Here is a 288,358-nt window from a genome sequence, read left to right as displayed (position 1 = left end):
AAGGAAGACAGCGTGAAAGTAAAAAGTGACCCCCCCCAAAACAATCCCATTAACAGCCTTGTTGCAGGTCCATGTACTGCAATAGAATGATGAGGTGCAAAGAATACTGTTGATACCAGAAAGTGTCTGTCACTTATGTGCCCACTGAGCTCTATCTAGAAAGCATTAACACACCAGAAGATACTTGGTCCTGGTTCATATCATAGTATTGCTTCATGCCCCACACATCTTACTAGTCTTGTAGTGCGTCTTGTCATTGTCACTATCCCTAGAATCCTATTACACAAGTCTCTTAACTAGCTGCTTTTCTTTCATCTAGACATTGTACTCATGGAAACAAGTCTAAAACTCACGAGTTTCTCCCAGATTGCTTTAAAACTGAAATACCGGTAAATAATTACATATCTAAATTAAACAGCCAATCGGTACATGAACTGCTTCGCGTCCAATATATTCCGTCCATGAAAATGTCAATACAATGATGTGGCTCAGGCAACTGAAGCGCAGACTACACATCATAACGACTTGGAAGAGAACTTCAAGCTGGTTCTCTACTTATGTAAGTCTAGTCAGATATATGAATCTACCACCTGTGGGCAGCATGTCAATATCATTGGAGCCCAGAACTGCACTCCACTGGGTTTTTTTTTTTAAAATACCTTTTTAATAGTTTTTGTACCAGATTATTAATGAATGTCCATTTCTTTGGTCACAATTTTGTTAGCCAATACCAGACAGCTTTTACTAGTAATTATAATGGGAGAATTGCTTGTTCTTAAAAATATATATATTCATGTTCAATATTAAATATTATTCTTTACTATATGTTTTGGCATTATTGTATAGTGTAATGTAGGCTGTTTTTACTCATGTTCAGTAATGACACTTGTGCATTGGCTAGAATAACAGAACATAATTAAGTAATGTGTCCAGTTTATGTATTAAATATTGGGTGAATTGTGCAGTAAAATAAATAAATAAATAAATAAATAAATACAGTCACACAGAAATATTTGTTCCGGTAATTCTTCTTGAGCAAATAAACAAAAATAAATGTTCCACCTCTTAATGCAATCTATTGTTTTAATCAAGATAACATTTTTGCAGTGCAATGACACTTTTTTTTCCACAAGGCGCCATCAAATAATTTACGTGAACAGTGTAGATTTTCTGATGTTACCAGCTAAAGAGAAGTTGTGTCGGTAAACGTGAGCTCAGATACAGTGCTTGAGGGAAAACTATTAGAGAATGAGGGAACGGGGGAGCAGTGAGAGTGAATTCTATATTCCGAAAAGAGAGTTTGAAGGAATATTCATGATTCCAGCTCTCACGAGCATTAAGTATGATACTGTTTATAGTTAAATATACTAGTTGAGATTTATGAGCTGGCTGGGGAGCTGCAGGCTGTCTGGCTGTGATCGTACCCGTTTCAGATTCCAGATCTTTCTGAAAGCCCACGGGGCAGGCCTCACCGGTGCATGCTTCACTGCGGTGTCCGATTGCTGAGGGAAAAATCAATAGAACAGGCCAGAGAACAGCAGCAGCAGAAACATGAACTTTTCATATTCTGCCCTACTGTCCAAGGTACATGTGTTTCTTTACAAGGTCCATGCATCTGGGGGGGGGGGGGGGGGGGACCATCTGTCAGCGAGCAGGTTTGGAGGAGAATGGGGAAAGGCATCCTTTATAGAAAGTCCAGGTGATATGATGCCAAGTGCAAAAAGAAACCTGCCAAGTTTCCAGACAGGATGATTCATACATTCTGAGACAATCCGCTCTTGGCATTTATTAAAACCGAAGAAATCCAAGACAGCTGGATAATAGGTGTTTTCCTCCCTTCCCTAGGATTCAAAATAATACAGAATGCTTTATTTCCTGTTCTACAGGGCACTGTTCTTTGAGGACATCTTTAACAACTCCAGCATCATGTCTGTAAAAAGAAATAAATAGAGTAAAATCATTTAAAAATCACGCAAGAGCACTCCTGAAGTTCATGCAGAAGGACTTGCTCTGTAATTGGATGCACTTTTGGCTTCAAAAAAAAAACAAAAAAAAAAAAACAACAATCTCCAAGCTGACACAGTAGCTTCACGCATTAGCACAGTATGGAGCTGACCCCGTGCATCAGGAGGTCACGACTGGAATTACAGCTCTGGATGTCAAGCCTGGGGATGTGGCAAATGTACTGGTCTCCGGAATGTATGGCTGGGGGACACCTCTGCATGCTTGTATGGGTAAGGATTGCCCTCAAGGGGTGAAGGGAGGAAAGATTACTAGCAACAGAACAGCTTAGATACTGAATAGGAGTGGCAGGCTGTGGTGAAGGCTCGGGAGGCCCTTGGCCACTGTTTTTTTTTTCTTCTAAATTTTACCTTGTAGGGAAATAATAAAATAGGAAACTCCTGGTGGGGACAGATGGTTAATGAACTATAAATATGGAATGAAGATTATAAAAAAAAAATACTGTGTATTCCAAGTGGATACTTCCTGTAATGTATTGTCTAGCCTTTTCTGCAGTTTCGTGCACCGCAAACGGCTAGCAAATGACAGAACAAGATGAATAGACTGATACAGACAAACTAATAAACATCCCATGCAAAGCTATGAAGAGGCTAGACCAATTGTGTTTCAGTCCCAGTGGTTTTGACTGTGTATTTCCGTGATAACCACTCAGTGCCAGTCTAAGACTACTAGAGCTCAATTCAATTTAGTCTCCTGGTTGGGTTGGTTCCTGGTCCCAGAGGTGAAAGACAGGGTTTTTTCCACTGAAAAACCAGGGGGGCTGATTTCCGATAACTGCAGTAAGTGTGCCTGAAAGATGAATCTTTCAAGAACTGTGCAACCACTTCTGATTAATACTGAAGCGAGTTTCCCAAAAACCCTTGTGAGAGTGCAGCTTGTTCCGAGAGGTTCTCAAGCATCTTCCAGTTTACAGGCATCGCTCACAGAAATGTTCTGTTCGAATTTTGGACAACAATCATCACAATCAATAGTTTACCAGTTTACGATCTAGAATATAAGTGTATGCAAAAATTATATATATATATACTGTTATTGTTCTTTATTTTCTAACCTATCAGTGCTTCGTTTTTCAGACGTTGGGAGAAATAGTGATCGAAGGGCAATCATGTGGCTGGAATGGAAAAGTAATCTCCCCAGTTTGCTATGCTTCCTTTTCAAGACCACAGCTGTTAACCACACTGCAGCGTATGATCAGAACATGCCTACTTTCTGTATTTGAGGTCCAATCTCAGTTCTTTTGATGCAAACCGGCGTCAGTCAGCACTCACTAGCACACTGGGCCCCTCATTTCTTTAAGGAATAGCTTAGTGAAATAAACACTGCAGTAAAGCGAATTGGGACAGGACGGAATTACAGTGTAATTTTAAGGATCTTTAATTCCAGTTAGTGTTGTTAGCAAGTGCATCTAAATTGCAGTTCACACGATGTTTAAATGCAATGCACTCCATAATTATATCCACCAATAATTGACATGCTCTCTGAAGTAAAGTTCAGGGACTTTCATCCACTATGCCTTAAATCAATAATTATGGCACTGACATCCTTATAGCAACAGAATCATTTCATTTTTAATTTAAACTTTAAAACTGGATTTAAAATATTCCTTGAAATATATGAATAAGAAAATGTTGTTTCATTATTAAAATGTTGAAATGTATTTTTTTTAAATGTAGTTCCCTTCTCTTGTTTTGCAGGTCAACGTCAGTTTTAATTGGTATTTCTTTATAATGCAGTTAGGGTTGCTTTCAGCCTGAAATCCAGTCGGAAAATAAATTCTTAACTTGCAATGACAGATCAAAGGTAAGCCCTGAGATCAAAGACCAGCATCATGCAGCTCTGGTCTCATTGGTGTTGTTCACACGAATGCTAAAGGCACCGATATCACTTATTTCAGCTTAAAAATATAGACTTTGTACCAAAGTGTTTTAATAACCCTTTCAAGCACTTCAATGAATATGGATTTATTTCACAGAAAAGTATTGTTGATGTACACTTATCAAAAGATATCCACAGATTTTACCACAAGAGAATCCAATAATATACAGCTCTGGAAAGAATTAAGAGACCACTGCAAAATTATCAGTTTCGCTGGTTTTACTATTTATAGGTATGTGTTTGGGTAAAATGAACATTTTTGTTTTATTCTATAAACTACTGACAACATTTATTCCAAATTCCAAATAGAAATATTGTCATTTAGAGCATTTATTTGCAGAAAATGACAATTGGTCAAAATAACAAAAAAGATGCAGTGTTGTCAGATCTCGAATAATGCAAAGAAAATAAGTTCATATTCATTTTTAAACAACACAATACTAATGTATAAACTTAGGAAGAGTTCAGAAATCAATATTTGGTGGAATAACCCTGATTTTCAAGCACAGCTTTCATGCGTCTTGGCATGCTCTCCACCAGTCTTTCACATTGATGTTGGGTGACTTTATGCCACTCCTGGCGCAAAAATTCAAGCAGCTCGGCTTTGTTTGATGGCTTGTGACCATCCATCTTCCTCTTGATCACATTCCAGAGGTTTTCAATGGGGTTCAGGTCTGGAGATTGGGCTGGCCATGACAGGGTATTGATCTGGTGGTCCTCCATCCACACCTTGATTGACCTGGGTGTGTGGCATGTAGCATTGTCCTGCTGGAAAAAACAATCCTCAGAGTTGGGGAACATTGTCAGAGCAGAAGGAAGCAAGTTTTCTTCCAGGACAACCTTGTACTTGGCTTGATTCATGCGTCCTTCACAAAGACAAATCTGCCCGATTCCAGCCTTGCTGAAGCACCCCCAGATGAGTCCAATTTTCAGCTTTGCCCAACACCTGGTCGTCTAATGGTTAGACGGAGACCTGGAGAGGCCTACAAGCCACAGTGTCTCGCACCCACTGTGAAATGTGGTGGAGGATCGGTGATGATCTGGGGGTGCTTCAGCAAGGCTGGAATCGGGCAGCTTTGGCATGAATCAAGCCAAGTAAATGACAATATTTTTATTTGGAATTTGGGAGAAATGTTGTCAGAATAAAACTAAAATGTTCATTTTACCCAAACACATACCTATAAATAGTAAAACCAGAGAAACTGATAATTTTGCAGTGGTCTCTTAATTTTTTCCAGAGCTGTATATATATATATATATATATATATATATATATATATATATATATATATATATAATAAAATAATATGTATAGCTTATATCTTATTATATTTGGATTCTGTTCTGGAGTTATTTAAAGTGTTTAAGAAAGAAAGAAAATTGTGTAAACTGATATCCTTTGACTTCACATAAAAAGAATGCTTGACCCGAGTGTTCTCCTAAGCAGACATTGTAAGCGGCTGTTTGAATGAGATTGTAAACCCTGGTGCGATCTCCTTCGTGCACATTAAAGATACCCCTGGCACTGTTCTGAAGGAGAGTCCTGGCCAATTTCCAAAACAGAGACTGTAGCCTGGCTAAATACATTTATTTCAAAAGTCTCCACTCCCAGAACCTCTTTAACACAGGGGCAGGTCATCCCTGGAATGACTGCAATACATGTCCTTGATGTGTTTATTCTCTGATCAAACTGCAACATTTCTGCAACATACAGACGTGCTCAAATTTGTTGGTACCCTTACAGCTCATTGAAATAATGCTTCATTCCTCCTGAAAAGTGATGAAATTAAAAGCTATTTTATCATGTATACTTGCATGCCTTTGGTACGTCATAGAATAAAGCAAAGAAGCTGTGAAAAAAATGAATTATTGCTTATTCTACAAAGATATTCTAAAATGGCCTGGACACATTTGTTGGTACCCCTTAGAAAAGATAATAAAGAATTGGATTATAGTGATATTTCAAACTAATTCGTTTCTTTAATTAGTATCACACATGTCTCCAATCTTGTAATCAATCATTCAGCCTATTTAAATGGAGAAAAGTAGTCACTGTGCTGTTTGGTATCATTGTGTGCACCACACTGAACATGGACCAGAGAAAGCAAAGGAGAGAGTTGTCTGAGGAGATCAGAAAGAAAATAATAGACAAGCATGGTAAAGGTAAAGGCTACAAGACCATCTCCAAGCAGCTTGATGTTCCTGTGACAACAGTTGCAAATATTATTAAGAAGTTTAAGGTCCATGGAACTGTAGCCAACCTCCCTGGGCGCGGCCGCAAGAGGAAAATCGACCCCAGATTGAACAGAAGGATAGTGCGAAAAGTAGAAAAAGAACCAAGGATAACTGCCAAAGAGATACAAGCTGAACTCCAAGGTGAAGGTATGTCAGTTTCTGATCGCGCCATCCGTCGCTTTTTGAGCGAAAGTGGGCTCCATGGAAGAAGACCCAGGAGGACTCCACTTTTGAAAGAAAAACATAAAAAAGCCAGACTGGAATTTGCTAACATGCATATTGACAAGCCACAATCCTTCTGGGAGAATGTCCTTTGGACAGATGAGTCAAAACTGGAGCTTTTTGGCAAGTCACATCAGCTCTATGTTCACAGATGAAAAAATGAAGCTTTCAAAGAAAAGAACACCATACCTACAGTGAAACATGGAGGAGGCTCGGTTATGTTTTGGGGCTGCTTTGCTGCGCCTGGCACAGGGTGCCTTGAATTTGTGCAGGGCACAATGAAATCTCAAGACTATCAAGGCATTCTGGAGCGAAACGTACTGCCCAGTGTCAGAAAGCTCTGTCTCAGTCGCAGGTCATGGGTCCTCCAACAGGATAATGACCCAAAACACACAGCTAAAAGCACCCAAGAATGGATAAGAACAAAACATTGGACTATTCTGAAGTGGCCTTCTATGAGTCCTGATCTGAATCCTATCAAACATCTATGGAAAGAGCTGAAACTTGCAGTCTGGAGAAGGCACCCATCAAACCTGAGACAGCTGGAGCAGTTTGCTCAGGAAAAGTGGGCCAAACTACCTGTTAACAGGTGCAGAAGTCTCATTGAGAGCTACAGAAAACATTTGATTGCAGTGATTGCCTCTAAAGATTGTGCAACAAAATATTAGGTTAGCGGTCCCATCATTTTTGTCCATGCCATTTTCATTTGTTTTCTTATTTACAATATTATGTTGAATAAAAAATCAAAAGCAAAGTCTGATTTCTATTAAATATGGAATAAACAATGGTGGATGCCAATTACTTTTGTCAGTTTCAAGTTATTTCAGAGAAAATTGTGCATTGTTCGTTTTTTGTGGAGGGGTACCAACAAATTTGAGCACGTCTGTATCTGACAGGTCTGTTGTAGAAAATGTGTGCACATATCTGCCATGTGCTGTGACTGTGTTGAGTACGGGCTTGATCTATGGCACAGCACTGCAATTGCAATAGGGAACACAAAGTAACAGCCACATTTGAGCTAATACCTGACATTGTCACCTGAGTCAACTTAAAGAAGTGACAAGTAAGACTTTTAAATCCAGTGTCGCTTATACTGATAATGTTAATAATAGATTCGAATTGGATTTTAAAGCTTTGGTTATTGCTTTGGTTTAATCACCTTGTTTAAACTTCAGTTTTGTTCATATAAGATTTCTGGGGACTGATAGTACTGCGTTATTAAATACTAATGTATGCTGTATGGATCCCTGTCATTAATGTCCATGATCTAGTCTGGAGGATCAGAGTGTACAGCAGGCAGGCAGTCCGATCTTGAGATAAAGCTCCCTCCCTATCAGAAGCTGACCTTTGACAGCCAGGCATTTGCTAAGATAACTGTGGCAGGGGAATGTGTGGTTCAGCGGCTCTGCGCTGCGTTATTGGACTGACTCTTTATCCTCTGGGACCCAGGCTTGAAATTCAGCTTTGAAACACAAAGCAACCGAGACTCACTCCAATGTGAAGTGTCTTCAATTGCGGTACACCAGGAATGATCGTAAAACCGAAACCCCCTCACCCTCACCCACCACGGGAGGATCTGTCATCTTGAATATGTCCTTATGAAAGTTCACCACGCTGCATTTGTACGCTTATAGAGCATTTAACTTGCTGTGCCATACGTATCTGTGATACACCATGCTTGCCTCTACCATACTTTATTGTAATTTACTGCACTTTTCAGAGCAATACCACAGTCATCTTTTAATACAGCCTGTAAGCTTGATGGATTAAAGCTGCAAGAAAATATAATACAATACAATAATAATCAAAATTAATCTCATTAACCAAGTTACCAATAGTAACTTATTAAAACATGCCAACTACCACTACTATAAAAAAAAACCCAATAGGATCACTGAAGAGTATGTAGAGCATTTCAATTCAACGCAGTTCAGTTAATTGTGACAGGCAGGTAAAGGCTCTGAGGACCCGGGTCTCTTGATGGACAGTTTGCACTCTCAGGGCTCAATAGCAAAAGCATTTGAAGTGTAAACTGCTATGTATCTGGCTAGTTTCAGATGTCATACCAGAGTTGTGTGGTTCTGTGAAATAGCAGATGCACTTTGACACTAAGAGCCTGCAGCAGATGTAAAGTGAATGCCTGTTTAAGAAGCCGGAAGAGGTGGCACGATGCATCAGGTAACATTGCCTTTCTGGCTGGCTTCCACTCTCTTGTCGCTCTGTGAGCATGTGTGTCAAATTTTTATGTCATGTTTTAACAGTGATGGAAGATGACTGGCACCTGCCCGCTGCAAAATATGCTGAAAAGCATTTAGCACTAACAAGCTGGGACTAGCCAAACCTAAAGCATTGGCCGTCTTGCAAATGGCAAATAGATTGACTGTGAATTTCCACACAGTGTATGTTTGTACCTTGATGTGGCAAGGCTTAGTCTGGTAAGAGGAGGTTGAAGAGTTTGGCCAAAGGTTTAAAATGATGCTGTTTGACAGACTCCAGGGGCTAGTGAGATGTGCTCTTGCATGACTTTTAAAGGAATCAGCCTCTCTAGTCAAATAAAGCAATGATCTGATAAGCAAGCGAACAAGCAGCAAGAATAGAAAGAAAGAAAGAAAGAAAGAAAGAAAGAAAGAAAGAAAGAAAGAAAGAAAAGCCTCACCTATTTCCAAACCTACATACTGGACCCTTTAACACTCCCAGTTCCTTTCTGCTCAGCCCCAATAAATGCATACAACTATTCTTGGCCCTAGGTATTTGCTGTCACAGTCATGTTTGTCACTGTTAGATGCGCAGACAATTTCTAGTGAACTTTCTCTTTAAAAGAATTTACAACATTGCTTTTACAGGCAAAGTGATGACACACTGCAAAGTTAAAAATACCATTTAGCAGAACCGCAGTTAAAACTTTTGGTCACATGGTGCCCTATGCTATGCAAATCCCGGAGTGAATATTAAACAATGACTCACATATATCATGCCTAATTAGCATTTTAGCAAATTTACCATAAGAATCAAATTGCTTCAAAATAATTAGGCATTTAAAAGTCTGATGAGTTGCTAAAAGCAGCCTACATTTCATTTTGTACACCATGGGTATGATCTTCTAATTAAAGTGGAGAGCTTGTTCATCAGGACTGTTTACAGAAACTCTTTTTACATCTAAAACGAGGGTACTTTAAGATACTTGCAAACACGTACGCTTGTACAGAGGCTTCAAGTTTTCAGATGCGATCTGTTTGACAGCTTCATGACACATTAGGGAATCTGTTTGGTGTTGTGCTTGGTAGCTTATCTTCAAATATTAAGAAGTCTTGCAAATGTGCGTGCTTTTTAACATTATTTTTATTACTGCTAGTTTTGTACATTGCTGAGCAATATTAAAGCATAATGTATGTTTCAGGAATTTGACACCTTGACACTTTGGCACCCGTTTTGAAATGCAGCATGTGGTGTGACACGCTTGTTTTAATAACATTGTGATCTCTAAAGGCTATGCCCCTAGGCTATTTGAACAAGACTACTAAAGAAAAGGATTTCAAAAGGAATTGTATAGCAGGCTTGGGATCTACCAAATAAGTTGAGATACTTTTGCTAGAAATCTGTTTCTTGCACACAAATGTGCACATTTGTTTTTCAGCACCTCTGGTATTTCTTAAGCATTTCTTAAATAGTTATTATTATTATTTATTTCTTAGCAGACGCCCTTATCCAGGGCGACTTACAATTGTTACAAGATATCACATTATACATTATTTCACATACAATTACCCATTTATACAGTTGGGTTTTTACTGGAGCAATCTAGGTAAAGTACCTTGCTCAAGGGTACAGCAGCAATGTCCCCCACTGGGGATTGAACCCACAACCCTCTGGTCAAGAGTCCAGAGCCCCAACCATTACTCCACACTGCTTACTGCTTGTTTTATTTAGATTATGTGTTGGTATTGTTGCATTTAGCATGCTGCATGCAGTATTCAGTATTGTAAAGTATTGCGTCTGTTGCTTTGAAACAAGGCAAAATTAAAGTAGCTTTATAATAGAATATGCTTACAGTACTTCACCTCCCTGTCTATGCTGAATGTTATTGTTAATATTTACAAGAATAAGCAGCATTCTTGTATTCCTATTGAGATGCTGATCTGGTTTATTTATTAGGAATATTAGGCTATATTTACTAACATGTCATGGCACAATGAATCAAATATGCATTCAAACTTTTAACAGCAATATCAAAACCTCTTTCTTTCCATGCTGTTTAATCTTTCATCAGCTGGGTCACATATTCTCATTAGTACTGCTTGAGCACATGGGTACAGAGTTTGGTGACAGCTCCATCCTGCCGATTACAGTATATGTCTAACCAGGGACCAACTTAACATTTATTAGCTTTCTGTATAACAATCAAATAGTAATTTGTTAGTCAGCCATTTAAAAAATCAAACCTTCCCTGCTGTAATCTAAACAGAGCAAAACATTTCAATTAGTTCAAGAAGTCAGCGCTGTCTTAATGTACGTGTGGCATAAAAAAGAAACAGGTGTCGACTGTTACTGTCAAAACATCTCTCCAGCTTTCCAGCATCGATTAAAATGTGAGGAGCCAAGAGAGGGCTTTATTAATTCACATAGCCACTGTGATTATATACAGCTATCCCTCTCATGCTGACAGTGTAAAGATCTATATTTAATAAAAGTGTATGAAGGAATCATCACGACAGCTTTTATCCTTCCATATCTGGATTTGTATAGTATTTACAGCTTGTAACAATCTACCACACTTATACCATATGATACCAATACAATACAATACTATACCGTGTGCATTTATATAGTGCCCTTCATGTGCAGCACAAGCATCCCAGGGCACTTTACAAAGTCCAACGCAAAATCAAGGAGAATTCATGTTTCATTTCATATAGAAATCAGCATGTAGGAAAGTGTGCAAAAAGTTTAAACAAGAATAATATTAAGTTGGTCTCCTAATAATGTAATGGACATTGGCTTCCCTTTTAGTGTGCTTGTAGAATTTCTCTAGAGTTGCTTTACTCATCACCACTTAAGGTTAGCTTGCCCATTCATTGTTAAACGGTAGAAAATATATTATTTTTGGACCGGTATGATTAAACCCGTGAACCCACACACACGCACACACACGGAGGGTTCTCAGACCAGACTACATTACATTACTCTTTGGGTTCACCAATGGGAAATTGGATTTAGAAAAAAAAAAGTTGATCAGATTATACTTGGTGTAAATGCAAGGGATAAGAGTGTGATTGAGAGAAGTTTTATTAAATCGGTTATCGTGTTCGCCATGAACTGTGTGTCAGGCAGGTGGATGGATTCATACTTTAAATACACGCTTCTGAGACTACATAGACCTTCCAATGAGGTGAAAATGGGTTTGAGAAGATATCACTATATCACTGTATCGATATGTAACAGTACCTGCTGTAAACTTCTTACAGGACTGAGCGAATGTGAGAAGGAAGTCACAGTCTAATGACTTTCTCTTTATTGTCTCACCTCGCTGGTCCTGAAGCATGTCTTTTCCCTACTATAATAGACAATAGTTACTGAGAAGTAGAGAACACGATTTCCAATAAGTCATTCAAGGTTTTTGTATCATTGACACAGAAATGATTCAACAACAGACACTGCTACTAAAACAGATTTCTTAACAGACCATTAAGGCCACACATTTTATATTGAAATGGATTGGATGAATTGAATTTTCAATAAAGATCACCAGAGTAAAGATAATTCCCTTATCCACTTCAGTAAAGACCCTCTGCTGGGCGTACTGAATATCCAGGGTCCTGCTGTTCTTTAGCAGGACCTGCCAGAACCAATTACAGGACAAGCTTTAAATCTGCCTTTCTATTTCCTGAAATTGTTTAGAGGATGGAGTTGACAGTAGATATTGTAAATACAATAACTCTTTGAAGATTCTGACCAGGTTTTGGAGCAAAGATAGTGCTTCAGTATTTTTTCTACATAGGAAACCGATGATATGGTATTTATATATATTTTTGTGAGATGTTCGTAACAAGTGCTCTAGATCAATTTATAAATCATTCAAAAATGACAGTTCAAATTCCACTTTCATTGGTAACCAAAAGAGTTATAAAGAGAAATATATTTGAATATTTCAGCAGTACCGTACTTTGATCTTTGAAATTACATTCTTTACAGAAATGAAAAGGAGGGTCTGGGTTGTGGTAATAGCTATCGACCTTGATATATTACTAGTATTTGAAAAACAAACCTGCTTTCATTGAAGTTATACCTGCAGGGGCCTGGTTCTGAAGGAGGCGTCTCTTTTTATATCAAGAGGCTCGTGATTGCTTTTTAATCTGTGGTCCCTGTTGTTGCCTCTGCTAGTGACACATTAAAGTGTGATCCAGCAGTTGCTACAATCAGTGCTGGAAAATGTATAAGCTGTGAACCCAAATGCCAGGTACATGTGTTCCACAATGTTCCACTGAAGTGTAATAAGTTGGCTTCGTGTATATTGATCCAAGTCATGCTTCAGTAAGTGTTCAGCATGACTTCAATGGATGAATGATTTTACATTTGTAGCGCTCAGCTTACTAGCATGTGGTGTCTGAAGTCCCCATGGAGATACAATTAGCCAGTGTTTTACCTGAACTTCACATAAGCAGCCTGAAACTCCTGGCCTATTTTCCTCTGCACGGTTTTACATGATGTACCTGTTCCTGTATGGACCACATACATCAAAATAACTGAATAAACCATGAATGTGATTTCAGCTTCAATCACTAACGGCTTTGAAAAGGAACCACTTTGAAGAAATAGGATAAGGATTGGTAATCACAAATACTAGAAACAATTGGGATAATAAAAAGAAATACTTTGAAAATACCCTATTTAAGTGCTTGGAATGTATACGAACTATGTGTTTTATGTAAAACCACATGCAATTAGAGTAAAACCAATAGTAAAGTGTGGTAAAAGTATAGTATTCTGCAAAATTATGACAAACAAATTCACTTGAAGAACAAAGTAAAGGTACAAGTCAAAAAGTTTGTCAATTTGACAAAGTTTCTTAGAATTTTTACCTTATATTTTGATGGTTTTGAAGTCTAGACTAGAAAAGCGTTTAATAATTGCTGCTTGGTGTCAAAGAAGCACACAAGTGTACAAGCTTAGCTGGGTGAAGAAAGAAGGAAGAAAGAGAAGCTACATGAAGCAGCAGCCTCAAGCCCCCTCCAGACCCCGGAACACGCAGCTTTTTCCACATTCCAAGAACGAAGAGCGGGAGAGGTAGATTAAATATTAATTGCCTGGATTGAGAGTAGGGTTCTCATGTCCACTTCATTCTACACACAGCAGCTCATCAAGCACAGAAATACGCTGAAACAACACTTCACATTGTGATTGCCAGCCGCATTAAAGGATTTGTTTCATAACAGTATCTATTATTTTTTAACATTGCCAGGTGTACAGGACTCAGCTCAGTACTGACAATAAACCATATTGACACATTTTTTGACAGAGTGAGGCTATACTACAGTACCACAATGGCACAAAGCTGAATCCCACACCCTGCCGAATTTGGGGGCATTCTGGTTTTACATTCCAGAGTGACATTACCTGAAAAAATTATCCCTGTAAAAAGTGTCGACCACGTTTTATAAGTACTGTATTAATACATTGAAAACCAGTAATGGCTGCTTTAGAAAAAGGAAACTACTGGGTCTCCCCTAGCTTTAATCATCTTCTTAAATAATGGATTAGATTATTTAATGCTCTATAAAGTCCAAATTAGCTCAACACTTCTGTTGAAAAAGTGAACACAACATTGTGATTATGAGGAATGTTAATTGAGACAGAAGCGAGCTGAAATATGAAGGTGAGAAGGCAAAAAGGGAATATTATGTGTCTGAGTAGTTTTTCTCCCAGAATATGTGGGTAAAAATATCAATGACAAATGTGTTTAAAATTAAATTGCCAACAACAATTTGCATAAGTCTGGGGGAATTCTATAACAGCCTATTTCCCTTGTAAACTAAGCACTGGGGCTCGGAAGCGCATCCCAATGTCATTCCAGTTTTAGGTTTTAGAAAAAGTCTTTATAATACAGAATGGAAACCTTCTGTAGAGTTTCTATCACAAAGACGGAGGAACGAGCAAACAAGTGAAACAACATGGAAATGGAGAATATGTGGGTCTTTGATCCAAGGACAGCGGTCCGAACCCCCAAGGTCAGAAAGAGCTACCCACCAGATAAAAGCTCTGACAAGCAGAGCCGTGTGGAAACATTCCAGCCTTCTTCAATGCAGGGTCAGGGTTTCTCTGAGCAGAAGCTGTCAATTAATACCAATCAGCAAAGTCCTGTGATGTGCTGTCTTCCACGCAATGAAAGAGTCAGAGACCCTGAACCCATAATGCATCTGGCATTTCTTTTGCAGGTGTCAGATCAGGACCAGATTTAGAAAGTAACCCTAAATCTCTGTGCACATGTTGGGGAATGATTGCGTTCATGTTTTATTTAAACCAAACGGCGCAAGGGTGCAGCACCAATCTTTACATCTGAGATGCCACGAGCCTAGACTTTAGATTCAAATATCCATCAAAATTATAATTTAAGATAAGTACTAAATAATGCATCAGCGTTTTTGTTATGTAAAAAAGCGCAGGTTTTAGTTGTCACCCAGCGATCCTAATGCTGCCTGGCAGGCTCTCTCAAAAGACTCGGTAGTGGCACAGAAAAACCTATGAAACTCCCTTGGTTGACAAGAGCATAAAGAATTGAAATCTCATTTATGTTTTTGATTTGTCAGCCAGTGCGCTGGCGTTTCAATATTAAAGATGAAACCATGGTCTTGAATACAATGGAAAAGGATGTTAACAAGACAAGCAGCGAATGCAATATCCAGTAGCCCTGTTTAGGCACAAAAGAGGCTTTAAATCACACATCTCAATAATTAATTATATAAGGATTTAGTTGTTAGTTTCAAGGTCATGTCTGAATAGCAGCCGTATAACTAATTATTCAAGTCTGAGATTCGTGTATAAAGTAAGTCTTTTATTCTCTTCTGTGACGCAGCAAATAAGCACGACTATATACCTACATCTTCCTCTGACGTCTCAGACGTCTTTACCTATTTGTATTGCAATTCTTTGTATTGTATTTATAGCAATAATATTTATTATTTAGATTACCGTTCTGAACAATTTTTGACCATGTTTGTGATATGCTAACTCTTGATATTTTTTAACTTTGTTATGTTTATGGATTTTGCATTTTGTAATATTGCTGTATTTACAGGGCCCTCGTTGAAAACAAGAACGTATGTCTAGCACTCTCTACTCATGTGAACCTGGTAATTCCCATGAATTTAATCATATCTACCTACCCTGTCATAGACCTTACGGATTGCATTTGAGGATAAGCTGATCAACACTTTCGTATATGTGCGTGTGCACCGGTTTCCGATTCCCCACTTATTCATAGCGCCCCGTTCTTGAGAGAGAAGTCAAAGAAACAGAAAAGGGCATGAGTAAGTGTCAGCGAGTCCCAGACTGCTTTGCACAGAGTGCGAGACTCCTGCCCGGTTCTTTAGATCAGTCCTGTTATCACTTGATACTAATCCAAGGCTGGCAATCCATTTTCTGCTGAGAGATTTAGTAGGTAAGTCGCTGGACATCCAGACCCTCCTAATCAGAGACTGTTATTTTGACAAAAGCGAACGCGAAGGTTTAAAAAGCCATAGTGCCTGGGACTATCTGAGGTTCTTACAATTACACTGACATGGAAGCTGTCACCAAGCAAGCTCTTAGAGTCTCCCTTTTAACTCCAGGTGGGACCAATTTGCACAAACCTTTCACCCAGAGACCTGGACCCAGGCCTTGAGAAAAATTATTTAAGGCTTTTTCAAATAAAGCTCAGCAGAGGAAAGTCAGGCATCAATTAACTAAGGACACGCTGCCTGAGAACACGATCTTCAGTGGTTTGCAAAAAGAAGCAAAGGTTAGGAAAAACACACAACCATTCCTTCCAGCCCAATACACCACCTTTAATGGGCAAGATTGTCAGGGTTCAAGGATATCTATATAAATATGGATACTTTGGAACGTGACATTCTACAAATAAATGCATTTTAGGAAACGTGCCAAATACAATGTATTCTTTATTCCACCAGGAGCTAAATTCTAAATGAAATCTCTAACATTTTAGGTTTTTTTTATCTAAAGTTGAACTCCTTTTAATTGACTTGCTCTTAAATAAAAAAAATACATTTTTAAATCTTATTGATATTTCTCATAGCTTTCAAATCTTTAAAATCCAAGTAGCGGCAGATAGTCACGTTTACTGTGTCAATTCTCTTGTGCAATTGCTATCTCTTGAATAAAGTTAGCCTGAGGGAGACGTGTCTTCTTCATTGGTACTTTGCTGTAGGGCCGTGCATATCAATATATACGCGCTTTTTCCAACCAGCTAAAGAAGAAAACATTTTGATTTAATTTATATAGTTTTTTTTTTTTTTAACAAAAATTTATTTTTTAGATTTTGCTCCTTTTGGTACACAGCAGTTTTCCTTTCTCAAATTACACACACACACACACACACACACACACACACACACACACACACACACACACACACACACACACATATATAAAATGAGCCTTAATATAAAGTCTCTCTCTCTCTCTTTCACTCTCTCTCTCCCACTCACTCTCACTCTCTCTCACTCTCACTCTCTCTTCCCTAAACAAACTGAATTCACAGATCAGAGATGACATTTGTTTTTTGTTTTAATTGTAGAGGAATCTCATCTTTTATACAGTACATGGTAAGCTCAGTGATAAGGAGTGTGTCCGGGGATTCGAATGGAATCTGCACACAGTCATGGGTATTCTGGACCCTGGTTACCCCGCAGCAGGGAGTCACCCAGTTTATTGGCGAGAGCTCTGGTGTATCTCAGAGCTTATGAAAACTAGACCTAGAATATTGATATTTGTGTCTATCTAGAGTTTCAGTCCAAAAGGATTCAAGGAGAAAACACTTTGAAATGCTTTCTGCTGCATTTTTAATGCAATGACAGCGTAATGACATTGCTGCGTACTGTACTTTACTGGGACAATAAGTATTTCCATTTGCATTGCATTTGATATTGAAGAATCATTTTGACAAATGGTTTTAAAATAACATTTATAGCTATCCTCGTCCCCTGTTAAAGAATTTTAATGGATTGTACTAGGGGTTAGTTAATGGGTAAACACTTTATATTAAGTTCCATTAATAACAATGTAATTTCATATGAGCAATGCCATTTCCTAATGCATTCTTAAATTCATATTCATTGGATGAAACGCTCAAACAATATATTTAGAACATGTAAATCTCCAACGCGTCTCCTCAGGGTGTTTGATATTATTAAGTAGAGGGTGTTTTTCTAATGAAAGTAAATACTAAGTAATGACATTGCTTTTGATAAAACTTTGATTACTGTTTATACACAACCCTCAAACAGTATTGGGATGCATACAAGGGAGCATATTTTGAAGCGTTATACAAAACTACTTCTCTGCATACAGACAATAACTAAATGTATTGCAGACTGCATTTCCACAAATGCAGAGATTGCGATACAGCAGGGAATTAGTTGTGCATTATTAATGAATAAAATATTTCAGTTGCATCATATTAAGGCCATCACATTTTACAGTAAATGCTATTGATTTTTCCTGTAATGATATCTCATATGACTTAAAGATGTACCTGAACATTTGATGAAAAAGAAAGGAAAAAATGACACCTAATGTCTCAGAGTATAACCTTTCTGCCAAATAGAAGTAATACAACATTCAATATAGAAAGCAAACAAATGGACGCAGCGTGTCACTGAAGCCAGCAACACAAAGAAACTGTCATTTGAAAACTCTTTAAACTTCGTCTTTCGAACATTGTGAGCCAATCAAATATCTGTGAGAATGCACTTCAGAAACGAGCCCTCTTAAATTCATAGTTTTGTTATTGCATGGAATGTTGGATCTCTTTTATTTTAGCCTACAAATACAAATTCTTCTGCTGGATGGATCGCAGTTGGTACAAAAGTATAATTTGAATAATTGAACCAATCCAATTGAACACGTTTTTCCTCAAAAGAGCCGGTTTAACATGCCTTTGTCAGGGGAAAGTGTGTTTGAAAACAAACACTGGAGATACACGCTTCTGATGCCATGGTAACTACACTCGTTTATGTCTATTTATCCATTAATGTGTTTGTGATGTCATTTACTACATCGTTAATGATGTAACAATCTACTATTCTTTTATATATAAAAGCTGGCTCTTTGAGCTAATATATATATATATATATATATATATATATATATATATATATATATATATATATATATATATATATATTACATTGGGAAATGGGAAGAACAATTACTTAGAAAATCGGAAAGAGAACCTTTAGAATACATTCGGTTTGTAGATGATATTTTTGGGGTTTGGACACATGGAGAAGAATCTCTTTTCCAGTTTCATAAAATGGCAAATGAAATACACAGTAATATTAAGGTGGACCTTCGATGGACAAGGAAAGAAATAGAATTTTTAGATACCATAGTAGAACTTGAAGAACTTGAAGAAGGTTCAACTGAGACTGACCTCTTCTGTAAACCTACTAATCGCACTTAACAAAACTATATTTAATAGCATTTTTTTTTTGGTAAGTATCTTATTTCTTCTACTCATAAAAATAAAACGCTATAAATACAGTTTTGTTAAGTGCTATTAGCGGGTTGTCAAAGTTTTGATTTGATCCCAGCCTACATTTATTTTAAAAGAGATTTGTTTAAATGCACATGCAAATAGAATGATCACATTTTTTAAGGAGATTTATTTTAATGTGTAAGTGAACAGCTGGTGATTTTACTGTATGGAAGTGATCTTTTAAAAAGATTGTAAAACCGCACTATAAACAGACGGAGGAGGTCTGGGAGACAGATGTTGGAAGCTTCTCTTGTTGAGATTTAAAGCGATATTTTTAGTTGGATTTTTGGAATAATCACCTGTCATGTAATAACTGAAGTGTTAAGCGTGAGAATTGTGGTAGTGAGGCGATGTTTCCGTAGGGTGACAGTTCAGGAGCTCTCTGCCATGACAAGCCTGTGCAGCTCCATTATTGTGGATTATAAACCTTATGGAACAAATGCTTGTCTCTGCTTGGCTGGAATTAACTGCCAGCGATGGACCAATTCCTCTAGGATTATTATTACTTAAATACACCTTAATACAATGTGCAATTGATTCTAGAAGATGACACACCCAGTATTTCACCATAATCTGCATTGTGCACTTTGTGATTCATTTTCACCAATCACTGTTACTCAGGGGATGGCAAACATCTTGCACCCCTGTGAAACAGACTCACTAACCACCTCCAAAGCATGTTCAAGCTAAACCCTTATTGTAAAACAAATAAGGCTTAAAACAATCACATTAATCTGGAAAGATGTACTGTCTCACCCTGCAAATTAACCCAACACCTAGGTGACCATATATACAATATTGTATATAAAACTGGTATAACATTCCCCCATAACTCTTTTTTTACAATTTATATTAAGAAGAGTTCAAAACTGCAGCCACTGAATTATTCATGCACAGGTTTAACAAATACCGCTATTCTTGCTTCGATAGCATTGCATGTTTCTGCTGCCACCTTCAGGTGGTAAATTCATACTGCAATTCATAGGGCTATTACACTATGTAACACAATTTTTGTTCCTGGGTAGTAAGTGTTATTTCCTAATTGCTTATGCCTCAAAAGTATAGAAAATGTCTATTATTCCCCACAGACTTTGCTTTTGTGACCAGGACAGTGATATTTTGAAATTTACCTATTTCCAATGAGAAAACGGGCAAATTTGTGTCTTTTCGTTCACATAAAGTCAGAAAAAAACAACATATGAATCCAAATTAACATGTATTTATACTAAAGTAATACAAAAATGACTACAAAAGATTTAGAAGTGAGTAGTTTTTCGAGATTTACGATTATACTGTAAATCACTTTCACGAATCAGCCCCCAAATGTAGTCTCCCATCATGTTCTCGTTATACTGTCCTTGGTAGCGGCGTTCAAAGTCCAGTATATCCTGGTGGAAGCGCTCGCCTTGCTCCTCCGAGTATGCTCCCATGTTCTCCTTGAATTTATCAAGGTGAGCATCAAGGATATGGACTTTGAGGGACATCCTACAGCCCATTGTGCCGTAGTTCTTCACCAGAGTCTCAACCAGCTCCACATAGTTTTCGGCCTTGTGATTGCCCAGGAAGCCCCGAATCACTGCGACAAAGCTGTTCCAAGCCGCTTTCTCCTTACTAGTGAGCTTCTTGGGGAATTCATTGCACTCCAGGATCTTCTTTATCTGTGGTCCGACGAAGACACCGGCTTTGACCTTTGCCTCAGACAGCTTAGGGAAGAAGTCTTGAGGGTACTTGAAGGCTGCCGACTCCTTATCTAGAGCTCTGACAAATTGTTTCATAAGGCCCAATTTGATGTGCAGTGGTGGCATCAGCACCTTCCGGGGGTCCACCAGTGGCTCCCACTTGACGTTGTTCCTCCCCACAGAGAACTCAGTCCGCTGTGGCCAGTCCCGCCTGTGGTAGTGTGCCTTGGTGTCCCTGCTGTCCCAAAGGCAAAGATAGCAGGGAAACTTGGTAAAACCGCCTTGGAGACCCATCAGGAATGCCACCATTTTGAAGTCTCCTATGACCTTGATGCCATCTTAGAAAAATGCAGATATGTATCCACTTAGGCAGCTGGAACTAAACTGAACTGTATTTATACTACTATGTATATTACTAGAAAGTTCTAGAAGTTACTCCAAGTTTACTCAGCACTGAATCTATCTGGAATGTTCTGGAAAATAGGTACATTTCAAAATATCACTGTCCTGGTCACAAAAGCAAAGTTTGTGGGGAATAATAGCCATTTTCTATACTTTTGAGACATAAGCAATTAGGAAATAACACTTACTACCCAGGAACCAAAAAAAAAAAAAATTTGTTACACGGTGTTATTAATATGGATCCTCCACTACGGTAATGGTTTAATATAGTAGACATCCGTTAGTTGTACAGCCCCAGGCAACATATATATATATGCATGTTTAAGGAAACACAGAATAAAACATTGTAATTACTTTTAGTATATATCACCAACAAACAAACCACACATATCAGATTTATTTAGTACACAAAAAAGTACTATATAAACATTTCCCGAAGATCCTTCAACTAAGAATTACTTTTGGTTTTTATAATCAAAATATTTCATTTGTCATTCTAAATTAACACGAGACTGACAGTCAACTCTAACCAAGGTACGTCACTTATGAAGCTGATCTGATATGGTAGGATTTGTCGACATCTGCTGGAGAGTTTGTGTACTGTTAAAACAAAAATCTATTTCACAATTTAGCTTTTTACCCTGAAAAAGCATAATATAAAAAAAATTTTTTCCAATATATACAGTGCAATATATTACTGCCGCCTATAGAAAAGTAAACTACAAAATAATGCATTGTATTGTTTTACCTAATATGCTTGCCATTGATGCTTTTCACCCATTAGGGCTCCATTCTGACTCCGACCACAAGTTAAATCACTTTGAAGGTCTCCATTCAGACCCTAGTGTTGACATCAATAAACCATCATGCAATGTAGCACATTTGCGGTCTGTGAGGGTCAGTTAGATGTGCAAAAGGCTGTATAGTAATATATCTTCTAAAGCAAGAAATAATTCCAAACCTGTCGTGCACTGTCTTACCATTGGTCTCACACATACAGTTTTATAGCAAACGTGGTCATCTGATTTAAAACAAAAGCATAGTACTGTACATCAGGTCACATACAGCTCTATTAGAATACCTTCCTTTCAGGTAGTCTTGCTGAAGGCCAGTCTCCTTTCAGGGCTGATCTGTAATACACGCAGATTTCATCTTAATTCACAGCTATGTGCAGTACAGTGTATATTGAATGTTGTTAAAAGTATGTTTAAAAATAAAACCACCAGGTGGCGCCAATGATTGTAAAAAGAATGTAACCATCTTTAGACTGCTTTGTTATGTACTTCCCCCATTTCATCTCAATTCACTGTGCTTCTCTTAGGAAATTAATGCTTTTGAACATTTCATTGACAGATTTTACAACCATGGTTCATGTTATACTAGTTGGAAATGACCCATAAAAACTACAGCATACATCTCGCTCTCTCTCGCTCTCGCTCTCTCTTAGCTTGGTCTTCAACAGTTACAGATCTCCCTCAACAGTATCTCTTGCATCACGTTGCTTTGAATCAAAATGTATCTGTGCATAAAACAATACGGTGTGCACAGCACACAGTGATGTAAAGGTCAAGTGCACCTGAAACTCCCGTTGGGACTTTAGTTGCGAACCTCTGTGAAGCCAATGCCCTGCTGAGCCTGCCTGCTGCAGGGGTAACACAGCACAGCTTGAAGCAATAATCACACAGGGGCTTTCTGGAAAGGCATTGCCTTTCCAGTAGTCGGGGGCCCTCTAGCTGCCATGCAGGGAAAGGGCAAGGCACCAGACAAAGACAGATCACAATCCAACCTATGAGATCAATTCATGCAGCCCATACGATATTTCTTATAGCACAGAAGCACCAACATCAACAGCAATAACTGTACACAATGCTGCTGTTGAATTATGGGTAACGTCAAAAGTTGTTATTTTTCTTCAGATTTGTCAATGGATGACATCATTAGGCAGGGGTTCCAAATTGCGAGGTTAAGATAACCAAAGACATTCCTACTGCAAGACTAATTACTACACTATGAATAATGAAGATGAAACGTAAAGAACATATTGAATGGTACTAGCCAGCCCTGTATAGGCGGAGATGCAATTCTAGTACTTCTCTATATATTATATATTATAAATAATTGATGGACTGCAGTGAATTACAAGGTTATAATTGCATCGATGGGTTCTGGTGACATCACAAACCACAAGAGCGAAGCTGAGAAGCAATTCTAGTACTTATCCATATAGTATAAGAAAATAAATGTGGTTTTACCAAGAACACGGGCGGTGTCCTCTGCACTGTTATATTAATCCATTGGTATAACTGGAAGATTATATATATATATATATATATATATAACACTGAAGTATGTCACTGCCTGTGATGGGAAATGATAATGCCTCAAGGCAGTATAGTTTTCAGTTTGCTCTGACATTTCTGTTTTTTTTTCTCTGTGTTTTTGGTTTGGGGTTCATTTCTCCATGCTTGCGTGCGTTTGCCCCCGATCTGAAGGCGCTTCTCTTTTCAGCAGCCTCTTTTCCTCTGGCGTGGGCGTCTCGCTCGGGTTTCTGCTGGCCCTCATTTGCATAAGGAGGACTCTTTCACCAATAAAATTGTAGAAGCGACGACGCCTCTCCCTCGTTTCAGCCTTTTGCCAGCAGCAGCAGCAGCAGCATACGCGTTTAATACATTGCAGAGTGACAGCTAGCGGGGTGCTAGAAACACAGTGAAAGCAACGGGCTTGAATCAGACTCATACCACTGAGAGATCAGTTCCTCTTTTTTTCAGTATTGTTTTGCTTCCTATTCGCGTTGGTGTTTCAAGTACAATAGGCGCTGAATTAAGATTTATTAAGGATGTCGGTGGCCGGATTCAAAAAACAGTTCCACAAAGCGAGTCAGGTAGGAGAGGCCTCAAGATCTGTCACTTGTCAAATGATCACTGTCAGTGTGTGTGTGTGTGTGTGTGTGTGTGTGTGTGTGTGTGTGTGTGTTGGTATGGTATTGTTGTTTGGTTGTCAAGACTGCATCCACGGCTACAGCAATACCGACAGCGCTATTGCCCAGCTGTGCATCAGAGTGCTTTGAAGCACACGCTTATAAACGGCCACAATCAGTGTTCTTTTCCCCTTAATCTGCTGATAAACATGTGTATATTTAATTAGGTTTAACGGTTGGAAAAGTTAACTTTGTTACAAGGCAAGTCATTTAATGCACGACTACAGTAACACACAAGACGGTGGTGGTGTTTAGGTTCTTGTGAAAGTAAGGAAATGAGGAAATGACATATATTCGCTGTGCAGTTGATTTTAAAAAAACATATAGAGAAAAACAGCAAATAGAGAAAAATGCTCAAACGAAAAATGAAATTCAAACCCCAAAACACCTGCGTTTACCTAAGAAGGCTGGTACCGCATTTAAATTTCTGCATGTTACCATGACATGGGAAGGGCACACTTTTGTAACAACACCTTAGGAAGTTGCAGCATTGTGGTTGGGTTTGTGTGACTATGCGTGGGAGTTAAAACAAAATAAATAAATCGAAATCGAATTTTCAACTTGATCGAACTTTGATCGAACACGCGCCTGACATTTATAATAATTTCCTCATGTTAATTAATAACGTAATGATGAGCGTGAGTCAACACGCTCTGCACATAATCACGACGTTCCCAGCCCATAATGCTTTCTGCTGCATCGTGATTCATAACAACCCGTCGTGCTGTACAGTATTCATAAATGTTTCTTCCAAAGAGTCTTATGTTGTGCTTTCAAATGCACTTTACAGAGACGTGTTGATGGGTCGATTTGAATGGTAACAATTGATTCTGTTGAAGTATCTGTGATTCATATTTCTTTTTTTATTTTAATTTGTTTACTGAAAATGAGTGGGTTCAGGAGTAGCAGGAATGTACAGTTTGAAACGTGCAGCAAATTACATGACGTCTTTTAACCTGTTGATTTGTTTGTTGCATGCCTGTTTGCCTTGGCAATACACAGCTATTTTCGAATTTTATATAAATCTTTTTTTTTTCTTTCGGGGCTGTCGATTTTTATATACTGAATTAAATTGTTGTTTTTGGTTACTTTTTTTTTTGTGGTTGTCTAGGCATGTTATTACATTTCGCCACAATTTGTAATTCTCACCATCTTCTAACTGTAAGATGCTGTAGCTTTAAATCCTGTGAACAAGCCTTCTAGTGTGATTGTAATCTCGTTTGAAATCTCGTAAGTGGAGTCTCCAATAGAAATGTAGAATTTGCTGCCACTCAGTAGGTGGGGTGGGTTTAAAGTATTCAGAACCAATCAATGATAGATACGAGTCAGGAAGGCGGGACATTGTCCAACTGCTCAGAAAGGTGGTTTGTCTTTGTTTTTTTGAAGTAGTTTTTTTCAACGTGAATTGAGTAACCATTTCCAATTTTTTTTACGGGGGTGTTTTAAGACCTAAGTATAATTACTTGTACTTTTATAATCTGTGTGTTACCCAAAATGACAACTGCTGGACAATAACCTGGCATAAAGTATTCATTGCTTCCACATTTTTATGTTATTTTTTTTATTTTTTTTATTACTTTTTATATATAACTTATTGCAGCTGGTCACCTCATGTCTTATTTATAACTGGTCACAAATTACTTTCAGCATTCCTGGGCCTTGGTTGTTGTTATAACTATTTTTCTCAGTATACATTTGTTGTCCCTTATCAGTGTGGTTAGATAAAACAAAATCATAAAGTGTCTTTATATCACACTTTAGAGTTATATATTAGGCTTATTTCTGGAGAACTACATGCCCAGCTGTGATGAAACTTACTAAAGACATTATTTATCACAAGTTATCAGAACATTTACATGCGTATAGATTTTGCCAGGAATACCATGGAATTCCCCTGAAGCAGCTTTCAAAACTAATTTGTTCAGTTTTGCAGTTTTTAGGTGTAATCAATTCTAAATGAAAATGAGGATGAAAAGCTTTGGCTGCTATCCCATCTTTAACAGAGACATGGCTTTTGTTTTTTTCTAAGCAGGACTTTGTATTAAAGCAGTTTAGGTGATACTGGTGGAAATTGTTGAGGAACACTCATCTAGTTTACTGTATATACCAGATAAGCTTGGATAAGTCATGTTTGAATGAAATGGGTTGTATTGTACTGTGCTGAGAAGTTCTCAAAATAGGGCATGCTGTAACCAGTGAGGTGTACAAATAATTAACCTGTGCATGTAGATAAATATTCTATTCGAACACAAGACAGGTGTAGGTTTTTATTGGGGCATAGATAAGCTCCATGCTGTTACTCTCGTGAAGGTTTGAATGCAACATCTAAACCTGTCTGACACATTAGAACTGTTTTAATTACTTTAATTACAGCTTGGGCTGGATATCAAACCAGTTTGAGAGCAGCTTGATTCATATTTAATGAAGAAGTGAGTTGTTTTTGTAAAAGGAAGATGGAAGATAAACCATGCAGCATTGTGGAGAGCTGTTGCTCTGTCTTAGATCTGAACCTGGCATCGGGGATTTGTTTTCACAAGTTGGTCAAAGGTTTGTAGGCCAGGCCGGAATCACACTGAGCAGTGTGTTTGTTTTTGTTTACTGTGCTCTGTCAAAATATTATTTTACAACTTCAGAGGAATAAATAAAAAAGACAGCTCAGGACCACAGATGTTTTTCGTTAAATGTTTTTTTTTTTTTTTTTCATAACACAGTTTTGACCCTGTTCTAATAAAACATTATTTAACATTAATGTAAAACGAAGCACTCTCTACTCATTTCTTAACCTTACAGAACAGTTCAAATGATTTGCGATACATCCAGAATGATAGTCAGGCCTTTGTGTCTGTGGAGGTTTGCAGTTTACAGCAGTTGTTCCCAATCATTTTGTGGTGGTGTTGTTTTTTTTTTTTTTCAACCTGTATCTTTTAGCATCTGTTTTTATCATAAGAATTAGCTTACTGTACATTCCGAGTAGGCTGTTATACCTTTGCATAATTAGAAAAGTGGAATAAAAAGGCCAGGTACTTTTCTCATCATAGTAAGTGTGGGAGCATGACAGTATTGCATAAAGTGCTCTGCTAATGCACTTCAGACCTTTCTCAGCAAGAAACACACAGGCTTACCTTCCCTAAGATGGAATACAAATCTAGTCAGTACAGTGTGTTTCTACCTCCATTTAACTGCCTGAATGTTGCTTTGGAGCCTGGGGTGAATGCAGAATAACTACAGAATGTTTATTGTATCCAGTGACTAGAGTTTAGTTACAAGAAGTTGTACACCTGCAACTGAAATAATAGCCTACATGTTAAAACTAGTCATGAGGCTGTTTTCATGATTATCTTGAGCCAAGCTTTCCTTCTTCATATTATATTAAGTGCATTCAGTTTTAATGATGCATACAGGATCTAAAAGAAATAAAAAGAGTCATACTTGATCTGTTATTTGATCCAGGTTGTCTTTATAAAAGTTATATGACCTGTTTTATTCTTCTTTACATGCACTTTATATATATATATATATGTTGATTGGCCTTAAAAATGCAAGTGGGTGTACAGTATATCTGATTCAAGTTTAAGGAGCAGTGCACAGGATTTATATATGACTGAGTCCGTCTGGGACTTCAGCTGTTTATAACCCTGTACTGCATTTAATGTGAGGAAGAGACATACAGGTTGCAATCTTTTGAACAACTAATGTACCAGGCTGCGTAAGCTATAACAGTATTGCATTTTAAAGGGCTTATATATTTGTTGCATGGTACAGTAGTTCTCTGTCTTTATCATAGTTACCAAGGACGCTTTGTATCATTTAGATTTGTACAGTAAGTGTCTAATGAATTTGGTGGACCATTGTGTTCTAAAGCCTCTTTTGGAAAAGATAATAAAAGAATAACAACACTACTGTAGATAGTATTTAGTGCAGGCCTCAGTGGTGTCATTGTCTGCCTTGAATGGTCTTGTTGTGTTTGCTTTCACTCTCTGCCCCAGGTTTCTGTTTATCCAGTTGTGCAAAGCAGGAAACAGAAGACACGTTTCAGCTGTCTCTATTTCCATTGCCTCGGCAGAATAGTTTGCCAGTAGTTTAGTTTTGACAGGATGCAATGTAAAGCAGATAAAAACACCAAGGTTATCCACCTCATCCGAAGCCCTTTTGTTGGGTACATTATTCACAGAACAGATTCACACAGAAGCCTTTAAGGGTTGCTGAAATTGCATATCCCTTTAGATGATCCCCTTTGAAGCATGCGAACCCGTTTCTTACTAGAATGTTATTTTTCTGTGTTTCAGAATGAATCTTTTTGTGCTGATTGGAACTTTCTGTGCTCTCATGCATCTCATCTTTAACTTTTAACACTCAATCACAAAATCTACTGCAAGTAAAACTCAAGGAACTAGACGGGTGTATCTTAATGTCATTGCTTTTAATTCATGATTGATTGAAGACTGCTCAGTCTATTATTTGACAGTCTATATCATCTCCCGTCTATTACAGCCCGTTAGAACTGGAAGCTGACGGTACTGAATCGTTTTCTAACAATGCATTAGATCCAAGCTTTTGTCCCCTGCGCACAATGTACATTGTACTGTAGGGTCAGATTGAAAAGTGTCATGCTTGGTATCTGCTTCTCACACGTAAGGAACTTCCACAGGATAACAGAAATGTTTTTTTTGTCAGCCATGTTTTCTTCATCAATGTCAACGGATTAAACTAGTGGAGTCCAACACTTTGTTTACAGTTCAAAGTACAGAGCAGTTATCACTGAAGACATTTCAGAGTGGTCGTGCTTTGAACTTTCGTTTTTCATTGTGTTCTGATGCCTAACATGCTAGTGTAACGATTTGATCCCTGGAAGAATACAATAGTAAAATGAGCATCCGGTAGCTTGCATCAGTCATAGCACAATGTGTTACGTGTGTTCGTCACAGAGATAATTGCAGTGTGGAAAGGTTTTAGTTTAGTTTTTTTGTTTTTTTTATAGCTTGGAATCATATATTCACTTTGATCTATTTATGGTTTGCAATCATAGCCTGCTGAAAAACCACCTGCTGTCTGTAAAGTCGACCCAAAGCCTTTTATTCAGGTCTGGAAAATCTAAAGGCCAGTGCCATTCATCTTTTATTCTACACTGCTACCTTGCACAAAGCCCCCATTATAGAAGCTCAACATAGTAAAAGCATACCTGAATGGAAAAGCAAAGGTAAGAATTGTAACCCACCTGATGAATGAGCATATTAACACAAAAAAAACATGGTAAACTATGATAAATGCATAGTAAATTATAGGAAAAGTATGAGAAAACTGCAAAATGACTGTGCAAGCTTTTATAAGGGTCTATAGCAAAAGACGCAAAAGTGTTACCCCTCAAAATTACTGTAAGATGAATCTGAAAAATGGGAATCAGTGGACACTGAATTATAAAAGTGTATCATAATTCGTCTGTCACGCAGTTTTTGCTGAAGCTACAATCCACTACCAGAACAAGCATTGTTGCTCTTCAGTTTATCAACTGTATTGCAACAGCTGAATAAACATGTACATTCTCTAAACATACCTTCAGAGCAGTGACCTACTGCTAATCGTTTGTTACTTGAAGGATTCGATTTAATGGTTGTCAAGATGAGCATATTTACACAGCAATCAATGACTCTGTATCGATCAGCTTTGGGTCGGTTTCATCACTGTTTTAACACTGCATGGTAATACTGTAACTTGTTTATGATTGAAATTGCATGCCTGCCCTGTTTTTGCACATACTGTGCTGTAGACTGCCCTTGACATTGGTGCGTTTATCCTGGTGTCCTGTCTGCAGTTTGGGTGTGTTGTGACAGAGAGTGCCATGTGGGATGGGATTCCGCTGATGACAGCATTTATTAATGTGCTGTTGCACAAATGTAATATTTCAGCAGCATTCTGAGTACAGAAAAGTTTAAGTAAGAAACTATAAAAGCCACTAGACTCCCAACAACATAACATAAATGTTCTAGATAAAGTAAAAATGTACTAAAGGAAGGCTATCTAGACTGCAAACTGATCATGCCGTTTCGTTGAACTCTGTCAGCAATGAGCCGTAGGGCTGGAAAAACACAAATCATTAATGTACAGAGACTGTTGAAAAAACATTCAACACATCACTGAGGCAATTTGAAAACTCTTTTCCTAATGCCACAATGTCCAATAACAGCACAATTAAGGATCCTAATACAATAACCACAGTCAATTAACATAACATTTTATAAAGTGCTTGTCATGTGCTGAAGTGTAGCATGTGAAAGAATGTTTCAAAGCAAGGAAATGACCATAACAAGGTTCAGTTTCCACAATATGAAAACATGGCAGCCTTCACAGTATATTGCTGTTTTTATGGGGTTATTTGTATTTTTTTGTATGCGTGCCAGTGCGAAAACCAAGACAACCAGAACTCTCCCCTCACCACACTGTAAGCAGATCTCAGAAGTAAACGCCAGTGTACCATCCATTGATTTTTCCACTGTGACCTTCAGATCAAAAATAATGTAAGCTAATTACCAGGATTTTTTTTTTATTTTAATTTGTTTTCAGAATGAAAGCCAAATTAAAATAACACGGGTAATTCAATGTCTCCTTTCCTGAATGGAAATACTAACAGATAGGCCTAATACTAGAACTGTTATCTTTCTACAGTTCCCCAAAACCCACGAAGAAGGCAGCCCATACCCTTCAGAATCTGGAAAGTTGGAACAAGTACCCCTGTGTAGACACTTGAGATACCTCCTGTAAGCCCTGGACAATTACAGGAAATTGAGTGTTTTAAGTACTGTACCAGTATAGTACACAAAAACCTGCACTTTATAATCCTGGCATAGGGAAGGGTTTGCTAATGTCCATATTTACATATTGAATGGATAGCTTTTAAATGCATACTTGTTTTATAATATGTACATATCAGATCATTATAGATGGCAAAAAAGGCATGTTGATAACATAACCCTGAGCAAAAAACAAAGAACTGTACAGATTACAAGACTAACTGAAATGTAAGTGAGTCCTGAGAAAATGCTACACCACTGTCATTTAGAGAGGCCAGGTACTGTCAACCACTTAAACAGCCAGGTCACCACTTACCTGGGGCCAATTAACAAAATGAAAACTGACTCAGTTTAAACAGAGAGTCATGTCAAGGAGTGCCACTTCCATGGGAATGTCCTATCTGGCTGTGAAAATAACTGAAGCTCCTTGGAAGGCAAGGCACACAATGTGCACTGATGACATGTCTGTAGGGTATGATGCAGGAAAGAGTGTTTAGACTTTGCGTTTTCATATTTACTCATCACAGCATATAAAAAAGGTCTGTATTAAAGATTTATAAAACTGCTCCGAGGAGCACCGGAGCAATACATGTAGTGTGCGCACTCACAGCTCGCATTGAGCTCTATGCTACAGTGTCTATGTGCTCCGGCCTAACCACAGAGAGTCTGAAAACTGTAAAATGAGAACCTCTACATAGCCTGACTGAATGACAGAAGCCATTTTCACACAGCAGTGGATGCTGCTGTTACATAGCTTGATATAATGTAGTCTAATTGCAAGTGACATTATAAGTGCAATGGCTCAGTGTATTGACGCTAATCTTGTGCTGGGGAACAAGCTACATTGAAGATGCGATTGAATAGCTTTGTGATTAGTGAATGCAGCGCCTTTATCTAGTGAGAACCTGATGAATTCACTGTCTCAATTTTCTACCAAGACATTGGACATACTGTATTGCACGATTACAGGTATAGCTGTGAAAGCACATTTACACACAAGGTTCATCATGCAGTAATATGCATTTAAAACATACCAATGTATGTAATTCTATGGATCCGTAAGATAAGAAAAAAAAAAAAACACTGATTCATAGAGCACAATATAGCCTAGAAATTGATGCAGTTTGTGTGGATTTGATTTGCAGTTAAATTAATAAACTATGTGGCAGTGAAAGATGATCAATAAAAAGTGTTTCAGTGATTGGTGTAATACATTAACTGACATGGGATACATCTACAAGGTACTGCACAATACAAATACAAATAAAAACCCTGCAGTAACATGCAGCAGCAAAAGGTCAGAAGAGAAAGTCACATTTTTAAATTGAATTCCAAGCTAATTCAAATTGCACCCAGGGTACGGCCTATGTATTGAAGTTGTAGGAAACTTTTAAAGCCCAATGACACCGAGTGTTTGTTTTGTTTCGAATGAAAGATAATAGGTCTTGTCTTTCAGTCTGTTAGCCTAAAGAGGTAAACCAGAGTTGGACGAAGGGCTGGAACATTGCTTCTAGAATAGTAAAGACCTTACTATGCCTGCAAACAGCCATCTTGTTCAATACAATTATTAGAATTTGCTTAACAGAATCCATCCGCTCAGGCTTGATCTGGCGCATTAGGCTGCAAGTTAAAAATAAATGATAATAACTCAGAAAGCATGCTCTCACAACAATGCATTATTTCAATCTGGTTAGAGATTTGCTTTCCACTTGACTGATCATCTCATGTTATGGATCTGCACGGAAATTGAAAGCCCAGTGCTGTTTTCCTGAAAGCAGGATTAATTACCAGTAATTGAAACTAACATGAAGACTGCAATCTTCTGTAACAGCCTGCGCTCTACTCTGAAGGAATGCATGATTAGCCTACAAACCACCCTGGTGCACCCATTCCTTCCATTCTACTGTGCGAAACGAGAGTGACAGTTTATAATAGTGAAGGTGATCTTGTGTGCACAGCTAGTTAGTTCAAACTTAACCCCCCCCACCAACCACCACCCCATGCATTTGGACGTGACAGAAGGGGGTGCATTGTTTTTGTTCACAAAGACACACGTTTAGAGTTTGCCTTAGCACTTGCTCCTAGTCAGGACCCTATAAGTAACTAAACTAGCTTCTCTTTCACTCACTTCCTTTATAACGGCATTGCTGCGGGATAACATTTCACTTCTTGTCATTTCCTGTCACTCAGCAGCATCACACAGAGAGTAACCATTGAGGTGTCTGTGGCATGATGCAACACATGTGGCTAGTAGCTATAAAAACATTTTTCTCTTGGTGTCTTTTTACTACACTATAAACTAACTGGTGTTAGTTTATAGTGTAGTCCTAATGCTGTAGTCGATGCTGAAGAAAAGGGTGTTTATGGGGCTGACTGCAGCTGTTAAGTAGTTAATGATGACATAAACTGCTTCTAAAGCATTACATTCTAGTCCCAGCATGTGGTAAGGATCATTTTTGAACACACAGGGCTTGAATTTGAATCAATATCTGCCAACTCTAATCCATGTTGCAAAGTCCTCTGTGTCTCTGTGCTTATCCCCGGTTTTGTAATCGATACAATATTGTGCTGATAACACTATTTTCTAATTTATTAATAACATAACATTTAATTTTTGTTGTAAAAAATGTTTACTGATGAGTAACTGACGATAGAGAGATACTGTCGGAGTGGAGCAGGATTTATTTTGCATGGCTACAATACCTAATGGATGGACTGATAAAAGCAGAGGACATAAAAGTCAAGAAAGATATACAGTAAGAAGATTTTTACACGACCTGAGTGTGAAACACTTGCTGCAGGCCGAAATGGGAGTGGGGGTAGGGGGAACAATGCCTAGGCTCCATCTTGATGAGAAATAATAGATTGTAACAGGCAGACGAGGGCTAAGAGCCAAAGTAACACTTGTCTGTTATGCAGGGTACAGAAATGTAGATGTGCATTATCTTGGGAGTGGAGTGCTTTTAAAAACAAATCACCGTATTTCAATGTGAGCTGTTTCCAGCCTCTGCATAATTATCAAGCTTTCCCGCACAATTTATTTTCTGATTGTACAGAACATACATGGGAGATTGTCTTATTAATTGAAAACAACCAGGACCAAGTGGGGCATAGAGCATGCCAAAAATAAAATGGCAAATGTGGGGCAATTGGGTACATAAAGTACTGAATAAATAGAATAACGAATATGTTTTGCACAGGCATGTAATTAATGGCGCTTTGACTGTACAGTATTTACTAACACTAATATTGTGCTCTGCATCATGCATGATACTTGTTGGTAGGGTGGGTCTTGGAATGGGAATGAAAGCAAGACTTGTTCAGGAGAGATGAAACGTATTAAAAAATATGAACTTATTGGCAACAGACCTTGGTATACGCCTTGGCTTGAGCAGACTTGTTGGGTTACAGTGTAGTACCACCCAGGCTGGTTCAGTATGATAAGGCAACTGTGGATGAAATCTTGCAGTTTTTCTTGTTGTGAATAATATGTGTGACAGGTGAAGCAATCGATATAAAATAAAATGTTGTTTTTTTTTTAATGCAAAATGGTTGTTGAATGGATTAGTCACATAGAGAATCTCAGTGTTTACTTGTTTATTTATATCTTTATTTATTTAGCATGAACTGTGCACTGAAGGCTTTCAACTTTCCCTTCTGGAAATGAACCAGGTCTTCAGCGGGAAAAAAAAAAAATCAAAACACAAACTAACACTAAATAATGAAAAATAACATTTGAAGTGATTTTTCTTCTTCAAAACCTTAATACCATTGCAGTCCCTTAGGCTACCAGTTGTGCCTCCAGTTTCAATTCATAGATAATAAAATGGTTAAATAAATAATTTAATGAAAAATAATAATAATAATAATAACATTTTCTTTTAAGCATGATCTTTTTTTCTCATTTAATCTGCAGGGGTTGGGTTCATTCAGACACTATTTAATTGCCTTTAACGTTTTTAAGATAAAAAGTCAATCCGTGCCAAGCAGATTTTCTCATCTGTCCCAGGCAGAATTCTTTGCTGCTGGGCTACTGCTGCTTCGTGTCTGGATATGTGTAAGGTTTACCTCCTGACCACAGCAGAATCAGCAGCTTCACGTTTCTATCGCAACACCCACATGAAACCAGGGACATTGCTTACACAAGAATTACAGTTCTGTTAAGATACAGGCCTCTTACTGTTTTCTCAAATCAATGTACTGTATTTCGCTTTCCATAAACATGCCCAGGTATCATCTCACTTAACAGCACTGCACAGGGCCACGTACTCAGAAGAAGAGCGGTTAGAGAGAAATCCTGGGGTTGAGGGGTTTAATACAACATGCTTTGCTTCAAAAAGAAGGGCACAGCTTTTACAGTCCTGTAGAGGAATCTTTAATGAATGATTTCTGGCTTGTGCTGTCGGTGGGTGGGGATGAGTATGTAAGCAATAACATTTTGTTATAATACAGTATATTCGTAAGAATCTGCTTTCGTTTTTTTATATGGTACTGTGAAAAGAAAAACGTCACGGCCAAGGCTGGTGAACGGCAAGAAGGAGACTCAAGAAGAGTCAAGAAGCTGCAGTTTCAACACGCATGCACATGCTTATGAACGCAGATGAAAAGAAAAAGGCACAACGGCCAAAAAACAAATGGTTTACAGAAAAACAATACTATCAGGCTGGGCTATCGGCTTCACAGAACAGAACAGAACAGAACAGAACAGAACAGAACAGAACAGAACAGAACAGAACAGAACAGAACAGAACAGTGAACACACACCCAAACTCTCTTCACCAAACAAAGGATTTCTCCCCTTATACATGTGGCCATTCCCAAATTAGCACTCAATTTGGGAAATGGCCACACCTGTGATTGTTGGCGGGGGCAGATTTAACCCCATCCCTGCCAACCTTAATTCCCCCCCACACGCTTTACATTTGCAGGGCTTTCGTCCTGCCACAGGTTCCTACTGTAATTATGAAAACACTAGGCGTTCCTTAAACTGACCAAAAGACAAGATCAACAAAAAGAAGAAGTTACGTATATCTACTGCTGTGAGAAGACAGACCCTGAGCCCGGCTGACAGGAAAGGCATCTTAGTAATGCACAAGGGATGTGCTGATTCTCACATCAGTGTGCAGCTACTGAGTAAATAATACATTGATGTCAGAAGGGTGTGATTCTGATACATTGACTCACTCATTCAGTTCTGCACTGATAAATAATCAATGTTCAAACTGCATTACTGTAGAGCGAACTTGAACGACTGTATTAAGTGTTTTAATGGATTAAATATCGCTTCTTGCATGCATCAAAAGTGGGTTAAAAGACAGTGTACATCGCCCAGAGTTAGTCCAATATGTGGTGTACAGTATATGGTGAAAGATGGGCAAGGATGAATGGCTTTTTTGTACTGAGTCACAGGGACAGAAGAGTGAATTGCTAACTACAGTAATTATTAGGCAGGAAAAGGCACGTTTGAGTTAAGTGGGAGATAATTCAGTAAAATCCATTTACTGAATGACATTTGGGCACATAACCAGAGGCTCATTATTACTCTGTGACTTGTTTTTCACAATCTCCTCACAGTGAGTGTTTTCCTGTTTATACCACATAGTTTGGGGTGAAGCACAAGACACTGTCAGAAAAAAAAAAATCATCAAAGAAAAAGTCTACTGCTGGGTAGACCTGCTGGGTTACACGTGATAATAATGGTATACAGCCCCATGGAGTGCTAACTACTGTATTCTACTTTAAAGCAACTGGACACCTGAGGCTGTATTGTTGTTTTTAACTTATTTGCTATACTGGGTATCAAACAGTTAAACACAGTGATTGTTAGAGGTTCCTATGTGGGGTTACTGCTGATATTTTGTATATTTTCTATAGTAGCTTTGTGATGAGGTTTTACTGTTTATTAATTAATTTTATTGTAACAATGCATGTTTGATTAGGCTTTTAAATTAATTGTTTGCAGATGACACTGGCACTAAAACTGTTGGATTTACTTTCGTTTTTATTTTAAGGCAATTGTGTGTGTTTTTTTTAGGTAGTGAATGGAATAAACTGTGATGTAATGGCCTCATTTTATTTTGTTATATAAAATACAGTCCTATAACAAAGAGGCCTTTTTATTTCTTCTGCTTTTATTTTTTCTCTCTCTTTTATTTAGCAGAGACTGGTCCAGTGGATTGTTTCTTTCAGTGTGCCAGGCACAGAGGCAGACTCCAAGTGAGATTTCTGAGAGACACAGACAAGCCTATTGAATTATCCATTAATGGGTGACAGCGTATCAGTGCTTTTCAAGGACAGGCAAAAAAGCATGTTGATTGCTGGAGTGTGAGGCTTGGCATGTGTTCGTAATCTTTGTAATAACTAGAAACCTTATGATCACCACGGCGCCATATAAGAGGGTGTGTGTCAAACCAAGACTGTGGAAACACGGAGAAGAGCTAGATATCACTGAACCCAACTCTGGAGTCATACAACTGACATTGGAGTCATTGAGGCGCATTATTACAAGAGCCAAATGAGTTTACAAGTTGCACATCAAAACTCTGGCTGCAAAGCTGTTAAAGCCATATTAGGCGTTGCTTTGATCCTAATTAGACATACCTCAGGTTAATGGGACACAATGTACTGTACTGTAACACACTCTCAGATATCTCAGACATTCCTATTATAGCTGAAGTGGCCCTTTATCACTGTACACAGTGAGAAACCTCCCTCTTCTCGTGGATAATTGTGACAGGTTGGAACTGCGGGGTGGCTGAAGAGATTGTATTTGTTTTTATTTAGGAAGACATTTGACCCATTATCACAGTTCTATTCCTGTTACGAAACATATTTCCTGTAATGTGCCTGCAGTAAGTTGTGGGATTCTAATCATGTTAAACTGACTAACCCTGTTCCTGCTGGGTTGCGATGTACAGTATCACACTTTGCTGTGCTCATGGTAAACTTTCCAAAGGTTGAACAGCACCTTTCTGCTGAAATGCTTGTTCTTTGTTCATATTACACGTTGTAATGAATTGGCATCTCAGGCCATTGCATTGAATGGAAAGGCAAGGGCAGGACGTGAACCGCCAGTCGTCCGGTTTGAACACAAACGTGTTACCATTCAACTAAAGAGCAAGCTCTGTCGTCGAGAGCCAAGTATGAGACTTATACTGCTGATGTCACTATTATTAACTGGTCACCCGCTAGGAGGAGATTCATTTCAGGTATTTCTCACAGTGAACATAATCAAATTCATTCTTGGGTCTGCAGCCAAAACAGTAGATCTCAGATCTTGGAAGCTAAGCAGAGCTTGGCTTCTTGTGTACTCGTGTGTAGTGTCGGCGACTCAGTGGGGTGAAGAACTCATTTATTTATTTTTGTACGTGTGTTCCGTCTACTAAGAATTATACAGATTTTACATTCCTGTGATGTGTGAAACAAACAGGTGCCCAGGGCTGTCAGCAGCATTTAACCCTCCAGAACAGTATTTTGGCAGAATTCTGCTGAAATGCTTTAGCCTCTGTATAGTTGAGGTCCGGTGGTTCTGTTCAGAACCACTGAGCCAGGGTGTTCATGTAAAGCACATTGAGCAGCTTGCAGTAAGTGGTTCCCATGTGCTTTAAGATACTGCCAGACTCGTCAGGTGACTGACCAGTAGGAGACCCTGAGGCATCCAGCCCACAGAAGCACAAAGGCCAACGCAGAGCTGGCTGTGAGCTCATAGACAAGATAACTGAGCATGAGCAGGACTGGAACAAGCAAGCACCTGATTGTACTGTATGGCTCACCCAGCACTCCACTGCAATGGATACAGCACATCTGATGAGACACACTGGATGCTTCAAATGTGCCACTCTCATTGATCTCCCCTTGGAGAATCTACAGCTGTAGTGGGGATGGGGAAATAACATTCATTTTTGCTGTGATTCGAATGGTGGGAAACAGTTATCACTGTGAAATGAGCTAAGGGCTCCATATAAGGTTACATCTTTTAAGATTCATAGTACAGTACTGTAGTTTGAGAGCACTTTTCATCAGACTGGTTATGTACTTATTTATATGCAGCAATAAAACAACAGTACTGTCTATGAATTATGTACATTAATTTAGTTTCTCCTTTATTACATGATAACAGATATTGTATATACTTTTTCACTAAGACCATTATGGTGTTTGGTTACTAATAGCAATACAAGATTGTACTGTTAAATTTCACTTCCTCATAAGTTTTAGAAATATATGCATGTACATATTTTTTGTTTCATAACAGCAGTTATACACAGAATGCATTGGCCAACAATTGACTGCATTTGTCAATTCTTTCCCCAGGATTTCTACAGCTGAGAATCTCATTTCTAGTGGTCTCCTAATCCTACTCTTTTTATTGAAGTAATGTGAGTTGCTCAAGGCCACACAGTGAACCAATGACTTTGAGAAAGATCCGTTCAAGGCTTGTTGTTTTTAGACCTTTGTTCTAACAACTAGATAAAGCCACCTTTCTACCCCTTTGAATAAGGGAATTAGAATGATATTTTAATGATATGTTAAGGGACTAGTATTTGTTTTTATGAAAGACAAGGGATTACTAACAACTGGCCTCAATGCAAACAAGGACAGTTACCATAGACAATGATTCATGTTCGTACTCCACACAGCTATTCAGAGCAAATGTGGGTTGGAGTTGAAAAACAATTATAAATAACATGCAATAAATTAGGCACTTAGCCCTGCTGTTTAATGCTTTTTTGAGTGTAAATTGTAGAGTATGTTTGCAAGCTGCTGCTAAGCAATGCAAAGTACTACTCTTATCATTTTGTCTGACACACGATGCTGTGCACAACAGTTTCATTGTTTTACAATTGCATTGGATTTGTCTTTAATATATTTTTAAATGTCCCAAAAAAGGAGTGAGATTTTATTGCGATAACATGCCTACATCTCTATAACTGATGAAGCAAACAGCCGTGCAGATATACACCTCTCAGTATCACTGTATCACTGAGACAATCTTCAACCACATCTAAACCAGGATGGAAATGGAATCTGCACAGTGAAGTAAGACCTTTAGAAACCAGCATTTTAAATTCAAATTTGACAGAAAAAACTGGTGTTTTATTACTGTAATGATAGTAAAAAAATTGAAATAACAAAATCAATTTTGGCCATTGTCTTTTCTGCCATAACTGTTATTAATCATGGTCATTTATCACCCCAGTAACACTAAATACAAATAGCGGTTCCAATTGTATTCTCATTAAGGAGACAGTGTGAGACAATTTCTTACAATTCTACTCTATTGTCACCATTGTCAAGTGACAGCCTATTGCAAATATATGAAAACGAATGAGCATTTTTAGTAAAATACCACTGTTGTGGATCTTAGCTGAAATATCTGTCTCCAACGGCTGTATTCTTCAATGTTATATTTACAATGTAGGCAAGATGTATTCTCAAGCCCAAAGGCCCTATAATCACCTCTGTCACTGCACAGTTGTGGAGTGAGCCCTTGGTAATTAATTGAATCAAGCTGTTTGACATTAGTCACAAACACAGCAACCACAGCTGAAAGCTTCATTTCCTTTGTAATAAGATTTCTACTTCCTTAACAGGCATCCCAGTTTACTTCCTGTCTGTTCAATAGATGACTCTGAGACATCAGTCAACAGCAGTGTGCAGGAACACTGAAGTCAAGAATAATTACAATTTCATATAAGGCATCTACTTATTAAATAAACCAAAAGCTTTGCATGACAGCGGTGAACGTGAAGCAAGATGTTATTCCACGCTGCCATCATGTTGACTCCTTTGCCCTGCTTTCCAGGATGTAAATGATATATACAGCGATGCCATTTCATATTCTAAGAAGGGCTGGATCTTTCTTACAGTAGGGTAAAACAGTGTTGATGTCTTCGGTGGCTTGTTAATAATGTGACAAGGCAGGCACTGTACATTGTAAGTGCTGTTCACTTTAAAACTACAAAACCCAATACAACAAGCATGGTGAGGCTTTAGTTTTTTATACAACCTCTAATCATGCCGTATTTCTTTCATAACATTATAACTTGTATGTTGTACATTAATAGTACACAGCACTCCTTACATTGGCTACCAGTGAGTTACCTAACCCTAACCCTAACCCCAACCCAGTACTAACTCTGTATATTTCTATTTGTTCTTTGAGAGCAGAAAATACAATTAGTTCCAAAAAATTGTCTTAAATCAACTGGAGTTAGAGCTTTTTGCTGTTGTGCGCTTCGTTTATAGAACTCAGTTTCGGTTGACATTAGGCAGGTTGAATCATTGGATTGTTTTAAGTCTAAATTAAAAACATACTTTTTTTTTAATGTGCTTTTATATAATTGGTTGTAGCTGGAGTGTATTGTACATATAAGCTCTCTTGTTTTGTTTTTAATTTTGTCCAGCGCTCTGGGATGCCATGGTGTGAAGGGCACAATATAAAAAATGTTTTCTATTGTATTTTATTATTTTTTTACTGTACATTAATTACAGAGATTTGTGTTTAGTTGCATTGAGCTGGAATAGCTTTGCACACAAGTAAAGGCTCAGCATATTGTATACTCTTAAATGTCAACTAGAATCTAGTTTACAGTGTATTTTATTTAAGTCACTGATACATTTGTACAAGGATGGCATGATGTCTTCAGCAAAACGTAAAATATCTGAGTCAAACTAATCGAATCAAGTTGTCAGTCATATTTGAATGATTGACTGTGAATTGGCAAAACCTGTTTACAGTGTGAATTTCAAAATCGATTGCTTGCAATGGAAAACGAGAGAACCAGAAAGCAAGCGGTGCTACTGCATTGCAGAGGATCCTGATCTCATACGTAGGTTTCTGTAAAAAAAAAAAAGAACAAAGTAAAGCAGATGGAATTAAAAGTGAAAATGCAGTGTTACTGTATTACTTGTGTGCTGCACACTTAGGCCTGCATTTCCAATTACTGCCTGAAAATCGTATTCCTTACAGCGTGCCTTCACACTGAAAAGACATATTGTCTAAGGAGTATACATCTGATATTATTTCTAATGAAATGCAGTATGATACAATTAGAAGCTTTGGCATGTGGTGACAAGGGCTTCTCAGAGTTCACAGTGATGACAGTTTATACAACGCTATCTTCACAGCGTTATCTAAAGAGTATACAAACAGTGTTACAGGTATTTCATTATTTAATTTTTGATTGTACACTGCTGTGGGGTGAAATACTGTTATTGTTTGGGGTGTATTGTAGTAGAATTCTGGTCAAGCATTTTGAAATTATTGTAATACAGCTGGTAAATTGAGCAGCTCTATTTGAGTTAATAGTGAATGAATCCACACCTGAACAAAACTGTAACACGTACATTCTCTTGGGGTCATGCTTACTACACATGGGATTAAATTGTACATTACATCATATAAAAACTGCAGTCAGAAAAGGAGAATGAAATACATAGGCTAGTCTCTCAATACCAGGGTAGTTTTAAACAACTCAGTCCCAGGTTACATTAGTAATGTGATACTGTCATCATGGGCTCAGAGGCTTTGTCTGGTCTCAGATATCCTTTTGTGAAGTAACTCAGTGACAGCCTACTAATTCGAATGATGGTCATGTTAACCTTGTTTGGATCTGGATAGTGCCTGGTATTACTTCTAACCCTCCAAGCCAAGTCTTGTATAAACAATGATGTTAGTCAGATGCATTTATGGTAATATGTCTGACTCCTTAGAGTACATGCATTATGGGATCCAGTTTGTTTGCCTGTAGATCAAGAGTACATTACAGTTCAGGTTTGCTTTGGAATTACCACACTCAGCTGAAATCATTGTTTTATGTTACAGTTATTAAGTGAGAAGATAAGTGGAGCCGAAGGAACGAAACTAGATGAAGACTTCATGGAAATGGAAAGGGTAAGCTCTCTTACTGTACCGGAATGCAAAGTGTGTTTCCCTTCCATACAGTAGGTGGCGCTGTCCGTCAGGAACGCATTCGTTTTTAGTTACGCACAAAATAATGAATGGATGAACTTCTTTTAATGATGCTTGACTTTCTGCATTCCAGAAAATTGATGTCACAAACAAATCCGTCTTTGAACTTGTGTCTAAAACCACAGAATACCTTCAACCAAATCCAGGTACTTTTTTAAGTTTATGAAAATAAAAGTTTCACTTCAGTAATGCCCTCTTATTCGGCTCTATTGTAATGACTGCATGCAGGCTAAAGTGCTACTATCATTAGCTTGATGCCTGTTTGCATATCATTTACAACTCTGCTGCTTTGTACACTGTATTTGTAAGTAATACAAGGCTAATTGTAGTGTCACTCACCATTAAATGAATTGCTGGCTAGGCTAATCAACTGCCTTTCTAGGCAAGAGTTTTGACAAAAGTTATGAGTCAATTAAGAGTGCCTGTTTTCTTCCTCGTGAATTTCAATGATGTCGCAGCATACAGAGCCAAGCTTGGTATGCTGAACACAGTGTCTAAAATCAGAGGCCAGGTCAAAACGACAGGTTACCCCCAGACGGAAGGCCTGCTGGGAGACTGCATGCTGCGATATGGAAGGGAGCTGGGAGAGGAGTCCAACTTTGGTGAGTCTGTCAGTGCAGTGCATCCAAGACTGTTTGTGTTTAAACGTCGGAGAGAATTTAATGAATTTTGGATTTGGTTTTATACCTTATGGAAGTCGGGAGATTCCTGACATGTTGATTAACATGTAGTTTACTTTGTTCTAATGTAACTAACTATTAAAGGTGATACTGACAGCAAGTAAAGTACTGTAGACGTGAGCACTCGAAAACTGATTTGAAATCTAGCAACCTCAACACAAACAAATAAATAAATACAAATGTATTTTGTAATAGACTGAAATTGAAGGTATGGCAATTGTAACCTACAATGTCTATACACTCCCATCAGCTTAGATGTTTTGACTTACTGTCATGCTCATCAGTTGACACATATGGTTTATGGAACAATACCGACCCCTAGTGGACAGACATGGGAATACACAGTTGTGTGTTTAGGCAGTTACTTCCCTTTACATGATTCTTAGAGCAGGTTAGTCAATAACTGAATGTAACATGTTCGATTTCTCAGTTGACTGAAGTTGCCTGTCTTTCAAGAGCTGTCTCAAAACTCTGGATTGAAATCTTTCTAGGAAATGGTTTGGTCGATATTGGTGAAGCTATGAAACAAATGGCTGAGGTGAAAGATTCCCTGGATATCAGTGTTAAACAGAACTTTATTGATCCACTACAAACACTACAGGAAAAAGACTTAAAAGAGATTGTGGTAAGATTTCCCACCTGTAAATTCATTTTGCCTGCTTCGATAAGTTGTTTAAGATCAACCTAGTTAGATGTAACTTGACATTATGTTCTACTAAGAAGCACAGTACAAAATGGACTGAAAATAAAGTGACTGAATTAGCACATGGCCTGGGATCACATAAATATCAATAGTTCTCCACATGTGTTGCCTTTAATGCATGAGTTAATATTTTCCCCAGTGTAGCTATAAAGTGATTTGATCCTAAGATACAGGTAGACCTATTGGCATGTGGTTCTCGAGAGTTGATTTCTTCAATCCCTGGAGACTGCAGTTCACCTACCGTATCCCTACAGCCTGTGTTTCTGAATAATACCACTTGAATATAAATTGGCTGTTTCATATTTTGTTCTGAAAACGATCAACTGCGACAACGCAGTTTGCTATGGCAGTGTGTATAAGTGCGCATTACACAGTACAATTTCAAATGTTGATTACAACTTTCATGTTTCATATTGTTTTGCAGCACCACTTAAAAAAGCTTGAAGGTCGACGGTTAGATTATGATTACAAAAAGAAACGTCAAGGTAAGATACCAGACGAAGACATCAAGCAAGCTGTAGAAAAATTCGAAGAGTCCAAAGAGCTGGCTGAAAGAAGTATGTTCAACTTTTTAGAAAATGACGTAAGTGTTCAAGCAGAGTAAATTTCTGAACTGTCATATATAACATGCCAAAGACAGCAAGGTGACTTCAGACATGTGTTTAAAGACGTTTTATAAATAGCAATAAGACGTTTAGGAGTGTGACAGTGTAATCATAATAAAAAATGAATTGTAAGGTGTTATTTTTCATATTTGTACAGCTACAGAACCCTGTAAAAAACCTGCATCTACACTGTCGCTTTTATCTTCCAAAACCAGTTGATGCTGGCAGTGGTACCTGAGTGTGCATCTCAGTTGGCTTGTCCTGATAAATAACTTCTGAAATGTATAAACATGATGTTGACATGGTTTGTTTCCATTCAGGTAGAGCAGGTGAGTCAGTTGGCAGCTTTAATTGAGGCAGCACTAGACTATCATAAACAGTCTTCAGAGATTTTGGAAGAACTTAACAGTAAATTACAAAGCAGGTAAGATCACCAATACGCTACTTAATGTCTGTATTCATGCATGATAGACGAGGTTACTTTTAAATTGTATAAACATACTAGGATGAGAAAATGTTATTTTGTATAGATTTTTTTTACTGTGTTCTTCTGAGTGCTTTATCACGCTTGTCTTGTTTCACAGAATAACGACAGCCAGTAATCGTCCTAAACAGGAGTTCAAGCCAAAGTCCATTATGACAAGCTTGGAAACGATTGACAACCAGCAACACAATGGCTTGTCATACAGCTCTTCTTTCAAATCCTCAGGTATTGCGCCTGACATGGTTCTCAAAGGTAAAACAGTTAAGAGTAGAACGATTTTAAATGAAAACACTGACCAAAGTGGAAGTATTTGGGCGTGTTCTGTAAAAGGGAGTTTTAGGTCAGTCACACCTTCTGCTGTAAGTACCCCTTACTGAACTGAAGAACACCATTTAAAATTGAATAAAAAAAAAAGGGTTCCGGAAATAATCACACTGGGGATTATGTTACGTCTCTGATTAGATTTCCTGATATGAGAATACAAGTTTGATTTGTTAAGTTAAACCAGGTTGCTTGTGGATTGAAAGAACAAGCAGCGCTGCAGATGAAATTTGTGTTTTTTCTCCTTGGGAGGTTCATAGGTTAGGTGTGGAGAGATAGGATTTAAAGCAAGCACAGAAGATGTTTCAGGAGTCCTACGAGTCACGAATTGTTATCAGACAATAACAACATACGGAAGTCTAAAAACTCTGTAAATTAGCCTTAGAAGTCACAGTAATCCTGCAGATTTTTTTTTTCATGCATTGCAAAATGTACTATAGTGTTAGTTCCATAAGATCGGAAAAAACACAGTGCATTTCTAACCCAAGTGCTTACAATTGAATGTATTTATAATGTATTGCAGATGTCCAGATAAATCCCACTGCTAATGGAAAAAGTAGGTATCACAGCTAAACTGGTATTATTATCAGCAGGGAAACCCCTTTTCAGTTTGTACTAACATGGCTTTAAAGCTGCAGGCTGAGTGTTCACATGCTCCAATGCATTTCACAGCTCCCTGCTTCTGCCAGTTCCTATTTTTCTTTCTGCTAAATGTATCTTCCTCTCTATCCGTGGCTCTGCTAACTGGTTTTTGTGCTCTCCTATATTGCTAGGCTGTTTGTTACTAAGATCCAAAGAGATTGTCTACACCTGTCCAGCGTTCTACTATAATGACACATTTCATGATGAAGAGCTTATACTGTAACAATGCATGCATTATTCTGCCTCACTGTGTATTCATAAAGAATTTGCACACTGAAATATAAAACAATAAATGTGTCATATGAATGAATACAGTGTTCTACCTAGTCTCCCCATTCTTTCTTTTTCTGTCAGTGCTGCACTGAAGCATACTGTGTTTAGTTTCAGTGTTTTAACAGTTGTTTACAAAACAGTTGGTTAGCTTAAACTGCTGTCTACCATCCCTGACTAAAGGCAGTGGTTTTGAAATTGACTGTAAGCTTAAAAGGATGTAGACTTAAAGAGACTTAAAGGTTCTGAAAATATAGCGTTCCACGTCCCCACGTGTTGCTACAACTGTTTAAATAACATACCTCTAATTTTTCTTTTCATTGTTAACATCCTGACAACTTTTTACACTTTATAACATTAAAGTCTGTTTCAAAGCTATTTTCAAAATGTCCGCTCTAGTGCACTGATAGTGTCAGGATTATTGCCCACATTGTCAAACAGGTAACATGGCAATAACAATGCTGTGGCACGGAACAGAAAAGCCAGAGCACTTGTTATGTTTTTTGTTATGCACTACAGCAGACATTTTGAAAAGAGCATTGAAACAGACTTTAAAGTTGTCAGGATGTTAACAATGAAAAGAAAAATGACAGTTTCAGTTGTAGCAACATGTGGGGATGTATAATGCTATATTTTTCAGAACCCCACTACTTACTCTTTAAGCTGTTAATTAAAAGCACCCCCTTCATTCCCAGGACGGTGTTTGTTCCCATTTGTTGGACACATGGAATTAGGCAATTAGAGGTAGCACAGATTTCTAAAAGGCAAGAACTGAAGTTTTCTTTAATTTCATTCCCATTTGACTTTTCCATTAAGGGTTGCAGAGAGTGCCCTCTTGTGGTAAAACAAGGCTATTTCTAGTTGTCTCTTTCCGGTTCCAAGGGACTGATCAGATCTTTAGTGACATAATCAGTGTTCTTTTTTTTATTACTTTGCTTTATGTCCAGTGTTGCCAGTTTTTCAGATTCTTCCCTCGAAGTAATTCATTCTTTCTCAGTGTGTTAGAAGAAAAGGTTGGGGGGCTGTATTTTCAATAGCAGTGATTGTGTGCAGGAGAATGGATTCGGTTTAGAATCAAGTCAAGCGAGAAATGAAGTCAAGGGAAGCTGTGAGTGTTTACAGGATTAAACCTTCCTATGCTGATATTTTTCTGCAGGATCGTCGGTTCACTTGGACCAGCCTTGCTGTCGGTCACTTTATGATTTCGAGCCTGAAAACGAAGGAGAGCTTGGATTCAAGGAAGGGGACATCATCACTTTAACCAACCAGATTGATGAAAACTGGTATGAGGGCATGATACACGGGGAATCTGGCTTCTTCCCAATCAGCTATGTGGAAGTGATAGTGCCTTTGCCCCAATAAGAGCCAGCGTTCAAGATTTCTATCAGAACTGTGGACGTAATCTCATAGCTCTAGAATTCAAAAGACATTTCATCAACGTTGCATTCTGTGAAAGCCCTGCATTTTGTCAACTGGCATACCTTTATATAGGTCTTATTCCTCGAGTATTTATTTTGTACATATTTCATTTGTATTGAACATGTTTGACTTTTTATTGGCTATATCAAATGCTGTTGTGCTATTTGGTTGCCTTGAAAACTTTTTGAAATGTATTTTTTTCTTCTAATTGTATTCTATGTAATCGGTTGATATTTTCAGTTAATGGCAGTGCATTTTTGCTACAATGTGAACTAGTTTGCCTGCAGTGGTCTTAAGTGTTTCTGAAACACACGTTTAAACTGTAAGTATTAACTAACTGTAATTCTATGAATGACTGTCCTCACTGTGTCATTTATGTTTACATGGTATAACTTATTGTGATACAAGAGAAGAATCATAATGCATATTACCAGTTCTGTATTGAATAGGGGTAACCCTCACTTGCACTCACCAGGTGTTTTGTATACACTTTATATTGCACTAAATGTACACTCTTCTACACACAAATTATTCTTTTTTTTACCATTGCACTTTCTATCTTCTGTCGAATAAATAAAAGAAACATGAATGATGTGAATAAGTGACCATTTATATAAATAAAATGTATACTGTATGTATAAAATGTGACCATTTAATTTAAGTGTATACATTGCATTGCTTATGTCTACTCGTGTGGACCATGGTCTAGAATATGGACCCCCTCTCCTCCTCATAAAAAGCCTTGCTGGGCCAAATTACCTTTTTGTTGTTCTTCAATGCATTCTCTTTTTATTTAATGACTATGGCCTGAATAAAATAAAAATCACACGCGTAGCAGCTCAATAATGCCATTAATATATATATATATATATATATATATATATATATATATATATATATATATATATATTGTTAATAAATCACAAGAAAATATTGAACGGTCTTGGAATAAATATCAACGTATCAACGTCCTTAAAAATATTTATTAAAAACTTTAATATTTTGTAATTTGTAATCATTTTCTGCACATTTCTCGTGAGCGCTGGAATCTCTACATACAGTTGAAATTCACACAGGAATAAAATAATTTCGTACAGGAAAACTTGCAGGTTTTTCAATGCTACAGCTTTGGCAAACTGACTCATTTGATATATTACATCTTGATATGTTAATTAGCAGCCACAACACCAGTTTGGTTATTTACTTCATACAGATATGCATTGTTTTGATCCAAAGATCTGAAAGACTAAAGCAGCAACACCTGTTAACTTGGTTGGTGCCATGTCGAGCATAAGCACTTGTACTTGATGTTAGTAGTATGCTTGTGTGAAAAACAGTTACATTAAGACGTTTTTATGTACTCAATTTTGTAAAGTAGTGAGCATGTTCAGGATTGGTTTTCATATCCAGACTTCTAAGTTCTTCTGTTTCGAGCTTCTGTTTTTCCCTGTCTTGGTCTTTAAGGACAGAGCTCTAAGATTGTCTTGCGTCTGTATTTCTGAGTAAGGCAACGACACACTCACTGTTCCCTGGCTTACAGGAGAGCCGTGTCCAACGCAGGTCCATGGCTGGTTGTTTTCTTCCATGAGTTCTAAGGTTGGAAGTGAGGTGGTGCTTGTGACCTCCCTGAATGTGAGAGAAATGACAGAATTTTCATCTTGGCTTTCTATTTCCTGATAGCCAGCCTGTGACACCTCCTGTTTGAGTAAAGATTCCTTGATCTTCTTCCACCCCAAGTGATTCAGCTCCATAAGGTTTAGGCAGATGCAGGAGACCCCGACAGAAAACATGAAAATCAGGAAAATGGTCTTCTCGGTGGGCCGAGAAACATAGCAGTCAACTGTCTGGGTGCACGGAAATGCTGTGCATGCGAAATGGGAAGGAACCTGGAAACCGAAAAGAACCCATTGAGCAAAAACAAAGCCCATTTCCAATGCTGCACGGAAGCACACATGAAAGACATAATATTTTAAAAGGCTCCCAGTCTTTTTACTGCCTTCTCTGAAACCTTTTGATCGTGCTCTTTTAATGCTATTACTTTTTTTATTTACATGGAAATCAGTCCTTTCAATGACTTCTGCAGAGCTGTGTCCTGGATGTCTCTCAGATTCGCAGGAAAAATGATTTCCTCCTCCGGGCTGTTTTGACAGGTTATGCCAAGTGTAAATTATAAAGCACAGGGAAGGCGTGGATACCATTATAATCTGGAACACCCAAAAACGAGGCTGCGAAATAGGGGCGAAAGAATCATAGCAGAGATTGGAGCATCCTGGCTGTATGGTGTTGCAAACAAACATCTCTTGCTCATCTGTGTAAACATCTTCTGTAGCCACAGCCACAATCAGTAGACGAAAAACAACCATGACAGTAAGCCATAGCCTCCCGATCATAGTTGAGTGCTGATGAACTGCATCAAGCAGCCGTTTCAGCAGCGTCCACTCCGCCATGTCTCTGCGCAGAACTTTCTTCAAGTACACAACTTGAAATAGATTCACTTTGGCCCCGGCAATGCTATGGACAGCAGTTTTCATGTTACAGCTCTGACACAGGAACTGTGATGCCATCACTATTCCAAGCCATCCCTTTTGCCTTCAGAGATAAATCTACACTGCCGCAAAACACTTGACACAAGTCACATGGTAAGCACTCTCGTCTTCAGACTCCATCAAAAACAATTCAAGAGACCTCTCTCTTCCTACTTTAGAGCACGCATGATAATGCCTGGAGATAAAATTCTTTATAGATGACACTGTTAGAAGATGTAAAGGCTTTGCCTTTAAAAGGGGAGGCATCTGTAAGTCTTTCTCGTGTAATGAAATTGACTGTTGTTTCATTCACTGCTACATTAAACATACAGCAAGAAATATAAAACATATGAACTTGGTACCCACTTTGGGTTGTCTATCAGAAAAGCCCTGGAAACCCTTGCTTGTAAAATTACAGAACCAAGACAGTCATAATGCCAAAGTTCCAGTTACATTTCTGCCCAAGAGTGTAAAAAGAAGGAAACATGAAAAGAATTACTATTTGTACTGTGTACTAATCAAATGGTTATAGTAACATATGAAATACAAATCGTATGTTACTATAACTTTTAAATAAATACTTGTTGCATTCTGATGTAGAACATGTCATAGTGCTTTGCTCATTGCTTTAAAATGGACACTTAGGTTATCTACCCCAGTTGGTGCCATGATGTGATTTATAAACTTTACTCTATGGGTTGTGCGTCTCAGCTCCCTCTGCATACCAACAATTAGATCTGATTATGTCTGCATGTCCTTTGTCTTCTCAGCAATCACAGTCCTGGAACGTATTTCGCCAAAACGTATTTCTTTTATTGTTACTGAATACTGGTTGCTTTGGTGTATGTTTGTTTGTTGTTTAGATGCTGTCAAAGTAACACATACACTCTCAGACTCCTTGCTGTCTGTCCGTACTTTGACAGATGCCTTAACTGCATTGTGAGGATTTCCTCCAACACAAAATTCTGAAAGTGCATTTGCACAGCATCAGAAACAAGATCATCCGCTATCCCAAAATGTCAAAAGACTTCAGATAAAACAATTGCACTTCGCTACTTCAAAAAGCTTAACTCTTGACAGCCAGAATGCAAGCCAAATACACTGGCCTGACCCCTTTTAAGGGCACTGATGGGCAAACCACTAAACCATAGCTAAATATATTATCAATGCTTCGGAGACACTGTTTTGAGAGACTCTTTGGACTTTAAAGCAGTCAGACAACAGGACCAGTTCTGTCAGCTTACAAAATAAAAAAGACAGAACGTTTATCTGATATGCAGAAAGCTGCTCGCTTGCCAGCTGAATAAGCTTCAATCTCTTTCCTTTCGTACACCACAAGTAGCCCTAATGGTAAATTACTTGCCATGACTAAAGATCTTACAGATGCCCTTTTACCTCTTTTGATTCCTCATGCCCGTCAGATTAAGGCCCTGAGGTGCTATAGATTTCTCCAGTCTAACTGCCCAGACAAAGGAGAGCAAGACTTTCTCTGTTTCTATTGCTCAGAGGCTTCCAGGAAGATTTCCCCCTCAGCAGGGATTCTTTCTTAGTGAACTAACCTTCAGGCTGTGTAAAATAAAAAAAATAAAAAGCAGCCATAGACACAGGGGTCTGTTTTAATGATCTAACATCATCCCCTTGGGGGGGACGGCACCAGCACTATTGGTTATTAGAGTTGGAATGGTAGGATTTAGATCCACCACTTTTAAAACTCTTCAAATAAATCTAACAGTCTGCTATATGTTACAATGCTGTTGCTCTTGTGCAAAGCACCTTAAAATAATGGTCCACTATAGAACTGTCGCTGGAAACAACTTCAATACAGGCAGCAGGCATTATGCACATATGAAAATCTTACTAGCTGTCTACTTCTTAACTTGTTAAGCACATATACTAATGTGAAAGGTCACGTGGCTCTTGATGTGAGCTATGTGTGCCTGTGGCGCTGAGCCCTTTGGAGTAGATAAGGTGGTTTCATTGAAGCTCATTATCAGTCTGTTCCTGGGAAGTCTGCTCTACATGACCTGGCCCGGGATTCAGAGGAGCCTGGAACTGGGAATAGAGGAAGTTCTTTTGGAGTTTGTTTTATCTGTATGTTAATCTGCAGAGTCTGGGCTCTTTATAATAAATCCCAAAGTGTCTAAGGAATTATTCACCCTCTCTGTCTCCCTGCTCATGATGGAATTTACAATGATACCCATTCCCCCATTTATTTGGAGCTGCTTGTGAATGAATAGCAGATAGGATTAGTACAAATGCAACAAAACCACATACAAAAACAGAATGCTAATAGCAGGTTATAGGGGGGCAGGAGGCTTCCTATAGTTTACATTCCCTGCACTATTTCTCTCTATTAAATTGAATTGAGAGAATACCTCTTATATGGTTTTTATTTAATGACACAGTCTCTAAGTAAATGGCTCCTGTGTACTCAGCATATTGCATGATCAGGGAAGGGCTTTCATTGTTGGTACAAAAGCTGACCTTGGGAGACAAATTCCCGCCACCACAGACCTTCTGCCATTGAATTTAATGAACAAAATTCAACTAGAAGTGAAAGCCGTGCAACTGAAATTCAAGAAATCTGAAATACAGTCTGTATTCTTTATCTACAAAAACTTCAGTGCTGAACCCAGTGGTGAATGTCACTACAATTTACTGCAAAAGTAATCTGAGTGGTTTTGTAAAATTCGTGTTCTTTCCAGTAGTTGTGGCACCTTGCCCTTGAAAGTAATAAATCCGATTACTGATAGTTTTCAGCTTTCAGTAACAGGTGGGCAATAGCACTTGGTATTACACTTCACTATTGTCAGTGTGTACAGCTAATAAAGAAATACAATCCTAAACAGTTTTTGCTTTAAAGATTTCTGCATTGAAATTTAAACGTTGAAAATTAAGTATAGCATGCATTAGAATGCAACCTAGTCCTAGTCCTAGAACTTAGAAAGGGTACTCTAATTCAATATCCATAGTATGATACCAAAGGCACTTTGGCATTGTTATATATATATATATATATATATATATATATATATATATATATATATATATATATATATATATATATATATATATATATATATATGAATTATTAGTTTTAATTGTTAAGGCTTTTATAAATGGAGAATCCAGTTCTTATCAGTTTTGTCATATTTTTAGTATCAGCAGATGTTATTAATGTCAGACAGAGTTGTTCTGTTCTTTCTGTGTACAGTACAGTACAGTATATATGCACTTTAACACTGTTTCTGCCATGACAGCTTCTGGTATTATAAATACAGTATATACAGCAATCAAAATAAAAAACTAAAGAACGATAATATATCTCCAATGTCAGGCGAGGTGGAATAAAAAAAGGTGGAGATTTTAGAAACTGACTAGCCACTCCAGTCAGTCTCGGAATAAGATCCGTCAACCTGTAATAATAGCCACAAATTACCATAACGTCTGGCAAACTGAGATCCTGCAATAGCAACGTCTAACTGGATTATTGTGCTTTAGACAGTAGGTGCCCTTGGTGTAATTTGCAGTGATGTGAAAAGGATTTCCATTTGTCTTGTCTGTGCCTACTTTGCAAACTAATCCTCCTCTATTCTCACACCGACCTTGAGCCGCTCGCTAATCTTTAGTGTGAGCACAGACAGAAAGAGTCTGCTGAGTGTGCCTTCTGAAACAAGCCCTTATTACTGTATGAGGAGGACTCCACTTTTTCTGGGGCTTTTGCGGATCATTTTTTTAACCATGGCTATACAACCTTCCTGCAGTCGTCTTTATGGTAAGGTTTTAAATAAACTTTTATGTGCACGCTGTTTTGCCCTAATTTGCTTACGATTGTAAGTCTCCCTGGATAAGGGCGTCTGCTAAGAAATAAATAATAATAATAATAATAATAATAATAATAATAATAATAATAATAATAATAGTCACATTTTCATCTCAAGCATAGTACATATTTTTAGAACTGGACTGTATTTTTTTTTAAACCATCTAATAAGGATATTTATTTACTTACTAAAATTTAAAGTTATTTTAATGCACGTTGTTTAATAGTTGCTGGGTTTAAAATATTTTAATTCAACTGTGATGATCTAGAGGACAGACACATTTGGAAAACTGGATTTGGGTAGAAATAACTAAGCTGTTTCAATATGTCATTCATTTTTCAGTTCTTTATTCCTGCATGTAGTATGGTAATTTATTAGAATTTTGCAAAGTAACCTATTATTTTGCCTATTATATTCACTTATTTCTCATACAATTGTTTTTATGCTTCTATTGTGCTAATACAGCACAGTATACAGTACTCAATATACATTGCATTTTGTCAATTTTAGTATGTATTTATATTTGCTTTAAGTAACACATTTTTAAATATGTGTTGTTATACCACTGTGTGTGTAAAAAGAGGCCTGTCATTCAGTTTCTATCTAAAGTATACATCTTTACAGTGAAGTGACAGAGAAGTTATCATCCCTAACAATTCAAAGAGCTGATGTGAAACTAAATGAAACAGGTAGTTGAGTAGACTGGTGTTTCAGTGCATGTTTTTAATCAGTGTTGTAGGTGTGATGGGGAGTTTATTTTGTGTAAAGCCTGGTTCAGCATGGTTTTCTCTTCCGTGCTGGTTTATATGTTAGAGATGTGTTATTCTGAGGTGTCACAGCAGGGTAATTCACTAGTTCACTTGACTGCCCTGTCTTTCATCTCTGGAGGCCCGGAACTCAACCCAGCTTGGGTTACAAGTGAAATGAGTTTGATGGACTCAGCCAAGCCTGCAGTGGGCCTGCAGTGTCACACCATCAACAAACAACATGGCACACTAGTGTGTCTTTAAGCAAGCCAAAACCTGCGACAGCAAGACCGGCAGCGTAAAATGTACAGCACACATACTCTTAACCTAAAAATACGACAGCTCTACCAAGTGACATTAATCACCAGGATAAAAAGATTACAAAATGAATCGTTTCCATGGATATCAATGGCCAGCAACCAAGCTACCACAGAGAAGAGTACATTTACTACAGTCTTATCTTTGTTTCCTCCAATACGCAGGAATACACTCTGTATTTTAGGATGATCATGCTGATGGTTTTTGAATAAAGGGAATGGATGGCACCCTGTGTAGCTACCATGGACACTGAGGAAACTCATGGTGTTTTGTCAAGCAGACTTCCAACAGTGGGCACGGCCGTGCAGGAAATACCCTCAGCTGCATCTTCGGAGGACGTGCAATCGGCTCACTGTGTGCAGGAAGTACCAGACTGTGGAACTCCTATCCAGTCAGCTGTTACAAGCCTCAGCACATATAGGTTGGTGAGATACACTTGTAAAAGCAGATAAAACCAACAAACCAGGTTCTTTACATCCTGTGTATTTGGATTGTTCAATTATATGTTGAATTAAAAAAACTAATGAAACAACCTTAATATTGTTCTAAGGACAAAAAAACAAAAAAACATTTAACCATCAATGTGCTATACGAAGGTGGGATGTCCCTCTACTGTGAGTCAGTACAGGGTTTTCACATGCCCTTCAGCTAGTGCTAATGTGGTTAGGAAATCTGAACACAGGCTGAAATTTCCGCTCATGCTTTTTTTTTTTTCTTCTTTCTCAAGTCTTTGCAATGAGGAGCCCTTCTGTAGGATTTGCCACGAAGGCAGTAACAATGGGGATCTCCTGTCTCCATGCGAGTGCTCTGGTAGTCTGGCGATGGTGCACAGGAGTTGTTTGGAGCACTGGCTGACAGCCTCAAACACAAGTCACTGTGAACTGTGTCGCTTTGAATTTGCCATGGAACGCCTGCCAAAGCCACTCAGTGAGGTAAAAGAAGTGGGAAAACAATTACAACGTGACCGTCTGTATGTCTTAAACGTGATAGGGTTAGGAATTATATGTGATGGGGAACTAGATGTAGGGAGCTTGGGGATCCTACGCTGCCCTGTACTGTTTTCTCTTTTATTTACTGGAGCCAGCATTATAATGTCGCCCAAAACAAAGAGACACAGTTGAAGTAGAGTCAAACAAATGGATTCATGTAAATTGCAGAACTCCAATGTATTGTTGATCTGTAACCCCACTTGCCCTCAAAAAAGGATTATAGAATTGTTTGTCTTTCCACTGTACTGGGCATGGAATCATGGATTATCCCTGTATTTCATTGCATGTTACAATAACGCTAAGAAAAAGAGAACACATAAAAACATTATTTACACTGGCCATATCACGAGGCACATTTTAAGGGTTTGATTCTCTATTTGCAAGTTACACACCATCTGTATAACATAGTCTAACATTTCATTAACAAAACGAGATGTTAACGTAACTAAGCCCCAAATGAAAAAAAGTTTAAAACTAATTTTTTTCACTTTTCAGTGGCTGGAGAGTCCGGCTATGCTGCACCAGAGAAGAACACTGTGTGGAGATGCCATCTGCTTGATGTTCATAACTCCATTAGCAAGTCTCTCAGGCTGGCTCTGTGTCCAAGGGGCAATGGACCTTTACTACAGCAACAGTATGGAAGCTATTGGACTTATCGTTCTGACTCTTGCACTATTCACCATCTACCTGTTCTGGACAATTGTAAGTATAGTAATTATGCAGCTCACTTATATTTTAAAACACTGTTTATTGCTTCATGTTAAAACATTTTCAAAGTCGGCCCCTATTGAAAGAACTGTGAACTAGGATGCATACTACTTATTTCATACAAATCAATGATCCTACATATTTGATTAATGTAGTACACAATAGAGCTAAGCCCATGTCATTTGTTCTTTTTTTAAATTTTGGACAGGTCTCTCTACGCTATCACATTCATCTCTTCAGTAAGTGGAAAAAGACCAATCAAAATGTTCGGCTCCTAATTCCACAACCAGCAATATTACCCTGCAGTCAGCAACACCCGCTCCTTGTTGAAAACTCAAGCAAAGACAAAACGAAGGAGACCGTGGTTTAGCGGGATCTGTTTTTCTCTCCAGGGAGAATTTACAGAATTGGAACTCTCTGTGTGTTCCACTCCAGTCTGCTCAATTCTGAAAACACGGAACTGTAATTATTTGTCATTATTATTATTATTATTATTTTTAAAAGTTTGGAAGCTTCCAGTTTTGTTATCTTCTGAATTATATTGTTTTCTTACATTTCAAAACATTCACATCAAAGACCTTGGAAATTTTAGATATAAAAGCAGTCAGCTGGGGAGACTTAAAACCATATTATGGAATGTCATGAAAAGAAGTTGAAAAATTAAAAAAAATAAGCGAGTAGTGCTTGGTTGTGCAATTGAGATCATTCAAAGCTGCTGATTTTTGGTGCAACCCTTGACAATTATCTGTAACTGTTCAGTTATTATGGGGATCTGATAACTCATTTTTTTGGAGGTGGAGGAGACAGAATCTGAATATCATCCCATTTAATTGGAATCATCAAAAAGATATTAGTGTCAGGCTTGTACTGTAATAAGAGTGCTGGCCACTCACTCACTAACCAAACATACCATGTAATACTTGGCAGGCCATGAGAGGTGACTCAAAATGCTACATTTTATTCCAGATACCAGTGGGTTTGAGAAATCTGTAGTTAAAAGCACATTTTACATTTAGGCATTTCAACAAATCAAGAAGTACAGAACCCGGACAATGTATTTTCTTCAATAAAAAAAGGCTTTATTTAAAGTAATACAAAATAATGTCTATATTTTGGTACAGTATGCAAGTTTAATGATCAAATGACCGAAGACACGTATGGGATTTCCCACACAAAGGCAATATTCAACGTTAGAGTAGAGCGTCTGCGTGCCGACAGTATCACGTCTCCATTTTCCTTAACTTTCACATTTTCAGCATTCCCACACAACTGATGCAATTTAAATGTGTAGGTGCAGCCAGTGTAATTGCAGTGCTAAAGGGACCAAAATGAAGCAATATATTTGTGACACAAGATAATGCCATTTACAATAAGGCCATTAACTCGCTGTGGTATATATGACTTCACAATAAATGACTTGCAGTTACATCATATTCAGTGTCCTACAAGTTTTGTACACCAGAAAAAAACAACAAACATATATCTAGCATTTCAACTCAAATAATGGGGGTAAAAAAAAGGATCTTATGAACTGTGCAAGAAATCTATGCAGGCACAAATTACATTCAGTGTGCTTTGAAAATTATTACAATTTGTATTGGTAATTAATAATTTATCTAAATAGCATCCAACAGTAACATACTGGCAAAATAATATTCCAAACTACCAAAACATTTGGAGAAGAACTCGTCAAAAAAAGGTTTTAATAAACACATACACTTTACCCAGTGACAGAAATTTGAACTGCAGGTTACACACTGATCCAATAAATAGCTGTGTTACATATTTTAATTTACATCAGTGTATAAAAACGGACATATTCTTCTTTGGCTTAAAGACAAAATAAAAAGGGTTAGGATTTTCACCTGTTTGATAGAGTCATTTGTGAAAGTGCTAACTGTGCGATTCAACAATAACCTACACTCACACTGGAAGATTGTGAAGCTCAGCAGCAGACTGTGCAATTAAGAGGCTCAATGGAAATATACTGTACATCTCAAAAAACACTTCTTGCAGTTGAGCATTAAAATTATATTTCCTTTAAAGCCAGCAAGATGTGAAATAGTGTGCAATAATGCAAAGCTATACTAAATCTAATAACCCAATACCTCAATTTTAACAGACATAATAATTAAACCAAATGTCATAGCACCATGAAAATGTAACGAATACTGTAGAAGCAGGGAAATCACACACTTTTTTTTCTTTCAAAACACCTGTGCTGATGAAGATTTATGAATTTTTTTCCAGTTTTTTTTTCAGTTGCCAAATTACAGCACAAGCTATTACATGGAAATCCAGACATACTTTCTTCATGAGACCTTATTTTTACTTCATAGTTAGTCCCCCTATCCCTTCTAAGAATGCTCTACAGGGACCTCTGTTGGAAACAGTAGGTATAAGTTAAGCTGTAAGGCTACAGTGTAGTTTCTACCAATACTACTCCCAAACAATACATAGCTTTAGTGCTGCAACGCCCCTGGGGCAATGAATCCATGGTCCCATTGTGGAGAAGAGAGAAAGCTGCCGTTTTCAACCAAGACCTGACGAATCTCTGTTCCATTTGCATGCCCACCTAACCAGGTTAAGTTGCTATTTAAATGAAATCTTAGAGGATGCAGCAGATTAGCCCAGTCACACACTAATGTGTTGAGCTACTGCACAGGCACACCATGACGTGTATTTTAATCAGATTTAACACAACGTTCTTACCCGCTGGATACAATGTGCTTCCTCTGACGTATTGGGATTAAAAGAGAGCCATGTGTTTTTATGACTGGTCCAGTTCTTCCCTTAAATTTTTAACCTTCATGGAAGATCTCTAATAGCCAGTTAAGAAAAGGCACCTTCTGAGGTGAGAGAAACTGAATAATCAAACAATTTCATTGTGTTGCAACCAGTCCAGTCCTCATTCCTCCCCCCCACCCCCAAAGAATACCCAACAGAAAAATACCAGTTTCCATATAAAACAAAACAAACAAGTGCAACTCCAATAACAGCATCTTTACATTCCAATTCATTAAAAAAAAAAAAAAAAAAAACACACTGAAAAGTAACGGCTTCTCATTGGGATTCCAAGATCTGCTACATAACAGAACAGCTGGGATCATCAGCTCTATGAAGACCCTGCAAAACAGATTCAAGATTCATTCACAAAAAATATTCATACTGATGCATGTGAATACAGTGGGGTTATAGAACATGTTTGCTAAGCCATTCCCATTAACGTACAGCACATATACAATTATATTGGGAGCGAGACAGCTGTTTTCCATGCATAAGCTACAAATTATATTTACCATGCAAAACATGGATGTGTATGTACAAGGAAAGTACCTTTCCCTAATGAGGGTTGTGAGTGCAGGGGAAGCCACAACTAGAATGTTAATGCAATATACACCAAGGAACACAGAAAAAACCTACCGCCCCCAAATGTTCAGCTTTGAGAATTCAATCAAATACTTAGTGAAGGGCATCTTAAACAAGATGCAGCATCTAATTTACGGTGGGTCCCCATCCGACAGACGAGTGATACAGACAACGTCTCAGCTGGGTCTGTATCCAAGGGTCGCTGATCTTTTGCATAAATAGTACAAGGCAAATTTAACTTACTATGTAGCAGATGATGTATCTTGCAACTTTACCAGGGAATTATAATACGTGTTCTTGCTTGGGCAGTGCATTAATATTACATATCTTAAAGGCTTTCAGCAGTAGAAACAGCAAGCAAATAACCAGGACGTGGCAAGCCGGTCAGTATAAAAAGCTGAGCAAGCACGGGAGAGGGGGAAGCACACAGGACTGCCCTCATTGCCTCACCTAATTTGTTGGTTCATACAACCAGAGGCAAATCATGAGATGGAACAACATTTCTTTTTTCTTCTTTTTGGCTAAGATACCAGGCAAATGATAAAAAAAAAACATTAAGTTGCGTCTCTTTCTATCTAAACCATGGAAAAGTACTGCATGTACATTACAGGCAGAAGTGATAATCCTGTTCAAAATGTTATGTTCTGCAAAATGGACACCCAAGGTTTGCATGTGGTCTAAATCGAGTCTTTGCACACACAAGAGGTTTTGAACTTTACCTGACACAGCTTCTATAAATAATGCCTGCTGAATAACAAGCACTTAACAGCTCTCGCTCTCTCCTTATAAATTTATTTTGGCATTGCATTAAAAATAAAGAATAAGATTTAAGAAAAACATTAAAACAATTTCTCTATTTTTGCCTTGGCAAGAACATGCTCTCTATAAATGTAAATTGTTATTTTAATACTTGTTCTGCCCAAAATGCTACAGTGGATAGAGTCCGATATTACCTGTCGTCGTAAGTGTACCTCACTTCCAGTAACATCCTCTTCATCATATTCCTCCTCCTCAGATTCACCCTCTGCCTCTCTCAGGATTCGCACCAGGGTTCGCTCTGCAATCTCCTGCCACCAGAAAACAAAAAGGTAACAGATAGAGCCATTGTTATTGGGGACTGGATAGCACAGTGCGTCTATGCATTAGACCTTCACCTGCGTTCAACTCTAGCCCCGTCTACATCACAACATTAACAGAACCTTTGCAGGCATATTCAAAAAGAAAGAGAGGCCAGGATAAGCAGAGAGACCGATTTGCTTCAGGACACGCTCTACCCAGAGCTTATTCATTACAAAGATCCAAAGAGAAAATGAAAGTGTAAAACATCTCTCATTTCTACGCTACCTCTTTATTGCTGTTCATGAGGACAATCCTTATATTATCCCCTGTACCCCAGGTAGTTTCACTCTTCCAGACTAAATCACTGGGAGGATTAGGACTAACCCCAGTGTTTGATGCCCAAATCTGAAGAGAAAAAAAATAGAAGTCATAATATTGTGTGTTGGCCTGTGGTCTTAAAAGCCTTGTATTTAATTTTTCATCACAGCTAACAAAAGCAGTTCATAAAATCATAAATGACAGTGACAAACGAAACCCCAGAGTACTCAATTTCAACATCAAGTGAAGTCATATAGTAGCTCTGTAGAGCTTTTAAGGCAATGATACTGAAAAGCATAGTCCAGTACTGTAACTGCAAATGTTTTTATTATTAATAACAACAACAGAAGTTAGACTGGCTTCACTAAGTTACAGAATAAAGCATTTTCTCCAGTTACCAATATTACTTACAGTGACCGTCTGTCCACTTCGAAGCACAAACCTTGAAGGAAATTTATATACAACATCTGACACGGACAGAAGGTTTCTTTTTAGCATCCACCCACCTAAAGGCTGGTCCTGCAAAAATAATAATAATAATACTTTTAAAAAGTGGCCCTTAATGCAAATCTGTCCCTACATGTTCTACAGACTCACACACTGATGATATTAGATCATGAAAAACAGTTACTTTAAAACCTACCTACCTCCTCAGAGTTGTTTCTAAGCTTGACAAAGTTCCCTTCCAAGTCTAGCTCATCAACAGAAACAGGCCCGCTGGAGGAGGAATGCTGGGATATTTTGTACCTGGGGGCTTCACTCTGTGTCTCTACAAGTTTCCTTTTCTTCCCACGCAGCTTCCAGGTACGAGACACAGCAGTTCGCTGTGCTGGGCTTGGGGACAGGTTCAGTCTGTAACACAGCAGAACAGGGTCATTTAAAACATGGAAATACAACCAGCCTGCAACACTAATACTGTATCTCAGGAAAAGGTGACAACACGCGGAATGTTTACTGGTGGTCAATCTGCGAGGAACAGAGATGAAATGAAAAATATCTTTAACAGGGTTGTTCCGGAATGTAAATACGCTACAAAAAGTTTGGCTCTTAACTGTCCCACCTCAACCCCTGTGAATTATTTTGCAGATATTTCTGGTTGTAATATTAGTATCAGTAGTATACATTTTCCATTTCTTGGGATGCTTATGGGCACAGTCACAACAAAAACAGTATGGATATTGTTTAAAATGCCTGCCTCACACTTTCAGATTCTTATAATTGTTAATGTTTTCTAATATGATTACGCCTGGGTGCTGCAAAATAACAGCGTAAAAGGCGACATACAGGTTTTTAAATCGATCAATAAAGTTACAAGCTTCCTGAGAAACAAACATCCATACATACAAAAAACACCATGTGTGCTGTGAGCTCAAGTGCACATAAAAACACATTTTCAATAAATATCCACAACTATAATACTTAATTACTTCAAATGAATTGGACAACTATTGTTGCAGTACATCATACCTCTGTTCTTCTCCTTCCAGCATTTTCCTGTAAGCATTGATCTCCATGTCTAAAGCCAGTTTCACATCCAGAAGATGCTCATATTCTTCCAGCTGGGTCTGCATTTGCCGTCTCATTTCAGTCATTTCTCTGTCTTTCTCAGTTAGGCGTCGATGGCTTATCTCTCTCTCCCGGTCCAGTGCATCCTCAGCTTCCCTTAGTTTGGTCTCCAAGGCAACATTCTAGGAACAAGCATATCAGTAACTACTGTATACATGGGTCTAGTTGAGTATCTGAGAACAGCTGACCACCTTGCAGCAATCAGTCAAACCAGGAATTTAAAATTAATACATTAGATTACACAGTTCATTTGAATACTTTAATGACGCACACAATAGTGTCTCTTAATACCACTGCCCTATGCTCATGCTGTTTGGAGCATTAAAATAGACCCCTGCATGTTTTGTTCTAAGATTCTTATGAGCACTGAGGATCATTACAAAAAAAACAACAAAAAAAAAAACAAGAACAACATTGCCCCAGGTTGAAAGTTCTTTAAGCAGTAATACTTATATCGAAATGTAAATAGTATAATACGCACTTTAAAAGAAGATTAGTATATTGTGCATCTTAGCTTGAACATTCTCTGCGCAAGCAGTTATTAAATGGATCAAGCTTGCCATCTAGGGCACCCAAAAGGGTATTGCAACTAAACTAAAGAACAGATCCAGAAATGGTGCAAGATTTTGTATACTGTGGACAAGTAGAAAAGGGAAAAAAGAAAGAATATGGCAGGGTATTTAGAGACCGTCGCTGGCTTTAAAAAAAAAAAAAGAATAGGATTACATTACCTGTTCCTGATAGTGGCCGAGCTGAGAGGACAAGGTTTCAAGCCTCATTTTCGACCCCATTAGCTCCTCCCTGGCAGAGCTGGCAAAATCACTGTTCTTGGCAGCAGCATGCTGTGCATTCTCCAGCTAAAACCACAAACAGCAGCAGTGATGAGGAACAGCAGACAGCGAAGTCTACAACTAGAAGGACCGTTTAAACTGCTGAACATAAAGTTGCAAATAATATAGTGGAATGAAGTTTAAAAAGTATGAACTGATTTAACAAAGTTTCCTAGAACAGTGGTACATTCCACAAACTTGGAACCTCTTGGGATGAACATTCTGCTGTAACCAAAACATTCTCTGATGCCATAATGTGTCCAGGTTATTCATTAATTTAAAACTGATGATTCTACATATGTGCAACATTTGTATATTTATTTAGACCAACATCAACACGAGCCTTCACAATGAGATGTGTATTTCACAGACTACCGTGGAAACTCATTTCTGTTACTGTGCTTTACGCTACCAACCCTTTTCTATTGCAGAAACTACTGAAGAGGACATCCTTGTGATGTATTTGCATTCGGGAAGGCTTCTATCTAAACACTGTAGTTCATAAGCCCTCTGACACTACATGACTTTACATGTTTCAGTACCTTTGTAAGAGCATCCACGTTTTCCATCTGGTTTGCTACCACCTCTATCACTCTCCCTTCTACCACGTTTTGCCCTGCGTTCTTTTGGATACCTGTACATTGCTGCTCTAACAATCCTCTATTGATCTGCTGTTTCATCCTAAACTGCATCACAGTGAACAATATGAAAAGGGTCATACAAGAAGAATGGCTGTGGTCTATCACCATATCAACAAAGAAAGTGATTTACACCTACGCATTTCCTTTGGCCAATGTTAGAATACACTTCTGCTCTTTGATTTTAAAATGGTTTCTAAACTATTGTATTCTTAATGCACTTGTTAGTCTATGATTCAATTGTTAATTGATTTAAAATCACAGGTAGGTCCTATTGACAAATCACCAATTCTATGTTTTTAATATCTGAATTTTTTTTTTTTTTTTTTTAATGTCGAGGTCAAAAAGCAAACTATAACTACTATAAACTATTTGCAAATTAAAGATTTAATTTGCAAATGTGGCGGTTGATGGTACAGTTTTTTAGAAGTCTGTTGGGAGTCTGAGAAGTGTTACCTTGGCAATAAAGTTTCTTTCTAGCTCCTCCTTATACTGCTGGATTTGGCCTTCATGTTCCCTTCTGAGCTGTTGCATGGCCTCGAAAAACTTGCTGTCAAACTCCTTCTGCCGACCAGAGTCAATCTCAACCAGTCTAGTTTCAAGACGACTTTTGGTTTCCCTGAGTTCCTAAAAAGATTATTGCGAGCGCTGTGTAACAACATTTTCATGAAGATACAGTATACTGCTTTATTGTCCTTATTTTAAACCAAATGATCCACTAAACATTGAAGAAGGCTTAATTTAGACATACTAAAAGAAACAAATCACTTTTAAAAGGCACCGTCTTCAAAGGCTACGGGGAACTTTACAAAGAGTCTAAGAAGACTGCAGTGGATGGTATAATATTCAAAATACAAAGGGTCAAAACATTGCCTTCTACATACTTCTTCACCGATGTGTTTCTGAAACTCCATTTGTTCCCGTAGTGTCTGCATTTGATTTTCAAGGTCAACTCTTTGCAGCATTTCATCGTGGAGCTGTTTCTTAACATCATGTAACACAGATTCAAGCTGTAAAAACACAATACAAAAGTCAGGGATCTTTTTTTAACAACAATAAGTAATGCATGGGATTATAAATACTTTAAGCTTTCCTGTTTAACTAGTTACTCAGAAAACTGGTTCTATTTATCAATCGGAACCTGATCACAGTAAAATCTTACAGCATTGCTTTGTCAAAGTGCTTATTCTATATTAAACAAATAAATTAAAAAAAAACGAAATGGAAAATGATCAAACATTAACAGTGAAGCACTTTATTTTACACCAAACACGGATAAATAGATTTAAAAAAAAAAAAGAGCGAATCTTACATTGGCAGTCTGAGCCTTGAGTTCAAAAAGTTCACTTTCTAAACGCCTGTTTTCAGCCAGTAAATTTGCCAATTCTGCCTCTTTGGAGTTCAGTAGAGCTTCAAGATTTCTCAAGCGGCCCACAGCAGCAGCCAAGTCAGTCTCCTTTTTATTGTACCTGAAAACAAAGACCCATTGGTAAAGCCTGGAACTCTGTTTAACAAACTCAATAAAAATAGCTAGTTTCAACATAAATGAAACCACGAAATGCACAGAATGTTTTGTGCAATCCACTGAAACTCCTTCATCACCGCGCCAGGATCCCATTGAAAATGAGATAAGGCACATCAAGGGATCTTTACAGAGAAAGATATCTGAATGTGAATTCTAAAAAATAATATATATATATATATATATATAATATAAATATATATCACACACCTATATTATATTATAACATGTCCTAGCCCAATGGAGGACTGGTAGCCTATATTATATTATAACATGTCCTAGCCCAATGGAGGACTGGTAGCCTATATTAAGAAATATTTCAAGTTGACATTGCAGTTATTTGTGTTGCCTGCCACACAATTAAGTACTAGCCTAGCATTTGTTCTATAATCTTTAAAACTAGTTTTCATCATTGTGCCCCTTTGAATTGCTACTGTAGCACAGATGTACAGTAGATTGCATTATAAAAGGAAAAGCCTCCATAACCACAGGCAAACAAAGACTGCAGAATGTGACCCACTTTAGAATGGAACATAAGCCTCACTAACCTGTGGTGCTGACCACCAGGAGAACAGTACTGACTAGCTTTACAGCACCAATGAAATACGCTACTGTATAAAGACAGACCTGCACTTTCAGTTTGAAATCTAGACCCCATAGCCTACTTGGCAACATGTTGTAATTTTGAATTCTGTAATATTAAAGAGAGGCATGTTGTACTCTTGCAAGCATCATTGGTGTGGGTTATTGGAGAGTAGTTCAATGCATAAAATGCTTATCTTGCTGTAGTAGATAACTCCGGTACCACTGCCAAATATCTACAGCTACTTAACATACCAGCCTTGCCTAAATGTGTCCCAAAAATAGGTCCTGGACAGCCATAAAGAAAAGGCTTTTGGCAATGGTCACTTTGAAACAAAAAAGGCCAGTAATATTGGAATACCAGTTCAAATGAACCCATCATCAAATGCACTGAAGCGATCAGAACCACATCGTTTATTGTTAGTAGTTGTTACTCAGGACCAATAAGGTATAATTTAAAATCACAGATAAGGAGCCTGACCCAGAAATAGGACACATATTCTCATTTATTCACGGAGACCCAAATGCGTTTAGCAGTGGGGATTTCAATTCCAAGGAACAACTCACATGGCCTGTGGCCCCACAGTCCCCTATTTAAAATAGGGGACGTGAATCAGTAGAACATGAAACAGTTGACCATGTATAAACAGCATTTCACCAAAATAGAATCTTCCTGGATATTTTAAGTAGCTTTTTGCTGCACATGCACAAGGGTGGTGGTCTGAACCTTTATCTACAGAATATGGCTTACAATAAAACCCCACGCGGGTACTGACCCAGTTCTTGAATCTGTACCTTTTACTAAGGCCTCAGATATTTTGTTAAAAAATAGTATATCATAAATATACTGTTACAGTAAAAACAATACTTTTTTTATAAGCGTTGCAGTAGCTAAAGGCATATTTTGTTCATCGTGTGACCCAATTCGGCTTTCACGTAGGAAAAAAAAAAAAAGTTAGTTGAATTGTATCTAAATAAATATAAACATGTAGTACAATACTGTTACATTATCGAGGCCTGCATTTCTTTCTACAATTTAAAATGCAATGATCATCCTAGCCATGTGCACCTGTTGTACAGTGAACAAAAATAAATCAAGCCCTGATGAAGGACGAACTTTACTGGCCTATTTAACGTGTACCTTATCTGTAGTTGTCGGTGGTCCTCTGTGACTTTGCTAAACTGAAGTTGAAGCCTAGCCCTCTCGTTAGCCGTGTTGTCCAGCAGTTTCCTCGCGTCGGCGAGCTCTGTTTCATAGAGCAGCCGGATCTTTCCCATCTCCCGGGACGAGGACTGCTCTCGATCCTCCAGTAGGAGCTGCAGAGATGCTTTGTCCGTCTCTAGCGAGCGGACTCGCTCAATGTAATTCGCCAGGCGGTCATTCAGCTGCCTCAGTTCTTCCTTCTCCTGGAGGCGGCTCAGGCGAGTCGGGCTGGAGCCGGATCCTGCCGGGGACACGCCAACGCCGGTGCTCCTCCGAGTGCTCCGGCCTGAGCTGGCCGGAGTCGAGGTAGGCATGGAAGCCATTGGAAAACCAAGCGATTATCCTGCCAAAAATACGAGCTCGTTTACGCAAGGAAGGGTACTTAATTATGTATATCGGTTATCTCCCCCCACACAGTCTTTAAATTGATTTTTTTAAAAATAATGATCACATCATTTATGTAATTTCTTAAGCAGAAGCCTTGCTGCCTCACCGAATTCCTACAAATTGTCAAAAATAACAGCTACCGGCACCTAATTAAAAACACTAACAACACACACACGAAATAAAATGTTTGTATTAAAAATTCCAAAACGCATACAATTTGAAGCAGTACGTTTTTAGTTTCCTAAACAGAGACAATAATATTTATTTATTTTAAACCCCTCTCACAGTAACACAGACTCCACTCCCCCCTCTGAACCAGCTGGTGAGAAACGGCTCGTACGAGTAAAAATAGTGATGTCACATGACTTCACAACTGATGGAGCGCATTGACAATTAAAGGGCAAGATCAAGCGATCACTACCTATCCGAAAAGGTCAGAGAGTAGTAATACATCTATTTTTATATTGCCAATCCACAATACAATTCCTTTCGCTTTTAAACGGTCGATTTGTTGTTCAATTTTACAACACATTCCTTGTCGTCTAAAAATATATATTTAATTGATATATTTCTCTATGAGCGCTGATCCATCACACATCCAGTTTGTTTACTTTCTCTTAATTTTTTAAAAATAATTTCTATATGGTATTTTGTTATGTGCATTCCTTCTCAAACATGCAGATAGTTTTTTTTACAGTTTTTGTTTGTCTGGGACCCTTTTCCACTTGAAAAAAAAAACAAAAAAACAGAGAACAGTGCATGAGACCACCTTACTGTATCAATGGCTGTTTTCTTCAAATGCTCAATACTTCCACAGGTCCCATGCAACTCTATGTGGATTTAATGGTGACTCAAGAGCATACTTATTTCTAACAGAACGTCTCTGTCCTGCTGAAACCCACTAGGAGGGTCAAGGGTTATGCAGGTGTGTACCTGTTATGGATTTCCAACTACAGATACGGTTCATGCCTTAATCAATGTATAAGCAGTATTCACAATGAAGGTTGCCCCCTGCCCCCCCCCCCCCCCCCCCCCCCCCCCCCCCGACACACACACTATTTCCATAGGTCATCCTAAAAGTCATCTAAAATTAGAAGGGGCAAGGGCCGTTAGCTGTAATGCTCCCTGTCTTTGGAACTCCCTCCCAAGCAATACCAGTAATGTTGGCAGAATCAACATAATTTAAATCAGATTGGTGTTAAAAAGATGTGTATAGTATGCTGCAATGAAACAGATTAACTTCAGCTTTTGCTTGATGTTTCTAGACTTTTTGGCTGGTAGTATAATATTCTCCCCAGTGGACCTGACCTGAAAACAGAATGTCACACTGATTGTTAAGGGTGATTTAAAAACAGAGTGCTGGTGATGACCAGTCAGAAAGCCTGTGTTCTTAAAGAGCTCTGTTATGATTCTATCAGAACTTTGACAGGAATGTAAGCAGCAAGACAAGGACACCCTCTTCTGTGTTAGCAGGTATACTGTAGACTCCATAGCTGACCATAGTTAAAGCACAGCAACGTGTAATAAAGCACAGTGAAAGCATGGTAAAGCAGAGGTAAGCATTGTAAAGAATAGTGAGTTATGGTAAAGCATATTAATAAACATGGCAAACCAGGGCAACTGTAATGCTTTCTAAATTCTGAAGTACTTAGTCCTTGTCTAACTGTATATTCTCTGCAGCACATGGATCATAATGAAGAAACATGAATCTTCATTAGAAGACGGTGGTTTTTTGAAACACATTCAACATTCAAGTTTAAGCTCAGTGACATTTGGAAGTTTGGGTAAATTGCTGAATAGATGATTCTGGTAAAAAAAAAAAAGTTTAGAAAAACAGTCCATTGTTATGGAACTGTATATATTTATGTGTTTATTTATTAATACATTGAGCCTCTCAATATAACACCTTGAAAGAGACTGCACTTTTACCACATATGGACACATTCATGACTATTTATCCTATATGCAATTATAGGTATTTCAGTTTTGATTTTCATCTAACTTCCTCCATATAGCTCAAATCATCGTCTTCGCTTTATTTTTTAATGATCACTGAGTTTAGCAAAATAAATATTCATTAAGAAGGTGAGCCGCTGCACACATGAGAAACTCATTACACTCGCATTCTCTGTACAGTATTATAGGAAAGAGGGCACACCTGCTTCAAATTATCCGAGACATTGTGTGCTCTTTACTGCAACCTGCTCCAGAAGTGACTCCCCATTTCATAACATGACTAATTCTGTTTACGTGACCTCGAGGCACAGAGAGCAGTGAAGGCTCAAGTTTGTTTTATAGCCTGGTTAAATAAACACGGGTTTTTGGCGTTAGATCTTATGTCGGTGTATTATTACTGGTAATTACCAATACTAAAAAACACAATTGGTTGATCTCCCGTTTAATAAACTATGCCTCCGTATTAATGAAAGCTGCAGTCAGCTCATGTCACTCATCTCCGTTCTTCAGTGAAGGCAGGATATGGTTCCAGGAGGGTTCAGGACCCCATGTCAAGTTAAACTGGCCGGCTACTGCAGAGCAACCATTGCAGAAGAAAGGAGTAATACTTTGAATTCAGAATGTATGACTGCACGTTTAATGTTATAGATGGATTCTTGGGGTTTTACTTGCAGACTTCAGTTGCAGTTCATTTCAATTTCTTGGCCAGCCCCAATAGTTTTGCATGTATACAGTACATAGCTGAATCCCATATCCACAACATACTGTTAACTACTTTACCCTTCAAATTGTAGGCTTTTCTGTTAGACGTTATTAAACACTTCCTTAAACCATCTGTATAAAAGCAGCAACGTCTTCTGGAGGTTGGAATGTTTTCTTTTTATGAAATGTTTTTGAAAACCACACAATGGGTGGCAGAATTAATTGCACCTTATGTTAATCGTATGTTATGTGTTACACCGGCACTTACACATATGCAGAAATTGAAAACACTGCTTGTTGTGGGTTATTATTTACAGCAGAGGGCGCTCTTTTTCCAGATTCTTTCGCAAGTTCTTATGTGTCAGTACAGTACTTACGTGCTGTACTGGGTCTGACAAACATGTTTTATTTCAAATAAATAAACACACTACAACTGCACATTGCAGCCAGCAGTACACACATTTCCCATGTGTGTGTAAACACAACAAATCACCATGTTTTTCGAGTGTTTATGTTAATGCTGCAATGTGGATGTAACGCAGTGCCTGATTAAACAGTGCTAAATCTCAAAGACTTCAAACTCTGTGACCTGCGCAAATATGAACAATTCATTTCATTGGATCCTAATAGCATTTAACTACCTAACCTTTCTGACTTTAGTATTAACATTGTTACATCATAAAGGATACATATTTTAATTAGATTTAAAAATATAACTGGATTTAATACATTAGGTATCAGACAAAACATTGCTTTGTTGAAGTTAAAAATATTTATGAATCTGCGTTAATATTATACAGTAGATGTGTGAGATTTGTAAAAAGCAGGTACAGTTTTTTTGTTATCCTCTATTGAGTTGGATTGGATTTCACTATCCAAGAGTATTTTTCATGAATTTTAGTGCATGGTATTGAATGTCCAGCAGGTGGCAGTGGTGTTTATACTTCAAATTAATTTGTAGGTGCATTCTTCCTGTGTGCTTATGTTTAGTCTTTTGGTTCAGTGATTATATCACAGGTTTGAGAGCCAAGACAGACTTGACTGTAGCTCTGGCCCCTGAGGTAGGGTGTTTGGTAATTATGCATAGTCTGGTCTCTGTGTGCAAATATACATGATATCACAGCAGCACTTGGCATTTGCAAAAAACTGAGAGTTTATTAGTATAAGGTAGGCACCAATTACTTTTTCTGTCAAGCCAACTTTACCAGGCTCCTTTCAGAGTTTCAGGAGTGCATGCATTCAGTACCAGACATGTGGGTGTTATAGTTATTACCAAATTCAATGTACTACTCAAATTGAATAGGGCTATTTTAACACTGTAATGTATACACTAAAATATATTAAGATTAAATAGTAGGTATTGCTAAAAGGGGGAGGTTAACTTAATTAAATAAATCACGTTTAGTAACAGATTTAATCATGTTTTGACTTCTACTGGCGTTTGATTTCCAATGTGCAGATGGCTAAAAGCACCAACATGTCTTGAAGGGTTTTTATAGCTGCAAAAGGTTGCAGATTTGCATAGCAATACAGAAAGCCTTCAGTTTACAACTTACAATTGTTTCTTTTCTCCTTAGAGCGTTGGGGTTAGGAGCACCGAAGAAACCTGAAGATCGTAGATCCGCTGTGCCCCACTAAATTCAAATCAATGGGCTGCACTTTCACTGCCAATTTTTTTTCTTCACCTGATAATAAAGTTTCAAACTGTACTCAGTTGACAAGGCCCTCTAACTTCATGTCCATTTCAATATTCATGAAATAATTGTAACAGGTTACGCATGTTGTAAATACTAAATTCGAGTTATCAGTTTGAAAAGTAACCTACATTTATCGCTTGCATATTTTAAAATGTATTTACATACAGACAGACAGCTGAAACATACCCTGTGTGCGAATGAATGTCAAAACCATGTTTTGTCACAAAATGAATAAGCACTTCTCTAAATAGACATCAAAATGTAGTTGTGACATACAGACAGACCGGGCCCCTCAAAATATTACAACATCCTGCTTAAAAAAAAAAAAAATGTTAGTTTCATTAAAACTGGATAAGCGGTTCTGGCATATAGATAAATGATATTGAGCAGCCTCTATGTGATTATCAGTAACCTGCACTAAAGAATGTCTAGACACGTGCAAAACTCTGAAATCGAGCTGCTGTACAGTATGAATGGGTTATCAATGATGATTTATAGCATTCAGATATCCATAATAAAATGGCTATTCCTGCCCATTGCAAACAAACAGTGTTTGACATTGATAAAATACTGTACCTGAGCACAAAGGTTTATTTCACATCAAGAATGAACAAATATTAACCTTTCATTTATTTGTCTCAAACTTTAAAGATCACAGAGATAGAATACAGTTCCCCATTGTTTCAGCATCTACTTTAAAATAATTCACTTCCTCTGGACTATCACTACTGTAATTCATGATACTGTAGCAGCAGTTTAAGCCATATATATATATATATATATATATATATATATATATATATATATATATATATATATATATATATATATATAAACAAGATTCAAGATCACCCACACTTACCTCTTGGGTAATGGAAATCAGATACTAACCGTGGATTTATTAATGTTGTTTTTTATACTTTTGAAGTTCAAGGTTGGTCAACTGCACCTGGCACATTACCATATATATGAAATTATTTAAAACTTGGCTAAACGTCAGCCATGGAAACAATAGGATTTCAGTAAGCCTTTTTCTTCTGAAGACCTTGACCCTCCTAACCACATGCGCCCTGAAAACTGAGAGTCCGGGATTAGTAATTCATCTCTGGAGAATGAGAGGAACACGTGTATCTACAATGGGACCAGATTTTTTGTTTCGATGTAAGCATTTTCTAATTGACATGACTAAATAGGGATTGCTGAAAAACTCAAATGCGTTAAGTTCCAATACCACCCTAAATAAAGTGACAGCATTCGCCAGCGATGGCACTGTGTATGACCCAGCTCGCATATTCAGTATGGGCAGTGCATTTCAAAACCAAGAAGATGGCTGTTACCTCATGACATTTTAAATGCCTTTGCATTTACTAGCAGCTCAGTGAAATACTGCCACCAAGTCAATTTTGCTTGTGATGTAACCAAGTGTGCAAGTTTGGCTTTTGAAAAAAAAAAAAAAAAAAAACAGACACGGACTTATAGGTACCAGTCACGCCTGTTTGGGGTGTGGACTACTGATGTAAACTAGCCATTGGCTAAATCAAGTGCACATTTAGTTCGTGTGAGTTGTTATTAACAGACACATACATACACTATTCATAGAAACATACCTGCACATACATAAATAATATCATAAAAATGCGCTTGATTAAACAAAGCACAGAAAGCTGTTGAAGGTGTTGGTATAACAGACCCTCTTTCTTTTGGTGATAGACAGAACACAGAAGCACGCCTTCGCTTTTTTGATGTTATGATCAGATGTCACACTTCATCCATTAGCAAGCGAACCAGTCCCAGCTTAGAAGCGCTTAAACTTGTCCAAACTTCACCGCTCCTAGAGGACGCCTTGCGGAGCTAGTCAAAATGCAACTGCTCTGACTGTATCACTTATCAGTTCCTGCTTCTAGCGGAGGAGCAGCGCGCTTGTGGGGGAGACAATACTAGACACGCTTATGCCATGGATGACTGACAACCAAATACCGTATTGCACCTTTTCTGATCAATTCAACATTAAAACAAGATAACACTATCTTATTTTCACATTTGCGTACAGACGTAAATCATCAACGGAGATTTAGAGAGATCGCATCTTATTGCTGTTCTTGGGAAACTGATGAAATTGTACTTATTTCAAAAGGATTACATTGAAAGCCGCAGTCGTGCATTTTTGTCAGAATACAGGTAAGCCATATATTTTAGAGTATTTATTAAAGATACACAGCAGGATGTGGCTTGTGTAACTTTGCATTTTATCGAGCACCTAATTATAATGTATGTGGGCGGTTTTGTAGCCACTCCGACACATAAACTTGAGAAATAATAATATTAGCTGAATCAAATGCAGGGTTGAGCTAGCAATGTAACTAATTACTGTCACTGATACCAGCTGTCATTTTAAAACGAAACTTTAACAGGTGGAAGGAGACAAGTGTAGCCGCCTTTAGATGACAGCATATATGTATAAATACAGTCAATTCAATGAAAAGCCACTGTTATTATGGGGTTCGTGCATTCTAGCTGCAGATCATACTTCACTGGCTGCGGATAAGCAAAGGAGGAACAGGCTCCCATTTACAACACTCTCTCCAAAACCTTTTTTTTCACCTATGTGACTATCTGATTTTTTTTTAACATGCATGTTGCTTATTATGTTCTTATTGGAATTATTTGTAGAAAATAATTCTCATCGTTTCACAGTGTCAAAAACTACTACGCGACCTAAATGTGGGATGCACGGATGATGAACGAATCGCCGTTGTTCTGTATCTGTTTCTACTCATAAATCAATTGGACAGTTATAAATGGCATGTTTAAAAACACGTTTTACAATGTAAACTCACAAATTAATCACGTAATGAAAGTGGGTGAAGTATTTGCGGTTTACTGTATTTAAATAAAAAAGTGAAAGCAATCCGATGCATGATGAATTGTTATTAAAACATAAATGCATTAAACAAAACCATGGGAGTTAGTGTGACAGATAAAATATTGTGCACATTCACCCATTGGCATTGGTTTCTGTTGAAACAATTGGTGTAGGCTACTGTATAAACAGGACACCGATTCCTCATGATCTCTCACAAAATACAAGGCGTGTAACTACGTTGCAAATATTTTAGTGAGGATGGCAGTATTAACTAAATTAAACTTATGTTTAATTAATTCATACAACTGTTAACAAAACAGAAATGTAATAGATGCATTCAAAACAAGTACACTTTACATTGCCAAAACAGTGTTACAAACTTTAATACAAAGTAACTGTACAAAGTCAAATAAATAACACACTTTTATTTGCTGTTTAGGGAATGACAAAACGTGTGGTCTTATAAAACTAAACTGAACCGCGTGTACTGTGGAGCCCTTATTGGTAAAGAGGGAGCACTCATCTGATTAATGGGGGTACTCTCTCGTTTTATATGGGGTTCAATCCAATGTGCTGACCTCACACGAACAAATAATCAGCCTGGTCACTTTCAACAAACGTCTAGTTTAAAAAAAAAAAAAAAAGGTAATGCCCTTCTGTTAGGCTTACCGTTCAATGCCATATAGTAACATTATTGTAAAGTGTTGTAAAAAATAATAATTAAACACCTAATAGAGCTACATTTAGAAACGTTTGTCATTGAATACATTCAGTTTCTTTTAGAAAAAAATGGCCAAGCATTGTTAAATCGTGTTGGAGAAGGAGGGGATCGTTTAATGTGCATGCAGACACTGATTCAGTTAAAATAACGCAGCATTGATTACATTGTGATGTACTTTACCGATTCATTTAACTGACATTATTGCCAAACAAGCGCTGTATTAATCATTTCATGATGCCTGGGAAATATGAGCCAGAACGCTCTGGTTTTGCCTGATCAGAGCCAATGTCTTTATATTTTTTTGGAACCCAGACCTCAGGGCCCAGGGCTGAATACCACGTGGTTAAACTGTCTATTCATCAAGAATTTAGGAGGTGCTATGATAAAAAAAATATGTTTTTATAAATGTACTGAAATATGTTAAAATGCATGTGTGGAAGGTCAAGTACTAGCACAGGGACACTACATATGTCAGGTCCAGGCGCGGTTTTTCACTCTTATATTTAAAATCACAAATCCAGGCAAACAAAAACGTCTTACTCAGACCAGAGTATACACTGAAATGATAATAACCAGCCCAGAGTTTATAACACGTGGTCAGAGTCTTTGTCACCAAGTCTTTCCATCTTAGAACAGCACTTCCTCTGTCTCTCCTATTGCTAGCTTTATACTGTGGCTGTTTAATAACTAACCAGGGAACCACTTAAGGGCTGATTGGTAATTCACACACTTCATTTGAAACTAAATGATGTCCCTCTGTACATGAAGCCCATTGTTTCAGCACAGGCTTTCCAACAGCCTTGTGCAACTGGCTTTCATGAGTGTGAATCACACTGATTTGTCAATTAGGACCTGCTGCTATAGGAGGGAGAGAAGGAGAGTAAAATCCATTTTAAGACTATTTCTGCCATTAAAAATGAAATACTATAAAAAGAAAGATTTACAACAGTTTGGAAGTGCGAACCCATTTCTAGGAGGCTTTGTACATCCATGCACCTTTTACACAGGGCATGAACTTTTAAACAGTCCTGTTTTACCACTGTGGGGTCTGTACACCCGTCACAGCATGCCTCTCCTTTTTAATTATGTAACGCAGATTACAAGCCTACCAACGCATTGAAAAAACACATTTGAGCTGAATCGGATTTCTACTAGAATAAGGGGGGTTAAGGTCTCAGTAAGTTCAGCTTTTACAAGTTACAAAAAAAAAAGATTTTTCATATTAAAACTACCTGATCTCCTTCAGCCTGCTTGTGGCATGCCTTGCAAGTCTCAATTTCTGGCCAGCGAAAACCTTTTCATGTTTGATTTGCACTGCTTCCAAAAACAGTCTCATGTCTTCATACAGTTTTCTTAAGTCAAGGAGATTCTGGCGGCATGCACTTCAGTTTGTTTGCTCTGAAACAATCTCTCTTTTACACAGGCTGAAACTAAATAACACGGTTAAGCAGTGAAACCTGGGCAGCATGGCCAAGGAGAAACCAGAGTTGCTCACGTGGGAGATAAGCATAGCTGTCTTTCTGATCTGTGCTGGCATTCAGGTAGGGGAAACATTTGTGAAATAACTTCTCGTGCTACATTGTATGCATGCCTCACTCACTAGGTCAACTCCTGAGTTTTGTTTAGGTATGTAAGTTACACCAGACCTCCATAAAATCAAATACATATTATAAATGGGGAAAGTATTTATTTAATAGTAGTGATAAAATAAGCATGTTTTTATTGCCTCTTTTGGCAGTGTTTGGTCAGATTTACTGGTAGAGGTTTCACATCCATAATTTCCATTAGTAAAGGTTTTGTTTTTTTCTTGCTGTCTCTCCGTCTCTCTCTCTCTCTCTCTCTCTCTCTCTGTCTCTCTCTCTCTCTCTCTCTCTCCGTCTCAATTCAATTCAATTCAATTCAATAAGCCTTATTGGCATGACAGGAATAAACAAGTTTTGCCAAAGCAAAATAAACCTACAAACAGACAGGTACAGTGTATAAACAGACACAATGAAAAGGCAATTTTCAGTGCAGGTTAATTTGTTTCTCTTAGACTGTGGCAGGCAGTCACATATTCGGCAGCTAGTGCACATGTTATCCCCACCTCTCCTAAAAATATTTGTAGTTTTTCAGTTTCTGAGAGGTGGGTGAAGTCACTGATGTGCCTCGTGAATTTGGGTAAGAATGTGTCCCTGAGCAGCTTGTATTTGGGGCAGTGCAGTAGGAAGTGGAGCTCTGTCTCTATGTGGTCTAACTCACAGTGCTCACACAGTCTCCTCTCTCTGGGTCTCCACGTGGCTCTGTGTCGACCCTTTTCGATTGCTAGTATGTGGTCGCTCAATCTGTATTTGGTCAGTAGTTGTTTTTCTCTCTCTCTCTCTCTCTCTCTCTGTCTCTCTCTCTCTCTCTCCCTCTCTCTCTCTCTCTGTCTCTCTCTCTCTCTCTCTCTCTGATTCTCTCTCTCTCTCTCTCTCTGATTCTCTCTCTCTCTCTCTCTCTCTCTCTCTCTCTCTGGGTAGCTTTGTTCACAACATGATGAAACAATCATGGTAACTGTTTGGAAAATGTTATTGTTAGGTTTGGTTGATCAGCAACCTCAGAAATGGAAAATATGGAGTCCAATACTTCATGTTAGTTTCATACTTAAGCCTTGATAAGCTAATTTGTTTAGACTGGTGAATCTGAAATGAAAATTCCACACTTACACTTATTTGAACAAAGTTTTTTTTGTGTGAGCCATCTGAACAGAATCAAAGAAACTAAAGGGAGATGGTTACAGTTTAACACTGTATTCATCCAGTAAGTTAAAAGTGAGTAATATTACCATGACAACTGATAAATTGTGTCTAATAGAGAGATATTGTGCCAGGATTTTTTATAAACCTGGAAGGCACCGACGTCAAGACCTGGAGGATCCTGCAAACACCCGGACAGGTGTAGCCGTGTAGAAGTGAAACAACCCATACAGCTGTATGCAAACATATTGGGGTTTACACTTGATGATGAGTTAAAAGCAAGACATCCAAAGACCACCTCAAGATACATATCTATTGTTTGAGAGCCCAGAATTTGAATTGGTAAGCCAGGGATTGTATACTGTAGTATGAGGCTTGTTGGAAGAAACGTGGATTATTCCCAGAGAAATCCCAGAACCCACAGAATGAACTGGAGTATGCTTTAATTGATTTTTTGTAAGGCAGAAGAACAATGCACAAAGTAAACACTGTGGTTAGTTGTCATTTTTATAAATAGATGTGCAGTGTGAGAGGAAGAAGCACCACTGCCCAATACGAGATGTTATTTTAAATAATGTACATAAAACGCACAGATGTTTAGTTAAACGATTTGAAAAGTTGGCAGGATTTTGCTGCAGGCATTTTTATAATTGCACGCAGTAGAGTCTTTCAAAAGACCTCTAACTCCAGCTTCCTAAATGTGTTTTTCTTTGGTTTGTTTAATATACATACTGTGAAAGGTATTCATAGGTTTTTAGCACTTCATTTATAGTATACTGTGCTACTCGTACATGAAAGTAGGGTTAGCATTATTAATGGCCCCCCAGACCTCAAACTTTAGGGCTTAAAAGTAAGTTCCCCAGATCCACAGCCCTTGCAGTTCTTTGAAGTGACAGAATCTTGGTTCAGTATAAGGGACCCTATATGGATATAACAGTAGTTCCAACCATGCATGGCAGGGTAGCTGTTATGTTTTTACAGTCTATGCTTTTACTTCCTTATAAAGGATTAGCCTGGTTCACAGTTTTTACCGTTATTATTATCTGGGATTTATCCCCGTCTCTTTCGGTTCATCACCATGCATTTACTGTGGTATACTACACTGCGTGTGTGTGTGTGTGTGCGTGCGTGCGTGTATGTGTGCGTGCGTGTGTGTGTGCGTGTGTGTGTGTGTGCGTGTGTGTGTGTGGGGGGGGGTCATTCTTTTTCACAAGAATCACTTTCATTACTACATTGCCTTCCAAGTAAAATAAACATACAACCTTTTTTTTTTTTTTATTAATTTAATTCAGCACATTTATTTTGAAATATGACTACTGAATTCCTGGTAATGTTTGCACATTTTGAGGGACGTGGTTATATGGTATGCATTAATACATTTGACGCTGAATAACTGAATAATCTCCAGGAATGTAAGGACGTCTCCCCTGTTTGCTTTGGAGTGTCGAATTGCAATGTTATAAGAGCTAGCTAGCTTTCAGCTGAAGACCTTTCCATCCATTAGTGTTGCTGTTGTTTATACCAGAAGCTGCATGCATGGAAACAATCTGGAAATGAGTTTCAAAAGTCAGGAACCTCGTTTTATATCAGCTGGGCGACGCTGCAGTGTAAATCTTAGCTGTCATGACAATCTCACGGGTTCAGTGAGGATTAGTTCAGTGTCACCTGTTGGTTCAAGACACAGGCTTTACAGCAGTCAAAAATAGCAGAGATTGAAAAATAGAATAGCAATTTGTTGTTTGTGTAGCCCATGACAGTAAACACTGGGGCACGTTTTAATTGCTCCTTTTGTTTTCTGGATGGTATCTTATCGTATTGGCATTACTGGTATGTTGGCTTAACAAAATAGCAAGCAAGCTGTTTTATTAAGGTACAACGTCATGCCATAAGGAAAAACTATTATTGTGAGATAATCATTTCGGACTGAAATACAAGAACGAATGTTATTGCGCTTTATCGTTGTACATATCAAAGTTATATTTTCAACTCAGTGTCATTGTGCTGTAGTCTATCTGGACCAATGAAACTCTGAATTGCTCCTGTAGTCGTGTAGTGCAAACCTATGGTAACTATTCTTTATATCACCCTTGTGGTATTACCTACATGCATGAGAAATGCAGGATGCCCTTGGGGTATTCATTTTGCTAACTATTAGAAGTTAAACTTAACCCCCCCCCTCCCCTGGTATCGTCTGGATTGGCATGTTTCGTTCCAAACGTTTCTCACAGTAAAATAAGTGGTTTCGTGTTTTCATTTCAGAAATACATAGGTTATATAGGTTCTCATATTTTAAAGATTTAGAGGTTCAATAAGGCATCTGTTTTGCCCACAGCAACCTGGCCTTAACACTGGGTTAATGTTAAAGCCAAGCCAAGTTACACTGCAAAAGATAAGACTGCAGACAAGCACCAAATTAAGGCATATTTTAAACCGGCAATTGACATTGAAACTATTTTTCTAGTCAGCAGTGGACCAAAAGTGACTTCCAGTGCTGCCCACAGTTGGGGCGGGGGGGGGGGGGGGGGGGAACCAGGAATTTTGACTCTGTCACAGTGGTATGTCACTTGCAAGCTTCCTGGAGTATTTCTTATTGTTGTTAAAAGCAGTTGTTTTTTCAGTTCCCATTGGTGCTCATTGTAGTTTCTTAAGCACGGATTATCTGCTGTGGTTTGCAACCTCTATTTAGAAGGTCTCGAATGATGATCTTTTCCCAGTACTTTTGTTCACCCCTACATCTTGTAAAGCTGCAAAGATTCTACTGTTTGCTACATCTGGAGGTCAGGCATTTGTAAGGCAGATGAGCATTTTATCAGCTGCACTGGAAGCTCTCTCTTGGCACGGTATTTGATTGTACTTTTATTGCATTGGGAGTCATTTGAACTTCCCCCAGTGCAATATTTTTCAATGGTACTGCAGCAGCAGCAAACGGAAAGCTATTTACATTATGACATAAATGTATTGGACTCTAACTGATGACCCCAGATTTTCTAAAAACTGGTAGCTGTTCAGTTTATAGTGTCTCTCTCTCTCTCATGTTGCCATTTTACACTTGCTTACAGTGATGTTTTTAGATTTACTAGCAGCTATTATTATCTAAGAACACATTTTCTTTAATACTAAATGCTTTAATAATGTGGTCCAGTGACACTGGCTACAGACAGACATTGTGTCAGAGGTTCTGCGCGTGGACCTCAATGCTGAGTTGAACAGCAGCCACTCAGTACCTTCTCAATAGCGCCACTTTGTGGAACATTGTGTGGTGTTATTGAGGTGTTCATGGAGGGGCTAGGCTGAGACCACAAAACTCAGTTTACCCTGGCCTCACCAAAGGCTAAACTTATGTCATATGGTTCTGCAGAAGAAAGCATCAAATATATAGCGTAGGATACATAATGGACACACTGGAAAGTCAATGAATTACATGTATAGGTCAAAAGGTTTTAATAGAGCCTTGTACTTTGGTACAGCACTATTACCATGAAAAATATTTGAGAGCATTTAGTATTTGGACAGTGGTTGATATTTCTTAGCCAGAACTTTTCTTTGTTAGATTTTGGCATTATTATTATTTTTTATTATTATATTTTTAATTTCTATGTATTGTTCAGAAATCAAACCCATATGGCACACATGTGCCTTTTATTAAAAGAGTACCATTAGAATTATGAGACTTGCAAAAATTCCATTCGTGGTTGAGTTTCATGCCACCCAGAGAGCCTTGAAAAGGACTGTTTGAAATGAAACGTGCAAGAGAACTGCCTTAAGAATCTATTGATACTTTTCATGGAAATTGTTGTTGATTCTGTCTGGATAATAGAGGAACTACAAATAACTGTATTCATACCAATGGTCAGTTTGTGAGGGTGGTGAGCTTTTTACATTTGGCCTAGTTATCTCTCAGTTGTACAGAGTATTTTTGGATCTCCAACACAAGATAACACACTTCAATTGGAAAAGAAGACGTGATGGAAAGAACATACTGCAGTGAAGTAAAAAAAAGTCAAGGCAAAGAAGGGGCAGCTCAGCTGTTGAAACAGCAATTTTACGGTTGGCTTAGTGCGTGGATTATGACAAGCAGATGTTGGATTAATTTAGTGCTTGATTGCCTTTATTGTTGGGTGTTTTTTAAGTGCTTTTGTAAGTTTGGAGCATGGTTTCGATGATCAACACTTCCATTTTTAGTTGTTCAAAGGGGAGGGGAATTCTGAGGGACTTCAATTCAAAGAATGAGTGCTGGCAGGCCTAACAAATCACAGAGAATGTCTGTTCTGTCTGTCCGATCAATGAGAAAGCTTTTATCAGTGTGTGAACAGGTAAACACCGCTCTGGCTTAGAGATGGTCAGAACTGCTGCTGCACTTCTTCAGGTTCGGGCCCTTGTCTGCTAATGATTATTTTTAAATAAACCAACCTGGTACCCACCCGAAACACTGACTGCATGTACAATTCCTAACTGTTGATGGGTGCCTGCATGTCAGCAGATGCTGCAATCCCCAGTAGAGAATCTATGAATGGCTCATCACTCTTGTAAAGGTTTACTTCAGTGTACCAGGGTAATAGCACACTGAATCTCAAACAAAGTATATACAAGCATGGTAACAGAGGAGCATAGTGAAGCATAGTAAAACCATGAGGCTACCTAATGTAATCCTAATGCAGTGTCATGGTGCAAGTGCAGCTACAGGTGGCTTCTATATGTGGCCTCGGTACTCATCAGGGTCATTGGGGTAATCTGTGTCACAAAATGACCTTAAAGTAGTCCAGTTTATATCAGATAACTATCTGTCAGCTTACAAGGGCCATTCTGTGATAATATGGTGCAGTCCTGTAGCCTTGAATTGCTGCCCAATGTGAGTGACGGTCCCTTACACCAGCCTATATCCCAACATATCCAAGCTGAATAGGATGAAACAATACGTTTACTATAGAACGGGTTTAAAGGAAAGATTCCTGGTATGTTTTGCATGCTGTGTGCACAGACCTGTGTGGAAATGGCTGTCCAGTGAATGTGCTCTAACTCACCAGTGTTATTTAAATAGAGAAAGCAGTAGCAGTCTACAGTCCTAGCATGTTTGAACAGCTGCTGTTTAAAAGAAAACAAAAAAAGAAAAGAGCACATCGGAAAGGAGCTCCATGCTCCGGCTGACGCGACTGCAGGGAGAGTGGGAATGTTTGCTGTGAGTCGAGTCTGTGTATGAACACACAGTGGGCACAGCAATCACTCTTCAGCTTTAGTTTTCATACACAATTAAGAATAAAAACAAGGAAAGCTCAAATTCCACCTTCTAAAATGAATTAGGTTTGTCAAACAGTATGTCAGTTGTAAGTCTTTTGACCTGCATTGCGAAGGCCACAGAGTCAATTTTGAAAGGTGTCATTCTTTTGGTTGTTGTTTGTCTGTGCAGAACGGAAGCACGGGATTGGTCAGAAGGGTATAGTCTGGAATTTGAAGAATCTTGATTCATTCTTGCTTCAGGAATTAAAGGGATGAAATATAGGTTCTCTTCACCATCTATTGACACCTACTGTACATTGCTGCCGGTATACCCTGCTGGCTCCAAAATAACACCTTCACCATGCTAGCCTGGCTCAGAGACAGTGTCCTGAACTGTTGTGTGCAAGACTCTTTTATAGATGATTACAGTGTGTGCATTATTTCCATTCTGTCTATTCTACGGGCTGTGTGATGTTAACAGGGAAGCCTAAAATTGCCTCGACCATCTGGGCAGCTGTTCTCTTTCCCGCAATGTCTTACCCCTCTCAGTCTGCTTGTGTATTCAATGATCGTTTCCAAAAAAACTATATGTTCCTCTGCTGGGCTGCTCGCAAAGCTATAGCAATGCATTTGTTTGAATTGACTCCCAGTAGAGTAGCAGAGTCATCTGATTGCAAAGTTTAAATAGAGGATGAGTGATGGGGGAAAAAAAATATTCCAAGCGTTGGGAGCCTCATAATTCATGACTATCCATACAAGTGGTGTGTTTTCTTCTCAATTAATTCCTTTATTTTTAAAACAACTGTTATGCTGCAGAACCCTGGTGTTGAGAGAGTAATGTTGTGTCTTGCCATTTAAAGTGGAAAAAGTCTGTACAGTGTGGTCTGAAATGAAGCAGGCTAGATTTATAGAAAATACTGCCTCCATTGCTGCTCGTGGGGTTGGAAACGGTCATTGTCCAATAGCACTTGAATACACAATACCCAAAGAACAGGGCCCCTGCCTGGAAGGTATTAAATATCGCTGAATGTCCTCAGCAGTGTGTTTTACCTTCAAAGGGCCCTGGGTAGGACTCTCAGGATGGGGGCTCTTGTTATCCATTTGATTTCTCTCCAGTCTGTTTACGGAAGCTCTCTCTTGAGCTAGCACCAGAAGCCTGCATTTTAACACGTAGAGAAACTGGATCAGAATAATCAAACTGATCATTTGGAGCAAAACCGTTCAAGCAGGATATTTCTTTTCTCCCTTTAAAAAACTCTTGCAGGACTTGTGCAAAATTGGACCTGCTGGCAGCCCCCCTGGCCTGCCGGCAGTCACCCCAGTGTTTAGAAAGCACTGACTGGGATGTAGCTTGTATTGGCTGAGTTTGAAACAAATTCAAATAAAATATAAAACAATCCCACGTTATTAAAATATACAGTTCAAGGAAAGTGTTCTACTACAGAAAGAAACAATAGGAGCGCACTTGTGTTATTAGATTTTCACTCAGCGAGTTGTTAGTCTCTTCTGATTGTTAGAAGGTTGCTTTGATACTGGGTAGAGTGCACAGTCAACCAGTGTGTAGATAATTCCTGAGACAGCTGTTTTACCTCCAGAAGCCCCCTGAACCCAGTATACAGTATGGGTCTTGTGTCCACTGTGTGATTAACACATATACTTCAACATAAGACCAAAGGCCAACAGGCACATATCTGTCAGTATGGTCATATTTCAACTAAGTGGCTCATCTCTCTTATCTGAACCCTATATTAGATTGCCTTTTGGGACACCCTACCAGACATATAATATCTTTAAGATGGACATTTGGCATGTCACGTTTCTACTTGGCCATATGAATCGAATAACAGCCGCTCGCTGTTGACTTGAGAGAGGCGTGGTGGAAGTCGTTTCTTACCCTTGAGTTTTGCACAAAAGCCCAGCTTGACTTGAGGGTATGAGAAGTGCTTCAAGGTAGCCAAGGAAAACAGAAATAAGGGTGCATCTCAACCCAACCTGTTCCTTCTTTATTTTGGGTCATGCACAATGGTGTCTTAAATCATGGAGGACGAAAGGGCTGTTAAACGCGCTGCAGTGAATTTGATTCTCACAGCCCTGCACTGTTTTTTCCACAGGCTTTAGTAAAGTTCTGCCCCTGCTCCAACCTGTTATTTTTAAAGACCAGCTGGCCTGAACGATCAGCTGTCACCACAAGGTCATTTCAAGCTTTATTGTAGTTGGCCTGTTAGATTTCTGGGAGGCTGAATATGATGTCCCTTGATGCAGTGAGCACTGTCTGAACATTGATAGCTGTTGTCTCTTTGGAGAAAGAATCCCATTGCTCTAATAAGAGTGTCTAGATTTTGTCAGGTCCCTTAATGATGGAGCCTAACTTTCCTTCTTGTTTATAAAAATGTTAATCTATTGATAACCATCAATACAGTGTTGTATGAATTAACTAATATAAGACATCACGGTTTGCTTGATAGATACAGTGGAACTTTCCCAACCTGTAGGAGACACTCTTGGCGAGACCTCACTTTCTGCCGATGTAGACGATGGCTGGATGAGACACTGTAGAACAGCAGCTTCTCGTAACTGTGAGAGTCTGCCTCTGCTGACTGTTTGTCTCAACATGCTCCACGCCTGGTATACCTCCACTTGCACCTCCTGCACTGCTGGGCCCCTTGGAGAGTTCTACCTCTTGTCAAACAGAACTTCTTGCAAAGTGTCCCTAATTGTTTCAGGAAACAAGTCGTGTTTATTTGCTTCTGGGTCTCTGCAAACGTTTAGACTGCCCTCGACAGTCCCTGAAAAGCATCTCTGGGATTTGGGACGTGGGTTTTTCTGGATTTGCTCCGGTGCATTTAAAAGCACTGTAAGCACTCCTCTAACTAATAAACACACTAGTTCAAGGCAATATACATTTTACATTGGTCAGTTCGTAGGTTTACATTACTGCATGCATATTAACTGGCTTAGCCTTTCTATTCTTCATTTAGAATCATGTAAGAGCTATTGTAGGGCACTTGGATAACTGTGTGGAAAAGGAGGTGAACATATCTCTTGAATGTGCCCCTGCGAATCGTGTTGGCTTATGTATATTCCGCAATCATAGTGCTGGTATGGAGAGAATCTCTACTCTTAACACTTGCTTGTCCTTCTGCAGTAAACTGAGTGTACGGATAACACTGGTTAACTATATGACAGAGATTAAGCCAGCTGGGCTTCTCAATTCAAAGGCACAGATGCTGAACGTATAGCATAAAAAGGCATACAACTTCAAATGAGAATGAAAAGAAATTGATAAAAATATCAATTTCCCCTTGTCTATAATCACTCTTTAACTGATTATAGAAAACATAAACAACTCTGTAATTCAACTGCATAGTCCCTGTCAGGGCATTAAAGCTGCTTCTGTAATTGCGCTACATTCCTGCTAATTCATGTTGCCTGGTTGTGCTCAGCAGCACTCTATTCGTTCCTCTGACTCTAAGATATTTAATGATCTATGTACTGCGCTAAGAGTCTGCTGGCTGCAACTCCAGAGAGCCATATAGAAAACATCATCAACCTGTTAAAGGTTTGTAAACACAAACACGAAGTGTGCTGTTCCTGAAGGCAGCTGTGATGTTTCCCTCACAGCTTGAGAATGTGTGACCAGATGTTGGACAATATGCACTCAAAAAGAGAACGACCCATTTCACCAGGGTTGATGTATCACTTACCAGTGCGTGTTTTTAACAGTGTAAAGTAAGATGCAGGCTAGTCTACAGTTAGAGTTTGGTCTGGGATCATATGGCACCCAGATCAAAGCTCTAAAGTATTTTAATTCAGACACTGTATCTTATTTGTTCAGAGGTGTATATACATAGGGGATATACATCTGTTCAGAATGGAATACTGACAAATAAATATATATAATGAGTGTGGAAAGCCTGTCCCAAAGTTGTAGACTTTCTTGAAGAATGGCATATTTTGAGGTGTTTCACTTTGATCCAGCCCCTATTCTTTGTATCCTGCACATATGGAGTTTATTTCATTTAAAAAATGTTTATTTTTTCAGGTTTAGGTTTCTGGGTTGCCCTATGGATTGCTGGGGAGATCCTGTGTGCAGTTGGGTCAGAGTGTTCAAAGTGATGTCAGAACAGTGGAAATATGCACCAACTATTTCCTCTGTGTGCTTATGTCATCACCAAAGGGATATATAATACAGTATTTATTTTTTTCGGAACAGAAATACAGAAGAGCATCTCCGACACTGGCCAAGCAGATGGCATGGTGGTTTTTAGAAGCCTCTGTGAATTGGGAGGTCAGGGGTTTGATCTGCAGATGGGGTGTGTTTAGACTAGATCGGAGGCTAGGAAAAAGCAATCTGGGGAGAAGTGTCTGTCGGAAGGATAGATCAATCATACGTGGCTAGGGGGCACAGAAATAGCAGCTCACTCCCACAGCCCTTTCTTTGGATGAAATGGATGATGCCAAGCTGATGTGCTCAACAATAATGGGCACCCATACTTGGAGCTTGAATAGAAGAATAGGTCTTAACCATCCGCGCCAAATGATGTGAACAACATTTAGCTGCATATTAGGCAGTCTTAAAATACCAACATGCGGTCCAATGCTTCCCCTAGAAACAACAAAATATCCTTTGGACTTTTAAAGTGCTGTGGGGAGCGAAGTAATTTGATCTGCTTACAAGACTAGGACATTATACCTAAAGGACCATTTTGAAACCAGATATTATACTAATAAACTAAAGTTAAACTTTAGGATCCCGGGAATCTGTAATTAAAAATGTTAGTAAATGCCCAGAAAGTGGGGTGTAGGGTATAATAACACTTACTGACTCTTCCTGCTCGCAGTTTTGTCATGAATTTTGCTCCTTCAATTTTACTTTTGGATTTCAAGCCAAGCATTTCTAGCTTGCCTGAAGCAATGCGCTCAGCTCAACACCCCCCCGAAACACTTCCCTGCAAGATTCATGGCTCACAATCACTACCTGTTACTCATCTGCATTCTGCTGGAGCTGTGGGTTACAGCTCTCACAGTGTATAGGACTGGAGAGAACAAAAAGATGGGCTTGTCTTCCTTGCTTGTTACAGATACACTCATTGTGAGGGTTTCCTTCTTTAAACTCGAGCCGCAGTTACTAAGTGCATAGGAACACATCAGGAAATCTGCAGGGTAATTGAAGCAGTATTGGCAGTGTTAATCACCCTGAGAGCATCCCGCTCATGATGTTTTCTGCTGAAACCCTTCATCGCAGGCCAGAAACCAAGATGAATGTCCATCCCGCAGTCCTTGTTCTGGGTAGTCAATTTAAGGGTTTCAAATATGTTTAAATGTTTAAATTGGAGCGACTTGCGAACCCTGGGTTGGTTGTCGTAATGCTGTAAAAACATGCCTAGTACAGTAATAGCACACAGCATAACCCCCAATGTATAATCATGACGTCGAACCTAATTCTGGAAAGACAGGCGACTGTGCGGCATGTAGACTTTCCACAGTGAGCTTCAGTGGGATAGTTTGGATTCGTTGCTGTCTATATTGACCATACTTAAACAGCAGTGTGCACTTCCAGTATGCTGCATGCTTCAGCTTGCCTCTACTTAAAAAAAAAGATATGCAGAGTTGGAGTGAAACCTGACAAGTGTTTTTTAAAGTGTCAATTGCTATAAATCAAGAGAGCACAAGCAGTGCTGTCAGTGTTTATACAGCAGGTCAGTAGCCACATACAGTATGTACACCTAGATATATTTTTAGCTATACTGTCTTACTATTTATATTTCAGGGTATTGTGTAAGAGACAAGCTGATTACCCACCCACTCCAGGTCAGGAAGCCAATCAGGAGTTGGTTGGGTTAACAAAAAAGGCAGATTTTAGGAACTGCTTGTCTGATTCTGATGACCCTGTGCACAGGAGTTTGTTATCAGATGCTATTCAGCAAACTGTGACACCGGCAATTTGCTCTTTATATCCTTGTTTCAAAGTGCCACAAACTCATTTTACTTTGTAACCCACCCAAATGTCTGAGTAAGGTGTATAGTGAAACTTTCTGTAGCATTCAGGTGTATATAGCATGAATTCATCCTTTGTGTCTCCTTGTGAAAGAAAGGGTAGCAGAAATCGAGTGAGCAAACAGAAGCAGGGGCAAAGGGATATGTTCAAGCTTAAAGTGCATTCGCGGTCCACACCTACTGTAAGCTATCTGCGTACCAAAGAGAAACCTGAATCTGCAAACACCTCTGCTTCAGACGGCAATGACATGTATAATTTATGGCTGTGATATCACAGTTTAACTTTTGTTTTAAACCAGTGTGGGAGTTTTCTATTTCTCTGACCTTCACCGTGCGCATTCTTTGGGAGTAAACATTCACTCCTGCATGGTATTATACATGCATAAAATTACAGCCTTAAACATGTTATTAATATCAGAATTGAGGTGAGAAACATTATATAGCAAGATATCAGTAATAAACCAGATGAACTGTAGGAAATTCCAATTGATATTCCTGGAATTCCTTTTTGTTCATTTGTTGTTTTGCTACTTTACTTGTTGCCAGTATTTTTTTTTTTCTACTGCCCCAGCGAAATATAGGGGGGGGGGGGGTCTGTTTAATCGCTAACTTAAATGGCTGCTGTAGCGCTGTGTACTGTGCAATAGAAGAGCCTCCGTTTTTTAATCATTGCTGTAATGTACTGTGTATAACTCTCAGTTTCTTGAACACTGCTGTAAGAATAGGTCAGGGAAACAAAGGAGTTTACAGAAGGCCGTGGCAATTAAGTGATAAACAGCAGTGACCCTTTCAAGGCCTCCTTGTTTATTATAAAGTTTGTAAGTTGTCATTATCACTTTACTGACCTCATCCCATCGAAGCATTACCAGAAGATTGTGCTGGTACAATAATATGCTATTTGTAGTCTCTGTAGTCTTTTCATTCCAAGTTGTTTGTTCTTTTGCAGACAGGAGCAAGCCAGTCCCAAAGTGCCTACTTCCTTCCTGAGTTTGCACTTTCTCCACAGGGGAGCTTTCTTGAAGACACGACAGGAGAGCAGTTTCTTACATTCCGCTACGATGATCAGGTCAGTGATGCTCTTCTTAAACAGGAGATCCCAAACAAACCACGACGAGGGATCCATGTGGGTACCGAAAACAAACTATTGCTTTGTTGATCTGTTCTGTTTTGTTATGCTTTTATTTAAGTGCCCTAGCATTTTTATGGTGCTGTAAAACATTCAAAGACTACTAAAAACCTCTGGGTCTGAATCTTATGCAGATGAAATTCACTGTTCCAAAGGGTCCTGTATTTGAGTCTGATAAAGAAATTGAATGTATGCAGGATCAGTGCCACTATATCATTATTTTAGAAATAAGGAAGCTGTAGTGTTTCAACCAAAAGTCTTTGTGTAATGGCTGTTAAGCTTGATTTAAACAATACACACAATGAAATAAAAACAGACTTCTCTTGTTGAGCGTGACCTGAAGAAGATACATGCATACCTTTCAAAAACATATCAAATATGGAAACTGCAACTTTGAAATGATTACCTACTAAGATAATAGCATACAACACTAAAAAAAACACTTGTCATCACATCTTTCAGATCCTGGCAGCTAAACAATTGATACCTGTTTAAAACAGGGAGGGACACCTTCACGATATTCATACACGAAACAGCCTGAAGGTTAATCATGAAACAGTTCACAGGTGTGGAATAAAACAGGGAGATGAGGTTGTATATTTTCAGAGCTGTTTCATTAAGACCAAGGCAATGGTTGTGAGCCTACAGAAAGATAGAATGGACTGCACTGGGGATGATGTGGAGCTACCAAAGCTACACGAAAGGTTCAGTAATTAAAAAAAAAAAAAAAAAAAAAAAATTTGATTCAGCTGAATACGAGGAACAAAAATTCAAAAGGAGGTCAGCTGCAAAAGTGTTTGGGCAAGATAAGGATCTTCATCTGGCAAGCAAGGAGCAAGGTGTGTAGCACATGTGCTGCAAAACAAATCTGCAGAAAAAGGTCCTGTCTAATTAATTATTATTTTTTTGGTTTGGAAGCATACACAGTAAGAACAGACAGTCTCAAGCACTGCACACATTCTCTTGTGAATACTCTATGCCTTATGTATAAAACAGGTGAAAATGAAGGTGGTAAAAATCTCCCAATAGTTATATGATACGATCCAGAGTTGTGTTGACTGTGGATAGTGAGGCTTTTTAGGGAGACCCTAGGTTGCTGGTTTTTCAAAGTGTTCAGTGTTCTCTTAGGACAGTGTGACCCACATTAAGCTGTCAAGACTGGGGTCCCTTTTGAACAAATAATGAACAGGGACCAGAGGTTAGGGGCTAATAACTGAACTAATAGGATAATCGGTGACTCCTGCTATCCTCAGGAGAAAGGAGATCATGGGTTTATAGTTGTTCGACCTCGAAGATTAAGCTGGTTTACATTGCAATAAGGAAGAGCCTTACATTTACCCAGCAATGCAGGAGTTGTAGGTAAACATATTGCACTTTTTTACACTTTTCCTCCTGGCCTTTTAATAGCATTTACTTTTCTCCAAGTGGTAGAATTTTTCCATTATAATGTAATCCACAAGCTGTGCAACTACTGTATAGTAGTTGTTACTATGTAATTACTGTACATTGATATACATGGAATACAATATTTAAATAAAACTTTGGCAATACTTTTCCATTAGCCAATATATCGTGCTTAGATTTTTTTAAGTAGAGGTTTAAGAAAACAGCTTAAAGTAACAGGATTCTTTTTTCAGCATTTACATCAAAAGTCATTGGAAAGCCACGACAATAAAAAGAGTTAAAGCTTATGGAAAGTCATGTAAGGGCAATTGATTCTGGTGCATTCCTCTTACAAGTGTCTGTTGAAAGAAAGTTATTTGGCGAGGGGCACATCAGTAACATTTCACCACTAGCCTGTGCAAACATCGTCCAGCATGCTCTGGTGCAACATTTAAAGGGGGTAATGTAATTTTTCAGGGATCCGCAAATGACCTCAAATGACCATCACACAACATCGCACCACCCCTGAAAGCATCAGTGAATGGCTTCAGTTAAATGAAGTAGGGTGAAGAATTTCCTGAGTGTTTAAGTTGGCAGAAAGAGGAAACCTGACAATAATCTGGGCTGGGTCACATTTTCGGTCGGGACTTGGGGAAAGGAACAGTTTCCTGTTTGTTTCAAGTATGATAAAGACAATGAATAAGACACAGATGTCATGTCAAGGGAGCCCAGTATTATACTGTCTGGTTGCTTTATAAAACACTGTAACATATTGTTCAGAAATACAATCATTGTTCTTCAGTAATCTTTTCTAGAGCTGAGTTTTCTGGAAGTAATTTAATGAAGAGTGTCAATGGTTGCAGTTTGGGAAAATAAAATAAACCAAAAACAAACTGAAGTCAGTAAAACACCATTGAAATTTTGGGCGTGACGGAGTAGCCATTGTTTTTGGAGTAGTGATTCCTAGAGTGGGCTGCAGGTTTTCACATGGGCATGGCTGTGCAGGAAGTGACAATGCTGGTTTTAGAAAAGTATTTTCAGATCAGTTGAAATTGTGCATTATCTTCAGTGCACTTTCCTGTTTAACACATTTAGTTACAGCAATGTGAACCATTTGGACAGCCTACCAAAAAACCTGCGTGTGACCTACTTTCCCAACCATTGCTGTGGTCACCATCAAACCGGAACATTCCAGCCATTACCAGCAGGGCATAGTAACACAGCTACACTTGCGTTTTCTTCTGAAATATATTTAAATAAAGAAGGTCTTTTTGGAAGCTTCTTATCTGGACTGAAATGAGTCTCCTTGTTCCAGTACTTTCTTCATGACAAAATTAGTTTGACATACTGTATAGTACATGCATTGTTTGTGGTTTCTTATTAGTTTAAGTGCATCATCTACAGATGTTGCATACTGATAAAGACACTAACCAAAACATTTGTCTGCTTTTTCCTATACATTTTACCTTCTAATGTATGTATTGGATTCAATTAAATGTGCAATAAAAGAATGGTTTGTTTTGAATGCATAGCCGAGGAAAACCAGAGAACATATTTTAAAAAAAGCACAATGCAGGGGCAGATTTTATTTTGTTTATTATTTGTTTATTTGTTCTATACATCTACAGAGGTCCAAAAGCATATCTTTCACTGCAGAATAAGACCATGACACTTTACTTTAGAGTACAGTGCAGTATAGAACATAGATTTTGAAAAGCTGGCCAATATTGCTTGGGCCACAGTACAGTACGTTTGAAAATTGCATTTCACAGCAACTTCGTATAAGCTAATAAACATGTCATTTCTGTTTCCTTCCTTTAAGGAGCAGTGTATTGTTCCTCATTGCCTGTGAGTTGATAAGAGATGACATGGTGCTTTGGTGTTTTATTGCTTAACCTGGTCATGAAGGAAAGTACTGGGCTTAAGCAAAGAGGAAATAGATAGAATGACAACCCAAGCAAGGTCAGTGTTTATAATAACAGTAACATATGGACAAAATGTCTACTTTTATTAGCAGTTGCCAGTTATGAATAACTGCCCTTTGACTCCTTGAGAATGGAGGAAATGTGAATTGTTATATGTTTTCTAGCTCATATTTCTAAGTTAGTGTGTAGGTTATTGGGTGGTTTTCTAGTTCAGTGTATCATACTGATTATTTATTCAAGAGCTCAGTGTTAGAAAAGACTAACCTTACCAAACCATATTGTTACATTTGGGGCGCAAAACATTATTTGTATAGTGTGGTACAGTACAGGAAATACATGATCCCTCTGTGTAGCTCCTCAAGATCACCGTAGAAATGGTTTTGTAGAACAACTACAATGACACAATGTGTGTAACTGTGGAAGTAATCACCAGATATAATACACTTGAGAACACAATATAATGCAATATCTGGTTATGGAAAGTGGAGGTGAAATTATTTCTCCAGTAACTCGCAGGCAAACATGTGTACATCTGCAACTATTTCTAAAGCCTCTAAAAGATCTGTCCCGCAGTAAATTGCTTTTTCACATTTCAGTTACTATTTTGAGGTGTTTTGAATCATTTCGAGTGGTTCTAAAAATATTATTTATTTTTCTAACATTGACGAGATACCCTTTATTTCAAAAAGCAATTTGTCATTGAATTAAACATGTACCCTTTTCTTTTATATTAGAATATATGAACTGCCCCTTTAAAAGAATGAGAAGAGAGATTTAGAAAAGCTTTGGAAAATGGCTGGAGTTGACAGTGTGCAATTGTTCATATTACAGTGGTGACATTAATATGCCTCTGTTACAAACAGAAGCTGTCAGGTGCTGAAAAGACTTGCTGAATGTTACTGTCCAGTCCCTTCGGACATGGGGCTGCACTCGAGGGATAATTCTGTATATCCTGACCAGCTTTAGAACGGTCGTTGGCCACCCTTTCCCATACCTTCAGCTCGTGGGTATCAATCATTCCAAATGGCTATGCTTCCAAATTCCTTTATACTTTTTTTTTTTTTATTACCCAAAACGATTGTGTGTTTCTGAGTGAATTTCTTCTCTACAGTATTTGCTCAAGGAAAAGTGTAATACAATGTTCTGTTGGTGGGAATTTGAAAATATGTTGGAAATTGAAGATTGTCAGCTGGCTACTTTTTAAAATGGACGCACTGGATTTTGAAAGCAAGTAAGAATGGATATTTCAGTTGCATGGCATCCTGTGCAAAGAGAATGTATGACATTCCTGGAATTCCTGGAAAGGGAAACAATTCATCATCATTTTCCTATTGTATTTTCTAGGCAATCTTGTCTTGCTAGTAGCTTATTTTTTTATACAGCTGGCTCAGTGTCATGCTTCCCTGCATCTCCCCTATCCAATGGTCAAGACAAAGTTCAAAGAATCCTTATTAATAATGCACAAAGTATATTATGTTTTCAACCATGAATATTCTGGCTCACAAGCAGTACCAGTGTCAGGATTAGTGCACTGAATATATTTCAACTGGATATATATAGAATGGGCATGGAAGGCTGTTTTTAGGCTGGTTTTAGAATTAGCCAGTGCAGGGGGAATATGTTGGTCTGGGTCATAATTTGGATCTGTACTGGGCCAGAATACTGGGATCAACACTCCTGTTCTTATTAAAAAAATGCCTTAAAGTTACAGCAGAAATGTAAATTATATTGTGGATTTTGCAGAAAATAGTCTACTTTTTTTCAACACGCTATTGCTTGCAATACGAAGGGAATGCTGGGGTCTTTCTGAGGTTGACTGCGGTTTTATTGCAGTCTCCCAGCTGTCTGTAGTTTAACAAGGTCTCTGTCATGTGATGTGCCAACCTGTCAGGCAGAATCCCCCATATTTTCCTGTCTAGTCTGCTACTGACCGAAAAAAAAGAAGCTTTAATCCGAAATGGACACATAACTGTTCTGTTAAAAGAGTGATAAGCAGTTTAAGAAACATGATTCAATTAGGCTGTTAACTCATAATAAAAATGACTTCAAAGGTTCAACCACGTGGTTAAGTGTTGATACAACTGTTATTGAAATACCGAAGATAAAGCTGAACTTGAGGGAACCCCCAGTGAATTCTGTGTTTTTAACCAGGAGCATGTTGTTCTTCTTACACAGCATTTACATTCGATGTTGGCTTGAGAATGACTGTGTTTCAGAATGGCTGTGAAGATTTTGTTTACATGTATTCTAATAATTCTGACAACTGAACTTCATTGTATATTACGGGGATATACTTTATATCATACGTTTTCCTAATATTCAATCACTTACTTGTTTAACATTATATTATATGTGTCCTGTAAGATTCTTGATTCTTTTGAGATCTTTGTTTAGTTGTTTTGATTCTAGTTTTATAAAATTAACATGTATTTCACCTTTCTAAAAAAATAAAATAGGAGTTCATACAGAACACAAATACAGCAATAAGATAGTAAAAGGGTAAGAAATTAAATATAGAGTATAAAAATCCCTTTAACACAAACTCTGCATATGCAAGACTGGTGCATGCTGCTGGGAGGCTGGCTGCAGATGACTTGGGACTGGAGTCCAATGATTAGTTGCTTGGCCTCAGACTCTGGAACCCTGCCGTTGAGGTAGATCAGCAAGAGATTAAAATTGAGCTGGGAGATTTACTAGGAATTTTGGTCCATACTATACCCTAATTCTCTTCTAATAAATAGTTCTGAGTACGTAACCGGTTATAACCCTGTTATGAGAGCAGTTCACAAATACACTTCAAGCTAGCACTGGGAGTCATTATTCCCCGTTATTTTCGGGTCTCTACTGATAATTTGTTCTCTGGCTGCCACCTCTGTTATTGTAACTCTGTTCTAGAGCTGGCCCAGACATTTTGCATGGGGACCTATGGGTAAGGTCCCATTGACTCTAGTAAAATACTTTTAAGTGTTTGAGGTGGGTGGTAGAACAAAAGCATGCTTTCCCAAAGAACTCATAAATTACTCTGGCATGAAAACTGTCTCAGTCTAGGGATGATTTACTGCTTTATATTTGGAAGTGGCACAGCAGGCCGTGTAAATAGATGCACGGCATCCTGTCGTTAAACTGCTTGGACCACACTGTTGTTCTGGGCGCTCCCCTGCCTTGTTTTTGTTTTATATTTATATTGGCCCTTCATTTTATTGACTAACCTTATTGACCGGCCAACCTGCATTGTCCTGCTGTGTGATACTGGTTGCTCTACAAAACAGGTAGCAGAGACAATGTTTGACGTCTCTGCTACCTCAGTCGTAAAATATCACTTGAGACTGGGCATTGCTTTCCGAGGGAAAGTGTTAGCTCTAATCCATATACTTTGTGTACCGTTACTGCCAACATCCAGCCCTGTATAGCACTACTGAAATAAACAACTTCACATAATTGAAAATCAGTCAGTTGCAAAGATATAGCATATTGAGCATTTTCAGTAAAAGGATCAGCTTTGAATGTGTTTCTAAATTGGAAATGAAATGCAATTTGTAAGGCATGCACAACTCAAAGGGGTTACATGCTGTATGTGAAATAATATACATTTCTCATGCTTTATTGCTTTACCTATCCAAGTGTTCCTTTGCTTTACTGTGAGCATTCCAGATGTTATACAGGGGTTTGAATGCCATTTGTGGTATGCAGTATAAACACAGCCTGTTTAATACCTCACAGTCTATACTAAACATTCAAGTTTATGTAGGCTTATAGCAATCAGCGAGCTTAGAACTATTAAAGTAAAGTAGAACATCCTCAAAATAAGCTTTGCTAAAATAATTGTTGTTTGCAAAAACGGACATGCTAATCTTTTTAGAAAAAGCTACTGTTTGCACAATGCTTCTGCTGTACCGCACACACTTATGAATCTCTCTTGCTTGCTCTGTATTTGAAAATGTGTCAGCTTCCCCCCTTCATATCTTGAAAAATGAAAATCCCTTGGGTCCGAAAAAAAACTTCTTGAAATTAAAAACATCTGACAGATATTGAAAACTTTAAACAAATACAGAAGGTCAGGCTTTAAAAGAAAAAACAAAGCAAAACAAAAGAAAAAACTAAACAAAACCAGAATATCCTTTGTGAAGCTGGGACTGTGCTCTTAAAGGTGCTTGCCACCGTTGTGTTTGGAAGGTAAGTCAAGGTGGGCTGGTCATCAAAAAATGGCATCCAGTTCAAAGGCCATCCAATATGTTAAAGTCCACTTTCTAAAATGAGAGAGAGCTTTACAAGTGTGGAATCCACACTGAGACATTGCAGACTGTGGAGTCTGAGGTTAGCCGCAGCTTAAGATCTCTGCCCACTGTAACCAAGCAATTGGGAAAAGAAAAATAACACTTTAGTAGCTTTATTTCAGGCTAGGTTATATGAATGCCAAGAAGCTTTGTTCATTATGAAAGTGTATTTAATACTGAATATTATACTCAACAATCTAAAACATATATAGTTTCACTGTGCTGTTATTTTTGTATACCTATCTTATAACAACTATTTGAAATAAATAAAGCTGCCACGCACAAATCACACAGAAGTGTGTTCTTGCACAGTATACATTTATGGATCACTTACGATTTTTTATTTTTAATTAGGAAGGAGGAAATGGTGGTTGGGTAGCTATTATTCAGAGTCACCAGATCTGCTTTTTTGGATGCTAGACCACTGATTTGAGTAGCTATAAATGCATATTTGTTTTAGAAATATAAAATGCCTTTTTACAAATGATGTGCCTTTTGGAGTCTTTATCTTACTTGCTATTGGTCATTAGTTCACTTAGATTTTTGTTTATAGACTTACTTCACCAGATAAGCAAGGTTTTCAAAGGTTTTCGCATTTCATGTGTTTGATGTGTTGTTCCATATACCATCTACTGTGTTCCATATGCAGAGTTCTCTCGTTGGAGATCCACACTGACTGTTTGTTAATCAGGTGATGCAAGTTTACACAGAAACAACTTGGACTTCTCCTTAGACTACTGATAATTGTTTTCAGTCTTTTTTTTCCAGAATAAGGCATTTGGATAAAGTACACGCTTTTAAGAACTTTGTGTGCCTTGTTGTGTTTTTAAAAGTTTGTTATTCAGCAGTGCTCCCAGCCGGCTGTGTGTCATCAATCCAACATCAGTTTTATACAATTTCCTCCTGTCACGGAATCCAGCCCGTTGGCTTGCTGGTACTCTTCTCAATGAAAACTTGAGACTGTTGTTTTATAACACAGGAGAAAAGGCTAAAACAGAGGACAAAAGATAATTAATGAATGTTTTTGACTTTCTTATGGTGTTATAATAAATATGACAGGAACTGTTGGGACAGTAAAGCTGCAGTTATTTTGAGCCACTTCCTGGCTTCCTGTTTATAGAAAAGATAGAAAATGCCACACATTTACCATCATATTGCCAGGCCAGATATCGTACAGCACTATGACCCCTATGACTGTAAGGGGGATTCACTCCAGCTTTCTGCCTCTCATTTATTTGTGGTTAGACTAACGATTCAGACAGAAATTGTACCCAGTAGTGTGGAGTATTTGATTAGCTGTAATGTTGTTCCTGGGGGAAAAAGTAAGAGAGAGGTGAGAGTTTGCTTTGACTGCTGCATTGCTAAATGGGACTCCTTCACTTCAGCAGGGGATTACCCAACTAACACACAGACACACACACGCACGCACACACACTCCCGCACACACACACACACACACACACACACACACACGCACACGCACACGCACACGCACACGCACACAAACACGCACACGCATGCAGGTTTATACATATTCTTTTTTCTTCCCACCACCAGGTTTAAATAGTTGTGTTATTTTTTTTTTATGCTCTGTTATGACTCTGTATAGTGTCAGTGCTCCTTCAAACCCCCTACTGTTGCTTACGTGGTACACTCTGCTGCAGATGTGTTACAGGTGTTCTGCAAATCCGTCTGTTCCCCCTCCTTCCTGATGTGTAGAAACTGTAACGCTCCAGCTACACCACTAGTCAACACAAGACTTTTTTTTTTTCATCAGACCTAGCTAAAACGCTGTTTTATTACAGCTGGACGATATGCATGGATAAAGAAAAGCAAAACAATTACAGAACGTATAAATCATTAAAATATAAAGCACGTAATAAAATGATCAGCCTGGTAGAAGAAAGCCTTAATAAGAGGAAACTGTGGTGAATGATAGCTAAAAGTTCTTAAGGTTAAATACATTTCATCTTTTTTTACGGGGGGGTATGCCCTACAGTTTTATCACTTTAAAATCAGTAAATCTACATCCAGGGTGCCAGTGAATTCGGAATTCCAATGGATTTCCAAGAAGTAGTACACTATACAGCGTTGGATTCAGTTAGGAGCTTGGCAGACTGATAATGGTTTAATTTAAGTCATCCAAGATTAAAATGCAGCAACATTTTTATTACAGTGAAACAGTGTTAAAGGTATAAAACAGACCTCTCTTTTTTTCATGCTGATGAATGTGCATGAGGTCTTTTGACTAACGTGCAGTGTGAATTATTATTTCACAGAGACTGATTGATTGTTGAGTGATGCCTAGAATTGAGGCGGTTTATATTTGGTACTTTAGATAAGTAAAGACATATAGGCAGGCCCACACTCATTTGTTGTGAGGAAATTAATATTAGGTATGTACCGAGGGGAACCTGATGTACACAATAGAGGCTGTTAGGGTTTTAATGCTGAGAGTGCGTGGCTCTGTGGTTAACGTAATCTAGATGTGACACGGCTAATTTCAGAGGAATGTTAGAAGAAACGGCCTATCAATACTAATCCTGTTTGTTTGATCAAGTGGAAAAATCAGCTGAAATCCTTTCACCCCTGCCTGTCAAAAAGGAGCATGTTATTTCCTATAGATCAGGCTGTGTGTTTCGTGATTAAGGACCAGATAGGACTTTTACAGTATATTCTGTATGTGTACAAATACAACTTGCAAACCGAGTTACTGTACTACCCAACACATTCTCCCCTGATTTGTCTTTGAGGATTAATCACATCAGTTGTGATTGCATGAACAGTATTCACAAGATAGTAAATAACTGCTCTAAAAAATTCAGTTTTTTAAATACCTTTTGTTCCTGCAATTTTGATACACTGTAACATGTAACATGCCACCAATAACCCGCCTAGTGAATGGGGTGCAGGGTGATAGTATGGAGTAAAGGCATGGCCTTAAATGCATTGGCAGCTGGTCTTTGTTTTGGTCTTGTTATACAACTCCATGTCAAAACCCACATGCAAATTGAACCTAGTTTAAAATACATAGTCTGTCTTTGCTTACAAAGTGACTCCGGCTGTCGCTTATAAGGAAATGATGAAAACCAAGAAAGAAACGGTACTAAACTGTACTAGTGATTTATAATAATGTAAATATAAAAAGTGAAGTAAGAAATAAGGTAAGTTTCTTTATAAAAAAAAAAAAAACAACAAAAAAACATACTTCAGCCTTTAATTTGTGTTTCAAGAGAATTGGCTGCAAAAATGTAGAATTCTTTAGGCAGGAGTAAAAAGAAAAAAAAAAACACCAAGCAATTTATCCTGACAGGTAAAAGTGAGCATGCAGTCAGCTATTTTTTTCCTGACAAATTCGAGCAGACAGACCGAAGAAAGATTTTTGTACCTGCTCATTGTGCAGACAAGCAGCTGCCTAGCTAGCCGTGAATCGGAGGGAGGGGCCGCACTTACCAAATTAAAAACATTCTGTACTTTCGCACGCTAAGACCATTTATTAGAGCTGTCCCCTCTGCAACCACACTGCCTAAGGAAACTGGGCTTGGGAATTTTCAGAGCCATAAATAATAAGGGGAGCCCTGTACTGTAGACCAGCACTAGCACTGTCATAATCAATAACTAAGTTGACAGCTCTGAAAGCATGGAGTGAGGGTTTTATTTAAGAGAGTTGTGTTTTATGTGTCAGGGGAATCATTGTCAAACATAAGCCTCATAATAATTTCCAAGATCATCATTTTGACAGAGCTTTTCTGAATTATATCTGCAACAGAAGTGGCTTTCCACATGGAATTAATTTAACAGAATTTTAAAAAACCAAAACCCCACCATTTTTAAAATTTTGAATCGCCAATTATTTTTCTTATTATCTCCCCAATTTGAAATGTCCAATTATTTTTATTTCAACCCGTCTCACCGCTGCCACCCCCGTGCTGACTTGGGAGGGACGAAGACGGATACACGTGTCCTCCGAAACGTGTGCCTTCAGCCGTCCGCTTCTTTTCACTCTGCAGGCCCGCCATGCAACCATCCCAGAGCTACAGCGTTGGAGGACCACTCAGCTCCGGGTAGTTTACAGGAAGGCCCGCAGGCGCCCGGCCAGTCTACAGGGGTCGCTGGTGCGTGGTGAGCCGAGGACACCCTGGCCGACCTAGACCCTCCCCATCCGGGCAGCATTACCAAAGTCATTTTAAGACATCTTTGAGGCATGCTTAGTAGAGCTGTGCGGAATAAAAGCAAATTCACTTTTAGATGGTGTGCAGGGATATTACTTGCAGCTTCTAGTGATGAGTTAACACTCTTGCCATTGACATATAATTAAAATGAACTTTCTGTTCATTGCAGCTGTAGAGCTAGTAACTGGCCCAGACATGGATCCCTATGTACTGCTCCATTATATCTCAAACTAATTGACATGTTTCGGGGATTAGGTTTCTTAAAGAAAATTCGAAATAGCAGCCTTCGACAAAATATTCTCTGCAGTCTGCAGTTGCTTTTTTATTTGTTGATTTGAAGTAGAGACGTTCCCCCATTAACTTTTTTTTGCGTCGAACAAGGGAGAAGATGTCTATTGGAAGAACATTCGACATAAATCATTTGTCAATAATAAAAATAAATAAATAAACAGTATTTCAGCAGCAGGACAGGAGAACAATCACGTGTACATTTGCAAGATGCAAGTTAGGGTTTACAGCCTGCTGGCAGCATCCGCATTCCATGACAAAGTGCAGATGTACAAATTGCCATGTGCCCCACCGATATAAAATGATTAACTCTGACATCTGTTTTTAACACTTTCCTCAGAGTTTTTGGACGACTGCCTCCACTGAACTGTGAAGAAGTGTCTAGAGGAGTAACAGCGGATTGCCCAAGGGCCCAGTACAAGTCAGTGCAACATCTGGAATGCACTGTGCGATTGGATAGATTTGGAGATGAAATGTCTGGCTTGTGCGAGTATACAGTATATATAGCTATAGGCCTTCACCAATAAAGGAGATCCTGTAACTGTTGCACGGTGATTGCAATGAATAATCCAGGAAGCTCACTGTTCATGGAAACCCAGTGTGAGATATCAACAGTACTGAGTGTCCACTATAGCCTCTGTGGCTTTGTCGCCAGAGGTGACTGTATTTACCTGTAAGGGGTTAAGGGTTTTCTTGTCAACCTACTCCTTCAGGGCAGTCAGTGGTGCTGAATAGCGCCATGTGGTAGAAATAGGGCAAGTTAGTAAAAGATGGGTTATCAGAAATACGCTGGGTAAATACCAAATTATATAAATCAATATTACGTTTATATACAGTATCTTAACATAAGTACTGAAATTGCTGCCAATTGCAGTTGGTCAGAAAATGCATTGTACATTTTCATGCAAGATATAATAAGTGCTATAGTTTGCTATATAAAACCGACTAAATTTCTTATGTAAGACTATGGATTAAGCAATAAGTGGAGGAAAGCTCACGCTGAGGGTGTCTTTCTCTGCTCAAGAAAGTTAAGGATATACAATGAAAATAGATTCAAATATCCCGTGTATAATATTTATTGAAAAGTGTGGGGACTTGCCAATTAAAAACGATCTGCTCAGCCCCCTCCACAAGGAGCTGGAACAGCTGCAAACCTGTTGTACAGTTCCAAGGGTTAAAGCTCTCCAAAGGCTATAAATGAATCCACAGTGGCTTCAAGTGTGTCCTCCTCCTGGCTTAGCCCAATGGAAACAGCAATACCAGTGCTGCGGTATTCCTGGAGTGACTGAAGCTTGAGTACAGGTTTCTGCACACCTGCTGTTCAAAGAGTACAGAACAACAGATCTGTAAATCTACAGAACCCCAAACCCCATCCTGAATAATGGGATTCAAATACCATGCACAGAAAAGGGCCGTCATGGTTTTGGTTATAAAATATTGTAGTAAAATACTCTGTATAACTTCATTGTTAAGTTTATGCATCCTGTGCTGCAGAAATTACGACACATAAGAGGGTGCAGCTCAAGGTTAGGTGGATATAAGAATTAATGCCGCTCAAACCAATGTTCGTGGCTTCCAAATAGTATTCAACACCAGAATCAGTCTTAACAAAGATGGCCAAAACAGCTAAGCTCAGGCATGATCAGACTGGGCCAAACCTAAACTTGGATCGGGTACAGCAATGTCCTGTTTTTTCAGGCTTGAGTTTTCTGTCCATATTTGGGCTAAAGCATCCATTTAGGTTGGTTTCCTGTGATGTAATCCTGTGATGCCATGAACAGGTTGTAGTTACGTGATCAAATTGCATAGAAGTTTCAATGCCAGCACTTCAAACTGGGGCAGGCTGGCAAAAACTAAAGGGCTCCAACAAATACATGAGATCCAGCCATCACACTGGCACATAGCTTCAGTCAGGCTTAGTCAGGGAGTCCTTGATATTCATCTACTAAATTAAACAAGTCAGATTCCATTTGGAGGCACACAAGACCAAGAAATCAAATGCAAATTCTTGTGAAAACTCCACCTTCATCGGCTAAATTAGGCAAGTCAGTTTGAGGACACGGATACCTGAGCTGCCAAGAAATTAGATGTAAACTCAATTAAGCATGTAGCCTCCAACGCGGTAGCAAACAGTTTTAGCTTTAACTTTCACAGAACATTTTCTCAAATACTCAGAACATAAACAACATCCCACTCTTGCAGAAGAAAAGATAATCCTTTGAGAAGTGGCCGCAGCCCAGCGCCCCCTTCCATAAATTACAATCATCGTGGCATTTTTACAAGGGTAGGGAGTTTGAGGCTGAAGTGAACCAGCTCAGCACACATTGGTGTTGCTATGTGGATTCATTAGTTTTGTAACTGTTCCAAAGACACAAAGAGCTTTGATAAAAAATTACGACTCCGGGCTGATTCTTCTGAAACTGTCTTTGTGTTGAACATGCAATTGGGAACAGACAATGCTCACTTAACATTAAACCACCACAGCATGTATCAGGTTGTTTGGGATGGGAACACATCTAAAGTGCTAACTGCTGAAATGACTGAAGGTTTCTTTGAAATGTACAATAAGACACTTGTACATTTCCGAAGCTTTACAGCCATCGTTTGTGTCAAGCCTATGATTTGGATGCGAGGCAGGTTGTTATTTTAGACATATATATATATAACTCTTCTGACACACCTGACAGATTTATGTTTGTCAGTCTTCTTGAATCCTTTAATATCCCTGAAACGCTGTTAAAGCTGCCAGATTGATATACCTGGAGGAGAGTATTTGCCAGAAGAGTTGCATGATTTGTAGTAAGGCAAGTTAATGAAACTAGTTCTGGTTTGGCAGCAGTTTCGAATTTGTAGTGACTTGTTCTGTATATAAAACACGCCAGTACACCAGTTACACGTTGACACATACAATGCTGAACATGTGTTAGACAGTTTTCAGTTAGGAGGACAGAGGACATTCTCTTGTCATTTTGACTGGGTATAAGTCATTTCATGACATATGATGAATTGCTTTGATTGGAAGCTTACTGTAGGAAGCAATTAAGACGGTATTTCTCTTTTAAAAGTTTCCCATAGTAAAAGCATAGCAAAGTGAAATAAAGCATAGTTAAAACATAGGCAAGCACTGTTTACAATGGTGAAGTATGGTAAAGCATGTTAATAAACATGGCAAACCAGGGTAAACTATGGTAAATGCATAGTATAACCATGGGAAAAGCATGATGAAACTGCAAAAATACAGTACAAAACCCAGCGATAAACTTTTATAAGGGTTCCCTTTATGTGACAAAAAACTAAAGCATTTAAACACAGCAATTTCACATTGATTCAGGTGTGGGATCTGTTGTATATATTTATTGATGGCTAAGGGGTCTTCTCATTTGAAGAGTATTCAGTGGAAGTACTTAACCCAGTGACACGCACTCTGTTCGCGGGACGGATGCTCTACAGTTAAGCAATTCACCCAGATGGAATTAAAGCAGAACGAATACAGAATGGGTCATTCCTCAGCGGCTGTGGGGAGCGGCACCACAGTGTAACCATGGTTATTCATCTCCAGAGAACCATGCTGTACCAATCCGTCTGAGTCACAATGTGCTCCCAGTCACACTACCAGCCAGTAACTTGTATTATCGCTGCTTAAATGGATTACTGTTCCCTTATAACAAAAAAGCCCCATGCATAGATTTTCCGGTGCGTTACCACATCCTGGGAAAGGGCAGTGAATAGCTTTGTTTAACATAGAACTGTCGAGGGCACCATGTTGGCACCTGTTTTCTCTCATTGGCCATTCTTTTTCTTATTTGGATATGCATATGAATAAAACCTGACAAATCAAAGTTCTGACCTGACAATTTACATGCAACAGAATCTTTTAATAGGTTTAGTCTAGTGTCCCCCCTTTGAAATAAACTAGACTATAAATAAACACAAATCTCGTTCCAATGGAGGTCTATAAAGCAATTTCTCTTCACTTATAACTCATTTGAAATTTGGCAAAGCACTGATTTAGGTATTTATGGGATTTATTTCCTCATGACTTTGTGGGAAATAAGAGCAAGTTCATAGCCATGATCAAAGACATAAATAATGAGAGTTTAAAAATATATACCGTAAATTATAATCTCAAGGTGTTCTCTAGAAGACCATCAAATCTGAGGGGAATTCAATACCAAGTACTCAACAGTAATTAGAACCTTCCTGCAAATCGTTTTCATGGACATTATAGTTTTGCATGCTGCTCGGTGACCTTGCACGAGACTGACTGAAGCAATCTGAAAAGAAATATCAGATATTTACACTTTAGAAACATCTGGTTACCAGGCATGTCATAAGACACAGTATGAGGGCCAATTGCTTGAAGGAGACTTGTACCACATTCAGTGTGCAGGGCAAAACAGCTTAAATGTATTATGAGATTATTCTGTTCTGCCCAGGGAGAATTTGATTCCAGGTTTTTGGCACAGAGAGGAAATGATAAATCCAGCACGTATGATCACGTCACTATATGAACAGCGACTGCTGATAAGAGATGTGTCTCCAAGGGAAATGGCATGTACAATGCATACCAAAACAAGCCTAGCAGAGGCTTTTCATCCAGTGCTCAGTGCTGTTTACTGTGCTTTCCTACTGAAATGTGTTCATACAAACTCCCACACTAAACCTGCAAAGCAGCCTGCTTCAGGCATCAATACCTTGCTCCCTAGTAACACTGACCTTCATTTGTATTGCTAGCTCAGTATTCGATGCAGCATTCCTATCTGTCAAAGAGGGCACGGCAGAGAAACAAATCCTTTATGTAAGATCAGGATATGCTTGGAGCTGAGGGCTCATTGCAAGTGTGTTCATCCTTCCTCTTCTGCAGCAAGCGTATTAGGTGAATAATTGTGCACACCCCCATAACCAGCCTTGTCTTTTCAAGCAGTTTCAGAATAACTAATAAGCACAAAACATAATGGTCTGAGCAGACACCACAGAAAGAGTATGTATGCCTTTAATGCAAAAAGAAAAGTCATATTTAATGAAATATGTTACTATATAATAAGTTTTGATTTGATCAGACATGACCATTCCGCATTATAAAATGTCATGTGCTAGCGGTCGGATGGGACATGTGTTTTGTAAATTTCCTGTCTGGCTCTAGTCCCATTACTGCTGTGGTAATCATTACCAAAGTTGCAAATTAAATGTTTCCACATTAACCTTTAATGCAGTCCACCATCAAAACGCAAATGTGAGGATGGTGAGTATTAGATACGTGTCTATGGGTAAAGCTAAACAAACCTCTGCTGCACACTACCTCAGTTCCCCTCTTTCGTTCCTTGCTCCTTCCAGAGACTTGCAGCACCAGTTTGGCTAAAATATATTTAGGTCAAACCTGATGCATCGTTCCGTATACCTTTGAGGACATTTCCTTTTCATGTAAGTCTTCAGAGCATATTCTGCTGGAAACGTACTTAGCTGCCCCATCAAAAATCTAGACTGTGAAGTGTTTGTTAAAATGCATAATTTACACTTACAATATGAGGACAGTTATGATTAATGCTGTGTCTCTAGATTGGTTAAATAAAAGCAAGCAGCTAGAGCAGATTCATGGTATTTGTTCAGTGGGGTAACAGAGACTTTAATGGCAGTAATATATGGTGGAATCACAAGCTCTCAGGCCTCATGCCCATGCCCACCATGGGGCCTCTGCTGATTTTCTTTGTTTTTGTGGAAAATTTCACAGACGTAAATCTGGTAGCTGTGTTGGAGGACAGTTACCTGGGAGACTGTCCCTGGAGCAGAGACTAGTGTTATTGATTTGTGTTTTATTTGGCGGCTTGCATCGTTTACTTATGGTTCAACAAATCCATCAGCAGATGCATATATACAGTATGCGGAGAGAGAGAGAGAGAGAGAGAGAGAGAGAGAAAATAAACTGCACTAATAACTATTGAATCTTAACTATTAAATTGATTCACATAGTGTAGTTGGAATGTGCTGCTTATAATAATTTCTGAGGTAAAGTCTAATGATTTTAACTTCTTTACTCTATGTACGCAGAACAAAATTGGTGTTTTTACTATATTCAAGTCACATCTAATAAACCTTTACATAGTGAAGCCAGTCCTGGCCATATTGTGCTAGCCTTTGTTAGAACCGTCTCTCTGGGGATGAGGAAAATGTTTTCCTTTTCGGAACATTAAAATGAATGTTACAGATGTTTAGAATCTATCTGATTGGAACAGATTTAAACCATTATACATTTGCTAATATATCAGTTTCTACTGACAAATGAAAAGCCTTCTATGATCAAAAAGCTGAATATTAAATATTGAATCTATGGAAATCAATTCACCACAAGATCTTACTGATCATTGGCATATGTACTGTATAGCTATTAAAGTAAAACGCATGATAAATCTTTTTGAACTCAGACGAAGATAGCATTTGCATTAAATTTAGATTCATTGCATCTCTCAATTTAGGTTGAAACACTGACTGTAATTTCAAAGAATGAGAAATGTATCCTTATACTGCACATGGTCCTTAAGGGAGGGATTCAGGATCACTTGTGCAGCTTGCTGAATTTCACTTAGTGGTGGAACAACTGAACACATTTCAAGGATATGCAGGTTTTGTGTTGTGAGTGATATTAAAGACGGTACTTGATTAAACAAAAAGGTTATTAAGAGCAAAAATACGCTGCACTGGAACATGAACAGACACATTACTTTAGCAGGAAACAGTTCTTTACGGTCAATGAAGAATTAGGAGCGAAGAAAAATGAAATTTTATAGCAAATAACTTAGTGTAGGTATCATGGTTTGACTGCACTTCAGCATCCGTATAAATATTAATAATGTGGGTAAAGAACCGGGCCGACTTCCAGGCGTTTCAGTTCATATCAAAACTGTTCTGCATTCCCAGAATCTGGATTTGATCTAAACCAACACTAAACCGCATTGTTGGAACGGATCCAAAATGCAAAATGGTGCCATTTACTGTACATGCGATTGTGCACAGAAGGGCAAGGAGTGCATGACTGGGTGATGCATGATGTGGGCGGATGGTGTTGGTAAATGATCTGTAGCAGAATTAAATATATAAGTTCAATCGTTTTTAATTCTGCTCTGCTGGTTATGTTGTGACCACATCAAGGACTTTTGGCTGCCAATTTCACAACATGCTGTACCACAATATTTGATATGCGATACCTGAATATTTAGATATTCTGAAAAACCGATTAATTGTCAGACTTGCTTTCCTCATTCCTATACCGTATGTCTTGTTAGTGAATTTACAATGCAGTAGTTTTTTTCAGCTCATAAAGTGCCTTTTGTATTATTTGTAATGGATTAGTATTGGTATGAATGGATGTGCCTCTGGTGGAAACTTGAAAAGACCTGAGTCCTTCCAAGTAGTGATTACTGGGCTAAGATCAAAGAGAAAGCTATCTGGTAAGAAGTGTTCACCGTTATAATCCAGGTCACTTGTTTCCACCACAAGCATTTGTAGAGAGTCCAGGACACTTCATTACTGAGGCAGAGTGAAGGTTTAGCGTGTGTTTCCGTTTGCATCATTGTGAACCCTCTCAAAGATATATCCAGATTTCGCTAACCCAAGCATGTGATAAAGCCGCTCCACATTGTTTTAGTAAATGTAATGTCAGGCCTGCATATGCATCTCAGTTATGTAATACACAGTAGTAAGGTCATTCAAGTAAATGGTGGTATCTACAAGCTACAGCCTATTAACATGCACCATTTTTTGGACTATTCTGCAAATATTTGATTTTGTTTTATTTTTCAGAATAACTAGGCAAAACAGGTTGATACAGACACGTTTGAAGTAATTAGTCGTCCACTCTGAGTCGTGAAATGTATCAGGAGGGATGACAAGGAGATATGACCATACAGTACATGTCTATATATATATATATATATACCAAAAGTTATATGTATATACATGTGTTACCAAATATGCAAATAAAGTGTTTGGAAAATATATACTAGTGTGAAAGTACTTTAAAAGTAAAGTAAAAAGGAACTACATGAAAACATTTAAGTTCTTTCTATTTAAAAATCAGATTTTCAAATATATTTTCTAAGGCAGTCAAATAATGTATTTTCATTTGATGAATTTATTGAGTAGTGATTGAGTTTTATGGCATTGTACGGGCTGTCCTGGTCACTTTCCATTTGTATCTTTTGATGTCATTTGCACGTTTTGCCTTTCTAATTATCTCTGTCAGTTCAGATATTACCCTATTCAGCTGGGATTACAGATCACTATTACTCTCCAAGTAAAGAGACATATTACAGCATGTCTTTCTAATACTGGAGTTCTGATCTAAATTACTAAGATTTCTTTGTCATATTACTTAATACAAACTTATTTAATTTAACCCACAGCATTCTTACTCTATGCTACATTCATTCGTAAATGGAATTGTGAATTAAAAGTACAGAATACTTGAATGCATACTTAGGGTGAATATGAAGTCTTTGCGTTGCTGTGCAAAATAGACAAGTAAATGAAAGCATGCTTTGCTTCAAGGAGTGTTGTGTTTTTCGGTGAAGGTGAATTACAGTATTCAGGTGCCTCTCAATGAAATCGTGATATCACTGGATATTGCAGTCCAGCTTGCAAAGGCTCAAGTTATGCAAGCGCTGTGTGGGAGCTTCTGTTTTTGGTTCCTATGCCCCAGGGTTTACAGTAGTTCAATGGGACAAGTTACAGAAGCCACTCATGAGCTCTTTTAGGCATCAGTTAAACGACATACATCAGGACTCCATCATGGAGACTGCTGGGGGACTCTCGTCACCACCACTTGCTAACTGATATTGGCTCTGCAAGATCTGGACGTTTCTAGTATTCAAGCCTTTTGGAACTGAAACAGTTTCAGTGTTTTTAGTTCAGAGAACAAAACACCAAAGCTGAAAGACTGCCTGTTCTTTCTCTGAGCTTCTGGCACTCTAGTTCTGGCTGGAATGTTGTTTAATGAGAATGGATGATCCCTTCTATACAGAGTATATTTTTCTTTGATTGATTTCTTCTTTTGTGTAGATTAATTTAGAAATGACAAGCCTGTATTATGATCTAAATGTATTCAAAAGACGGGATGGCTTCAGTGCCCCCATGGTGGACTTCTGCTTCATAGCAAAGTGATCTGTGTTCTTTGTCTGCTTAAATCACCTTTGAGTCTCACGCTTACCTTTGCCAGTCTAGTAGCGTGCCAAATTACACAACAGTCTTTGAGACCCTGCAGCTTATCTAGATGTACCTCTCTTGGACACTGTTCTGGCATTTTATTTAGCTTACATTCAGACCTGCTTGTGCTGCTGTAGCACCTTCTCAGTTTTAGCCTGCTTTGTTTCTGCATTCCTGGGTCAGCTAACAGATACGGTCAACAGCTACATCTGTTCCTTTAGTCTTGTCTTATACAGCATCAGGGAACAAAGTAAATCATTCAAGAGCTGTAAAGTGAAAACAGCAACTCAGTGTTCACGTGGAGATCTATTAACATAAGGGACATTTAAGAGGAAACTATTCAACACATGTGTAACGGGCAGCGTTGTGTGATGCACTGCCTCTACAGATTCAGCCCCCTGCAGTTGGAAAGATGTTAACACTATGTGTGCAAATGAAACCTGTTAAGACACTTGCTTGAGGCTTGTTTGGGGCTTGCTTGTTTGAGGCTTGCTTGTTTGATTGCCATTTAAATGTGTTGGTTGCCCAGCCCATCCTGTTAAATGGGTGCAGTAACAGGGAATGCTCCAGCAGATCATCGAGGTAAAGGGGGGATTGTAACAGGCAGTGTTGTGTGATGGTGCCCCGATTAGTGTTAATAGCTTATTAACTCCTCGTGGAATCACTTGAGAAGTGCATTGCTGATGGTTTTGTGCCCAGTCTCTGCCCTGCTACATTTTATTTGTTTTATCATACACAGCTGTTGGTCTTCTAAAACATTTTATCTTAATGTTCTATAAGTGTCGAAGAGGAAAATCTCATTCTTGTTTCTTATTTAATTGTACAGTAAATGGTTTACCAGCCAGATTCTGCTCATGTGGACCATATGGTCCACCTCTTTAGATGAAACTTGCGGTTGCATGTAATTCTAACGCAATGTTGCGAACAGGATATCCATGGACATTAGTTGTTCACCTCAATGGGGGCTCCAATTTTAAACAAAATGTACCTTCTGTACTAGAATAGTTAAAGGGATGAGGATCATCGCAATGCTCCAAGCACACTGCTCAGTTTAACAAACTACCTGCAGACTGAATTAAATTTTATGATATTAATATCTCACTTCAAGTTCTTTTGACAAGTATAATGAATGTTTTGGTGACTGGACTGCAGTTGTATTCTGAACAGATGGCTGTAGCCCTGGAGGAGTTTTAGATTTGAATATGTTTAATCCAGATCAGAAGCTGTGAATAATGACACGCACATACACATCCAGATGTAGACATACACAATTAACCTTCTATTCCAATAACGCTCTGCTTCTCAAAGAAGAAGGATGCCCTGCTCCTCCAGAGCCACATTTGTAAATTTAAATAATTTAACATGTGCTGTGTGACCCAAACTGGACTACACATTTATCAATCTGTGATATTTATTTGATTTCAATGTCCCTTTGAATCTTCAGATTAAATAATAACACCTTCAACAGAAACCTGTTTTATCCACTATATCATTTTTGTGGTGGTTTTTTTTTTTTTTTTTTTTTTTTTTTTAAAGTATTATGTATCTACAGAATTTGCAAGGGACCAAGGGCCATTTAAAACTGTTAAAAGATTGGCAATAGGCACATAAATCCAGTAGGATCGTTCAGGTCTATGTCAGTAATGGCAAGAACAACTGTACCATGCATTGCTGTCTATTGTATAAATTAGGTGTCAGTCCCCTTCAAAAGGGTCCCTGTTTTATTTTCCACAAAAGTTCAAAGTCTAGACTACCAATAATTATCAGATCATGACTGGGCTCATCTGGAAAAGCTTATGTTGCCTTGAATAATTTAAAATAGATTTAGAAAACAGAGACTCTGAATCATCTGGAATGATAATTAACATGTACCAAAAACGCTTCTTGTCAGCAATAAGGACTTGAATGCTGCAGCTTCATGATTAAACTCTATTTGCAATGGATAAAATACAGTCACAAAATGAAGAGATTTAATCGGAAATACATGCGGCTTAGCGATACACTGCTGTATAGTAAAGGGTTTGCAATTGTTGAAGACAGAAAGTGATTAAAATAGTTTGTGCTCCTAATAGGATGGTGGAATAACTGGCAAGCCCCCATCGGTGTATAGAAAAGAAAGACGTTGTAAACCAGTATTAAACAGCTGCATTCAGATAGGTACTTTCCTTAGATATAGCCCAGCATCTGATTAATAATATGGAGTAATGTGGAACAGTGCGATTTGAATGAATGCAAGACAGATTTCAAAATTAGCTCTGGTCAAATATATATAAAAAAAAAAAAACGGATACCTCTTTCAAAGCAGTTAGCTGGAATTACAATGTAAATACAGTTAAGCTTCATTCTAAACGAAATGAAATGCCAAAGGATTTATTTTAGACCACAGTCTCATTGACTGCGGGCTGAAGACAGTGCACAGTGTTCTTTCATTATCTGAGCCGCAGTTTTTGGAATTATTTCATTTTCAGCCAGGGATTAAGTTCTGTCAGACTCTGGTCATTTGTTAAGACTGACGTAAATAACTGAAAACTGCCTTTGTTGAACTTGGGCAACTTTATGACAGGGAATTTGCATCTTCAGACAGTAGGTGTCTGTTTGGAAGACTGAAAGTACAGCACCCATGTCATGTTTCTATCCAGATTTGTAGACTGTTCAGCCCCTATACTGCGGTTCCCTCTACCAAAGTCCACAATGCTGACACATTGCACCACAGGGTTCCATTCGTTGCATGTAATGTTTCACGTCAAAGCAAGACGCATTGTAGTCGGATGTCATTTTACATTTAACCGTTACGTTTGAAATGAAAAATGCAACCATTCATTTTGCCTTGGCATTGCTTTTAAGTGATTCTGAAGCACGTCCTTGAAAGCTCAGCTATACACACAGGTAGATAATCATGACTGCGTGCAGACCACCTGTTTTTATTAAATAAAGTTTGGGGTATGCTTATAGAGCCTACTACTTATCTTCATACAATGCCTATACTGTGGACTGAAATATGCTGTTGGATTTTGTTTCCTGGTCTCCAGAAATTTATGTTGCCTTTTTTTGAAGTGTTACTGTGAATTGTTCATTTGTTCCAGAGCGTACGCTGTTCACATCACTGTGGTGCTTCCTTTACAAGTTTAAATTCATGAAAAGCAACATTGTCTGTTTTTAAGATATTCAAGTGAAGTCAGATAACTCACAAAACCCCTACAGAAAAGAAAAAAAATAAGGATACCAATAGAAATACTACCAGAACCATTATATTACACAGCATTACCAGCAATGGCAAAACAGTCCTGCACGATGTTCCTGATATGGTAGCATGGCACTGCAATGGGTTACCGGTATGTATTGGTGCATGCCATTATGATACCATTTGCATGTTCAAAAATGAAAATGTTACCAGTCTGTTGTACTATAAACCTTAGTCGTAATATTTTCCTTTTTTGAATGCTATCAAAATGAATTGAACCAATGCACACATACTCCAAAAATGTTTGTTTTTTTTTCAAATCCATTGTGTTGCAATTGCTGGTAACCCATGATTTTATTCAGGGTAAGTGTTAGGGGTTGTAAAAAGCACAGAAGGTTTGCAAAATGGATTTAGACACAGTCTTTGTAAGGGTAAATGTTGAGCAAGAAGATGGCTCACACAACGTACAAATAAGAGTTTTGTTGACTGAGGATCTGTACACTTACACTACTTGCCTAGCAGTTGTAACACGAATTCTAACACATAGGCGCAAATTAAGAAGGTGAGTAAGTGACGTAACTCAAATGGCAGATTGATCACAGAGACATGGGAAAGTTATCCCTTTCTTGACAGTTCTGTGGATGCTTTTAATTGCAACCCACTAGCTTTATTTATTTAGTTTTATTACAAGAGCATATTTAGTTTCATATTGCTGGATTAGCCAATTAAAAGGGATTTTGTTTTGTGCCTGTATATTCAGAAATAAAATAAATCAAAGTACTGTTCTATTACCTTTCATTTAGTAGTAATTGCAGTGTAAAAATAATGTGGAGTAATTCTTAAATAATGTGGTCTAAAAATAATCGTCATCATGCTGAATATATATATATATAGTAAATGGGCCGTCACTCACGGTCATTCGTTGCTCCTTTAAAATCAGACCCAGCACACAGGATTGGAGTTTTAAGGGCTGACGCTCTATTTTTAATAAACAAAATAAACAAAAACAAAAACCTAACTCCGTTTTGGAGCCCTGACTACACACTCGTCAGGAACTTAACTAATAAACAGGACAGCTAAGCTGTTTACCTGTTAAAATCTAAACACACAGTTTAACCACACAACAAAAAGGCTTTCACACAGTACCTTATTACTTACGATTGAGCACATTTATCAAGCGGACTCTCCACACAGCAGCCCTGAGCAGACTGACTGCTTTCTTTAAATACCCTGCACCTGGCTCTAATTTACAATAATAGCCAGGTGCAGGTGATAATTAACAAATAAATGATAATTAAACAATAAAACAAATACATGTTTTTAGGCAGGGAGGATATATCTATCTATCTATCTATATATCTATATATATATATATATATATATATATATATATATATATATATATATATAGCTCAAAGAGCCAGCTGTCCAATGTTTCGATATGTTATACATATCTTTCTCAGGAATGAAATTAGGAAGTAGTGACATCACTGCAGTTAACGCTGGAATCTGAATTAGACACAAAAGGAACCCTGTGTTTTTTTGCCAGTCAAATCTGACCTGTGGAATGTCATGTGGGGCTATTAATGTAGCTGAACAGCAAGTGCCAATGAAAACAAACATCGAGTCTTATTGGCAGCTCTTTAAGATGTTTGTTTGATTTTGTCGTTTTTCATATTGCTGGGGGACTTTCAGTGAGTCTTTCTGTCTCAAGGAAAGTTGAATGGCAATCTTGGGGAGATTACGATTTCTTGACAGTTTACAAGTATATTATTAATCTATGATCAACCTTGAACCAGTAATTACCAGATCTGTATGCGTATTGCTGTTACTGTACTTGCCTGTTACTGTATGTATCTTTGTGAATCTCTTTTCCTTTTGAAACAAGACATACCTAAACATATGCTTTTATTGTGTGTTTAATTATTTTTATGGTGTAATTTATAGGTGACATGTCTCCTTTCAGAAGATCCTTGCCTAAGAAGGCATCTAGTTCAGTGTGACACCTGCACCTATTGCAAGTAATGGCACCTGTGAATATGATTCTGAACTCTGCTGCTTCTGTTAGTTCACTCACATAGCATAGCCCCTAATCTAATCCCTGAAGGCACATTCATGACAGTGTTTTACCACATTTTAAAATTGCGGCATTTATTTCAGATTTCAAAGTATAATTTGATTAATAGTTTGTTTTCAGAAATACGCACACTGCTGTGTTTGCTAAATGTTTTGTGTAACTCTGTATGTACCATTCACTTCCTTATCATCCATCATGGTCTGGGGGGACAGTTTAATGCTGTCAAGAAACTAAATAAAGCAAACAGAACAAGCAATGATCACTTCCAAAGGTTAGCCTGTAATGATATTTATCAAGCTTACTATCAGTGGTAACATGTGCAACTGTTTTTTGTTCCCCTCTGATTTCCATGTCTGGAGACTGTTGGTCATTCAGACGACTTGACAAGCTGTGTGTGTGCGTGTGTCTGATTGTACGATGCGGGCCATGCAGTGTCTGAAGCGGTGTCACAGATCTGTAACTTAATAATGGACTGAAGCTTCCTGCAGCATAATGTCATATAGAGTCTGGTTAGTCAAGCACAGTCCATGCTTGAATCAACTTTCTGTCAATATGTTTTTCTGCTTCAATTCACCTTTTTGTCAGCTTCATAGGCGGCTTTCATGGTTTGCTTTTGTACAAAGTAGTGGGTGATTGAACTAAATTAAGCAAAGCTGACATACACATTTCATTTTGATAGTTTTACCAAAACAAAAAGTAAAAAATGGACCAACCGGACATAATTGTACTATATATGTCAAGTGTGAGGTCGCAGTACCATTTGAGTAATGTATACTGTAAGTAATGTATGTCTATCTCCTAGATCTTATAGAATAAGTCACATTTCCCTGTGAAAGGTGCAGTACTGCCTGAAGGCAGCAAAGGTTGATTTTGTACACTTAAAGTGACGGTTTTGATGGCTGGTATCAAGCTGAAACAAAACCACTAATGATTACAATTTATGATCCACGTGCTTTCATACAAGTACAGTATGCTTGGTGTGGTTTTTTTTTTTTTTTTACACTGACATACAACTGACACTGCAACCCACTACCCTTATTTATTTAGTTTGATTACAAGGCTGTCTCCTAAGAGCGTATTTCATTTCCTGTTGTTGGATTAGACATTTAAAAGATAATTTTCTTTTTTTTTTGTTTGGTGCGTGTATTTAGAAAGAATCAAAGTAGTGTTCTGGTACTGTTCATCCAGCAATAACTACAGTATAAATAATGCAGATTATTTCATAGAGGATAATGCATGGGGTAGTGTGTGATATGAGAATTGAATGCCCACCCGTGGGGTGGGGTGCTACAGAAAAATATCCAAGCAGCTTTTTCTTGCCAGAGTTCTACATTTCTGTGTTGCTTGTTGGTGGGTGGGGGGGAGCTTACTCTACTTAGTCTGTGTTCCTGAGTTAATATTAGCTTGTGCTGGCTGGGGTCACGCTCTCTTGCTGGTGTTAATGAGCGCGTGCTTCCTGTAATAACCAGCCCTTGATCTCAAGTCATTGTTCAGTGAATCAGTAGAAACCGTTCTTCCGTAACAGGTAGGTTTCATAATGATGACTTCATGGCATCATGTGAGGATTCGGGGAAAAAAAAACAACTCTTAGCTGCTCTAAACAGGCCAAGAGCAACAGTAACAAAGGGAGAGTTCGTTTGCCGTTAACAGCCGACCATTGTAAGGCTGCCAAACTTAAGGACCACTAAGCAGTACACACCTTTTTCGTTGCTATGGCACAGTTAAACAAATTAAAGCAAATCTGATGTAAGTTGGGCTGGAGTCAGTTTAGTAGGCAGGTTGGTACAAAATGGTCACGGATAGTCAGAATAAATCCAGCATTTTATCAAAAGGTCGGGTCTCAGTCCAAATTCCTTTGTAGATTCATGCCAACCTAATTTGATTGTTCAACAGTATAATGCTGACAGTGCTTAAGCTAACAGCAGCAGTGAATTGCCAGTACATTTCCCCCCATGCCAGAAACTATTAGTGCAAACTTAAAATGAGCTGTAAAACTTTCAAAATCTCATTCATTATTGGTTTATTAGGCACTTTGAGATAATGGTGATTCTTATCATGAAAAATGTGTAGTCAAATAGTAAGCCTGGGATTTCTGGTGAGAACACTGAATTAGATCCTATGGGAGTTGCTTCTAGTGCTGTTTGTTTTCATATCTTCCATTTTTATTACAGGGCTGATCAGAGAACCCATTCACTGACAGCGATTCCAGACCTGCTGTAGCAGCCCCTGTTTCTTTTGAGAGCATTGTTTTTATTTGCCAGGGTTTGCCCATTTACTTCCTGCTCTTCTGGTCGCTTTAGTAGAATCATTATTCACTCAAAAGACAAAGCAGTTTGGAGCAGGACGTTTTTAAGGTTTCCCAGCTTTTTCGACTAAAAACTCCCATTCATTCTTACAAAACACATACACAATTCTCATTTCTGTCGGTTCCAAAGGCTCCTTTTTAAAATCGGCTCTTCTTTTCCTTTCTTATTCCCCCAATTTGTATATAAGGTAGTTTTACGACAATTACGATTGATTACACCTAAACATTTCATTTGATATTCAACAAAAATGATCATAAATTGCCATTGAATATTCTTGCATCTTGCCAAAAAAAAAAAAAAAAAATTCAAAATATATATGTTAAAAAAATAAAACAGGAGAATTTTTCATTTTGTACAGCTATTCCTTCAGATGTGGCTAGTTTGGGTAATGTAATCACTTTTATAGGTCTTAATAGAGATATTAACAGTCAATGTTCTTGGCTTCGGTTGCTCTAATAAAGAGTGAGAGAAACAATGGCTTTTTTTATATTATTCTCCAAGTAATTTCCCCAGAGCAGGATTTCTTTTTAATAAAAGTATTTATTAAAAAGAAAGTATTTGTGAGCTATTTTTTTAAATTTCTGAGAATACATCATGTACAAGTATTTCATATATATATATATATATATATATATATATATATATATATATATATATATATATATATATATATATATATAATCCAGGGCTGACACATACATGTATATATATAGTACAGTGGCCATTGAACCTGTGTTGTGTTCAATTGAAGATGAAGTGGCTTTTTCTATCTCCATCTGAAATCTCTTTTAGAAATTGTTTCCATGACTGTGAAGTGAGGTGATTCCCCGGTAACCCGATAAACTTTCCTTCCCAGCAAACATGACAACACTTGGCATACAAATAATAAGTGTCTCGATAATTGTGATTAGGAAAGTTCTCTCTCTTTTTTTTCCTTCGTAAGCATTTGGCCATGGAAAATATTTGGAAGGTAATAGGAAACATGTTATTGCAGTTATGAATTATCAGGCCGACAGATACCGTTTATGTGAAGGTTCCTCCATCTGTGACTTTTCTTTTTAATTACATTTTTTTTCCAAAAACAACATCACAATTAGTGAGAGACTAGATTTGCAAACATGGATTTTATTTTTACTTGTCTTCGGGCAATAATATTTTGATCTCAGTGTAAAAATGATTAATGACATATGTTAATGATGATTCATTCCAGATATTTAAAATATGAAGTACTTTTTTTTTTTACCTCAAAAGCTGCAAAGTTTCTGACAATAGCTCTTCTCGCTGTGCATGGATCCAATCTCACAGCAATAGTTAAGGACTGATATAGAATAGCATACAGCACAATACTTTCCAATGCACATTAACTCTAACCCTCATTGCACCCTGACTGCCATTGGCTGCTTTTTAATCTCTGTATGTGCTATTCATATATGGTAATGACATGTTATTTCAGGTGCTGTCATTACTCCACAAAACACATTTATGTTACCCTGACTGCTTAATTGTAAATTTAACGTCCACCATAATGCATTAACCACCTCGTCATTTTCTTGGTGGTTTTGACCATATCTTAAACTGCAGACACCTTTTTCAGATCTGAAAAGCATTCCAGTATCATCTATTTCTGGTGCGTGAGCATTTTAATATTCCAATCTGAATCCATACCATGGGTGTGGACACTTTATTTTGATGTCAGCAGAACATTTTTGAGGGATACCAAACGGATTGTCCTTCACACTAATTTCTGGTCTATGAAACATTATGGTATTTATTATGGAAAGCATGTGCAATTTGTAAGGACACGGGGTTCATCTGTTTGGATGACCGCAGTAGACAATACCAAGGGGGGAAGAGGTCTGCACTTCTTTTTGCACTGTATGATACACGATGATTGGTAATCGAATATCTCCTTTGCCTTCAGTAGAAAAGAAACAGAGCCCCCAGTCTGACAGCAAGATTCTCTGACCAGTAAAAGTCGAAAAATTAGTTATTGGAAAAATGTTGTCATGGTGTATAGTATGTCTATTTTTCTCCTTTTCCATATTAATGCATGTTCTGATGCCTTTTTACTCCGTTCACTTTCTTTGGTTTCCTTTGACTCCAAATAACGGTGTGCTGTGGTACAGTTCTGATTCAGTTAGAAGACTAATAGTCTAAAAATTAGCTAATCTTTTGGGTGCATTTGAGTGCACCGTTGCCAGTATAAATATATAAGGATGAAGTAACATCTTAAAGGTGCTTTTACTTAAAAATAAAAACACAGGAGGGGAAATATTTTAACAGCCTGTTTGATAATTAAAGAAAGCTGCATGGTCGTGTTCCTTAGCGATTCTTTGAGGTGAAACACTAAACATGGCATTTTGGAGTCCAGTTAAAGAAAATGTGGTAACGTTTCCTTTGAATTTTTAGTGCGTATCTATTGAGACGAGGCAGGAGAAGCAGAGAGTTTAGAGCTATTTGCTATTTGTTTCTCTAAGCCTTGGGATTATTGAAGAAATTAGTTTATGAGGGGCCAGAGGGGGCCTATTGGTGTGAAGCAATCCCAAACAGAGCATGAATAATAATAATAATAATAATAATAATAATAATAATAATAATAATAATAATAATAATAATAAATGAATGGATGTATTTGTCTTACTTATTTGGAAGATATGTGTACCATCATGTGACTAGACACACAGTCTTTATGGCACCGCTTGTCTCTCTGCTTCTGTTACAATGCAGCACCCCTTCACTGTTCAGAGTCTGCACTGCAAACCGGCAATCACATCTGAAATACCAGCAGTCTTTGGCATTAACTTCTGTAGAAGCTGATGCCATTTTAATTGCAAGTTGTCATTAATCTACTTCATCTCCAGATTACATGTAATGCGATCGTATAGCTCATGTGAAAACTACCTGTGCGGGATAGTGAAAGGAAATACCTTCCAATTAAAATAGATTTTGTTTTAATTAACGCTTACGCTGCAATTAGAATTACGTTTAGATTATTACAAATTTGTGGAGTAGAAGGAAAGAAAGGTTAGCACAACTTGCGAGAGTACTACCAGCATGTGGTGCGGTTTTAATTTAATTTTTCTTCGCTTGAGGAGTTTTGGTCTTATGCCAGGCCTCAGTGTTGTACTTTCACTGACCTGTTCCACATCACTTATGAAATAACAATGCCACTGAAAACCACACTGTGTTTTACACAAATCATCCCATTTAACTGCCTGACCTTTAGGATCAGATTATGAGCCTCTAGATAAACATGGCACTGGTGATTGACAGCCCATCAGTAACAAGTACAATAACAACAATATCCTCCCCTAGTCGTAGTCCAGTTCAGGAAGCTGGTTACCTTTGTAGAAATGACAGTGGTTCTGAATAATGCCACTCTCATTGAAATGCGTGTATCAGGCTTAGGACAGTCAGTCATTTAACAGTGCACGGTCTGTGTCTTTAGTGCATCTGTCTGCAAAACAAAACAACAACATTCCTTAAACTTGTAAATCTGGCCCTTTGTGGCGAGAATGATGATCATTTGTATGTTGTTTTTATTCTATATATTTTGGTATGGTTTTATTAATCTGTTCTCATCTGTATGGTTGGGGAATAAGTTTATACAGAATGATTTTTGAGACTATAGTCTGGAACAGCTCCAGCTGTATTCCTCAGAGGTATATATATATATATATACGACGATCATAAATCTGCTGCACTAACTACCCAAGAAAACCAAAGTCCTGACATTAATGTTGCACAATCTTTGCTTATTATTGCAATGAATCTCTAAGATGATCTGGTGTATCTCACAAGCTACGTCTGAGCTATGAAATTGGGTTGGGTGTAAGCAGACAACACCTGTTCTTCACCGCTAGAACCTTTTTAACGAGTGCTGCTTGCCAGTAATCATGGTATTACCGAATGGAATTCATGTGTTTTTAACAATGCTTTCTGATGGACGATGTCCTGGCTTCACTGAAGTGTCTAGTTTATCACCCGAAGTTTGCTTTTCTTGTCCTTTCTTTAATGTAACCACATTGCAAACAGGTACACTGGGGATCCAGTTGTAGAATATGTATAATGTGCTCAATAGTTAAATTATGTATGAGAGCAAACAGCACCTTGAAGCAGCCCACGTAGACAAGCTGCAGGGCAGTCCAGTCTCGCAGCGAGCTCTGTTATGGTACTGCTCCTGCCTTTCTTTCAAGGTAAGTCTGCTTTACCTTAGAGATCCATGCGCTTGTGTGTAATATGTACACACCTTTTTCATTATCACTGAGCCAGCATTGAGCAAATTACACCACCTACAGGTTCCCTGTATCAATAGGGTTCAGCTGAAGGGTATTAATGCTGTGCAATATGATCAGAATGAGCTGCTATTTGAGGGGTTACCAGACATCCTATTTGAGACCCTATTTGAGGGGTTACCAGATGGGATTGTCCCAGCTTTCAGCCTTACTTTTTTTGTCCAAGTCAGAAACAATAAAATTGGAAAAATCATCTCAGTTTTGCTTTTGCTATTTTGTATTCACATTTTTTAGAGGCAAGCTGACATCAACGTAGTTTATTATGCAAAAATAACACAAAGAACCTTAAGAATTTCTGCTTTAATAATTCTGATTATGTGGTTAGTAATTAATATTCTGTTTAACTTCTTGGACCATGGCTAATTAGCCTTTTAAGTTAGTCCCTATTGGGTTTGATTAACATGGGCATTATTGTAACTCGTTCAAAAAAATAAATACAAAAAATACATATACATAAATATATATATACAGACACAATGTTTAATTAAATTTTTATGATTGCGTTATTTAATCTGGCAACCCGACGATTCCTGTATGAGTTTATGCTGACCATCTTAAAGTGTAATTATTGCCTGAAGGGGCCTTCACATTGTTTCACTCCATTGTTATTGCAAACTTGACTATGTTCCACATCATCACATAGCTCATTTTTTTGGCTTGCATTCTATTCTGTGACGCTTTGCTCAACTTATAGTGAATGCTTGCAGTACGATGTGCATGAACAAGCTATGCAGAGAAAGATGAACTTTAGATAAACTTGCCAATATCAATATTCGAACCGCAAGATGTTTTAAATTAGACAAACGCGAGGCACAGACCGTTTAGATTTGTCTTAACTGAGCAGTTAAAGGTGTTATTAACTTGGCTGTTTAAAAATGTCCATGTACAGTATTAAGCAAAGGTCTGGCCTACTTCTTTACTGTGGGTGGATTAAATAAATCCCATAATATCTCAAAATGCTGTAAAATGATTGTTGTTAAGTTATATTTGAAACATTTATAATATTTCATAAAAAGCCACTTAATGATTGTTTTTAGTGACTCAGAGGTGTGAGACCTCCTGTTAGCCAGAGATCTGTAGAGTTCACATTGAAATGATGTAACCACGTGTTATGACTAGAAACTGCCCTGACAAACTCTATAGTTTCCTATTGTGTGTGTTGAACAGCTCTCCACCTCAGTCTGGTTGGTTTCTCTTTCCTTTTATTTTAATGGTTACCAATAGACTTTAATATGATTTGTCTCATATTGTAAACTTCACTGTTATAAATAAATAGAGAAGTGAAGAAGGGACTGTGGTTTCTTTTTCTTTTGTTCTTTCTTTTTTTTCAGAAATGACTTTTGGATTTAAATCCAGGACAGACCAGAGGGCCTGAAAACCCAATCTAATGGAATGGTTAAACAGGCTTCATGTGGAGGGAATTTAGATGGGCCCGGAATACACATGGTTGTTAGGGTTCCCAGCTGACCCTGTTTACTCTGGATCATTCCAGTTTTGAGGAAAGGTGTCCCGGGAATTCAGTATGATTCTTGGGACACTAAAAGTTCACAGTTTTTAATCCTATCCTGATTTTTAATCTTATGCTTCTTCATCCATGTAAATTACTACAGCAACACCTCAATGCTAGTACCATGAATTGAGCACAAGTTAGACAAATCAAGATATTACTGCCGTAGACTCACAATATGAACTGGTTGTCAATACTATAGTAGTAATATTATCAATGTTTCCTATCGGATGTATATAGGATTTCTGAAGCGCATCTCTAAAACAGCAACACCCAGTACAACAGGCAGTAGAAACAAATACATTTTGTTATTGAGAAATACTTGGGAGTTGTTTCTTCTGCTGTGGTATGAATGCACTGGAGGGAAGTAAACCTGTGCAGTATGATACATGATGCAGATGGCCAAAGAATTAAGACTGATTTAAACAAATATTTTTTAAAGACTTGTGTTTTCAATTACAATGAGAAAATGAATAATCATGTGTCATTGTCTGAAATCATTTTTCATATGAAGCAACAGCTTACAAGTTATGAATTAGGATGGTTGTGAAACCCTTCCTGTCATTTAAAACATTCCACCAGAGAGGATCGAGTTGCACAATTTACACTGAGAAAACAGCAGGTCCCATTATTCCTTGTTTTGTTAACGTGTTCTGAATTTGTTGTTGGTTTTAAGAAATCAGGGGCCACGGGGCAGAGAATTGGAAGCAAATTGAACCACCAAAATAACCCAGAAAAAGGTATAATTGCCAGCGGGGTAAGGTCAATTACATTTGTGGTGGTATCTTTTTCAAGCTGGGCTGACAAATTTCCTCAAAGAGCTACTTATTAATACTCACTTGTAATTGAGATATTTATTATAATCAGTCATAGATATAACAGCTGTTAAGGGGTAATGTACACAGGCATGCACTCAGCCAGCAAACTGAGGTCAGGGGTCAAGGCCAAGTCTTTAAATCCCCAACCGTCTGCCTCAACAGTACTGCACATTGTTACTTTTCAGTTATAGTGCCCGTTTAGCTTGTAAGACTTTTTGACCTGTGGAGGGTGTTTTATCCGTTGGTTTTGTGTTGTGCTTCGTGTGTCACAATTCAAGGTAAAGCATCCTCAATCACTTTTAAATAGACAGGGTCAGAGGGGTGAGGATTTCATCAGCTATGATCAAATATAAAAGTTATTTAGGGTTCCCAAAGGACGACATACACTGATATTGAGCCATTTTTAAGATGGTCACTAAAGTGGCGTACATAACTTCAGTTTAATCCAGCGAATATTGCAACACAAACACAATTCACTGACCCACCTCACAAAGCACTTACTTTCATACTTTGTTTTCACCCTTTTTCCTGCCTTCATGATTGGCCTTGCTCTGAGGGATTTGGCAGTAAAATGACCACCCCGTCTCTAGATCAGCCAAGGTACTGAGCAATTTCACACAGCTCTGCCAGTTTACTTGGCATGGAACCTGCATACTGAAAGGGTGAGCCCAAAAGTCAAAGGCCAAATTTGAGCTCTGTTTTGCTGTGTGCTGGCTTTATTAAACTGGTATGACTGACTTGCTATGTCCTTGATGTGCTAATCTATTTTTCTTGAGTTTTTTAAACGATTATCCTGCTGTCTTTTAACAATCCCATCTAATAACAAGGCTTCCTCTGTGACAGAACAGGATAGCAGTATAATAATATTATTTAACACTTGCAATATGTCCTGTGATAATCAAATAAAATTGAACGGGTCTCAGTAATTTGATTAAGGTCAGTTAAAAAAAAGTAAATCCATTTGTTGCCATTAATTGACAGAAGCCAGAAAAGTTTAAAACAGGGGTAAGTAAAATAAGAAGCAATAATCATTTCTCTCAGCTGATAAAGAGGCAGAAAGCTGATCTTCTGGTTCATGTTTTGTTTGGGTTTGCCCTGAATTTCTTCATTTTGGTTTACAGTACATCAGGGAAACTAGATTAAAGCATTGCGTATGATTGGATGACTAATTCTGAGCTTTCATTAACTGCAAGTCTTTCAGTAGGTTTTAATCTATTAAGCTCTTAGTCAGCTGGGGCACATCTATTCGCTGTGGATTTTTATTAACTAAAGATGCATCTAATAATTACTTTCATCTTTGACTGCCAAGTATTGTTTGAGAATCTTAGCGTTTCTGGTAAAGCTTCTAAAATGACTGGCTGTATTAAAATATAATGGCTTTTTTTTTTTTTTGGCAGTTCCTCAGTCCCAGGTGCCCAGATACCTGAAGTACTGACCACAGCAAAACAAAACAGGGAATTTGGCCCAATTCAAGCGAGCCATTAATGGTGACAGCAGTGTTCTTCATGGCTGGATTTGTTATCTGTATTTTGTACTCATACCATACCATACCTCACATCTGTGCCTGAAGAAGCCAGGCTGGCCCAGGAAAGGACATGCATGATTGAACCCAATACTTCACCACAGTACTGAAACATGGTGGAAGTAATAATAATAATAATAATAATAATAGTACTATGGAATTGGCTGATGCCAGTTAAAACAATATAGATGTTTCCAAAATCCCTCTTCATCTCTCTCATTTCATGGTTAGTCTTTCACAAAATTGACATGCTTTTGCAATTAACTGATTCCGAAAGTATTACCTTAAGTGTTTAGTTAATAAGGGACGTTCTGTTTCCTTGCATGGCTACTACAGGAAAACAAACATTTTCTGTGCGGCCTCTTAGAGAAAACACTCAACACGTGTATATAATGCTTGACACGTGCTCCCCGCACATCAGTCCGCCACCCAAGAAATCCCAGAGCTGAGGATGAAATCATGTGTAATTAAGTGCTTCTCAGGTGGCCACTGTGTGTTTTTGCAGGTTGCATGTGGAAACCACAGCCTGGATATTGTTTCCTTAAAACTTTCACATGATTATTTATAGAAACAATAAATCACAGCGAAGGGTTCTGATTCTGGCACTGATGCTTACCTTTCCCAAAAAGCAGTAAGCAAACCTGGAAGATGATGATAATCAAAATCAGGTATGGGGTCACATACTTGTGAAGCCTGTTTAAAATGTTCCAGGTCTTTATTAAATACGGGAGACTCGTGATTGGATGTCAGGAATTACAGTTTTTAAGCAAAAATATTCTGGCTCTGATTTTCCGTGGAGGCTCGAAAACAGGACCCTGTTTTATTCGGCAATTAAACACGTTACTCCCTACATTGGTTAACAATGCAGTAATATAAACGCTGTCTTGTTACCTTTTCTATTAATGGCTAGAGGGCTGTTGACAAGCCCCAATTTCTCTTCCTTTCTCTTCCTTTCCATCCTTTGTTCCTTCAATGTGTTTTTTGTTTGGTATTTTTATTGCATATTTTTGTTAAAAGTAGATTATATTTCAGATGCTTGCCACAGTGGGTGAGCTAGTGTTGTTAATGCATTGTACAGTTGTTTATAGTTGGCAGAAAATAAGTCACAACAACAGTTTCCATTGCCAACATCTAGCTGTTTGAATGTCTAAATCCTTATTAATGCACTGTATACAACACTGCCAGCACATAAGATGTGATATGTTTCTGAAAGGGCTGCATTGCTATTCTTCTGGTTTCTTTAAACTCATTCCCAATGCTGCAAATGTTTTGAATTTGGAGTTAAGAGTGAGGGTATTGATTTATCCAGTGCGTGTGAAGGATCCTTGGCAGATAGTAATCCGACTATGATCACCCTGTGACTTTCTGAGCTTTTGGAAGGAGGTTGTGAATATATAGATTTTTTTTTTTATCAAACTGGCTTGATAACTGAAGGGCTGCGTGTATTGTGCCAGGTGTCAGACGCAATATTAGGAACTGCTCTATTGATCTTAATACCACCACCATTAAAATCAATTTTAAAAAAACCAAACATAGTCATTGAAGTGTTGTTATAAAACAGTATAAAACAGTCTTTGGAGGATTTCAGATATTTAATAATATTGGAGATGTTGCGGTCCACAGAAAGTGTTAGCGTAGGAAGTGAAGAGCATATGGCAAATGTTGTCTAGTCTGTGTTTTCATAAATAATCTATCATGTGTGTTTCGTGTCTGAATGTCAATGTTTCCAAATGCAAATGAAAATAAAAGATGTTCATTGAAGGCCTCATTCGTGTACCTAAGATTTTCCTTATTGATATTGTAATATTTAACCAGTGAAAACTTTGCACTGAAACAAAAGCCTAAGAAATCCGGCCTACAGAGTAGTGCAGTCTATTTTGAATGGATGGTAATTGCCTTGATGGCACATTGTAATCAAGTCAATGTGCATTCAGTTGTCTGTGGTGTTGTATATCCATAAATGTTGAAAAAATGAAGCGTGCTACTGCTAAAGCAATGTGTTCATGCAGAAAATATGCTTGAGTTTAAGCATAAACTCCCTTCTTCTGCAGCTTATAGGTTGTCTGAAGGCTATGGGGTTTCTTTTACCGGAAAATAAATGGGACTAATTAGTTTGCCTCTGATGTGAAGTGCAAGTACGGCTCACTGCAATAGCATTGCCTGTAACAATAAGGTGTTAAAATTCAACAATGTTAAAAAAAAGTTCAAAAGTCTTGTGGAAAAGCAAATGTTTTTCTTCTGTATCCTACACCTGATTGACCACGAACTTCGGCTATTTCAGATATAGCCCTGGGTTCAGTGCTTGCACAGATATTAATGTGTTTTATTTGTGTTTTAAAAAAAAAAAACTCCTTTAGGCCACCACAAGTCCTGGATTATATAAGGGTGACCATGTGCCAAAATGAACCAACCTTCAGGTCACAATTTTGTGATGATTGTTTCAAATGAATTTTTCACTTACCAGATTATTTTGAGAAAAATGAAAAAAAATAAATAATAATGAATGTGTTATCCCAGAATTACGACCCGAGGGTTGGTTCATTAAGGCTTGTGGGTATGCAGAATGCGTTCAGGATTTGTAACTGTAACGAGGACACAGGAAGCCATGAGGTTTTTGAAGTTTTTTTTTTTAATTTAGCATTCATCAGTTGTTCAGGCCTTTAATTAATGATTGATCATGCTCTTAAAACAAACCAAAAAAACAGTCCAGCTTGAGCATGGTGTAGAGCTCCTTCTGTACTGTAGCTGCTTAGCTACTGTTTATTGCATTCTTTGCATTGAGTCTCGGGGATTAGTGATTTAACCCTCTCAATAACTTCATCTAAAGCCTCTCAAATGTTCTTTTTCATTTAAACACATTTGTATACACAGTATAGCCAAGGTTTGTTCATATTTTAATACCAGACAATATACAGTAATAGCTTTTTTTTGTTGTTGTCTATGATGTCACCATTCCAGTCTGTTTCACAGTTCTGAATTGTAGAGATGATGCTATTGGCTTTCTTACCATTAGAAGTCATAAAAGCCATATACTGTAGGAACTACTGTTTTGTTTTGGTTTTTTTGCTTTGTGAAATGTAATCAGAAAAACAAACCAAATCTAAATGAATATTGGAATGCATTTTTCAAATGACATTACTAAAGGTTTTTTTTTGTTGTTGTTCTATATTCATAGACTACAAGCGTGATGGGAAATGCTGTGCAGTGAACTTATCATGGGCTATGCATGGACTTTAATCACTTTAACCCTAACCCTAACCCTTACTCTAACAGTAGCAGTAGGATACTATATATATATAAAATACATATTATAACTTTCTGGTATTTGGTGAGTATGTAATTTACAGTTGAGTGAAGAGCTCTTACTTTGTCTTTTCCTTTTTAATACTGGTTGGTCCATTTCATAAAAGGTACATTATTCTAGTCATGGCCACCAATAAGTAACAGGATTAGTAATTGATTCTGTTTTTTTATTCAGTATTTTAGCAATAGGGAAGGAAAAGAAAAGAAAGGAAAGCCCAGTTTTTCCACATTATTGATATTTCTACATTACGTTTTTTTTTTTTTTTTAAATAAGTGGTGGAAGCTAAGAAGAATTGCAATGCAGGAGCCTTCTGAGAAGCTCAGTCCTTAAACGGCTAAAGTGGATCTGACTTTTACTTGATCTCTACTCGCTGCAATAACAACTCTATTTGGCAGGACTTTACAGGCCTGAGTCTGTTCGCTACCGCAGCACCTGAAATACATCCAGATTTCCAACTGCAAAAAACAACAACTGTATCTGTAAGACATTTGAAATAGTTACTACCTGACAATGCACTATGCAGCATTTATGACCAATAAAAAAGACCTGATGGTAAAAGGTTCCAGCAATGGGATTCTGAGATATGTACTATGTACACTTCAGAAGAATGTGGGCATCTTAGCCAGAAAGAAATGGTTTCTATAACAAAACCAGTACTTTATATGATGAGGTCTACTGCTGATGAAAATATTCTATTATTCTCTTAGGAGATTATTACAATGTCTGTATTTTATTGTTTTCTGTTTAGTCTGTCATAACTCAGAACGAGAGCAATGCAGAAGAATAATGTACAGTAAGGTAATAAATAACAAGAATAGAAAAACAACAGGCAGAGAATGGCTCCAGCATTCTGGTAACATAAACCAATGTTGTTATTCTTAGAGATGAATAGGCTTGTTCAGATTCCCCAGCACGGTTCTCTTGTATAACTGTCCTTTAGCTAAATGCAACAGCAGTTAGTTTTGTTATTCATGATTTTGTAGGTTATTGGTTTCTTTAACCACAGTCTGCTGCAGTTTTGTAAAAATCAGACTTTACTGAATTCATCTAAAACAAGTCAAAGTCTAGTCCAGTCAAGTCCAGGTCTTTATTCCACTCAGATTCTAAATAAGTTAATGGACCCTTAAGAAGTTCAATGAACTAATTCAAGACCTATAATACAGCTCCAGGGAAGAGTTGTGCAACAGTGATCTAAAGAGACTTTAAAATATGGTGATTCATGGAAATACAAGACCACAAAGATTCATTAAAAAAATCCCACTCATATTCGGTGAGAACATTTTGCACAAGGGTAGTTTATTAGTCCTTTGCGGGTGGGGTGCTGATAAGTACAGAGGTTGCCATCATCCTCGGGGTTTAGGCTTTATCCACCAACCAGGCATTCTTTCATTCGGACACTTCTCCAAAAAGGAGTACTGCAACGATGTGCATCGCATTTTTGCTTGGCACTGGAGAGAGCTTGCTGACGTCACACACCCCAGACGCCAACTTTCCTATTACTGTCGAAGCCTTGCCAGGAAACCCAATTCTAGTCTGGCTCCCTTTTATATATGAGAAATCTCAGACAGCGATAAGATAGGCCTAAGAAACAGGAAACCGTTGGTGCTAAATTGCACATTGCAAACATCATTCCAAATTCCTTTTCTGCACAATAATAAGGGCAGATGTCCATCTTTCCTTCAGAATACACTCTAGAGATATACTGTGCAATAGTATGCAATCATATCCCCTATGCAGTTTTTTCTTTTTCATTTTTTTTATTTTTTTTTTAGAAAATTATTTTTTAAATGTGAAGTTCACTAACACAACATTACTTAATGAAACCAGAGTCCCCTAGAGGTGTGCAGAAACTCGTTCTCATACTGGTAACTGCCTTTAAGAAGTATTTATCAGCAGGTATTCAATAAATCAATTCATTAACGTGTTGATTTCAAAACAAGAAAAACTGTCCTTCCCTCACCTTTACAGTTGAGTACCAATCAATGGCAATGAACTTCCACATTGAGAGTTTTAAAAGCGGATTGGAAGAATATTTTCCACTCATCCGGGGCGCTGACATTTTTACTGCCGTACTGGCGTACCAAGCCCGTAAACGGACTTTCCTTAGGGCAATGTAATTGCAAAGGTATGCTGCTGAAAATCTTTTTTCAAAGCTATAAATCGACCTCAGCTTTATTTGCTGTGGTAGCATATCACTTCTGGATATGAAGCAATAGGGGGTTTGCATGGCAGCCTGGTAGGTTGTAATTCTAGGTAAAAGCTGTATTTTTCATTTGTGTGAGATGTTTTAATTATTTGGTGGCTTCCACTTACATGACCCCGTAATATCCATAGTTACATAAATTGGGATTTCCTTTCCATCGTTATCAACATAATTGGCCTTGCTGACTGTATTTTATAAAACAATATGGTACCATCAGCCAATCATCTCCCAGCTCTTGAAGTTTAAATGTCTCATGTTTTTGACTTTTTTTTTTCTAATAGCGATAGTGCCCTCTCTATCAAGGCTGTACCAACGGCACGATCACTTAAATGTATCCTTGGTGTACATGTATTTCGAGGAAGACATTACATTAACATCTTTGGTTTCTAAAAACATTTTCCTTCGCTCGTTACTGTATGTATATTATGTTTTATAATCAGTAGATTAGATTAATGTAGATACGTGTAGCAATAGACAAAACATTTGAAATAATCCTAGTACCTTGGAATATCATCAGCCACTACTCTATAAACATTACATTAATGGAATAAAACTACATATCTGTGTTATAGCTGTACTTTTCTCTTTTTCTGGGTAAAAAAACTCGTCACCATATAATTCCACCTGTCTCTGTTGAGTTGATTCACTTAGAAGCCCCATCAAGGTTAACAGCAAAAGTGCTGTTCTTAATTTGACTGTTTGGTGCTGATTCTGCAGCACAAGGCTGACACAGTTTTGGAAATCGTCCAAGGGCAGTTCATTTAAAGATGGAACAAACACCGTTGCATACCTTTTGTTTTTGCTTTTAACAGGTTTTGACAGTAATTACTGATGTGTTCCATAAATATTAGGAATAAATAGCACTGCATGTAATGCACATGTCAGAACACACAGTGATGGCTCATTGGGCAGAACATAACAAAGGTTCCATGACAGCTATTTAAACATTACGTGGTTGAGAGTGGCCTGTTTAAAGACTCTCCTCGAAGCAAACCTAATGCTGAATGACAGGGTGGTGAGGAAAAGAGCATTGTTAAATAGACATTACATGCATAGGAACTGGCAAAACTTAAGCAGGATAATTATCTTAGAGCCCAGTACAGTCATTGTTACTAAATATTACAGTTATTCACTTGTAGTTAATTTGCTTTATGTCTGTTTACTGTATTTCCAGTTGTAAATGTGTAATTTGGATACAAGTGTATAGCATTAGGTTTATTTAAAATTATTATGTAGCCTAGCCTTTTTTTATTCTTATCAGTAGCGTTATTTAATGCTGTCAACTTGTAAAATTATTTTTTTCCATGGGATGGGTAAGCTGTGCAGTGGGGTGAAGTTATTTTAGGGCTCAGTGTAATAGTTTGTTTTGCTTTGCTCACACGCAGACGTCCCGGATCACACGCTCTGATGAGGACAAGGACTTGGGATGGGATGCCTGGGGTTCCTGGAGCGACTGTTCCCGCACATGCGGAGGCGGGGCGTCCTACTCACTACGAAGGTGTCTGAATGGAAGGTTAGCGTCTTAACAACTCATTACAGCTATAATGAGGCTCTGTAGGCACAGTAGAGCTGTACTGGAATGGATTTACCCACATCACTTTCAATTTTGAGTAAAAAAAAAACAAAAAAACATTCAGTTTATCAACCTGAGTTAGTGTGCTCTTTTACTTATACAGCATGGGCTTCTAAAAGTTTTACTACAGTATTTTATTTTAATTTGATCCGTAACTACTAAACATTCAATAGTGCTAAATATATGATCATTTGGCATGGTCATTTGGCATGTTACCATGTTATTCCCATCTAAGTATCCTGATTATGATATGTTTCATCTGCTCTCTATCATCCCTTTACTGTGATTTTACTGTTAAGTATACACTTGACTGTGTTTTTTACCATGGTGTAATATACCACTGGAAACAATGGTATGTATAGAAGTGTATTTCTAGGAAATCAGATGCACGGTAAAGTCCTCATGGTAGGCATGGTAACAAAACACATTTGGTTAGTCTGGAGAATTACAATCTGTTTCAGCACCAAAATGAAAGGTTCAGCATTCTCAGAGAGAAACAATGAGGTTTAATTGGATTTCAAGTGCAGATACATACAGCACTGCAGCTTACCCTGCTTTAAGTTCAGCAAGTTACTTAAAAAATAAATAAATAAATAGTTTTGATAAGCAAATTATACCTGACACAGATTTATTTTCTTGGTCGATTTAATTTTTCATCAGCAGTTTAGAGCAAAAAAAAAAAAAAAAAAACCTCAGCAACCAATCTAAGTTAAATAAGCTCTTGTTTTAGGCTATTGCTAACATTTCATTTTTATTGTAACCATGTGCATGTGGTTACGTTTTATTGTAATATGGCTCTTGCTTGCTGATGCTTTAACAAAGTCTGTACGACACTGCATTATTGCTCTTGCATTCCATTGTAGTGAGTTTATTTTAATAGTGTATCTTCGTTACAATGCATTATTACTTTTATGTGGTTGTGTGTAATTGACTCTATTGATCTTCTGCACAATGTAAGATGATGAAAGATGGAGCCAAACACATGGAATTAAACATAAAGCATGGTAAACAAGGTTTATTTCATTCCTCATTGTTACCACACATGCTGTCGTCTGAGAAAATAAATCACATTGTTAAAAAGCATGCTGATGGGTGAGGCTTGCTTCAAAGACTAATGAAAACAATACAACATGCACACTACTTGATTTTGACTGCCATATAAGTTGCTGATTGAAAGCAGGCATACAATATATAGAGAGACTTGAGTATGTTGCATAATCTCCACTTTAATTTTTTTGAAAATGTGCATATTCTCAAACAGAGTTTATAGGTTGCATGTCGACAAATTGAAAATATTCTGCCAACTATGAGTGCGTGTGTGTGTGAGTGTGAGTGCGTGTGTGTGTGAGTGTGTGAGTGTGTGTGTGTGCGCGTGTGTGTGAGAGTGTGTGTGTGAGTGTGAGTGTGTGTGTGTGTGTGTGTTTGTGTGTGTGTGTGTGTGTGGAGGCAGGTATTACTATCAGTGTACAGACAAAATTTGAGAAAATGTCCCCACAGATAGTAACTCCTGAAAAAACGATGTTGTGGGGACATCCCCACTTTGTAAAACACCTTTTTAAGAACTAAATATACCTTTAAAAAAACGTGCCAAAATATTTAGTTTGTTGTCAACTTTCACCGTGTGAAGTTTTTGTCTGACTGAAATAGTAAATAAAATGATAGTGAGAGTCAATGAGAATGCCCACAAATATAGGAATGCAAACGTGTGTGTGCATGTGTGTGTGTGTGTGTGTGTGTCTGTGTGTGTGTGGCTTTCAAATCAAGCTCAATCCCTGTACATTCCATAATTAATTGTAATATACATTTGTAAGTATACATACAAAGTTCTTGCCAAAACACTGATATTGGTTTAATCCTTGCAGAAAAAAAAAATGGGGAAATGATTTACATTTATTTGAAAATGCCTTTTATTTGTCTACTTCAGAACAGGTACACTGTTGTTATCTTTAAAAATGTGAATATGTCTTTCAAAAGATTCTGAACGTGATTGTGCACTGTTGAAAGAACGGATTTAAAATTGGCCCGCTGTGTCAGAATACCAATGTCAGATGGAAGACTTATACTTTGAATTGTGAGCAGCAAGCTGAAAATAATGCGAGTATCATGCCAGTTTTTGTTACCAAAGATGAAGAACCTCATGAGTCATGCAGGAGTGTGCAAAACAAAACAAGCCCCTTCCTTATTAGCACAGACACACTTATTAACATTGCACCTGTTGAAGTGAAACAGAGCAGAAGGGAGCAGGTGTCTGGATTTAAGATTGATAGAATCCTTCTGCAAATGGTAAAGCCATGCAAAGGGGTACATTTTCAGAATTTGTTCAAACTTAACTTCACCGGTCCTTCTCACTGTTAAGGTGTCTAGTCACAACAGGAGATGAAATTTGTGAAATGTCTCAGTCCAGTGTTGTTCTTGGAACATCATCATGTGTGCCTCCTGCCTCATCCTCCCTTGGTTTTATTTTCACAAGCCTTCTTGGCTCCAGTGAGGTTTAATTCAGCTGATAGTAACACCAAGTGACTGAGCATGCTGTCTTATATAGACTCCAGCCAAAAGGTGAAATACGATTAATCAAAAACGTGTACCTCATTCCACCAGTCTCTGGGCACATATAAACGGTTCTTAATCCAGTGTTTTCACATATTTTACATAGATGATATCTTCACTGTAGTTTGCACAAGTCTGCTGTTGAAACTTGGTAGCAAACAAATCCTAAAATGGGAAGTACTATATAGTGGTAGCAGTCCAATAAAGCTGAAGGAACACAAAGCCAGTTTGTGGCTTGGAAGCTGGCTTCAGGAGACTAGGTTTCAGGCCACTGTATGGCACACCAGGGGAGACTTGGGGTTTGATACAGCGAAGTAGCCTCAGACTAGGTCTCCAGGTCTCCTGGAACCAGGTTCCTGAAAAAGTGGCTTTGTGTTCCCTCAGCTTAAATGTCCAATTGAAAGAAAAAGTTGGTATTCTCATTCCACTACTATGAGATACAACAATGTTTGTGTCTCTGTCACTGAATTTGTTTTCCTTGGGGTTCTTATCAATCGCTGCTACATTTATGAAGTGTTGTATATAAACTCTTGTTATGTCTGCTTTCTGAGTTTAACCTGGAGCCAGATACAAATATATATTTATAGAAAAGAGATTCTGGAGCATTATCAAAGTCAGTGTATGTTCTGACAACTGTGTTGTCAGTGCAATATAACTTTGTATGTGAATCGTTTCCAGCTAGACAGCCTCGGCTTGCACTGGTAGTGGAGGCCCCAGTGCTATTCATCTACCTGAACGATCTCTGAGGTACAGTTAAGTAATACCAAGTGTAAGAGCACAAGAATGGCGTTCAATTCAAGGCGGTAATGCAACATGAAAGTAACTCTTAATATTTAATACTGATTAATGTTTTCTAACCCTTTCTGGGTTTTGAATTTGCCAGTTTAAGCTCAGCAGGGGTTTCGGTCAATGACTAACTTCATTATGCGCAGGTCCTGGCAGGTGAAGTTCAGTCCTGTTCTGACAGGTGATGCCGAGTTTTACTTGATTCGAAATGAAATGCCTGTCAGAAGTAATTCCATTTAATGCCCCAGACTCACATTCTTGTGTAAAGACAGGTATATATTTTATGAAAAGAATTGAATCAGGGATTAGGGAACAAAGGGCCTTATTTATAGATTCTTTGGGGCACGGTTTTCCATCATTGTGGTGGAAAACTGAAGCTTACAGCCAAAAAATTAATTCACCAAAGCAAGATTTTTTTTTGCTAGAATTCTTCCACAGCCAAAACTGTTTCACAGCATGAAGAAAATAGTACCCATTCCAATCTAAAAATGAACAAGAATGCTTCTACAGCTGCTGCACTTGGGGTTGGTTTACCTAAAACACAGAACAAATCATCTGCATTGCATTCTATACTGGAATCTGCCTGTTACATATCTGCAGAACCTGCCTAACAATATTAACATTAGGAAGAATATCAATCTTTTTTTTAATAGCCTTTGTTTTTATTTCAGAAATTGTGAAGGACGAAACATAAGATACAAAACATGCAGTAACATGGTAAGGGACATAATTCAACATTGACTGTTTAATAACTCTGATATTAAAAGTACTGTATTTTGCGCAAATAATTCTTTTCATGCTAGTTTTCAATAATACTTTTAATTGCCTTCCAACTTGTAAAAGGGCATCCTTTTTCCCCAATAATGTCCCAGTAGCTATTAAAGGGTGGGCAGTACTGTGTATGCTAGATGTCCGACTTTGAAAGTCTTTAACAGAGCAGGCTAAGAAAAAAAAAAACATTTCATTAAAGACATTGTGAAAAGAAATGCATACAAATTATGTGGAAAGCTGCTGAGTAGTTTAACCATATATTATATGGAAAATGTGGCTTTCTGTTTGACCTTCTCAGAAGTGGATAATATCTACTGAAGTGGCTAACACTGGGCCTGTTTAACATCTTTGGGGTTTAATATATATATGGCTCCTGTGGATTAAAGGACCTGGAGCCCAGTTTCTCACAGGTAGTATCCCATTACAGCCGTGACTGTTTTATTAGGCAGAAGATCTGTCATTTACCTGATTCAGCAGGAACGTCCTGGATTGTCAGTACTGGTGTTAGCGCCCCCATATGGTAAAGCTACGTCATTCCGCTTGGAGGAATGATGAGGACGAAAAGGCCTCCAAATGTCACCTCTAGTTATTGTACCATTGAAGTGTTTTCATCTGGGTTCATTATACACTTGCAGTGATTTCAATCAGGTCTAGTGGGAAGTGGTCCCAGCATAATATTTACAGTATTTCGGTCAAGAAGATGAGCTGAGAAGTTTTAGACAGTGCAAGGGTTTTGTCTGGATTAAGGAATCTTTGACATCATGGCATGATATTTATTGATGTATAAGATGTATAAATGTTATTTGGGATTAATATAGTTCATTGCTGTTTGTAATTAGAGACAAGTTTTCTTGAAGTATTCAGTGGACAACCAACAGATAAGTGTCAAACTAGAAATGCCACATTTGTTGCTTGTAAAAAGAAAACAAAAAACAGTTAATTAAGTCTATTTTGCAAGCATTTTAATAATGATGTCCAAAAACTAACCCTTCACTACCCTTTGTATTTTAATTAAGTGATTGAAAAATGAATGGGAGGCAACTAAGCTCTCCATAAGACACCTTAACTTTCAATTCTGAACTGCCTATTTTAATTTTATTTTTTTCTTTTAGAAGGGGACATCGTTTATTTTTTTGTTTTAGTGCTTGATAAAAAAAACAAAATGTCTTCCTATTGTTGAGTTGTATTTAATAAAGGCTGTGCAGTAGACTTTTAATTTTCTGTTTAATCTTTTCTTTCTCTTAGGAATGTCCTGTAGAAATCAGTGACTTCAGAGCTCAGCAATGCTCGGCACACAATGATGTTAAATACCAGGGACACGTGTACGAGTGGCTCCCAGTTTACAATGACCCTGCTGCTCCCTGTGCGCTCAAGTGCAAAGCTAGGGGGAAGAACCAGGTAGTGGAACTGGCACCCAAAGTGCTGGACGGCACCCGATGTAAGACAGATTCCCTGGATATGTGCATCAGTGGGATCTGTCAGGTAAACAAAGCAGATATATGTATTTCACATGAGCTCAGCTGATTCATACTTTACATACTGCTCTGGCCAAACGTTTTGCATCATCAACCTATAGAATGAACTGTTCTTGCTTCATGAAGTCGAATGAAACCTGCTGAATAATGTTACGTTAACATATTGAATTACATACCACTTTGTGGTTTTCCATATACTTGACAAAATCTAAATCTATTTGAAATCTAACATGAAATACTGTACTACTATTATGGCTTCCGGTAGACTTGCAATATCATTATGTAGTTTCTTTGATGATGTTAAATAAAATATCTAAATTATTATTTTTTTTAAAATTATGTTTCAATCCTAAAATTCTTGGTTATGCAAAACCTTTGGCCATAGCTGTATATAGATTTGCAGTTTTCCCATTGAGTTTGTCTGCAGATACTGAAATAAGCCTTAAGCACTTATGTGATTTGGTAAGATGGATGAGGTGCCCGCTGGAAGCTGGTTCATACTTTAAACATTGAAATGTACTAAAGGCTAACAGTGTAGAGATTTGATTAAATAAAATATGCTGATATTGGACAGGATGGAAAGAAATGTACTGCATAATGGAATCTCCATATGCTTGTTGATTTATTTTTTTCTTAAATGCTGTTGATTGATATGGACCCTTGTGAAATTTGGTTTCTGGAATCGACTGTGAAGCGCTGTATATACATAATGTGCAATGAGTACACTGGAGAGCCTTAGGGATGCAGATTTTGACTGAGTTCATTACAATGGTAAACCCCCCATCTGTATGCACTGATACCCAAACCAGTCAGGCTTCTGTCAATTTTCCTTTTTTTTTTCCACAGTCCATTAAAAAGATATAACGATCAGATTTAATTCCAGTAGTGATGAATTATAGAAATATCAAAGATTGATTTGCTACTGCAAGTCTCAACAGATCTTTGATGATCAAACTTCATCAGAGTACCAGAGCAGTGGGCCTTTAATGGCCCAGAACACTGGCTGCTCTCCATTCTAGTAGCGTTCCGTATGGTTATTAGCGGAGTTCTGAGTAAACCGGAGCGTAAACAGGAAGCACTCACGTCAACCATAAACCATTATTAGTGGCTAGATTAATATTATAGTCAATTGAGCCCAATACATGAAGCCAACTTTCATCTTAATAGAAAATAGTTTGTAAAGGAGAAACCATAAACAGATCCTGCTTGACATTACTGCTAACTTTGTACCTTGTTCAATAAGTCGCTCTTCAAATGATTACGCTTATATTCTATCATTACATTATCAGTTATATCTAGGCTTGCTACTATTCGATTTAAATTTTTTTGCCAAATCGACGATTAATATCAACGTTTATTTTAGAAAGAATTTACCGTTTTTTTCAGATCTTTATTTTTCAATTCAAACAGATAATGGATGAAATTTGACGTTTAAAGACGTTTCGATTAATATCGAAAAGTAGCAAGCCTAGTTATATATTTCAGACTGCATTATTATTTCATTTCCAGATTTCATTGATCTGCAAGTACAGTAGCTCACATTAAGATGTGAATGTTTCTGAATGTCTAAAACTACTGTATTCAGATCGGGTTACCTTCCATGCATCCAGTCATATTAAAGGCTCCCTTTTAAAAGAAGTAAAAATAGGAAGAAAATATAAATGGACCCATTCATAGCTACTGTAGATGCCCTTTGCTCGACTACAAGTGACCCCAGTGCAGACAATCTTCTGGCTGACAGCTTTGTTAACATTTGATCCCTGCAGTACATGATTAATGCATATCAGTGCAGGATGAACAAGGATGGCCCGTGAACTCCCTTATTTATTTATAAGTGAGGCACACACTCACCAGCTTGCAATGCAGCTCTATTAAAGAGGAATGCATGTGGAGTGGCTCACTCAGCCATGCTCCCAGGCCAAGGACATTTTAAAATCTCTGTCTGACAATGAACAGTCTTTCCTTTCTCCAGAAGAGAGGCCGAAACAGAGAAACAGAGAGACGAAGAACGAGGCATTCAGAGCTAACCAATACATTGCTGAAATTTTAATGTAGATAAGATAATATAAATAATACAATTGCTTTTAATTTTGAGATACTCAGACCAGTGTTCAGAGCTCTGTGTATAGATTACTGTTCTGTATGTTAAGATTTTCATAATTGTACACAATCTTTTGTATAGCATACTGTGCATTTTCAAATGATCTCTTTTTTGTTGACCAGACATCTGGTAATGAATTTAGATTGTGCTTAATTCAAACGAATATGATGATTGGAAACATATAGAGCAATTAAAGATGCCCTAAATCCAAGGTTAGTCCAGGATGTATGTCAAGGATTGTGAAATCTTAAGAGTCAGAAAATACACATGCAGGTAGTGATCAAGCAAGTTCAGCTGCTTGTACCCTGACTGCTTATTTTAAAAAGCTTTCCAGACAGAATAACATGGGTCCTGGATTATCAGGTAGTCTCAGTCTGGATTGGCAACATGATTATCTTTCTTTTAATCAAGCCACCCATGTCTTAATCTCAAGACATTATCCAGCTCTGGTGATCATTATCGTCATTAAGTAAAACTGTTCTAACTGAAGCCAGCGATACAGTAAACATGAGAACAAACACTTAATTATACAAGAATTCTTTCTAAAATTCATTTAGTGTAGATGATCTGCAGTACTCGGAATAACTCACGCTGAAGAAAATGAGTTGTTATACTGTGCAACGTGCTGCTTGATTTGAACATCCAAAAGTTTCAGTTGAATAGGGCAAAGCCATGTTATTACAGTATTTGACATTTATTACTTTAAACCTTTGCTCTATATAGTAAAAAACAGCATTTACTAGGTAACTCGTTTTACAGTAGTATGGAAATAATTTACTTTGTTGATCTGAGAATACATTTCTTGCATACAAAAAATAAATAAATAAATAAAAACACATGTTTTAAATTTTTGACCGACATTAACATATTCCAAGAAACTGTCAGCATGCCTATTGTTTTCTTCGATAGAAATACATTCTTAGTTAGTGGACATGTTCATGTGGTAAATGTACCAGCACATAAAGTAACATGTAGGGTAGAACATTCTTTTGATTCAATCGATCATTTCTTAATAGATTACCCTGTTTTTATTTCCCCTTTTTGAATGAAGAGAAAGAACAGATAAACATTAGACACTGCAGCTTATCCAGTGACATGAATGGGTAATGCAGCTGTTACCTGATTGAGACGTCTGGACAGAGCACACTTCTCTTAGCCAGCAATACTCCCAGTAGATCTTTATACCAGTGTACCAGGTACCAGTGGCATAGAAAGATTTTAACATGCATTGCCAATGAACAGGATCTTGCTGCATTTGCCTTCAAATCTAGTTTTTGGACTCTGAATCAGTCAGAAACGTTATCTCTTTGTGTTGTGCTTCTTTCATGTTATAAATACATTTATAAGGAGTTGAGGACAACAAAATAAATATTGTTACAGTAAAAGTTAAAATAATTAGTTGCACGTTATTTGTATTATCAGTTTAATACAGAAAAGGGAAGTACAGTTGTACTATGATCCTGGTCTTGTTGCTCCAGACCATACTGTAGACTAGCAATGGAAGGACATTGAACATAATAGTAATAATAATAATAATAATAATAATAATAATAATAATAATAATAATAATAATAATAATAATAATAATAATCTACAGTATATTTCTGTGTACTTTATCACTTGCAGCAATAATTAGATGTTTTGTCAGTATTGGAGTCCCAGTAATTACAAGGCAATGTTATAACAGAAACACAACACCCTCCATCTACTGTATCTACAAGTCCCTTATCTGAATAATTAGGTTTGGTATAAAGAATACTCAATGAATAGGTCTAAATGTTTATCACTAAAATGCTGTACTTCATGTTGAACACTAGAGGGCAGTTTGGTGAATACAGTAGTTTCTGCCGAAAATGCCCTTCCACTGACAGAGTTCAGCTGTTACATGTGTTATTGCATTGTAATAGCAGTATAACAGCAGTGTAATAGAATGACTGTACAGTGGTTATATGTATTCACCAAATTTATTGTCACTAATGAGGATGAAAATGAATAATTTCAGACCCTATTAAGCAATGAGTGCACGGTCTACTTTTCTGAAAGCAATAAAAGTATTTTAACGGGATAAAACTAGCAAGAAACGACTTAGTGGCAGCCAGGAGAAGATGGATTATTGTTCAGAGCAATTCCTTGCTAGTTTTCTTCTACTCAAATAGTTGTATTCCACTCAGGATTAGCCTGTTTTGATAGGGAATCTTGTGTTGCTGCTGTAGTATGAAGAGTTAAACTGAGATCCAATCCTGTTATCGGGATAGAAATTAAAAAACACAGCCTTTCTTTCTCCATGGAAACGCTGATTTGGTTTCACCACTGTTTGTGCAAAAAAAGGTCAATTGAGAGCTCTGAAATCATAAGTTTATCTGCATTTCTTCATGGTCTTTACTCAAAGGGTTCAGCTGTAGTTTATGAAAAAAGTAAAAGAAAATAAGAAGGACATTCCTTTGTTGTTTAGTTACTACAGTTACTTCACAGTGGCAAAGCTGCAGTGAAATGTATCAACAAATTACACATGATGAAGTCCAGGGCCTATTGCAGTTCTAGAATACAGTGACGAGAAAACAGCACTGTCCTTTTAATTAGACATTGACACTGAACAGAGTATGTGCAATTAACGATAATTAAAGGACTGCTAGATTGGATTAAATGCATTCCAGGTCAGTTCAGACGTAGTTTAAAGCTGTTAAATGTCTCTCATTAACACTTGTTTTGAAGGCCCGTTAAACAGTATCTGTCTTCAATAGTACTTATTTTGTGCTGCACCGTTTTCACTAATGCAGTTTATTGCACATGGCCCTGACTGACAATGCATTAAAGAAAATAAATACAAACAATTACTCCAGCTATAAGGTGAGGTAAAATGGCCAAACATCTTGATTTAATGTGTTATTTCAGGCTGGTGTATAGTACATTTCCTTCCTTTACTCATAGTCTAGCAAAACGACCTTTAATCAGAGTTAAAACACTTCCCGTGAAGTCATTCTTTGATCTTTTAATTGATACATTTTCCCCAATCGCTAAAGAAACCACAATCAATGAAAACATTTTACCTTTGACATTTTTTCTATAGCAATATGCTTTAGCTGCCAACAATGTAGGTCAGTGGGTGGTATTTTAGTATTAGATAATGGCATTTTCACAACAGTTATATTGTATGCATTTCCTTTTGACAATAATTAGGATCCCCAACTTATTTAATATGGGCTTCCTTTTTGACTTAAAAAAAGTTTCCACTCTCAAGTGCTCCCAATTAATTGAGTGCTTTGTCCAGCTAGCTTAGAGAGGAGCTTTTTTTAAACTCTCTTTTAACTACAAAAATAAACATTTTGCTTGTGTGCACTTACATTCCATTTTCTGTTTATAGCATTATTAGTTTATACTAATGGGAAAAGCAGAGCTGGCCGGAGCTTGTGTAAGAAAGAAAGAAAGAAAGAAAGAAAGAAAGAAAGAAAGAAATGAAATGCATGTGAAGTTTAAAAAGTAAATAGTATTAGTGACAGATAAAGATGCTTTAAAGGGGCTTTTGTGAAAGTTGGCATCTCCTGAAGCTCACCTAATTCTCTATGCTGCTGGCAGTTTTGAATGACTGTAAGCAGAGAAGAATGCCAAGTTTGGGGCTTGATTGAAAGGCAAATAAACTACAAAGCGTGTATTGGTGTCTCTTCAGTAAAGTTGGGGATCAAGTAAGTGAACGGCTGGCATTCACACTGTAACCAGACTCGAGAGCCATGTGTTACTGGAGACTCTCTTGGGTTCACCACATATAAGAAAATAAGTCTTTTGGATTGATTTATTGATAAGAGTTTAGGTGAGCAAAGCTTTGACAGGCACTGGTTCCTGGTGAGCCAGTTGCCACTCTGTCACCATTCTGTTCCAGAAGGTATTTCTCTGGGACTGTGTATTATGGGTTCATGAAAGGGAGTCATGCCTGCGTGCAGTCTATAAAGCAGCAATCAGAGAACATGGTTATACTTTGACAGAATGAGGCCAGCTTCTTAACAAGGAAAACGAAAAAAAAAAAACAAGAAGGATCATGTAACAATAAAGATAATACCAGAAACCTGAACTTGTGTACTGTGCGAGATGCCCTCCTCGTGACTGTCCTGTTGATGTTGGCAGGCTGTGGGCTGTGATCGACAACTTGGGAGCAACGCCAAGGAAGACAACTGCGGGGTCTGTGCAGGAGATGGTTCCACGTGCCGCCTCGTGAGGGGACAATCGAAGACACACGTCTCCCCAGAAAAACGTAGGTACACAAGGAGTTCACAACTACTGCAAAAATAAACTTTCGGAGCTACACAAACAGCTTGAAGGGCCACTTGCTGTACTTTGGCACCTGTTGCACCCAGTTTGTTTATAGTTATCACACAGGCTGTAACCCGTAGTTCATTCAAATACAATATTTGTATCTAGGCCAGCATCCTAAAGTTTATTTATTAGCATGCAGTATTTGTTTTTTCTTGAGTTAGATTATAACGTCTTATTTGAAAAGAACTCATAGTTCCATTTTTGGCCGCCAATGTATTTTTGTTAACCATAATAAAAACATCAGAGCTTAATTGGGGGTTCTAAAAACATTTCAGTACAACAGCAAGATGACATTTTAGTTTGTAGTTTCCCCATTCCAAATTTGTATTAACTGAACATAGGTCTTTGTAATTTTAACAGTTTTTATTTTACCCGATAACTAAAGTGTGACAGGGTGGCTGGGCGATGACGTCAGGACAGAAGCAGGAACGTAAACAAACTGACACCAACAGTACTGCAGTTAAAGGCGGCACCGTTTTATTTAAATACAAAAATAAACCAAAGGTTTAAACAAAAAGAAACTGTGCTCACAGAGCGAAAACAAAACAGGTAAACAAAACAACTCTCGAACACAAAATATAAATACAGGTCAGGCTGGGCAGTCGCTGTCACTGTTCCTGTATATTTTAAAGTTTAAGTTTCGTTTTCTCTCTCCTCGCTCTCTCCACTCTCGCTCCTCTCATACACCCACCACGAGCTGGAGAGCTGCAGGCCTTTTAGCTAGCAATTATTCTATTACCCCTCAGCCACAATCTGCACAAGCTTTTTTTTTTTTTAATTACTGTGGATGGGGCTACCCATCCACTCTACTAAACAAATACAATTCGGCTACGCCGTCATATTCATAAACAAATCATAAAACAAACAAACAAACACAAAACAATAATCTGCACAAGGGCGTAGGGGGAAACCCCGTTCTAAAAATAAACAAATACATTTAAACAGCAGAGCTTACTACCGCCCTGCTACATAAAGTATTATTATTAACACTGCAATTACATTTACGTGTGTTTACAGTGTTTAAGGAGTTAATTAAAACCTTTTCTAATTGCGTTTTAATTGTATGCATAGTTTTGTACCACAAATGCAGTTATAAAACGAGGAACCACGTGTGATATTAAATCTCAAACTCAACGGGATGGGCTTGCAGGCCATGTTTATGGTAAATCCTGTATGATGTTAGTTGAGTTTTCATTACTGTAGTCCACTGTAGATTACCCTGTAGAGCCATGGTCTCACCCTTTTAAACCAATAGTGCTGCTGACTTTAATGTTTAACTATTAAAACACTTTCATGAAAAGGATTTGACTCGTGCAGGATGAACGATTTAATTAAAGCACTTTCATGAGAAGGGGTTGACTCATGCAGGATGAACGATTTAATTAAAGCAATTTCATGAGAAGGGGTTGACTCATGCAGGATGGAACTGTTTAAAGACATTTCTTGAGTCTGTGTTTTTAGTTGACCGATGTTGGCCTACCATTTGTGTGCGAACAAGGCCCTTGTTTTTGTTTTAAAACCAACAAAACCCAACAAAATGGGTTCTTTGGTAACAGCAGAGTGCTTCCTCTCACACAGCGAGCAGGCCACTCAGCACAAAGAACTCATCTACACCCAGACTTTTTTAAGTATGTCAACCCAAGCTTGTTACACTCCATCAAGTAAGGATACGTTTTGCCTTATAATTCCCCTGTGCAGATGCATTTCACTACACTAAAGCTCACACAAGTCTTTCTGGATACAGCTCATGATATTTAGTGGCGATATCATTTTAACACTGGCATTTTGCCATTCCTATGTCTATGCAAATTAATCTCATATAATATCATTTTTTTGGATAAACAAGTTTTAGGGTTAGTGGAAAGGAACTTTGTTTACAGTATTAAAGTATCTGCTTACATTTACTGTACTGTATAAATACACAGAGTAATATTTCCAAATTCAATTATTTTAGGGCATCAAACATGGCATCCCACCAGCTTTGGTTAGTTGTTGGCAGAGGTTGCCGTCAGAGAAAATAAATTCAGCCCTGCAGATATTTACAATAATAATACAAAATAAAAAAAAAATGCATTAAATGTACAGCTTTTCTTAAACCTCACACTTTCTTTCTTGTAATCACATTTTCTTTTAAGTGCACTCAGTGCTTAATGTGATCAAGACGGTCATTTCTAGGAACATTTTTGGGCAGTAATATAAACATATCACAGGGCCTCGCAGTTCAAAGTCTAGGAACTGTGGATGTAAGGATGACTAGCATACTGGACATGTTTGAACAGAATATAATATCTGTATAAACTACAGCTGGGAGCAGCTATTCACCTGGAGATTTATATTGTAACTTAAACTTAGGACTGTTTTTCTGTTACACTTTGAGGCCAACCATCTTAAATAGAAATATATATATATATATATATATATATATATATATATATATATATATATATACGAAATGTATGACTTATCATTTTTGTCTCCTGCATAACGGTGATTGTTTTGATAGTCCTGGGGCATAGATCAGGTCGAGAATAAAACTAAGCAGATGGTAAGAGACATTTTCTCTGGACATTGAATCGTCCTGCTCGTTCAGTCTTTACTACTGTACATCCAATTGATTACTTGTTTCTTATTAAATAGGTGCACAGCATGCAGGACCTGTTGTAAGTCAATAACAGACATCACTACACACCGTAAAGGATGTGTACCTTCATTATTGCAGTTTAAAGAAGCCTGTTTTAAAATCAGCAAGACAACATTTTAACAACCTTATATTACTAAGCCCCTCTACATTCATAATGTATACCATTGTCCCTGTAGGATCATTTGCTTTCATTTTCTTCAGCTGTTAAAAGTAAATACATGTTGCAATTATGCTGCTGTAAGAAAGTTAAAACATCACTTTTTTTCTTTCTTATTTCCTTTGGTTACTTATGTCCAACCTAATGTGAGAATTACAAAGATATTGTATGTTAAAAAAACAACAGCAAAAAAATGCCCTAATGGTATTTCCTTGGTGAAAGATGTGCTGTATTACGGTTGAGAATTTCTTTGTTTATCGTCTCCACTGTACCTCCTTCAGTGTCTGTCACCAGCTTGTGAAGTTCAAATGCTGAAAGGTTTGCATAGCTTTGTGTAAGCCGCCTAATTTCCAGAGACCTGCTCGTGGTTATTTGTGGTTTAATGCTTGTACAACATTGTTATTCAAACCAGCCAAAATAACTTGCATTCTCATAGAGCTTGATAACAAGTTCACATCTGTTTCACCTGCTGAGGAAAGTGCTGCTCTCACACTGTGTTATACCACACATGGGGAGTCAGAGCCACAGGGATAGGCACGTGACCCTGTGCTCTGACTAGAGACATCTCTATCAATGGGGGTACTGTTCAGTAGGGAGCACAGCCCGCAAGTACTGTACAGGATGTGTCCTTCCAGAGTCTGTAATTAACTTAGCAGTGTGGGAGAAGCCTATCAGTATGGCTCACATGAATATTTCTTTAGCTAGCTGCTAGTAACAGCCCTGTTTGGCTTTATCAGTGCAATATTACCAATAGATGCACTCCTTGGTCCCTCTACATACACCTATGGTACAAACAAGAATCAGATGGAGATCTGACTCATAGCTGTGCGAGCAACTAGCAATTGGAATTATAATGGTTATGAGACTGATGAAATCATTCATTTATTTTATTGTTTTTTTTTGGTTTTTTTTTAAAAAGCCTTGACTCAGGGTCATTCAGATGTAACAGCTGTTGAAAACTGCTGCCTTCTATTGTGATATATAGAGCTAGTTTCCTCTTTGAACGCAACTCTGTGGGATGTTTTCATATATGAGATCACGAAAGCTGTCATTCACGCTTCACGAAGGGCCTCGGATTTCATCCAAGGTAGTTCTGTAATGTCTGACCCTTGGCTTTTCTGTACGAGAAACTGCCTTGAAGATGAACAGCTTCCTTACTGCTAAATAGCAAGTGATTGTCATAATCTGCTCTCTTCCTTGCTTCAATTAGTGAGCCACGCTTTTAGTTTTGGTGGGCTTGTGTCTAATGCTGCCACAGAGCAGATGGGCTAATCTCTCAAAGTCAAACATGATGAACCACCACATAAATGTAGTGTTTTGGAGGTGCAGAAAATGCCTGTGTGAGTGACTTCAGCATGGCTCTGAATACTATAGCACTGTAATTAAACTGACATCTTAATATAATCTCTATCAAAACATAAAGAACTAGGAGAGGCAAGAAGCAAGCATTAATCAGTCTTTTCAAAAATAATGAAAAACAACTGGGTTTTGGAAAAGTTTGGGGATTTCCGCTGTGCATTTGGATAACCCAGAGTTATCTTAGAAGTTATCTGGTACTGAAGTGCCTTATTTTTTCTAGTCGTTTGGAGTTTTCTTTCTGTTGATCAAAATGGTAATGATGCATGAATTTAGAACCTAAATCCACCCACTCTAATGTATAAAGTTGTGTTCTCTCTAGCGTGATGTTGGGTCACTGATTAAAATTAACTCTTTAACCTTTGATATACAAGGCTGCAAATGAACCTACAATTGCTCATCAATTCTAAGAACTTTACACATAAAAGTGGCATTGCTCATTGATGAAAATCTATTTTGCAGATTCTTTGCATTGAGCATTCCCAAAAAAACTAAACTGAGCACTCGGCACGTTTTACAATTCTTCAGCCACTGGAAAACATCCCAGCTCCCCCCGATTCCTTTCAAGATTTTGCCAGTTTCACCAGATAAGTGTTATTTATGAAAGTCTGTCTATGAAGGACCCAAACAGCAGTTATAGTAATCTAATCCTAACATCGTAAGTAATAGCTATCCGATAGTGGGTACGAGCTAATGCTGTTTGGTAAAATGTATTCAGTCAGCAAGTCTAATGGCTTGGTCATCAGCCTTGCTTATTGGTTTCAAATGGCAGGGAGGCTGTACAGGTCAAGTAGACTAAATAATTACAACACAGAGAAACGGCACAGCTGCTTCAAGGAGGCTGTAAATACAAGTGCTTTGAGGCACTTATAGATTTTAGATTAGATTTTTATCACCGTCCAGCTCCAGTTGGCTTTCAATCCACCTTCGTATTGCTGCTCTCCTATAATGACTTGGCGTGCAGCCCGGTGCGTTGTGGTATACTCTCCTAGTGCCATGCCCTGTCAGAATAATGGTGAAGATTTATTGCTTCAGGGCTACTTATGGTTATTCTCTGAGTGGTGAGTTAGGTTCCCTAGGACAAACAATTATTGTAATATTATAATGTTTTACACATTAACAATTTAAAAAAAAACACATAGCCTAAAGACTAGTCCTCTTTAGCAAAAACAAGTTCCCTGTCAAAGCAGAGCAGGACCCTGGCAGGCGTGCATTGTTACCTCATAACCATGATTGCTTTAGAACCAGCAACCACTGATGAGTCTTTTCAGTGGACACATGCAATCAGTGTTTTCTGCTACGGTCTGCTTCTACAACGTGTTCAGCCACATTGCAATCGGTAATATATTTGCTTTTGCTCCTTCCATTCCCCTCCCCATTTGGAAAATATAACGCTTCTCGGAGTCTGGCCAACATACAAAGTGGTCTGTTTCTCTGATGTCATCATCGCAAAGTGGTGAAAACAGATAGTGCCGCCCGTTCCATTTCCTTGATGACATCACTCGCAATCTCTAAATCAGAGGCTCAGGCTTGCATCCCTGTGCAGCTCCCCACAGATGCGTGTTTATGTGTGTATACATGTGTTAGAGAGCGTGTGCTTGCAGGGCTGCTCATTTATAATGTATGAGTGTTTTGTGGTGGAGAAGGAGGGTTCTGTTGATCTAATCACTCAGGAGAAGAGCCTGGGGTTTGACAGCAAGAGAAGGCTGGTGCGATTTATTGCTACCTGCTAAACAAAATATCTAAGTCCAGCTTTGTGGAGAAATTATGTTAAATAGAACATAGGGAAACAATTCAGTTTATGGGTTATATAGTGTAACATTAACTGAAAATTGTGTATGAGATAATAAACTATGGCTTTGATATAACATGGTACTGTATCTCCTCATTTCTATGCAGTATTGCAAAGACAAAAAAGCCATTAATAGATGGATTAATATACAGTACAGTGTAGACAATAACGTTTTTGGTTGTTTTTTTTTTCTTATAGCAGAGGAAACCGTGATTGCAGTCCCATATGGAAGTCGTAATGTTAGAATCACTGCAAAAGGACCGGACCATCTGAGTAAGTATACCAAACTGTGCATAAAAAACAAAACGTGCTAGTTGAATCAGATATGATCATGTAACAAAACACGAAAGCAGGGGTGGCCAAAGTTGGTCCTGGTATTTGTTCCAACCCGATTATAAATGGTTTAATTGAGTTAATCATCTCATTTTACCTGTTAAACCTGGAGTGGAATGGCACTCCAGGACCGGGATTGGACACCCCTGCCCTTAAGCACCCAGAATTGTGGCACCAATTTCATAGGTAACTTTTCAATTCTTGAGCTGTAGATGGGATCCTATTTACACTGTATAAAAAAAATACTTTAAAAACATGGGTCAAATATTTGTCTATTAATATTAAACCTACTGTATATAACAAAGCTCTGAGCAGCTGTGTTTAAAATAAGAATCCAATTCAAAGCATTTTACTGATGGTAATATAGCTTATTATTGGGTTACATTGTATTCTGCCATGGGCATTGCTTTGTTTCATTTGACTTGAAAACCTGACTTAAGTGTTCCTATGTGTAAAATGCATTCAGTTGCTGGTACAGACAGTTTTATAGATAGGGGATCACTTTGAACATAAGGCAGACCCCACACAAGGTTAACTCGTGAGTATAAATTCACCCTCCCCAATTTAACCTTGAGCTGTCATTTGTTCTATTGCTGAACATCTGGTTACTACTTGGCCAGTGTTTTGGACATCTGATAAACACCGTGAGAAGAAATAGCTTTGTTTTCATACAATGGGATTGGAAATCAAGCATTCATTATTCAGCAATGGGCATTTAAAGCCTTGGTTGGTTTGCATGATGCTGTGTTTATATAACACTGATGTTTTATCCAATGGCCAAACTAGAAGCTGTGGATTTAACTGAGCAATTATGCATTGTCTTTTAAATCACAAAACAACTGGGCAGGCACAGTGACATTACATTGCCCTACACCTTGGAATAGCATTCTGTAATGTCTGGTATTAGGTTCATAAGGAAAGAAATGACTTGTGCTTCTTGGGCGTGTTCTCTATTCTCTGAACAGCTGTTATTAACCCCTTTACCTCTGATAACGTTTACCCGCAGTCTGTCCTCTAGCATCATTAACAGTCTTGTTTCTATTATGATAACCCATGCATATTGACTAATGTGTAAAAATCTTGGTTGATGCAGAAGTTATTCTTGTTGTTTTTGGTGAGGATAGACTGGTACAGTGTTTCAAATATAATTCGAGGTTAGAGGGGTGCTATCCAGGGTTTTGAAATCCATTCTATTAAAACTGTGTGGACTTGGAACAGTTTTCCACCTGACAGATTCTTACTGTAGGATTGAGGTGGTTTCAATTTCAGTTAAAAATCTTGGTAATGCTTTATTTTGAGTGACATAAATAAGTATTTAGTTAATGTGCAGTTAACCATTTGCTGACGTTTAGTTCCATGTTAATGAACAGTCAATAGATATGCCATGCATGTGTGTATCTATCATTAGACTGTCATTTGAGCTCATGTTGAGTATGTGTTTTGAGACTTACTGCTCTAGTAAAAAAAATAAGTCATACAAAGACTGGTATGTAGGGTTACTGTTATTATTCTATATGCTATCCACACTACCTAAATAATGTGCTTTTAAACCATGTGATTGCCATTCACAATCTCATTTCAAACTGTGATGATCACATGAATAGAGTATTAGTAGCTTTGCATACCAGTCTTTTTTACTGGAGCAGGAAACTACCAAGTCTAAAAAAAACATACTCAACATACATATGAAATCAAGTAGCAGTCTAATGATAGACACATGCATGCATGCCACATCTATTGGGTTTATTAACATGCAACAAAACTTCAACAAATGGTTAATTGCATATAAATTAAATACTCATTTATGACACTCAAAATAAAGCGATACCAACATCTTTCCTTTGTAACAAGCTGTTTTGATTTCCTTTTAGCAAAGTTCAGAACAACAACACCACCAGCAAAAGCAAAATCCAGATGAAGGTCTTGATATTTCTGATGTGTGGTCTGGAAGTTGACACTGTGGTTTTTTGATAAGCTATTGCCAAGAAGTTGATAGTAAGAATTAGAAAGGACAACACAGATACTGCAGCGTTCTTAAAATACCTCATGCAAAAAACAAACAAACAAAAAAAAACCAGGAAAAACAGGAAAATAAGAGGTAATATTTGTTCACATGCCCTGTGCATGAGAGTCAAGTTCATGAACTTAAATTAAACTAAATATTACCTAAAGCTAGTCAGAAAATATATTTTCTTTTTCCCTTTGTAAATGAAATTGTAATGGTTGTTTGGCAGTTACTTAAGAATGACATGGCAAACATTAATCATTGTTAATTGTTTCAAGTTGCAAGCTTTGAAAGCTGTTGCTAATTAAAGTTGAAGTGGAATTGGACATTTTATTGCTAAAAATAACAAGTATTCGAGGCAGTTATTCAAAACAAATCTTCCTTTATTATGGGAACAGGCTCGCAAAAACAGTTTCCATAGTCATAGTATTGCAGAAACATACATGGATGCATTTTGACCTAATTTATTCGACAGTATCTTGTGGAGGCTGTCATTTGCGTTTGATTGATTTGCATTGTATCTATTAACATTACCTTGTTAATGATATTAAGATCTGTATATATGGTATATATTATGCATGTTATTATATTTGTGTATTTTTTTTTAAAACCCAGTTTTCCCATTTCTTTCAGTTATTGACTCAAAAACCTTGCAAGGGCAGACAGGGGAGCACAGTTTTAATTCCCCCGGATCATTCCTAGTAGAGAACACAACAGTGGACTTCCAGAAGGACCCAGACAGGCAGAGTTTCAGGATTCAAGGGCCACTGGGTGCTGACTTTAATATAAAGGTAAGGGTGAGAAGTTTGTTTTTACAAAATGAAGCAACGATTTCAAACAAAGGTGAAACCATCTGATTTATGGGAAAAGTCGCTGTGGTTTCAGTAGCTAAACACTGAAAGGAAATAGCTTTGTTTTCATACATTAAAAGCCTTGGTTGGTTTGCATGATGCTGTGCTTATATAACACTGATGTTTTATCCAATGGCCACACTAGAAACTGAGGATTTAACTGAGCAATTATGCATTGCATTCTTTTAAATCACAAAACAACTGGGCTGGTATTACTAATTATTCTTGGACCTTTTTCAGAAGGTAGTTAGTAGTCCGTAATTGTGGTATTGGCACTATGGGGTGGGTATTGCTGTGATTATGAGCAAATGTAGCTTACTACTGTAGGTACAGTAAATTATCTGTGAAGTAGTTCACAATATGAAGCAGCTGCTTTGATGTTTCCATTATAAGGAAACAAAATGAGTCACTTGAATGGTAAATTGAAGGGATATGAAATGGCTGTTCTAATAATCATCATTGTCTCCAAAGTGAGTCTTGTGGAGGAAGAATTATGTGTTAAATATGGAACAAGTGATGTCATACTATTTAATATTTGGACTCAGGCCTGTTAGACCAATTAATGACAAATTATCCTGTTCAGTAATGTTTACTTTAGGAAATAGATTGGTTCATAAAAAATATCTATTTTTTGCAATATTTGTTGGATTTTGACAATGAAAAAAAAGAGTTACTGGCATGAAAACAAACTTAATTTGTTCTAGACTAATTTTTGGCATGACATCTAACTGCAGAAGTATGGCCAAGCATTTCATTGCATAGACTTAATTTTCTGAAGCTTAAAATGCGACCGCTTGGAATCATATTTAATATTACATAGTTGAACAGCTGTTTATTTCATAGAGTCCATGATATCACTCAATGTACTCTTTGCAGACATGGAATGAAACTAAGACGCTTCAGCTATATTTAGGTTTTTCGACTATTTCTTGGGAAAAGTTGTTTTTTTTCTATTGACATATACAAGCTGTCAATTCATTTCCAATGCCAAGGCATGCATTCCATCAGTGCCATACAATAGTGCTGGATTTCAGGGACTTTGTAAACTGTTTTTAAAGTTCTGAGTGATTACTGTTTGGGGAGCTACAGTATGGCAAGCACCCAAAAAAACCACCCAATCAACAGCCTCATCAAACAACAAGTCCCCTCTGCAGGTGATGTTTTGTTTGCTGCGCTGCCATTCACACAAAGGATAGTGAAGCTCCATCATTTAAAATGATAAATGATACCAGCTCTGTATGATCAATGCCTATGCTTGTACTGAGTTTCCCTGTCAAATAACACAAACTCTTCATGAAATATTTCTAATTAGCCTTTTAGGGAAGTTACAAAGTGCATGTGGGTCAGAGCAAGCTATTGTAGGTCTTATCCCAAGTAAAATGCAGTTTGCAACCAAACTGTTTCTCCTTTATCCAACCTCAGAAGCCATAGTGTGTATGTACACACTTCTGTATCCCTGCAGGTGAGGTACGCTGCTTCCAGAGACACTCTGGTGCAATTCCTCTTCTATCATCCCATCAGCCATCAATGGAGAGAGACAGACTTCTTCCCTTGCACCGTCACATGCGGAGGAGGTAAGCGAAGGACTAAAGAGTTCACTAATTGCCTAACATTTTTGTGTTGAGGCATAATCAAACTGTAATTACAAGGTATGGCTGTGTAATTACTATGCTATAACTATGCAACTACACGTGGAATTACACATGATTAATATGTTTGGTTATGTACTATGTAGTTGCAGCGTAGAATGTGACTATGTGATAAAATTGTCATCAATGCCATTTAGAGTTACCAGCGGTTCTAAGATTTTGAAATTGGTTCTGATGCCCCAGTTTCAAAATTTTAGTGCTTAGTTAATAATTTTAGTTAATATTCAACAAATGATGCTGTTTTTTCTCCTGTACTAAGGTTTCAAAATCACTAATGTTATGTATTCTATAACTGTGTGCTCTGTATTGTTACTGTGCTTTTTCTGTATCTCAGGCTATCAGCTAAACTCTGCAGAGTGTATGGATGTCCGTTTGAACCGTGTGGTGTCTGACCAATACTGTCACTATTATCCTGAGAACAAGAAACCCAAACCCAAACTGAAGGAGTGCAATATGGATCCCTGCCCGGCAAGGTGTGTTGAAGATGTGCTGAACTAAAAAGAACTGATACACTCTCATCATTTGACAAACATTTGCTAATGTGGAAATTGTGTAGACATACAGCATTCGTTGCAGGATTATTCTTTTTTTTTGCATTAATTTTTCAGTTTAAATGCAACCTTTTTAATTACTTTTTGAAATAATATGTAGCTTTTAACGCACATTAATATTATACCCCACAGTGATGGATTTAAAGAGATCATGCCTTACGACCACTTCCAGCCTCTTCCTCGGTGAGTAATTCTCCACACAGACATATTGCACTTTGGTTGGATGTACTTGAGTTTCATGGGTTAGTGCATCTGTTTGTATTGTATTCTATCCCTTTTTGTAATCAGCTGTATGAAAAGAACCTGAACCACAAATGCCTCTGTTGAGATCAGTTGAACAGAGCTCATCAGCTTTTAAATGAAGCAACTAGGATGCTTCTGCCTAGTGGAGATAAACTGTTGCCCTAGGAAGTTTCCACCTCTGGACTGTGAGCCATTTCCTTTTTGAACTGCAGTAGCCCTTCTCCTTTGCTTTTACACGAATAGGCTTTGCATTTTTGGAAGGGGATCTAAAGATAAAAGGGAAGACCAACATTATATTACAGCTAAGCAATATTACATTTCTGGTATTTTAAATATGCCTGCAGACTAAATGTTATCTAGCAAGTGTTCTGTTTAGGTTGATGCATCATTCGCTTGATTGATTTTGCAGGTCACTGAAGCTAAGTTGGAGTTTGACCTTTGCCTGAGTAGTGTAGGTGATGATTATGAATGCAGCAGGGTTGATTTATGATCATTAATAATGAGGTTCTGTACCAGTTACATACCATTTTTACCTCCTCCATTATTCACATTATTCACATTGTGGGTGTCTGTGGTTGATATTACCTTACTTAAAATGATGTATTGATAACCTACACACCCTCGCCTAAAGTTGTTTTTACTAGTGCTTTCATTTGACATGAAGAACATACATTATGTAGCTGATAGTAATAGAAGAGAATTGGTATGCATGTATTTTTTGCTACACCACTGTGGATAAAGTACTTGGCAGTATTGTTATTTTTTAATTCAGCACATGTTCAAGTGCATTCAGTTAAATATTGGGTTATAGCAGTTCATTGGCCTGTTTGTGTTTAAAATGTTACCTTATTATATCATGTTTGTGGTTACCAATAAAAAGGGAAAAAGAAATCCTAGTAGAGCTGTTAGAGCAAAGCTATTTCTAACATCAAAAAAATAGTCTTCAGTGACAGAGGTTTGGAAGGCTTGCATGTAAATTACCATCATTTGGAAGTAATAAAAAACGCACTTCAATACGTGATTGTTATTCAAGGTCTCTTACCAACCTAAGAACATTCAAAATGCAATTTGCTAAATACACATGTGTTTCCCTAGTTGGGAGCACAATCCCTGGACCGCCTGTTCTGTGTCGTGTGGGGGTGGCATTCAGAGCCGGAGCATCATGTGTGTGGAGGAGACCATGCATGGGGAGATCCTGCAGGTGGAGGAGTGGAAGTGCATGTACACGCCTAAGCCAACACTCATGCAAACCTGCAACCTGTTTGACTGCCCCAAGTGGATAGCAATGGAATGGTCCCAGGTAGGTAAAGCCATGATACAGGAGAGGATGATAAAGTCAATTAGCCATTCAATACAGAAAATTAAAACAGACAGCAGTACTACCATAGATTAACGGCTTAAAATATCTGCCATTCATGTCATCATTGATACAACAGAAAGAAGGATCATTTCACAGAATGGATGGCATTCTTCAATTTGGTTCCCTCTCATCACCTATTGTACATTATTGTATTTGTAATCCTGACCTTGCTGCAAGAGTGACACATTGCTAACCATTTTTTAAGGCAATACAATAGCTCATGATGATCTCTTTTGTTACAAAGGTCTTGTCTTACAGTTCTATGCTTGTTTTCTTCAGTGCACTGTTACCTGTGGTCGAGGGCTGCGTTACAGAGTGGTTCTTTGCATTGATCACCGTGGCCAGCACATAGGGGGGTGTAATCCACAGATGAAGCCCCACATCAAAGAAGAGTGTGTGGTGCCCATTGCATGCTACAAGCCCAAAGGTAAGCATAGCAAACACAGAACTGGTACGTTTCAATTTTCAAAATTGCACAGCCATGATTATGACAGTCCTGAACTTGGAAATCTTGGATAAAATTGTATAGGATCTCCCATGTAAAATGCATGGCACAAGTTAGTTGACCTCTCCTTGGCAGATAATTAATAAATAGGTATGTAAGTGAAAAAGAAGATTTTGATTGCTTTCAAAAGTGTTTCCTTCATTTGCTTAAGTGCAGTATGGCCTAAGCATGTCTTCATCTGTTTCTAATTAGTAGAAAGTTAGCTTTCAGACTTCCTGATCTCTTTTTCAAATTCCCTGACCGTGGTCACCTAAGGAACAAGCCTGAAGTCCTACACCGGCTGGGGATGTGAGACATTTAAGCCTCAATGAGCTGATAACATGTTTTAAAGGAAGACAATGATGGGACGCAGGCAGCTCTAACAGAAAGCAATCAGTCCTGACCCACCTCTCCCTCAAATCTCTGTCTAATGAATGTTTCACAGATTGATAAACAGATTTAGGACCTGGTTTAGAAACCTAGGCTGGAGTGACCCAGATGTTTGTTTATATTTAAACTTATCCAACCCTCTTGCGTACTTAGCCATTCAGTCAGTTTTACTGCTAAGACTGAGCGAGGAAAATGTTTTATCAGGGGAGAAATCAACCCATGCCTCTCATTTAGTATCTTGGCGGCTGAGAAGATGGATGGCCAAGAGAGAGAATGTACTGTGGAGGCAGCGTAGTCAAGCAGTGGCTCTTTCATTCACATCTGAGAGATAAAAGTGATTAACAATCCTCAATTTGAAAAGAAAGAAATCTTTCAAAATATTTTTCTTTGCGTTTACGAACCAGTTTGCTCAGTGCGAGAGACGTTGGCTGATGAATGGGCCGTCTTGTCACCACGGTGTATGGGGGGGCGGGGGAGGTATTTCCTGGCTTCTGATTGGCACGAGGGCAGGTTATGATTAATAATCGTGTCAAAGGGGGCCATCATAACCCCAGGCTGATCCAATAGGAAAGGGTTAAATGGTGCTGTAAAGATTCCACTGGGAGTGAATAATGCTTTGTAAGTATTCTATCCCTGCATGACTCCAAAGGCTCCAATGAATGATTTATGCATTCTGCTCTTCCAGAAAAACTTCCTGTGGAAGCTAAACTGCCCTGGTTTAAACAAGCACTGGAACTGGAGGAGCCCAGAGCTGCTTCAGAGGAGCCTACGTGAGTTCACATCCATTCATTTTCATCTGCTTCTCAGAACTAAAACAATGCGCGTCCCACATTTCCAATTGTGAGAATACCCTCAGAGGTATGGAAAGGGGAAGAGTAATTAGAAGCAAAAAGGATCATGCTGTCCTATTTCATGCAGTATGTGTGCGTGGGTTTTCTGTGTGTGTGCATTGTAGATTGACAGGTCAGAGACAGCTGATATTCATATGAAATCACAGAGTGCTTAGTGACCTCTCCTGCCTCCTGCATCATCAGGGGTGTCTGCTACTGTGAAAATGGTATGTGTGAAATGTGCTTGTCACAGCACTGCTGGTGGGGTGAAGCTACTTTAGGTTCTCGGATTGACTGATCCCACCACATTTCAATACCCCTATGTGTTTTATTGTATCTTTGTATTTACTACAACTTCCAAATGCATGCACGTGTACAGTAGGTTGCCGTAGAATGTCTATATCAGGGTACTGTATCGTCGTCTAAAAAAGCCTTTTGTTGTTTTTCAAACCTTAGCAGTATATTACTTAGTTTAGCTTTGCGTTCCATTTAATTGCCACCAGTCTCAGGGAAAGTACACGCTGTATCGACTCCCAGTTTGTTCTATTATTAGAACTATCTTTTCAAGCTCTGAAATTATATTTTCTTAATAGCGGTCAGGGGACTAAAGGCAGCTGCATTTTCAAACCCACACAACCAAAAACCCTGCCAAAACAGTTTGAGATGATAAATACTGTTGCCTCTGTGGTTTACCAAAGACGGCCGCCTCAGAAACGTATAAAGAGTAAAGGTTCACAGGAATGTGGGGTAAATGTATCTAAATGTTCACGGAGCAGGGCCAAGAAAAATCCAGACGTGACCTTTTCACTTGTCAGTTGGGGAACGTGGTGGTAGTTGACATCTATCATTGATCCGAGTAGCCTTCTTAAATTACAGTTTTATTTTATTACTGCAGGTTCAGAAAGTGCATTTATTTTAGTATTAATACCCATGTGATTGGATATAGTAGGACACTGGGACCAATTAGACATGTTTAATAACCTTCACCATGATAATATGTGATTTTATACAAATCCAGCTATTTCATACAGTTTAACATTTATCACTAAGCATGGGCAGTTTAGCTTTTTTAACTCATTTTGAAATCTCTGTATTGGGATGGTTGAAGTTCAATGTGCATACATGTTATTGTACAAAACATGTACACACTAGGGAAATAAACCCAGAAGTAATGAATGTATTTGACAGGTCCTGGCTCATGTAAGAACATTCAAGTGATTAAAGACTTGTTTGTTAATGAGTTATTTTGTTGCCCAGTTTATACATTTGCAGAACCCTTCTGTCATTTCCCATTTGCTCTCAAATTCCCATTTACTTATTGATGCTTTTGGATGCCTTTGTTATATGGGTGTGCTGATGTACTCACATTGCTATGCTGTTATGTCAGGCAAACACAAAGTAATTTGACTGTTGCAGTAGAAAAAGAAAACTGAAGAGGTTCTAGAATATCAGTGTAAGATGTGACTTTAGCTTTTCCAGACCTGAGATTTTTTGCCTTTAGAGTACAGGGCAAGGTTACAGCCATGACATCCCTGGAATTCATTGATGTTGAAAACTTGGCTGCCCAGTCTTTCCCTTTTCAGCCCACAGCTGGGTTCCCTTAAACTGTCCATTGTAATGCTATTCATCAATCCTATATATCTGAAGTCATTTATACAGGTAGCCCTTTCAGCATAGCGTGTAATCTGGAGCAGAGATCTAAAGCCTGGTGATTAAAGCCAGGAGCAGTATTGTAAAATAAAATCTGCTCTTTCTGCTGCATGGAAGTGAAAGGGAAGTCTATATGGACATTGGCCCTGGGCTGGGGCTGTAAACTCAATGTTAATCTGTAGAGGAATGACGACCTCAGTTGGAAGATGAGAATGGCTTAAAGGGTCGCACTTCAATTGCAAGACTAGCCTCACCATAGTACAGCTTGCTTAGTTTGCCCCTAAAATGAGAATGAGTCCCTGTTCGCTTGCATTTAATGGATTGAATGAAAAATTGGGAGAGTGTCCAACAGGAGAACCATTGAGCGCAATAATTGCTTTACACGATTTGCTCAACTACTTGCTAACAGTTGTATTTCAATAGGTGTGTTAAGGCCTTGTGCTTCATTACAATGCATAATCACGTTTAACTTTGGACCTACATTAGATGTAATGTTTATTATTACTTGTTGGGTTTGGTTGTATGATATATACATATTTTACCTGAATATTAATTTTTAAAACAGGTGTAACAATTTATGTTACAGCTGTAAATGGCATCCCTGTCTGCTAAAAGTGAGATCTGTTCTTTCGATCATGTAAGCATTTTGATTTCTGACATCATAATACCCCTTAATTATACGGACGCATTAGTCAGAACATGATATGTTTTGGCTTTCTGTGTCATAAACCTGAATCTCAGCTGCTTCGGGAGTGTCTGGACAGCAGTACCAGCCCAGCAGGTATACACACTGTTGACTTTTCAGTTTATTATAAATACTTTTACAGACTCAGTGATCGGATTCTTTACTAAATCACTGAGAAATCTACAGGAAAGTATAACATCGCTTCTTTGCTGCACCTTTGATTATAGCTAGAAATGCAGGCTAGAAGCCAGGTATCGTTCATATATCTTATCATTTTTATCGAATTTGGGTTTCAGGAGCTTCTGTCCTGTGTACAGTTGGACTCCAGGCAGTCTGCAGCAGCCAGTCGACCTCACAGAGAGTTAGACAGCACGGATGAATCTATAGGAAGCCTTAGCTGTTTGATTAACTAAAATACAGACGTCCTTCTCCTTAGAGGAAGCACGTGTACAGTGGGTGTCAATTTGGTTTAAGAGGGACAGATACTCTGGAGAAGGAGGTGTGCAACATGCCAGTGAATTTAGGTAAGGTAGGTGTATTTCTGAATATTGAAACAAGGAGTGTAGAAAGAAACAGAAAAGTACAAACAGGCCCGTTTTCCTAACTCAAAGATTGACCTTTGTGGTAAATAACAAAAGCATTGCAAGTATAAACATTACAATTAAATACCAATAAAAAATGCAAAAATATGTTTTTGTTTTTACTCTGTTGACTCTTAATCGCAAAACTGAATTGTCACTTTACTCATTTATGACTACAGTGGGGGGTTGAAATTTGGCAAGGAGGTGACATGACACCGCCATATTCACTTTGATTTTCAAGTTCAGAGTGAAGGATTCTCAGACCTAAAATCTTGCGAGTCCTGAGTCACACATGAGCTCAGTACTGTATTGGATTGTTTTAGATGTTCATTGTCACCAGCATTATTCAAATGCTGGGGACAAAGTAGAATGTACAGATCAGTACCAAACAGTACATTTCTAATAAGATAGTGGAAATCCTTTAAGCAACTAATGTATGTAAATGGAAATGTTAAAGGAAGGTTGGTGCTTCTTATGCATTTCACTTAAACCCGGACATTAGAAGTCTTCACCTTACCAGAGCTTTGTACCCAATGTTTTTCTTGTCAGTTTTTACTGCAAGATCACCTGTAACTCTGTAATGTGAAAACATTACAAAGCTACAACAATCGCCAATTGTTTCTATGGCAGGATTTATTAGTCCCTTTCCTGCAGAGAATGTATAACTTATTAAAACGAACAACGTTATTCATCGGGCCGTCACAATGAGTTTGCAAGAACGATAGGGGGTCAAGACCTTATGTAGCATATTATTAAAACCAACACACGTGGCTGTCATTAGCAAACTTAAGATCCACATCCTTAAGGAACAGCTTGGTGTGAAATACAGATGCATTCGACATATCTCTCAAGTCAAGTGTGTGTTAAATTCTCCAGTACTGATGGTGAATTGCATTATTAGTTTGTTCCAGTTTTTAGTGGCCAATTTTCCAGACTTGTTTTCAACATTTATATACTAAACAGCTGTAAGCGGACAGGAAAGTTTTTTTTCAAAGAATATTGTTTGGGAATGATTTCATTAGCAAGTAACAAACAGCTTAGGTACACATAGAAACCCTTACATTCCACTTGGTTTGTTTAAAAATATGATACTGATTGTTTGCCTGTCACAAGATAACTTCCTTGCATGTTTGTGCAAGTCAAAGAAATAAACAAGCGATGCAATATAAATGTTTTTGCAACCTTATTCCATTTCTGTGAAAAGAAAGATGTTTAAATAAATGTAATGAAATCCTGCAACACACATATGAAACAAAATGCTTTACTGGTTATAAAAAACATTAAAAACCAACACATTTTAGCTTAGCGTTGCCTTCATCAGGATATCCCGATAAAGACAATGCCCCAATAAAGGCAATGCTAAGCCGAAACGCTACAATGTTTTTTTTGGTAGGTGAGTTGCTGGATTTCCTTACATTTATTTAAACATCTTTCTTTTCACAGAAACGAAATTAGGTTGCAAAAACATTTCTATTGCATAGCTTGCTTATTAAATCATTCCCCAAAAAGAAAAAAAATCTGAAAAAAAAACTTTTGGTAAGGACATGAGGAATATTCTTAGGCAACAATAATCATTAACAGATGATTGCATTTTCGTTTTTGTATTTTTTATTTTATGCAGCCATTTATTTCTGACCGCTCGCAGCTGTTCAGTCTATAAATGTTGAAAACAAGTACAGAAAATTGGCTGTAGTCGTCACTAAAAACTGGAACAAACTTCCTAATAATGAAATTCACCATCAGTACTGGAGAATCAGGAACATCTCCCAACTGCAATTGTCTTTGAAAGGAAAGCTGCTGTCCTGAAGTGCTTGTGGCTCCACAATGCAACACCATGAAAATCCCTGCGCCGAGACTCAAGCTCTTCAAACCCAGTTAATTGTCTTGGCCTGAAAGAAATGTATCATTGTTATCACGGCAGGGTCATAAAAAAAACAAAACCCTAATGTATAAATATCACATTCTTCCAACCATCATATGAATTACAGATTCTTGGCACGTGCATAAATGTTACATCTTATTAAGGGAAGGCCTGTGCTAGGCGATTCGCTTGACATCGAAGAAAAATGATAGCTTGCAGATTTTACTGCCCAGTAGTTTTATGATACTCAATAAACGTTCGTGGAGTGTTGTGGTTGTTTCACTCAAGAGGACGGCCAGCCTCAACCGTGGCTTAACAGCAGTACTCCATGAACATTCATGGAGTATCCTATGTGTAAGTGGCATAAAACGTGAAGCTCATCCAGCAAGCATTCTCATTTTCAGTGATTGACCAGGACCAGAATCACTGCCCAAAGGAAAAGTACTTGTTTTATAAATATGTGTTCAGTACAGACATGCCTGAATGTAACACATTTAGATCTCAAGAGAAACCGATAGGATTTCAGCCCGTCTGTGGCTGCTCTGACAGTGTATCTCCTGAGCCGCAGATCCTGAACCTGCCCGTCTTCCTGCTTCCTGTGTCCACAGGTATATTCCCAAAGCCTGGTCACCTTGCAGTGTCACCTGCGGGCCTGGCAGACAGACACGGCAGGTGAAGTGCCGAGTCCTCCTCTCTTTTTCCCAGACGGAGGTCGAGCTGCCCGACGATGAGTGCGAGGACTCGAAGCCCCCGACAGAGCGAGGCTGTAACCTGGGACCGTGTGATGGGGATCCTGCTGTGTACGAGTCCTCCATTCCTCACTATGATGACGAGGAGCTGTATGACTGGGAGTATGAAGGGTTCACCTCATGCTCTGCTTCATGCGCAGGAGGTATGTGGATTCAATATCAAAGCTGTTCTGTATTACTGGAAATAATCACCTTTATTGTGATCACATTTATATAGGAATTGCACAGTCTGAGATATTCTAATAGGACAGATGTATTTTAAGAGTCCATGTTTAAGGATTAGAGCCTAACACATTAGCCATGGGGAGGGGGGGGATGGGGGCAGATTATGCCAAGGTAGAATTTTTGGAGATTTATTTGAAAAGCTTGGTCTTGGAATCTAAGCCAATGTAAAACATCATGTTATCTCGTGCTTGAGTAAAACTCAGGTAAAATACGTACAGCAAGGAATCTGGTTAATGTTTTGCACAAGTAAATGTAATTTAAAAAAAAAGTTTAATTGGTGTATGGGTCTACTCTATTAGGTTAAACAGCGGTATACAGAAAACTCAGCTAATAAATGAAAATATTTTAAGACCCATCAGAAACAGGAAGCATATTCCAGAAGGCATTGAGTATGTTGTGTTCGGTTTGAATGGTACTGAATGGGTTATTTTCGCAGGAAAACAAGAAGCCATTGTGGTGTGTCTGAATAAGCAGGAACGAGCAGCTGTAGGTGATGCTCTGTGTGATGGCTCCAGTCGCCCCCCTGAAATGATTCGAAAATGCAATCCAGAATCCTGTCCAGCAAGGTGAGCCCTTATCATTGAGCCTTCTCCAGACACAAGCACACATAAATGAATCCATCCCCAACAGAGCACAGGCTGTGAGCCCTTATCATTGAGGCTTCTCCAGACACAAGCACACAGAACTGAATGCATCCCCAACAGAGCACAGGCTGTGAGCCCTTATCATTGAGGCTTCTCCAGACACAAGCACACAGAACTGAATGCATCCCCAACAGAGCACAGGCTGTGAGCCCTTATCATTGAGCCTTCTCCAGACGCAAGCACACAGAACTGAATGCATCCCCAAAAGAGCACAGGCTCAGATAAAACATCAGCACACCAGTCATTTGTGGTTGGAATGCAGCAGGAGTGTAACCCACACAAACCCATAGCAGTGTTTACATGTCATCAATATATACATCATTATCTCAGCGCTTAGCACTTCACACTTAATTGAGGGTTTCCTTTCCAGGAGTAGTTGAAATGAAAATATTGTTACCCCTAAGGCACAAACAGCTTTTTTTTTTTTTTTTTTTTGTTAAAATGCCTGGTTTGTATTTTGGTTTTATTTTAACTTTATTTTAACTTTTCTTAACATGGTCTTGTATGGTCTTTAATGGTCTTTAAATGCACAAAACAAAGGCAACACTAACTACGGTATGTTTAAAAGACAAGAGTTTAAGCAAGTTACTGTATTAAGGTACCAGAAACCACATACAGTACATGCCAAACCGAACGAGTGGCATTTGAGAATACTGTTTAGAATTCCTTCATCATCGAGCACCAAGAGTATAATAATCAATTCTTCAAGGGAACATGTAATATTGCATCTCCTGCTGGGATGGCTGCTTGTATGGCCACCTGTTTAATAATCATGTGTGGTCCTAAACAGCCTGGCCCTGGGAAAGCAGCTGACTGTTGGGACCACCTGTTTTAAGCACTGAGAGGGAATGGTTGGTTGCCATATCATGCAAGGATTTTAGAAAACCATAGGACCCCCCCTACAAGATTTCAACAGCAAATATTCCCAAAGCCCCTCTGTTGTTTAAATCCATCGTGTATCAAAATACAAACAAGATCTGTATTGGCATTTTCATTTCATTCTCATATCATTCCCACACAAATTTCAGTCAACACTATAGAACTGCATTTTGCACACGACTCACTAAATGAAAAAATTCAACTTATTATATAATGGATGGAAAGGCTTTCTGTCTGTACAAATCTCGTTTTTTTTTTTCTCCCTAGGGCCACAGTTTTCTTTTTAATTTTGTTTAAATACAAGTCTTGCTGTAAATAGTATCCCAACAGATAAGAGCCAGTGCAAGTTGATTCTGAAATTGCACAAAAGGGAAGTGGCTTGTATAGAAGTGCCGCAGCCAGTGCCCTCCACACACACACACACACACACACACACACGGGTCCATAGAGCAGAGAACACTGGGGATGGTGTTGTCTTTCCATGATCAAAGCTGTGTTCATTTGTAAATATTTATGAAGTTTCCTGTGCGGAACTCGTGGTTATTATTTCAGAGTTAAACCTTCTGAATCGTTCTGTCATCAGCAATAAGGAATGCTGGATTACTTTCCTGAAGAAACGAGCAGGATATGACAATAGGGTTTAGGTTTACATTACTGATAAAATCGGGTGATTGGAAATGAGTTCCTGAGGGGTCGCACCCACTGAGGAAATGTAGGCCTCTGTAAAGGCCAGAGAGAGGTCACTGACTTGCTTGTCTAAAAAAGATTTGAACTGTTTTGTTCATTTGTATTCTGCAAGGTAAAACCTGTTTGCTTCATTAATACAAATATATTGTTTTACCTTGCTGAAAAGATTGTGCCACTACGAGAGAGCTTTTACTGAACCAAAAGCAGAGTATGTATAGCACTGTTAACATTGGGGAGGAAACAGAAATACAGTAAAGAAAGATACTTGAACAAACACCCCCCCTCCCCTTTATTAAAGGTACTGTTACAGTCATCTTCTTCATTTCCAATACACAGCAATAATAATAATAATAATAATAATAATAATAATGATAATAATAATAATAATAATAATAATAATAATAATAGATTTATTTTATATAGTGCCTTTCATTATAGCAGATCTGCTAGCAGACTGTAAACTCCGCTGCTGCACGTAATGACAGAGCATGTCCTTAAAATAGATTGGACCAAGGCCATGTAAGGTTTTAAAAGTCAGCAGCAAGATATTGTAATCGATTCTAAATTTTACTAGCCACCAATGAAGTGATACTAAGACTGGGGATATGTGATCATGCTTTCTTGTTCTCGTCAAAACCCGTTCCGCACTATTTTGCACATACTGCAACCTATGAATTAGTTTTGAAGAGACACCAGAAAGCAGAGCATTACAATAGTCCAGCCAGAATATTATTCTTTGTGTGTATAAGTTCTAGATCTGTCTGACTGCTTTTTGGTACGTCAAAGCAACATTTCAGAGAATGATTGAGGTTGAAAGAGGGTTTTGTGATTGATGCTAAGTACTTGTCAGGTCAACAATGTTGGGCATTATGAGAGCCCCTCAACTCCTCTCTTTGGCATGCTTAGCAAATTATTCTTTGCAGGGATTGTTTTTCCTTTAATAGGCCTGGAGTCAAATGGCAATAACCAAAAGTCAAAAAGTGTTGATTTAGTTGAGAAAGCGATACTGTATTTGGACGAGCAAGGGCTTAGGCTGATTGGGAGCTGGAGAATTTGATGCAGCTTCAAAGATGTGACTCTCTGTTTTTAATGCAAAAGTCATGCTGTTTTATTTAGCGGTTCAGAAACAGGCACCTGCATTGTCTTGCACGGGAGGTATTCTGTGTTTAAACTCAAGTTTAAAATAAACAAAAGTAACAAAATGCTTAAAAGCATAAAATGGCAAAACACAAAACAAAAAATGGATTTAAAACTAATGATATTTTCCCCAATCTGGCTTGGATCATTTTTGTTTTACAGGCCGTTGTAAGCAGTAACAGTTTACTATGCACTTTCTTGAAGTTTAAAGATAGAATGATGACTTCTTGGCACAATTCATCCGAATGTTTTTGTTTTACAGTATATTACAAGTAAGAGGTAGGTTGAACATTGACCCTTATTGAGCTGTACAAAGAAAAATACACTTTTTGATAAGAGCCAGCACTGGGCTTACTGCTCTTTCTCTTCCTTTATGAGATCCATAAGATCTCTGAAATCCACAAAACAAACACAAACTGTAAACTACCGGTACTAATTCCAACATGTTTCTACTTTCCCTGCTTAAAATTGTTTCTGACCTAAAGTATGTACATCTGCAAATTGATATTTTAGGACCCCAAGCCGAAACAAACAGATGTACCAGCATGGAACTTCTGGAGATCCATCCCAGCTGTTTTTTTAAATTGCAGAGCAATTAAAGGATTATCGAGCAAAACTGTGGAATTGTCACTGTAGTGGCTTTAATTATTATAATAATTAGTTTAGATCTCATTCCATATTATTTACTCAATGTACACTATAATTATTGCCATAAAACCACATTATAATATATAGTAAGCTATCACTTGGTTCATGGTTTGCATACAAGTTCTTTTTAAGAATACATTTGAGTCAGTGAAAAGCAGAGGGTATTTGAAAATGTTAATAATCTTTATTATAAACCTCATAGAAAGTTGGACACTGCGTCAGCCAATCAAGATGCATCATTTCAGGTTGTTAGTTACCAGTGAACGCCCGCTAGTGTAAACAAAAAGCCTTATTACTGTGTTTTAGACAAGCAATATGAACTCGCTTTAATTAAAAAAAATAAACAAAAAGATATACTGCAGTATTTTGGTGTTGAAAGTTAGTGTTTACAAGAGGATGGATAAAAAAAGGGTCTACTAAAAGATTTTAAGGGACTGTCTAAATCCCATATTTAACACACTTAAAAGGATTAATGTACAGTATGTGTAAAAAAAATACACATATTTTCCCTTGCAGTCTACCTTCTTTGCGCTTGAAGTGTGTTTTCATGCCATGGTATGACTTAATGTTTCCGACAGATTAGTAAAGGATATCGCAGTAGCAGAAAAGGAAGGAGTTACTCTCGAAGGAGTGGAAAAAAGCCATTTCTATTTATTCTGTATGCTCTTTTATTTTCATTTTCCATACTTCCTTAAAGAGATTTAAAGAGATTTTGGAATTGGTGCCTTCCACTGTTCTCTCACTTTTCCGATATCGAGATTTTGAGTCGCTGCCAGAGAAAGTAATAATCATCCATGTGGAAGAACTGAACTTTGTTTTGACCCCGTTGATGTGGTAAATGATGAAAACTAACTTACACACAGCCCTTCACACTGCTTCTGTACAGGGCACAGGTCTTAACACAAAAGCAGAGCCAACATGCATGGATATGACCTAAATGAAAATGCTGTTGTGCCCTTTAGTGTCACCCCTGCTTCTTATGCACACAAGAGAGCCTATTCTTTACTTCCAGAGAATTTGTTTTGGCTGACCTGGGTGAAATGCACTCTTTGCTTCCATGGGTCATAAGAAAAACCCACAGATATATAAAGTGGACCCCAAAATTTGAATTCTCGACTTTGAACTGTTGTGAGATTGTTAGTGGACTGCTGACTCCTGGAATTAAAAATAAAAAATAAAAACCCCTCCAGCTTCGTATCTTGGCTACGTAGTTAATTGCACATCTTCACAGTAACAACAAAGGCATATTATATATTCCCATTTTGGTCAAACACACTCAAAACAATCACCTGTCTGATTACATTAGTCTAGTAAGGAGTGCTGTCTGGAAGAGGGAGTAAAAACTAGTGTAGTTTATTCACCCCCTTTATTAACTCCACTAAATGCAATTTTAAATAAAAACAGTGGAAAGAGGCTTAAGGACATAAGAAAGGTTACAAACGAGAGGAGGCCATTCGGCCCAGCTTGCCTGTTTGGTTGTTAGTAACTTATTGATCCCAGAATCTCATCAAGCAGCTTTTTGAAGAATGCCAGGGTGTCAGCTTCAACAACATTACTGGGGAGTTGGTTCCAGACTCCCACAATTCTCTGTGTAAAAAGTGCCTCCTATTTTCTGTTCTGAATGCCCCTTTATCTAATCTCCATTTGTGACTTCTGTTCATTGTTTCTTTTTTCAGGTCGAAAAAGTCAACATTATCAATACCTTTTAGAATTGTGGCTTTTGATAGAGCAGGGTGGTTATGAGGTTTAGGGCAGGGGTATTATAATCTGTTGATGTTCAGATCATTAAAATAAACCCCAAGGAGGGCTGCGTGTGCCTTTGCGCAAATGCTGCACCTCCTACTCCTGGCCTTAGATCTGGTGTTTATAATCCACAGGCCATCCTCCCACATGCAATACTGTTCCCATTCCCATCCAGTAATGTTTCAGTTCTGAAGTAATCTTAGTTTTTCAGTGTAAGTGTGCAATATCAAGATAAACGGTGAAGTCAATTTCAGATAAGTAAGTCCTCCCACATCAGGATCTCATATACCTACTTCCTCTAATGTAACTCAGTACCTCTCCGGTGTCCTTGAATAGCAGCGGGGGCCCTTCTTATGGTCCTGATTTAATGCAAAGATACCAAAAGTATCAGATCCAGATTATTTGACTCAACTGTAGGGTTTGGTTTCACGTTCAAAACTCGCACCATTGTTAGCATGCCTAAGCACATGATTCAGGTTTTTCTTTAATCAAAGTGACTTTATAGTCTAAGCTCTGCCTTTTAGCACAGAAAGGTTACAGAACAACAGGATAGACTTTACTTATTCTGAAAGGTTCGTAGCCCCTTTTCACAAACCCAGACACAAGATTTGCACGTTTTTAAGCGCTTTCGTGTGTTTGTATTAATTACAGAAATAAAAGAAAACAAAAACAAAACAAAAACCTAACTCACACATGAAATACTAGCTAAAACTTTTTACAGTCCCTAAACTAACAACAAATATATATATATATATATATATATATATATATATATATATATATATATATATATATATATACACACGCACACACACACATACACACATCTATGGCCAATAGTTTTGCATCACCAAGTATTTTAGGATGGAGACATTGTTTAAAAAAAAAAAAAAAAAAAAAACTATATGAACATAATTTAGATTATTTTAACCATGTAATATTTAACACCATGTAATCAAAGAAGCTACAAAATGCTATTGCAAAAGTCTACCGGAAGTCATAATAGTAGTACAGTATTTCAAGTTAGATTTTTAAATGTCAGTTTTTCGTTAAGTATACAGAAAACTACAACATGGCAATATGTTAACCTAATATTATTCAGCAGGTTTCATTCGACTTTATGAAGCAAAATGTGTTCATTCTATAGGCAGATGCCACTCACTATAATAGATGTTACCTTGGAATCATATCCACCAGCACATCAATCACCACATGCTTGTCCCTTGAAATTCATTGTTGTAAACTATTATTCAAGAAACTGCAGACAAATGTATATGTTTCCAAACATTTTTCAATATGTTCATAACGATGATACATAGCTTCATTTAGCATGCCTTCCTGCTCCTATAATGTGTGTTATCCCTCACAGGAAGCAGCTGCGTAGTGAAGCTCATAACTGTACAGAGCCTATCATTTTCTACTATATGACTACATGCTGTGCTACAGGGGTCGCTTTCCCATTTTCTGATGTCTGAGCTGTTGTTTTTTAATTGCCTCTACTTCCGTTTGAGGCCTGATAGTAATTTACAGCGTTTACAGGGAGTGATTTACCTAGCACAGTGCAGCAATCTGCTATATCCTTTGCTTTCTTTATGAATACAATTTATTGCTAGGGAACTCTTCATAGGGCTCCCAGTCTGCAAACAACAGCTGCACAAGTTTGTGTCATGGAATTGTGGTTCAGAAATGTAACCCCAAAAAATCGAAAAGCAAACATAGCGCTCACCCGGTAAAACGTTTATGTTTGAGAACCAAACGGAGAAGCCACGTCTTGTTTTCTGTGGGGTTCTGATTCCATGTTTACAGCTGGGCAGACTAAACCCCGGAATGCCCTGTGGCATGCCTCAGATCTCACTTCCAATCTGCGGTCAATCTAGGAATTGAACCTCCTGTTCCTTATTTCTTTGCACTAGGCCAGACCAAACAATATAGTGGCAGATCAATGGATAACCAGGATTTCATTGATTTTATTACTTTTATTTTTCTGCTCAGATGGGAAGTCACCTCTTGGAGTCAGTGCTCGGCTAGCTGTGGAGTTGGAATAAAGACCAGGAACGTCTACTGCACGCGCGTCTTGTCGCTCGCACCCGAGCACTCGGTCACTGTTGCTGAAAAGGAGTGCCAAGAGACAAAACCTGCTGTGCTGCAGGCTTGTAACCAGTTTGATTGTCCACCAACTTGGATTGCTGAAGACTGGCAACAGGTATTTTAGATTAGTTTTGACAGCTCTGTGCTGCTTTTTGTAAACGTACAGTACATGGTTGATTTTATGAATTAGGAGGCTAGAAGGCTCTTTTTGATGCACATAACTTTCTAAGTCGGGGGGGAAAGTCATGCAACAGTTTGGTTTGTGGTTTGTTTTGACAGTGTTCACATTCCTGTGGCGGCGGTACCCAGTCCCGGAAAGTCCATTGTAAACAGCTGCTGTCGGATGGCAGTTTTCTGAAGCTTCTCGATGAGTTCTGCCAGGATCCCAAACCTCTGCCTCACACACACTGTGCTAAAACAGACTGTCCACCACAGATGGCAGGAGGAGACTGGTCCAAGGTGAGCTGTGTGACCATTGCAGCTGAGGAAAACTCATTGATAACATTTCAGAACAGTCATGAGAACATGCATATCTTATGAGACGCTCACAGGGAGTTCAGTATAATTTTCTCATGGTTATATTGTTCCTGGTGATTGGAGCAATATAATATAGAAAGGTGTTAACGTACATCTTCTTACCTTTCAGCATATTAACAGTAACAGTGGCATAGTTTAAGATTTCAACTTAATTAAAATAATGTAAATTATTTGCATTCTTGTAGCCCTGTTTCTTGAACCTGTTTTTGACCCCCCTCATGCAAATACAGTACAGTCGTACCTCCTGAAAATGGCCAGCACCAGAAGAAAGCCACTGGCAGAAAAAAACAATACTTTGAGTGAAATGAAATGTAATGTTCGGTATTCCGTTTGCAGTGCTCAGTTAGTTGCGGTGTTGGAACCCAAAGAAGGGAGACTGTCTGTCGCCGGCTTACAGCAGCAGGCCAGCAGGTCACATTAAGCAGATCAGTGTGCAGTGGCCTTCTCCCTCCACCTCTCATCAGGACCTGTCGCATGAACGCCTGCCCCAGTAAGTGCCTGCCCTTGACACTCGACCTGCGTGCGACCCGCCTCTATATCTGCCTGCTTGTGCTTATGGAAAACGACGGGCAGCAGTAATGTAAATCACCGGTCGCTTAGGCAGAAGGAACTTCGTCACAGATTGTATCTTCTGCTAAATAGGATGCATGTTTAAGTGCTTCGATATTGATTTTTTTTTCACACTAGAAAGTTTCCACTGGCTGTGCTTACAGTAAAATGTATGTCAAACTGTTTTACTGTGGATAACACATTAAAAGCTGTATTTTAGAGTTAAGTGTTTATTGGTTCCTAGAGAGAGCCTATGTTGTAAGAGAGGGAAAGTATGACTTGTTCAGTCCTGTTTTGACACTATAGTACGGAGCATCGTTTACTCTTAAACAGTAAGTGGAATTACTGTGGCTCCCTTTCGGGTTTGTGGCTGTACTAAAAACAGCATGGTCCCTAGATAGTGTGAAAATAAGAGAACCGGTTCTATGTCTGTATTAAAGAAGTACCATCTTTAACTGCCACATTATTGTCTTTTGTCACTTCTACCCTGCATAATCAAGATGTGGATTAACAATAAAAGTATTTAAGTTAACATTTAAGTCATGTGGTATTATGTAGCAAGCCAAAGATCATAATTAATGTGTTACTTGTACTTGTTACTCAATACTTACTTTCCTGGACTTTATGTCAGTAATTGCAAGCCAAGTGTCTGAGGTACATAACATTATTTAAACACACCCTGTGGACTTTAAAGAATGTCCTTGGACGAAAGTTATATACAATATTACGAGTTAAAGAGATATCTGATTGTAATTAATAGAGGAATGCTGAATGATCAAGTAACCTTTGTCTGAGGCAAAATGTTTTCTGTAGCCTCACCTGGAATAACAAAAACAACCCCACCTTAATTCCAAGATCACTTTTTGTTGGTCTCCAACAGTTTCAAAGGTCAGTTAACAAAAATATTACATTACAAACTCAAAAACATTCCAAAAAGGGTGTGACCTAAGATAGAAGTCTGTCTCAAGCTGCAAAGCTGCCAATGGTCAACTTTGCATTGGACTTTGTGCCAGAAAAAAATGATTTCTTGCCGAGATCATGAAGTATCTGTGTTAACATGACAGTGGTTTTGCAGGAAATAAATACATCTTACTTATGTATCACTTTCCTCACATTCTTTTTCTAAATGTGTTTATTTCTATAGAACATAATAAGGAAATGAAACCCAAGCAGTCCCAGAACCGTAATCCTCAGATCCTCAGCCTAAACAGAGTCTATATTCAGACAAGACAGGAGAAGCGCATCCACTTCACCATCGGTGGACGGGCTTACCTGCTCCCCAAGACGTCTGTGGTGATCAAGTGTCCTGTGAGGCGGTTCCAGAAGATGCTTATCAGGTGGGAGAAGGATGGCCAAGACCTTTCCAATTCTAAGCGTATTGGGGTAACCAAGTCAGGCTCCCTGAAGATCCACAGCCTGGAGGCGAGTGATATAGGGGTGTACCGCTGCATTGCCGGCTCTGCAATGGAAACTTTCAACCTCAAGCTGATCGGGAACGACAACAGGCTGATAGAACCACCCAACGGCCAGAAGCTGAAGACGAAGCTGGACCTCAACGAGGCCAGCCGCTTGGAGGAAAAGTGGAACCGAATGAGCAAGATGTGGCAGAGCTGGAGTGAAAAGAATGAGTTTTACTTGGACGACAGCCAGGCGCACGACCAGGCTCTCCTGCAGGTTCTTGGCAACTACTTAACAAACTCAGCCGAACCCTCCAGCTCCCAGGAACGTCCCGACAAACACCTGGAGGCTGCCATCCTTCACGGAGCCTACAGCATGGACTCCCAGCAGTTTGAGGAGCTTGTTAGGAACATTAGTCAGCTGGTCGAGAATAGAGAAGTGACTGACGACATGGCCTCGCAGCTTATATATCAGCTGATGGCTGAAGTGTCCAGACCTCAGTCAACAACGGAGAAGTGGAAGGAGCCCTTGCAGGAAAACACCTCGAACTCGAAGCTTGTTGATAAGACACCTAATGCATCCGAGCATGTCTATAACAAACAGATGTATAAAAAGCCCAGCATCATCAGGCACAAGCTGAACCCCCTCATGGCATTCCAGAAAAGCAACAACGTAAGCATTGGTAGAGCAGCCTTCCTGACGAATGCTACGCTGACCATATTTCTGCTGTGCGAAGCCACTGGAGTGCCAGAGCCAAAATGGACTTGGACCAAGAACGGAATGCTGTTACAGTTTTCAGAGAGGTATGTGTGGTCATACATACATTCTGTAATGCTGCCCACATTTCCAGCCTTTGTTATAGGTTGTTGTTTTCAAAAGATTTCCAAATGGCATGCCAAAAAATCTAATTTCGTGTCTCAAAACAGCCCTGTTTATGTTAAAGTGAGCCAAATTGTATGTATTGCAATTGCGGTGGCTGGTTTCGTGAAATCACAGGGCAGCGGCATTTGAAAAAAAAAAAAAAGGAAACCCAGAGTAGTGGTGGAAATGCACTTTAAATTTTCAGACTCGTTAATGTAGGGATTGTAAACGTATCCCACTGGTCTGCCTCACAGACCTCCTCTTGAAACCTGTCCAAGGGTTGTTAGCCATACCTTTCTGGTCTGCACTAATGCTATGGATCTGTAAAAATTGCTGGCAGGCCTGCCTCTTTGTTTTGACACATTGCCGTCAGAAATGATGGAATATTGAACTCATCTGAAACTATATAAACAACTACTGCCTGTATTATCTAATGGTACACTCTCCACCTTATTATCATCCAGCCAGTGGGAAAATGCTCATTTCCTTCTGCAATGAACTCAAGGTAAGGTTTATTTCATGATGAACATAAAAAAGACTTTGAGAGCAACTCCAGCAGGATCACAATACTGTGCATGATAATATCATCATTTACGCCAACCAGACAGTCATTAAACATTCAATGTTCCTAAAGAAATGCATTTAAACTACTGGGCTGAAGTTTGTAATATATATATATATATATATATATATATATATATATATATATATATATATATATATATATATATATAGGATTAATGTGGGGAACAACCTTACACCTAGGTGTTTGGATAGTTCTGTCCTTACAATTATGTAGACATATTTGATCAAACGCTGAACGCAATTTCTTTTAAACCAGATTTGGATGTTCGACTGTCATCTTTAAAAGAGTTTTCATAACCCATTTCATATGAAGTCCGATATTATAATACAACACTGTACAGTATTCAAACTTGAGCTCCCAGATGTGGAAAACAGAGGAACCGACCTGAGCTCACCAATCGGTTCCTACTGTTTTATCTCAACAGGCGGAACAACTTTGAAGCGACTTGCACAGCAGTATTAATATTGACTTTCTCACATGCTATTCCGTTTTCAACACACTGAAAATGCAAAATCACTAAATGAAATTTAAAGGATTTCCTCTACTGTGGTGCTTTGTGGCCTTGACAGAGGGTACGTAGCTGGAGGTCAGCGGTGGTTGAATATCCAAAATATCAATTTAGTATCGAAGGTCCGGGCTAAAAATGTTTCTTTTTCTTTGACTTCATGAAGCTTTCTGTTCTCAGTATTCGCGCAGGCTGCTTTAGCTGGGGCATTAGGATGTATTTGTTTAAGCCCGACTCCTCCAGTCATGCACGTTTTGCATAGCTGATGGTTATTAAGTCACTTTCCTGTGAATATTAGCAGTAGTTTTATAGGCTGGGTTCCTTTGGAATCTTTACATGTCCTAGGATTAGGAAAGGAAAGATTCATAAATGATAAAGGCAATACAGTATTATTTGGACACATTCCAGTGTTCTTAATTGACTTCAGGTTTTGCCAACCAAAACATAGTGCTCCCGTGATAACCAATTAAAAGAAAGTAAAACGCTGCCTGACTTTAAAAAGTCGGAATGCTCCCAAGACCCTGCTCGGTCTCATGTTGCCCCTGCCGGTTGCGTTGCAACATATCAAATTATCTAGAATCTCCTTTTTCATTTCATTTAACCTCCCAGACTTTCACATCGATTGCCAAAACATTAATATCGTTCATTAAAAAATTCATAAAAATTGTTCTGGGGGAGAAGTTAAATTCATACTTTGTGCTGCCAGACATTCCAAAGTCACACATTCCACTTATGGTCTTGGTTCAGCTAATTCATTTGCATTTTCGATTATTTCTGGTCATAGTGTGAAGCTAAAATACTACATTACACCTTTTCCATGATTCCTTTAGCAGTATGAAACTCCATTCTGTTCAACTCTGTTATAGCCTCTCCCCAGCCAGATTATATGATTTTATCCCCAAATCATTTATTTGCCCAGTTTGCCAAGACAAATATAGGACTAATTAAATATGAAGGCATTAAGTGGATCGATCAAATAACAGGACAATTTATGCTTATCAGTAGTGACCACTTTTAAAGTTAACACAAGGCAACATGTTGTAGTAAATGCAACAATATTTAAAACAGATTTCAGGCCATTTTTCACATCGGCACAACAGCGCATGTGGAGCAGATCATGACCCCGCTGTCTGTAAAGCCAGTCAAGCGAGCTCTAATTGACGGATCTGCACATCCAAATGTTTTCCTCGGAGCTCACAACCCCAATTGTTTTCATTTTCTTGACAGTTCTTTCAAAATACCACCGGCTTCCTCGGGAGGGATCTCCAGACTTCAGCTTGTTGTTTGCTTTTGTGAGAGCAGAGCTTATAATAAGGGTCATTAGAAAACTGTGGAAAATATTGCTAATATCTGCAGGGGTCCAGGATCCTAGCATCTCGTCCTAACATGTGCACAACACATGGAATAAATCTACAGAGACTTAGAACCTGCTGAACCTTGGCTTCAAGTATATGGACTTGATCTGATGTTTTGAGAAGGCTTGTCCTTTTCTTTATCTGGAATTCCAGTATAGATCAGAGCTTCACAGATTGCTTCTATGTTGTTGTGTTTTTTACAAAGAGAACTGCACTCTCTTTTCACAGCAGGGGAGCTGCTAAATAGTTTGAATTCAGTCTAAATAAGTGTATGAAGAACAAAGAGGCAGATACTTAACTTCTGTGTATCATTAATAGGTTATAAGCAGGAAGGAATTGAATACTTGTCATAGAATTGAGTAGTGTTTCTTCATACAATAGCATTGGAAAGCATCTATAAAATAAACCTTTAAATATTTACTACCAGAGGTTTATTCCTGATGATCACCATAGTGTGCATGTTCTATTGTACCCTTATAAAAGTGTATCATAGTAAAAGCATAGCAAAGTGTGCAGCATAGGTAAGCATTGTAAAGCTCTGAGAGGTATGTGAAAAGCATGGCAAAATGTACTACACTAAACTCTTATTTGGGTATTTCATACAGAACTACAGTCTGGCCCGATCTTACTTAAACATCAGTGATCTCCACTGTTTTTTTTTTATACAGTTCTCATTATGATTAGTGTCAGGGGATCTATTGCAGTCTCCATCACTGACAATCTTGGACTTTTAAGCTAAACACATTGTGCTCATAATATTGATTAGATCCCAGAATGTATGCTGTTTCATATCCAAGCAATTCACTGTCGTTTTATTTGCCAGTGCTGCTCCTTTTCTTTCCCTGACTGAGAGCTATAACAGGAGTGTTTTTGGCTCAGGCAGATACCCTTCTCCTTCAAGCGGGGAGCCCAAACACTGGCTTCACCTCCAGCTTTGAAGTTTCAAGCAACCTCAAGGCAGACCAGAGACAGAATGTCTCCTGACTAAAACAAGAACTCATTTGTTTAATCATTCTCTTGGGTTATTACAGAGACAATATTTTAGGTTCTTGGTGTCTAACAGCGAAGACAGACATTATCCAGATAATACCCTTAATAATGCTTATATCCTACAGCATATCAACGAGCACTTGCTAAATCTTGTGTTGGCTCTGTAACTCAAATTTTATTAAGACAAAAGTACCAGTTGTTTCACGCTCCTACAGCACAGAATATGTTGTACATATGCTTTGTCACATGTTACCATCGTATGTACAACGATGTGCCCAGAAAGCATTCAGTATATTAACCCATTAAGTACCACATTCATTTTTCTTTGAAAAAAATCAGAATATAGTTTGATACATTCTAAATAAATATTACTTCACGGAATAAGAAAAAAAAATGTAATCCTTTGTTTTGGCTACAAACTGCTGCGTCCTATTTTGAGGACAGTCAAGTTAGACGTGCCCGTAATCAGACCAGTGAAATTCCACACCGGCTATGAAGCTCAACACATAGAAAATGTCTCTATGAAGTGAAAGAGCAGTAACGAGCTTTGGATGTGCTGTTATTTGGTATTGTCGTTAAGGACGCGACCGCAGACTTAACAGTCTTCTGCAGTTGCTTGAGAGCCTTTGGAATGTGGAAGCAGGTTGAACTATCAATCAATCTTAAGGTGAACTCTCAGCTAGCGCACCAGACTGCAATACGTTTAAGGCAGTTTATTACTCCGGCTTATTTAAAGAGTTCCTCCTTTGGGTTATTCCTGTGAAGTTGTTAAGTGTCTAAAAAGCTTTATTAGTGTCTGCAGTGATGAGGCTTACAGATCTTTCCAGGTCTAGATTTGTGTCTCTGGGGTTTTCGCCTAAGACGTACACTCCACCTGCCATAATAAATATCCTGTATTCTTCATAATAAACATACCAGTGTACCAGGGCTCAGAATTAGTAAGCAAATTGAGGAAAAAAGGATTTAGATGTGGTGTGAGTAACCCAGAACTTATTGATTTTAAAAAAGAGAGAGGAGTCAATTCATATTTGCATTGAAATATGAAGCCTGCGTTTATGTAAATCGTTTGAATTTGTACCATAGCCACCAGTAAGACAGTTCTATTCATTAATTGTACTGTAGAGGTTTTCGAAGATACCTTGGACTATCTAATGTCTAATATACATGCTATATGAATAGAAAAATACAATTACAATGTAGTATCCAAAGTAATATTTCATAACCGTATTCTAACCCTAAACCCGAATCTCAAATTCCTGCTACTTTTTGTGTGGTTGATATAAAGTCTCACCAGTAATTTAATATGCCTCTGTATATATGTGTGTATTTATATGTGCATGATATACAGCAGTGTGTGGGATATTGTATATGAGCTTACTTATTTTGCTCGTTTGCAGGGTAGCATGGGATAGCACTGGAAGACTACAGATATCCAGTCCTGGTGCTGAGGATGCTGGTCTGTATGGATGCACTGTGACAAACGACCAGGGATCAGACACAGAAACGTCACTTCTCCTCTTTGCAGGTAAGATTATATAGGAATGTTTCCAGGTGGATTAGACATTTTAACACCTGCCTATAATTGCTTGCTCATGATCAGATGAAAAGATAGATATAGAAATGCACAATTTGTTTTTCCCATTTCCATTTCCAAGTATCCTGCCCTTTTAAAATTGTGACGCGTTCTATGGATTAGACTAAAGCAAAAGTTTCAGGAGTCTGTGAACAGTGAATAACGGTGGACTAGTACAGATACATTTTGACTGGATTGACCTATCATTGAAACCGTTGTTAAATAAGAAATGAATGGCATTGTATTTGAGATGTTTTTTTCCTATTCAATCCTATTTCTGGATACAGAGGCACCTTCTATCCGAGTCTCCTGGAAGAATGTGTCGGACCTGGTGAGCCGAAGAGTCACAGCAGTTGTTGGGGATTCAGTGACTGTCAGCAGTGGAGCAAATGTCACACTGGAGTGTCCTGTGGCAGGTTAGTGAGAGCCGGTAACAACCTCTTCTTTAGAAAAGGCGGCACACGCATGACAGGTGCGTCTTACTGAGCGGCGCCAAGTGTGATGGGCTAGCTTCTAGATTATTCTATGAGCCTGTTCTTACAGCTTCTTTACTTTTAGGAACATGTCATGCTTTATAAATGAAGACCTTAAGATAATTAAATATGTACTGTACTGATAGCTTCTCAAAGAATAGTTACGTCCTGTTGAAGGTTATAGGGATTACTTTTTCATGATACTCTAAATGTATTGCTGCTCTACATGTCCATGTCATTCATTTAAAAAAAAAAAAACACTGGAAACTCCATCACAGCAGTGATGTGCAGTCAGAAATATACAAAAATAGGAACTTATTTTAACTTGTTCAAACTGTGCTGTTATGGTGTAACCTTGGACACCAAAAATGTTAATAATCTGGTGCTGCTTTTCCTGTAGGTTAGCCAGCATAGTAAGAACTGTGCTTTTATAAAAGAAAGTTTGCATACTTGCGTTCCTCCCTAAGGTGCGGAAATAATGAAGGTTACAGCTAATTGGAAATAAATTGGAGGTAAAACCAACATGTCATTTATGAGTTTCGTGGAGAATTTATTTTTCCCACACCGCATAGAGAAGTAATCTTCTGGAAAAAGAGTGTTGACATTTGATTGAAATGCCGACACAAAATCATGTTTTAAAATGGTTCCAAGGCTGGCTTGGAAACATGTTTATTTTATTAATGATTTCATAACCTTAAGCCACAAAGTGAAAGCCTCTTTTACATAAAAGTAATGTCAAATCAACACAGAAAAGTATGTGCCAGGGCAAAACCCTACCATAGCCAGCGAGCAAGTTGATTTGATTTACCAGCCAGTTGGATCGCAACTCAGGTGTGGAATTACCTGCAAGCCAATACCATCCTGGATAGCTTGTTCTTGGGGATGCATTTCATAATGTCAGCCTTGATCCTGTGTATTGATACTGTCCATGAATAGTGAGAGTCATTGTAAATCCTATTGATTCTTCAAGTAGAAGGGAGAGCAGAGCACTGTTCAGCCATCACCACGCTTCGTTCTGCCACAAGTGTGGTTTGAAAGCTGGTTCAACAGAGAGGCTTGTCTTTTTAGCCTTTCCCAATTCCATCTCTGTCCTAAGCACCCCCATCCCATGTAATGTGCAAGCTCATTAATATTAATTCTAATGGGGCAAAGTGTCACCCTGTGTCACCGAATGTTATAGTTGCCGTTTCTACAAGCACATCTGTTGTGGTGGGTTTTGACCCATTTAAAAGATCACATTTCGACAGTGATTTTACAGTTTGTGTATGGCTTTGCCATTGTGAGCCATTTTAACAATGCTTTAACGTGACTTCACTGTGTTTACTGTGTTTTTTACCGCACTTTTTCCGTTAAATAAAAAGAAAAAGAAAAAAAGTCTTATCAATGTTAGTGCATCAGGCAAAAAGCAACAGACATGATCAGTGAAAAAGGCACATTATATACCGTCATCTCTCTGCTTGATACATCAATCAATCCTACCTCAGCCACTGACTCATTGTGTGACCCTGAGCAAGTCACTTAACCTCCTTGTGCTCCGTCTTTCGGGTGAGACGTAATTGTAAGTGACTCTACAGCTGATGCATAGTTCACACACCCTAGTCTCTGTAAGTCGCCTTGGATAAAGGCGTCTGCTAAATAAGCAAATAATAATAATAATAATAATAATCAATCAATCAGTCAATCAATCAGTCTTTATTTTATATAGCACCTTTCATAGTGGACCACCATCACAAAGCGCTTTACAAGATGCAGTAACAACAAGAAAATCCATAATACTTTAAATACAGAGAAATGTATAATACATGATACAGTAAAAAACAATGCATAATACATTAAATACAGTGAAACATGCATAATACATGATAAAGTAGCATAGTACATGAAATAGTAGCAAGAACACAGCAGCTAATAGCAGATGTCACATGATCAGTGAAAAGGCTCATTAATATTAATATAAAGCCCTTCTTGGTGACGGCAGCTGTTTCATGTAATTTTGCAAACACCTTGGGGTTTTTTTTTAGGAACATCTAGTCTAGAAATATATATTTTCAGCATAGGTAATCCTATCCCTTATAGTGAGGCCAAGCTGAGGCCTGAAACCAGAACTGAAGTGAAATATTTCTGTGTTTTCCCACAAGGACATTTTGATAAATGTTATAGAATCGAGGGGCCAGTTTCTTCGTAAAGATGGAGATTTTCATTCTGCAAGAAAGAAATACAGGGCTGTTTAACTAAAGTGTTTGCAGCTTGGTTTTCGCAAATTGAAAATGGCAAAATAGGTACAGTATTTCAGTTTGTATTAATATAATTATACCTGAAAAACAATCTTGGTAATGTATGCAGTGCAGTGTCTCCTTTTATACTTTGTTTTGTGTTTATTGACAACAAAAATAAAACCCTGCTAGAAGGCTGAGCTACCAGTAATTGGGAATCGTAAATCACACACCATGAAAACATACCTCTGGAGACAACAACAGGAAATTGACTGTAATGTTTTTATTGAATAGGGGGCTTCAGTGTACTATTGTACTCACACAACAGCTGGTATTTCTAACAGGAAACCTGCTAAATCTTCCATTTTACAGTTCCTGGAAGGGTGTTGTCTTTATCCTAATATCCATTAGATTTATGTGCAGAACAGAGCTGTGCATGACCTGGTCAGGACTGATGTCAAGCTAGGAATAGCATTCATTCATGACTAGGTTTCAGTTTCCTGACTGCCTTTGCCATGTCATAAAAATATACTTCTAGTACTTATGCATTTAGGGGGCCCTTATGTATGTATGTGTGTGTGTGTATATATATATATATATATATATATATATATATATATATATATGGTTACAGGTTTGGTTTCAATTTATTTTAGTGCTAGTAATGTGTGTTGTAACTGACACCCAAATAATAATTAACCCCTAAATCACTATAGTGCATTTCTAAAGAGTTATTGTGTGGCACAACAGGCTACATAATCCCAAATCCTGAAATTTAGGGAGATCAGTGCTAAATTGCATGCCTGTAACTCATTATCTTTGCATAGTATGGAAAAAAATACTGCTGTTTTCTTACTAGTTTCTACCATATCTATCAACACACAAACTATGTATGCTGCAATAGTATTTAGAAGCAACTCCTGGAGAAAAGTAAAACAATTTTACAGCTACGCCCTCTTGTGGCAATGGAAGGGAATGCTTGTACTATACAATCAATCCTGGCAAGATTTTTTTTTTTTTTTTTCTTATGTAACGTGCAAATTTTGCAAAGTAAAACTTTTTCTTACTAAAGTGAAAATATTATTTTTTAATAAAAAAAAGATCAGTGTGTGTGTGTGTGTCTGTTTTCATTCCCAGCTGAGGTTTGTTTATTTTATGTGACACAGATCGGCAGTGTAACTGTAGATATCAGGGGCTTTATGGCATTTGCAGCCTGGCACTCAAAGGACGTCCTTTTGTTTCCAAGCATATTTATATTTAGCAGCAAAATTCATCACTATGCACGGGGAATGAATGACCTCGGCCTCAGAAATGAGTTGCTGCATTTCGCATTTAAGATGAACTCTTCCTGCCCCAAAAACCAGGGGTTGCCCATGAGGGCCCAGCTTGCACTTCCCTGGCACAGTGTGGCTTCATTAACCTGGTTCACGAGGCATCATTGACATAGCTGTCTTCTGCTAACATAATTATACCCAGAAAACATTCAGTGTTGGCTGTGATGAGGAACTCATGCCTGGCTCCTGACTATCAGGAGATGCATGGCTTGAGTCTCGCTTGTTTCTCTTCAGTCGTGCTTGTGGTTAAGCAATGCTAGTTAACTTGTCTTCTTCTGTATGAATACAGAAGATGGGAGATGAAGCTTCAGATATGACAGAACGCACATCTGTGGCTCTTATGATCATTCTGGAAACGTGTGTGTGTGGCTCTTGAGATTTTGACTGTGGTTTATTAAGTACAAACTATACCGCTGAGATACTTCTGTATCCCGGATTCATTTCAGTTCTAATGTAACAATATTTAGAGCAGGTTCATTAGTCTGGACATGTTTCTGTTTGACTTTTATAGAAATCAGATTCCTTTTACTGTTGAAGTGTTTATAGGGCTTGTGAAATAGACATTTGAAAGATATTTGATATATATATCAGACCCCCGTATAATTACTTTTACCGGTACATTTCTTTTTTTTCTCTAGGTGTGCCTCAGCCAACTGTAAGCTGGCATAAAAACGAAGGTCTAATGAAAGGGAACAGTTTCCTGCTTTTGAATGGATCTTTATTACTTCAGAACATTTCCGTTGAAAATGATGGAACGTACTCTTGCATAGCCGCCAATCCACTTGGAAAAGTGGAAGCATCAAGCTTTCTCCAATTGTCTGGTAAGTGCTAGAGTGCAGTGTGCATCACTTTCTATAAAGCTTTACATTGTTCCTGGTTATTGTGGGAGTCTGGCTTATAGGTTTTGGATTGTATCGGAAAAATGTTAGTGGCCATAAGCCTTCTCTTTTATCTGCGAATGTACAAACAGATGTGTTCATTTGGTATTGATGTTGGCTTCGGCATCCACAGCATGTACAGAAATAGTGAGCGACTGGAACTAAAACAGAATCAGACCTGGCAGATCCCAGTCTAACACGGGAGGTCCGATCCATCTCAAATTCTGTCTGGAATTACATTCTTCATTCTGAATGTACACTACACTGTTGAAAGATAGATAGCTAACCATTTTCATTTTATTCGGGTTTATGTACGCAAAATGTACCATTTTCCACATTTGCTTATTTTATCCCCCTTAGACCTCTTTGTGTGTGTGTGTATATATATATATATATATATATATATATATATATATATATAGATATATAGATAGATAGATAGATAGATAGATAGATAGATAGATAGATATATACAGACGTGCTCAAATTTGTTGGTACCCTTACAGCTCATTGAAATAATGCTTCATTACTCCTGAAAAGTGATGAAATTAAAAGCTATTTTATCATGTATACTTGCATGCCTTTGGTATGTCATAGAATAAAGCAAAGAAGCTGTGAAAAGAGATTAATTATTGCTTATTCTACAAATATATTCTAAAATGGCCTGGACACATTTGTTGGTACCCCTTAGAAAAGATAATAAATAATTGGACTATAGTGATATTTCAAACTAATTAGTTTCTTTAATTAGTATCACACATGTCTCCAATCTTGTAATCAGTCATTCAGCCTATTTAAATGGAGAAAAGTAGTCACTGTGCTGTTTGGTATCATTGTGTTCACCACACTGAACATGGACCAGAGAAAGCAAAGGAGATAGTTGTCTGAGGAGATCAGAAAGAAAATAATAGACAAGCATGGTAAAGGTGAAGGCTACAAGACCATCTCCAAGCAGCTTGATGTTCCTGTGACAACAGTTGCAAATATTATTAAGAAGTTTAAGGTCCATGGAACTGTAGCCAACCTCCCTGGGCGCGGCCACAAGAGAAAAATCGACCCCAGAGTGAACAGAAGGATAGTGCGAATGCTAGAAAAAGAACCAAGGATAACTGCCAAAGAGATACAAGCTGAACTCCAAGGTGAAGGTACGTCAGTTTCTGATTGCACCATCCGTCGCTTTTTGAGCGGAAGTGGGCTCCATGGAAGAAGACCCAGGAGGACTCCACTTCTGAAAGAAAAACATAAAAAAGCCAGACTGGAATTTGCTAAAATTCATATTGACAAGCCACAATCCTCCTGGGAGAATGTCCTTTGGACTGATGAGTCAAAACTGGAGCTTTTTGGCAAGTCACATCAGCTCTATGTTCACAGACGAAAAAATGAAGCTTTCAAATAAAAGAACACCATACCTACAGTGAAACATGGAGGAGGCTCGGTTATGTTTTGGGGCTGCTTTGCTGCGCCTGGCACAGGGTGCCTTGAATCTGTGCAGGGCACAATGAAATCTCAAGACTATCAAGGCATTCTGGAGCGAAACGTACTGCCCAGTGTCAGAAAGCTCTGTCTCAGTCGCAGGTCATGGGTCCTCCAACAGGATAATGACCCAAAACACACAGCTAAAAGCACCCAAGAATGAATAAGAACAAAACATTGGACTATTCTGAAGTGGCCTTCTATGTCCTGATCTGAATCCTATCGAACATCTATGGAAAGAACTGAAACTTGCAGTCTGGAGAAGGCACCCATCAAACCCATCAAACCTGAGACAGCTGGAGCAGTTTGCTCAGGAAGAGTGGGCCAAACTACCTGTTAACAGGTGCAGAAGTCTCATTGAGAGCTACAGAAAACGTTTGATTGCAGTGATTGCCTCTAAAGGTTGTGCAACAAAATATTAGGTTAGCGGTCCCATCATTTTTGTCCATGCCATTTTCATTTGTTTTCTTATTTACAGTATTATGTTGAATAAAAAATCAAAAGCAAAGTCTGATTTCTATTAAATATGGAATAAACAATGGTGGATGCCAATTACTTTTGTCAGTTTCAAGTTATTTCAGAGAAAATTGTGCATTCTTCGTTTTTTGTGGAGAGGTACCAACAAATTTGAGCACGTCTGTATATATATATATATATATATATATATATATATATATATATATATATATATATATATATATACTGTATATATCTTGTTATCCCTGGATATATATATAATCTGTGAAATGCATTGAGCGCTCGTAAGGCACATTGTCCTAATACATTGGCAGCAGTAGCTTGAGGGATATGTTCCTGGTCTCGTCGTTCATGTCTTTCATGTTTCTCTGAAAGGACATTGCTTTAGTGAGGCAAATACAATACTGTGTTGAACTGTCACGTGCGATTTGACTGATGTTTCATTTTGTTTGATTGCAGCGTTGAGAACCTCCGTCAACCAGTCATCACTTTCGAGAGGCAATGGGAGAAAGCGGGTTTTAATGGCCTCTCAACTTGGCACCAACATTGCTGTGAAGTCTGGTGACCTATTACGCATAGGTATAGTATGCTTCACCTTTGCTCCAGTAGACACTTTTTAGATTACATTTGTAAGATGGGTGACATCTTATTGTAAGCATTTAGGATTTGTCCACATTACACTGTTGTAAAAGTATTGATGTGTAGAATAATTAATGGACTTGAAGGGATATTAAAAATAATTTAGTAATACAGAGGAATCTATTTTATTGGTATAAAAAGATTTTACAGGTATTTTGAAATATGGACCTCTTCAATACCTGTATTCCTTCAAATTTAAGACACACTTTTTGAAAAATGTTTTGTTTCCCAAAAATATCCTGCGTCTTAAATTCGAGTACAGTATAGTGATGTGTGTTTTAAAATCATATAGCAAACAGTAACGTGACTGACTGTTGAGAAAAGACGAACAAAGACGTTACTGCCCGAAATTCAAAGAGAAGCCTTTACAATTTCAGCGTTTCTAGGGCAGCAGTGTGGAGTAGTGGTTAGGGCTCTGGACTCTTGACCGGAGGGTCGTGGGTTCAATCCCAGGTGGGGGACACTGCTGATGTACCCTTGAGCAAGGTACTTTACCTAGATTGCTCCAGTAAAAACCCAACTGTATAAATGGGTAATTGTATGTAAAAATAATGTGATATCTTGTAACAATTGTAAGTCGCCCTGGATAAGGGCGTCTGCTAAGAAATAAATAATAATAATAATAATAATAATAATAATAATAATAATAATAATAACAAACAGTACCAGCTTGGACAGATCGGAAATGCTGATCAGACCCCCGTATTATTCGACATGCCAAGCAATACCTCAGTTCACAAACTGGGAGAAAAACAGGTGTGAGCAATCACGACTGGAAATGAGAAGCAGCACATAACTGTAATGCTCTGTGTGATAGCAGACGACCGCAAACTGCCTCCATATGCGTAATTGAGGTTGTATCTTTGCAAAATGCAGATTTATTTTATGTTTTATTTTTTCTCAAATTGAAGGTGGGAAATTTGGGCTGAATCTTAAATTCGAAGGAATACGGTACTCTCAGAATAATCTTTACAGCATAATCAATACCACAGCTAGAAAAAATATCTGTTTAGACAATCAAAATAATTATTAATATTATTAATAATATTCTTGTTTGTATTCATATTCTTGTTCTTATTGATTCCACTATAGGATGCCCGGTGCCTCCAAACCACAGAAATGCCGTGAGGTGGTATCTGAGGAATCAGACCCTTCCAGAAGTTCCAGGTTTGGAATACAGAGTGCTGGTGGGCGGTCGAGTCCTGGAGGCCAGCACTTTCTCTGGAAGATTTGATGGACAGTACAGATGCCAGACCACCATAAACTCTCAGATATTATCTGCTTGGGTCAACGTCATCTTAGAAGGTTTGTGAAAACGCTGATCTTCCTTGTAAGGATTTCTGTGTGGCTAGATTGCTTATCAGGCAGCCAAATTATTTGTACAGATGTCTTTTAATTGCACAAGTTAAAGAAAAAAAAGACCATAAAAAACATTTTTTCTCCATAGGAATTAAAGAGTGGGAAAACGAATCCTTAAGGCTGTTGATGTATTTAACTAGAAACATTTCAACATTATAATCTGGACACTTTTTTTCTTGCTGAGGGTGCATAAACAAAATTGAAATATCATCATAATATTTAACATATGCAATTGCTGAAAGAAAAGAATGACAGCTATATCTGAAATAGTTTTCTGTTGCAAATAAATAAAGTTTTAATGTAAGTGAACATAACTCATTTTACATGGAGCCTGGATATTTTCCATTGGTCTAATTTGGAAAAATCCATTTGAACAATGAACATATTCAAGAATAATGGATGTTTATTTAATGTGTAGTTAGTGTTTTTGGTCGGTTTGTTGATATAATAGATAATAAACTTACAACACAGTTTGTAATATTAAAGTTATAATGGCTGCAGTATGTCAGATGTTGAGAATTTAACTGGGAATAGGACATACATTACCTTCCCTATATTGCTTACAAATATAAAGGGTAGACATGTGTGCACTGCCTCTTCACTTAAAGCGTGTTTTCTGTTTCTTAAGGAATACAAATCAGTGATGTGAACTTGCAGCCCATATCAAATTCAATAGGGCTCTTCTGCCTGTTTTTACGCACTGTCAAAAATACAGCTTCTAAACAAAAAGATGATATCTTTACTAAAAGGCCTTATGTTAATAACCTAACATGAAATACAAATCAACAAAAAGCTTTAACAAACCGCATTGGTATAAGAAACGTTGCCGCAATGTGGACACAGCTGGTAGCTATCATTGCTGCTTGATTAATATGGCACATTTTAGCACCTTCAGCCTTCAAGAAGAAATCTGTCAACATTATGCAACAATTTATCATACGTCGAGTCTGACTATCTGTGAAAAAAGCATGACTAATCATCATTGGTAAACTTCAGATATGTAAGCCTTAAGACCTTGTGCTGCTTCGCTTGGTTTCATTCAGGGAGAAAATGGTTCAAGCATACTTGAAATGTTGATGCACACTTTGTTAAGCAATTGTGCCAAAGCAATCATATTTAGAAACAATCCCTAAACACTTCACGGCGCACGTGCAATGTAATTTGAATTTGCTATTGTTAGTTGTCAATTCAAAGTGTCACCCTCTGGTCCATTGATTTTCTTGCTGTTTCTTTGAAGCAGACAATGCTACCTGGTGGCCAGACACTAATTGGTGCAGTGATTTTAAGAAGAAAATCAAGTCCAAAAGGGTGGGTGCCTGTAAGATTGGAAATTAGAAATGAAAAGTATGCATTTCAATGGATACATTTCCATGTTTGACAGAATTGTTAAGGCGACATATCAAACTTTTGTTTTATGATCTGAAACGTATGGTAACCCACAGCTACAGATCTTCAATTTCCCCCCATTGATTTAAAAAAAAAGAAATATTGGCTGCAGAAAGAGAACAGTGGGAAATAGTGTAGGGAATCAATCAAACCTGTCATGATAGCTTCTCGGCTTTCTTCACCTCACCTGATATAACATTAGAGAGAAACAGAGTTGAAAAACCCTGGAAATAACTACTAAGTATAAAGAGTACTGGGAATTTGCTCCGCTATACTGTAATTAAATATAGCAGACTGGTATATAAGGATCCAACAGCTTTACTTCTGCTGGTACATAAGGGATACAAGGCTGTAGGTTATTTCCATTACATATGAAGTTTTGATTAGTGAATAACACAGGCAATTGAGATTCTGTTATAACTCATGTCTTTATATAACACGGAAGACATATAGGCAGAAGACTAAAGGTGGCAGTGTTTTGTGTTGTAACAGAATACCGATGGGAGCTCGGTGACTGGACTGCATGCTCTTCTACATGTGGAAATAAAGGAACCCAATCCAGGAGACTCATCTGTATTGGTGCAAGCGGTCATGAAGTGAACAGATCAGCCTGTGATCTTCTGCCTAGGCGAGCACCCCCCGCTCAGCCTTGCAACATACAGGACTGCCCTCCCAGGTATAAAGTTACTTATCTCTTCTAGTCGTGGGTGGGAAATGAATCTCCAGTGAGCAGTGGTATGGTAAGAATGTGTATGAATCCATTTACAGACTCTTCATGCTGTATACTTTGGGGTGTGTTTTTAAAAGCATTATGGTGCATTGCTTTACTTTTAACTGCTTTGAATGCATCCTTTACATTTGGATTGGATTTGTTTTCTCCCTGTAAGCCATTAAATGTGCTTGAATAGGAAAAAGACCAAGCCTTCTCAAAAATCAAATGGGGAACTGATTGGATGATCACATTTGTGTCAGTATTTAGTGACTTATTCTGTATTAACTTCTGAAGATATGTGGATTTCTCAACATCTCTGACCACATGAACAAGCAGCGAAACATGTATTTCTTTGGACAAACCAGTTCCTAGAGTACAGACATCCTGGGCTAACCTATCTGTGACCTATCTGTGACTGACCTATCAGAGACGGTCCCTTGTTTAGACATCAACGCTCTGTGGAAGTGAAGTCACACTTTAAATCAAGCTCTATCAGAGCTAGAATGAACTCATTCCAGTTTGAAATGGATCCTTACAAGGGGGTATCGTAACTTAACTATAGTCTGCCCGTATGGACCTGTTGGGACATCTAAACACCTTTTGATCTCTTGGACTGCCCTCGCTGTGCCAAATTGGCCTGATCAATAATTGCTACCTTAAATTGTCATTGTTATTAATATGCTTTAGACCATGTAAAAAAAATAATAATCCAAAAAAATAAAGTAACTTTTGAGTTGCTATATACAGTCGGTATATCAAAGGTTGCTTTACCTTAACCAAAATGCATACTCTTAAAACTTTGCAAACTATAACTCATTTTGCAGAATGAAAAGATGTTTCGTTTGTCATGGATACCTATGCCAAAAACATTTTTTTATTGTACCCGTGTGCATAAACTTACACATTAATCGTAATATAAATTCAGTCTGGGAAACTACTTAGTGTCTTTTTTTTACCCTCCGTGGGGGTTCTTCATACAATGCAGCTCTTTGTTGCTGTCCCTAAGACCCGTTTAAAGCCCTGACTGCAACGAGCTGTGATATGAGATCTTTCAGAGCAGCTCCTTTAATGTGACAAATACAGAGGCAGGTTTTTAAAGAGCACATCAAGTCGCAGGTGTTTTTTTCCAGCTGCCAAAACAAGCAAAGGAAAGAAACATTTAATTACACTTTCCTTTAAACAAACAACCTTCTGCTTATACTGTTAAAAAATGTAAACTCTGGAAGACTTCTAGATGTGCTTCAAGATCAAGCTTCCAGTCAGAGTAAAGCGACTCTGCATGATATTCTCATTAATAAGATTCGCTGTTCCAGTGAAAGCCAGCGCAGTTGATGAAAAAGACTAAAAAACATGTTGTTCAAAGAATTTCATCAGTCTATTTATTTAGACCTACAGATTCACAAACGAAGTCTCATTTTGGGATGCTTTAAAACGCATAGTCTATTTTGTATTATTATTTTCAGATGGGTCTCCAGTATCTGGTCCAAGTGTTCAGCATCCTGTGGAAAAGGAATCCGGCAGAGGAAAACTTCCTGTCAGCAGGTGACAGCCAATGGGATTGTGAGAATCCTCCCAGTCAACGCCTGTGTGAAAGCTGAACAGCCCTCTGGAAGAGAAGCCTGTGTCTCAGATACCTGTGCAGAGTGGGGGGAACTACCATGGGGAAAGGTAAATAATCAATAACCAACCTTTCTACTGATGAACGTCTAAGGGCACTAAGCTGTGTAGAAACATAAGCCTGGAATGAATCTATAAAGAGCTGCTATGGAGTTAATAAGAGCCACTTTAAAGCTGTCAAACAGAGCTCAAAGTTTGATGCACAGGAACATGCTTGTATGCTGTCTTGGGTAACGCTGAACCATCTGTGAACATTGTGTTTTGTTGCAGTGCTCTGGACGGTGTCTGGCTCCATCCCTCTCGGTGCAGCAGCGTCAGGTCATGTGCCAGCATCACAATGGATCTTCCATCCCAGAGTCCCACTGCGATGAGAGGAAGAGGTACTAAAAGAAAAGATAAAAAATGCACCTGGATACATTCAGTCTCAACCCGCTGATGTTAAAGTCATGCCCTTGATACACATCTCAACCTGTTGAACACTTTGTTTTGTTTTATGTGAAATACACATACAGTAGGCTCTTGCATTATGTGTACAAAGTGATTCATATTATTACAAATCAATTTTATTCCTTCATCTTAATAATGTCAGTAAAAAAACAGATTTTAAAGCCGTGGCAGACCAGTACTGCAGCTGGCAGAAGCGGCCAATCACATGGCAGCATTGTAATGCCACCTCATGTAGTAGTAAGTGCTTGTTTTGCTTTATTTTCCATAGACATAGTTGTTAAACAAATTCAGTGCTTCATGTGGCAATTCATTTCAAACACTTACCATGTATTTCATAGTGTTCTATTAGTAAGAAAGGTCTTCCCAGTGCTCTAGCATGTAGAGAGGTGAAGAAGGTTTGACTTTTCCTTTAAGATCTTTCCTGCAATTACACTATTTAGCCACCTGGTATCACTGCTTTACTAGCCTCAAATCCTGGTAACAACTGTACTAAAGTACCAAAAATCATGTGACTTGGAAACGCAACATTTTTTTTATGGTAAAATGTATATAATCATCACAGTTTTTTTTATTTTTTATTATTATTATTATTTAGTATTGCACTCCTGTAAAGTCACAGTAGGGGATACACTGTAGCACCATACATAAACTCCCACCCTTATAAACGTTTACCACTGTATTTCTGCATGGTATTTTTGTAGTTTTACCATGCTTCACCCATGGTTATACTATGTATTTACCATAGTTTACCCTGGTGTGCCAGGTTTATTAATATACTTTACCATACCTCTCTGCTTTACAATGCTTACCTACACTTTAGCATGCTTTCACTGTGCTTTATTACAGTTTTCTGTGCTTTCACAATGGTAAACTGGTATAAGGACAGCCAAGGTATGCTTTGCAACAATTGCAAGTGAGAGCCATGTTTAAGAGGGTTTCCCATTCTTACTAGCTGAGTGGCAGTAAGCTGAGTCACCCTGTGCTGTCCTGTCTACAGGCCGGTGTCTGTGAGAAACTGCTCCTCAGAGATGTGTGACGTGCAGTGGAGGGAGGGAGCCTGGAGAACCTGCACTGCAGCCTGTGGAAGCGGCTTCCAGTCGCGGAGAGTGGAGTGCGTTCACAGGAGAAACAATAAAACCGTGGCAGACCAGTACTGCAGCTGGCAGAAGCGGCCAATCACATGGCAGCATTGTAATGCCACCTCATGTAGTAGTAAGTGCTTGTTTTGCTTTATTTTCCATAAACAACACAAAACAAAAATGCTCCTTTTCACCGTCTTAATTGCTGGTCTCAAGTAAGATGTCTTATATCATATACAGCAGGGTACTGTACGATACAAGTGGATAGACTTCCCATGATAGGCCAGAGTGGGATTTCTGGGGTAAAACAGTACAGCTAATCTTAATGTGAGGTCATTTCCACCTGATACAAAGTATCTGATATCAAGACATTTCAGATAGCTGTATTACATCAATATTAAGAGCTACTCTATAAATGGCTTAACTGCTGTGTACATAAAGTAAAATAAAAGAGAAGTAAGGGTTAAAATGTATGCCATCAAAGTTCAGGACGTTTCGCATGTCCCTCTTCAGGGCAAGGAGACAAGTTAAGGTGCTGCTGCTGTTATTTTGGAGTAAGTGAATACTTTTGGGTGAAGTTTAGCTGCTTGAATTTATATTAAACCAAGGGGTTTCTCAAATGTCTCTATCAAAATGTACCAATAACAGAGTTGCCAATGTTTCTTACATGTGTGAAATCCATTACTTCAAGACATACCCACTCTAGTAGCATGGCAGCATTGAGGTTTTATGGTTTTTCTTAGACGTCTGTATTTTTATAGGATGTAATACCCCTTTACAGCTTAATGTGGTTCACAAGGTTCTCCGTAAGTCCAGACTAAAAATCAGCAAACTCCCAGTTTTCTTCTGTTTAAAAATAGTTGAAAGAATTTGCTTGAGACTAAAACTGTGATAGAAGTCCTATTGATGAGAATGCTGTTTGTTTGTTGATCATTTAACATTATTATTTTCTTGCAAAGGTTGAGAAATGTTAATTACACCCTGATTCTACACCAAGGGCAATGAGAGTCCACACCGTTTTGTTGATGAATAAAAAAAGAGGAATGTGAAATAATAAGAATGTTTAAGACACACATCTAGCCTTGCACATGTGTTTTATAAATGAGATTGTATCTGGGCATCGGCTTACTGTTCTACAAACCACTAACTGTGGCTATTCAAACTTGGCTGTAGTTCATTTCAAGAAGGAGAAATCACTTTATATAATCCAGAGTTGAGTTGTCCATAGAGGATTAATCAGATGGATTAAATTATAGTGTTACATAAATATTGAAAAAGCATCACAAAATGAAACCTGTATTATGTTCACGTGTTTAGTAATATAACACGTGAGACGTAGGAATACATATAAATAATAAAACGTTTCAAATAAAATACAAGTGCGCCCTCTGGTGGTTTCCAGACAGAAATGTTCTCATGTCAAGCCTTTCATCTATACTACTGTAGCTCTTTGTATCTCTCTTCTTTCAATACCTGTTGTTTTCTCTTTTTTATTACTATTGTTTTTGATTATGATATTTTTTTTTGTTGCACATTTTCCATACAAGTGTGCCGCTGAATGTGATTATAAAACTGTAAACACCTACCTGTTCTCCTGATCCTTGAACTGAGGCTTTTTGAACCAACAGTGACTGACCTTAAGAAGTAAATGAGGTTAAGCATTAATGCTGGTCTGTTTGCATTTTCCAGGAGGAGAATGCATGGACACGACTCATTACTGTGCAGTTGTAAAGAGACTCCAGCTTTGCCGTATTGACCTTTACAAGCAGAGGTGCTGTGAGTCCTGCCGGGAGGTGTAGTACCCTGTCCGTTATCGACGACAGCAGCACACTGCCAGATAACAAGGAACATGCATCAGAACACCTGTACAAGATCAAGACTCTGGAGGTCACATTATGACTTGACCTGCTTATAAAGTAGAAAAAAAAAACGATCATGGAAAAATGCTAGTGTTGCACCAGTGCTAAAAGACGCTTGTTACAGGAAGTTCTTCTGTTGACTTGTGGTCGCCTTTCTTTGTACCAGGAATGAACTGAAAAATAACCCGTTTTTAGACTGAATGGAAAAAATGTCCTTTGTGTCTGTTAAGAACTCCTGCATGAGATATGATGAAATGAGCCGGAATTGATTGAAGAAAGCCATCCTGCATCCTATCGTTCTTTAACCTTTTATTTTTTTTTAAATTACTTTACTGCATATTATTGACATCATGGAACGAGATTACGTTTGGTTATATATTGTATTTTAAACACATCCATTCAGCACCTTAAAGACTAATTATATAATCACACCTGATACTGGTTCGTCTGAACAATGTGTCTTTAGTGCTGGATCGTATCCATCACAACTTTCTTAGCAGCAAGAGAAACTTCTACGAGCTGAAAGTGCAGCGCCCCTTCCTTGTGTATCATCTCACTGAAAGCTAAACCCTGTCATATCTAATATCAATAGAACATGCTTCTGTGGGTAATGGATCACCTAAAATGATGCAACACACACACACACACACACACACACAGAGACCTTCTCAACCAGTTGCTGTGTTCCTAAACACATTAATTGTATGGTACTTCTGTTTTTAAGCACCTGCTCAGGTGGCTAAAACCTTCACCCTGAAAAAAGCTGTTATGGCTGCATCCATATGTGAGTTTGAGTACTGTATGAGTATTGCATTTTAGAATATTTGGAACAAGAGTGAAAAAAAGTTATGAAGGAAATAAACAATTAGGAAACTGCGCACTTTTTAGAAGGATGCAATACTGAGAATCTGAATCTTAAAAAAAAAAAATAACATGCTGTGTATTTGGTCTACGCTGTTTATAATAAAATATGATTAGTGCAGAAGTAGAAGTGGTAACACTCATCTGAGCAACAGAGTAACGCTTGGCAGTTATTGCAAGAAGACCTAAATGTGAAAACCTTTGGTTTTGTAAATCATGCGTTGACAGGCTGATCGAGAAAGTGAGGCTGAATTGTGTGATTTGTTTTGCATTAGCGTGTAATCCACAGACTCCAGAGGGGGTTCTAATATTATCACACTGTGTATTTTTTCTCTCAACGTCTGCACTACATTGAAAGTGGCGGAGTACAAGCCCACACAGAATGTCATTCTGTTCATACAGTGGTTGACTTGACCATGTCCAGCTTCGTATTAAAATTGAATTGAGTTCACCATCTGCTTCATTATACTCATTTACAGTATGAGTTCAAGGTGTAATAATAATAGTAACATACTAACAATATATCATTAGACATTTAAATTAGTGTGTTGATAAAATATACCACTTTTTTTTCTTTCTTTGTATTATTTCCTGCTGAAGGGAATACATGTTTTGACAGGGTAGTAAAATGTTGTGTCACGATATCTTTTCAGTAGCCAGCAGTCCAAAATTGACTGTATACATTCTAAGGCTACCCAAATCTGAATTGGGCTTTTAATGTTGCTTGTGGTAACCATTCTGGTTTTCAGATTGGTACCATTAAATAAAATAAAAATGTTTACAAAGCATTGATTTTCCAGAAAGCTATTCTCTCAGAGTAGGCTGTTAGAAAATTGTGTTACTATTATTAAAGACGAAGGATTTTAACTTTTGGTTTCTATTTGTATGGTTTATTTTAATATGACACAGTTTGAGAATCTGTAACATGGTTACTAGAATGTATTTCAAATGTTTGGATAATTGTATTGTTTAGTTTGTTAATCAGCAAATCCTTTGACGATAATGATGAAAAAAGCAAGCGACTATTATTAAAAATCTGTCAGTATTAGAATCCTAAATATAAACATTTTTATACTGCTCTGTTTTCAGTAACAAGTGCTACACTGTTAGAACTGAATCCCAAGGTGCATTAAGAGTGGTAGAGTAACCTTGCACCAAACCTGTGCCTTAAGCTTCCTTCATTTCTAAAGGGTCTTGATTCTTCATTGATTTTGTTGACCCTTTTTTGTGTGTGTCTTTTTTTAAATTAATGGAGTGCATTGTAAAATAGTACTTGTATATATTATGTTTAAAGTGCAATATGGTATCTTGTACATTGTGTTATAAAAGATGTTTGGGACTTTATTTTCTTACTACCAAAGTTTCTGATTAAAATTTCTTTGTACCTTGTATTTAAGATTTAAATACTACCCCTCTGCATTTAGCACTTGCTAGTAAGCTCTGTCGATTGTGTTGATTATAACTTTCTTCTTTAGTGAGGACATATTACTGCAAGAAATATTTTTTTGAAATGTTTTTCAACTAACGCAACGTCTGCCGTACTTTGCAAACAACTAAAAAACACACATGCTTCAATAACATCTCAACATTCCTGTGTAGCTCCTGATATTTACTGTAATATGTGTAGGTTGTTTATAAGCAACGACTTGTAAAATTAGCACCAACTTTACAGAAATTCAATAAACATATAAAAGATGTTGGGACAAACTGAAAAGATATGTCTATGTGTGTGTTTATGATTCCTGTCATAACTGAAAAAGTGTAACAATAATGTAAATGAATACAATAAAATAACACAAATACACTTATATTGAGAACACATATGAGGATGCCCGAATATACTAGAAGTCCCACAAAGTACAGTGCAGTGCAGTGAAATAAGTGAGTAAACATTCAAATTGGGTAAGTAAATTATACATATAAATAAATGTTATTAAATATAAATAGACAGGTTCGAGTAAAATATATGTTACAAAATGTTAACACAGATTGTATTTTTTTTAAATACAAGATTATTTATTTTCAGTTATTGTGTTTATACATATTCATTTTTCAACTAAATACATGCTAATTCTGTGTCAATACAACATTTAAAAAATCAATCTATCCCTCTCTCATATATATATAAATCTACAGCAATGGAAAAAATATTTATAGATAAACCCCGTTCTATACTAAGATTCTGCTTTGGAGTATTAAAAGCATTAGAGAATACCATCTCTTCTGACTTCTGTGTGCTACTTATTATTAATTAGTCATTTAGCAGACACTTTTATCCAAAGCGACTTACAGAGACTAGGGGGTGAACTATGCATCACAACTGCTGCTGCAGAGGCACTTACAATAGGACCTCGGTTTTACATCTCATCCGAATGACTTATTACAAATGTCTTTTTTAACACAATTATAATATTTAGCTGTAAGTAAATTTACTACCTCACCTAAAGAACTGTCTTTGGGAACATCCCTAGTTTCCTATCTGAATGTACTATAAACCCACATGTTGTGTAATCGATACAGAGCCCAGGAGTTAGAGAGAATGCTGTAAAAGTCTCTGGGGTATAAATAATCTAGTCATTTCAGTGATATAAATATATAACATGATGCCAAAAGCCGTTTACAGATCAGCCATTCAAGGCACATATTTTCATTTTCTAGAAGAAAAATGATAATTTTCTTGAAAATATGAGAATTGATCATGATCAATGTAAATTAATAAAATGGTAAAAACATGAATCATTCTAGAATTTGAAGATTATCATTATAAAAAATAGATGCAACTTGAATTTTTTTTTTTTTTTATAGTACAAATACAGCATCTCTGTATATATTGATAAGGTGCTTAGAAACTGATTCAGAGTAGACCAAAAAGTGCTGTATAAGGTTATTGATTGGTAAACATTTCTTAGACATTTAAGGTTTATGACATCACAGCCACCTCGCTGGGAACGGGTATTCCATTTGTCAAAATGGATTTGCTACCCAATGGTGTTAACATCTTGCGGAAGTACTTGTGCCCACGGTGGTCAACATCGTCAAAGACATATCCTGGTGGTTCCTGAAAACTTGCTGGACATAAATCTGGTTTCTTCGAAGTATATTCTGTGCGATACATAGTACCATCATAAAATGGAGCCAAGCTTCTCGTGACAACATTTTGAGGCTTGAAGCTTTGTATTGGATTTAACTGATGAGGGATATAATGAGCTTGAAAGGTTGACAAGCCATCAAACTTCCCAGTCGGTATTCCCATTTCTTCCTTGTTCTTGATCATCTCTTGTTTACGTACTTCCCATTTCCTGAAGTCTTCTTTCATGGTGGTGTTTCCCTGGAATGGTACACTACTTCTCCTTCCACGGGAGATTGGCCTTTTTGGAATAAATGGTTGAACTTTATGCCCAACGTAATCCATATTGGACGTAGTGCTCAAATCCATGTGCCCTTCTGGAGTGACGTATTCAGGTAATTTATGGACCTTAGGCAAGGTGACAGGCCATTGCTGAAAGCGATCACGGAACTCAGTGCTACCATCGAAGCGGGCATCTGAGGTAACCTTTGAGAAATCAGGTTTGCAGCTCTTGGAGAGCTCCCCGGGCAGGCCCTGAAAATCACACCGATGGATTGTGAGATCTTCGAAAGGTTGATCACTAGGTTTGTAGTCTTCTTTGGGTTTGACAAACTTTGCCCCGAGCTGATGAGGGATGTAGGAAATGCGATGACTTGTGAGGCTATCAAAGGGGGCATCAGAGAGCCTGGCCATATTAGGTGGTTTAAAACTTTCTCTGGGAACAAGGCCTTTGGGAGCAAAATCATTTTGGAATGTAGTAAGATTTGCAAACTTTGACGAGGAAGGACGGTAGGATGGTTCTGGTTTGGTTGGTTCCCGCTTTGAGAATTCCCATGCTCTGAAATCATCTTCGAAAATAAAGAAATGTTTTAATTATTCTTTATTTATAGTGTTAAAGTATATGCATATATACTGCATTTTCCTTATGGTCACCAAGCTAATACAATACAATATATAGTGATATATAGTATGGTATTTAATAATAAAACAAAACAAAACAGCACATACTGTACTTCCTATTTGCATTTGTATTTGCCTTCATACTAATACTAAAAAATAACAGCAACACATTTTAGAGTTCATTCAATAGGCTTTTACAGTCTTATTAAAATAAAATAATAAAATGTAACACCTTTGTAAGTTGGCATAGTGTCCAGTTTCGCTCCAGTTGCATGCAGTCTTTCTTTTGGCCTGGCAGCTACAAACGCTTGCACCTTGTATGGGTTGTAGTCCATCTTGTAGGTAGTACCAAGGTCAATGTGACCAGAACCCGGCTTATACTCCTCTTGCACACGGCCAGGACGACGTGTTACTTCAAACGGAATGTAATCTGATCTGTAAAATAGAATTATGATCCCAGATGACAGAGTCAACTGTGTCTTTCCTTCACGCATCCACATCACTACATCTGTGCGATTACACATTTAAAACTTTATAAGCGACATGCAGGCTTATAATGTATGTTTAGAACCAGCAGCCCCCCACTGTATTAACAGGACGTGCGTACGCTGCACATCCCCCAATGCTCATCTATTGTATATGGCTGAGTTAAAAGGGAAAAGAAAGCTGTACTTGAAAGTGGTGGTTCCGTCCATGAGATCCCGACCTGCTTTGTACTCTTGTTTGGGTTTCATGCTTTGTCGAGGGTGGACACCCTCATACTCGGGATACTTCTCCGCATATTCAGTCACACTGCAGGGCTGCTTGCTTTTCTCAAATAGCCCTGTTGGCTGATGTGGGCAACGATGGCGCCTATTAAAAACACAGACATGGAGAAACTAAGTTTAGTCATTTAAAATATGAGTTTGCTGCCCTACAGGCTAATGAAGGCAGCTGATACTGTTCTGTACCTTCAGTTTAAATCTTTGGTAACTCAGCGTGACATGCATGAAGGCTTCAACTGATGGCTTCAATAATAAAGCAACCACTATAAGTAATACATTTCCAAAAATAAATAGATTTATAGGCAACATATTTATAACATCTAAACCAGCTGAATCTGTGTTGGGCTATTCATTGGAAGGGCACTGATTTGCATATAAGCTGTTTCCAAAGCAGTCAGGGTAAATGTGTTGTCCTTTATCTTAAATCATAGCCTGCCCTTCATCTGTCCTTGAGCACACACTATAACTCTGCACTGAACTCCTCACCATGATTACAAATCACTCTCAAATGAAAATCACCATTGTGTCCCTGTTAAGAGTATCTATTGATGATAACATGATTATGGCTGTGTGATGAGACAAAATGAGGTCAAACTCCAATTCACTTGGGCTCTGGTAAAGTCTATTTAACATGTGATGACACTGTTTCACTCCCTGTGCAACACCTATTAGGGACTATAAGGGACAAAGAGATTATAAATTGTCACGCTAAGGAGAGGTAAGAAGCCGGTTATCATTAAGGAATGAAAGGGTGCTGTTCAGGCTGGTACAGTACACTGTTTTAGGACTGATTGCCCTTCAGCTTTTGAATTCCCTGTAGCTTCTCTGATCCCTCATTAGTATGAGTTCTGTTCATCACGGTCATGGCAACTCCTGCCAGGAGAGGCTGGGTTTGCAACAGCTTTGGGCTTCCTCATGGCGAGTGCCAGGGTCAGCACTGAGAAAGGGGTTCAGAAGCTCTGTGTTCTATTCCAGAAAAGCACAAAGGCTTGAGCCCACTCAGTTACCAGATGGAACTGACACCTGGCAATACGCGATCCGCGTCCAGTAGCCTCAAGTGCATTAGTTATCTAGTTATCGTTCCATCTTAAATTCCAATTCTCAAAAACAGTTTACTTATTTATTTAAATGATTTTATTTTTTTTCCAGAAAATTTAGAAATGTGAAATCCACCGGATTTGGGGGGCAAGTAAAAACCCCAGCCATAACTGTTTGCAGCTCTTGTTGTATTTGAAAACAATACTTATAAAAACCCCACAGACACTGCAGTTTCCACAAGGCATACACCTGCATTTGTATTCTAGCTTGAATTATCCAACAATTATACACTTCACTTGCCTTGGCCATCAGCTAGAATATTACAATCAACACAATTGCAGTTTCCACTTTAGCCACTCGGGAGCGTAACTGCAGAACCAGATCAAATCAGAACAAGAACATTATGGGGTCCTCCACTAACCATTATGGACCGGCTGCTGATTGATCATTAAAGATGAAAATAGAAAAGGATGTAGTTGGTTCTAAATCATCCAGTTATAATTATCCTTTGATTTCAAGAGCTTGCCTGTGACTCATGGTTTGTGTATTACTTGCTGTGGTAACCAGTTCAACAAACAAACTGCTGTGGCACCTTGTCTCTTAATTACCATCCCATTGAAAGTATTGAGAAATCAATGTACTACAATACATTAACAAGCTAATTGAGATTGTTATTTGTAAATAAAAGTAATTGCTTGGCTTGCCTATCTGCTTGCAATTACAGTATATCTAATAAGGTATGCTATAGTATAGTATGTTTTTCTGCTGGCTATATGCCATTTAAGCCTTCCACTACGTTCTTTTCCATGTAATAAACATTTACTAGTTAGCCACAGTGTAATGACCTCTACTCATTTGAGTGTTTGTTAGAACCAGTTCTAAATCAAGTTCATCCCACAAGCTCAGTGAATATTTACACTCATGTTTATTCATTTTAGGCACATCTCTCCCACAAACGAAATATAAATGTATAAAAGTTTGGTTTCTGAAACTGCAAAGAAATATAAACCACTACACTATTTACAAACACTACTAATACTATGTTTGGTTTAGAAAAATACACTTTGTTCAGAAGTTTATTTTGCAGTGTTGTTAAGAGTTTGTGGATAACAGTATTAAAGTTATGAATGGAGGGCAAATAATATCATGTTAGCTAACAGCAACGTCACTATACTTCTTGGCAAAACCTAGTGTTTACTCATCACTGAGAATAGCTTCACTATACAATGCACTGTACTGTATTATAGGACCTTAGCTCGACTCATACGAACGACAATCCCTTGGTGACGTTCCTTAGCAACCAAATCCCATTTGAAAACACTGCTAACTTTAAGAGGTAATATAGAAAACAGACTGCTTCTTGTTTGGAATAATGAAATAAATATTCTCATACTTAAACTATCATGTATTATAACTTCCATCCAACTTTAAATATAATCATTAAAAAACAAATTAAAAAATCTTAACGTAACAAACTAGGAATTTCTATTTTAACAGTTTTAATATAATTGTTTAATATAATAATATAAGTGTTATGTAAAGTGCATGTAAGACAAAACAATGCACCTATTTTTGGGCCAACTCATTCATGCTCACATTTAAATGGGGTAATTTACCCTAATATTGTACCCTGTTACTTTTATGAATATCTGTGCAAATGTGCGCTTTCCTGTAAACTACCATTTTGTATGAAGGATCAGTAGAGATTCTAACTAGAGATTCAAAGTAAGCTCACAGGATAAGGCCACAGCGCGAGGAAATGCTTTTAAAATTCCACTCATTTAATAGAAAAAAAAAAAAAAAACTAAATAAAACCACTCTTAATGTTAAAGGTAACCTTTATACAGTTATATTGTCTTCAATAGACCAGTATTATTCATAGCTCTATAGCATGCATTATCATACTGAACTTCTTTTGCATTGCCCCATAATAATTATATCCTCTGTTTGTATCCTGGGACACTATCACCCTTCATGTAAATGTGCTTTATTTTGCTCTTATCTGCCCCTATTTTACTGCATTTAATCCTGTACTTCAGAATACTGTAATCTGCCAAGTGTTTAACCTGTAGTACTTTGTATTTAATCATATCCTGATGTAACTATCACTATTTAATCATACCCTGATGTAACTATCACTATTATCTGCTGTATTATTGAATTGTGGTTTGTCACACTTATACTTTGCTTGAACAAAAGTTATTGTATTTCTTGCTCTTATTGTATTACTTGTATTGTAACACTTGAAATGTATTTGCTTACGATTGTAAGTCGCCCTGGATAAGGGCGTCTGCTAAGAAATAAATAATAATAATAATAATAATATATCAGTATGGCTAGTTCTTGACTTTGTACTTATGCATCTATTAATACATGTTTTAAAATACTTCACTCAGATTTAGTATGCTTTGTGTTTTTGTTATTTTGTTATGATTTTACATTTATTAGGGTGGTAATATTTATAAATATTGGCATGATCTAAAATAACGGAATCAATTATTCTCTAATACATTTTACTCATGCATTTGCTAATAAATAATTGTTTTTCTATATGTATCTGAAATAAAAAAAAAAAAACGGCGCGTTATCTGTGCAGTTACATTACAATGCAATGAATAAAACTCACCCACAGTTACAGAGTTCACATACACATTTGCGCGTCATTTTTCTTGTCTTCGTGCACTAAGGTGTTAATATTATTCAAAACAAACTCAGAAAGCTGCATCCCATCTCCTCCTTACTGCCTTTCCCTGTTGCTCTCCGCTCAGATAAACACCTCGAGCGCAGTAACTGAGCAGTTACTAGGGAAGCACAGCGTCACATAGCAACTTCATAGCATCTTAGCAACTGCGCAAGGTTTTTACCAACGCGTCATAGGGTTAAAGGTTAAAGGCTATAAGTAAATCCGCGACTTCCGGGATTGTGAGAAGCAACGTGAGTTGTGTTTTTTGAAATGTGTGTCATTTATATAATGTCAGTTCATAGGGCGCGAAGCATGTTTTATTTTTATTTTGAGTTCAGTAAAAGTAAGAGTCAGTCTGCCAGTAGGTGTCTGCTTATTCTTGTACGGTACACCGTGGATTAATACGGTATCGATTAATTTGTTACATTGTCATTTTGTAATGGCAAGCAACATTTTCGACTAAATTCACTCATTACAGAGTGAATTTAGCACATCAATCATATCACACTGTATTTTATTAGAATGTACACCAAAAGACAAGATATTGATCCTGCTTCATAATACAATGAGCCAGTAATATTACAGATCTAACAAAAAAAGGACAAGGTTTATTTCTTTATTATTATTATTATTATTATTATTATTATTATTATTATTATTATTATTATTATTATTAACATTTTCCTGTGATCGGTCTTATTCTCAGATTCCATCGGTTTGGGGAAGTTTCTGAATTCTACTGTACTTCTCATCGGCTAGATAAGATAAACAGAATGTATCAGCTGTACTAAAGCCTTTGCAATTGTATTTTGTGTTCTTGTGTGCTGGAGTCTAGTTCTCATAAGCCTAAAAAGGACCAATGATGTCACACACCAGTATTCTATAGGATCCTGGATGTATAATGCTATTCCATATTTCCTATAAAAAAAATAAAAAAACCCACACACATAATCAAGTCTGGAATAAAAATGAGGTCTCACGTTATGCTTTGTTATTCGAGAAAAATCACGTGGGAGAGCAGGTAGAGCCAATACAGTTTAGGTCATAGCCAGGGCACGGTTTTCCACTTGCCTGCGTCAGGCATTTACTATGGAGTTGGCCATTTGTCTGCTTTTTGCCCACTGTGTAAAATATAGGCAATTGTGTCACATGATTGATCTGGAATCATGAAACACAAACTGTGGCCTGAAGCAACTAGGATTCTACCAGAAAGCTAAAGCCATGCATAGACCAATGATTAGATCTCAATAGTGGAGCAGCAGAACTCATAATTATTAAAATAGTTATCGTCTTGTGCAGCATTTTGCATTTGTGGTTTATGTTTCATCTTGTACTGCTCTTATGTATGTTTTGCAGACAACCAAATATGGGGCTCACAAGTTTGGAAAAAATCGTTGCACTACAGAAAAATACATCAAACATCAGGAATATATGCATTTTAGCTCACGTGGACCATGGTAAGATCACTGCACCAGTGACAACTGAACAACTGCTGTGTACCTTGGGGGCTGAGTCTTACTAGTGAGTGGGATGACTTAAGTCAGAATATTATAAGCCAATGGTGGTAGTTCAGAATAGACAGGAATAAAATATACCCAGTTATTCTGCAACACAAACAGTGATACTCATCTATGATACTCATCAGTCTTTGAAAAACAACACATGTAATAATTTGAGAGCGTAGAGTTTAATCGTGTGTCTTGCTTAGCTAGATACACCATTAAACTCCCCCACACCACACACACCAAATAAACCTCTGTTTTACTTTTGTAGGAAAAACAACTTTGGCAGATTGCCTTATCGCCAGCAGTGGCATTTTTTCCAGTCGGTTGGCAGGAAAGGTAGGTGTTGCATTTAATATGATAACATTATATGAATGCATGGAGTTCAAGTACAGGGAACATTTCAGCAGGCCAGATCCAATGAAAACGTATAAGAGAAGCGTACAGCAACGTACAGTTCTTTCATGCATATTGTTGTAGGTAAACTTAACCTGATAAGTCTTATAGTCTAGTCAACTTTGTAATCAAAGTAGAGTACTTAAAGTCGTTATATTATTAAATATTGTGTAAATGATTGTAATTTGCCTAAGCGCTCACATTTCTTGTGATCTCATGAAAGATATACCCACAATATTATTGAATCAAATAAAGTTTCTATCTCTAGCCTATTTCTTTCATGCCACATGATGTAACAATATACAAACTTCAATACAAAATTCTCTTAACAAAAGATTGCTGGCAAATACCAAGCAAGGTAGCATGGCTTATTCAAAAGAGAAGGAACATCAATAGTAAATTATGGAAAACCCTGCAGGACACCCTGTTTCACATGCAGTATCTCACGACAGCTAGCCAAAGGTTTTTCTCTACTTTCAATCGCCTAGTAACATATAATCTGCATTAATAATACAATCAGTACGAATTTAAGTGGCTATGATTATTTGTATACCAGAAATAAATATCAGAATTATCTGTTTACATGCAGGAGAATTTCATATTCTACATAAAGACAGACCTACTTAGAATTCTTTCACTGAAGCAAGCGTCTTGCACATACTGTATATTAATGTATTATTAAGCTAGCACCACTTTTTAACAGCTCACATATCATACACTTTTTCAAACATACTGTATGTTTCAGATGATAATGTTCTTCATGTGTACAAAAGATGCCATTTCCTTCACACTATGTCCCCAGGCATGATAATGGAATATCATTGTGCTTGCAATACAGCCAGTAAAGACAGCTATTGCTGTGTGCCACTAAAAGATGTATATATCCAAAAACAAAGAAAATCAATGTCAGGGGCTCTATTTCACTTTTAAAGCTGCATGAAGTATGTTGTATGTTTTTTTGTTATTGCAGTTGAGATATATGGACAGCAGAGAAGATGAGCAGATACGAGGAATTACAATGAAGTCCAGTGCCATATCGCTGCATTTTACAAGTGGTAAGTCTGAGCAAAAGTCCATTTTTGATAGTCTTGATGAAGCAGAAAAGTACTAGTAAAAACTTGTGATGATGAAGGGCAGGTATATTGATGGTGTGGTATGGGATTCATCCAAAAAGCCCTCTTGTTTCAAAATAAGCTTTATTTACAGATTGGAAATGATTGCTACAGTATACTAATGTATTGAAATGTCACCTGTTAGGTTAACAATTACCAGGCGGCAATCGACGGCACTACTGTAGACTAAGCGTATTCATGTTTCATTAAGTTTCTCATGAACTCTCAGAGGTACGGTAGACACAGAACCAAATCCGAAGGTGCTTGTTGACTTGCGATTGATGGTTTGCTTACAGACGGCAGTGACTACCTCATCAACCTCATAGACTCCCCGGGCCATGTAGACTTCTCTTCGGAGGTGTCGACGGCGGTGCGGCTGTGCGACGGGGCCGTCGTGGTTGTGGATGCAGTGGAAGGAGTCTGTCCTCAGGTAGGGGAGCTTGTGTGTATATTATCAGCAGTGACTTTCTGAGGTGTGTCTGTTCTCGCTAGATCACTGCACGGGGTGCTTTAGTATCCTCGGGCAAACCGTAGGACACTAATGGTAATGACCTACTGAAAATGCCTGTCAGTGACATTGAAATAGTTCCTAAGATTGCTTTTGTTAATCATGCCAGATCCTGGTAACGTGCGGAATGTTTAGTTTATTGTTTTGCTGTGTTACTATACTGCGGTAAAGACAACAGGTAACATTAGGTGTGTAAAGGTAAGTCTTTTTGTAGTGAATTAGCAGTACCATGAATTATATGCTGTTGTCTTCCCTGTGCTGGGTGCAGAGAAGTTTGATGTTATTTTCTATTGACTAATTAACTCTAATTGCGTTGGAATATAAAATTGCAATTTTCTGTTTTTTATTTTGTTTTTTCTTTCATTTTTTAGATTAATTACATAGAATAAGAGCCTTGAATAAACAAAGCATAATACAAGAATAAATATAGGCGCCAGTGGGTAGGAAGGTAGGGTTTTCCGTGTCAATAATCTAAGTGTTGAAATAGTTTTCTAAAAGAACTAGAATTGTTATGTCAAAGGTTTTGAAATGGAAATTAAGCGCATGCTTACTCCCGTACAGTTAGTTCTTTTCTGTCACGCATGGGATAGCAAATCATTTCTGAGGGATATCAGACCGTGGCAGGTGTGCGCAATTGTATTATCCCTGCCCTGCCAACCAGTCATCCAGAAGTTGTTTTAAATAATGCCTCTTTCTGCTTTTGAAAGTTCTGTACCGTAAAGCAGCTTGAGGCTTGCTGCAATATCCCTGATTGGAACCCTGTGTTGAATCATTTCATAGCACAGTAGCTTTCTTCATTCTGCAACACAGAAGCATTGCAATGAACTCTTTTAGTCCATTTTAATGATCTATAAAATATTTGAGGCAATATTATGCAACCTTGTGACAGTGTGCCCCGCCCCTGTGCATATCTTTGTGTTTCATGTTGTCTGTTACATGTGGATATAGTGGTGCACGGGATATAAATGGGTCTGTGTAGCACAAGTGTTTTAAAATGTATATTTGTATTTAGGCACAGGGATTGCACAATCACTCCACATGCAGATTAAAGTGGGTATTAATATGGAAGCACGGGGAGCACAATTAGTTACCGTGCAGATGTACCGAGATTCCAGTTGAATGATTGATTAGCAATCGAGTCTCGGTACAGCTGCATAAGAGGCACGTTTCACTCACTCGGGGTTGGGTGTTCAGGGAGAAAGAACGGGAGAGAGAGAGAGAGAGAGAGAGAGAGGAGAGAATTTAAAAAGTAAAATAACAATTGCTTTCATGCTGAAGGGCCAGCACGATACTTGTTGTGTGTTTAGTGTTCGTCCCCTGTTCGTTAGTGTATGTCTGTTTTGGCCAACGTGCCGTTTGTTTTGCCTACAGTGTTTTTCATTTGTTCAAACCTTTTATTTTGTTCACCAGTTGTTTATTATTATTAGAACGTGCAAGCAAGTGCATTCACCATTTCACTCACCACTCTGTGTGTTTCTCTTGTGGGTCTGACGTCACCGCTCAGGCCAGCTTGCCACAAACCTGTATTCTTTCAACATTACATGCATCTCTTTATGTAAAAGGTTCATCTGGTTAGTCCCAGTTGTACACCAGCTGTCAAGAAATTGTTGAATTGATAAGTCATAAAACAGAAATATTTTGGATGTGTGTGTAGCGTAAATGCTAAATATCTTTCCCTCAGACGTGCTCAGTGTTCATGTAATAATGCTGGTTATGCAGCGGGTCTGTCCACCTACAGAACTAGATCTCTGTCTTTCTTTTCCTTTTCAGACACAAGCCGTTTTAAGACAAGCTTGGCTGGAAAACATCCATCCAGTCTTGATTATAAATAAAATAGACAGACTAATAGTAGAACTCAAACTCACTCCACAAGAGATCTACACTCACCTTCAAAAAATCTTGGAACAGGTATGATTATTTTTTTCACAACACAGAATCTCAAATGGAAAGTTCTGATCATTAAAACCTATGATGTACATTTTTAACTGATTGACAATTATCGGGAAAGGTCATTTGTGAAAACACCCCTATTGCTTTTGCTTATGCAACAATGCATACTCTTCTAAAGCTAGCAAATTAGACTAAATCATACTGGGGCAGTACAGGCTTGGTTGAAAAGACAGGCCTACTGACAAGACTGGGACTATATTCCAATATAACGGACAATATTTTAAACTTTGGAGTCACAAACTGCAGATTCACGGTTAAGTTTTGAGAAAACAGCAGGCTGAAAAATGTGTTTGTAACATTTAAAATTACAATTGTATTTCAGCCTTGAGTGACAAAAATAAGGTATTTCTTCTGTTTTTGTAATGGTTACAAAAGTTTATGGCCCTGTTACAATAAAATATTGCCTGAGCCAAAGCCAAATATTTAAAGTTGAGTTGTTCATGGAAGGCAAAAGGGTAGTACAATGAAAGTGGACTGATGAGGTTTAATTAATAATGAACGTGTTGCTTTATTTTTAGGTAAATGCAGTCACTGGGTCTCTTTTTACTTCCAAAGTTTTAGAAGAGAGAGCCGAGAAGGATACAGATTCCCAGGCGAGTTCTGACAGCACCAGTGGAGAGCAGGTCTATGACTGGAGCGCAGGGCTGGAGGAGACAGATGATTCACACCTGTACTTTTCACCTGACCAAGGGAACGTGGTTTTTGCCAGTGCAATAGATGGGTGGGGCTTTAGGTAAAGATCTTCATCTAATTCCTGAAAGAACTTTTTTAAAATAGGTTGCAAAGAATCTCAGTGAAACTTCTTTTGAGTCTTCTATATTTACTGCTCATGAGGTGGAGGATTAGGTTTGGTTTGTTTAGGAGATCATGCTGTTTGTTAGTGACCTGCATTCTTTGAGACGTCTATAGTTGAGGTGAACAGGTTTTCACTTTAAAATATAGCTGCACATGTAGTATGTATACTGTCCACTAGGTGGAGCCTTGTCTCTGCTCTAGGCATTTTACTCTTAAATGAAACCCTACACCTTTTTGAAAATACTGTAAATATAAAATACTCAAAATAAAATAAAATGAAGGTCTATATTTATTCTGAATTGGGCCATGATGTAAAATGTAGTGTTTTTTTTTTTGTAATGCTAAAAACCTGCAAGTTTCCCAATATTGCACCTTGCTTTTACAAAAGCCTAGCAGAAAGTGAACCTAGCAGGATGAATATGAATAGGATTATTGACTTTATGAGACTTCTCTCAGGAAGTCTTTATGATTTTAATGATTATAGGGGATGCACAGATGTAATGCAGCATTGTACTACTGCAAATATAGTATAGTGAAAAGTTCAATTAGTTACAAGGGCAAGTGAGGCACTGTAATAGCTTTCATTTAGTTTAATAAGGCTTCAGTGCTTTTAGTAATCCGTATGCATTTTTTTAAATGTGGATGTTATTTGGACAAAAACTTTGAAAAATAATGATTTCAGTTTGCTCTTTTATCTGACAATACAATAGGATGTGTTAATGCATCTCAAATGGGGATTCACAGGTAATTTGCATCTGGATTATCATTTATCAGATATGCAGATTACACTTTGCTGCTGTCTGTCTAGAAGTCATGCTCAATGTTTACACCAAGTACTTCAAACGAGGGCAGTATAGAATGTGCAGAAATGGCCTAAATAGCACTTGTGTGTTTGTAGCACAATTACATAATGACCTCATTAAAAAGGCTAGACCGCTTAGATTTGTGTGATTAAAGCTGCCTGTTCGCCTGAAAAGAGAGCAGGTCAGCCCTTGTTTAAACAGGGGCTGTGATGATGTGCCAGCTAAAGTTTTTACAAAGCATGTTTGGCAGGGCTGTTGCATCTGCACTGGAAAAACAATGGCTGCAGTATCTTAATTAAGATATTGTTACTTGGGTTAACCATATGCAGAATGCCACAAAACTATATTTCCAGTGACTTCTTTTTTTTTTTTCCCAGCATACAACAATTTGCCCAGCTTTATAGTAAAAAAATGGGTATTAAGGCTGAAGTGCTGCTCAAGACACTGTGGGGAGATTTTTATCTCAACGCCAAGGCAAAGAAGATAATGAAGGGAGCTCAGGTAATGATGTACTGCATCTGTCCAAGTGACTGTTATCACTGTCTGTTATCTATTATAGGAGATTGGTGCCTGACAGTCTCTCCAGTGATGTTTTATGCTTTGTGGTGTAGGTGCCGCACCATTAAGTCACTCATTTATGTGCAGAAATTAGTAACAGGGTTGGGGGTTGGAATGTTGTTCTGTTACAGTGGGAGCAAAAGCATAAAGGGTAGTTGTAACTTGTCCACAAATACAAATTCTGTTTTGCAACAGGCAAGGTCTCCTTCAGTTTATCAAAAGGACCCAAAAATAATGTGTTCCAACCCTCAGTCTTTCAATTTATGTGCATCAAAATAGTGAGGAAAAACTCATTTAAACACAACAGCATGTGCACCATAAGAAGCTTTTTTGTAGAAGCCCTTGAGTCTCACACTGAAACAATACCAACCCCTGAAAAGCATCTTTGTTTTTTCTTATATGTGTAATGGTTGCTGCTGTGTCATTTTGTATGACCGCATTTTTATTTATGTTTTAGTCGAAAGGGAAAAAGCCTCTCTTTGTTCAGTTAGTATTGGAGAATATTTGGAGTTTATACGAAGCAGTGGTCATCAAAAGGTAATGTATTACTTATTCAAAGAATAATGCTTTTTATAGGAGATGCTTGGTTATTGTGAGGTGCATTATTCAGTGCAAGTTAAAAACCCTTCATTCAATTTTCTGTTTTAATGAGGTAAAAAAGTAAAAGCTGCTGCCAGATTTTGTGTCCATCTTCCTGCATCCCAAATCTATTCTCTAGTGCACTGGATCTCTCTGCATTGTGAGTTAAGCATTTCTGCAGGAATAGCAGTTCAGTCAAATTCTACCAATATGTTGTTTGCTCCATTGATTTTTGTGTGAAAGAAACGTGTTCTAGTGAACAGCTGTGTATTGCAGTACAAAAAGATGTTTTGTAATAAGGTAAGGCTCACAGCTGTATGTTTCTAATATGTGATTTCTGTTGTAACTAGGGACAAGGATAAAGTGGAAAAGATGGTACATTCCTTAGGACTCACAATTGCTGCAAGAGACTTCCGGCATACAGATCCTAAAGTTCTCCTCAGTGCTATCTGTAGTCAGTGGCTTCCAGTGTCACAAGCTGTGCTCAGTATCCTTTGCTTTCCCAGGAAGCTCACCAATTAGTACTGTAAACGCAGAAGTACTGTATATTACTTTAGATTGAATAATGCCATGCTAACAGTAGTACTGTATTTATGGATGATGATTACTGGGTTTTAAACTTCTTAACACTTGATACAGCTATGGTGTGTACTAAGCTACCTAGTCCTTTAGATATATCAGCCGAGAGGGTAGAGAAGCTAATGTGTGTCGGGGCTAGGCGGTTTGATTCCCTACCGGACCAAACACAGGATCTCAAGAGAGGTAAGTTAGTTACATTACTTTTTACTGGGGCTATAAAGTAAGCTATATAGAGAGAGAAAATCACAATTTTCATCCAGGCTGTTTATCACACGAGCAGAAAGCTAATTCAGAACATTTTTTTACCGTTTGTTTTTTAAGTCTGTATTCCTGTAGTGGCTGGAGATCATTGTTGTACACGTGTGAAATCGGACAATAATGCTGAACTAAATAAAGCTTACCTGTTAAATTGGCTATAAACTACACAACGGATAAGAGAGCATTTTTAGAATTGTTTTTGCTGCCCTGCTGTTTTTTTTATATGCATTACACACTGTATTATGGTACCTGCTAAAGCTGTACTTGCTATGATTGTCAGATGGAAAATACTGCTGTTCCACATTACAATTAGAAGAAAGAGAATTTGGCTGCTGGTAGATTTTTCCTACGGATATGGAGTTTTACTTGCAAGTCCTTTTTTTTTCAGATCGCAGAACATTTTTGGCACACAGATTCAATTGCCTTTTCATTGTAGCCCGTTTTCAATGTATTCTGTGAAAGTTTTGAGATTAAGACCCAGACTACTGCCAAATTGGCTGAGCAGTCCCAGCTTTGAATAATAAGGAGTTTTAGATAATGCAGCCAAAATAGTGCAACAGGTTTGTTTCATTCTCTTGCTATTAAAAAAAGTCATGTTGGTAATATTTCAATCACATAACATTTTTTGTTCATGTCAGGGCATCTTGTGTTTTATCCTGGGAATTTCAAAAGACTTGGCCTAAACATGAAAGTGTTTTTATAGCATGAAGCTCATTGGTAATAAAACCATTCCAATTCTGAAGTTTGTAACAGCAGCCCATATGAAATTGTGCACTCATAGTCCCATATTTATCTAAGTATTTGAGATTGAACTGAAAGGTGTGACATTCACTAAAGTATTTCAGAGTTATGATATATTTGTGTACCAGATTGCTTTTCTTTGGTTACACAGTTTCAATATAAAACTCTGAAATGTAATCTATCTATTAATTTAACACTTTCAATTCTCTTTATTTATTTTGTATCAGCTTTTATGGAATGTAAGAGTGATGATTCCGCTCCAGTGATTGTGTTTGTCTCCAAGATGTTCGCTGTTGATTCCAAGACACTGCCACAAAACAAACAGAGGTAAGCCAGGAGATTCAAGCCGCATGTTTTTAAATCCACCATGTATAACAGGCCACCTGATATGCTCGAAGTTTCATTCGATGTGCCACTTTTTGATGATTACTCTAGACCCTTTCTTTTGTTCTGCATTATTCTTAGTTGCATTTTTCTTCTGTGTTACTTCATTTTCAATTAGTTCACTAGCTCCTTTGAAAGTATAAATTTGCCCTGCAAAAATATTGATTGCCACAAGGTTCCATTTCAATATGGATCCTGATTGGTTGGTAAACTCGGGATTGGAGCTAATATGCTTTTCTTCAGACAATTTGTACTCGGATTAAGAAAAGTGCACACAGAATAGAATGCCGTCCTGGCAGACTCAGTTCAGGCAGCGATGCTCCATTCACACTTGGCAGTGAAATGTAGGCATGTTTTATAAAATTCAGTAGACTCACTGCTCAACATGTTTGTCTGAACTCAGCCAATTTACTTTAGATTGGTTGTGTTGGCTGAAACTGAAATTCAAGACGGATCTGAAAGGAGACAGGTCTGACAGCTAGGAATTTCACTCAAGGTGCTTTGCCGATGTGATGATATTGGTTAGATTGAGTATACAGTCAAACATTTGTTTCGCCTGTAGCCTTACAAGCACATGTCCTTGTAATACTGAATGAGACACACAAAGAACATCCGATTCATCATTCCCCTAATTTGTGTAAAATAAAGCATAGTCTCTCATACCCCAACAACAACAACAAAAACAGCTCTAAACGATAGCATTGTCACAAATGACTGGCTGGGAACATACCAATAACGTTACCATTTTGTATTCCCATTTTGAGTGACAGGAACCACAGTGCTGTAAAGAACTGTCAACTTCTTTAAAACACCTTTACCTTGCATAGTCGCTACTCTCCCTTGGCCTCTGAGCTAAGTGAGTTTTATTGAGCAATACATAAATACATGTTGTTTTAATATATGATCTGAGACCACCACTTCTCCTTTATTTAATTACAGGCCAATCCTAATTGCATACCCTGGCCACCTTTATCAGTAAGGCAAGCATGGTTCCCCCCCAACAGGTCATGAGTTGGTTTGTCCTTGTCTTAATAATGCACTAAATGAACACTAGATGGAGGTATCGGCATGAGAACAGTGCTTATGTTATGTAAACGAGCAGGACTTTGTGTCTTCTTGAAAAGCCTTAATCAAGAAAGAGACTGCTACTGAAGACAGTTACAGATGTGTTTGAGCTTCAGTCTGGAGACTTTCATGTGAAATGCTTTCTCTTTGATTATCAGTGGCCTCTGGAGTGTTGACTCATTAATCAGTGATTAGGCTTGTGTTCCGTGAGGGTATATGAAGTGTGATGGCATCTTTTTTTTTTTTAATTTATTATTAGTTATTGCTGGAGAAAACAGTGAAACTTACCAGTAGAGATCTCAGTGGTACAGCCAGATTCTTTCCTTCACTTTGAGTGCTTTCTTGCACTGATAATGCATTGCCGAGTGGATGTTTTTAGCATTAGACATTATGGAGTAAATTTAAAAAGATGAATGTAACCATAATGTTTTACAACATGTCCCTCAGGTACAATATATGGAATACCTGTCTGCAGTCACCCTTTCCTGTGGGCTTCATGGACTCATGCCCAAGCAAAGCTGTATTTGTTTCTTACACTAATCTAAGAAAACCGTAAAACCCAAAGAACAGATTATCCTCTCTGAAAGGACAGTAGGGCATTGAAGAATTGCCTTCTAAACTGAGCACTATATATATATATATATATATATATATATATATATATATATATATATATATATATATATATATATATATATATATATATATTAACAAACTAACATAATTAAAAATGCTATTCACAGCTATTTTCCAAATAAACCTCTCAATATATCGACTTCTTTGTTGCTAGCTCTTAATGTTGTGTGGCTTGTGCTGAAACATGCTAATATGATTATCAAATGAAAGCTGTGTTGTGACTTGAAAGAGTTGTGTTACAGTGCTTTTATTATTGAAAGCCATATGCAGATAACAAAGAGCCCAGTGTTTCTGATGATGTAGGGCACTTTTTTATTATTATTTGGAACCGGATTTAAAGAGTTTATTTCTACCACAAACATAATAGGAAATCTCACTGAACATGCATGACATAGTATGAACTGATTAGGATTGAGGATCCTGGATTGACCTGGGTACGTGGTAAGATAGTTGCTGGAAAGATACACTGAAGAAGAATTTGAAAAAAAGAAAAGTTATTCACATGTTCAAAAATGTTTGTTCTGATGAAATCCCACTAGGCTAGTTTGTCTGGGCACCCGAAGAGTCAACATGGAAACTTTCCAGCTCAGTATCTTGGTAGCATCTGTTGCTTAGGTTCAGGGGGTGAAAAGTGGAGACTGACTTGACAGCAGGAACGGTGGTCACTTGCTGCTCTGCAGTCCTCATGATCGGCAAGCGCTTGCAGCTGTGATGCAACATTCCAGTAGGGTAGAAAAATCGTGGTAACACTGAGAAATTGACAGGCAGATACTTGTAACATTGATTTTGTAAACTACAAACTCAGAAACTATATAAGCTCGCCATGTTGGCTCTTCACTGTTTTTGAACAATTTAAATCAACTTTTTGGCTATAGTCATTTACCAGTGGGGAGAAATAATCTATTAGACAAAAGTCTGCTTTAAGATTGATCAAAGTCAGAGTTTGTAATTCTGTTACTACTGAAAACAAATTGTTAAGTTAGTGATTCAGAGATTTTACCCATTCAGAGTGCAGCTTCTGTTATAGATTACAGGCTTGCCTATAGGTTAAGCATGACTAAATGTGCCATAGTTTGGGATTTCTCCAGGTTATATCTGCTAGACACATGGATCCACTCAGCAAAGATATTAGTTAATCAAGACAACATATCAAATAACTCAAGTGTAAGTGTTCTGCTCCAGTGTTTGATAATTGCATGGTTCAGTCCTCTGCAGTTGGCATCTCCTCTCCCATTCTTTTACATTTGACTGGCAGCCTTAAATAAAACAGAAGTACATCCTTGGGTGAGCTGTCATTATTCTTCCTTAGGATTTAGAAGACAAACCCTTCTCATGCAACTAAGCCTTAATCATAGCAGATGATGAAGTAGAGGGAGAGAGTATAGTTTTAGAAAGATATATCGGCAAGAAGATGACATCATCTTGGTTAATGAGAAACAGTGAAGCTTTCCATTCTAATGATCAAACAGATATTTAACTGTGTGTCCATGACGTATTCCACCTGCTGAAGAACTGAAGATTGCAAGCTGCTGTTTCACAGCGGTAGGCCTTCCTGGGACTTCTATCTTTGGGCACTTTATAGATCACAAGGGAATCAATCTAGACTTCATTTTATTACTGTTAGTATGAAAACTCAGTTTGGCATCATATATTACAACACTGGAGTCCTGTTCTGTTAGGTTTTTTTTATGCTGAACATTTTGTAATTAACTGGTGCTTTTGAAAAGAGTATTCTCCCTATTGTGAATCCTAGGCAAATGCTAGATTTATTAAAGTCTTAAAAAAAAAAAAAAGCATTGTTTATGACTGATGACTGTTCAGTCATGTACAATGCAGTGATGCGTTGCATTAGCTGTACTGCCGAATCACCCACATTCTTTTGTTTGACATACATTGTGTGGATTGAATTCCAGAGTACACACATATGTGCTGGAGCTGACGGCACACGCTTCGGAGGACAGCATGTGTTCGTCTTCGCCGCTCCCGAGCTGAGTCTAAAAATAATTGGATATACCAAATTGGGAGAAAATAATAAAATAATTGCCGATTTACTAAATAAAAAAAAAAAACCTACTATATTGAGCAGGTTACAAGTAGCATTTATCTCTGCTTTTAGTATAGAGTTACAAGTCACTGAATATCAGTCAAGAAAACCTATATCAAGGACGGGTGTGCTTCATTTTTATATGAAATGTTGCGGCTTCACCTTCTATCAACTTGTCGTACCTTTGATTGCTTTTGTGTTTTAGTAAACGAGGAACTTGGAAATACTTGTCAGATTTGCCTCAATAGGTTTACGATTGAATATGCGTCCATTTTTAAAATATGCCAGAAACTAGTGATTGATGTTTACAATAGTAATAATAACCAAGGCTCATAACCTGGGCTCTAGAAAACAATTTGTTTCTTCTCATTTGAATAATAATAACCTCATATGTTCCTTGATGTAAACCCTGCCGATTACCCATACAATCTCAGTTGCGCTGTGGTATTTCATAGCGCTTCTCTGCTTCTGTTTTAAGTCATTATATGAAAGTGTTCTGCCTTGTGTATGATGCGGCTTCAGATCCGAAGGTGTTACAAGTCACTTGGTGATGCCTCTACTGTACAAGAATGTTATGATTATGTGCTGTTGCCATAGCAATGATTAATGTAGGTCATCATTGTTGTGTGGATACTTCGAGAGAGTGAATAACCTTACTCTCTAGGTGCTTCTGAGTTCTAAAATTAAGCAAGGCTCTGCATTGAAATGTCTTTAAGTCTGATTGGCAGATGATGTCATTTAGCTGGGACGGTTTGGGCGTACACTGTAATGCACTAGTGCTATTCACTAGCTGAACTTTAAAATACTGCAGCTGGCAATTTAAAAAGCAAGCTCCACTAATACGACTTTCTTCACAAAAGTAGATTGTATCTGTAGAAAATGAGACCGTCTAAGCTGTTCTCTAGTTCTCTCTGTGCTCTAGTTTGATAATGTGATTAAGGATGTTGATTTCCTTGGACTGGTGAGCTCAGTTGATAGTGTCTTATTTCTTATTGCTGCAATTTGTCCTGAGCAATGCACCTCCAATTAAAAGTTGGAGTCAAAAAATGAGCAGAAGCTTCTAAATCAACAAGCTGTGTTTTCTAGTAACTCCAGTGCAATTCCTTTGTATCCTTCTGGCTTGTGCTGGCATTAAGATTGATTTTACCAGAAAATGCCTTATGCACAAAACAGAACCATCAAGCTGCTTATATTTAGTTACCTCTCCAAGCTGTGCCACTAGGAACAGTAACAACATTTAGCAAATACAACGAGAAAAAAAAAAAAGTTTAAACACAGCGATATAGATTGGTCTTCCAGCACCTTGAAATGGGTTATTTTTTTCTAATTAGTTATTTATTGTAGATATTATCAATATTCTTTGGTTGGATTGGGTTTCTTTAACTTTATCCCTGTACCCAGTCCTGGGTTTTAGAAATACTTTCAATTAAGTACAGTATATTATTGAAATGATCAGGCGCCGAGTTTGATGTTAAACATATTCCTCACTAGTTAAACGATCCACTCCTGTTTGTAACCCTGCAGACTCAGATGTGACTGGTGTGTTCATGCTGTGAAAGGTGCAATCAGTTCAGAGCAGACTTATCAGGAACCGGCACCTGGTCATTTCAATAATATACATAAACAAGGGAAGTTCAGAAATCCAGGGCTGTGTGCAGGGCTAGTGTGAATTCCAAGTTCTACTGTATAGAAAAACAAACATGGAAATGGGGACCTTGACCCCCTGGGATTAGCAGCAAAGCATACTGAGTCAAAATATGCACTTAGCCGGGCAACCCATCAACAATTAGACACTACCAGCAGCCTATCACATCTGTTCAGAATGTGATCAAAGTGAGAATCCCTATTTGATTCTTGAAATCCGGAGACCACATTCAAAAGTTAAATGGAAAATATGTGCAAGTTTGTGCTTTTTCACTGTAGAGTCAGACGAAGTGTGTAAGTCTTTTGCAGACAGTTTTAGTATCATTTTTTCCCTCACAGATTTCGTGATCTACTTTGTGGTTTTTAAAATTCTTTAAGACTTGGAAACCATTACCTCATACTTGCAGCAGTGGGTGTTATAAAATAATACATATATACATTTCTAGAGTGGTGAATGAGAGTATGGGTGCCTGAGTGGCTAATCAAACAAAAAGTAAATAAAAATGAAACTTTGGACTCCTGAAAGAAGCAATTGTATTTCTTGTTCGTGTTTTTTTTTTAATAGAAATGCTGTCATGCTGCTGATTTGTTAATAACAAGCTGTAAATTTGAAATGCCGCGGTACACATAGTCGTGTTTTATATGGATATAGCCTATATATTTTACAGTTGTAAATGTTCTAGCCTGGCTGTGAGATATCTTTGTCCTCGAGCCAACAGTCAACCAGAGACCTGGAATCATGGGACCAGTGTGGCATATTTCTATTTCTGATTCCCTCTGTAATATATGGAGCTGTTTGAGGGGTGTAGTGCAGTTTCTCTCAGCTCACAGCCAGTATAAAACTCAACTGTGAATGTTCCAGTTTTCTTAGAAAATCTGGTTTCCTAGAAAGGCTGACATTCTGAAAATATAAGATAAGCGATTGCCTTTTTAGGGGTTTGGGGGCTATACATAGGCTTGCTGCGTTTCGATTTTAATCGGTAAAGCTCGTTAAAAAAATAAATTCTCGTGAAATAAATTTATATAGGATAAACGTTGGTAAAAACACTCGCTATTTTTTATGTTCTTACCAAAAATAATGATTTAGAACTCATCTCTAGTTTGTGTAGTTTTTAACACTTGCTGTCTGTCCCGTCTCCGTTCTGCTCTGAATGGCTGGGGGTCGCTGTCAGTCATCTCAGTGGTCTCCCCGGTTGTGGTTTCACTTCCGGTTGCATGGGTGCATATGTGCCACCACGTTCATAATTAACACATTATTATTTCAGTCCTTAAAAGAAGCTCTTCTTTTCTGCGGCCACTTTGAAGCTCACACTTCATTTGTCACGGAAGCATTGCACTGAGTGGGTGCAAACTTGACATGTGGATACATTTACAACATCGGCCTCCGACATGTGTGCATTTTCAACTCCCTGGGAGTTTGTACTTGTATGGTTTCATTAAAAAGTAGAATTACAAATATCAGTTCCTGTAACAGTTTTCCTTCAAGATTTGCAGTGTAGAAGAGATCTGTTACAGTAAATGTATTAACAGACATATGATATACTATTATAAACTGGTTATATTGGTTGGCTAGTTTTTGGTTATATTGGTTGGCTAGTTTGGAACTCTTTTCCATTGATACTGCAGATGGAAATAGATGGTGTCTGCTGTGGAACTAGCATACTAGTAATGATGTTGAGCTCTCTTTGGTCATGAAGCAATGTAGTCTTTTTTTAACTCAGTAGACTTCTAATTTTAACTGCATTTACTGTGAGAATCCTGGAGGCAAATAAAAAAAAAAGCAAAACAAATGAATGGACTCATTGGAGTTAAAGACTAGTTTCGGCTTACAGGATCTAACTGTTTTGAAGACAGGACCCCATCAGGGGATCGTGTTGCTGTTCTGTTGTAATTACAGAATTTGTTTTTATAATTAAGGGGTGTAAAAATGGGTTTAAAAAAATTAGAAGGACATTTATATGACATTATTATTGGCTTCTTGATGAAAATGAAATGGTAATGTTGGGCATGTTTATATGGGTACATGCTGCCAACCATGTTTTACACAACTGGCTCAGTCAGAGATCTTTAATCCTTAGTTTTGTTTTCCAGAAACTAGTTCTGCACTCTTTTCCAAGGGAGGATACAGTTTTCCCCCTGCTAGGCAGTGGGTCTAGCATCACAGCAAAGTCGATGCTCTGACTTTTGAGCATTTGTTTCTTTTTTACACTAGTTTTTGTACATAAACAAATGATTTATATTATCATACTTTATATTCAAATGGTGCTCAGTTTTTCAGTCTTTCATTTCACTAATCTACCAAACATCAGGCTGCCTAGTTTAACACATCCCTTCTCTCCTGACAACTTTCAGAACTTTCAGAACTCATAACTTTGTATTCTATACCAGTGTTGTATAACTTTAAGGCCTTTTCAACCAGTGGAGGCTCCTCAGAGGAGGCAAGGGAAACAGTGCCTCCTCAAAATTTCAAAGTGAAAACAAATTAAATATATATATTATATATATAGAACTGCTTCATTGACACTTCAATACAAAAAGCGGGCATTCCAGGTTTCCCAGGTTGCTTAGAACACATCAATGTGATCTGGCAACAAATTCAATCAGCTAAAAAGGAGAGGAAGGAGCTCCATGTGACATTCCTGGATTTGGCTAATGCATATGGTTCAGTGCCACATGAACTACTTTGGGCAGCATTTGATTTTTTCAGTGTACCGATGACAATAACAAATTTAGTGAAAGCCTATTTTGGAGATTTGCAATTCAGTTTTTCAACTTCAGAATTCAGCACTACATGGCAATGCCTAGAGGTTGGAATAATGGCAGGATGCACCATTTCTCCACTGGCTTTTACCATGGCAATGGAAGTAATCATTAGGGCATCAAAATGGGTAGTAGGAGGAGAGCGCTTGGCTTCTGGAATGCGACTACCACCAATTCGAGCATACATGGATGACATGACAACCATGACTACAACAGTAGCCTGCACTAATCGATTATTGGGCAAATTAACCAATAACATTGAATGGGCACGAATGCAATTCAAGCCCACTAAATCAAGGAGCATCTCTATAATTAAAGGCAAAGTAGTAGATAAAACATTCTTCATTAATGGTGAGGCAATACCAACAGTGTCTGAGAAGCCAGTGAAGAGTCTTGGGAGATGGTACGACGGGGATCTAAAGGACACAGTTCGTGTGGGAGAAGTTAGACAACAAGCAGTGGAAGGGTTGAAGAGCATAGACAGCTGCGCTCTACCAGGTAAACTAAAACTCTGGTGCTTTCAGTTTGGTCTACTGCCGAGGTTGCTGTGGCCACTGACTGTGTACGAGGTTTCTTTGACAACAGTAGAGAAGCTGGAAGCTTTAATCAGTTCATACATCAGGAAATGGTTGGGAGTTCCACGCTGCCTCAGCAGAGTGGGACTTTATGGTAAAGGAATACTGCAGCTACCAGTCTCTGCTCTAACCGAGGAGTTTAAGTGCGCCAAGGTCAGACTGGAAATGACATTAGTAGAGTCACGCGATAAATGCGTAAGGGAGGCAGCACCTGTGTTGAAAACTGGAAGAAAGTGGGCGGCAAAGAAAGCTGTGGAAGATGCAAAGGCTGCCCTTCGAATTGGTGATATCATGGGGCAAGTTCAGCATGGAAGAGGGGGTCTTGGTTTCAGTTCAACTCCTCCTACATGGCACAAGGCGGCCCCAGCTCAAAGAAGGAAGCTGGTAGTCAACGAGGTGCAAAAGCAGGAGGAGAGGATGAGGTGTATAAAGGCCATTTCCCAGGCCAAACAGGGAGAATGGATGAGATGGGAGAATGTGGAACAACGCAAGATTGGCTGGCAAGACCTATGGTCAATGGAACAGAGCAGGATCAGTTTCCTCATCAGGTCAACATATGATGTTCTCCCATCACCACAGAACCTAAAACTATGGGTAGGAGAGGATCCCTCATGTCCTTTGTGTTCATCACCTGCAACATTAAGGCACATTTTGACAGGATGTAAGGTGGCTCTTAGCCAAGGACGGTTTACTTGGCGCCATGACCAGGTGCTGCGATGTTTGGCCTTAGCATTGGAAGACAAGCGTAACATGACCAATAAGTTGCCACCTGTTCCATCAAAACATTACACACAAAAGACAACATTCCTCCGCCCAGGAGAGCAACCACCAAGAAAAGGTGTTAAAACCAATCCTCGCCCAGGACAACTGGAAGCTGCTAGAGACTGGAATATGCTGGCAGATGTTGGTCAACGGCTTATTTTTCCACCTGAGATTGCCACCACTAACCTTCGACCAGATATTGTCTTGTGGTCTGGATCAGCACGCCTTGTTCACCTGGTAGAGTTAACAGTGCCATGGGAGGACGCTGTAGATGAGGCGTATGAGAGGAAGAAACTGCGGTATGCTCAACTAGCCACTGAAGCGGAACAGCGAGGATGGAGAGTTCGGGTTTACCCAGTGGAAGTGGGTTGTCGAGGATTTGTGGCACATTCTACAACCCGGTTTCTCAGAGACGTCGGATTCAGTGGCCAAGAGTTGCGTCGCACAGTGAAGAACTTATCTGAAGCAGCAGAGAGGAGCAGCAACTGGCTGTGGTTGAGACGGAAAGATTCTGGCTGGGGACAGGTAAGTAAGCTGGGCTGAGTTGAGTGGGGGACGGAGGGGGGTGATGCTGGGACGCCAGAATCACCGTCGAGCCCTCTTGAGGTGTCGTGGGCTAGTCGACGAAACACTGAGGATGGAAGGTGCCCACTTGAAAACCCCAGAGATGTACCCTACTTAGCTCAATCCAGACGGTTGTCATGCTGATGCGCTGGGGAGGCCGCACTTTGGTTGATCCCCGGAGCCAGCATCGCAGCCGTTGTGTGTGCTGATGCGCCAGGGAGGCAAAATAAGCTGATCCCTGGAGCCAGCATTACACTTCAGCCATTAACACCAGACAGAAGGATATCTACATCATCATATGGAAGGAAACGTAAATGGATGGAGACGCATATGGATCACATTAGTTTACTGTAAAGCTACGTCTTAGTTGGTGCTTATCTTGGCGAGAGCCGAGTTCAAATCAGCATGAAGTTTTAACATCTACTCTCGTGTAATGGAAATCATGAAGATCTGGATACGTCCAGTGACTGCTGTGAATAGTGCAGCTGGCAACAAGGGAAAGACCTTGTGACAGCCTGGAGAGACAGCTGACAGGAGGAAAGAGACCCCATTGGGGCTGGTAAGGGTTAGCTACCCTTGTCGGCAGTATCCAGCTCTGTGTTTACAGGATGCTGGAGACACCCGCCCAAGGCTTCTAAGAAATTAAAGAGAAAAATACCCCTAGAGTCTGCGAGAGCGGGGGCGGAAGATGACTCAACGTTGGACAACACGGTTAACGACTTAGGAACGGAAACGGATATGAGTATGGAGAGTACTTCACAAAAGACTAGTTCAAGATCTGCAGTTAACAAAGACATGGAACTCCAGGTTTGTGTCTGCGGCTGGAGCAAGCCGACAACGGTCAGGGGTTTGAAGATTCATCAAGGGAGAATGAAATGCTTGAGGGAGAAGGGACAAGGGCCTCGCATTGATCAGTACTTCTTACGAAGTCAGTCAAGTCAGTCGAATGAAATCCAGCGACAGGAAGCAAACCACAGTTCGCAGGATATCAGCACCCCTGTCATAGATGTGAGGAGGACTTGCATGGACACAGTTAGTGATGAACCTAATGATCCTTGTGAACCTGGTCAGACAAACCAGCATAAGAAAGAAAAGAACCTCAACGGGCACAAGCCTGGAGTTAAATGGCCAAGAGCTTGTGAGAAAACTGCATGGGACACAGTAAACACAGATCTCTGCGTTGCATTGGAAAGATTAAGTGGAACAGTTGAAAAGAAGCTGGATAAATTTGGGGACATCATCTACGCATATGGAAGTGAGAGGTTTGGAGTTGAAAAAAGGAAGGAAAAAGTACAAACTATTCCTGGAAAGTCTAGACGGCAGCAGGAGATTGAACGCTTAGTTAGAGAAAGGAGACAGCTGAGGAACCAATGGAGAAGAGCAGAACAAAGTCAGAAGGAGGGACTCAATCTCTTACAAAGGGTCATAAAAGATAAGCTTGCAACATTGCGCAGAGCTGAGCGCCTACGGAAACGCTACAAAAAGAAGGAGCGTGCGAGAGCTAATTTTTATAAAGACCCATTCAAATTTGTAAAGAAGTTATTCACCAGTGAGAAGAATGGCACACTAAAAGCATCTAAGGTTGAGCTGGAGAGATATTTGGAGGAAACACATACAGATTCAAAAAGGCAGGAGCCTATGTCAATTCCGTCAGACATCCCACCTATCAATCCACCAGAATACCAAATGGAGGACTGTGCACCTAAGTGGAAAGAAATAGAGCAAGCTGTGAAAAAAGCAAGGGCTTCATCATCTCCAGGGCCTAATGGAGTTCCGTACAGAGTGTACAAGAGTGCTTCAGGAGTTCTACGAATTCTGTGGAAATTGATGAAAGTGGCATGGGAAAAACAGGTTGTACCAAGAGCATGGCGCCGAGCAGGTGGAGTCTTTATACCTAAAGAAAAAGATTCTACAAGCATCAGTCAGTTTCGTCCCATTTCCCTATTAAACGTAGAAGGCAAGATTTTCTTCAGCATTATTGCTCAGAGATTGTCAGCTTACCTATTAAAGAACTGCTTCATTGACACTTCAATACAAAAAGCGGGCATTCCAGGTTTCCCAGGTTGCTTAGAACACATCAATGTGATCTGGCAACAAATTCAATCAGCTAAAAAGGAGAGGAAGGAGCTCCATGTGACATTCCTGGATTTGGCTAATGCATATGGTTCAGTGCCACATGAACTACTTTGGGCAGCATTTGATTTTTTCAGTGTACCGATGACAATAACAAATTTAGTGAAAGCCTATTTTGGAGATTTGCAATTCAGTTTTTCAACTTCAGAATTCAGCACTACATGGCAATGCCTAGAGGTTGGAATAATGGCAGGATGCACCATTTCTCCACTGGCTTTTACCATGGCAATGGAAGTAATCATTAGGGCATCAAAATGGGTAGTAGGAGGAGAGCGCTTGGCTTCTGGAATGCGACTACCACCAATTCGAGCATACATGGATGACATGACAACCATGACTACAACAGTAGCCTGCACTAATCGATTATTGGGCAAATTAACCAATAACATTGAATGGGCACGAATGCAATTCAAGCCCACTAAATCAAGGAGCATCTCTATAATTAAAGGCAAAGTAGTAGATAAAACATTCTTCATTAATGGTGAGGCAATACCAACAGTGTCTGAGAAGCCAGTGAAGAGTCTTGGGAGATGGTACGACGGGGATCTAAAGGACACAGTTCGTGTGGGAGAAGTTAGACAACAAGCAGTGGAAGGGTTGAAGAGCATAGACAGCTGCGCTCTACCAGGTAAACTAAAACTCTGGTGCTTTCAGTTTGGTCTACTGCCGAGGTTGCTGTGGCCACTGACTGTGTACGAGGTTTCTTTGACAACAGTAGAGAAGCTGGAAGCTTTAATCAGTTCATACATCAGGAAATGGTTGGGAGTTCCACGCTGCCTCAGCAGAGTGGGACTTTATGGTAAAGGAATACTGCAGCTACCAGTCTCTGCTCTAACCGAGGAGTTTAAGTGCGCCAAGGTCAGACTGGAAATGACATTAGTAGAGTCACGCGATAAATGCGTAAGGGAGGCAGCACCTGTGTTGAAAACTGGAAGAAAGTGGGCGGCAAAGAAAGCTGTGGAAGATGCAAAGGCTGCCCTTCGAATTGGTGATATCATGGGGCAAGTTCAGCATGGAAGAGGGGGTCTTGGTTTCAGTTCAACTCCTCCTACATGGCACAAGGCGGCCCCAGCTCAAAGAAGGAAGCTGGTAGTCAACGAGGTGCAAAAGCAGGAGGAGAGGATGAGGTGTATAAAGGCCATTTCCCAGGCCAAACAGGGAGAATGGATGAGATGGGAGAATGTGGAACAACGCAAGATTGGCTGGCAAGACCTATGGTCAATGGAACAGAGCAGGATCAGTTTCCTCATCAGGTCAACATATGATGTTCTCCCATCACCACAGAACCTAAAACTATGGGTAGGAGAGGATCCCTCATGTCCTTTGTGTTCATCACCTGCAACATTAAGGCACATTTTGACAGGATGTAAGGTGGCTCTTAGCCAAGGACGGTTTACTTGGCGCCATGACCAGGTGCTGCGATGTTTGGCCTTAGCATTGGAAGACAAGCGTAACATGACCAATAAGTTGCCACCTGTTCCATCAAAACATTACACACAAAAGACAACATTCCTCCGCCCAGGAGAGCAACCACCAAGAAAAGGTGTTAAAACCAATCCTCGCCCAGGACAACTGGAAGCTGCTAGAGACTGGAATATGCTGGCAGATGTTGGTCAACGGCTTATTTTTCCACCTGAGATTGCCACCACTAACCTTCGACCAGATATTGTCTTGTGGTCTGGATCAGCACGCCTTGTTCACCTGGTAGAGTTAACAGTGCCATGGGAGGACGCTGTAGATGAGGCGTATGAGAGGAAGAAACTGCGGTATGCTCAACTAGCCACTGAAGCGGAACAGCGAGGATGGAGAGTTCGGGTTTACCCAGTGGAAGTGGGTTGTCGAGGATTTGTGGCACATTCTACAACCCGGTTTCTCAGAGACGTCGGATTCAGTGGCCAAGAGTTGCGTCGCACAGTGAAGAACTTATCTGAAGCAGCAGAGAGGAGCAGCAACTGGCTGTGGTTGAGACGGAAAGATTCTGGCTGGGGACAGGTAAGTAAGCTGGGCTGAGTTGAGTGGGGGACGGAGGGGGGTGATGCTGGGACGCCAGAATCACCGTCGAGCCCTCTTGAGGTGTCGTGGGCTAGTCGACGAAACACTGAGGATGGAAGGTGCCCACTTGAAAACCCCAGAGATGTACCCTACTTAGCTCAATCCAGACGGTTGTCATGCTGATGCGCTGGGGAGGCCGCACTTTGGTTGATCCCCGGAGCCAGCATCGCAGCCGTTGTGTGTGCTGATGCGCCAGGGAGGCAAAATAAGCTGATCCCTGGAGCCAGCATTACACTTCAGCCATTAACACCAGACAGAAGGATATCTACATCATCATATGGAAGGAAACGTAAATGGATGGAGACGCATATGGATCACATTAGTTTACTGTAAAGCTACGTCTTAGTTGGTGCTTATCTTGGCGAGAGCCGAGTTCAAATCAGCATGAAGTTTTAACATCTACTCTCGTGTAATGGAAATCTTGTTGTGTAACATTATAATATAATAATGTTCAATAAAACAAAAACCAATATATTGTCTAAAATGTAAGAAGACATTACATTTTAACCAAAACCCTAGATTCAACATTCTTATATTAACAGCAGTTCTAGCTCTTCAGAGGAGGCAAGTCTCCGTTATAAACTCCTATCTGCTATTAACTACAGTACTAGCAGTAGCAGATCACGTGATGTGAGCACAGGTTTTAATTGAAGGAGCCCAGAGAGTTTGTTTCATCAGAGGGGACAAGCCTCCATTACAAACTCCTATCTGCTTTAACCACACAACAATAGGTTTGTAATTGTGTCTCTTGTGAATGAACAGTCACCAGCCTCAGTACCTGCCTTAAGAACTTTATTTTGAAAGTATTTTTTGGAAAGTGTGTTACAGGTGCGATTTGACCGGGTCGTGTCCCTGGCTCTGCTTTCTGTATAACCGGCTCTGTCTGCTCTTTCAATTTTCATCCACGGCAGAGAAAATAGATTTTGTATTGACAATGTCTTACTGCTGGAAAATGTCATTTTGCATATAGTATGGCAATTCTGTGTATGTACAGTACAGTACACTATCACTCCATTTTTAGTTTGGCAAATATTGTTTGTAGCATTATAAGTGCACGTTTTATTGCCTTTTAATTATCAATAATAATAGTAAACGTGTTAAATGACAATAGCATTTGCATGGTGCCAGATGCTAGCATATTAGTGGTGTATCAACGTGATGTATCTTTACTGGAGGCTTTCCTACTGTTTTGTAGTTTGTGTATCTTATCCCCCCTCACCCCCCACTGGAGATTTGACAAATCACACCCAGTGACGTGGTCTTGAAATCTAAATGCTATATTCATGTTGTATACCGTGCATTTTTAAACATACGCTGGCTGTGTGTTACAGTTAAGTTTACTGGAATAAACTATGATGGGCTACTGTTTTTTTTTCTCTGCTAGCTAGTGGAGAAAATTGTGTTTAACAGCCAAATTAGGGTAAAATATTAAGATATGAAAAGTGTTTGTCAGTCAGAATACAGTAATAAGATTCTACTGCTGCAGCCCCCTGCCTTTTTTCTGTCTCCAGATTTTTTTTTTTTTTTTTTTGCCCACCGGCCGCCACTGTTATTAAAAACAGTAACAACATTGACATTTCATTGATGCTCGAATCGCCCAACAGGAAATGGAAAGACGGCAGCAGCTTCACTTGAATGCTATTAGGTATTCTGTGTCCCAATCACTATTTTAACAAATACTTTATTTGAAATAACGTTTTATCATGTTTATTTATTGTTGTTGTTTTCACTACATTATACATATGGCTTCCACTAGACACTGTGTAAAGCTGTCTTAAACACCACATGATGCAAGTAACCTCTGCAAAACACCCAGTTTGGAATGCTGTGTTCCAAGCTATCTCTATGGTAATGGCCTACTCATTCATGTCTCCATCAAGATGTATCCTACATACCAACGATCCATATTATCACTATAACCCTGGCAGATAAATGTAAATCTATTAAGCTATGTAGGTCAACGTGTTCCTTAGATTTTTAAATTATGTTGAGGGATAATTTCTGTTGAATTTAAATGCAAAATCAAAAACCTCATTCACTGCCTGCACAATTCTATGGCACGTGCAAACATGTATTGGGCAGAGTTAGCTGGCCCTTTCATAGTTGCTAAAGGCTGTAAGCTGGCTGACTGAGCGTGATGAACTGACGTTGACAGAAGCTGTCTTGGAATCCAGGTGGAAATTCATTCAATACGAATTGCGCAGTTCTCATAGCAGAAGTTAACGGTTTCATTAACAAAAGTGTAATGGCATTAAAAATGAATTTAAAAAGTTACAAAAGCAAAGTGTTTTACCTTCGTACATGAAAAACCAAGACAGTTTTGGCTTAGAACTTGTTGTGCCATCTAAGCCCTGGAATTCCATGCTGGAATATTTAACTTTTGTGTTTCCCATTTTACTTAACATGCCATTGTGTGATGTGCCATATTACGTTTGTAACACATTCATTGTTCAAATGGTCTGTTAAAAGGTTGATGAACTCATAAAGTATACTAAACTACCTGTAATGTAATTTCCCTATATAAAATGTATATTCAGGTGTCTGAGGCCTGATGAAAGAAGAAGGATTTGTATAGCTAAAAGCTTCCCTGTCATACACAAGCTGCTGAGTTTGAAGAGAAGGCTCTGGGTTAACTTCTGGAGTTGTTTCCCTGGAAGACAGCCACTAACCCCAGTGACCCCTGTACAAAGCTGGGATTTAAGCCTGTGACATTTTGGTGCAGAGGGTCGCCACACTTGTCTGTTAGTGCGGAAAAAAACTATCCATTTTGTGAAAGGATATCTGTTGTCTTTGTTGTTGACACAGTATGAAATTGGGATCCGATAGGCATCTCTGTATATATGTGCACATGTTATTGTTAAGGTTAGGTGAGAACCAGTGGGTTTCCAGTTCAAGCTAGTATTAGCTGCTGCAATTCAATGGATTCTTGCATCAGTGATTTTTTTGTTGTTGTTGTTGGTGTCACTATAATGGTGGTTTCGTTTGTAACACTGTAATACTAACAAAAAATGTGTCCATTAACATGTTTTGCTTCATGACTCATGGTGATTTGCCAGTTTATAATGTCAGGTAGTAACGCTTTATTGTTCACTGATTTTCTGAGTGAGGGTTATTTAAATGCATTTCAAATCGAAAAACATTGCATTTAAAAATACATAAAGCAGCCGTTTCCATTAAGTACACAACATGAGGATCATTCTTAATGGAAGTAGATTGTCAGGCAGTATGATGCTGCATCTATAGATCTTTGTCCCTTTTTCCCAGAAGGTAAAAAGAAAGTGAAGGCGTATCTAGTTATTAGCAATAACAATTCATTAGTTATTATCTTTCCCTGGGTTATGTGGAAGATGTCTCTGTACAGTATACCCCTATTCATGCTGTATTTCCATTTGATTTGGACATTTGCAGGCCTTTAACTCAAGAAGAAATCGCACAGCGAAGGGAACTGGCCAGGCAGAGGCATGCAGAGAAGCTTGTAGCTAGTCAAGGGCCAGATAACCCTGAACAAGCTGTTACTGGCAATACATCTGAGGCTGCAGCATCCACTGGGGAGAACAGAAAAGGCAAGCCTGAAATCTTCACATCATTATTTTATTTTATTTTTTTATTTTTTACCTGCAGCCTCGTACGTTGTACAAAATATTGTTATGCTGCAGTAGATTATTTTTAAGAAGGGGAGTACGTGCTTTATGGTACGAATTAAAAAATATATATTTTTTTGCTTTGCTTTGTTACTTTCTTGCATTGTTATTACACTCGCCCAACAGAACAGACAAAAAGCCAGAACAGACAAAAAGCAGTAACTCATGCAAGGATATAGGACCTTTTATAGTGAAACTGAAATACAGATTATGACCTTTTTAAAAGCTAAACAAATTATATTTTTCTATCACATAGAAATACAAGATTTGGTTATCCATATGTTGTTAATGAAGGTTCTGTTGAATGGGAAGTAGTTGGAGAGGACAAAATTAGAGTCACATAAAGCTGAGGTTCAGCTACGGAGACCCTTACGGGTGACATTAGGAAACAAAAAAAAGGATCTGTTTGGTATGTCTTTGGCCACAATGGGTTTCTAAATGTCATGACAGATTGATGATTCTTAAAAACAGAAATTAACCCCACCGGACCCTCAGAAACGACTACATCAGGAAGAGGCGTCCTTTTGGAAGAAACAACTTCAGTCAGCTGGACAAGGGAAATGTGCAGAGACACCAGGAGCTGTATTGATAAAGCATTAGAGTGACGATAAATGCAAAGGACTGCATCGTCTACATTTACCGACATGCTAATGGTTTGTGAATGCATCTCTAAGGATTGTGGGGCATGTCAGTAACGACTAACAAAACAGAGAGTAGAAATTCTGAAATTGAATGAACAGCTTGTTTTATAAGCATCATCGATATATGTAACCAAGCAGGCTTCCTAGTAAAATACTGGCGTCTGTGGCCATTTTGGGTTGATTTACTCTCTTCCCTTGTACTGTAGGTGCAGATCCACTCAGTAAGCAGATGGAGACCATGACTTTGAAGGCCAGCACACCAGAGAAAGAAGACAAGGAGCATTTTGTTGCTTTTGCCAGAGTTTACAGTGGAGTAGTGCGGAGAGGGCAAAGGATGTTTGTTTTGGGCCCCAAGTATGACCCAGCTGTGGTCTTAAATAAGGCAAGCAAAATAAAAATGTTTTTAACCTGAAAAAAAAAAAAAAAAACTTAATCATACAGTAGGGAAAATAAAATATAGGAATGGATCGTGATTTTAGATCAGAAACAAAAAGGATTGATTTGCTTATCATTTGAGCAGTCGGATATAATCAAATAAAACTGCTGAAAAAACAACCTGTACCGTATTACTACCCTCAGCACAAATGATCTATTTGATTCTGTCGGCCCCATTGCCCTGCCTTCCAAACACTGAGTATTGGTGATGGAGTGTTGGGAGCCAATACAACCCCCATGTCAAATAAAGTTTAGTCAGCTTAGTAATAAGTTCTAGATTCTTTCACAGATAAACCAGATAACGACTGCTAAGCACTCAATTACCAAAGCCCAATGGGATCCGATCCATTTACCTGCTTTGTTTAACAAACAAATGCCTTTAGGTGACATTTGCCCTGTTTATACTGTTCAGATGAAGGATAGAATATAGCTTAAGTAAGTCCTGAAGATGCTATCAGTATGTGTTTGTATATACCAGCAGTCTTCACAGCTGGAGAGGATTACATTGTCTCCACTCAGGTAAAAGCACACAGTGTCTAAAGATCTCACAGATAGCAAGTAAATCCACAGACCTAAGTGATTTTCAAGGATGTACAAAACATGGTTTTTATGCAGCTAGTGTCTGATGCACATAATTATTAGCGACCAGGTTTAAAAGAAAAAGAGATCAAGTGTGCGACCACCTTTGTCAAGCGTCATCAAGCAGAGTATACATGGTTTATATGTCATTGTCATATGTATATATATATAATGTATGACCATTTTAACCGCTTCTACATTTTTGTGTTACCAATAACAGTAAAGAAAAACACTCAGAACACTTAACTTTGCCTATTTGTTGTATGTTTTACCTCATGACATTTTTAAAGAAGGACTTTAATCAGAGCAAGTGATACTGAAATGATTTAAACGCAGAAAAGGCATCAGTATTTTTTTTTCCCATATTGTTTAGTTTGCATACCTGTTTGCTCTACATTATTTCTTCCCGAAGACAATCAGAAAGCATATACACACTCCCTGTCTGCCTGTTCCATTGAGACAGGAATATCAAAGAGACCCATGTGTCCACAAGCAATTTTTGCAATGCTAAAACAGCAAAATTACTGCGGGCGAGCTCCAACTGTTAGTGTTATGAAATGATGTTATTTCGAGTTTAGAGGCATATTAAATGTGTGTTATTGTGTCATACAGACATTGAGCCATACATCTTAATAGCACTGTAGGGCTATCGACTATTATGCAACCATCAGCTTTAATGCTTTTGGGATACAAAAAAAAAAGGTACTTTGAAAGGTCTGCTTCTTTTGTCTGCAGGGAATTGCTGATAGCAGAACACAAGGCAGTTACAGTGGGCTTGGTTTTATTTCCCCCAAAACTGTCTCCATCTGGTTTGGGGAGTATTTCTGGCAGATATAGCAAGGGATGAGGTCTAGCATCAAGTCCCAGCACACAGCAACTCCTGAGTGCTCAGACATAACCTGTAGTCATTTTTTGTTTAAAGTTTGTGTGCAGATTATTTTATATTTTTTTTAACCAGCTCATTGCTGTGTGTCATATTTAGGCTTTACTATATCTAGCCACATATGTCTGTTTTCATTTAGTTGACGAGGTGGTGGTTTGAAGAAATAATGTTATAAAATGAAGATTTTGGGTTTCCTGTAAATCCTAAACCAAAGATATAAATCCTTATACAGGGGCCTCTTGCATACTTGTAATGCCACTGAATGGATTTCTATCTTCTCTGACTGATGGAGAACAGTACACCCTAAGAGATCTAAGATTAACAGCAATGCTTAGATAAAATATCAAAAGTGAAATAAAAAATGCTGGACCTACAAATCAATATTGCTAACTCTGAAACAAATGTTTAAGATATTTTCTGTCTTAAAAAAAATCCAGAGGGAGACTCCAGTGTGTTGTTGGTAATTGTCTTCACTAATATTTTTGTGTTTGTTTCCTGCTCTCAGTTGCCTGTGGGCTGTTCTGCTGCAGATGATCTTCCATCAATACCCCACATGGCTTGCTGTACACTGGAGGATCTGTACCTGCTCATGGGTAGAGAGCTGGAGCAGCTGCAAGAGGTGCCCTCAGGCAATGTGCTCGGTACGTCCTTCTGAACAACTTTCTACTTTGATAAATCTGTGCCAAAGGCTTTTGAAAATGTGTCCTAAAGGACAAAAAGGCACTCCCCCACCCCACTATAAAATAATATTCTTGGTATATCCTCCCCTAGAAATGGAAGTGAAGTTGTTTTTAGTCGTCTTTTGAATGCTGGTTTGCAAGCTGTCAAAAGCTTCCATTGCAGGCTGCTACGTGACAATATCCAAGAAACTGACAGATGCTGGTAGTCAATACTCACGTGCACATGGCGTTTTAAAACTTGTTCTCGTCTGTTTTATGAATTTCAGCATTCCACAGCAGTTGCTTTTCAACAGCACATTTTATATTGGTATGATATGGTGCAAATTGTTTCTTGTTTTGGATAGCCTGCTCTGTTTGGACCCAGCTGTATGTTATCTGGGTATGTTTTTATTTGTACTAGCAAATCTTCTTAGTTGAACATGCTTTGTATGCTGGGGGTACACATCTTGAAGTTTCACACATTTAACTGTCAAGAGGCTTATCTGTCAACATAGATTTTAGGCTCTCTTCTCCTGGCAGCTTTGCAGGTATATGGTGATGACAATGGTTTTTGAACCCACATGGGTATATCTGCCACAGTAAACACTTTGTATTTCCAATAAACACTGGTGGCATTACAAAACAGACCTCTTTCTGTAAAGGGTGGGAGGGATAAACTAGCTGTCGGTGTAAGACTTGACTATAGTATGCAAAAACAAGCATGCAGAAAATGAAGGTATACAGTATGATCATACAAAACTAGTGTCATTTAAAACATGCACATGTGCACTTGATTCTCACATGATTAACACAACATGCAATACACAACACTAACACAAGCTTTAAAAAATCTGTGTCATCTTAAAATAGCTGTGTTCCCCCCCCCAAACCCCCCCCCCCCACACACCCTGTGGGTTTTTAATTGGGTTTCCAGATATTTGGTACTGTCACAAAAATGTCAAATGCTTTCCAGATGTTTAAATATAGGGAGCTTTGCAGAACTGCTTAGGAAAATCTTTATTGGCAATATGATATTCATTTTGTGCACCAACTGGATAAAGCTAAATGAAGATTAATAGGATGCTTATTCAGCACCACTGCAGATTATATTTCTTAAAATTGATGGAAGTTCTGGTAAAGTGCACTGCACTGGTATAAATGTCATAGCCCTCGAAATATGTTCAGGAGTCACTCATTGGCTTTATGTGCTGTCTCTGCAAAATGTGTACATGTGATCTTGCTTCAGGTTACAACAGTGGTGTTTTTTTGAGAAATTCTTATATTTTGACTTGCTGAAGGTACAGGACAACATGCTTTAGTAGTGGATTATTAATGAAACATTTCATCAAATATATTCTACATCCTACATCATAATCCAGATCATGTACAGTAAATTAAGTCTATGATCTATTTCACTGCTGGTTTGCACTTGGGTTGTCCGCCTGTTTAACTTCATGTTATTTATAGAAACAAAAAGAAACGCCCATGATTATCGTTTATTTAATATTCAGAAGAAACAGATTACCAATACAAATTGTAGAAGACATTATTACAGTTGATGAGCAGAAGGCTGTGTGTCACAGTTAGTCTATTGGCACTAGGATACACAATTACACTGGGGACCAGCTACTGTATCTGCGTCTGTAACTGATTTCACATCGACTAACGTTGCGTGCATAGCTATTGGTTCAGCCTGAGCGTAGACAGGAAGAGACCATTGCAAGACCAGACAGTAGGTACTGTTTAAAGTTTACTTCTTGAACAGTTTACTTTTGATCATGACTTAAAACCCAACTCTTGTAATAAACAACAGCAAGAGTCGCTGTTGATCTAGCATCTCACCTACCTACCCACTGCTGTCAGAGGCACACAGATCTGCTCAAATGCACACAATCCATGCGAACAATACCATAAAATCAACATCCACGATGTAGCAATGGTTTTTTTCCGTGCCCTTTTTTAAAACGGATTGCAGATGTTATATACAGTATTCTTTAGATATCCCAAGATATCACCAGAAAAAAACCACATGTTTCCATGCAGATCAGAAGAATTTGGTAAATTGGGGGGAAAACAAAAAACAACTGTTTAGACCCTGATAGTGGGTGAAGGGTTTTGGAAGGCCCCAGACTGTTAACTGTATGTATGTATGCAGTATATATTTAATGTATTTATTCAGTGCTGGTAATTAAACATATAAACAGTATGGCAATACTTCCTGTTTTTTTACACAAACAGCTGATGGATTCATAGTCCACACACATTTCTCATTGGTGCCTAGTATAACAACACTGTTCAGTCTTTATTAAATGTCAAAGATACAACTGATAAAATGTTTAAATTCTATTGGAATTCCAATTCTTTGGTGGTTGTTTGTGCATTTCAGTGAATTACTGCTGACCTTAATTTATGGACAGCATGGTTTACTAAAGTGAAACTAGTACATCATTCTTGAGTTGTTTAGTGCTATTCAGCATGTATTTATCTATTAATGTGCTATTGCTTATATGAAGGAAGCAAGCACACCCTCAGTGATATCATATCAATAAACCTTTTTTGAAGCTTTTGAATGCATTTAGTGCAGATGGTTAGGTCAAAAAGAAGGTAAATTGTGTTATAATGGGAAACAGTATATAAGGTTTAGTCAGGGTTACAAACTGGTGGTGTGGTTACAGTACTGGCAATTAGTGATGTCATGTGCTCTTAGCTCCCAAGGCATTGTGGGGAATTGTGAAACCTAGGATTGGAATTAGCATATAGTCCAGCCATGACTTGATTAGATCAAGAGCCATTACCTGTATAGAATGGTTAGCCATTAAAAAGTCTTTAATGCCTGTGTGATGAGGTCCAGAGATTAAACAGACCACATGATGAACAAAAGTGTGTGCATGCCAAAGAATTATGGGATCCTCCCCTGAACTGGAAGAGAAATTAAAAGCAGACTTATCCCACCGCCAATGTAGCAGTCACCACATCACCGAAACAAAGGCAACACATGTGTGTCATGTACTGTAAATCTGGTTTCTGCTTTCTGCAAACTGTCTGTATACTGTGTGTTAACAGAAGAATATCCCTGAATCCTTTTCTGTCTATTGAAAATACCGATAGTAGAATAGGTCTTCGTTCTACTAAAAATAGGTCTTCCTGTGGATTTTACTTAATGATTTATTTTCCATTTGCTGGTGATTCAGCCGCATCAACAAACCTGATTCATGTTTTTTCAGAGTGCATTTCTTTCATGCCAGTTTTTTTTGCAGTGAAAATTGTGGGAGTTCATATTTCATTGAGTGAAACATCAGGGAAATAAGGACAGATGGGCCTGTAAGCCCCAGAAGAAAAACTATCCTAGTTCTGAAACATCCCCACTTAAATCTTGAAAGTCTCCTTTTTACCTCCTGCTGCTCGTACATGTATATGCTTTTAAACTGCTGAGCCGAAACCGTTTCACGAATGTGACAAAGAGTTAAGCTTGAAAGTACACAAAGGTGAAACCCTTTTAACAGTTTCCTGAATGTCACAAGAGTGGCCTGTTCATACGTTAAGCAAAGGCAGTGCCTTTCATTAGACCTTCACTGGTCACATGGCCTTTAGTGAGAATTCAAAAAAGTGAACAGCCGCATATGCTGAACCAGGCGTCTCCACCCCTGGTCCTGGTGAGCCCCAATCCTGCAGGTTTTATAGGTGTCTGTACATCATCAATGGCTAAAGATCTGGAAAACCTGTTAATCTGGACTAATTAAGCCAATGATTGGTTCAATTAAGTAACTGAGAGCTCAGTTGAAATGAAAACCAGAAGACCCTGTAGCTCTCCAGGACCGTGGGTTGGAGACCCCTGTGCTAAACTGTGTACAGTATATCCAGACTTTCATTACACTAACTAGTTAATAAAAAAGACAGAAACATGGCATTGAAATGGACTTATTCCATTTGATTTTAAAAAGGATTAAATGTGTGCCAGATAACAGCTTTCTGTAGATTCTCACGCTTTTTCTTTGTCAGATATGTCCACTTTTGAAAGGCTTTTGTGTACAACTCGGTATTGTATGTGAAGCTGTATTGTATATAGATACTATATTATACAGTGTCTGACTTGTTTTTGTTCATACACCTGGCAGGGTAATTGCTAAACTCTGAACTTTTTTTTCTGTACGATGTAGTTTGGGCATTCATGTGAATAGTATACCAAATAACTTCTATAATGTAATTCAAACCCAGGAAAATGCTGGATTCCAGCCCTTGAGACATTGTTATGTGGAATAACAGACCAACACCCACACATCCAGATACATAACATAACAATGCAAACATACGTTCATAAAAAGCACAAGTGCAAACATGTGGGCTCTCGCCTTGGAGGTGGGGTTACAGTTTCCTACTGCATCTAGCAAGCCTCACTGCAGTTTTCATCATTCAGCCCTCTAGAGGCTGGGTACCAACACATTTATTAAAACACATTTAGAAATCAGTGTTTAAGGCTGCAGCATCTCCATCATTTAATGTAGTTATAGTTTTAAGATGGCTGAACAAAGTCGTCTATCTTACATATGCATACTATGATAACAAAGGCAATGCACATATGTTCATATATACTGTTAGTTTGTGATCCCTTTGGAAACAGTTTTGCATTTGTTTATTAGGATGAACATTAACATCTTGAAATATTCCTGTATGTCAGCATACCAAGGTAATGTCGTAATGTATTGTAACAATGCTTTTAGAGCTTACAGGCAGCATACTCATGGCCCCTGCCATTTAAAATATACACCGGCAGCAGAAAGTCATATCAGTCTTCAGTGGTCCATTTTTTGTATTTGTATTCATGATAATGCTGGCCAGTATGAAATCCAGCTAAGCCTTTTACTGATGGTATTGTGGTATACCACCAAAGTGCTGAGCTCCATGTATATAAAAGAGGCTTTCATTATTAATTCCTATTGCAGAGTTGTTTTTTTTTTTTTATGACTTCATTCAGAAGCAATGATTTCCGTTTCCGAAGCAATTTATCTTGCAGCTTCAAAGGCTGCAGGAGTGCTTTGTTCCCGACCATAAAATTAAGGAAACTGTTCTTAAACCTAAGCAATTTTATATGCATTAATGAAATGTGTCGATCTTCCTTCCCAATGGGAATGATTTGTAATTTGAAACAAAGACAACAGCCCTTTTTAATTATTTTTAATCTGGATCGAAAAACAACTGTGGTAAATTTGCAGTGTTCCTTTTGTTCTATGTAATGTATGCATCGGTGCACATTTAACAAAAAAATAGCCTAATTACTGTATCTGCTCAACTTGAAACTTCATTTGTTGGATCAAGTGGTTGCTGTTGAGACATTGTAAACAGGAGGGATCTAATTTTCAAATCCGAGGTCCGCTACCGTTTACTGCATGACCTTGGGCAAGTCACTTCTCATCCTTGTGTCTTAATCTAGCCAGCTGTAATAACTGGGAAGGACCCTACTGTTTGGCATCTCATCTGTGCTGTCTTGGGAAAATAATTGCTTAAAGAAACTGGTCTAGTAGAAAGATAATGGCCTTAAGATAGCTATTACAGTCATGTCTGCCAGTTGAACAAAGCCTTTGAATAAACTCCCTTTTTGCCCTCAAATTGCACAATTGGCTGTGGCATAAGCTGACCCCTATATTAGTTACTTTATTTTTAGCCTGAAACTTGGTTGTGTCTTGGGTCTACATCAGATTTTGTAAAATAGTTTTATTTAAATAACCTAACCTAAATTATTATTTATTTTTTTTCTTATCTGGCTTATTGGATTGTTTTTCCTTGGTCTAGAGCAGAAAATCATTATCGTTTTTAAAAGGCACAAAAATGCTCATGAATTCAGACACCGTTTAAAACAGACATATGCCCAAACTTTAATGGCAGTCTAACAGTAATGTTGGGGTTGTTAAACAGTAACATGTTTGGTCTGGAATGCACCCATGTAGCCAGAGCCGTTTTGGGAACGAGTTTTTGCAAATGTTAATTGCCTTGCTGTAATGTATTATTAAAACTGTAGTGCAAACTGTTGCTGTTCATTTCTTTTAACGTTTGTTATTAAATTGAAAGCACCCAAGTGCTTTTGAAAGCACGTTCACTAGCGAGTTTACAATCATTTTGAGTAAAAATAATGATAATGTTGGGTGTCAACAGCCCATATCGTGCTTTTTGGTGGCAATTATGATCATTCAAGAATTATTGAGAGACCATGTAAACCATTTCAGTTTTTGATGTGTGTGTTGTAATGCCAAGAGCTTGTTGCTTGGGTTAAATATATGGGCTGCATCCAACTTTTCACAATTCAATCCAGTTGCAGGGAAGTAATGTTTTATGTTCTGAAAGCATTCAAGCTGTTCTGTAAACAATGCACTGTATAATGCTGATTCAACACAGAGTTTTATGAAAACATTTGCTTTCTGTTAAGACTTTCGTTCATGCGTTCAACAACACAAGAGATTAAAGTTAAGTGTTTTCCTATAAATTAAAATACACATTTTAAATGTTGTTCTCATTTCTGTGATCGGTGCTTTGCTGCCTGTTTAGCACCAAGTCTGTTGCTTTTTTAAACAGATCTTGTAATTAGTTGGTTAAGGTTTGAAATTTGGAAGAAGTTTTTTTTTTGCTGTACTGTAATTTAACACAAATATCGCTCTCCCAGATATATAAGGCACACATGTATACTGTGAAAACGTTCTGTTGAATGTAGATTACCCTTTAGTTTAGGTTGTTGCAGAACTCAGCCTTACTGCTTAACAATATACTTGTGAGCACCTTTTTACTAGCTGGATGGTGTGCTTTATATAATTGTGTAATAAGGCAATTTTATTCTAGCATTTCATGTTATTCTATGTTATCTGTAAAGAGAAATTTGCCAGTACTTGTAGTAACTGACCGTTTGACAGTGACTCACTCATCCCTGGCACACTTATTATACCATCATAAAACAGGGGTTTTGGAATTAGACCGTGATAAACTGTTGTGAACAGCTTCCCAGTGGCTGTAATTTATTGAAATGTGCTGTCTTGTCTTATTTCATTCCTGTGACCTAGATTAGAACCTCTGCAGTCTTGTCGGAAGGCATTCTTCGAGGGCAGGCTGTTCACATCAAGGATTCTGTTTGGAATCCTGCAGGGGGAGGAGGAGGGGGGTATAGTCTTCAAGAAATCTTCTCCAGGACGCTTCCGTCTGGCAACCTTAACATTCAGCAGGTTTTATTACCTCTGTCTCCAAACAGGCAGGGCCGGTGGTTTGTTAAGTAGTAGCACAATTCACAACAGGAGCATTTACAGCACTGGCAGGTGGCCACCTTTATTGCAGATGCAATAGCTGATCTCTGGTTTTCTGCCAGACACACTCTAGCTGGGGCAGATAAATGTGAACTCACCCACTAGGTGGCAACAATGAAACAAGAACCAGCTGTCCAAGGAAAACCTGCCTGCCACTCTTTCTTTTTTTTTTTCAAGACAAAGAGAAGGCAGGGGGCTAAGCCAGAGCAGGCAGATGCCAGGGGTTTTCAAAGATTCCAGGTTGTCTTGTTTCTAAACGAATGCCTGGGTCATATTGAGTTATCCAGCTTAGACAAGCCATTGCTAATATGGAAAGAAAAGCAGCTAGTTTGGGTCTACTGTTGACTTGTAATTTGGTCGGCATGATAGAACTAAGAGGTGAGCATCCAGCACTGACAGTTTTTTGGGATTCTCTTTAGCTTGGCTCGAATGATTTTTCTTAGAATAAAAATCAAATACGCTATGACTGATTCCAATAACCATAAATCGAAATATTTCGCTAAGTCTGTTTACTGTTAGCCTTAAAACCCCCCTTCTTCTTTCTCCCTTGTGGATTTGTCAAATAATTTGCCACCTTAAATAATACATGAAGTCTAAATATTTGACTGCACTTGAATAAAGAATTGTGTGATTACACTTTTTTTTCTTTTTTCACATGAAATTACAAGGCTGTTTTCCAAATCAACTAGCAGTGACTTCTTTGTGGGAAATTCTAATTTCTACTGAAAACACCCACACACGTAATTCGTTTATAATCTGGAATTTGCAGCATTCCTTGTTTGTATCATGACTTTGTGATGTTGAAGGTCAGGGATCTGATATGCTGAGTTTTTTTTTTGTTTTGTATCATGGTGAAGTTTTTGTGTTTTTTAACCCGTACACCACCTCCAGCAGCATCGAGGCAAGTGAAGGCTTAGTCTATTTAAAGTATCTTATCAGTTGCAGATCTAAATATCACAGTCCTAAAATGTATCAATCTGATCTATATGTTCCACTATATTTTTATTGTATGTATGTAACCCTGATAAATGTATTAATTAATCACCCCTCTCTGGGGGACACTAGCAGGACTAACACTGTATTAAAAGGGCTGCTGTGATTAGATAAAACAAGGTCTTTCACTTTATATATCAAAAATACTGAAGCTTCTGAAAAAAACGTCTTTGCACCCTGCATTGTTGAGCTGCTGGAATTTGTAATGGCGGGTTGATTTGCAGGGTGTGCAAAGTCATTATGGCTGGTTATCAAAAGAGAGTTACAGAAGAGCTAATCAACTGCTTGTTTGGGCACCTTGGCTGCATTGCAGATTTGACCTTGCAAGCTAATAGGTCACAGAAAACAGGCTTGTTTACCAGCCCCTGAGGAGTTTAACAAAGAAGGGTGTGCCAGTAAAAGTGAGCTACAAATGAGATCAGGAGTGAGAGAACAGTGGCAATACATCAGTACTGTCTGGTATAGAGCTGCCTGCTTATTCTCATTGTTGGGCTATGTGCGGTGTTCTCTGTTTATTATCACTATTGTTCACATTGCTTCATGAAAATGTTGTGTTATTTAAAAATAAATCGGGGATTGCTAAAAAAAGTATATCAGGCTTAAGTCACATTAAGCAAAGCATGTGGTAACACATCTAGCTTTCCTCAAGAGCAGATGCAGCACAGATGCAAATGCCATTAAGCATAAATTACTGCTGACTGAGGTGATTCCAATCTATAGCACATGCAATGTCTTACAGCACTGTATTTAACTAAAAACAAATTGGCATGGCCAAGAACCAACACGTACAGTATTCCACATAACTAATAGCTATTGAATGTTTTAAAAAATATATATTTATTAAGCTGTATCCTCAAGTTGCCAAGGAGAGAGAGATATGCAAGCGTTTAGAAATGCAGGCAGCTGTCCTTATGTAACATTTGTTTGATGGTTTTCATGTTTAGGTATCTTAAAATAACCTAGACGGTTATTCCCTAGGTGGAGGAAATAAATGAGGTTCTGATGTTTCTCTTAGAGTGAAAAATACCCTGTGCTCAGTAGCCATTAGATGTTGTTCAAGGTAAGCCTAACAGAGAAAAACAGGAAAACTGTCTGCCCTTCTACACTTAGAAATGCTTTGGGTCAAGAATATATGAAATAGTTTTTCTCCACAACAACTTTGGTTTTCTTGGTTTTTTTTGCTTGTTTGTTGTTTAATTATTATTATTAGATATATCAATCTTTTAGTATCTACATTGTATGTCTAATACTGAAATGACATCTAGTATAATGTGTGTTTTATATTACTAATTTCGGGTACTTCATAACTATCGACTGAGGCCCTGATGTTATTGTGATAAAACGAGCCTTAGTTACTTTGCAATGTGTTGGAGTTCCTGTAATAACTAACAATGTTTTAGAACCCTGGCCAAACCAAAAATCTTATCAATGATATCTCCATGTGACAGGAAGCAAAGTGAAACAGAGGATCCATTTCACAACAGTGTGTTTTATTTGCAAGAATAGTGTGGGTTTATTGGCAGATTAAATAAAGCATGTTACCTTATTTGCTCCATTGAACAGTAAGTAAGAGTCTTTATCAGGTGCTTCATTTGCGAATCGCAAGTAGAGTCATCAATAGTCATAAAGAATAGGAATAGGAAATTCAGCACAAATGGTTATTATACATAATGAGTATGTGTTGGTATTATTAGGTCTCTTGAATGAGACTGTCTGTAATGACTTTTAATAGCAACTTGGAATAGAGAGGATCTACATATCAGACCATAGTGCAAATGTTTTTTGCATCCCCTAGGGGAAGAGTATTGCAGGGAACAGGTTCATTGATGTACTAAGAAATAAATAATTAAATTGTAATTATGTACTTGAAGTGTTCTCTAATACCTGCTGCAGCTGTTAACTTTCTCTGAACTACTTTGATATGATCATTTATGAGAATGATTTGTCTTGGATATCAAACTTAGACATTAAACTGTTTCCCACCTAATGAGACTGCTGTCCGCTTCAGGTGGTAGAAGTGTTAAGAGTTACTTGTATTGCAGTTTGGAAGTGCGCTTTTTAAGAACGGAGGATTTCAGAGTATATTGAGACAAAAAATACACATTCAGAGTGACCAAAAAAAAAAAAAAACTAGTCTAGTTTACCTTTTGTTAGAATTATCTTACAGTACCTTAACATTAAATACTACTGACAATTAAATTGGAAAATATATATATTTTTTATACTAGTACTTGTTAGACAAACTTTAGTTACAGCTTCATTTAATGCATTCTGTAATTTATAATGGCATAAGCGCTGTGCCTGTCTGCACCCTCCCTACCCACTCTCCCTTTGCTCTCTTAATCCCTCTTAAATTAGACCTTTGTTTGGTCATTCAAGAAAGGAGCTTTAACCCAGCTACAAAACATGGTAGGGTGTCTAACAAGCGCTCTGTCCTTTGGGATTACTTTTAATGGTTCGGCGGTTTTCATAAGCAGCCGGTGTGCAGAGCAGAGAGCAGCTGCAGGTGGTGGTGCCATTTAAAAGGGCCAGAATGGCTTTCCAGGATCGATGCCAACTTGCAAGCGCAACCACCTCCTGCACCAGCTTTACAATTCTCTCAAACATTTGGTGGGCTAATTCTGCCATCACATTTTGTCTTGATGGAGAGACAGACGGATTCTTCATCATCATCGTCTTATTTTATTTATTTATTTAATTCATTTTATTTTCTTGGCTTCTTTTAGCCCTGCCTAGGGTGATGGGCACAGTGGTTGTTTTTTTTCTCCTCTTACATAAAGAACGTCTTCCTGAACCTTTTGATTCTTTTTTTAAATGCTATGCATTTTAACTCCCCTATGGCCCCCGCCTTATCAGGACCATGCTTGCCTGGGGGCGTAGCGGCTGTTGCTTTGAGAGACGGGGGCTGGAGTGCCAGCAGGCTGCACTACAGCTACTGTCAGCTCCTGATCCAGCAGAAACTGTTTTTGTGTTTGCTTTTCCCCCAGAGACTTGACCTCTATGAAACCTTTGATGTACATTGCCAGCTATATGCATGTCCAGTATTATGTTTACAGCTTGGTAATCTTTAAAAGTGTCTTTCCGTACATATTTCTAATAATTATTATTATTATTTATTTCTTAGCAGACGCCCTTATCCAGGGCGACTTACAATTGTTACAAGATATCACATTATTTTTACATACAATTACCCATTTATACAGTTGTTTTTTTACTGGAGCAATCTAGGTAAAGTACCTTGCTCAAAGGTACAGCAGCAGTGTCCTCCAATGGGTTTTGAACCCACGACTCTCCAGCCAAGAGTCCAGAGCCTTAACCACTACTCCACACTGCTGTACACAATAATGCATTAGATTAGCTTATATTGAAAGTTTTTTTTTTCATCAGCTCCAAAACCATTCGGCACTTCTGAGCTCAATAAAGCTTCCTCCTTTACATAACATTAATTTCACAATTGTTCTGCATCTGTAAGGTGCACTTAATTATGCATATCCAGTTTATCATAAGGGGAACTTATAATTGTCAATCTGCAGACGTTGATTCTTCACCTGATCATATCTCATAAGCCTTGTTGGCTTCATATTTGGTACACAACTGTACTCTATGATTCTCTCAGTCAAGGTATATCTTTCATAAAGGATCTTCAATGGCAGCACAGTAATACATGAGCCCTGCAGGGAGGCCAGTTTAAATTAGTACACACTAATTAGTTTGAAAACTATCAAGGGTTTAAGGCTTTAAGATTTTCTTTAGTAGTGAGCATTCTGGAAACAGAAAAGCTTGTAAATGAAAAGGATGAGCACCTCTGTTTGCTCTCCAGATACTGCACTGATTTATATATCTTTTAAGACATTGGGACAGTTGATGAAGTCTGGAATTGTAAATCTCTACCGGGCATTAACCTTCCCATCATCCTTTTTATGTCGGATGAAAGACATTATAAAGAGAGATTGATAGTTAGAAGTTAATCTTGGTTTATTTTAATGTTTTCAACTAGAACTACTTAAAAAATGTAATGTAATTATTGAATAAGCAGTATGTTCTGGAATCCTGGGTCTCATGGAAATTGCTTAATTATTGAGATGCACCTAAAATTAGAACAATACAGAAAGCATTTCTGCTGGTGTGAGAGATATTGGATCATATGACTGGATGATGGCTTTGTCTTTCATTTGAAAGTTGTAATTGATTAAAATAACTATTATGTGGGGCTCCCGAGGTCGCATCCGGTAAAGGCACTCCGCTCGGAGTGCAGGATGCGCCCAATAGCTTGGAGATCGCCAGTTCGAATCCAAGCTATGCCACTGCCAACCGTGGACGGGAGTTCCCAGGGGGCGGCGCACAGTTGGCCAAGCGCTGCCTGGGCGGCAGAGGGGTTAGGTCGGCTGGGGAGTCCTTGGCTCACCGCACACCAGCGACCCCTGTGGCTGGCCGTGCGCCTGCAGGTCAGCCTGTGCACATTTCAGAACTGCGTGGTCCTCCGATGCTGTAAGTTCTGGATATGGCTGCACGGCGGGCTTGCAGAGTGAAAAGAAAGTAGACGGCTGACGGCACTCGTTTCAGAGGACGCGAGTGCTCGTCTTCGTCTCTCCCGAGTCAGTTCGGGGGTTGCAGCGGTGAGCCAGGTTGAATAATAAGTAGACATTCCAAATTGGGAGAAAATTGGAAAATTAATACTTTAAAATAAAATAAAAAATAACTGTTATGTGTCTCACTAGATGTGCTATGGACACCTTTAGACTTCGTGGGTCTCATCCCAAGTAGAAGTCCATTGACTAAGCCTAGTAGCCAGGTCTTGTAAGTAATGTATGGTCAGATAATCTGCCGAGTCAAAACAGTTTGCACATTCAAGAACATTGTTCTTATTCTGGAAGAGATGTGGAGAAGATGATTGAAAAGCTGTGCATGTTATGACTTTTCAGGCATCAGTCCTCAATCTTTTTAGTTTTAAGTGGAGATTTACATCACAGAACCAGTTTGTTGTTCACTGCCATACATTTGGTCAGACAAATGTCAAATTGTTCAAATAGCTGCAGAGCCACCAAGAAAATGCAACAAACACGACAAAAAACAGAATTAGCTTAGCACTTTGGGTATATATTGTTATTACATGTTTAATATATCATACTGGTGAAAGCCAATGGTCTTGGTAAAGTCTAGGTTTTAAAGTGTGGAAGAGGCACATTTAATGGGACTAGTAAACAGACAAGAGATAATAGCTGGTTAATGCTGATGTGAAAATTGCATTTGCCAGTGCCTGTACCTTCACAGAATCAATGCAAATCACACTTAATACAATGAGCAGAAACAGCACTTTGTGGTGGTGGGTGTATTACCAGCCACTACAACAGTCTGCGATATGTTGTAGCTAATTAAGGCTCCCCTTGTAGTGGTGTATACAATTTATTTTATTAACCATGTGCCCGAAAGAATCCTTTCCACTTCCAGTACAAAAGGCCAGGCCAGTAATTATCACATTTGCATGCACAGACTGCAGCTTTTCCTGAAGCTTTGAGCACTCTTTATTCATTCTGATCATCAGTGACAAACCTTTGCCTGTGAATAACTCTTTACCTGGGGGAGCATACAGAGGTGCACAGCATGCCCGTATTCTGTGCTGGATTCATGTATGTTCGACAAAAAAAAAAAAAGAAAAAAAGAAGCTGAATGGTTTTTTTTTAAGATTTTTTAAATAAAGGCCAACTTTCCTTGTGACAAAAATAGCAGTTTAAAATATGTTCTTTTCTAAACAAGGACATCTGCTATAGTTTTTTAAGGGCCTCGTCAGCCACCTGCTGCCTCCTTGATGCCAAGTGGAGGCTGAAACGGAGCAGACCTTGTATTACCCAAATACCTTTTGCTGCCAGGCATCTGTTTCCTTTTTGTTTCTTCTTTTTTTTGTTAAACAAAACACAGGCAAGATTTATTTTTTTAATTTTTTTTTAATATGATGGTTTTAATCCTCACAAATACTCTTTCCTTGCAGTTTCAAAGAGTTATTTAACATTTTATGAGTTGGCATTGAAAGCACAGCATTCCGTATAAGAGGGGTATTGTGAGCGTAATCATTTTTGTTTTCATGATATGGTTATGCAACATGAGTTTCATAACCAGCTTAAAACTGATGCTATCCCTGAACAGCACATGCCCTGAAGTGTGTTCTATCATTCGGAAACCTAATTAAAGACAATATTTTTCAAGCTGGGGTGCCCACTGTATAGAGGATATTACTGCACAGAATGACAATTTTATTAACGCAAGGCAGTAGCTGAACATTTGTCCTTTTCCATTTTTCTAAACATAAAAATAATGTCATTCACTGATAAGTATGTTGAAAAAAGACTGTATTGAACCCAGATCTATTAACATAAGTCCCTTTCATCTGCCTATAGCTTTCTGGATTGTATGTTTTTGTTTTATATCTTTGTATTATGTTTAAAAGAATAGCATTAGTCAGTTTCTCCTACACTAGAATTCCATGTGTTTTTGAAGGACACATTGCACAACTTTAACATATGGGATTGTTTAAGAAAAGAGTAGTTAAATCAAAATACATAGAATTGCCCCATATGCTGTACGTATAAATGGAAAAGGATATGTTCTTCCCTACAGTAATACAATGAAAAAAGAATAAAAAAACAGATATTTAAACTGTAACCTGTTTGAAACATCTTTGGTCAAATCTAATTTATTAGTAATTATATAAAGTATGCCTTACTAAATCCTATTTTGGGCAAGTTATCTGTATAATTTAACTTAGAAGTGAACCCTTTTATCTCTGTTTTATTTATTCTCCTTTTAACTGGGAGAAAAAAAAGTGCATTACTGAAAGAGATCACATCCATTACTTCACATATGATAAAGGCATTAGGCCGAGTAACTTTATATTATATTACTCTGTTTTGTGGGAGTGAAAGGCGCCTGCTATGTACGTTCTAGAATGTAAGGCTTACATCTGTGGGGGGGGGTGGGGGGGAAGCAAAAAGTGGTCAGATTACTTGAGTGTAAAACAAGCAGCTGACTATCCCAAGCTGTCACGTTTTGTGTCTGTCTTAAAGAAGGGGCATCCAGGCACTGTGCTGGCGGGCGATACTTGATACTGCACTTGCAAAGCGCTTTGTTTAGTCAGCAGAATGTTAGCCAGGCCCAGGGCGGTATCGAGGGGGCCTTTGGAATTGAGGTAAATGAGTTCATATCTCTTCAGTAAGGAGGCAGCACCACATGCAGTGATAGAAAAAAAAAAGGCACCTGTATTTGGTCTCTCAATGGATTTATATTGTCTGCAGCATCTCCAACAGAGATGGCTACAGCAGCCTCTTCCTATGAGTTTCCTTCGACCGTTGGCCTACTCGCACATGCAGCAGAACCACAGAAATGTTTTGTTCAATAAGTGTGAATTCTGACCTACAATACCCAGGCTGTAAACTATCTCTTGTGAACTCTGACCTATTAACAAGTTCCTGTGGTGCTGCCTGTGTGGCCGAGGGTCTTGTCATCAGCATGACACTGTTTGTTTTCTTTTGTTTGTGTTTTTTTTTTTTTTTTAATTTTTTTTGTTGTTATTCTGTTGGCTAATGCTACAGGCCCCACCTCTGTGATCTCCAGCCATAGTTAAGGGACTGTGCAGCTGTAAGTCTGGTCCCCGCAGCAATTCGTTTCAAACATCAAGATAGGATTTGCTGCCACAAATTATTCCTTTTCAGGCATTATAAATCAAAAACAGCCAGGGATTATACCCAGTACAAAGTTTCATTCTATAACCCCTGAAAATGTCAGAACTTGTCCTGGGTTCATATGGTGCTAATATAGTGGTTTATACCCCTGTCTCTTTACTAATTATCCACTATAATTACTGGTTTCCTTCCTTCTAAAGTGCAATTAATTGAAAATGCAGTGGCCGGCACATTGACCCTTTCCGAATCTAACCATTGCATCACTTCTGTTTTATTCAAACTTCACAGGATTCCCTTTGTTGTAAAGTCCTCATCACTTTCAGGACTGTCCATCTATCCCTTTGTTCTGTTTCACTGGAAATGATATTGTAGGAACCAGGACTTTTCATATTGGGGCAGCAGTGTGGAGTAGTGGTTAGGGCTCTGGACTCTTGACCGTAGGGTCGTGGGTTCAATCCCCGGTTGGGGACACTGCTGCTGTACCCTTGAGCAAGGTACTTTACCTAGATTGCTCCAGTAAAAACCCAACTGTATAAATGGGCAATTGTATGTAAAAAATAATGTGTTAAAAAATAATGTAATTGTATGTAAAAATAATGTGATATCTTGTAACAATTGTAAGTCGCCCTGGATAAGGGCGTCTGCTAAGAAATAAATAATAATAATAATATTGCCTTTTCTATGTAGACACAGGGGAGTGCCGTTTTTGAATGCGACTTGAATTAAATACTTACTTTGACTAGCTTGTTAGTTGTTACAAGACATAGTTACCTCTGTAATGTATTGTTCCTTGAAGTATTCTTTTTATGATAAGGGCGGTGCCACCCATAACGATCCTTGGTTTTGTTCTTGGGAGCCAAGATGTCATTGAATGTTATAGGACATTGTCTGCAAATATATTTTAAAATACTAAATTAAAAGATAATTTGTTTTTTATGGTTATTACTATACCGTTTTCTAGTTTCATATGTTGATATGTTGAAAGTGGATCAGTAGTGTCTCTAAAAGGGAAAGGATGGTGACTGCAATACATTTCCCGTACAATTCATAGACATTCCTAATTAAAATGTATGTGCTACAAACAATGTTATATAAATATATAAAGTGCACTCAATGGAGCCCAGTTGTACTCTGAACCATTAGTGCTCTGTCTTGTGATAAGAAAAATAACAGACGTTTAACTGAAAAATAATTTTAAATTAAAGGGAGATTCTGTGTCGCGGCAAAGTCCCTTTGAAATGTGTCTTATATTTTTCCAGAAATAAGAGAGTTTAAAAAAAAAAAAAAGAGAAGTTACACATTTCTAAAAAACCAGAGCGCTTTGTGTTTGTGTCACAATTTCCCTGTTAAAAGATAATTCCTTACTTTTTGCCACTGCTTTAATTACAAAAATGAGATATTCCTTGATATGCTGACAAAGAAAAATATAGATATTTTATACAAATGGTTAAAAGCGTATTTTCCAGCATATCGGATCTCTTTTATGTACCTTTCTGGCAACAGATGCTGTGCCAATGTGTCCTTCTGCCCCTTCCATACAGTCAAGCTCAACATGTTCAGACACCCACAGAAATAATTGATTCCTGGCAAATTCACCACTTAAAGGCCTTATTGTAATTCAACAGCACTTAACTTTGACAGCTGTCAACTGCCATATGCTTTTGGTTTTTTCCATCCTGCAAAGGAGTTTGGGACTTAAATTTGGACATTGAGGGGCTCCTAGCTTATGAAAGAGAATTACATTTTTGGCCTTATATTATTATTATTATTATTTATTTCTTAGCAGACGCCCTTATCCAGGGCGACTTACAATTGTTACAAGATATCGCATTATTTTTACATACAGTTACATTCTTTTTTACACATTATTTTTACATACAATTACCCATTTATACAGTTGGGTTTTTACTGTAGCAATCTAGGTAAAGTACCTTGCTCAAGGGTACAGCAGCAGCAGTGTCACCCCACCAGGGATTGAACCCACAACCCTCCGGTCAAGAGTCCAGAGCCCTAACCACTACTCCACACTGCTGCCGTTATACACCGTTATAGTCTCTAAATAAAAATCATGCATTAAATAAATATACTTTCTATAGCGTGCAACAGAACAATATTCAACATACTGTTTTTTTTCTATAATATCTCAAAACAAGTATTTACATAAATTCCAACAGATCAACACAAATTGAAAAAACTATTTGGATGTATAAAATGTAATCTCATCCAGGCCTACACTTGTACTCTGCAGATATCTCCTAGGATTTAGTGATTGGCGTACATTTATTAAGGAATCCGTTGAAAAGTAAAATAAATAATATCTCCAGGTGACAGTATTCTGTGATGCCTGTATCCTCTTCAAATGGAAATCTGTGCAGCGTGCTTTCACTGCAGTTAGCAAATAGTGTTCTTGATGAATGATTAACACATTTTTTACTAATATAATCTGCACCTTGAGTATAACACGCATGTTTGAGCTGCTTTGAGTTGCATCTCTTGTGTAACTCACACAACTTGTAATATACCTGCGACAAGCAGGCTGTAGTGGTGATGTCAGACCCGGAAGAAACACACAGTACTGCGAAGTGGAATGTGAATTACGCTGTTGCGCGTTTAATAATGAACAAAATAAAAAGGTTTTAAACAAAAACAGCACACGGCACTTGCGGCAAAAATAAATAGACAAACAAAACAGACTAACACTTAAACAAACAGTGGACTACAGACAAACAAACACGGTGAGTCAAAACAAATAACAATTAATATTTTTGTTTATTTTCGTTTATTTTAGTTTCCTTTACTCTCCTTCTCTCTCCCGTTCTCTACTCACCGAACACCCAACCCTGAGTGAGTAAAACGTGCATCTATATATACTGTTGTGCCGGGATTCAATTACTAATTAATTATTCACTTGAATCAAAGCATGTGAACTAATTCTGTGCAACCCCGTGCTCACATATTATTACATACTTTAAATGCACGTGAAGCGAAGTGCAATCCCCGTGCCTAAATACAATTATACATTTTAAACACTCGTGCTCATTACCCACATTATATCCTGTGTACCAACTACAATACACCAACATTAACACACTACGTGCAACATAAAACACAAAAATCCACACAGGGGCGCATTGCCACAATACCATATTAAAGTTATTTTATCCCAAGTATACTGTGCATCTTGTATATCAAAATTTGTTAAAGAGGGTGCATTTATGTTCATAAAATTACAAAATCTGAATCGCAAGACACCTTTTGTCCAACATAAGGTTTAAATAGTATGAAGCTTATACATTTTAACCTTGCTTATTAGGATGTTGTTATGAAACCAAAAGGAATGTGTGTTTGCTCTATATCTAAATAGTTTATAAGCCTGTGAGTGGAAGCTTTTAGTAGCACATTAGCTACTGCATGTGATAGAACAAGAAAGCAAAAAGCCAGATAAAACACTTTATTATTCGACTTCCAGGCTACAGAGGCAGGACTCGGCGCCAGCTTTAGAAAAATTACCCAGAACTGCAGCTGTTGAATACACAAGGAGGAAAACATTTTCTTTATATAACTTCTGCACTGGCCAACTGTATTTGTGGTTAGGAGGACATTTCTCTGGGCTTAAATCACCGTTAGCTCTTTTTGTGGTTACCACCAGCTTTCTGCTGCAAGAAACTGAAAGGGGATTATACACATGCTTTGCTTTGCAGGATCATACAAATTGGATTTCTCACAATTACCGGCATGGTAAAACCAAGTGAAGCTGTGGCCTTAAGCTGTGATTTCAATATCATTAAGTAGATGCCTTTGGGACCACAACACAGAGGAAACGTCCTGTCAGACAAGATGGCTTTTGTTTTTGCCTTCCAGACGTCCTCAGTTGACTCCAGAGACATGTAATTGGTGGTCAGTCTCTTGGGCCTCAGCGAGTTCAAGTGCAGTTCCCTCACACTGGTTAAATAAATGATGCATCAGCAACAAGTGTTTGTTTATTTGTAGGGCTTCTAATGTTCGGTTTTAACCGATAAAAAATGATAAAACACACCGCCCCACCCCCACCCCCGTTACAAAAAAGAAAAAAATAATAATTTTCAGTGCAGTTGGGCAGTGTCCTTCCTTCCTCACTTGTATCTCGCATTGATTTGTTCTGAATACTTTAAACCCACCCCAGATACTGAGTGGCAGCAAATTCCTACATTTCTATTGGAGGATTGTACCACGCTTGCGAGATTTAAAACGAGATTACAATTAGAAACGGAGCATTGTTGTTCCTCACAAGATTTAAAGCTATGTTACAGTTTGATAGGGAGTATTTTTACACACTTGTGGAATTTAAAACAGAATGGCAAATTGTGGTGAAATGTAAAAAAAATGCTTAAACCTACAAAACCCCAGAAGAATATGCCTGTGACTATATGAAGCTGTGGAAGACAGCAAAGGAAAGAAGGTAGAATTGAAGTGTGCAAGTACTGTCTAGTACATATGGTGAGAGAAAAAAACGCTCAACAATTTTGTTAAGTAAGCGAAAACAATAATTTCATACGATATATAAAAAGCAAAAGCCCCAAAATAAAAAACAATTTACATAAAATTGCTAAAAAATAAGCACAAATCAAGAAAAACAGAAGCCCTATTTATTTGTTAGCAACCTTTGTGCAAATACTTTTTTTAAGGTGCACAAGCAGTCATCCTAGTGTGGGTTTTTTGGGGTTTTTTTTTTGCATACAAGGCAAAACCGCATCAGCCAATCAACATTAATGTCCCTGGTAAGGGTAAAATTTGTTTTAAAATCACTCCTGGAACAGTTTATAGGTCATAATGAACCTTGTCATACTGTAAATCCTAAGTAATCTTAGCATAATGCATATTTGCTCTGACTGTCAACATCAAAGCACAAATAAAGTTGGTAAAGCATTAACAAAACTCATTGTCTACCCAAACCGGAATACGTAATTGCACTTAAATTGCTCTATGTTGGCTGTACGAGTCAGTTAATTAAATTGTTATTTGTCGGAATTGCTTTGCTTTCATCAGTAAGTGGGTTTTTTGAAAGTGAATACCAGCAGCAGAGGGCAGGATGGCAGATTTTGAGTTCTGTATAAGATGCCTGGCATTTCATAAAGCTTGATCAGTTTGGTGGTTTCTGTACTGCGCATAAGGTGCATTATAGCTGGAAGGAAGCATTGGGAAAGAAGTTGGCAACAGAAATTCTCCCAAAAACCTGGCAGTAGTGTTGTCACAGTAATGAGCCTGCTATAAAAAGCTGTTTACTGATGGCTTCTCAGAGATAAAAGTGAAGTGTATTTATAGAAGTATATTTCATGTTACTAATCTTGTGAGACCCTGCTGACAGAAGCCCCTGCTCAGAGAAGGAGATGTTTGCTTTTGGAAGTGCTCAGTGCAATAAACCCGATAAGGATCTTAGCGCCTCTATCGGTCTGTTGGCCTTGCAGTGGCTGTTTAACTCAAGCTTAATTGCCTTTTTCATTCAGATAATTAAGACAGTGTTCATTGTTGTTAACATTTCATTGAAGAATGAATTGGGCCATTTTTAAATTGGGCTGGCACTGTTGTTGATAAGGTCACAGCTAAAAAAAAAAAATAGTAACTTACCTGGGATCCATTTATCTTGCTGAAGATAAGACCTCGTCTGAGTTACTGAGCACACGCTGTCCCCATCATAGGGGGTGAAAAGTAAATAATGATCAATTCCACCTTGACAGACTTGAGTAAATCTTCCAACAAGTACTGGCTTTATTAGGTGATCAGATCTGCTCTGTGTTCTTTCTGGGTGAGGTTTTCCCCTCTATTAGACGCTGAAGTCACCAAGGTGTTCACTAGTCGATATGTTGCTAATATACTCTCCACAGTAGGTGTTCAGGATTATCTGAATACATTAAAAAAGTAATACATATTTAAATCAATAGACTTTTTTTTTTTTTTTATATGGCATTTATGCGGCTTCCTATGAAAAACAAAGCATGATATGCTATTTCGGTTAGCTACAAGATTCATATTGATTACGTTTCTGAGAAATACACACACGTTCAGAAGTATTAAGACTAGATACAAGCTTTCATAGATACAAATATCCAAACAAGAAGACATTTAAAAGATAAGTGCACTAAGCCTTCAGCTGCAGTACGCACATCATAACCATGGAAAGAGCGGCTGGAGGCACAGTAATTGCTGACTCCACTTCAGTAGAAGCCCTTTTTTTTATTAAGGTCATGAGCTTTGACCACTTCATTGTGGTATCAGTCAGGAGCATGACAGCTCTCCACTCCTGCCCACTTAAAGATCCATAAGAGATGATGTCATCAGTACGTTGGAAGGTAATGATGCCTGGGATTGATGAGAAGTGAGTCTTTCAATAGTAAAGCAATGGTTAGAGCTTAAACAGGGTTCATTTAGTTCACACTACCTTCACATTGTAGTTCTAATCAGTTTCTTATCTGCTGACAGACTTTATTTTATTTTATTTTTATTTTTTTTAAGACACCATTAGACTGTTACATTTCTGCTGCATTTGTAGCTCAACAAAATGCCAGTAATTTCTAACTCGGAGGTAATGGAAAACATAACGAGGGAAAGCAAACTTTAGCAGAGAGCTTTAGATAATGTCACAGGTGCAAAAAAGTGTCCACTTTTTAAACTGGGATTTGCAAAACCATGTTATTTTTGGAAGATAATAATTCTTTGTTTTCAGACGCTTTATGAACCCCATGTTTGCTTGTTAACTGCAGCATCCCCCTTTAGGTGGCTTGGCGAGGAAGCACTGTACCAGTATTTATCTTATTGCTAGATCATATGAAAATATACATTACACAAAGAATTACTAGCTGAAAATCAGATACCGCAATGAAAGGAGTTATTGTATCTGCTGCTAGTGAATCGTCTGCCTGACTCCTACATTATTTACAAAATATAGATTGCTTTTCTGCCAGTGTAATTGATTAGGCCTGGTAGGTGCAAGTCTACCGAACATGCTTTATTGAATCCAAAAGCATACAATGAAATATATATATATCTGAGAAAAATGGAATCGGCCAACTGGAAAGTTCAATTCTTTTTTGCCTCTGCATTTGTGATTCCTGTAAACTGTAATGTTACACTATGCCAAGCAGCTGATTTTCTATTATGCGAACTGTGCCACTAGGAGAACGATCTGACTGCCATCTTGATTTTTCCAAGAATCCAGTGGGATTAAAACAAGGATAAGTACAGGCCACTGAAACGTGTTCAGATGCCTCAGACCTTGTGCTGTTGGTAAATATTTTGAAAATAGAAGTCTGTGAAATAGTTTCCCCAGGATCTAAATGTAGCCAATTGTATTACCCTTACAGGCCCAAACTGCGGGTACTGACCAATTGATTTACAGTAACTCTTGTCATCAGGTTGGTTGTAGAATGTGTGGGTCCCTTAAGTAAGTTATCTTATATTGCTTCCTTGATTGGAAGCTACAGCATTGTTTTTTTTTGTTGGTTTTATTTTATTGCAAATATAAAGGGTTTTGACATGTTTAACAAGTCAGTACAACATTACCATGTTTCTGCCAATATCTTAACATAAAGGAAAGGTTGTGTATATTTTAGTCTCTAGAAGACTCCTGCATTGTTGAAGAGGGGGGATTCCCAGCATAGTTTTATCATGAGTCTCTGACTCACAAGACAGAAGATAACTGCAAAATGGTGAAGTACTGCAGCTGTCTAGCAGTAATATATGCAACTTAATAAGTTACTAACTCTTAAGAAGCACTTGTTCTACAGCATCCATGTGGAGGCAAAGTGAAGAACGCATTATTATTTATTTCTTAGCAGACGCCCTTATCCAGGGCGACTGGAAGATTTCTGTTTGTAATAACAGTATCAGAACCACATGAACCATAAGTGGAATTAAAAAAATTGATAATAAGGAAAAAAATGCTACCCACTCACATTTACATTCTTTTGGATCATTTTTTATTTTATTTTATTGAGTATCGAGTATATTTTATCTTTTGCTAGCTGTTTTCTTTATCTTATGTTACATTCCAAGGTGTTTTTTTTGCTTAACATAGATAACAAGGAGTGTGTCATGGAGCATCTGGGTTTAAACTAAACCGTTTTCCCTACATGCTGCAGTCTTGTAAATCCAATACAGAAGGGTCAGTGCAGAGACTCCCGGGGAGCACTGCTAATGGCTTCAGAGAAATTGGAAGTGTTATTGCTTTGCTCTTTTGGGCTAGCAATGCATTTTATTTGGGGGGAAAAAAAGTAATTCCTGCATATTACCATCATATATGCATATGGAGCTAAAACAGACAATTCAACAAAAGCACTTTGCAAATAAATGTCTGGAATTTCAACAGCTTGGGTGTCAGCAATGAAATGTGTGCAGCTGCATTATTGTTTAACAACACCATGTATATAAAACATTCTTTCACAAACTACAGTTTTCTACTTGCTAATAGCTATGAATTCAAAATAGACATTATCATTGCATAAAAACAGTGCCTGTTATCTTAATCTACATAAAGAGCTCTACTACCCAAATGCAGCGAGAGTAGGAACCTGATCCATTCTCTCTCCCTGGGATAACATAAATGCTTCATCAGCTCAATCCTAATGGCCCCATTGAAAAACTGGATTTCCTGGCCGTGCTCAGGGTAATAAAAGACATTACGTTTTTTAAGCATCAAACTTTTTGCAAACTGCCTTAATGTTGTAAAGCTCTTCATAGTTTGGAATAGGATGGCATTGATTGGCGTTCAGTTCCGTTTGGCAATTGCGAATGATGGGCCCTGTATCAGAATGCATTAAGGGTTCTTTAATAATTTATAATAATGTATTATATAAAGTATTAAATTGGTCTTTAGAAACCATCAGTGTTATAAGCCAAATGTCCACCCAACACAAATACATTAATTTCTTTACAAAGGAGACACAATGCATCATGGGAGGTAAAATGTGAAAGTCATGTAATTTTAAAAGGACAATTCTTCAACTTTAATTTTATAAAATTATAAATTGTAATATTTTGTTTTATGTTTACACTCACTCACACGCTTTCCCATACCACCAAAAAGTTAGTGTTGGTATAGCGTGAATCAGAGCTGTACAGCTTTTAGTATAACATAAGAGATGTGTACACTGTAGAGCGTTCCACATAACTCAAGATCAACGTTGGAATCCCGCAGTATATATACATTAATCATATACTGAAACTCATTTTGGGACCATGACGACATCAGGTCTGAAATTGATCCTCAGCATTCAGATTATGATTTTGGCCCTGTTAGTTCTTGCATTCTGAGGGGGGGGGGGGTCTTGCAGCTTGACTGTATGCAATGAGTGTGAAACTATCAAACTACTAATGTTACATCTGAACTTCTCGCTCCCATGCTCCTGTTGACAACATTGTTTAATTTATTTTTTTTAAATCCACTATATTAACATAAAAAATGAAATTGCACAAAAGCAAAACTGTGCTAACCGACAGTATATGATGTTGCTAATTTAAGGATTTTCACAGCCTCGTTAAACCTTGAGATGTAATATATTTAAAAAAAAAAAAACAAAAAAAACATGCATATTATCACAATTGGTGTTACCTTGAAATACTTATTTTTATTTACACACGTTTGTGTTTTTAACATCCTCGTTTTAAAATAACACTTTTGTCTAGTACCTCTTTTAGGCCTTCTTATTAGCCCAGTGTTTTCACTACAGGAGAACCGCACAGTTCACTTCCAGTGTCCATTAATATAATGAGCAAGCCATTAAAACATTAAAAAAACATTTTTCTAATGGAGTCTTCTAGTGCACCTAGTTACACATTTCTAGGATATTTGTTAAACTTCAATGTGTCTTGTGATTTATTTCTCAAGGTATTGGTGGGCTGGAGGAGTTCGTATTGAAATCGGCCACGTTATCAACCTCGCCTGCTTGTCCTCCATTTACACCACTGAATTTCGAAGCTACTCCTATTGTGCGAGTGGCTATCGAACCCAAACATCCCAGTAAGTTTGAAAACCTGTAATGTGTTCTGTTACACGTGTGCTGTTTGATGTCTTCTGTTTTTGTGAAACACGAATCAACAAATTGTCCCCCCTAGGTGATATGCCCAAATTGGTTCGAGGGATGAAGCTGCTGAACCAGGCTGACCCCTGCGCTGAGGTACTCATACAGGAAACAGGGGAGCATGTGCTGGTCACAGCGGGAGAGGTGCACCTCCAGCGATGCCTGGACGACCTGAGAGAAAGGTTAGTGCTCAGAACCTGGTGCAGTGTCCGATTCAACACACATTTTTCACTTGGCTACACACACACACACACACAGAACTGTGCTCCGGTGAAAGACCAGTCTAGGGGATATCATTTTTGTTCATATAAAGTTATTGAAATGCAATGAGATAAAACCAGAGAAATGAATAAAAAAATTGCTTTGTAAGAACAACAGCAAGGGATATGCATGCATTTCTTTAGGCTTTCAAAACATTTGACAGCCAGTCAACATTGGTAAACAGAAAGAATTTCTCTTGACAATATCCTATTAGATAAATGTATGTGTCAATATACATTGACTTGTGCGCCTTCCTTTCTGTATTCCCTCTGATAAGGTCATTGGAGGAGAAATAAAATAAACAGTCATGTAAGATTAATATTTTGTCCAGGGCTTTAATGTATCCTGTCTCCTCTTGGGTTGTAATTGGTCTACGAGTAAAATAAATAATTTGTCCGGAACAAAGACTTTCTGACAGGTGACATTTGATTTGTCATAAGAAAGTCAAGCTGTCTATCATGGAGACTCTGTTATTATTATTAAACAGTACTTGACAGTTCAGGTGCATGTAGCACTTCTAGCAGAAGCAGTTTGAGTGTTCTGAAATCTCGCATACACAGCATTTTCGATTCATACAATAAACATAAGAGTTTGCCCTCACACAGAGCTTGTTAAAAACTCACTAACACTGCCAAGTTAGCCCCAAGGCCCCTTCTTTATTGCAGTTTCCGCAAAAGGCGGAGCATTAAATTATTTTCAGGGTGAGCGGAGTTGTGTTGATTAGGTAAACAGTCTTTCATGTATCTGCTTAAAACAAAGGCTTGCTTGTCTATCAGATATTTAAGCACAGGTGTGTCTCATAATCTTTGAACACATGATCAAAAAGAAATGTCAAGTAACTGAATCCTGCTGGCTTGTATTACTTTTTTAAGTTGACTTCTCTTTTTTGGGAGTGTGTCGACATCAGTATGTAATTCCCCCACTGCATTTTCTGTATTTTGAAAGAAGGATGATTGTATGCATGAGTACAGTGGTTTGTAATATGCCCTACAATAAGTACACTGAGAACACAGAAAAAGTAGATTCCCAAGCAGACTTGAAAAACTGCTTCAGCAATTAAGTATTTTTTAATAAAGAATTCAGAGCCCTACCATTAGTCTCTGTGACAGGATATATCGTTGCAGCATTAAAATAACGCTGCTTTAAACAAATCCATCCTCATCAGAAACAAAGAGAGCCCAGAAGCGTAAATACACTTTTTAATATGGCAAAGATTAAAAGCCATACTGAGAATTCTAGATTGTTTCTGAAATGTCCCTGATTCTGCAGGGCTTGTCTGAATGTTAGGCTAAGTTAAAGCAGATCCATGTCAGATATCTCTGGCTTTAATTTCTTAAGTACTGCTCTCATTTGGGGTCTGTTGCAAAGCAAAAACATGAAGCCAATAATTAAACTCAGGAGATGAGATTACATTTGAATACCAGGTGTGTTAATACTTTAGTGGTAAGGTACTTTAGTAAACAAAAAGAAAGATTTAAATGAAGTTACAACTGTATACCAACACAAAAATACATTGCATGCAAAATATTTCAATGAACTTATTAAACCCCATTGTGTTAAATCAAATACTATTAAAAAAAGAAAAATGTGCTTCTGGAAGACTGTATGTGTTAATGGGGTATGCTTCATACAAATATTCAAGGTCAAATAAAACAGAAAAAGGATGTGAGATTAGTACTGAATTTGGTATTTTGTGTGTTCGGTGTTTGGGTTTTCCCAGGGCTTTGTGGTGGTGTTTTAACAGGAACTGCTACGTTCATGGTGCACTCACCAATGTATGGACTTAAATTAGTCCTAGAGAGAGGAGCATCCTGTTGGTCATGATGATTCTCCTAATGGGGCAAAAAAAAAAAATCATTTTTCAACCACGGACTTGCTTCACTGAGTTGGGCAGGCAACTAAGTTCTGGAATAAATCTGGAAAGATGTTGGTGTTGGGTTGGGAAAAGATGAAAAAGCATGTGATAGAATTACCTCAGAGCATCGCGTAGATGAGAAATTGCATTTATATAACAGTTAACATGGTGAAGAATTATCAAGGTTAAAAAAGCAATCTGTTGTTGTCATCTATATAATGTCTTACAGCCTCCTGTATCTGTGAATAGCTGATTCTTTTAGTTTATTCGGAATCCCCTTTGTTTAGATTTGACCCAGAACTGACAAGCAAGAGCAAGGGGTAAACCGAAGATGCAGAGGTCTCAGCGTATTACTGGTGCTAACTGGCTGGATAAATGCACTCCCTTTCAGGATGAGGAGTTAAAAATATCACATCCCTGATAGCCTAGGAGCTGCTGAGCTGAGTACAATGATACAGTAAAAGATCCAGCATTCAAGAGTGCCTTAAAATCATTTTGAATAAAGGAGGGCAGCTTTTTAGTAGCTCGTGTGACTCTTGCAAGTACCACATTAAACAACAAAGTGGGTGTTTGGTTAAAAAAAAAATGGTGATGTACATAGCTGTCGAAGAGGATTTATTTGATATTAATCTGTAGTGGAAAATGAGATATATATATGTTTCTGACTGTCTGGGACTAAAAGGATTACAGAAAGCCTCTTTATAACTGGTGTCAAACAAACTGCTGCTGTTATCTGTTCTGTAGCTACACTTCTTAAATTACGCTAATTTATTTGGGTTTTTAAGTAAGGGATAAACAGCGAGAAGTATTTTTATGAATGAATGCGCTATACGTGCACGCACAATATGATATACTGTCTAACAAATTAGGAATTTAAAGCGATCAAGAAAACTACAAGCTGTAATTCTGATAATAAACATAGGAGTTTGTATGATTTTGAAAAAAACATGATTCATACAATAAACATTAGAAAATGAATACATTTGTGGGTTAGTTAATATTCTGTCTTCTGTGGTGGTTAGCAAATTGCATTTCCTTCTATTTTGAAAGAAACTATAGGCTAATATAGTAATGCTCAGTAGCAACTTTTAATATCTGCATTACTGCGCCTGTTAATTTAAAGCATTACCTTTTGTGATTTTTCTACCATTTGTGTGAATAATAATTTAATGGTAAAATTATGTTTTTTGGCATGCAAAATGTATTGCCATGTATTTTGGCTCTGAAAACTTCAGATACACTTGCATGCCGTACGAAAAAAAACAGTTTTCAGGAGAAAGGGTCATTTCATTTTTCTCTTGATGCTTAGATTTTTGTTTTTGTCATTTGCAGATTTGCCAAGATAGAGATCAGTGCTTCAGAGCCCATTATTCCATTTAGAGAGACTATCATTCGACCGCCGAAGATGGACATGGTGAATGAAGACATGGGGAAACAGCACAAGGTTGCTGTGATACATCAAGTGAAGGAAGAACAGTCCAAGTACTGTGAAGGATTCCAGGTTGATTCTGATGGACTGGTCACACTGACTACCTCAAACAAATTGGCCACCCTTGGCATTAGAGCAATGCCGCTTCCTGAAGAAGTGACCTGGCTCTTGGAGGACAGCAGTGACCTCATACGAACAATGGAGCAGTTCAACTTAAACGTGAAGGAAGGCAGGGAGGCTCTGGAGATCAATCAAAAAACCTTAGAGGCCATTCAGGACTTGAAACAGAAGCTGGAGACCCACCTACAAGGGCGGAAATGGAGGGGCGCTGTGAACCACATTTGGACATTCGGTCCACGCCGATATGGGCCAAACATTTTACTTAACAGGGTAGAAGGTTATCAGAGACCATCAGTCTGGCAGTGTTTAGATAAACACACAGCTGAAGTTGGAGTATACCGGGATTTTGACAACAGCATAGTTAGCGGGTTTCAGCTGGCCACGCTTTCCGGACCTGTGTGTGAGGAACCTCTAATGGGGGTCTGCTTCATTGTGGAGAAATGGGACATGAAGACACCCCAGCACCTTGCACAGACACATCATCAAGACTCCGTGGAAGAGGAGACCACTGGGGATCTGCAGGAGCAAGCGGAGGCAGAAGCCAGCAATAACTATGAAAGACCACCTCAGGGTGCACATGCTCAAGTTAGTCCGCACTCTAATAGCACTGCTGCTCATTATAAACGTAAAAATGACATGGCCATTGCTGACTGTTACGGGCCCCTCTCGGGACAGCTCATAGCAGCCATGAAGGATGCCTGTCGACATGCATTCCAGGCTCAACCCCAGCGCCTCCTGGCTGCGATGTACACCTGTGAAATCATGGCCACTGCAGAGGTACTAGGTAAGACATAAAGGTCCAGATACTGTATTTCCCAAGCCAACTGTAAATTCATACTTTTTAAACTATTTACCAGTACAAGTTTTTTTTTTTTTTTTTTGTCCCAGGTTTAAAATGATTTACTGTATATAAAGGAAATAGTTTTCACTGTTCCCCGATGGGAAGCTGCGTGGCACATCAGTGTTCAGATGCGATGATGTCATCCTTTAGAGCTCTGAAACAAAGGGCAATTGTCAGCTAAATATAGTTACAATGACTTATATTAATTCATTTTCAGCAGTAACTGGACCCCCCATTGAGGCAAGACAAGAGTTTATTGAATCAAAGCCAGAACCCATCACTGACTCTTTGAGTACTACTTATACCACTTTAGTAAAGCAGCAGGTGGGGAAAAAGACTCCCATTTCATAGCTGTTTGAGCCATTCCAGATTTTACTAGGAGCCTAATAAGTCCCAGTGTATAAGTACAGTAGCAAGCTCAGGTGTGCCAGTTAAGTGCATAATAAACATGAAGTGGCTCAAACTGCTATGGAATGAGGGTCTTGTTTCCATCCCTGTTGATAGGGCAGGTCTGTTTACAATTGAACCCAGATTAAGTAATAGTTATAGAATGTGTTCCTCCTTACAGAAAAAAAAAAAATCCAAAAAAAGTAAAATATTTAGGTATTTAGTTGCAGACAAGCAGGCCAAAATAGTGTCAAACTATCACTGATGTTAAAACCGTATGAACTGGACTCAAACTCAGTTGATTAACTCACAGTGATTCCATTTGCCAAAGTTCATGCCAAAGTCCATGAATGCAATTCTGATCATTGTATTTGACCAGTTCTGTCTGATTTTGGGATGCACAATAATTACTGAAATATTTGGGACCCAAGAGGCCATCCAGTATTGATTATGTAATGGAGATTCAAATTTGTTTTCCTGGGATCGCAGTGTTTTCATGTGTGTCCCTTTTGTGTTCACCAAGCGTTAGATAATATTGCATACCACACAGCAGTATCCTAAGTAGCTGATGTGTAAATAAACAGTAATAAAGAGAGAAACGAGTAAGTAGGATTGTCCTACTTTTGACTCGAACTTAAAACTAACAGGTTGTTTTTAATGCTGCAAAGATCATTTGTTTTTTTCAAGTTACTGTAGATGTAACATGGCATTGGCAAAAGAGTTTAGTTAAACATAAAAAAAAGATCTCAGTGCTGCATACTCGTTATTTTTAAAAGCAGGAATTGGACGCATGTCTGATAGATTCGTGTGACCTGTTTGCATCCCTTTTCCAGGTCGGGTGTATGGCGTCCTGTCCAGGAGAGAGGGGCGAGTGCTGCAGGAGGAGATGAAAGAAGGCACAGGCATGTTCATTATTAAGGCAGTCCTGCCCGTAGCGGAAAGCTTTGGCTTTGCGGATGAGATCAGGAAGCGGACGAGTGGCCTTGCCAGTCCACAGCTGGTCTTCAGCCACTGGGAGGTAATGAAAAAAAACAGATTTAAAAACGGCAGCTCATCTTTGATAAGCATTTCCTGTAGCTGTGCCAGAAAGGAATACCAGTTTCTTGTGTATGTAAAAATTGCTTGTGTATGTCTATGCATGTAATTCACTGTACAGAGTACAGACACGCAGACATCTGCCTGATTTCTAACTATATAATATGTTGCAGAACTGAAAGGTAACGTGAAACATATAAAAATGAATGGGCCAAGTCAAACAGCTGGCCGTGGCTTTCCTGAAGTGGGAACCTGTACAGCACAAACAAAAGAAAGACTCCCAGTGCTAGTCTTGCAGGAAACATAATGACTGGAAAAGTAAACTTAATGCTGACATTTTCCCCTGTGAATGGTTGGAACTGTATAGAGTTTCAGTAATATGTATTTCATTTGCACTAAAGGACATTAAAAACTAGAAGGGCTGTATTGGATTCGGAGGAAATATGCAGAGAGAAAACTGTCCCAGTGATTAACAGCAAAAGAGCATTTCATATTGGAAGTTATTTCCTACCACTTAGCATTCACTGGTAATATTTTAGGTGCAAGTTGCAATATTATGTTTTGTTATAAGAGTACAAAATGCAAACTGAATAGTGTTGTTTTGAGGGTAATGTCACAATCCAATTTTAGTTTGTAATTGTTAGGGAAACGGCTATTTTTAGTGGTTGTTTATGACAGAGCTGCTACATGTTTATACTAGAGTTGCATGAGAAAGAGGCTGTTTCGCCTTAATTCTTCATAATTACCCTTCAAGTTTATGTACATCTATTTTTTTTTATATATAAAGCATGTTACAAGCAGTATTGTGGTGCAGAAATTCATTTTTCTGTGCCTACAGCCTCTAATTAGCTGAACCCATGGTGCGCTTATACTGCAAGCAGCGGGGTACCGCACAGGCCCACATTGACCAAAGGCTTTTACCCCCAAGCTGTGAAGTTTGAATTAAACATGAGTCAAGGTCAGTGCGGGGGACTCAGGCTTGTAATTAGATAGCTTCCAGGGGTTAGAGAGGATCAGAGCTGTGAGACACCACATGTTCAGGGGCATTATACCTGCTTCTGTCTCCCTCATCTAGGCTGGACACAGTTCCTGCCATGTGTTCCCAGAATCACTTAGGGTAGCATGCCAGCCGGTCTGTTCTAGCTACAGAAATAAACATTTGATCATATTAATTTGGCTTGTGATCTGAAATTTCATTTTGCAATGGAGCAGTCATTATAGTGTTTTGGTATATATTTATTTGTTTACTATTTTTGACATAAGTATATCAATGTACATAACTCTACTTGCACAAGCTTGTGGCATTCTTCTGTTTGATTTGTATCTTAAATGTTTTATTTTTTTTTGTCTGACGTGAGCTTCGGGAATCTTTAATGCTGTCTGCAAACCATAGGTCATTGTAGACATTCGTTTGTTGAAAGAAACTGGTGTGTACTGTTACAAATTTAAAACAAAGACGGTGGTCAGCCACATACAGATATATACGCTGTTCAGCAATTAAGTATCACGGATGTATAGATAATGTCAACTTATTTCCCGGTCGACTAATTTCCTGTGACACCAGCCTGAACCTTTCATTCTTTCTTGACATACTTGAGAACTAAACAGCAGCAGTAAAATATCATCAGTCTGCAAAGTGGTCTGTATTTACCTTACCAATAACAGTACAGAATCAGAAATGGAGGATTCCTGATTCAGTGGGGACACACTGGTGGTCTAAAGTATGAATACAGTTTTGAAGTTGGGTTTGTATTTTGTTTGTTTTTTGGCTTGAATAACGGACCACATGCCTCAGCTCTTGCGCTTCTAAGACTCTCTTGGTTTGGTCCCAGTTGTTGGTTCAGTATGTTTCAGAGCTTGGCAGGCTGAATCAGCCCAGAAGGCACTGCTGAGGCTAAGCAATGGCATAGCAATAGCAGGAGCTTCTAAAAAGACTGCTGTGTGAAAAACAAAAGAATGCTGTATTTTTCCAAACCAGTGCTTGGGTGAACTTATTATTATTATTATTTATTATTTCTTCAAGAGGACATTTACGATTTCAAATTATTTGCGTAAGGGTAAAAGCAGACAGCAGTCACTTGACCTCTGGACATCTGTCCAGCCACAGGTAGAATGATTAAAAACTCTTCAACTGAAAGCTGTGAAAGATTAGAACTGCCCAGAACTGCTGTTAGATTGCAGAAGGATTCTTGCAGCAGAATGGGCTAATGGGCCATTATTGACATTTAATAGACTCTCAAGGTCATTTTTAAGTAGCTAATTGTGCATACTACAGAAAATGTGCCAGTTTGTAGAATGTTATTGGCATTGTGGGTAATGTTTGTGTTTGGACGCTTTAACAAATAAATGTCAAACACTGAAATGTATCTTGTTAATGTTTACATATGAAGGAAATTGACATCTTGAGTGTTTTCTGTTTTATTTATTTGTTTAAAAATAAATGAAGTTCCGTGACGGCAAATCAAACGTGCCCCTTTTTTGCAAATGGCCCAAGCCTTTGTTCATTGTGTCATCCTGTTTTGGATTGCTCAGGAGTGGCGCAACCCTTTGAGTGAAAAAAAAAAAGTGTTCTGGCTCACAGAGAGTGCAACCATCGCCAAAGATTCAGACTAGAAAATCTGATTGACAGGGATGGTCTAAGCCTTGGATCCACTAGACATAAACCATTGGAAAGTCATTCATAAAGGCTCTGCTGACAACTTGTGAATTGTGGTGTACAGCACTTAACGACTGCTTCTGATAATCCTTTATCTTTTAGGCAAAAGTAACATCATTTCTTTCTAACCACAAAAACACTTACCCATAGCAGAAGCGATTTTAAACAAGTTGAATGTTTATACCTATGCCAAAGAAGTGGTGTTAACCAGCCCTGTCAGACCCCTCTTAACAGTGGGTTATTTGCTTTTGGGATAAGAGAAGTTCAATAATGTGACAGGTATACACACTGTATACAAACATGGATTAAGTGGGATTTCTTTGGCAGGCTCTGTGGAGACAGAGAGCTGCCCCCCCCCCCCCCCCCCCCCCTCCCTCCCCCCGGGCTCCAGTCAGAGTCGAGGGCTATGGCTGCACCTGGCTTTTGAACAGACAAAGGGTTCAGTCAGGGATCTGCCATTTCCTCATCTTTCAAGAACATTTCATTAATTTAATCCAAGAAAAGAGGAGAAAGTTTTAACATTGCTGACTCCTCTTTTGTTAGATGCCTTTTAGTTGAATTAAAATGTCCAGAATTTAGACTTATGTCAATGCTTTGACGATGCGCATATTCGTTAGTGATATCAGAACCAGACAGAGGAGTAGTATGTTGACTGTTGGCTAGGTAGGACAGATACTGTAGGGCAGCATTGCTGTCCAGTGTACAGGAAATTATATTATATGTGCAGTATTTATTACAGGGATTGTACTATATTTAAGCATACATGCATTGCAGTGTTAGCAGCATCACAGCATTTGCTAACAAGTGGCAGTTTTGTATTTCTTTTTTGCATAATAATAATTGTCTTAAGTATGTGCTTATGGATTTGTTCACCCTTTGGTTGTGTTTGAGCCTGTGTCATATTTCCCAGCACTTCTTTTCAGTTATACAGTACACAGGGTCACCCAGTATCCATTGCCACACATGACTTTAATTGTTCAAATTGGCACTTGCCAAAAAAGTAATGAAATTGAATATTTAATTCAAAACTTACACAGGATATGTTCTAGCTTGGAGTTTTTTGGAATCCTTTAAATGAATCCTTTGTATTCCAAAGCAAAGAGGTCTTATTTTAAATTCCGTTGACTTATGACCCTGAAACCTGGATGATAAAACTCACTACCCTATCTGAGAAAATGTTTAATACCTCACTCCCACACCAGCATGAATACAAACAAACTACTGCCAGTTCTGCAATGTACTCTCTTCATTTGATAGTCTGATTGTTAAAAATAAGCTGCTCTTCTACAAATAAAAGAACAGACATTACATGTGCAGCTGCCCCACTCAACCCTGACCTGTAGGCATTGTGGTCCAAAAAATAGTTATTTTGTTTAAAACCACAAACTTTCAAAAGTTCATTAATGTATGTTTTACAAGAGACATATGACATAAGCTCTAGAAAGCCCCTGTTTTCACTCATAAGTCATTTAGGCGTATGAATGAAAGAGTGTTGATTAATCTATTTGACTGACTTTTTCCTGTTATAGCCCATTCCTCAATTTTTACCAAAATCCTGTTCACAGCCATGGATGTGGTAATAGACAAGAGCAATTGATAATCTCTTGCATTTTCTGTGAACTGATCCTGGGAAGCTGTTGAGCTGTGATTTTCCATGTGATGCACAAGTTACAGACAAGACAAGTATACTCAGTGGGAAGGCCTGGAAGCTGCTCAAGTAGCTGGCATTCCAGGTCATTGTAAATATAATTGTCTGAGCTGCATGGGGGGACCAGCATTGAGGCGAGTGCTGCAGGAATGTAGCGCCCAGCACCTCTGTCCGCAGTAAAGCTAGCAGTCTGCTTTATGTGGTTTAGGAGCTACCCTGTACCCTGAAACTACATGAACTATTCACATTGTGGAACATTGCAGACATTATAGGCCTGTCAGATATCATAAGAAAAGCCACTTTGAGATATATATATAGACAGCAAAAAGTAAACAAACCAGATTATTGCGCACGCACCCTTAGTGATCTCTATGGAGTCAACATTAACAACATTAACACATCCAAGAAAGAAGTAATTCTAACATCTGTAACTTTAAATACACAATCCTAACGCCTTTAATAGTTTTAAAAGTATCTTTGTGCAAGTAAAGTTGTAGCAAAACATTCTTCTTCCGAGGAAGTACTGAAAGTCGCAATGCACTTGTTTTATACAGTGCTATATCAATTTGTACTAAAAGGAGCTTGTAAATATATAACTCATGTATACACTTTTGCATTATCTCTGGCATGCTGCTGTTTAATTCAATCCTTGCTGCAGTCTTGTGTGTTCATTAACCCGACCACGGAGCCACACCGAACAGAAAAAAGGAGGTAGACAGCTGATACAGGAAAACGTTGAACAAAACAAAGTAGCCTAAGCTTCCAGGAGAAGAGATTTTCTCAAAGGCAGACATGTGACACGCTCTGGATAAAAGCTTGTTTCTTCATCCCCAATGAGGTTTGGATATTGTGTATCTCTAAGGAGCGGCAGATGTATTGTGATATATGCCCCCGCAGCAGTGCCTCCAGCTCTCTGTTTGTGCAGATAAAGCTTTTGTATAGCCCTGAATCTCACCATGAGTATCCCCACCATCTGTTCTGTCTAAATGAGTCAGCCTGCTTGCTTAGATCCCTGACCAGGTGCCTGGGCTTGCCTGTACTGGTACAGTAATTGTGCTCTTTGACTGCTGTGTAATTGTTAGGTCATTCTATTAACAGCCCATAAGTCCTTGCAGGCATTGCCTCATCCCAGGCAGGCAGTGTATGTTTCCTTTCCAATCGTTTCCACAGGAACATCATTGCACAGTGTGTTTTACATAAAGGGCTTTCTGTTATGCCAGTGCTTAAGTGACTGAGCCAGACGTTTGACAGTGGTTAAAATCAAAACAAACTAAATAAGTACAAATATATACAACGTTCTGTGAATAAAATGGTCCCAGTGTATTTGTATGCACTGTCTAAACTTACAATGTTATTAATTTGTACCATATATAATTTCACATTACCTGTATTTCCTTTTGTGGATATCCTGAAACTATTTTTTTTTTGTCAGGTGATCTCCAGTGACCCGTTCTGGGTGCCCACCACAGAGGAGGAGTATTTACACTTTGGTGAAAAAGCAGACTCTGAAAACCAGACACGCAAGTACATGAACGCAGTACGCAAGCGCAAAGGGCTGTATGTGGAAGAAAAAATCGTGGAGCACGCAGAGAAGCAAAGAACACTAGGCAAAAACAAGTAACTCATTAACATTGGCTCTTGTTGAGTATAGGACATAGGCTTGTGGTACAGGAGAACAATCCAAGACCTGTACCGATAGTTAACTGGCACTTATCTTTTAGAGGTAAACGTTTTTTAGAGGTCCCCATGTATTCAATTGCAATTTTCATTTTTTGGGAGGGGAGGCGGGAGGGATTTTGAGATCTAAAAAGTTACAACCACAAGACTTTGAATCAGGTTTTCAGATATAATTTAATAAGGTAACCATAAAGAAGATGTTCAAAAATTCATGCCTTCTGAAACTGCAAGCAACATAATGTTTTAGGGTATTTTGAGGTGTACGGATTTAAGACAAAGAACTGAAACGTTCATGAGAAATATTTAATTAATTGTATTTTTGACCATGTTGTGTATCTGTATTGAGCAGAATAACTAAAACGTAAACTGTTAAAATGTGTTCTATAAATGTCATTGAAATCTTGAAAAGCTGTATTGAAAATATATATCAAATTAAAATATTCTACTCAACCTATTTTTGCTGATTTCTTCTTTACTGAATCATACGAAGCAGTGATACATAACAGACATTACTAGTCTGACAAATAAATAAAAGTATCTCAGTGAAGTGATATATTCATAGTAGTTGCTTAGTGACATAATGTGTGCCCACAGAAAGCTTTGTGTAATAAGAACTATGTGGCATTAAGTAGCTTATTGTGAGAGGTTACAATGCCATTTACAGATACAGATCTATCCATTGCAATGTAAAGTGGTAGATTAAAATAAACATAGCATAGATTAATTCTATCTGGTTATCAGTAGTTTTTTTCCAGTGGCTGGGAATGCTACAAACAGACCAGTGTTTTCGTCGTGACCGCTATGTTTAATGATGAGTTTAATTTTGCAGGACCAGTGTGACTGTATCACTGTAGACAGAATCCACTGATAAGACATTCTGATAGAAAAGATAAGGTGTTAATAAATGTTAATGGGAGTGTGTTGTTTTAATGTGACAATTAAATGCATGACAATGTCAAAAGATAACACACTTCTTTTTTTGAATGTACTTTCCAGACAGTGATTGCACAGTAGAATGAGCTTCAGGGTAAAACAAAGTATCCTGTTTTAAAAAAACTTTAACCTCATTTTACAAGCACACAGGTACCTTCTGTCTGTTAACCCCGGAGAGGTTTTGATGAGAAGATAAACTCTGTGACTCATACATCGGCACTCCTAGCCAGAGGAAGGATATTAAGGAGAATGGAGATAATTATCTCGTTTAGGAAAACAAATAAGAAAAAGAGTGTGTTAGAGAGACAAAAGAAAACCCCACTCAGAATGCTGGATGTGTAACCTGACACATGGTTTGAAGAGGTTAAGCACATAGTTATAAAGAAGGGCCGCTTGACTATTAGTAATGTTCACGTTGTCATAGCAGGTGTTCAGCGTCTAATAGCCTAATGGTGCTCAGGCAGAGGACTCTTGATGAAAGGAAGAAGCCTGTGTTCAAGTTTAAAATGAGAGATGAAGATACACACCCCTCCCAGCCCAGATTGCTATCTGATACTTTGTGATTGAGCAGTTTCTTTACAGGCTATTAGGCCGGCACGACACGAGAGTGGTTCACCCTTTCAGGTGGATAATGCAACCAACCGTTGAAGTTACTTTTAAATCATTTAGCACACGTTCTCTCACATAAATCTGAACATGACAAATATATTTCTTTTAGGGTTCTGTTTTAGAAAAAACCCTATAAAATATATTAAAAAATAATAATAATTATAGTGTGGTTTCTAAAGGAAATTAATAATGTAGTCCTTAAGTCATGGTTTATTTCTTCATATCTTCTAAAATATGAACTGCACTTGTGTAATCAAATACAAATACACAATACTAAAATGCAATTACAAAAATAAACTGATCTTGAAAGAGAGTGCCGCTTGAAGAGACTGGAAAACTGTGATTCAAGTAGATGAAAGATTAGACCGGAGGGGGTTTATCCATATATTATTATCTATGACATTACCTCATAAGGGTCTGTTCTCCTATTACTAAAATCACAACAGCCTTGACTAGCAAGAGTGAAAAAATAGGAACCATGAAACTGCTGTGGTCAGAGCTATTTGGCAGGAAGATCATTGTAACATCAGATGCTGGTTTTTTTGTTTTCACAAAAGCTTTTTTGTCTGTTACTTTCATTCCCTCAGGGACCTGCCCCCTGACCTTTACCTCAACTCCACAGGCTCTTGTTTCCGTTATTTTACAAGGGGATTATTCTTGGACTCCTGATTCGCTTGTCGTCTTCCGGTGATTAATTAAAAATCACTGAGAACATGCTGAGACAATTGGCAGCTAATGTGTTTCACAGGGCTTTGGTGTCATTTCTTCACCAAAGTCCATTTTAAAGCAAGACTAAGACTGTATTAAGAAGCTGACATCTCAATCTCACAGAATGTGTCTGTCTGAGAAATAGTGTGGGCCGTAAGGATCAAATTTTATGGGTACCCGACCTGATTGACCGTGGTTTCAACTGTACGAATGGAATTCTTAAAATAGGGTTTAACCAGAATTCAATTTTCTAATTGTCAAAAAATTACAGTTTTTATATTCTCTAGCTATATTGAACAAGAAGATATCCTCTTTATCTTGATATTTAAATTCTTACTCCAAACATTCGGGACCTTTGCTCTTTTAAATCCTTGTACACAACAAACATCTGCTGCTATCTTAGTTACACCTTCTCCTGCCACCCTGTTTGGTTTGCAACAAAGCTTTTAAAAATGGATTTAAAAAAAATAAAGTTAAGGACGGGTTGATGTTTCAGTAGAAATGTACAAAATATGAATCTGTTTTTATATATTAGCAGCTGCTTCTCAGCAACTGTCATGTCAGTTGACTGCTGAAAGTCTATTTACTGACAGCTGAGCAGAGCAATTACAGTGAGCAAGTGCAAGTGGCAAAAAGAAATTAGTCTCATCAAGTAGTGACAGTTGTCAACAGGATGATATCGTCACTATTGCGTGACCAAAAAAAAACAACTTACAAGCAGTATTTCATGGTTGGAGGATCCAGAGATTTAAATATTTCACAAATGAATTGTGTGTCATAGGTGGGCGTTAGGAAGAAAAAAAAAAAACAGGTTTACCCACTAGCTGTTTTCAGTGTGATATAAAACAAATGTCTGTTATATAAAAAACATGGAGATCTCGCAGGACCCACAATTCTTTGCTATGGCCTGCTGGTTTCTGCATTAGGTCACAGCCTTAGTATGATACCATTTGATTGTATGATATGTTTGACAGGGAGTGTTAACTTCTGTGGAAAATGCATACATTTAAAACCCGAGACACTGCATTATTGTTCAACATCCTTAACTTTAAGCACTCGATCAACTCAATCCTATCATAAGATTTTTCTTCTATACTGAATAGAAACATATGCATTGTCAAAAATGTTCACATCTGAAAGGTTGAATGGGATAACAGTGATCTGAACTGTGTGGTGCAGTGCCGAGCAAGTATAATGACATCATGTTGCTCCTTTGTGTTTCGATCAAATTTTCACGAGATCCCAGCCCCAAAAAAGCGGAATTGCAAATACCGCTAGACCTAATTTGTCACAGAAAGGAAATTGTTGCCTATAATTGTTGTATATTTTCTCTGGCAATTCTACTCATTTTGTTGATCTTCGCCCCTGCCTCATTTGCAGCTACTTTCTGTCTAACAGCCCCGCAGCGCTTATGTAGCCCATGCAATTCTGAAACGAATTACAAAGGTTTAGTTAATGACTGTGACATTACAGCTATCCGGGTTACATGTGTGACACTTACCTTTGTTCCTGTGCTCACAGATGACAGGTGATAAATCATGCTATTCAAGCTCGCAGCACTAATCTGTCTTTCATTAAAAAATAAATTAAAAAAACACTTTGTAACTATCATAGAACAAGGAAACTATAGTTTCAAAGCCTACTTGTATATGTAATTAAAAACAAAACTTACATGAAATACAAACCTATATAATGAGAAAACGTATCAGCCCTCCCCCTTTGATGTTTGCAAGTACCGACAAATTGGTTGGTGGTCATGGTTCTTCAAATCAACTGGATTAAATGCTTCAATAGTCTATCTGCTATGACAACTCTTTTTTAACTGAATGGTATTTCTAAAGGGTACAAGAAACTCTCTGGGTTTACAACCTTTTTTTACAAGGCTCTTTACAATCCGCCTAAACTCTTAACCATCTCTCATCTTCTGATGTTGTACGAGCACTTAAAAACATGAACTGGCCATTTTTTTGAAAACCACCAACCCTCAAAACTGTTTCTGTTTCTGCAGAAGGAAGATTCTCCATTTAAAGGATACGGTATATTGGCATTAGTACATTGTAAACTGTCTTGTTATTTTCTCAGCTTAAGTGATTCACCTCAGAGCATACACATATATGCAATGATCTCATCCAATTGTCAGTGAAGTATGTCTTTAGGGACTCTGACCTTGCTCTATTTACAATGACATCATCTGTTTAACACATTGTAAGTCACCAACCTGACCCTTATGCAAGAAAACAGTAAAGATAACATCACACTTAAAATGAGAATCATGCTATCAAATATTTCACTGTAGCCAAGAGATACATGTATAACTTCTTAGTCACATCTGAAAGGCATTTGAAGGGTTTTTCTTTTTTCACTTAGGTTAAAGAAGCGCCTCACGGCATCTCTAACACATAAGCTTTTATTAACTCAAATGCTTATTCTGTTACATTATGTTTGTTAACGAAATCATTAGTTGCCCAAAGTATAATAAAAATCTTTGTAAAACCTTAACCCACTCATATAACAACTGCAGCCCCCAGCTTTTTACTGAAGAGAAACAAGACGACTGCCTAATTGCTGTAAAAGTTTACCACTGCAAAACACTGATCTATAGCCAGTGTAAATACTCACCTGGATTAGTGCCTTGTGTGCTTTGCCCGTGGCCTTGGTTTTCTTCCGCCTTCTCCAAATTAGATTTACAATACAAATAAGATTTGATTCACTATCTTAACCCTCTGTGTGCTCATTCCCTTCGTTGCACTGTTTTGATCACCACATACTTTCTCCTAATCTGCAATCAATTGGTTTGTAGCAGGCAACTCTCTGGATAGTAATTGCGCAGCCTGGCTTCAAATCTTCTAGAGTTCAATAAACAATTCCTTCTGACCACAGCCAATTACTCAGTCAGAAAATGAAAATATTTCCCACTTTATTCACATGCTGTTTGTCTCCCGAGTGTGTTTCTGTCTACACTAGGGCTAACCTTTTACACTTTAAATATGATGAGATTTCTGGGTTTTTTTTTTCTCTTTATTCCCTTATTTTTGTGGTGTTCAGTGAATTCTGTTGGAAACTAGAGAACTTGTCTGTGTCTTATTTTAAAATAAAGATTTGTACCAGTGTGGTTAACGAGATGGTTTTTATTATTTTTCCACTTTGCATTGCATGTATTAAAAGTCTGGCTGGCAGTCAATAATGGATAACTGGCACTGAGACGTAGGCCAATCATTAAGAAGAACTCATATATTTTTTTTACAGGTTCTTTTATTGGCAGAGTGGCAAATGTGTCTTCCAAGTTGTGATTTATAGAGGTGTGACCCATTGCCTGCAAGGGAACAGTGTCAGAGTGGTTAAAAGTAGGGGCCTACACAGCTGTAAGATCACAAGACTTATCTGTACAGTGTGTTTTATTTACAGAAGGAGGACTTATTTGTGTTTATTTCTGAATGTTCTTTCTTATTTGTATTCTTCATGTTATAAAATATCTAAGTTAGCGTGTGTGGGAAGAGAAAATTAAAAAAAAAAAATCGCCTTGGTTTGGCATTAAAGTTATTTTTCCCTTCCAAAAAATATATATTTTGTGTTTCTGATTAATGTTTCATAAAACTGGAATTCAAGTTCAAATTGTAAACTGTTTGGGTGCTGATGGCCCTTTCTTTTAAACAAAATAAAATAAAAGAGCTCCTGGCTAATGTTCTGTAGCTTAATGAGGCTAATAAACGACATGCAATCTTGGTAGCTCAAGAATCCTCTACTTTGTTAGGGTTATTGTTAAGACTTTCAGATTGTGTCCTTTTGTTTAGCTGCTGCAATGGTGTAATTAAATCCCTTTTGTTTTCATCACTTGCACACATGCTCTGAACAGCTGTCAGTAACAGGACTTTCAACTGGCACTCTCCCACTGTCACAAAACCAGTAACTGAAATACCTGACCTGTCCAAACTCCCTCCAAAAACTGTCAACATGACCAACACCAAACTTGCTGTGTAAACAAGGCTACCCAACACAAAAAGACCCCTGATATGCTTGTTTTTTTCACATTATTAAAACACCCTCAGTATAACGCTTGCTTGTATTTAGCAGGCTGGTATGTATTACTCTGTTCATAAGAATTCCATACAACACTAGTGCAACCCACATTTCCGACATGTTGGTACTTCTTAAAATCTGAGACATTTAAAACACACATATTCGATGACTGTGTCTGAATTTTCTGAAGTAAATGTGAGCTGTTTTGAACCCTGTTGTAGAAGAGGGGCCCTGCAATTAGATATTGCTGTTATATATTTGTTGAAAGCTCTTGCACTGAATTGTGGAGCTTTGCATCCAGATTTCCCCATTTCAATGTATACTGTACATCTTTCTGCGGAGCTGCTGTCTGGCTCCGGGGGGCGTGATATCATGATGAGAATGATGACTGTTGTTACCATTTAAACACAAGCGATAAATGGCACTGTTCTCTTGCCCTCTTCTTAATGAGAACATATTTGAATTTTCTGTGGTCCGTCGTAAATAAATGACAAAGCTGTTGAAGGGATCTCTGTGGAGTAAGCCGTTTCCCCTTCCCTTTCCCTCAGGCTGAACTTGAATCAAGGTGTCTGGAGGTGAATGGAAATGGACTGTGACCTTGGCTTATTAGCATCTGCCATGCATTTAGAATTTGCCTGTCTGCTGTTTTTTTCCCCTCTAAGGTCTTTTTCTCGTAGCTAAAAATTATGAATCCCCAGTTTGACACCAAAAAAAAAAGAAAATACAGAACAATGTTACTGATTTATTGATCCACATTTTCCTCATATTACAAGCTCTCTCGGCTTAACAAGGGCTCAGTAAATCATGACCAAATGTTTTCAGTCGATCAAAATTACCTTTCAAATGCAGCAAGCCATTAGCATCACAGTAATCCAAAAGGTGTAATGTATTTACCTTAATGAAGTAGCCTATATCTCAATGATACCCATTTGCAAGATGTACTTACATGTTTAAAAGAAAGAACAGGGAAAATAACTATTTACTGCACCTATGTGTGAGCGTATACACAGATGTACTTTTATTCAGTGCTTTGATCCACTCAGGATATAAACCACAACATGCTTTTGTTCGGTTAAATCAGATGATGATTATCCTAGAGGGTTAGGCTCAGGGTAACTGCGAAGAGTTAATAATCACAATGCATTTCCCTCTCTAGCTGCTCGAAGCTCTGTTCCCTTCTCTTTGTCAGAACAGCTACCATATGGGCTGAGCTTCAGCCAGTCAGCTACTAAATTACAAACACCCATTTGACAGTGAATTGAATGGGCGTGCATGTCAGCGATTGCCTTCCTCCTGGGGCTACACCACAAGTGCACCTGCACAGAGAAACTGGCATTCATCCTCTGAAAGGCGGCACATGCTCCTATTGCTGACCTAAAACAACAAAAAAAAAACTATAACCTTAGCCTTGCTACCTCGCTCTCGTATTGTAGTCCAAAAGAAACACCTTGTTGTTACTATTTTACCGATAAAAAGAGGGTTTTATTTTCCGATCTCGCAAAGGAAATGAAAGGTTGCAAATGTATTAGGTGTTTCTGCCACCTTACATAAAACTCATTAACTACAGTCCATGTTGCATGTGTGTGATAAATATCAAGTGTCAAGGATAACAGTATAATGCAGTAGTTACCGCTAAATATGTTCATCATAAACTACTATGCAGAACAAATTGAATCATGATCGTGGAGATAAAAGACCACCTATGATTCTTGGGTTTCAGAAGATAAAAATAAATTATATCTGCAAGACGGAACTAAAGTATGATCAAGGAAGGATCTGGAATTTGACCACTGTTTATCACTCCCTCCCCCCCCCCCCCCCCCCCCCCCCCAGGCAGGTTTACACTGGAAACCACACTTGAGTGTGCAAAGTGGATTGGAGTACTGTAGGAAAGAACAAAAAGAAATGATGATGTGTAGAGGTGGTGAGCGGGGCCATCCAATAAAAGAGACAGCTGTTAGGCTGGCAGAGGTGGCTTGTCTCGCGGTATGTAATGTGACAGCTGAGCAAGCCTGCAGCTGCTTCTGTCTGAGGCCCGTCGCACACTGTATTCTTGGGATGTTACAACACCACACTTCACCTGGGTAAACCTTTGGTTTGCAGAGGCGAGCATTCATTCAGCATAGAAACAATCTTGTGCAGAAGTGGCTTGGACTGAGAGCCTGGATAACAGGGGTTTGTCTGCAGTTTTTTTTTTTTTTTTTTTTACTTGCACACAGCTTTACTTATTTATTTATATATTTTGTGTGTTTATTGATGCATGCATTTATTTGTATACACATTAATACATTCAGTTAGTTATTATATATATTTGCCCTTAATGGGTTCCATAAGGTGTAAGTAATTGAACCGACAGGTAACAAGTATAAAGTGATAAAGCTATTGTAGTTTTTTATTTATTTATTTTTTGTTAAAGATGACTAGAGTGACAAGCAGATTACTCTTTTTAGCCCTATTTAAATCTCTCTGAACTGCCACTTTTTAGTTAACCAAAAAAATAAATTCTGTTCAACTAGACAACTACAAAACCCTCACTGCAAGGGTGCTTATTAAAACAATATGCCAGTCTTTTTAAAAGCTCTAACTGCTTAATGTGGGCACAGAAACGGTTCTACTGTCAAGAACAAAACAGCAGACAGCTGCTTCTCACAGGGACACACAACGCCTGATAGCATCCTTAAAATCAATCCACAGCAGCATCTGCAAACTAATAGTGACTTTAGAACCCTGGCTTTCTTTATTTTAGTGTTCTGCTTGTGTGACTGTAGTTGCTGCTGTGTGCTAGTTTTAAATGCTGTGCAATCTAATCCAGACATCTGAAGTGTAGGTGGGGAGAAACAAACAAAAAAAAACATCTCTATTCTTAGCCCACAAATCACCAGACTATGTAACAGGAAACAGGACTCCATGTACTATATCTACATACAATCCAAATAATGCTATAGATTTTCTTCAGCTCTTCCCAAAGATTATTGCCTCACAAAGTGAACGTTATGCTTTTTTTTCTGTGAGCGAAATTGAAGGATATGTTTTATTTTTCTTCAATAAAATAATAATAATTTTTTTTTTTCTGTAAGATGGATTTGCAGAAGGATACTATTTCCTCTGTCAGATATATGGGTCAGTGCCTGTATGAATTGCCAGTATTTGTCTTGTAATTGCTGCAAAATCTTTCAACAGTCCCGGAATACTTAAATGGAAAGTTCCAATTGAAACGTTGTACTTTGAAAATAGGGGTAGTACTGATATTGATGATTGATATGAATATTAATCACATTATACAACAGGTAGAATCTATAGGGGATGTTTGTTTCTACTAACCCATTACATGAAATATCCCTTTAAATATGTTCATTATTTTATTAATAATAGTAATACCTGTGTCACTATAGCCCAGTAGAACTACATCAGATAACACTGAACACTGAATATATGCTGGATGTCCAGAATAGCTGGTATGATCTGTAAGAAAATCATTTTTT

At 38.1% G+C, this 288,358-nt stretch overlaps 7 protein-coding genes across 17 annotated transcripts; 4 read left to right on the top strand and 3 right to left on the bottom strand.

Moving 5' to 3' along the window:
• The first annotated feature begins 23,807 nt into the window (after window positions 1–23,807).
• On the top strand, window positions 23,808–48,689 carry LOC117428526 (endophilin-A3). Of its 4 annotated transcripts, none has more exons than XM_058998935.1 (10): window positions 23,808–24,067; window positions 42,776–42,844; window positions 42,996–43,068; window positions 43,381–43,524; window positions 44,094–44,227; window positions 44,730–44,888; window positions 45,231–45,334; window positions 45,495–45,619; window positions 46,239–46,271; window positions 47,784–48,689. In XM_058998935.1, exons 1-10 carry the CDS (start codon window positions 24,023–24,025, stop codon window positions 47,987–47,989), a joined length of 1,092 nt encoding a protein of 363 aa, XP_058854918.1. In that variant the 5' UTR covers window positions 23,808–24,022; the 3' UTR covers window positions 47,990–48,689. The 4 variants fall into 4 exon arrangements, with proteins under 4 accessions (XP_058854918.1, XP_058854917.1, XP_058854920.1 ...); XM_058998934.1 differs by having other exon boundaries at window positions 45,495–45,646; XM_058998937.1 differs by lacking the exon at window positions 46,239–46,271.
• A 757-nt stretch (window positions 48,690–49,446) lies between these two features.
• Window positions 49,447–50,597, bottom strand: LOC131700640 (gap junction delta-2 protein-like). The gene has a single exon (XM_058999182.1). It carries the CDS (start codon window positions 50,575–50,577, stop codon window positions 49,447–49,449), a length of 1,131 nt encoding a protein of 376 aa, XP_058855165.1. The 5' UTR covers window positions 50,578–50,597.
• A 3,586-nt stretch (window positions 50,598–54,183) lies between these two features.
• Window positions 54,184–58,631, top strand: LOC117427667 (E3 ubiquitin-protein ligase MARCHF3-like). The gene is made up of 5 exons (XM_034045852.3): window positions 54,184–54,346; window positions 55,624–55,880; window positions 56,187–56,391; window positions 56,944–57,150; window positions 57,365–58,631. The coding sequence occupies exons 2-5, from the start codon at window positions 55,681–55,683 to the stop codon at window positions 57,524–57,526; spliced, it is 774 nt and encodes a 257-aa protein (XP_033901743.3). The 5' UTR covers window positions 54,184–54,346; window positions 55,624–55,680; the 3' UTR covers window positions 57,527–58,631.
• Window positions 58,214–69,026, bottom strand: LOC117429913 (lamin-L(III)-like). Of its 5 annotated transcripts, XM_034049863.3 has the most exons (12): window positions 68,182–69,025; window positions 66,249–66,405; window positions 65,821–65,946; window positions 65,393–65,563; window positions 64,200–64,325; window positions 63,370–63,590; window positions 62,550–62,754; window positions 62,314–62,421; window positions 61,870–61,989; window positions 61,479–61,592; window positions 60,976–61,046; window positions 58,214–60,282 (listed from the first exon to the last, which is right to left on the bottom strand). In XM_034049863.3, the coding sequence occupies exons 1-11, from the start codon at window positions 68,565–68,567 to the stop codon at window positions 61,008–61,010; spliced, it is 1,773 nt and encodes a 590-aa protein (XP_033905754.3). In that variant the 5' UTR covers window positions 68,568–69,025; the 3' UTR covers window positions 58,214–60,282; window positions 60,976–61,007. The 5 variants fall into 5 exon arrangements, 4 of the variants coding, with proteins under 4 accessions (XP_033905754.3, XP_058854916.1, XP_033905752.3 ...); XR_004548442.3 differs by having other exon boundaries at window positions 60,976–61,592; window positions 68,182–69,026; XM_058998933.1 differs by having other exon boundaries at window positions 58,214–61,046.
• Window positions 69,027–74,553: 5,527 nt separating this feature from the next.
• On the top strand, window positions 74,554–202,726 carry LOC117429628 (ADAMTS-like protein 3). Its single transcript, XM_058998932.1, has 31 exons — window positions 74,554–75,164; window positions 77,994–78,111; window positions 91,445–91,564; window positions 135,460–135,587; window positions 139,652–139,697; window positions 140,997–141,233; window positions 147,444–147,570; window positions 153,777–153,851; window positions 156,550–156,707; window positions 158,230–158,341; window positions 158,751–158,889; window positions 159,100–159,150; window positions 160,306–160,510; window positions 160,850–160,997; window positions 162,130–162,214; window positions 167,660–167,943; window positions 168,462–168,591; window positions 175,756–175,966; window positions 176,131–176,310; window positions 176,725–176,878; window positions 178,082–179,138; window positions 184,030–184,157; window positions 184,493–184,621; window positions 188,864–189,046; window positions 191,513–191,632; window positions 192,785–192,997; window positions 194,930–195,113; window positions 196,613–196,817; window positions 197,037–197,146; window positions 198,211–198,425; window positions 199,982–202,726. Exons 2-31 carry the CDS (start codon window positions 78,037–78,039, stop codon window positions 200,089–200,091), a joined length of 5,319 nt encoding a protein of 1,772 aa, XP_058854915.1. The 5' UTR covers window positions 74,554–75,164; window positions 77,994–78,036; the 3' UTR covers window positions 200,092–202,726.
• A 265-nt stretch (window positions 202,727–202,991) lies between these two features.
• On the bottom strand, window positions 202,992–209,593 carry LOC117429438 (stabilizer of axonemal microtubules 2-like). 2 transcript variants are annotated; one of them, XM_034048882.3, is made up of 4 exons: window positions 209,408–209,593; window positions 205,652–205,831; window positions 205,212–205,414; window positions 202,992–204,927 (listed from the first exon to the last, which is right to left on the bottom strand). In XM_034048882.3, the coding sequence occupies exons 1-4, from the start codon at window positions 209,443–209,445 to the stop codon at window positions 203,933–203,935; spliced, it is 1,416 nt and encodes a 471-aa protein (XP_033904773.2). In that variant the 5' UTR covers window positions 209,446–209,593; the 3' UTR covers window positions 202,992–203,932. The 2 variants fall into 2 exon arrangements, with proteins under 2 accessions (XP_033904773.2, XP_033904774.1); XM_034048883.3 differs by having other exon boundaries at window positions 202,993–204,927; window positions 209,412–209,593.
• A 66-nt stretch (window positions 209,594–209,659) lies between these two features.
• On the top strand, window positions 209,660–279,057 carry LOC131696596 (elongation factor-like GTPase 1). Of its 3 annotated transcripts, none has more exons than XM_058998929.1 (20): window positions 209,660–209,715; window positions 210,821–210,921; window positions 211,238–211,305; window positions 212,333–212,417; window positions 212,771–212,904; window positions 214,753–214,890; window positions 215,451–215,665; window positions 216,908–217,031; window positions 217,546–217,625; window positions 218,018–218,154; window positions 218,307–218,429; window positions 219,473–219,572; window positions 237,273–237,427; window positions 238,353–238,528; window positions 240,549–240,684; window positions 266,508–266,639; window positions 266,735–266,882; window positions 270,149–271,149; window positions 272,427–272,611; window positions 278,365–279,057. In XM_058998929.1, the coding sequence occupies exons 2-20, from the start codon at window positions 210,831–210,833 to the stop codon at window positions 278,551–278,553; spliced, it is 3,417 nt and encodes a 1,138-aa protein (XP_058854912.1). In that variant the 5' UTR covers window positions 209,660–209,715; window positions 210,821–210,830; the 3' UTR covers window positions 278,554–279,057. The 3 variants fall into 3 exon arrangements, with proteins under 3 accessions (XP_058854912.1, XP_058854913.1, XP_058854914.1); XM_058998930.1 differs by having other exon boundaries at window positions 209,679–209,736; XM_058998931.1 differs by lacking the exon at window positions 209,660–209,715 and adding an exon at window positions 209,802–209,825.
• Window positions 279,058–288,358: the final 9,301 nt, after the last annotated feature.

Source organism: Acipenser ruthenus, chromosome 24 (genome assembly GCF_902713425.1).
Source record: "Acipenser ruthenus chromosome 24, fAciRut3.2 maternal haplotype, whole genome shotgun sequence".
Lineage (NCBI taxonomy): Eukaryota > Metazoa > Chordata > Actinopteri > Acipenseriformes > Acipenseridae > Acipenser > Acipenser ruthenus.
Note: the sequence above shows the minus strand (reverse complement) of the source record. Positions and strands in the feature narration are given on the sequence as shown.

Bases quoted from the DNA above. Each gene is read 5' to 3' on its own strand.
- LOC117428526 (XM_058998934.1), top strand. From the start codon at position 24,023: ATGTCGGTGGCCGGATTCAAAAAACAGTTCCACAAAGCGAGTCAG. The intron at 43,069-43,380 runs GTACTTTTTTAA...ATGATGTCGCAG, and splicing joins ATACCTTCAACCAAATCCAG to CATACAGAGCCAAGCTTGGT. The intron at 43,525-44,093 runs GTGAGTCTGTCA...AAATCTTTCTAG, and splicing joins GGGAGAGGAGTCCAACTTTG to GAAATGGTTTGGTCGATATT.
- LOC131700640 (XM_058999182.1), bottom strand. From the start codon at position 50,577: ATGAAAACTGCTGTCCATAGCATTGCCGGGGCCAAAGTGAATCTATTT.
- LOC117427667 (XM_034045852.3), top strand. From the start codon at position 55,681: ATGGCACCCTGTGTAGCTACCATGGACACTGAGGAAACTCATGGTGTT. The intron at 55,881-56,186 runs GTTGGTGAGATA...TTCTTTCTCAAG, and splicing joins ACAAGCCTCAGCACATATAG to TCTTTGCAATGAGGAGCCCT. The intron at 56,392-56,943 runs GTAAAAGAAGTG...TTCACTTTTCAG, and splicing joins TGCCAAAGCCACTCAGTGAG to TGGCTGGAGAGTCCGGCTAT.
- LOC117429913 (XM_034049861.3), bottom strand. From the start codon at position 68,567: ATGGCTTCCATGCCTACCTCGACTCCGGCCAGCTCAGGCCGGAGCACT. The intron at 64,326-65,392 runs GTAACACTTCTC...TTGTGGTTTTAG, and splicing joins AAAGAAACTTTATTGCCAAG to CTGGAGAATGCACAGCATGC. The intron at 63,591-64,199 runs GTAATGTAATCC...GCTTGTTCCTAG, and splicing joins TCGGCCACTATCAGGAACAG to AATGTTGCCTTGGAGACCAA.
- LOC117429628 (XM_058998932.1), top strand. From the start codon at position 78,037: ATGGCCAAGGAGAAACCAGAGTTGCTCACGTGGGAGATAAGCATAGCT. The intron at 147,571-153,776 runs GTAGGTACACAA...TTTTTCTTATAG, and splicing joins ACACGTCTCCCCAGAAAAAC to CAGAGGAAACCGTGATTGCA. The intron at 160,998-162,129 runs GTAAGCATAGCA...CTGCTCTTCCAG, and splicing joins TGCATGCTACAAGCCCAAAG to AAAAACTTCCTGTGGAAGCT.
- LOC117429438 (XM_034048882.3), bottom strand. From the start codon at position 209,445: ATGACGCGCAAATGTGTATGTGAACTCTGTAACTGTGG. The intron at 205,832-209,407 runs GTGAGTTTTATT...TGTTTTTAATAG, and splicing joins TGTGAACTCTGTAACTGTGG to GCGCCATCGTTGCCCACATC. The intron at 205,415-205,651 runs GTACAGCTTTCT...TCTATTTTACAG, and splicing joins GACGGAACCACCACTTTCAA to ATCAGATTACATTCCGTTTG.
- LOC131696596 (XM_058998929.1), top strand. From the start codon at position 210,831: ATGGGGCTCACAAGTTTGGAAAAAATCGTTGCACTACAGAAAAATACA. The intron at 212,905-214,752 runs GTAGGGGAGCTT...TTTCCTTTTCAG, and splicing joins TGGAAGGAGTCTGTCCTCAG to ACACAAGCCGTTTTAAGACA. The intron at 271,150-272,426 runs GTAAGACATAAA...TCCCTTTTCCAG, and splicing joins GGCCACTGCAGAGGTACTAG to GTCGGGTGTATGGCGTCCTG.